The following is a 244,082-nucleotide window of genomic DNA, read 5'->3' as shown; positions in this document are numbered from 1 at the left end:
CATAAAGATTTTATTGTTGCTTAATGAGTTAGAAATACAAAAAGAGGGAAATCCCACAGGTCTAAGCACAGCCAAAATCTCTGCCAAGGTGCAATTTGGAAAGATGCCATTTAACCTCCAGGAAAAAATCCTGCCAGAAGCTTGGACTAATGACAAAGTGTTCAGACTCACTGCCTAAATAAATAGACTTTACAGTCTATTGGATGATGACGATACATAAAAATATATTAACAAATCCCAATAATGGGATAATATCAACATCTTAGTCCTACACATGATTGAAAATAAACAGAGCACTTAACATAAGGGAACAGAAAGAAACTATCCAGCCCCTGTATTACTGTTCTTGATAGCCTGATTTCCTAGGGAAAACAGATCTATGCAGTCTTGTCTTGGTGACTGCCCTTATTTAATACATTCAGAATCCGCTGTCCACATTCAGCCAAACTTAAACAGAGATATAACTTGTCTCTAAGATTATTAAGTTTTTTCTAGGTTTGTGAAAAAGCTGGATGGATAAGGAGAAGAGAAATATAACAGTCCCAGTTTGTGCCTCCTGCATGAAAACTTTTGTTTTATTATATAAGAGAGGACTCAACCTTGGAGGGTGAGGGGTGTGGGGGTTGGAGGGGGAACTATTAAATGCCGTGAGAGCAGAAAAAGCTTCAATTGCAGCTTGCAGTCAGCTGAGACACAAATCAGTTGGAAGCCAGGCCTCACTAACTCTTGTGTATGCAAAACTCCTGATTTAGTTATATCACCATGACCCATAAAATTTCTGCTCACAGGACACAAATTTGGAAACTGTTTACTTTTCCCAGTAAATTTTTTTCTCTCTTAGTTTCTCTTTGTATAATGTAGGTTTTTTGTACTTACACCTATTAGTGCTTTTCCAGTGTCGTAGTATCCATGTACATCTAGACTAAATTCTGCTGTCATTGTCAATGCAAGCCACTGTCATAGTTCGCTTTTGTCCTGTATTGCAATTAGCGGTATAATTTTCTTTCATGACAAGCTTACATTCAAGTCTTCTTTTCATCAATAAAAAGGTGTAGCTTAAAATCTCCAGATTTCAGTTCTGAAACAGAATTTGTGACTATCAAAAGACATCATGCTGGTGTCTTCTGGGGAAGGAAGGCTGGATTCTGATGTACAGTGATTTTCTTTGTAAAGTTTTTCTGTGTCTGTCATTGTAATGCTAGTTGTCGTCAATCTGTCCCAGACTTTCTAACATGGAGGATGTATTGCTTTGCTTTGCTTCAGGTTACTGGCACAGTCTTGAAAAAAAAAATTCTAAAAAACTACTAGCTAAAGAGGAAGTGTGAGAGGGAGAGATGAAAGGGGAAAGGCTTTACATTTTCTCTGTTAAGTCAGATCTGCCAAAATCCTTGGATTGCAAAGTTGACAATGATTTTCTTTTGGTGTCTTCTTAATTTCTCTTGGGATGCAATATATAATCTTACTGAAATACCTTTGATTGGTAGCAGAGCCTAACAGGGGTTTATGAGTGAGATATGTAGTATCATCCATGGACTTGCAAAGTTTATAATTTAAACTAAAAAAAATTGGGAAAAAAATGAAATAGTCCCATAAAATACCCTCACCACACCTGCCCTTGCAAAGAACAGCTGAATGTTGCCTTAGGTTCTGTATATTTCAATGAAATTGAAAGTTGCTGCTGCCACCCAGGCACCTTCATGGTGGTTCCCAGCTGCAGCAGCACTGGCTACTTCCTTTTCACATTTAATGCTTTGTCTGGACCCAGGAAAACAGCTGTGAATTTCTGGAACAGAGTTTCTTTAAGGAAGGGATTCCTGTTCCTCACTATGTATGAGGTTGCACTTCTAAGTTACAATTTTAAAAATGCTGACAGGGAGGGTAGGGCTTCAGTCTCTGGATGAGTATTTGAGGCCAGAATTTTCTTTTTTGAAACTAAAGTTATCTTCAAATCACACTTTAATTAAAAAAAAAACCACCACAAACAGCTAATAATTTGCAGCAGTGGTAACAGATTAAAGCCAATCAGAAGTACCCAGTTTTAAAGGAGTTTTCTTTGAACATTTCTTTACAAAACTTCCTCTCAGGCATCAGAGCTATACTGATAGTGGAAGTCAAGCATAAAACATTGTCGTGTTGCTTTTCTGTAAAGAAAACTAAAGCAAATTAGTAAACATAAATAAGGTGTTACTACTAGTGTATTCATTTGCATAACTTGCAGGGCTCCTAAATCAGTTTGTAGCTGGCTTCACGTTTTAACCCAAGAGAACATGAAATTCAGCTTTCATGGCAAGAATGATTGTAGGTGACATTCACAACTTCTCTTCTGAAGGAACCCACCAAGAGCTTGGGGCCAGCCCAGTTTTTTTCCTCCTTGTCCTTCATACAGCAAAAAGCAGCAGCCATGGCCAAAAGTAACTGCTGAAAAGGATATACTGTGGAAATCTCCAAGCTCTTGAGGATTCATAGAAAAATTGTTTGGTGAATATGACTAGAAGATGAGTTAGCTGTCTGTCTTGTTAGTTCTTTTTTTAAAAAAACCAGCTATCCCTGTTCTGATCTTTTTTCATCCTACTGATGTTTATCGATACACCAGTACTAAAAGTGAGATAGATTTCTTGCTCACGTACGTGTTTGAATACAATTCAAGATGGAAGAGTAGTCTGAGACACAGAAAAAGGATCAGTTCCCAGAAATAATGATCTCCTAGAACTTCTACAGTCTTCATAATTTCCCTAGGCATGAGTGAATTCACAGCTTCTGTAATGTGTGACTTTTTGAAGAAGACGAAGTAAAATATAATTGAAATTTAAATAAAGCCAATGCTAAAGCTTACTGCTTTGTGTGCTAATGCAGCAGCAGTCTGCATTCTTTTTGCAGCACACGCTTCAGTGCTACTGTAGTCAGATATCTGCCCTGGAAAAATTTTAGAGATTTCTCAGGTGGAATACCTACCTTTAAATTTTCTTATAGCTTTTGTAAGCGAACCTCATATCTACTATTCAAATGACTAGTTGAAAAGTGAAAGAGATGTCTTGTTGATAAATATTGCTGTGTGGTGTGAGGCATTGGTTTTATGTATAATTCTGGCAGCTGGTAGATTTCAAATGTGAGAAACTTGGCAAGTTCAGCACAGGATAATCTTCAAACTGCGAGTAGCTTGGATGAAGCCACAGGATGAAATAAAAACAAGAATGACTTTTTTAAAAAGTGTTTCATCTGCATTCACCAAATGTAAGAAAACAGTGACAATTTTTTCTCTGATGTTGACAGTGCAGTTCAGTGCCACCAGCTAGAGCTTTGCTTACAAATAGAGTGCTCACATAATAGAGCACTTGCAATTTTGCCTATTTGTAGATACAGCTTTCTGAATAGAGAACATTTCAATAATGGTTTCCAAACTAACATAAATGAAGGATGAGGTCCTTTCTTTTTGGATTTCCAAAGTTGCGTTGTTATTTATTCATATTAGGGTAGTGCCTCCCATAGACCCTGCTGTGCCAGTCACTACGCAAACTCAGCATAAGAGGTTTGTCAGTTGCCAGAGAAATAGTAGTCTGAATTCAGTACTGCAATGGAACTGCTTCGCTTACTCATTGCCTGGGAAGTAATTTTCTTATTTTTAATGAACCATATTAAAATAGGGCCTAGAAATCTTAATCACAGCAGGAGAACTGGGTAACAGTCCTTGCTACAGGGCTGGCAGGGCACAGTGAAGGCCAGTGAGCTGAGGGGGGCACACAGCTGGCAGGGCAGGGTCCCCACCAGCCAGGGCCCACTGCCCACAGTGCCTGGGCAAGGCGGGCCCGTAGGCTGTGGTCAGGTTCAGCCAAGCCTAGATCATCAGGCAAACGCCCAGTGATGAGGCAGGTCTAAGGTCAAGACAGCCCAGGGTTGGGATCAAGAGGGTCCATGGTTGTGACAGAGCTGGATAGCCCAGCTCAGGCAGAGACTAGTGGCCCTGGGCTGGGCTTAAATAGAGCTCCTGGGCCCATGGGCAGAGGTGTGTGTGGAGTCCCCAGGTGAGGCTGGTCAGGCCTGTTAAGGCTTATTAGTGCACTAGAGGCCCTGACGAACTCTTTCAACGTTTAAGATGGGAAGATAGAGTTGTTACAAGATGTACTTGGAGATGCCATGGAGAGGTAATGTAGTAAAAGGCAGAGAAAATAATGTTTTCATAACCCAGCTGTGTGAACAGCTGCATCTTGTCTGATTTTATCTTTTTAATGAAAAGATCTGAATGGTATGTAAATAACGGAAATTGCTGCGAACCCTCCATGTATGCACACTCAGTACGTTGCAGGAGCTGTCATGGTAGATGAGGAAAATGAGTATCGAGAAGTGGCATTGCAGACAAGACTGGAAGGGTTTTGTTTTAGTTTGTCCATAATGCAGTGTGAAAGATAGCATGAATGTGTTTGTGGAGGAAAAGGTAAATAAGCAATGGAAATGAATGTTGCTAGCTGAGTGAGGGATCAGCTGTACCAATTTACATACATGTATATTAAGAGCTCTATTATCTTGTTCAGGAGGTGATGAATAAGGGGAAGGGGGTGGACATTTAAGAGGTCTGATACATTATTGTTACTGACAAAGAAAATAATTATTAATGGTAGCATTTTATGCTGAGAGTCATGTCCTGGAAGAACTGGTAAGTTGTGGCAGCATTGCTGGTTCAGTGGTTGACCAATACTATTTTGAAGTCTGCTTTGTTTCTTTGGAGTGCAATAGAATTTTCCAAGCAAATGAAACCTCGTCCATGTTCTTTCCTCCCCCACACAATTTACATCCTTTTCTCCAAAAGACCTCTTGGTTGTCTTGGAATAAAGAGCATTTCGGCCTCATAGCTCAAATACAGGGCAGATGGTGCCCTTGCAGAATTTAAATAAGATACCAGCATGTTGTTACCTGTAAGTACAGTGGTTAGACCAGTTCTGCAGTGCAGTCACTGGGATGTCAAAAACAGAGGAAAGAGAAATTTTACTTCAGCAAATGCTGTGTACAACAGCTTTGCAAATTGGTTAATGCTGTTCTTTGGCTTGCTGCAATGCACCTGGCAGAAAATTATTAGAGTGAGACACATATGCACACAGAAGTACTGCCAGTTTAAAAAAAATACATAATTGGTTTCTGCATGTAGTAGGTTGAGGGAATTAGAGGGAATTTAATATATCCATAGCTGGCAGGTTTAATTTGTCAGCTTTTAGCATGGCTTTAGATGATAATGGGCCCCAGAATGAATTTAAAAAACATACTACCTTTATCAACATCAAGCAGTACAAAAGTGCGAATACTCAGTTTTCTTAAAGTAAATACAAGGTTGTCAGCTGTAGTCGGTTCCTAAATTGAATGCAATATGGAGAACGTACAATATGAAGTGTGTGTACATTTCCCTTTTCATTTGCGTTACTATTGTCATTATGATTTAAACTTTACATTAACATATTGCTCAAGTGAATCATTGTTTCAATTACTGAATTCCATTTTATATTTTCTTCTTAAAAGGGGCAGAAGGGTGAAGAGCTTGAAAAATAATTTAGATGGAACACAATTATTTAGGGTGCCATTTAGGAAAAAAAGGTGAAGTTTTCACTGTTAACCGAGAAAATACTATAGGAGTTGAGAATTGGGCATCCAAGTATGAGGTAAGTACTAAACACTACTTAAATAGTCTGGAGCAAAGGGCCTCACATTACCAGAAAAGACCATTTTTTAAAGAAAGAAGTCAAGCTTTGCATGAGCAAGGAGAATATAGAAGGGAAAGAACAATGCAGGCATTGGAAAAGTTGATAATAGTTTTTGCAGTGAGAATGAGATAAGTGAATGGAAAAATCTATGAATTGATAAAGGGAGACGCACAGGGAGACAGCACTCGAGACCACAGTGTTTGAGTTTAAAATGTGTTAGTAAGAGGAATTCATACTTGCTTGAGTCAGTGGTTTTTTAGATCTGATTCTGTGTTGTGTCTCTTGAGAGTCAGCAGTCAAGATTCCGTTTTGGGGAGTTACACCACCCAGATCCTGACTGATTGCTACCAAGGGTTGTTCTCATTTAAGGTTGTTCTCATCTCCAAGATGCCATTGAACCAATATGCAGCTATAGATAATCCAAAGCACTTGATATTGCACATTAATCGATTTCCTTTATCTTCTCCTGTATCAGTATTGACAAACTAATAAAGCTTATCAAAGCTCATCAGAAGGAAAGAGACCATGTCATCCCTGTCAGAACAAAGCAGAATTATTTTATTTGATTTTGCTTTTCTGTTATGATTAGTTGGTTCACCACAGGTACAACTACAGAAATGCAATCCCTCTTTTTATGAAGGGTAAGAATAGAAGGAGGGGAAGAAAAAGATTTATTGTCCCTGAGGTGGTTGGTTTTTATTTTGAAGTGTCATGTGAGAGATGGAAGGGTTCCCAGAGAGTATGCAGACTTATGGAAAAAGAAAGATTTCTGTTTGGTTTCTGCATGTATTCAGGAGGATGCTTTACGGGTGATGGATGCATTGTTTTTTTTTTTTCCTGTACTACGTACTAAGGTTTTCCTGGTGCAAGGGCATGTTAATGATATGTCTTACCCCAAATATATATTTCAGAGCACATATAGAGGAATTTAAAATTGGTGAGCTAATCAAGATGAATAAAAATGAACAAACATCACTGGTGAAGGGATTAGGTTGAATTCACCAAGAAACTGGCCTGTTGCAATGAATCAAATTATTTTAAGGATCTATTAAAATCTATAAATAGATTTTTTTATTTTATTTTATTTTTTTACAGAGAAGGAAACTGACAGTTACAGGGCAAGTTTAAAAACTAGCAAGACAGAAGAGCTGAGGCTGCACTTGCATGAGCAGCTGAGCTGGCCAAACAGCTCACTGCCTCTGAAAATGGGAAGTCTCACCACCCTGCCCTCCTGCCTTGCTTCCATCCACACTGCCCTGCCCCTTCCTTGGAGGTTGCTCTGATACCCAGGAGACCCTCCCCTTGGCAGGACCCAGTTCCTGACAGGTTCCTCTTTGTACTGGCAGCTTTTTGTCAGGTTGGGGATCACACTGTGACAGTGATGGCAATGGTCAGATAAGCTCCGGAGCTCATCTGGCAGCTCAGCTGTAGGAGTGCAGCTCTGAAGTGAGGAAAAGGGGACCATCCCCATTCCTGCAGCAGTGATCTGTTAGATCAAGTCATGCCATCTCACATGGCTGTGTACTGTGCTTCAGGATGAAATGGATGATTAAAACATCTGTGTTAAATATCAAACCTGCTTAACCGTTCTACAGATTAAAACTGCCCTGACAAAATTGCTTCTCCTTTAGAGTAAGGTGTTGAAGTATAATTTGAGCATGAAAAGAAATAAATAATGAACCAATCCATATTTTTAAGTCTCAGTTCTCTTTTGCCGAGACTAGGTGTTCTGCAAGATGGTATTTGTTTCTTTGGGGTGTCTAATTTGTAAGTGAAGATGTAGAAGTCTTATGTGCAAAAAGCTGGCTTTAAAGGAACTGATGAGGAAGCTGATAGAGCTACAACCCTGCAACCATGGTGCTCATTAGAGGCTGTGAAACCCATTTTAAGAGCTGGATAAATTCTGAGGGAATATCCAACTTTCCGCTTCATCTGTATATGAAATAGCTGTTTTAAAAGGGACTTGCTTCTTTCATTGCAGCTGGTCTGCGTGGGCTGTAGCGCACCTCTGATTAGATCAACTGCGTGGAAAGAGGATTGCTATGCCTTACCCAGCAGGGCTGTGGTTACCCAGTATACCCACTGCTGCAGTACGGAGTAGGGCTTAAAGCTATGTGAAACATAGTTTCTGATCTGTTTTCCCCAAAGGAAAAAAAGAGCAAATAGAAAAAAAAAAGTTTGAATCAAACCAAAGTCAGTAATTTCTTCCAAAGCTTGACTTGGAGAGATCTTATACAAAGAAACAGGGAGTAACAGCTTTGACTTCTAAGTTTTGTCAGAGTCCTTCCATTTTCCATGATGCTATATATGTATTTGTTCTACTATGCTGCTGTAGGATTTCAGTAAATAGTTGCATTTCGGTTAAGGTATAGACTGCAATTTAATCATCTTTTACAAATTTCAGAAAATCTCAGTATTAGCTAGAGCTGGATTTTTATTCTAGAAAGGGCTTGGGTTCTTACTGCTCCAGTATTATGTGTATATTTTCTCAGTCTGTAAAAGTGTGTCTGTGTCAATATAGTATTTATGTCTATTTTATGAAAATTAAAACCAAATTTTTCTTACCAGCATTCTGACATCAATCATGCCCTGCCCCCCCAGTAACCTTTAATGCTAAACAATGTTCCAAAAGGAAAATTTATTAGATCAGCTATTTAGATTCTCTGACATCATTCTGTCATGGCAATGAAGTGATTTACATGGAAAAATATATTACCTTTGCTTTTAGACAAAATGAGTTTATGATGATTAATGGTTTTACTGCAAGTAGGAGAGAAATTGGAAATGGCTGGCCTTTCTAAAGTGAAACATAACCTATGCTCAGTTTTCCTCCTTATTTTCTTCACCTATTGTAAAATAGGTTTTGGTTTTGAGTAAATTAAAATGTAAATTATGTCTTGTAACTGAAGTAAGCTATAAACGCAGGGTATCCATGGTAACATCACTACGTAACTGGAACTAGAGACAAAAGGGAGAAAGCAATTAGCCTGAAGCACAGAGTCTAAACTGAAGTGATGGTAGGGGACCTAGATCACGTATTCTATGAGTTGTTGTCGTCGTTGAGGGAGCTAGATGTTTAGTTTGGGGAAGAGCAGGCTGAAGGGTGATTACCTCCAGCTGTCCCTCCTGGTCAGCATTTCTGTGATTCTATGATATAATTGACTTTGGGCAGAGGACTTAGTATACAGAATGGTCACACAAATGGCAAAATAGTATTTTAACAAGAAGGCAAAGAGCAAATAATCTTTTCTGTTACATGCCTTAAGATGACACTTGAAACATTTCCTTTAGCGTCATACAGAGCTGTCTTTTTCCTTAGATGTTGTATAAATCACAAGCAATATACAAAGGCCTAAACTAAGATGAGAAGATGATGCTGAATAAGAACTCTGAAATATTTTCTTTACATATGCTAACTGAACTAAAACCCAAGGCCATTAAGGCAAAAGCTGTTCAACTATAGAAATACTTAAATTTAGGAAAATTGTAAATAGTGGCATTTTTTTCAGAGGGCTTATGGAACAAATTCAGTCTGATAAAAAGAAGGCAAAGGTTGAGGTGAACACTGCTGGCAATTTAATCTGCGTGGAAACTTTGCATCAGTCACAGGATGTAGTATTTGGGAATTAGTAGAGAATAATTTCTGTATGACAGATCAAGCACGCTTTGCTGTGGGACCCCAGATTCTGACCAGTAGGACGCTTAATCGCAGCCTGTGATGAACGCTGGGGCACAGAGTACTGTTCTGTTGCCTCCGTGGAGCTGTGGTGCATAGGAGGTCAGTGTGTTGAAATGTGGAAAATGAACCATCAGGGGAAAACGAAAACTGGATGAATTTACAGTCTTGGTTTGTCCTTAGTGACACTGACTGGACAACTGTCTTTCAGGGCACACTTGGCAATGGAAAATCACTTCTGTTGGATTCTGTGCCTGAAAACGCATTTGCAATTAAAAGCAAATGTGTATTTGAAGTAGTAATTAAAATACACTTACACAAGTCATACTAACATTTTCAGGAAGACACAGTATCACAACAAGCATTTTAACTGTGTTACTTTTATTCAGATGATTAATCCATGTCTTGCATTAGGCATACATTGAATTTAGCATTCTACTGCAGTTCTCTATATGCAATCTTGAAATTTCAGCACTATCCTTCATTGATTTCTGCTAGCAGTACAGACTCTTGAGAGCTCTTCAAGATAGAACCATCTTTCCCAAATTACACAGTTGTTTATCAGGAGCCATGTACTGTTTTTCTCCTATTCTTTGTTTAAATGGCTTGACTTCTCCTCTGATACAGGTTATTGATGTTCAGTTCCCTGCTGGGTGTCATTTGTTCACCTGGCTATTTGTTTTCTATACATGAATGATTTCCTTGGAGGAACAGCTAAAAAAGAGCGGAAAGAGGTTTAACACATCAGTAGGCAGTGCAGATACAAACAGGTATTTTGTTCTCTGGAGTACCTCTGCTTCAGTCTCCATTTGCTGTCATCAACAGCAATTGTTTGTGACTGAGTATATTTGTAGTGTTGTGGGTTTTGTTGTTGTTGTGTGTTTTTTTTTTTTTTTTTTTAAACTAGAGTGAAATCTGTATTGAGCTAAATCGTCACTTGGATGTAATTTCCACCCTCGTCTTCCCTGTTCTGTCATATGGATCAGGTGGTCTCTATTAGAGCCTTCAGGTTGCTGATGTTTAAAGCCTCCCAGGGAGCTGTATGACAGCAGGTGTTTCAGTGCCTGTGCGACCTGCCTGCACACTCTGCTGCCTTTAGTGACCATGAGGCAGATGGGAGATGTATTGAATTGAATCTGGCAGAAATTCTTTTTCCCTACTTTAGGGCTTTTGTAATGCTCTGGGACTTACCCAAAATCCCACATTCTATGGCAAAATTCAGCCAGCCAGATGGTTGCCTGATTTCTCTTGTGACTGCTGCTGAGCTGGAGGCCAGCCCCTGTGAATTTCATGTATCACACCAAGTTTCACTGGTTGAACCTGCCTCAAAATCCAGTTGATATTTGCACAGTGACAACTTGCTAGTTGAGAGGATGGGTCCTGTTGGCAGACGTATCATTTCCTTTCCAGCAATCCTGCTGTTGGCTAGTAGTTTTTGGTCTGCCATGTCACCTCCGTTTCCTCTGGAACTGTTGCCACGGTATGGTGCTGTCGCGAATGAGTGGTTTAGAGGCCGCTTAAAGAATCACCGTCAAAGAAATTAGCAGAAAGTGATTTTAATAGAGATTTATAAAGGTGTGACCTAATAGGATTCGATGGCAAAGTTCACTCTATTACAATACACTCAATACACCAAGGCCGAGGTTTCATGGAAATTTCTGAGATCAACAAGCGGCCCAGATCAATAAGTGGCCCGGGGAAGAAGGAGGGTATGAATGCACCACCACAGGTGCCAACAAACATTTGCAAGGTTTTCAGGACAGCCTGCACTGTAGCTGTAGCCAGGATGGAGGCTGGGACTCATATCCCGCAGGACCGTTCCCAGCCAGTGTGCACAGGCATCTGGCACCCTGGCTTCCCTAATGTGAGAATGCCAGTGCTTAGCTAGGCTGGTTGTGCATATGTAATGATGATGGCCTTGTTACATCCTAAATTAACTACACTGGTACCCCTTGTGCAGTGTTAAAGAGTTGCTATCATACTCTAGGCTTAGAACTGTGCTGCGCTGGGCTTCAGCTAAGACTGCTGGTACAGCTGTGTGGCATCCAACTCATTGCCACCTTCTTACAAGCTGCTTAAAATAATTGTAGAAATAATATTATTATTATTACCAGAGGTTTTAAACAAAGGAATTTTGGCTGACAAAGTCCTGGAAGTTTGCACTGATGTGGTTATTGCTAATTTAGGTATGGGCAAAGGTTTTCTGTGGCTGAAAACGTAGTTTCAAGGTGAGAGAACAGGACTTCTGCAGACATCCAAACCATTGTTTAGGAGTAGGTTGCAAGACATTTTCTGTTGGCATTCTTTTTCTGAATCACATGCTTGTTTAAATATCTGAAAGAAAATAGAAAAGATGGAAAAAACCCCTACATCTTGCTTTTCCCATTTGCTCTCCTGGTGAATGAGAAAATGCTTAATGCAGCAACACAGTCTTTAATGATGGCAAACTGAATTTATTTTATTATGATATTTTAGTTTGCTTTAATTTTCTGGTTGTGTGGTGTGGGTGTTTTTTTTTGTTTGTTTGGTTTTTTTTTTTTAAAGATGTGTTCATATGTTTGCTATCGGGGGACTGGGCTGTGGTTGCTTTCTACCCATAGAGCTTTATACAAAGAGTTTATGAACTACTGAAGGCTTCGTGCATGTCTGTGGATGTGGGTTGGTAGGTGAGGAAGAGAACAATGAATAGAGGTGCGGGATAAATAAATGAAAAAAAAATGCAGTAAGTGGTTAAGCTGAAAGTATGGAGCACAACAGTGGCAACAGGAAAGTGTCTGCAGGTTTTTAAATGCAGTGAGACGTGATATGTGTGAGAAGCATGTTCCTCATGTAAAACCGTATCTGACTCGTTGCTCTAGCAACCTTAGTAGATCAGCCTGCTTGTTATTTTTGCAAATACACATTTATATTTGGATTAAGTATAATTTTGGGCATTACTCTCGAGGTTTAACAGCTTCTGTCGTATGCAAGTCTCACCACAGTTACCTGATTTCTAAATGTCTTTGAGACGGACAATAACATGCCTTTTCTTACTCCCAGGAGATTTTCTGAGACTCTGCTTGCACTAGTTCCCAAGATTAACTCAGCTATCTTCCCATCAGAAGCAGGGCTGCTAGATGCTCCACATGGTCTCAGATTGATAAAGAACCTGCTTCTTTCCTTTCTGGACTTTTAACTAAACAACCTTAAATACAAAATTTTGCTATCTGAATTACAGAAATGTTACCAACTCTAGCATTAATATTATCTAGACATTTGAGGATGATATTGTATTATTAAATGAAACAGATAGTATAGGCACTCTTAGTGGAAAGAATAAGTAGCATTAATACAGCTGGAGAACCAAGTGGACCAGGTTATCACTTTTCAAGAGCCAAAAAGTTGCTTCTGAGGCAAGAAGCACAGAAAAGAAAAGATTGCAGCCTGCAGAGATGACAGGTGACAATATGCAGAACTCTCTCAATCAAGATAGAGCATTGTGGTTTGGGATTTGTTTTCTCTGAGCCTTTATTAAAAACAGAGGCAGTGGTGAGATTATTTTAGACCTCTACTATAGTAATTCACTGAGTAGATATTGTATTTTCTGCACTCATGTTCTAGGAGAATAAAACAACGGCAACAACAAAATCTCTGGAGAATGAAATGTTTCTACCTGTGATTCGTTTTAGTAATTGTGGAACTTACTTTGACCCCCATTCAGCTTACTGTATTTCAGAAAGCTCACGTTCCAATATAAACGCCTGCACATCCCACCTAATTGTTCACTGTCTATGGAAAAGGAGAGGGAAAATAACACTCAGAAAACTGTTTTTCAATGACAAATAACTGCCAGACCTGATGCATTTATACATATATAAATATGTATATGTGTATGTATGTGTATATATATGGTAAAAAAAAAATTGAGAACATATATCTGAAATAGCTTCTGTACCTTATACTTGTTCCTTATGGTAAGATAAATGTAAATCTGTGTCTCCTTTCCATTGGAAAATGCTTCTAATTTCTGTTTTCTAACTACAGAGAGTTGACTGTCCAGGGAGGTGAGTCCCCGTGATGGCGACTGACTTCTGGGGAAACAAATAAGGGAACAAGAACAGAACACTTCTAAAACACTCTAATACAAAGGCAGCATGGAGGTAAAAAAATGAAGACGACAAGTCTGAGAAAATCCAAATAAAAACCTAAGCCTAAATAATTCTCCTTCACAGGGATCAGAGTAACATAGCATAGTCCCGGCTTAAATGTAGGTCAGCTGGATTTGTGTTCAGATATTTATGGGTAAACAAGGTAAATTAATAATACGTTTGTTTGCTTATTAAGTAAGTTGTTTGCCTCAGGATGTAAAATAGAACATTTGTTTATGTAACACCAGAAACATTTTGGGGAAGAAAAGGTCCCCTAATAAACATCCTATGTATGGGATTACACAGTTGTGTGGAAAAAAAGATTGTTTTGTGGTAGTATTTTCTTAAAAATGTGATTCCTGCCAGAGGCTGAATGCCCTATTTGATATAGCAAGTAGAGGTTAAATTGGCTTAAAGCCATCATAAGTGGTGTAGTACATTTATTTCCTGGATTGTATGAGTGTTGTTTTTTTGTTTGTTTTGTTTTGTTTTCCCGCCCCAAGTAAAGAATTCAAGCTCTACTGCTGCTTAATAGGCCATCATCCAACCACAGTACTGACGACAGTCCCATAGTGAAGCTCCCTAGAGGCTATCAGTAGTCCAGTGCCTTACCTGTGTTGGCATGATTTCACCTGCTGCAAGGGAGTCTCCTCGACAGGCTAGCAGACGCGCACAATCCCTTCCTTGAACTTTTGTCAAAGATTTAGAGAAGAAAAACGGTAACAAAACCCATCCAACAACGCCAAACAGACTGCTGTAGACCCAGTCAATCTATAATCAGGCATGCTTTATTCTGCTAGTACCTAAACATCTAACATGTAATTACTGGAATGAAACTTGAGGTTGTTTACAGGTTTCTTATGTTTCAAATTTTCTTGGGTTTTTTTAGATTGTCATCTTTGTTTTTTCCTGTATTGCACTGGTAGGATTTCAGAGGGGCATTAATCCGTGCTTTTATGCACATCTTTTACCCAAAGGAAATTCCAGAGGAAACCACTAAATCTTGCAGAGGGGACATTCATGTCTGTATAGTAAGAGTACTGTGACTACAACTGCAAAGCAGAAGTTCTTCATGCACAGCAATCAGTACAACGAGTGGTTTGCTCTCATCGAGCACAAGGTCTCACAGATTGCTGAGCTGTTCCCTCTTTGGTAGATAGTGTAGACTGAATCAGTCAGAAGAGCTTGGCAGTATTGTCTGTGAAGCGTCAGGAAAGACTATTGACTTACTCTGTGGTGCACTCTTCTTTCGGCAGAGTGGCTACAGCGATTCCAACGGCTGGTAACATCCCACACTACACTGCGTGGCAACGTGGCAGCGGTGAATCTTGGGCCAAAGGCAGTACCAAAAACCATGGGGTAAAATTCCATAACGAATTAGCAGTTTGCTGCCCTTTGCGCTTTTGAAAATAATTTCTGTTGACTTTTAAAACATTTTCTACAACAATAGCATAACAGTTAAAACACAGTACTTCAATGCGATGGCTAGAAACTGTGATCTATCTATACAGGTTTCTATTCAATTTTATGAAATGGTAAAAGATGAGGGGAACTAGTTAAAAAAAATACTCAGTTGTCTACATACCTCACAGGATTTACTGTGATTTTACTGCAAAGCAACATAGCTACCTTGTGTGTTATACCTAAAAAACTGAAAATATGTATTTTGTATCTGTCGCCAAGTTCACAATTTACTTACTAGACTGTAACATAGTTGCAAGTTATTAAGGATTGAATCTCTGCATTAATGTGGTACAATACCATTCTAGCTCAGGTTAGAGCAAAAAAAAAAAAGATAATTGGTATGTGGATACAAATTAGAGTTTAATATCCCATGCAGCTGTTTACATCTGCTTAATTAAGCAGCAGTGACTTCACATTAGCATTGCTATGATACCATAAATACACACTAGAGAAAAAGGTACAATCATGTTAGCCACCCTCTTAATGTCAAATCAATGCAAGTTAGGTACTTTTTATTTCAGTGTTGTTTTTTAATGGGAAAAAAAAAAGTCTTCACGTTTAAGGAGGATCTTCAGGTCCGATACATTTGGTTTTGGTACAAGTGCCAGGATTTTATAAAAAAAGACTATGCTTCTGTAGGCAGACAGTTTAAGCAATAAACGAAGAGCTCTAATGGAAACCACTGACTTAAATATAGTTGGAAGTCAGCGGGTAATTTTGCTTTTGGAGCCTTTACAAGAGCATCACAGCCATTTTGTACAGTAATAGAAGGTAAGTAAAAACCCATCTAGAAAAAAACAGTGCTGTTTTAACACTGATGAAATTCTAACACTTTGACAACGTGGCATAAACTCTTTCTTTCATGTATTTACCAGCAGCTCTGGCACAGAACTGCTTGTTTTGCTTTTTGATTAAGGATCCCCTGAAGTAACGCAGACGTGCCTAAGTTGGTGTTTTGAGAGGTATGTACAATCAGGACAGGCCTTGCATTAACGCAACATATCAATATAACAGAAAAATTGTACTTTGGTCAGAACTATCAAAGTCTGTTAACCATCAGCATAAGAACACAACCTCAGTTGTTGCCATTTTTAATGATTAGAAATAATACATTGTAAAACAAAAAGTGAAAAAATTCCAGCGTGATACTTATAAACAAAGAACAAATAGAAAACAAAAAAGCCTCGGTTTTGCCTGATTTATAGTATTTATAACACAACAGATCATTAGTCTGAGGTAATACCAGTAATAACTTTTTAGTCCTTCAAGGACTGCTCAAAAATTAAGAACAGTGATAGTAATGCATGTTATGTTAAAAGTGAGACTTGATTATTACATCAAGCAACTCCCTTACCCTTTCTGGTTAGGGATCTGTGGTTGCAAGTATAAAATTGGAACTAAGTCTATACAGTAGGAACTGCAGAACATTAGAGTCCTGCGTGGCACGTCATTAGCCCCTGTCAGTACTTAGAGTACAACTGATGATCTGAATCAGACACTTCAACAGAGAAAAGACTTTGTTCCAGAATAGCCCTTAAGAAATTTAGAATACTGTTAGTTTGCATAAAACAGCCAAACAAAAGATGAATTCAGAAGTCGAAATTTTGGCATGAGGTAAAACCATGTGCATTTATTTCATCTGCATTTTAGAATTAGTAAGCATAAAATTAAATATGTTGACTGTAATGAATTCAGTCATACAAGTGCAAGTCTTCGGCTAGAACGTATTTTATGGCAGTTTATTTAAAAAATGTACCAGTAAATCATAAAAGAGGAATCATGTCCATTTAACGTTTATTGAAGTATACAGGAGGTTTTCTTTAGAATCAAATATGAGCATGAATATATGGCCAAACGTAAAATCTATCAAATTCAGTGAAAATTTTCTGACTTTAAATAGTAGCTGTAAGAATGACCAATATATATTCTTTGTTACAACCGCCCTCACTCTACAAGTAAAAAAAAATAATAAACATTCAGTAAACATTCTTTCCTAAGGTAGTTTCCCTTATATATCAGTGATTTATCCATTTCTTGTATACATAACTTTTTAAACATACCAATCAGTGGTTCTCACAATTGAAAAATAAAAGCACAAAAAAGTTTACACTCTTGTACAGGTAAATAAAAGATCATCTTGAATTAAACTGTATATCCTTAAGGGCATAGTATAGTTTCAATTTCATTACCTATTACATAATTAGCTTCTTACATACAAATATTGACATATTTGGCTTGTGCTTCAAAGCCTTTGTGTCTAGAAAGTCCATGTCAATGCAACTCATAACTTGAAATCAGTGGGGATATCTTTACTGCTGCTGGGCTTAACCTGTTCGTGCAACATAGTCTCTTCTGAACTCGTTGTGGCACTGCATTTTTCTGTGGAGTCGTCAGTGTCTGGATCCAATCCTTCAGGACAGGGAAGTTTTAGGAGTTCTTCCCGCAACTGAGCTGTATGACGCTGAATATACAAAAAGAAATCATGTGGACTTCAAGAGCATAGTTAAAACATTACTTTTCAAAATGTTAGAGAACATAAGGCAAAAAAAAGGAGTAAGTAGAAAAGGTGTAAATGTACCGTTTCAATGACTGGATAAACTTTTCCCCTGCATTTAAGGATTGGTACTTTCCATGTAGTGACAGAATAATTAGCAAATGCTGCTAGGGGCAAATTACAGGCAGTAAACAGAACTGCAGCAAACACGTGCATCAATATAAATGCTTCGCTATTTGTCTTGCAGTTGAGTCATATCTGTGTTCTGTGATCACAGCAGAAACTGGCTTGGACTAGGTAGGTCATACAGGCAAATTTATAAAGAGTTCAGGGTCTTGATGAGATCTGTTACAGAGACAGATGTACAGAGATTTGTATACTGATCGTAGTACCTAACAGTAACTTTATTTTGACAACCAGTCACATTGAAAGAATGCAAGTCTAGCGATAGAAAAAAGAAGCCTTTAAATTTTTTTTTTTTCCTCCACAGGGGGAAAAAAAAACCCATAAAAGTAATATAGGTCTGTTGTCTGTGTGGACACAAAATACACAAATGATAGTACTTGGCTAGGAAGGAAGAAAACTGGTTATAACTGTTGATAAAAGTTTAACACAGGTTAAAACTAATTGTAATGGACCACAGTTTAATAACTGTGCGTGTTTATTCAGAAAGCTTGTTTTCTGGCAAGGAATTGGTTGTAGTACAACTATCATAAACCCCCCCACACCCTTAGAGAAAACAAAATAAACTCTCTATATCTTACATAAGTATTTATAGAAAAATAGGCAGGACAGGCGCTAAAGGAAAATCTAACTTGTAGGAAGAGATACTGAGAAAGTGGAGCGTGCATACACTTTATTCCTTGACAGTTGGGAATCTTAGGTTTGTTTGCATGTTTTAAAGCTGCTGGGGTTTTCTAATATTGTTATTATAAAATTCAGCTGCTGAGCAATTTCATTGCCATTTGTCATCTTTGGATTAAAGAACATAAAATTATAAAAGCAAGTCTCACCTTTAGAGCTGCTGCGTGGTGGGACATAGTCCTGCCTACCCGTTTGTCACTGCTGTACTGCTGTATGTCTGCTATCCACTCCTCACACTGAGCCATGATCTCCACTCTTTTCAAGTAAAAATGTTTGTGGATGACCTGCAAGAAAATATTCCGAATGAAAGAACAGTGTGTTCATTGTTTTCTAAGAACTGGATATAAGGAAAAAAAAAAATCAGTATGAGGATAATTCAGCATTGAACCAGGTTGCAGATAAATTGTGGAATTTCTGTCCTTGGAGGTTTCCAAGACCTAACTGGAAAAAGCCCTGAGGAACCTGGACTGAATTCAGCTGATCCTGTTTTGAGGAGGAGGTTGACCTGGATGTCTCTTCCAGTCTGCATGAATCTACGATTTATGTGCAGTCTGCCATTTCAGCATTCACTTGTGTTATCTGGGTGAAGGGTAAATGAGTGCCAGAAATACAGTATCACATCAGGGAAAAGAAAAAGCGATAGCAGATTGTTAGACACATTCTCCAGTTCAAAGATGATCTTACTATGCAGGCATTACGTATGGATGTTTATGTTTGCATAGGGGCAAGGTTACACAGATACAATATTAACGCTTTTATTGCTGGTTTCACAGTCCCTTTTATTAAAGCAGCATAGGCAGGAATATAAGCACCATGTCACTAACTACTTGCTGCCTGAACAGAAAAGAGATAAGCAGAAACAGTGTCAACAGTATGAGCATGCGAACAGAACATGCTTCTGCATAGAGAAGGAGGATCATACCAGCTGCTGTGGAAGGGGTACAACCACAGTTATGTGCCCCGGGCAGGGGCAGCACCTCTGGGGACAACTAGAATTCCCAGGCAATAGTAGCTGAGCTGCCCACAGTTTGGGTGGAAACTAGTATTTGATGGCATAGTAATTTTGGTATTTCTGTACACATTTGAGTTAAAAAAAACCAAACCAACCAATCAATCCTCAGACAAAGTTGTGAAACTCCGCTTAGCGTTGGCTTTGTCTTAAACAGTTTTCTAAAACTCTGCCTGGTGAAAGAAACAATAAAATCAAAGACATTTTATTGAGCACAAAGAGTTCTTGGCAATATTGCAACGTAATTGACAAAATCATCTTTCCCTCTAGAGGTTAGAGAATGTAGCTATCTGTCTAAAGAAAAACTGCATATTGAAAACATAATTGACTTCAATTCTGGATGCATTCCTTACATCCATAATGGAGCTTGGAAGAACTCCCAAAGACCGTCAGTTTAGATCCCCTGAGCCTACCTGTCATTTAAGATGCTGAAGGGAAGACAGCTCAGATTTGTGAAGACAAAAGGTCTTAGGAGCTGAAGGATGTACATTCTTTCCTAGACCTAAGTTTTCAGGACCCCTTTGCATTTACGTTACTGAATGATCATCACTGTTAATTGTGTCATCATTGTGTTCCTAAAACAATGTGCAAAAACCCTAGAGATCTTAACAACAAGCTAGTCTCTCAGAGAAGTGCTCAGATAATCTATGCTAGAGACACATTTTCATTTGGATGGAGCTGCAGACACAATCTAGCGTTTTTCCAAAATTCAGCTATTGCATCAGAGAAAAATGTAATGCTTTCCAGTGCATTATTTCCATTTTTTGATATGTAAAGGAAGATACATGCTACTTTACCTAAAGATACGGAATATGTATTCAGAGAAGCAGAAAGGGAGTTCTCATGTTGCACTGGGTAGGACCCCAAGGTTAGTATGATTATGTTTTTAACACAAAAGCAAGCTATTTTAGCTCAAACTTCCCTTTACAGAAGCAGGCTACTGTAGCTTCAAACTTCTCAGAATCTTGAGGATTTCATCATACTGTCGTAAAGACTTCAACATATGGAAAAAACAGAAGATTGTATCTTGGGAAGTGAGGAAAACTGCAGTTACCTAAATCAAACCAAACCAATTTGGATGCAAAGCTTTTAAGTGTTGGCCAGTTCTCTTCCACACAGCTAAACTCTCGTCTGTTCACAGGTAAGAGAAGGGAATTTCAAATGTTCAAGATACTCTGCAAACTGCCATCTACCTCTTAATGCTACTTTTCATTTACCCGTGTGTGTGTGGCTTAGCTTAACTCAGTCCTAGCTACACACCACATTTAGAAAGCTAATAGTTGTATTGTTTTCAACATCTGCCTTTTGGTAACGACGTGCTATGCATCAGCCATCTGTTTTGAGGGAATGATTAGTCTTCCACTGAAACACCACCATTTGGATACACCGTATTACTTCGCCTTCCTGAAGAGGGGCAGGATGTCAGCTTACAAGCTGCCTTTTTCATACAAGTAAAAAAGCTAAGCTGCAGAGTAAGCACAATATTGCCGAGATTTTTTTGAAAAGTGCAGTAACAGCAAACTGGGATTCATTTACCGAATACTGTAATATTGCATATCCTTCATTTCTGTATATGTGAAAAGAAAGATGGAGCATTATTGTCAGGGAGCCCACTGCCTTCTGGTATCTTCAATTAACTTAAACTTACTGTAATCTGAGAACTTTTTTTGCAAAAGTGAAATTATTACGTTTGGCTAGAAAAAAAGGACCTATTAGCAGAGGTTATTTGATTATGTGTCACGATATTATCTTTATCATAGTCGTCAACTTACTGAGTAAAACATTTAATAGGTAGTTTTGAATAACCACCATGTTTTTCTTCATTAAGTCAAGACACCAGAGTACACAGCACATCTGCATGTTGATAAAATATTTAACTCTTGTCATGCAGGTGAAGTCCCTATGGTTTCTTATTCTGTAAGACACAGTAATTTGAATGGAAAAAGGTTTTTGCATTCCAAAGGATGTTTTTACGGACAGCAAGGAAGGGATGGGAGACTACCCGTTCACTCAGATGCCACGTTTAGCAATGTGCATAGTCCTAAAATAATTATGCTTTTTCAATGTTTCAGTATGCAGACAATTGAAAGCACACGTGATGCTATGAGATGGTTCCACACCTCAGTTTAGAAGTGGCAACAGTTTTAGTAGTTCAGAGTAAAATGTGTTTTTCTCTAAGTATTTGCTAGTAGTACCATGAGATGACTCATGTTTGACCAACCATTTTGCATTAATATTCATACAGATTCTCTTGCTTAGTGTATCTTCAGCTCTTTTTTCCTTGACTCCTTTGCCATGTATGTTCAAGTCCTTGAGATCTAATTGACCTGCTTTGAGAAAAGAGTTGGACTAGAGACACTGAGAGAAGTCCCTAACAACTAAACTATTCTATGATGCTATGGGTGAGTTAGTCTTTTTTCAGGACTGTAAACAAATTAAGCAATTTGATTTCTTTCAATAAGTTTTTTAAGACAGTGTGAATGCATGAAGGTTAGTATTGCTTTTATCAGCATCCAGACAGTTGCTTTCAAAAGCACAGATTTCTAGATTAGCGCAGGTGCTTTGTGGATCCTTCCATAAATATTATGCGGTCTGGAATTTGTTGTAAAGTATTTTTCCAATCTGCATTGTTTTGGTGTATCCAAAGTGCTTCCTAGTACTCGCTTCAAATTCCTGTTTCTTGGAAAAACACTTACTGTTAGCTATGCGGCCTAACAAACAGCGGGTGCCCATTTGTCGGGCTGATCAATAGTTTTCACAGGTAATACAAAACGTACCGCCTGGCATTAAGAATGAGCCAAGCTGTATGAACCACATTTTATCAAACTGTGCACCAAGCCTCCTTACAGTCAGTCCCAGTTTGTGTGCATTCCCCTTTCCCAGAAAAGAATCTGTGAAGTCAGGTGCATTCTTATTCACTTCAGCCTCTGGAGTCAGTTGCCCCAGGGAATAAAGAGGCGGCTAGAACGGACATGTCCTGCATGATGTTTCCAAATATTTGCATTATTCTTAACACTCAAACAAGATAAATAAACAAGGTATTTACTGTGTTTCACAAAACCTACCTCCTTAAAACATGGTGATGGATTTCTGATTTGTTCAAGCATTGCCCACTTGACTGTTGCCTGTCGTATATTTCCATCATATTCTCTGGAGCTCTGGGTGCCACTCGGAGTGCCTCTTGATCGTTCATAACCTGGTTCATTAAAATATGGTTCTGCTACCAGTATTAGGGATTGGACAGACACTAACACCTGTTAAGAGAAGAAACTAAACATTAAAGTTGTGCCACTATTTGTTTTTACAAATACACATAGTTTTGCTTACCTTATATGCAAACCCACTTCTACGGCAAAGTACTGTCATTTGTAATACAGGCTACTAGCAAGTCGGGAATGTCCATGCTTTCAAACTGAAACCATTACTACACATGGAAAACGTTAAGTCCTACGACTATGTATTTAGCTTAAACACTGAGAAAATCACAAATGTAAGTTAAAAAAAGTTAACAAAGTTAACAAAAATACAAATATAAATAAAAGAAAATGTTTAAAGGAAGAGATGTCTGATTGCACCCTTTTGGGAAAGAAAGCGTATTTGTCAAGTTCTCAGTCAACAATTCTTGAACTTTTCCTGCGGCTGAGCTTACTAATTCTTCTGATTCTGAACTAAATGGAAAAGAAGCAGGGGAAGTGAAATGTGAATGACTGAAATCAACCTTGGTATACACGCTCTCCCATTTTTACTTTCAAATGCATTCCATTGATACCGTTTTTAGCCCTTTAGTTTCAGATTTTACATATAACATTATGGGCCATTAAAACAAAACCTCAGTATTTCTCTTGAGATAGGAAAAAAAACGTTTTCAGTACTACATCAATAAAGCACTAACTACTCAGTGATAAGAAAATGACAATTTTCCCCCTTTCAATTTTATTATCAAGTACATGGGGGAATAGATGCTTACATACATACAAGGCATTTAACTATATGCCCAAGTATTCCTAACATAAAACAAAGAATTAAATAGATACATAGGGCACTTAGGAATCCAAATGGGTATGTATTGCATAGACTTGATGGCTTGCCAATTTGTCCAGTATGAGAATGTTTGGCCCTGTCAACTTGTTGTTGTACTTAATGAAAACTGCATTACATGCAAAAATGTTGTTATATAGGTAGAAAAACATCACTGACTTTTTTTTAATTTATTTTCAATGAAGGATGGTTTTTTCTTATGTACTTAGGACCAAGTCCAGCAACAATTTTAGGGATTATGATTCTGTGACACAAACCTAGTTCCAGAACTGTAAAGAATTCAAAAAAGGTGATTTGAACACTTACATTTCCTCAAATATTGAAAAACTGATGATACGTTACATGCCTAAGAATGGCATTTCCAGCACCTGGCATACTTAGGTACAAGACATGCACTGCAGTAGATTAAAAATGTCAGGGCAGCTGTTTCAGGGACTGACTCTCCTCCCAGTCTAGGTACAATTTAAAGCTTGGAGCCATCCCCTAATTTAGCAGCCCAGTTCGTGAATTTGGATATGGATCACAACAGTCCTCCTTTTTCTTGGAACACGCAGAACATAGAGCTTAAATCAGATAGATAACGTGTCAGCAACAATTCAAGACTTTGGTTCTTTCACAGGGCAGTGCCCCAACAGCTAGGTAGTTGTGCTCTGTGCTTAAGTGTGGCATTCTCTCGGAGTTTCTCTTGTAGCAGTGCCAGCACAAAAGCGTTCCAGCTTTCCATACTCTCCGCGATGTGTACTCAGGCCATAGACACAATGCCAAACCAGTACCTCGTATCAAAGCAACAGCCCAAGAATCAGTTGAATGACCCAGGATAATCTCAGTCCCACCATCACCTCACAGAAACGCACCCTTACTCCTTTTGGTGCCACGACACTTTCTGTTTGTAGTCGTGTCGTTGCTGTGCTTTAACTATAGCACAGAAGGGCAATGTTGGGCAGCTAAGTCTTTATCCTGATGGATAGGGCAGGTGGCTGTGCAGAGGGAAGTGTGAACTAGCATCATCCTTTGGGCTGAGAAGGAAAATTAAACAGGTTTTTCTGTTTCCCAGGCCGGTGCTCTAGCTAGCTGCTGTTACACGGTATGGTGTGCACCATCCCATTGTCTCCCATGCCCACCATGCATTCAACTAGAAGCAGTCATGCTGCCATTTTGTGTTACACTTAAAAATTAAAATACGGATAAATGCATTGAAATACACAGAATGTGCTTTGAAAATCAGGTTCCAGCAAGAAAATGGCCACTGTGACACTAAAAAAGGCAGAATATTAATGCAAATGTGCTACGCCAAGGTAGAGTATTTCAGGTCCAACGCTTCAGGTATCTAAGGTGTTTTGGTGATCTGTGGCCTTTACATGGGTCTGGAAGTAGTTGGGATTTGCTTTTCTAATTTTATATTTCAGAGAGATATATATATTTTTAAACAGCTGTGGTAGAGAAATTTGACACTACGCAGCATTGTGCTTTCTTGGCCTTAATAACCAGTTGTTACTTTGAATTATAATTGCAATGATTGAGAAACTCTAAACTGATCTTCCAGTTTCATTTCGGTTATAAAAGTTAATTTCTGAAGTATTTTGGGTGGTCTGACAATAGTTTCATCTTTGAGCCAGAAAAAACATGTACTGCTTAATTCTTTCCAAGCAATTTATTTAGTCCTACAGCTGTTTTCCATTTAAAAGCTAAAAGTGTTTTTCTCCCAGTACGGGGGGGGGGGGGGGGGGGGGACTTTTTCCAACAGTTTTCTTACTATTTTCAAAATGATACCCTAAAAAGCTTTAAAATTTGAAACTTAAATGCTGCATGAGATGTCTAACAATCAAATCTAACATTTCAATCTAAGAAAAAGGACTTTAGTGAAAATAAGACTCCATAATACTTGCATCTTTCTACACTGAATTTCTAGTTATAGTCCAAAATTTCAGTTCATCTCTTGATTAAGAAGTTGTATCTTGGGAAAGTGACACTATGTAAGGAACCACAACTTAGATCTCCAAATCGTAATTGGATCGTCCCTTGAGGGGAGAGGGAACATTAGTATCTCCAAGGATGGAAATTTCACAGTCTCTCTTGGACACCTGTCCTAGTGTTTGATCACCCTCATGAAAAAGTTTTTTCTAATATTTAATCAAAATTTCCCATGTCCCATCTTGTGTCAATTGGTACTTGTCCTGGTGCTCTGCATCTTCAAGAGGTGTCTGGCTCCATCTTCTCTATACCTTCCCCATTTAGGTATTGATGGCAGCAGTAAGATCTCTTTGCCATTGGTCCAGCCACTTTTTCACCCACTTATAATGCACTCTCACCGATTTGGCTACAAGGTACTAAGGGAGACTGCATCAGAGGTCTTGCTGAAGTCAAAGTAAGCTACATCCACCGCTCTCCCTTTGTGCAGAGCCGGTCACCTTACTGTAGAAGGCAAGAAGGTTAGGCGCTATTCCCCCCCAGTAAATCCACATTGGCCGTTCTCAATCACTTTCTTGTCTTCCATGTACTTGAAAATAGCTTCCAGGAGGATTTGCTCCATAATCTTCCTAAGGAGTCAGGAGTTGCTGACCAGCTTCTGTAGCTCCCCAGATTCTCCTTCTTGCCCGACTTGAAGCTGGGTGTGAGATTTGCCAGGAAGCTCCCTTAATTGTTCTGACCTTTCAAAGATGAGAGCTAGTGGCTTTGCAGTGACATTGGCTGGCTCCCTCAGCACCCCCTGATGCATGAGATTTGGTTTCATGGACCTGCGGGTCCAGTCAGCTTGAATACTGTTTCCTCCACTGTGGGTAATTCCTCATTCTCACAGACCTTCCTAGTGAGGGCTCAGGGACATGGGAAAGCAAGCCTTACCCGTAAACGGGGTGAGCAAACCTCACTCCCTAAAGAGTGAGGCAGAGATGACCTCTGCCTTTTCTATGTCCTTGTCAGTAGGTTCCCTGCCCCACTGAGCAGCAGGACAGCCTACGGAAAACGTGTTCTTTTGCTGCCAACATACTTATAAGAAGCCCTTCCTGTTGCTCTTTATATCCCTTGCCATTTTCAACACGAGCTGAGCTTCAGTTTTCCTAATTTCTCTCCTGAATGCTTGGCCAATTGTCCTTATTTCTAATGAGTAGCCCATCCCTTCCTTCTACCTTCTGTGTACTTTCTTTTTGCAGTTGAGCTCAGGCAGGAGTTCCTTGTTTACTCATGCTGGCTTTCTGCCACTCTTGCTTGACTTCCACATACTGGAATAGACCATTCTTGAACTTTTAGGAGGCTGGTCAACCAGCTCTCCACGGCCAATTCCTAACAAGTGAAATCTGTTCTGCTGAAGGCCAGGGTTGTTAATTCTACTATGCTGAAACAGAAACTGTCTCTTAGGATTTGGAACAGAAAATGTACCTTGTGCTACGTAATAATTACTCCAAGGAAGGAATAAATTCAGAAAGCGCCATAGGAAATAAGCCATTGCAAGCTTTACTTTTATTCAATGTATTATTATTATTTTATTTAATGTATGTGCATAGTCAGTGCATTTCTATGACATAAAGCTGAAAATTATAAGGACTGTATGTCCTAGTAAATTTTGGTCTAATTTAACACTAATTGGTATTGAACACAGTATACCTACCCTTCAACTCCCTTCAGCTTTATTCCTCTATTCAGCTTACTTGTAGACTTTGGAGGAGTACCTTTACAGTTCTCACTAGTATACTTCACTTTCTTATCCCTCACAATGTGGAGCCTGCTTTGTCTTCCCCATAAATAGCTTGTGATAGACAGTCCCATCTTCCAATCTTTTTTTTTTTTTTTTTTAATAAAATATTTGAAATCATCCAAGCAAACTCCAGGCAGTGCAGGAACAAGCTGCACACATGAACAGCCACTCTTCAAGACAAGACCAATAGAAATATCGGTTGGAAAGAGCACTTTGAAGAACCTGTCTACAGTGTTTCTCTTCTGGTGTTCCAAGGACGTTTTCTGGACTTCCGTCTTATGCTTATTTAAGAAAATTCTGGTTTGAAAGCACTAGAAACAGAATCCTTAGGACTGACAGACCACTTACTACTCCTAAATGACATCTACTGAAGAGAAAGAAGAAATGCTCACCTGCAAAAAACTTGATGTTTGGGGATTCCATTTCTCTTCTGGCCTCCCATGCCATGTGTTAAGTATGCTTAAACACACCTGAAAAGGTGACGTTATTAATGCCATAGACAAATATTATGATAAAATTGTTCTGCTTGGGCAGAACAAAATGTTCACATTACAGTTAAATTTTTCTTGACAAACTTTTGTATAACTGCATTCTAAAAGACAAATTTGTTTCCTATGAAACGAATTTGAAATGAAAGCAGATAAAAATAATGCGGATAAGCAAGGACAGCATGTTAATAAATGAATAAAGCAAGGTAGATTACTTTTCTTCAGGGAAAACCTATGGATTCTAGTGGCTCCAAAAAAGAATGAATCATGAATACCATACGATTCTTTACTTTCCTCTTTAAATACTGTCCTAACATTTATTGTTGTGGGTTTTAAAGACAATCATTCTGCTTCAGCATGTGAAAAGTGGTTTCTCTCACACAGACTATCAAGGAATTGAAAATATTCGTTAACTTTTATGACTGATCTGGACTTTAGGGAAGTCTATGGAGTTCTTGAACCTTATCACAAAACTGAGCAATCAAAGATAGGGAACACAATGAGACAAAATAAACAGAAGACATTTAGAGGCGAGTATTTGCCAGGACTTAATGTATGTTAGGCAAAGAATAAAGGAGATAAAGTCTCCAGTATGAATTACATTCTGTGTCCGTGTTAAGAGAAAACCCCGTGTCTAGTACTGGAAAGGAGTATTATAGCTTGTGAAAACAGGGAGCACAGGGAACCCATGAACAACAGTGGAATAAGGGAAAAATGTTAGCCTATGGATTAAACGTTTACACAAAAAAATAGAAGCTGAAGGAGTGCCACAGTGCGACAGCCGAAGCTATTCTGTGGGTCTGTGCTTCGGTGGAGACATACACAACCATCATTATAGCTCTGCAGAGAATTTAATGTGTGCTTATTTTTAGTATAAATAGAAGTTGCATCTCCCTGATATGCACTTGACTTTCTGTTAGCTTTTTGGAGCCTTTAGAATGAGCCACAACATACCATGGAGATGTGGGGAGAGAAGGGGGAAAGCTTGTTTGTTTTAACTTCTAATATTATTTCCAAAAGCTTTACTATTTTTTGAGAAAACTGTCATTAAGTCCATATTTTAGAGTTACTTTTTTTTTTTTAATAAAGGAGACTGAGGTTAAGGAAAGTCTTTATCTTCCCTCAAGAAAAAGCACTTTTGCATGGAAAAAGAGAGACAGGGCACTTGGCAAACACATTCAGTTGCAGCTGATATGAAGCATACTTTGTCCATGGAAAAGATCCTGGGTATTTCAGCTAGCCAAAATAGATTTCTGCCTGGTTAATTTAGCAAAGAAGATGGAAAAGAACATTTTTCTAGGTCAAAATTACTTGCTTTTTAGTCCAATCCAGCTCGTAAGGCTTTAAAAAAATCTGCAGGACTATTCAGAAAGGAGATCATTCTCATTTGAAACTGTTAAATCACTCTCCATTTCCGTCTGAAGACCAGTTTTAACCAAACAGCTTCCTCCAGTATGTTAGGAGTGGCTGATCATTTGATTGCAAAAAAAGTTTCAGCCGTTTCACTTCCTTGTTACATGTATACACAAGAACAAAGTTGACCTACCTTGCCATCATTGTAGAGGTTTGGGTTAAATCTCACACTGTGGCCTCCAGTTGTTTCCAGATTCACAAGTGGAGGGGAATTAGGATAGTCTTGTGGAAAATATACATCAAATTCAAAGCAACCATTTGCGTAAGGGGTGTCTGCAGGACCAGTAATGAGAACCTACCATTGTAAAAAAAAAAAGATGACAGTTTTCAAAAAAACCCTTGTATTTGTCACACAGTTGAGATTTTTGTAAGTTATACGAAGCATTTTATTTCCATATGCTACTTATCAGAAAATACTGTTAGACATCATAATCGTATGCAGGCTGTCAGTCTGTTGATATTGATACTCTGGGTAAGTGAAGCCTTCTGCTAACGTTCATTTCTCCAGACTACAAATGGAAAGCAAAACAGAAGGAGCTAGAACTCTCCCCATTGGATGCTATTAATAGAATTTTGCTTCGAACTTCAGGTCCAGAGACATTCAGTGTACTTCTCCATACCTACTGCTTTTAATCAACTTAAATGGTCATATGCAAAGATACACTTTGACCATAACGGAGTAATAAAATTAAACTTTTCCCTTTGGATCAGCTGAAGAAGAATGAACCTTGTTCTGTGAAGTATCCTTGGCTGACAGAGCACTCCTGGGGTAGATGGACTCTCCCTACCCCCCCGGCAAATTGTTGAGAAATCAGGATCAGACTCTAAAATACTACTACTTACGTTAAAGTTTGGACAGCAGTTGAAGTACACATGAAATACTTCTGCTTTTTCTTAAGATTTAATGCACCTTCTTAAACATTTATATGCCAAGCTGAAAGAGGGAAATAAAAATAACTTTGCTTCTTTACCTTCATAATGTCAAGCCGCTCCTCATCACAACGTACAAAAACGCTGGATGAAGATGACAGAGGCAGTGATGTTGAAAGAGTCACAGCTTCTTGAGCAAGACGTCGGGCTCTGGCAGCACTGTTGGCGTCACTTGCATTTTTTACCTGAGACATGTAGTGGTAATTCACTTTAAAAACCAATTTTCCATCATCATCTTCAGAAACCATTTCAAATGTATCTAGAAGAGAAGAAAATTTTAATGCATCACGAAAACAGTGAAGTTAATATGGATTAGTCTTAAATAAAGATTCTGAGTATTAAAATCAGGAAGGTTTAATTTGCATTATACTAACATAAAAAAATACATATTTTGTGAGTTAACCATGATCACAGAAAACAAAGCACTAATAGTCCTGGGTCGAATTAATTTCTGCAGCAAATTTACAAGCTTTCATGTGCAACTTGTCAAACGTACACCATTTCTGATTTGGAAAGCTACCAGCCACTCCAGACCAGGAATATAATGATACTTATGAATACATAATAATGCTAATAAGGGAATCAGTGTGAAGCAGAGCGCCAACAGTATTTACTTGTGTGGTGGTTGCAATGTTATTAGAGAATCATAAAAAATTACAGTGAAGCTAGTTTTCTTTAATCACTTACTACACAAAAACTGCAGCACGGCTGCCAGGGTGAAAAGCTGCCATTACAAACTTTCCTATCTCCTATTCTTGGCATACACTCCACAAACATCTGTGAGGAAAATCCCTTACAAATACAACAGCAGAGAAATGTGATTGCAAATGCTGTCACCGCAACTCAAAAAATACTCAGAGAACATGTTTTTGCAATAATTTTATAGCTCTTTTTGGATGAGATACTATTTGTTCTTTATGAATTTTTTTTGAACACATTCCCTTTATGGCCAAAATAAGCACCGATTCCCATCACATTTTCCAAATGCAACATATTGCACTCCCTGAAAGGATACAATGAAGCTTACTACAGTTTCATTTTAAAAAAGACATTTTGATCTGAATTCTATTCCATTTAAAAAATAAAAGCTACATTAACAAACATATATATATACAGTCATATATGAGCTTTAAAAAAACCTACTGACATTTCAATATAATTTGAGGACTGAAAGACTCACAAATCATTACTGGAATGAAAACATGAACACCATCGTTGAATTCCTCTGGTCCCTTGAACTAATCTAGTGTATGCTTAAAACATTTCTTATTAGTTCAAAGAGTGCATTAGTTGGTAACCTGAAAATACGGACTTACATAATTTTCCATATGTGAGAAGTATCAGTAGTCACATATGTAAAAAAGTTGGTGATTTTCTAAAATAATTAGGGATTCTGTCAACAGATTGCATATTTCTTAGGTATCTGCTTTCTAAGACACAAATATTCACAGTTCTCAACCTACCAAACTGGAGTTTTTTCATGACAGCCACATACTTTTCTTCAAGAGACCGTAAAACAGACAAAGGCTTGGGCTTCACAGCAGCCTTTTTGGAGTATTCAGCCATCTTCTTTTCTGTTATACAAAACGTGATGACTATTTGTAGTTAACCATGTAATTTTGAGACAAATACAGCAAGCACATGGGGATTATTTAACTTGAAATGACATTTCATGGTGACATTGTTTGCAGAGAAGTCTGAAAACTGGGGATCACTCACAACATACAAATCTGTTTTTCTCACTACTATATATGTCATTATGTGAACAGCTCAAAGTAAATAAAGATCGTTAGCTCAGCTCAGAAATAATTCATGACTACTGCTGCTATGAATATTCTTTTATTGTTTCTTCTAATTTTTTCTTTTTTTTTTAAAATTTAAAATAGGAAGTATGATATATGCATGTGTGGATGGACATTCACACATGTATTCTTGATGTATTCTCCAAGATCAGGAGCTGATTATACACACCTTTTTAAAATCCACTCCCCCAATTAAGCTACTTAATCTTTAGTTTTCTTTACTAGACAACCAGATGGTCCTATGAATGTCTGCAGGTTCAACCCATAACTTAGATTTCTGTTCTGCATTCATTAAGTTAAGAGTTAATCTAATTCATAAGATTTCGTTTTAACAGCAAAGGCTTTACTATTAAAGCTCATGTATGTTGTCTTCTGCCAAGAAAGAAAAAAAAAAAAAGGTGCTACATAATTGTGCTGAAAGTCATGAGATGTACTCTCACTTACCTGAATTATTCTGTTTCGTGATCGAAACGTTTAAGACTACCACAAGGTTCCAATCGACTTTGAAAATGTAGTCAGTGGTGGGGGCAGGAAAGAAGTATTTTTTCTTGCTTTTAAGCTAACTTATAAGTTATCTAATGATGAAAGTATTACAAATAAACACTATACAGTATTTATAAAAGTATTTCTATTTTACCTTGGTTTGCTTGGCGCAAACTGGTGGTAGCAGCGTAAACTATCTCCGCAGTCTTTTGGATGTCTGGTACCAAAAGCGTCAGTCCCTCTGGTTCTTGATCAGAAGTATCTGGTTTTACTCCTGTTTTAGCTTTGTCTTTTTTAGACCTGTTTTTGGCAAAGGCATAGGATACAGCATGAGGGAATATTTTTCAACCAGTCATACAGTACTCAGCATATTTGTCAACAGGGAAAAATACCAAAGATTAAAGATCAAGATTAAAACAAGTCTTATGAAACAGAATGTCTCTATGTACCTCCAGGTTAATCACTGAATGCAGCAATCAGCTGTGACAATACTGAACATACAGTCTTGATTTGACAAACAGAAATACATCTGATATGAAGAGTAAAAATATGAACACAAAGCCAGTGATACCAGTATACTAGTTTCTGCTTCAACCAGTTACTATTTTTGATTGTTACGCCTGCATGCTGACCTTATGTTTGAACATTTTCAAACTATTAGAAAAGCTTACAAAATCAGCATAAGAAAGATCATGTCATGAATGTGTACTTCATCCATCCACCTGGTGCAAAACCAAGTCCTCAATAGGTAATACAGAACTCCTCCCTACTGCACAGTACACTAGTGATTCTTTAAAATACACAACAGTAAAACACTAGGAAACCTCTAGTAAAAATTCACAGTATGTCTATGAAGTACAACCTAGGCATCACAAGAGAGTGGGTCAAAAATGAAGCTTGTCTCTCTCTGCAGTTCTCTTCTGGGCTATAAATTCAAGACCTTTTATTTCAATAAACAGTTTAATGTAACATAATTTTAAAAGTCTTACAAATATAGAATATTATACCGGATACTTAAAATCAATGTCTTGCAAATTAAAACGTCAATTTAAACACCTCCAATTTTTATAATGAAATAATCTGAAAACACAGTATATACTAACACCATTGTTTGATAGAAGCTAATTGCCTAGTAATTTAAGATCTATTTAAATATTTTGATTATGATAACCCAGTCTTTACTAGCATATTTATTCAATTGTTGAAATTAAGACATGGTATTTGATAACACTGTAACCTAAATGTATCTATTTAAAAGCTGCTGTGTTTTAAGAGCTAGCATAAATTTACATTGTTATCCTGCAAAATTTAAGAGATTTTAATGCTAACAGCCCCCAAATTATTTTACTGTAATTTCTGTATTTTTTTCGTTTTAATAGCACTTGTTCATCTTAAGATCCAAATAAATTCAATAGCCAAGAAGCACTGGTTTTCTCTTTCCCGCTACCATACCCAGAAGCAAAACAGAAAGCTACCCACACAAGAAAAATTAGCATTTTAATGCTTTGATGTCCCAAACGTGTTTTAGCAATTCCAAATACTATATCCTTTCTGTATTTTAGTCTAGACTGAAATCATGCATAAAGAAGGAGTCTTTAAACTATTCAACAGAGGTGATTGCAGCAATACTGACTCTTTGTACCTAACCAAATGAGACTATCCCTAGAGTGCATTAATAACAAAATTTGTTACTGCAGCATGGTGTATCTTCCCTGTTCCAGATTTAATCCAAAAGGACGTTAGCCCGTTGTTGGCTTCAAGCAACACGGAGCTTTCAGGTGCTCAAAGTTAGGAGGAAAGCATCAGAGCCAAATAGTGTCGTTCCGTGTTTGAGGAACAGTTTAAGACAAAGAAGCAGCAGCTGCCTCTCCCATTCATACTTTCCAAAATCCTCATCACTGCCTTTTTCCTTGGGGAAATCTAAGCCAGTATTTTTACAATAACCTAAAATGTATATATTTAAGCCCACTAAACCTCAGTGATACCTGTTTTAATATCACAGACATGCTAGCAGCCACCAGTCCCAAGAAAGGTGTACAGATTTAGAACTGCTTGCTGTTGATGTAGAATCCTTAAGCTATTTGCCACAAAACCCTTGGAGAAATTTTGACTAAAATGAAATGTCAGTGGGCTTATCCAAGAAAGAGATGCGTGAAAAGCAACGAAAATGTGACTGGTGAAGATACTGAAAGTGAAATTAATTCTTACAAATTTATTTTCAAGACAGTTATCTTGTCTTGAGGGCTTTTACCTTCCTCATGGTTTTACTTCCTCCTACTTGGTCTTAGAGTAAAACAAAAATTAAAGCGTTGGCCTCATTAGACAAAAGGCTTAACCAGATGCTTAAAACCTCCTACAGATATACTGAGTTACTGACAGTCAACTACCTAAGCAGACAAGGAGTATGTACCTAGTTGAAGCAGTAGGAGAAGGAGACACATACTCAAATGCAAATTCTCAGTACCAATAACAGAATTTCCGCTCATTCCCCCTGCTGTCCGGAAAGTTAACACTTCAGCACTTTTGAACTATCACAAAAGAACGTATTTTCTTCATGTCCCTTTTACCACCAACACAACTATTCTGTCCACTGTTATCCCGAGCAAAATAGACAAAACCCTCCACTCCTAAGAATATACCTTTTAAATCAAGGGTAGGCAGAACAGCTCTACCCTGTCACCTCTAGGTATCTGGAGCTTGTGTGATGGTCTACATGAGCAGGCTGCCTAACTCCCCAGTCAGGCCAGAACTCCGACTGCATAAAAGCCATTTAGGAAGCAAAGTGCAGGAGTGATGGCACCCTGGATGCCAAGAAGAAACAAAGTCTCATATTTGACCTTGATTCTGCCTAAGCAGGGATGTCAGTCAGGTTCTTAGTGAGTATAAGCTAGCTAGCATCACAAAACCCCCAAATCGGGCATACTGCCTTATCAACATTTAGTTTCCTCACACAAATCGTGCTTGTACATTCTAATGGTTAGGGTAAAGACTTTTTTTTTCTCTCTTTTGGGGAAAAACCCAACTGATACTGCCATAATTTGTAAGACTCCTATTAATGATGACCTCCATTTTTTCTTCCCTCATTTTGCCTTCCTAACCTTGTTTGATTCAAATCTTTTGGTGTCTAAATAAGAATACCGACTTAGCATGACTAATCCTGCACAGTTCGTAAGATGTCCCTACATGACCTTCTTTACATATTTAGTGTTACACACAATTATTTGGAGTTATTTAACAATACTTTACAGCTTGTCAGTTTATTTACAATCTACATATGGTAAACCAAGTAATTTCCTAGACTCTAGATGGGGAAATCTGTCAAAGGTTCCCCAGTGGTATACATTTTCACACTAATTATAATTTGTAAAGTTCACACAGTTTTGCCAACTCTAGCCATCTGAGACAGAACTGAATTTCATTGCAGACATGAGCTATTACGCTTGATTTTATGTTTCTTTTACATTAGAAGACCACAGCAGCCCTTTCTAAAATCATATCCTTACAATATGGTTTACCATGACTACTAAACAAATGCAATTTAAAGAAAATTAGGTAAGATTAAAATCTCATGTGAAACAACTCTGGAACGGCAGATGGTGTGCAGCTTGTCCGTATACCCATCTCCCTGATGTAACAACACACCCTGGTCTAGAAAATCTAAAAGTCTATATAGTTTCCTAAACTATATGGTTATAAAAGGGGAGAGACAAATGTAATTCAAAGCCCTGTGAAAAAGTTGAATGGGTTTTACATGTAACTGATGCATAGATGAATCTGACAACACTTGGAGAAGTGAAGATCAAAGGCTCCTGTGGCCTCTGTAAGCCTGCTGTGGCCTATTGGCCTGCTGTACGGAACCTAAGTAATAAATACTTTAACAGGCTTTGTTAGGTTTGGTCTTGGAGGTGGGGAGCAGGGCTTTCAGGGCAGTGCAGATGTTACTTTAAGGACGAAATTACAGCAATACCAAAGATAATTTTTTAGTCCCCAAACCCGTTTCTCAGTGTAATCTCAAACACGTGGTATTACTTTGTGTGCACCTGAAAAAGCAACCTGGTGACCATTCTACCACTTGTGAGCACGTGTAACATGGGCAAACCAAATTATCAGTTGAGAAAACGTCATCCTCCCTTCTTGGTATCACCTCCACTTTTATACTGCTGCTGTACTCCTGCCTGGATTCAGAGCCGCAGCGAGCTCTCTCCAAGCTGTGCGTGATACACAAGCGTTTCAGAAGGAGAAATAGGGTCCCAGCTCGAGAGAGGGAGCTGCTGGGAATTACAAGGCTCTCCCTCCACAAAAATGAATGAGAAGATGGAATACCAAAATTAGTGATAAAGCCACTGGGATCCTTCCCTCCACTGTAGCAGCCTGCATATAAATTTATGTATACAGACAAACTAACAGTGTTATCAAACTCCTGAGCTCTAATTATATGTTTTTCAATGGTATTCCAAAGAAACATGAGACATTAATAATAAACTAAGGTCAAATATATAACCATATAAATATTTTGCTGTACATTTTCTCTATTTTTAGAAAACATTTAAATGTCTGTGTTATACTGCACATTTCTTTCCACCAAGATTCTGCGTGTGAAGCAAAATTTAATGCAGTTATTTAATACAGGCCAAACCTTTATCTGAACGTTACAATTTTCAGAGCGGAGGAGGAGCCAAATATTTAATTTAGACTTAGAAAATTCCCCATATAGTTTTTCAACCATTGAAGAAAAAGCAGAGAAAATCATGTCAACTCATATTTAAAGGGATGACAGTCACTAATATATTTGCTAGAAGAGACAGTAGTGTAGATGCTAATAATTTAAGCCATTAGTTTAGCTTGTGCTAGAAGATGACAGCCTTCTCTTCACGCTGTGCTAAATGAATAATGAATGATACACTCCCAAGGCACCTTTAATTTTTAAAGCCAATACTGATACTTACTCACCTATGCCTGATACTTAGAGGTGAACGTCATGATAGGGAATGATACCTTTATCAAAGTATTCACAAAATACAGCCAATGAACCATTCACCCTCTCTGTATGACAGAGATGGTGCTTATAGCAGAATTCTGCTCAGTTTTATACTGATGCTCACTATGTTGGGATAAAACTGCCATAGGTTTGCAACCGTGGTATCACTCAGCCCTCATGGTCCCCTACCTTCTGTAGGTTTCCACAGGTACCAAGTAGAAGTTTGTTCCTTCCAGTAATTCACAGATTCTTAAACTAATCTCCTGAAATCAAGCAAAACACAAGCAAGGGACCGTGCCTTTGCAAATAAACACTGGTGAAGGGTAGTAATCTCCTCTGAGATGGCTCCGCGTACTCCTCCTTGGGGCTTCGAGCACTGCATTTACAGACACCAAGCTAAAGCATCCCAAACCAGCAAAGGCTGCAGGACTTCTCCCTGCAGCAACCATCAGCTCCGAACATGAGCTTGAGAGTGCAGCAGAAGAAACCAACAACTGCTTTGTCTTTTAAAGAAAAATAAATTAAAACAAATTAGCCCTTAATTCTTGGGACCCAATTACAAAGAAAAAATTTTGTTTGCAAAATGCACCGTTTCACATAGAATTTCTGCAAAGTAACAGTGAAGACAATGAAAAGCCATAGCAGGGAAAATGCCTCAGGCCTACCTGGTTGTATTCTAGCACCCCCATGCAACAGAAAAACATCCAGGTCATAACAACAATGTGACAGGCAGGGCTGACACATTCAGACAACCTTGGAACTGGCAGGATTAGCCCTTAGTAGCAGTGTGACAAGTGACAGAAGTGTGAAGATGACAGAATTCCTACCTCCCTCAAGCAGTTATCATGGGGGTGGTCGGGGTGATGGGAAAGGGAAAGCATAGTTAGGAATTTTAGACATAGGCTTACTATACTCCACATTACACAAATAAGCCATCAGCTTATTTTGGCAAATTTAACAATTTGCCATGAAGCTCACCTAGCAGATGGTGGTTCAGATGAGCCTGCGTTGCTACACAGCAGCAGTTCTCTGCAGCAGAGGGCTCAGCCATCATAGCAAACAGCTCAAACTCAGCCCTGGTGGCAACCCATTACACAAGCCTGACCACTCTCAAATTAGTGACGGCTTTTGACTCCCTAGCAGTCCAACAAACAGTCATGAGAAATCATCTCATACCTAAATGTCTTCTCCATCATCCAGAATTTTCCCAATTTTCCAACAGACTATTATGGCCTTTCAAAGTAAATGAAATCAAATGCTAACTGGAATCCAAAACCAGAAATGTTCCCCTTCAAATTCTGGATCCAAGTGGATACTCTTGGTCCAACACAGAGATGACATTTGGTAAACATGCAAGTAGAACTGCTCTTCAGAGAAAGGAAATTTTTGTCTTTGAAAGCAGATGCCGTAATTATGCTGTTGTTCTGGCATTTGACCTAAACGGGACAGCAGATCGTCCCATTTAAGAAATTCATGCCAACACTTGCTTATATTGCTGGCAAACCTTCAACTAAAATGCTGAGAATTAAAACCTTCCACCCCAATGATTCCAGGCTGTTCAGGCTCTTGGTGTTTTCATCCTTGTCTATATACTGCTTTAAAGACAAACAGTATTATGCTTAAACCAACCAGTGAAAGACAAGATTTCTTTTTGTGCTGATATATCAAAGTAATACAAGAAAATTGTACAGATAATGTAACTGAACCAACCATGGAATTTTTATCAAACTCATCAATTATTGAAATAATACCGACGGTGCTTCTAAAACTGTTCTTAGTTTTCAGATCCCAAGCTGACACTGAAGAACTAGTCATACCGTATTTTATTTTACCAAATTAAAAAGAGCTTATGAGTAGTAGTCATGAGCCATTCTCACAAAGAAACTTTTTAGACTTCAACCTGGGTAAGTGACATGAGAAGATACAGGTTTCCATGCCCATTAAACCTGAGGCTAACAGATGACGAGACTAGCCAAAAAAAGTAATTCTGGTGAAGAATTTTATACATACATCTATACTGGAAATGGATTACACAGAAGCCAAATGTATTTTCTTTTCTATTTTAAGAAGATTACATATACTATGATCTACATAATATTGCCAGAAAGCACAAGCTGACGTTTTTAGATGGGTATCCAACATAAAGTACTTTATTTGTCCTTCCTAATTCTGTTTCTTTTGCATTAAGTCAGCAAAAAAATTCCACCACAGGTACATTACATGCTTGACAAGCAAGACTAGCAGTCTCAGTCAAGAAGGATTAGACGGGTAAAGTCCAGTCCATCAGGAGTTACTAGAAAGAGTTCCCAATAATGGGATTCCTCCTAAGAAAATCTCTCAGGTATTGGTTGGTAAATATTGTTAGTTTATAGTGGAAGGAAAAACATTCTACACACACCTTTTCCTGACATTATATTTAGCTTCTTTTCATGATGTTTCAGCATATGCTTAGGAACAGCACTAAATTTTGCAGGGAAGGATGGGTATTATTTCCTAATAAGCATTCTTTAAATTGGAAGCAAGTAAATAGAATCAAGAAATGAATTAATTGCTGGAAGAGAAAATTATTAAAATAAAGAAATGAAAATTTATATTGCAGCATTTGCTTTTCCAACTCCCTCAGTCAGGGCAGAAAAAGATGATTCAGCCATTAAATTCCCCCAAATCCTCAGTTTTGGAAACTAGAATGGTTGAAGACATACAGAAACAGAGATGGAAAAGATGTGAAATCTGTACCAACTACTGCTCCTCCCAGAGGCAGGAGGTATTGGGAGGCATGCCGGGGTTCCTTCCTTCTGTGTGTGCTAGTCTGGTGACTGTGCCTTCAAACGGCAACCTCATGCAGCACTGACTTAATCAGTCAAGTGACTAAAAACCAGGCCCTCTCAGGCTTGTATCCTGGCCTCTGAGCCGTAACAGAAGTGCAACTTTTCACAGAAGCTGACAGTCAGATCTCAGTGATCGCAGCATTTCTGAAGACGAGAAGCCATAGTTTTGCAGTGTGAGAATTGATGATGAAAGCAACCATAAAGTAACACAGAGTGAATCACTCAAAAGTGCTCTGAGAAGATGATTTGACCTTTGAAACAGTCAGAAAAGGCAAAAGAAACATCAAGAAGGTAAAAGTAAGTAGTTTTGGCTGTTAAAAATAATACAAAGCTGCATTGTATTTATCCAGAATATTCAGTTTTTCTTTGTCAAAGGAGAATATTTAGAGGGAAAACTGATTTAGCAGTATGGGTCCTGGTTGTTACTGAGTAGAACAGGAAAAAGACTGCCAGCCTAGCTTTTATTCTTCTCCAACATCTACGGCCCAACCAGCCAGGGGATAATAGGACAATAACAGCAGGTTTGAGAAAGCAAAACTGTCTTGTAACTGTGGACTACACCAAAATCATCATGGAGGAAAACCAGCTAACAGACTGGGCTCACACATTCCCTGGAAGAGAATCTGTGCTTATTATCGCCTTTATAACCATTTTACAAAGGGAGTTACCACCTAGAGGCTGGTCTATGGTTACTGAAAGAAACTGTCATTCATGGTTTGTCTGTATGTGCTTCCTTAAAAAGTCGGCTGAACTCTGGAAGGTGTGCAGAACAAGCTCATACAGCATTATACTGCAACGCTTACACAGCTCGATGGCATCACAGCTGAGATGGGATATTCAGATACTTTTCCATTTGTTTGCTAATTGTTCTGCCGCACTGCAAGCGTTTGAGAAGAACTGTCAAACACAGAGTTTCTCAGAGGAGGCTGGAAGATCCTGAAGCCTGGCATGGATGGCTCCGAGGCATTAGTTTGTAATTTCACATCATCTTCAGCATACCGGCTCAGCTCTGATGCCTGTGCTAATGGACAAACTATCGTATCACCAATGCATGGAAACATGCTTTTCATATGTAGCACCAACAGATACCACTAGTCAAAAATTTTCAACCATCTCTACGCAGTTAGGGTTCTCACCATAAATAACGACTCCCAAATCTTTTGCCTCCTGAACCTTATTCTTCCTGACAGAAGCCAAAGGCTTCTCTCATAACTGGTTAGCCACTGATGGAGAATCCTTTGAGGAACCTGGTCCTTACTCAATGGGTAAAGCAGTACAGGAGCATACAGAAGATAGCTGGGACATTTCTTCTAAAAACTACCATTTGGTTTGGCCCTCCCCGATCCCATTCTTTACAGAATGGGCTTGTTCAACAGCTCCCGAGGAATGCTCCTGCCTTCAGACTGACAACAGGAAATGCACAGTCCTGCGAACAAAAGATTCACCTCACTGAAGAGGGAAAGAAATTTAAGAAACATTTGAAGCTCCCAGATTCTTGAGCAGCAATTCTCTTTCTGATCAGTGGGCAGTTACCAATGAAGAGAGAAAAGTATGCAAACCTACCAGCTTCTTTGTGTCGTACAAAAAAAATTCCTTGTATATAGTGCAGTAAACCAGAATATATACATATAAACATAAATCTAGATCAAACAGATGATATGTTCTCACTCTGGATGGCAGCACCTATTCAGACAAATATGCAGAACTGAAATTTCTTTCATTTCTATATTCATAATATGCAAGTGCAAAATACAGTTTAAAGGAAGGTTAGGGATGATAAAAGTGATTACCTCAGTCGGTTGGTATAGGTATCTACACAGGTCTTCATTTTAGCCAACAAAGTCCCAACAGAAGCTTGTGACTCCAACTGTTCTTCCTCCTCTTCACTATTTTCTCCTGACAGAGGAAGCAGTAATGGTACCATCGATGTGCAGGATGCAATAGCACGGAGTAATTCTAGCAGGGCTCGGTAAAGGGGAACATGCCGGGCCATATCCAAAACTAAGAGAGAAAAACAGTTTAAAAAAATTAATAAAATTGAAGATAACCCTTCCACTCTTAGTACAGATGTTTTAAATAGAAAAGCTAGACTTTAATAAGTATTAAAATATTAATGACATTTAATGATAAAATACAGCAATACCATTTATAAGTTATGTTTTAATGGACTTGTCCAGAAAAAAATAGATGATACCTGGAAAACAAAGGCTAGCAAAGGACACAAAAGGACAAAAGTGCTAACAAAGAATGGAACAGGATTACCACATGCTATATTCCTTTCTAGTAGCTTAGCATACAATCCTGGCTCAAGTTGTATGCCAACAGTAATCGCAAACAAGTATCTGTGGAGGAAAAATTTTAACCTGTGGTGTACCAGGGTAGCATTTGCTGATTCTAATAGCATAAGCATTAATAAAGACAGACTTTTATATCACCCACTATCTACAGTTATCTTCTCCTTTGGGAAAATTTGTCTGCATTATTGCAGGAATATTTATGATCATGAAATAAATGAAGTTATCTACTAAGAAGTCTAGCTTGCTTCTTTTGATGGAGAAAGTATCATTTTAAAAACCATTATGCATTCTTCAAAGCATGCAAAGGCTCTGAAGACGTAAATTTTATCTGCATACATATGAACCACAAAACAGTAAAGATGAGTAAGAATATATATTAGGTAGGCAAACCTCACTGTCTCTAGTGTTGCTCAGTGTGATGTATATGTATTATAGAAGTAACTGTGGGTAGAATATAGATATCAGCTCCTCTGACTAGGAAAGACAGGCAGAGACACACAATTCTAAAGGATTCTCTAGCATCGCATTGTTTATTTTTCTCTTCCATTTGCTTGGACAAATATGTAATGGATGTCATTTCAACTGACTTCATATCATTAATAGAAAACCTGAAAATGTAGCAATACGCAGATACTTTAACACAGCTGCTTCCTCTGTCCCTAGGACATGCTATTTTTAACCTAACTGCAGAAAAAAAATTGCTCTAGTTCAAAGCATTTACAAATGACTGAGTTTATGATAAAATAAATTTACGCTTTTTCCAGCAAAAAAACCCCAACAAACAAAAAGTCCCTGACAACTCGCATTAGGACAGAACAAAGCATAGAACTCCTCTTTAATGTTTCATTTAGCACATCTCACCCTCCAAGCTAAAAGCGTATCACAAACTTTCATCTCCCGTCACCAAACCCTTAACTCTAAATACTGCACGATGGGACAGTATAAATAGCCAAGCAAAATTCAACAAGCAGGTTTATCCAGGTTTAGAGCTGGATTTATCTCTACCAAGAGTTCTTTGATCAAGAGCTTGCTATTCATATTTTGAAACTATTACAATGGCACAAACTCTTAACTGGGTGAAGTTCTGTGGTGTTGAACAGGAAGAAAATTTACTGAAACAAAGCACTGGTCTGTCAGGTATGGTATCATGGCTCTAAAAATATCCTGTGTCAAGATATTCCATATATTTAAAGCAAACTCCATTGAATTTAAACATTGGCATTAAGAAAACCAGTTTCAATTATCTGTCGATTCTTACATTTTAGATTTTTTTTTTATATATATATTTATATATCTCTCTCTCCATGCCTTATGCTCAGTCTCTCGTCAACAACTGCCCACAGAAAAATCCCTACAATGTGTAAAATGGCCTTAAAATAAACACAAATAGATCTGATGATGTGTGAATTTAAAAAAAAAAAAAAGAAAAAAAGGAGTGTGGAGGGGAGAGCAAGGCAAAAGAAAGGGAGAAAGGGAGACCATAAAACCCCATAGTGTAGCCCTTGCCAGAAACCACCTCCCACCTGTAGTGCTAAAGATCAAGCAGCTCCTCTATTTGATCAATAGCTGTTTATTATGAAGATAGACAGTGAAAGAGAGATATGACCTCTTAGATAACCACACCACTTAACTTCTGGAAATCTTTTATTTATTTATTTTAACCATGAAATATTCATGAGGCCAGAATATATCACTTCAAATCCTTCAGTTCTTGCTTGCCCTCTCCTTTGCTAAATGGATAGTTAAATTCAAAATTACTGTCAGGAGGGAAACTGAACTGACATAACTTTAAAATGGGAATGTTTTCCAGAAAGATAGGAGAGAATTTCTGGTTTTAGCGGATTCAACTCACTTGCACTGCTTTGCAACTGTTCCCATGTGAAACAAATGAAAAGCATTCACTTGGTTTCAATTTAAACAATCTTTTAGGGAACAACTACCAATTTCTTCTACCTTAATGCTAGACTCTTCTAAACTTAATTTCTTGATAGCATGATGTGTCTCACACTATTTTTGTCCAAGGCCTTTATTATACTTAACTAAGGATTATGACCCATGCAAGTGTGTTTGTCTGTCCAAAATGCCAGAATTCTCCCCCATCCCCAATCGAAATCCTAAAAATGTTTATCAAGACTGGATATCTGGATAACTATCAGAAAAACTGGCTGTAAAGAACTCAAAAGTGACAAATTACTGTTTATTACCTTTATTTGGCAGTTCATCTACTCCTTGTGCCTACTTTGCTTTCAATTGAAAGAGAATGCCAAACTGACTACAGTATATGTTTTCTGCAGACACGGCTCTGCTTTCCGAAATAGGTTAAAACGACTTAAGCATTTTTTTAATCTCTATATTTACATGTAATTAGATGTTCCAAACTGGATAATGCTCAATTTTTAAGACATATGTTTAAGCCACTAGGACTACAAGACACTCCTTTGTAAAATAACTCCCTCGCCCAGATCTACTGTTTGCTAACCTGTCCATCTCCTCCCGGCGTGGCCAGCTGCATCTACAGATGTCCTAACAGCACTTTTTTGGACTGACAGAGGCTTAGCAAGTCCAGCAGCATTCAAACTACAGCCTCAATGTTCAGGCTGTACCACTCAAGACTCCATCATCATCTTTACTGCTTTTAATGTTTGCAGCATATTTAGTTAGTTGGGATTTAGTTTACTAGTTGGGATAGACATCTTCCCTTTAGATATCATTATGTATATATTTGGGGAGAGTATTTCAGAAATATAAATGATACAGCTTTGTTAAAAAAATATCTAGATCCTGTAAAAAATCCTTTAAAGGAATTGAATTAAAATACTAAAAATAAAACACAAATCTGCAAATTAACAGATCCTACTTCCATCAAATAGAAGCAACGGAACCTTTGGACTATCATCCTCACATACAGGTATCTTACCAACTAAGACGCCAGCAATTTGTATTTTAAGCAAATATAAACTTCAATGAAAAACAAGTGTTAAAAGTAATCCACTGTTTTCTTCAAAGTATGCTATTCCTTGGGAACATATCCAACTTTCTTCTGCCTGACTGAATTGGGCGATGCAGGTGTAGCGTAACATTTTACTCGAATTAAATAAGGTAGCTTCTTGTGTAGGAAAGAAAATCCAACACATCACAAAATAGAAACAAATACTTTTGCTTATAGCAGAGCTATAATTTGAATAGCATTAGCACATCTTAAAGATGTCAGAATTGTTTTATATGGGTACTTCAGTCGTATAAGAAGGCACTAACAACATTTGATTTATATGGGCATGCACGTAAGCGTGCCAAACTGCACATACACAGCATTCCTAAGAAAATGAAACCGGGAGATTAAAATTCTTAGCTTTGTAAACATGACAGATGGATGTATTATCCAGGATTCTCTGTTATCCCAAAGTCAAAGACTTTATTAAATAATGACAAATATCTTTTCCAAACAGCTCAATTTAGTGCTCTCAGACTCCCACACTGAGTACGCCTGGGCTGTCCCGGCTGTTAGGCACACTCAAACTGTCTTTCACATCTGTCCATCTTTGCGCTGTCGGTGCTCCCCGATTCTGTGGGGCAGTGAATTGCTGAGGAAGGTCCAACCCCCAGTACCAGGGACCAGTTCAGAAGCTCCCCCTTGTTGACTCTCAAGCAGACTCTCAAGGTGCCTGAGAGAGCCTATCTGAACTTTTGCTAGGTTTCTTGAGCATTTCTTCAAATGACTACCATATGCCACATACTTACGTCACAAGAGAGGTAAAGGTTAAATTATTTTATTACTAGACTCAGAGCAGGGATTTGCACTCAGTTTTTATCCTGCTTCCTTGTCTGCCTTAAACATGGCCGGCAGGACAGGGCCGCCTGGCGACAACAGTGTTGTCTCAGAAAAGGCTCCAAAGCCAGTGCCTGGAACGTGGCTTTTGCACCGCCTGCCCCAGTCTGCTTCCCCTGCGAGCTTCCTATGTGCTTCTCAGCTTGCATTCAGATAGTGCACATCAAGGTCTCACCTTTTGGCTACACCAGTAGTTAACCAGTTCAAACAGTGGAGCATGAGCAGCCAGCTGCAGGAGACCTGTAAAACAGCCCCTCGCCGATGGCCGGGAGGTGGCTGTGACAGCCCAGGGCGAGGGAGCAGGGCCGGCAGGTGACAGAGAGCAGCAGGGCAACACCACCTCGGGGTGGGCAGCAAGACAGTGACAGCAGCACTCTTGAAGGTTGGAATCCCAGTGCTACCACAGACAGCCGATTTAAAGGATAGTAACAGCAGCATCTTTATTACACCTTCGTTTTATTAATTGCAGGAATTACGAGTTCTAGAAGGATGAGTGGACATGTCCAAAAAACAGGCCAATGACTTACCGGCCTTGATAATTAGCAAGGAAGTTCACTGTAGCCTTTCTGGACAACAGGCAGCATGCATATATACTCACAATTCACATCAAAAAAGTTTCTCGGGTCTAAATTTATTCTGTTGCATTTATGAAAAGCAGAAATCTCAGCATGGTCACTGCCATTTACTGAGATAGGTAGGGATGGCAAACATCTGGAAAACATCTCATGGGATAAGGTCTCATCCCTCCCTCCAATTCCTTTGGGTAATAAAGGGCAAGTTTTTCTAGAATCACTACAATTCACTTAGCCTCTTGCCACACTATTTGCAATTTAGAAAGACACTGAAGGCTAAATAGGTAAAACAAACATTTCATAGAACCAGATCTCCCTTATATGCTAATAACAAGCAATTCTGATTTGAGGAAGTGGTGGAGGGAATAGGAGTCTGACTGAAGTTATTTTAAGAAGTCTTAACTTTCAGAAACTGCTGAGCATCCCGTCTTTTGAAAACTGCAGTCTTTCACAAATGCCTAAAGGTCATGAGATATTAAGGCACTGATCACATTTTTGAAAACTTCTAGACACAGCCTACTTATTCCTGGGAAACAACTGATTACCATTCAAAGATTGTGTGTGTGATTTCAAAACATTTCAATTGCTTTCCACACATCTATTTATTCATCACCAATATGGATCTATTTCTTACAAAGACCTAAACCTACCCCTATGCAATTACAACCTTAATATAATGAAAAAGCACATGAGGGCAGGTAGTTTCATAAGATCAAGGTATCACCTTAAATTGCGTATGTATCTGTAACACGATAATGGCCCAACTGAGTCTAATACTCCTTTGCTTTCTTTTAATATTATACAATATTCAAGCAAAGAATAGCCAGGCCTAATGGCCCATTAAATAGATAGCACCGAACAGCAATAAATTTTTTTTGCAATTCATTTAACATCCTCGGTACAACTTAACTGGCTATGAATAAGATTATGAAACTTATTTCCATTGCAAAGGATATTTAAAACATATCATAAAGAATATGCACATTTATTTGAAAATAAAGGAAATTATTAATATAGCATATCCATTATATCAAAAAACCTTCACATTTTACAGCAGAATAAAGAAACAAATAGAGAAGAATAATTTGTAAGAAAATGATGAAAAGTTGCATCTAATGCGAAGGCCTTCTTGCTGTGATTCTCACTGTGACCAAACTAGGAATTCCTACCCCAAAGAGCTTACAAACTTGATGTAAAATAAAACAAAACAGACACCTGAGGGGAAAAAAACCCCAAACACCTTAATTTTACATATATCACATTGCCCAATGCACTCCCTCCCTGTTTCTGTACTACGAGAAAAGCTGTATATAGGTGGTCTCAATCTATCTCTCATTTACTAACTTGCTTCATTTCAGGACTTCTTGAATTTCAGTTATTTTAGAGGCCCACAAAAGTATGACTTTTTCAAACTACTTTTTCTTACATGCAATTGCTTTTCACTTCTGACCAATACACGACTGGCTTTCTGCCAGTTGAAAGAAAGAAGGGTGTGCTGGCAGCCACAGCAGAAGGCACCACTGGAAACTCTTTCCAAATTACAGTCATTTTATTTGTTTTCTCAAAGAGATCTGCCACTGCAAACACGAGAGGGATGGTCGTGAATAGACAATTAAAAGGAAATAATTGAAAAGAAAAAGGCATTCTGGAAAGAATGCATATCTGAAACCAGGAAATGTCATTTTAAACCAAAAAATTCTTGCAAATGGCTACAAGTGTGGCTTACATTATACAGATCAGAAGAGGGGAAAAAAACAGGTTAAAACTTGAAATTAACAAATTGACCTCTATAATCAAAGATTAAGTTGAATTCTGATTTTATAATTACGCTCTCATCTTCCATTCCAAGAGGCCTCCTTCTTGCACGGGGTAGAGTTTCCAGTGACCTAAGAGACTCCTTCAAGTCTCATTTCTTATTTTGTTTTGGTCTTGGATCTATTTTTCTCTTATTTCAATGAGACTTTATATCTTCCTGGAAAGATGATGGTTGTGTTTTGTTAAATATTCATCCAGAAGTAGCCATCTAATCCTGCCTCTGTTTTAAGTAATGTGAAAGAAAATCACTGACAGTTATGTAGAGCAGCTATATTATAAAACTGTTCAATTCACATCATGCACAAATGCTCAAAATTTACTACAGTGTGTCCAAAGCTCCCCTGCATAAAACCCAAGAAAATACCTTTGTATTCCAAGACACGTATTTTTAGTTTTTTAGTGATAAAGTTTAAAGGACATTGGTCTCATCAATTTAAGAAGCTAAAAGTAAAATAAGACATTCTCATTACCATGCTACTTACTAAAAAGTTTAAGTCCAATGTTAAGATCATGACTGGAGTACCACACACACCTGCCAATACATTTTTCTTTTTTATTTTATTTTACCTTTTTTGACCTCCGAATAATTTAAAAATAGATCTTAAAGTTCTGTCAATTTTACACTATTTCTAAAACATGCTTAGTAATTACTGAGGACATATTTTTGATGCCTCAGTATGTTATTCACAAATCTAAAACCCATAGCCATTATGAAATTAAAGACTTCAGGATCTCATTATCATATTAAAGACTCTCGGTAGCTACAAATGCTGCTGTTTAAAAAAGTCACACAAAGGAAACACTCATTTTGTATTTTTAATTAAAACCTTCAGACACAGTCTTGTGGCCACAAATACTGCCAAGCATGAGTGAGACACACTGTCTCCCCGATAGGGCCATGCATCCTTTTTCTAAATATTTTAAAACCGGAGCCGTTCCTCAGTCCCCCTTTACTGCATCTTTGCAAAAATATGATCTATGAATGCAGTCCATGCTGCAGGCAATAGTGTCAGTTCTAAATACATCATGCTGTGGTGCCTCTTGATTTTCTGTTTCAGAATCAACCCAGGGCAAGCCTCTTTTATAATAGGCCTAATTAACACCCTATGTTCTGCTCCGTTTTGATAGGAAAAAAAAGATTGCCCACAGAGTATTTCAAAATCAGATCTCTTTAAGAAAACATTAGCCTTCGGGTAAAAATAAAACAAAAGCTTTCTAAATATTGTCATCTTGCAATAATTTAATTAGCTTGACTTTTTCTTCACTTTTCTTTATAGGAATAACACAAGCATTTTCACAGTACCATTTTGAGTATCAGAAAAAATGGCATCAGAAAAGACTAGTCCCCTTGCACAAGGAAGCAGGAGAAGGGGGGGGTTAAGCCCCCTTACAGGTCATGAGTTACCAATCCTGTGGCAGAGCAGTAAAACAATACAAGAAGGGTGGGCCTCTGAATTCAACGTGTACAGTGTCAGGCTCCAAGTTGATTATTATTGTTGTTCAGATACAGCCTTAAAATTTTGCTCTTCTGATGTCAGCACTGAGCCCATTAGCAGTCAAAAAAAAAAAAAAAAAAAGATCAGATCAAATGTATCGTGGTTTAACCTTAGCCAGCAACTAAGCACCACACAGCCACTCACTCACTCCCCCCACTGGAAGTTGAATAGAAGTTAGAAATTATTTAATGAGACTGCATTCAATCATTAGTACCGCTTCAACACCATGTGCATTTTTCCCCTTTCTCAAAGAGACAGGACAGAACTGGAACAGGGATGAGTGAAAGGCGACTAAACCCAAGGTAAGGGAATGAGCTGCTGTACTATCCAAAATGAAATAAACTAAGACTTTGCAGCCTCAGTGACTAATGAAGTGTATCATAAAGGTTTTTTTTAAATTATGAGTGGTAAAAAAAGTGAATAGAATTGGACTGATCAATACATTCAAAGGAACAGACGCACCATTAGAAGAAATAGTGCCACTTGTAAAAGAACATACACTACATAATACATCACTGTTAAGCTTTGGAAAAGCTTAGCGCTAAATGCTGGAGCAGTAAATATTGTTACAGGTTCAAAAGTAATTGGGTAAATTCATGTCAGAACAGGCCATCAAGGGCTAATAAATGAGGAGACACCACCCTTGGCCACATACTAGCAATACCAGGGCAGCATCAGTATGTCAGCCCCATCCCTATATTCTCCCATAGGCATCTGTTATTGTCCACTATTGGTGATAAAGTAATGGGCTAACAACCTTGGTCTGTCTTGGCATTGCTATTCTTATAAGTGTCTTCTAGGAAACTTGGAAAAAAAAAAAAACAGTTTAACTGCAATATAAAAGGAAAACTGTGTTCAATTATAGAAGCAAAAATGCATTGCTCAAGTTCGTTGGTCAGTCATCTGGAGTCAGTGTAGTAACGTGGCTCAAGGGAGTAGACCATTGCTCTTAACTATTTCTGGTTTGCTTATTTTTAAAGAATATTTGATTTTTGTGAAGTTAAGTATTTTCAGGAAAATTTTGTTTACAAGTAAAGTCAAACAACACTTAAAAACTTGTCACAAATGTATCCATGAATCCAGAAAAAACGTTTGCCAGAAAAAGCATGAGGCGTTATTCCATTAGGCCGGTGTGTACAGTTGAGTAAACAGACACTATCTCCTGTATTTCGAAAGGACAGGGAAAAAAACCCCAAATGATATAAAAGACATAAAAAACAAACTGAGCTTTTAAAGCATAAGTGACTACTAAAACCATGCGTGGTCCCCAGTTTTGGAGATACACTATTTCCATGCCACACTCTGGTCCCTGACAATGGAATTGATTAGAGAGCTCACTCTCTGCCATTAAATAGTGCTCCAAATAATCTTGAAAAGGTGGTCAGGTAATGAAGGAATGCTTCTTGGAGGCTACAGAGCCATCTAACATGGGGGGGGTGGGGAATTCATAATCAAGTAAGAATAAGTAATGAAAACTAAAAATGCAAAATTCTATATTCATTTGTTTTGTTTGTTTGTTTGAAAAAATGGCCCGGTAGGCATCAGCGTAGAAAGGATGTGAGCAGAGTATTGCAGAGGAAGTTCATGCTGCCACAGGATCCAACCCCACTGCAACTTTTAAGAATCTGTCCTCTGAAAGATTGCTGGTTTTACCCAACATCAGTTCTTTAAAACCAATAAAATACGAAGAAACACAATTAAAGCATAAAGCTATAACCAAATCATGTTTGTATCCAAATCTAGAAAACAAGTGTAAGGAAGCATCAATGTAAAGCTACAGGATTGCTCTGTATTATCAAATAAATACATAATGATATAAAGAAAGGCATAGATAAAAGAAAAATATAAAAAAAGTTATGAAGAAAGATATATATAAAGAGAGGCATTCAGAGACTGCATGAGAATAAAGTTTTGTGCCTGGTCAGGGGATGAAAAACAACTTCATTATTAATACAACTCTTTACTATGGCATTTAGTAAGATAAAACGGACCAATAATTTCTATTTGAGGTAGAGGTAATGAAATAAATCTAATATTAAAAGTAAGCTAGAAGTATCAAATTAATATTCCACTTAGCCAAGAAAATAAGAAAAATATTTTCTGTAGAGAAAAAAAAAAAAAGATTTAAATATTCTGCAGACAAAACCTTTCCTGAAAAAGTAAAAATAAAACAAAAACAAATCAGGTGCAAGCTTGCCTACCACCTCATGTTAAGTGTCTCAAGTGCAGGCACTCCACAGAGATGGAAGGAAAGGTATCGCTACTCTAAGAACACAAGGATTTTTAAGGAAGTTAATCTGACTTTCATCATCCCTGCACTGGAGGAGGGAATAGTGATTGCACTATTTTTGGCAGAGGAGTGGGCAAGCAGCCACTTGAAATGGTCCTTAGTCTGAGCGTTACCCCTTCCAGCCCATAAAACAGTCACTAGTATTTTAGAATAAGATGGGAATTGAAAATAAGATGGAAACCTGCCATTTCATTGCACATGCTGCAGAAATTGACGTGAAAATTCAAAATTAGATAATGAAGTTGCGGGGCGTTTTTAAACCATTACTTCAGCAGATGGAAAAAGGCCAAGACTTGGGTCTTCTGTTCTAACTGTCAGCAGAGGATACCAACATTATTACTGGAGTGAAAGGACGAGCGGTTCCTGTGCTTTATGGCAAGCTTTCCATACGTGTGAGTACACCTACAAGATCATGTCCTCAGGGGACAGAAAGGAGACTACTTAGCAATCTCATTCTGCCTTAAATATCTAATTATTTTGCTTGGCCAAGATGGCAGAGGCCCTGTGCATATGCAAAACAGAACCTTTATCACCTCAGTGTATTTTCTAGAGAATAGTTGGTTGTTTAAATACCAAGATGGGTTTTTGGTAAACACGCAAAGTACAGGCTGAGGAGAAAAATTCAAGCCTAACAGCCTCCCTGAGTCTAAGTTAAATGAAAGGTAACCCCTTGCACTGACTGCATATTGAAAGTGCCTTAGCGTGCAAATAGCTATGTGGCAAATTTATCAACCAGTTTAACTAAGCACCACATATGATGGGGGGAATCATCTCTGTGCACCAGACTTGTGGAATAGGAGAATTTGCACCTTCCATGCAACCTCATGCAAGTTTCTGCATTACTTATTAAAATGAATCATCCTCCATTATGTTATAGTATAATAATAAAGACTAACTCAAAAGAAAAGAAAATATTCTTTTGTTAATGAGTGGTACTATATTGAAGTTGTCCTCTGGAAAGGACAAGAAGATATAAATACCATTAAAAAAAGCTAGAATTTCTGTGTTGGAATAATCTACCGTAGATGAACTCTTTTTCTAGACTAACTCCTTCAGCCACAGAGATCTGTTTCCTTTGACGTGTACTCAATACTATGAATACCCTCAGAGAATAGTAAGAAAGGAAATACTATGAATGGGAAGTGTCTGCATAAGAGTATCAGAAATGCCAGATACATTATTTTCAAAAACAGGAGAGAAAACACGAACACAAAAGAAATAAAAGAGAAGTGAGACTGTTACTGCCCGGAATAATGAAGACCTATCATTTGACCAAACAAATGAGACTTTCAACTGCTGAAAACAAAAGCCAGCCCTCACCTCAATGTTCCAGCAAGTTCCTCTTCAAATGCATGCCGAGCTACATGCCTCAGCTGACAAAACTCTTCCCTGAAAGTAGAGTGAGCTTGCTCTTAGGAAAGGCAAAGTAAGAATGTCTAGAACTAACCCTGGCAATCTGCTCTGTACATGAACAGAAAGAAAGGGATTGCTAGTTTGTTTGGTCAAGAAATTTTTAGCAGGACTGTGCTGCCACTAATCCAATTGTGCTGCCACTAATTGACAAAGCCACTAATATGGAAAAAGACAAAAAAATTGAAAATGCATTACTTACAGTCCCTTCAGGAGTGTCTTGTGTGTACCAATAACACATTTATGCCCCGTAAGTGGTTACCGTATCTTTAGCAACAAGGACCAGGAAGGCAGAGAGTTTAAAAAAAAAAAAAAAAAGGAAAGAAGCAGATCATACATTTCTGTGATATAATATGGAACCATAGGACATCTAGTATGGTATCACATTCTCCTCTGATGTCATATTCTCTTCTCAAAAAGGACTGAGTCTGTTGGTAATGAGAGGCATAATTTTTAAAATTAATTATTAATGCCTCCAGTAAAATCTGTGAATGTTTGTAGCATGTAGTGCTGCACAGCAATCTATCCCAGACACCCAGCATTCATATTCCCAACCAGGACTACAAAGTCTAAACGAAACCCCTTGAGATGTACTGACTAAAGTAAAATAAGAAAAAATGGGAGGCCCAGTAATATTTACTCCGGGAATTCTGAAAGATGCAATGTGGTATCTCAAATTTTAAAGGGCCTGCTGAATGTCTTTACCAATTACCCTCAAAGGGAAAACCAGCCTAGTACTTATAGACTTCCAATCTTGTCCTCCAAGCAGGGATATAGCTACCAGTCTTGGTTTCCAATTAATGAAGGGAAAGAAGGAACTCCTGGATGAAACGCTTATGGGCCTTAGTAATAAGATAAATAGACCAGGAAAGCTTAAGGATAGGCTCCCTCCACTTTAAACAAGGCAGAAGCTTTACTGCCTTGTGCTGTGAACAGTCACGTCAGTGACCTATACTGTTTTCTGTAAAAGAGCTGTCACAAGCTGGTGACAGTCTATTGGCAGAGAGAATTTCATGGAACATTTATGGCCAAAACCAAACACTTTTGAAGACAACATCTCCTACCTTTTATTTCTCAAATGAATAATTCAAAATAAACATACAGAAACTAACTTCAGGAATGAAATAAGTACCAGCTGCATTTCATGTATGATTTGTTAGCTTCTACACATCCCTGTATCAAGGCTCAGCATCTAACTGCATTTCTCCTGAAAGCTTGTTAAAAAAGATAACTCATCTGCAGGAAGCAGGAAAGCAAATACCGCAGTTTAGTTTCCTTTTACATAAAACATATTACACAGTGGAGTGCAAGGCATCAAGGTCTGTCAAAAAAGTCTGTCTCATGTGAGTACCGGAAGAGTGATGTCTAAGTGGATCCAAAGGGGAAAAGTAAAAAAATTACACATCCGTGGCAGGCAGATACCGATACATAAGCAGTCTGTTGCTCATACGTTCAAGACATACTATCCTGTGTCGTGGTTTAACCCCAGCCGGCCACTGAGCACCACCCAGCCGTTCGCTCACCCCCCCGCCGGGTGGGATGGGGGAGAGAATCAGAAGGGTAAAAGTGAGAAAACTCATGGGTTGAGATAAAGACAGTTTAATAGGGAAAGCAAAAGCCGCGCACGGAAGCAAAGCAAAACAAGGAATTCATTCACTACTTCCATCGGCAGGCAGGTGTTCAGCCATCTCCAGGAAAGCAGGGCTCCATCACGCGTAACGGTTATTTGGGAAGACAAACGCCATCACTCCGAACGCCCCCCCTCCTTCTTCTTCACCCAGCCTTATATGCTGAGCATGATGTCATATGGTATGGAATAGCCCACTGGCCAGCTGGGCCAGCCGTCCTGGCCACACTCCCTCCCAGCCCCCTGCACATCTGGCAGGGCATGGGAAGATGAAAAGTCCTTGACTAGCGTAAACAATACCTAGCAACAACCAAAATATCAGTGTGTCATCAACATTATTCTCACACTACATCCAAAACACAGCACTATACCAGTTAATAGGAAGAAAATCAACTCCATCCCAGCCAAAACCAGGACACCTGTAACACCACAGAGGTCCAGAACTTCATAATGGTCTCCAGATGAGAAAGAAACCTTGTTTACTTATGTTTTCAGCATTGTCCTGAAAAGCGCCTTCAGTGGCTTAGTCATCATTTGGAAAAATTTCTGTGATTTAAGGCTCATAAAACAAACAAAGAGACAAAACCCCCCACCCCACTCTTGATTCCAGAGAACTGTTCTTCTGAAAAGTACTCTGTATTATTTAGGCAGCAGGACAAAGAATATGTGGGTGAGAAGCAGGAGAAGGAAGAACAAGGTGAGATGCGAGAAGCCCCATTGAAATCTAGCCTTTACTCCTCCTATTTCTCACCTGATAATTTCTTGACTATCTTTCCCACAAAACTCCCTTCCTTCTGGAAAATCTAACATGCACTTTAATTCACTGTAATCAAGTGAGCAGGGCTAGAGGTTGCAAACTAGTCTGAAGTATGCTCTGTACACACAGCTGCAAAATCCACCACCAGCTGTGTTAATCTCCAGTTAATGGATTTATGTTTAAAAGCCATATAAAACAATGTGCAATACAGAAACAGATAAAGTTTGAAGCAGAAGTTACAGTCTTTCAGTGATCTTTGCTAAATAATAATTTGTTGAAAAAAAAATTTCCATTAGCTCTTTGAAGTAAGTAAACTTCAGTCTTTAAAGGACTAAGTGCTTTATCTGCCATGCAAACCAGTACCTGATTACAAACCAAATCTAAGCTGCTTTGTTCCTCATAACAACAAGGTTTTTAATTCTCAAAAATCTCAATGCCATGATGTTTCAATACATACTTCATAATTACTCCCTATAAATTACAACAAATTTCTGCAACACAGTAGAGCTAGAAGTAAAAATTTACAATTTGTTCTTTCATAAATCTCTTATATTATTAACGACTCAAATGGATAATCAGTTTTGACATGTAAAAAGAATTCTGTTATTTAAGTTCTACTCCAAAACCACTATCTACTAGGAAACAGTATTTTCAAATGCTTTGAGAATATAACAAGCATATATTAATATTCTTTTGCAATAGAAAATAAGCGATTTCATGAGATAATAATTTCATTCTCCTATTCCAAAACTATTTCCAACTGAAGATGATAAATCAGAGGAAAGACATGTGGCAAAAGATGCTAGTATGGTGGTATCTTCTAGGTTTGTTTGTTCTGTTTTTTAAGATCAGTCATCTGGAAACTCATATGGACAAGATTTGTTCTTTCTCACAAGGTAAGATGCTTTAAGGGCTTTGGAGAAAGAGGAACTTGTTTTAGTACTCTTGTTCTCTGAGAGCCACCCTCCTGGACTAGGATCAGTTTTCACTACTCTGCTTCCCTTTGCTTGCCCAGTAAGGACCCAATATTCACTTAATGGAGTCCTCTAACACAACGCAATTTATGAACATGACAGCTCAAAAACCTGATACTTGAAAGCCCTAATACTCCTCCAGAACCATGCTGCCTACACTCAAACCAATGTGAAGAAATAGTCCTGGATACCTGCTGTCTTTGACAAAAAACCTCACGAGCTGCAGAGAACAGCACTGAATCATGACTGAAGCATTTTAAAAGTTACTAACTGCTTTTTAAAGGTACAATACCCATACAAGAGATTCTTTTTGACACCAGTGAAGATGAGAAAAATGAAGACTGCCTGATGTCCATATGAGACTAGAGACTGAAGAAGAGAAAAAAACCTCTCGCCTTTTTTCCATCATTCCCTTCCACCACCATATCCAGGTCACCACACACTGTTGGGGCTGAAACCTCACCTCTAACTCAGGAACATTCATTAGTGACCAACTTCTGAGTTGCTTCAGTTCATCAAGAGAATGATTAAAATAGTTCCCTCAAAACCAATACGTGACATGTCACTCGACCCTCCAAAGGCAGGTTGGCTCAGTTTTGCCTAAACTATTACTCAACTGTCAAACTTACCACTTTTCTTGACAAAATACTGGTATGCATTCTGACCACATTCACAGACAATAAAGCACCAGTTGATCTTGACTGGTGCTAAAAGAAGCTGGTGTCGAAAGCGGCATGGCAGAAGAACCAGTACTACTCCGTTTAATTGATTTCTTAACACAGAACTATTTTAAAGCAAGTGTGAAAGACTGGAACAAGTAAATTTCTGGTAAGTGAAGACTGACAGGTGGGAACAAACTAGAGGAACTTCTGTAGTTAGTTATGAGATAATTCTGGATTTTTCTAAGGATATTCTGGGCCAGTAACTAAGTTACAAAACAGGAAAACACCTCAGACAACCACCCTCAATCAGAAGGAAAACAAGATGTAGACACATAGTTGAAGTGTCAAAATCATCAAGTCAATGCTGAGATGAAACACATGCAGGAGGTGTGAATGAGAATGGTAAGAAATCGAAACATAACTTGTGCTGCTACAGACGAAGGATCTCAGTTCTTCCTCTTTTTTCAACAGAAGATTAAAAAAATACTTTGAAACCTGGCTCAAACTGGCCACGCCCATCACTGCTGACTCTAGGGCATCGCACATCAATCTATATCATAAAAAATAGGCTACCAGCTCCTACAAAGAAAACAGTAGCTGTGTTTAGTTCTCAGGAAAGAGAAAAAAAAAAAGAAAAAGAAAAAAAGAAAAAAAACTAAGGAAGAAGTAAAGAGCATGGATATACATTTCTCGCTTATGCTAAGCAAACCAGTTCATCTTAATTTGTGCATACTATTCCATCTCCCAACAGACACAGCTTTGCTCTGTGGTTCTGCAATTTAACTGAAAAAGTGTCAGATCTCAAAGGGAAGTTTGTGGAGGTTGTCAGAGAAGAAAAACAGAATGCATCACCTACAGGATGCATGTGCTACTACATTTCAAGTAATTTCCTGCATCTTAGGGAAAATGCAGGAAAAACAGTCTTCATGGACAACTGATGTATGAATGACCTTTTGGATTTCATTACAGCATTTTAACCTAAATAGGTTTTTAAGTCTAGACAACTCTTCACATTTTTCTTTCCATTTTCTCCTTCAAATCTTCCTTTACTTTCTGCTTTAACTTGCAATCTTCTTCAGAGCATTTGCTCTAAGAGCAAACAATATCTGACTCAAAACATGCTATTTTAATGAAAAAATACAGCATATAGAATAATCTTAGAGTACATGAAAATCAAAATTATATAAAACCATAAGAATACATGAGGAAATATAAAACTTACACTTTGGTTAAGAGTACTTGTTCCTTTTGTAAATGAGATGTTATGGGTGTACCACATTACTCATAGCAGTAGCATATAGCAGGATAATGATCATCTAAGGATCAAGACTGTAAATCGTTTAATTTATACCACTGAGTTTTTACAAGATAGCCTGGCAACTCCCTCTTGAAGTATGAATATCTTTAAAATATGACATACATTTGTATTGCCTAAGGTCTATTCCCATGCAATACAAATGCTCAAACATCAGCAGTAATGAACAGAATGACCTCTAATCAACAGAATTTGTTCTGCTCTTGGGATGCTACATAAATCAGTTACCAAGGAGTTGCCAAAGTCTTACTAAGTGCTTGAAAGCTCTACCTAGGCAGAAGTAACAGAATTAAATTAGAACATTTTTGGATACCAGTGTCCAAACCCAAAAAACTATGTAACCATGCAATATTCACCCCAAAATAGGTGGTTTTATTACTGACTTGTACAAAATGTACTCCCAGACTCCAACGTTATGTTAAACAAAATGTAAAATATCTCCCCATTTTTCCAAATATCATCAAATATTATGGATAAATCAAGGCCTTTTCAAATCAACCTATATTTCTCACTTCACTCGTGAGAAATGTGAGAAATCTTGCATGAAATTTCCTCTTCATACTGAAGATGCATTGTAGCTATAATGAAGTTATTTGTGAATACCAGCTTCCATTCAACATGGATGAATTCCTCAAGTTTCCTATGATTGAGAAATGTTAAGCCTGACAACCTTTGGCTTTCTTTTCCTCCCCCACTCCCATCCCGCCCCCAACCAGCAACTCTTTGCCAATACTGACAGCTTAAGCAGCTACTGCCCCATCCCTCTTATTGTGCTGTGCTAGAGATCTATTTTTGGCTGGCTCTGTTTTCCAAACCAGTTCATGGCATGTCTGCGCAGACATGCATATCAATACAATGGAAGGACAGGAGGGGAGAAATGCCATCAAACCAAGGTCCACGGCAAATGCTGGATCTGAATCCCCATGTGCAGGTGTCGCTCCCCTTCGACTGTGTGCAGGGGGAGCCCAGAGAGGTTTGTTTCCCTGGGTTCACCTTAGCCACTGAAGGGCCAATTGCATCACACCTATGTAGACGGCAGACCACTACGAGACCTCAACCATGGCAATAATCAGGCTAAGAAATATTTTGTGAATCTTTTGCTGCTCTCTGTGGATACATCTTAATTAGCTGGTTATTTGCTGGTTATTTGGAGCTGCTGAATTTACTTTATTGTCACTATTTATACTTGACAATATTGCAAGAAATTCTTCTGCTGATCTTGGATCTTTATACCTGGTTGTATAACGATTCCTACCCTCCAAATACATCATTGATCTTTAAATAAAAGAGGCACATCGCACAATTTCCCCCCTTTCACAAAGGAAAGGGTTTTATTTTTAACATGTGAGGGTTAATACAGTACAATGGCTTGAAAATTTGGTTATTGCTGGGTTGCTCTCAGCAATGTGAACGGTCAGAATACACAGGTGAAAATTTCCCCATCTTTATATCTCTGAACCGATCTAGATGAATACAGAAATACGTTCAAGATACATAGACAGAAAACAATTCCAGGAACAACTGAAGTTGCAGCAGCCTTTTCAGAATAAGGAAAGAGCTTAAAAGGAAAGACCATATACATATTAGAGTATATTTTAAGGAAGCTATGCTGGAGAGATTTAACCTAATTACTTAATTCTTCTAGAGTCAAACAATTTCACCGAGGCAACATTACTTTCAGGATAAAGGGCAAATCATGTACAAGTACCATACAACTCACGGTACTTCAAACATGGTATTGCCATTAAAATAATACACGTGTAAAATATGCAGTTTTTTCCATTACTGAGAAACTAACAAATGAACTTAGACACTTCAGAAAAATAATGAGAAAAAAATGTAATGTGTAAGTAAATTAATTTGAAAATGGAAGTTATTTAAAGCAATGATTTTACCCTGTTTTGCTTTCTCACAAAAAGATTATTGAAAACTGAATTTCAAACAATGCCTTGTAATTTCTCAAATATGCTGTTCTGGAAAGTGATCAAGGTTTCCAGTTACATTCCTACTGTTTAAATTCAATGTAATTAATTATCTTTTCATTTTTCATATGCATAAGCTTTTTGTACTTTTGAATTGTAAATTGCTTGGTATTGCAAGTATTTTTTTAAAACAAGTTTTCCAATATATGTAAAATATAGTTGCCTTCATATCAAGAAGCTCTGCTATACCAACGAAAACACGTTGCATTGCTAGCCTTCATAGAACAAAGTGACGGAATAAAATTATCTGAAACACAGCTACTTGCAGAGGTTATTAAAATTGTGGCTTTTTATCTGAACAGATTGGGAAGAAGAGAATACTTCACAGAGCTCCCCGCCCTTTCCAAGAGGGCAGGCAAAAAATACCTCTCTGATTTACCTAGGAAAAAATCGAGTTACTGCTTGCTACGAAATCAGAACGGGAATATTTTTCTTTAAGTCTGTGTTTTCATTAATTACACACTAACCTGCATTCTTTGGGTGGCGAATGAAAAGAGGAAAAGCGTTAGAAGTAGTATTTCCCATAGAAACAACTGCCTGTCAAACAAAGCATAAAAAGACAAAAGGCAGAAACACTGTTTCAGCTTGAATGCCTTAATGTCACCATTTGTCATGCAGCACTTCCTCAGAAAACCCCGAAGCACAGTTAACTCTACTGCTCTTTACGCCGCACACTTTCTCCGTTGGTACAGGACTAAAATGTGCGGGGCCTGACAATGAAACAGCAGAGCCACCGCACATTGTTATGCAACTCACTGTCTGCAAGGGTGGCTTGTAGCTCCTTCTTTATTCAGCAAGTGCCAAGTGCATGTTTAATCAATGTCACAGCTCACCACAGTGTGCAACTAAAGCCACTGTCATTCCTCTCTTCAGATTTGCCTGGCTAAGTTATGCAATGCTCCGAAGAATACCTTGGAATTCTTTCCAGAGGCTCTGAATGCAGGTGTGTGACAGCGTTCACACTATTGCCAGTAAAGCAGACTTCTTTTCATCCTTTTTCAGGCTGGACTAAGATTACATAGTGTGACTGCACGTAGTTTGCTGCATTTGGAATTACAGCATGTCAACGTGAGAAAGCCTCTTCAGACGGCTGCCACAAAGAGTAAATCAAAGGCTGGGTTTTTCTGAAGTCTTAATAAATAAGTGTAACTGAATAAAACCAGGAGCTGTTCATATTTTTTTTTAAAGGCAAAACCGAACAGCATGCATTTTGTTGCTCTGCATCATCTAAGGAAAAAAATCCTCAATTTTAATGAGAATTAGTCAACAGCGAGGATCATTACCAGGAAGAGGTTTACTGTTTTTCGACTACACTTGCTTTAGTGGATTACTGAAAGAAAAGGCCAGTCATTTGGAAGATTCTGTAACATTATTATCCTCACTGATAAACTTCTTCATCAAAGAACTGTTCATGCTCCTATCTGGTCTGTCTGAGTGAGGAGAGCAGCCCCTTCATGAAGATAAAAGCCTGGTTTGCCACTGAATCGACGAGTGAGAAGCATGTCTGATGACATTTTATTCCTGATGCAATGTAGGGTAAGAAACACCGTATTCTTTTTACCTTTCTGTGAGATACGCTCTGAGCTGATAGCCTTAATTAGACTCACAGCAGAAATCTGTTATCTCCAATGATTAAAGATGTTTGCCAGGAGAGAAAAATGCTATTGCACTATAAAATGTGACTGCAAATTTTCAGTAAACTGGGGTTATGTGAACTAGTAGAAATCCCAATCAAATTTTGGTTTAAGGTTAGAAATTTCTGATCAATAAGGCTAAAACAGCATAGCAGATTACATACAGTATCAACACCTCAGCCACCAACGAACATAATTTTACAGGGAATATGTTTCTAGACGATATTTGATTGTAAATTAAGAATACAAGAGCAGCTAAGTAATAGAGACGACCTGTCAACCTCACTTTTGCAACAAAAAAGGTAATAAATCATACACGCATCTGTAAATATCTATCTCATGTCCTTATATTGCATAGAATTTTATTACTATAAAAGTACTACTGTCCTTTGGCATACTGCAATAATAAGCATATATAATAATAACAACCTTTATATTTGAAGAGACAGACATTTTCTGTTAAATGTTTACTGTTTTATGGATGTCCAAACGCTGATCTATTAAACAAGTAAAAGGATAGGATCTCACCTGCAATTGCCTACTTAGGGCTCACTGGTCAAAAGAGACTGTGATACTGTATTAAGGAGGCATATTTTCCACGTTCGAAAACAGCAGACATGAATATTTTCAACTGTTTTTGTACCGTGACAGTTAAATATTTAACAACAGCTGAAAATTCACATAATCTCCCAAGGCATTTCAGAGTATTTGACAATGCTCACATACCTGCTTTCATCGATTTAATGTTTCATAAGGAAATTAGCTGGCTAAAGACAAATTTTAGATTTCTTTTATAATAAAGCATGTTAATTGGCTTGAAGCATCAAGCTATTTTTCATTCCTTCTACCAAATCTGTATCTACAGAACAATTACTTTTAACATGGACATGTTCATATAAAAAGAAAACAGAAGGTGAATACAACTCAATAAACATAGCATTAAGAAATATTGTGTAAAGAAGTACAGAATTGTTTTTAAAAATGTCAAAGCTTGCATGTTTGTCAGATCAGATTTACCATTTGCTTTCTTTCTTCTAGCTAGCTGCCAGAATACTGGTGAAGGTATTTGCAGTAAAAATGGGGACCTCTGCCATCACAACACTGGAAGATGTAAAAAGGCAAGAGGAGAAAGAGGAAAAAGAAGAATCTATTTTAGCACTGCTTGGGATTATTGGAACTGTACTCAATTTATTCGTTATTGTTTTTGTGTACATCTACACTACACTTTGATGACATTTTTGAACATCAATTGCACGCACACGGTGCAAAGATCAGCGATGGTAAGAATTATTTCTAAATTCAAAGCGAAAAAAACCACTGTCTGAACAGATTACAAAAACATTCCAGAGCAAAGTGTCTCTAAGCTAAGGGCGCTGCATCAATGACTGCTAAATGTATCTGTGAGCCCAGCTAGGGTGCTAAATTACGTAAATGAAGGCAGACGATATTCAACTTCTCATTGATAACAGATGAAATCCTAATTCCAGAAACAGAGATGGCACTGTTTTATCGCCAGCAAACATGCAAGACACAAGAAATGTAAGCAAACACTGAAAACAATCAGAACATAGAAAGAGATTAGTTAAATATATAAATACATATAAGCAAGCCCCATGATGCTTTCTATGGTTTTGTGCAATATGTCTCTTCATAGCTGAGACCAGAAAACAGACAAAAGGGTTTTATTTTTAGATCACCATAATTTAGGCTTATAACTTACACTAATGCATAAGTGTGGAAACAGGAACACAGTTATACCAAAAATTGTAATATTATAAATAAAATTTTAACTATTGACTATATTCTGCAGCATTTTTGTTAGTCTTGTGGAAAGCTGAAAAAGGTTAGATTTTCTTGCCTTTACCGAATCTGTATTTGAAATCATCATGCTATACTGACGATGTGCTTTTCTGATTAAAAATCCTTTAAAGTGGTGTGAAAAAATAAAGAATAGTTTCAGTACTTCTTTTAAGAAATATTAATAATTACAATGACACACTAATACATATTCTCCAAATGAAAAAAACTTAAGTTACATTTTCTATATTGCCATTTTTAGAATGTGTTTAACATAAGTCAAATACAACTTTCATGTTTTCATGCTGATGCTTATTTTCAAGTAAAATAAAACGTACCACACAAGGATTCATGGTGTTGCATGGAAAACAGGTTTAGTATCTTTACCCAGAAGAGTGTACTCTCTCTTTCTGGACCAGGTCTGGAAGACATTTTCCCTTTTTATAACATTATAATTGAGGCCCAGAATTGCAACTCTTACGCATACTTCATGGAACATCCAATTAGACTACTGGAATTGATTAAACTATTTCCACGTTTTAAATTCAACCTGTGTATGTCTTTGAATTAGATCCAAAGCTGCAGACAATCTGAGATCATAGAAGCTTTTATATACATGAATATCTCTCACATATATCTTCTAATAGAAAAGCTACTTTTGAGAGCTTAGGATTAAAAACACAGTAGAAAATCAACACTAAAAAAAAAAAGGAAACACTAATTTTAATAAATACTGTTCTTAGTATTACATGTGCCACAGAGGAACAATGAAGGAGCTGCATTTCTGAAAATCAGCTCAGTTCTTTCTCCTAGGCAGCAAAACTACACCCAGCCCTTCCATAAAATGACAAGCAAAGGAATACATCTCTTGTATAGGTGATAGCTTATTACTGTATAGAACTTCATAACTGCTAAACCAGCTGAGCCTTTGGAAGTCACTTCGAAACAACCGCATGCATGAAATAAGGTCAGGGATCTAGAATAGAATGAATTTGGCAATGATATTTCAGTCAGTTTCAGAAACTATGCTGTAACACACTGATTTATCGACAAATGAGGTGGAAGATGGTATATTCTGGTTTTGCCACTCTGAGTCAATACTGGCTCATCCAGAAGAACTGATAAACAGAGCTGAGGCTGCACTGGAAGGAAACGTGCAGACAAGAAAATTCATTCATTATCCATAGTTTACAGCAAATCTCTAGTATTGTATACTCATTTTTGGTATATGAAGCACCAAAGCATTCTGGAAAACTAAGCTACATTCTAGAGAAATTATGCAAGTTATTCATGTTTATTTAAGACTATAGAATAGAGTCAATAAATTATTAAATTTTTCAATGTACTTCTTATATCTACATACATATGGATATTATTGCATTAATCTCATAATACAAGCATATTTGAGATGGGTCTTAAAATGAGAGGTTACAAGAACCTGAAAACTGAACAGAATTATGAAATTCAGGTAGAAATTACTGCTGTTTATTTTGATCCTGAAGTTATTTAAAACTTGTTAATTCTGTGAAATAAACAAACAGTTTTATTTCCTGTCATTTCAGTGCATAGCTCTGTTCTCGAAATTGTGAATCACCTAGTACTCCACCACTGGAGTGAGATACTGCACCTTTTTTTTTGTAAACAATTCAATAGCAAAACAGATAAAAAGCAATCCCAAAGTTATAACCAAATGTGGCAAAGGTTCAGCATCATTCTTTTACCAACGGATGAGTTAATTAACATTAATGAAAACTAGTGGAATTTTTAATTTTGGTAATTATATACTGTCTATCTAAACTGCCATTGTACTTCTAATTTCGCTTATAGCAAAAGGCTTTGACCCTTTGAAGGAATCATAGGGTAACATTATCATTAGAGATTGCCCTGGCATACGACTTATATTTTGTCTTAAAACAGAAGTCTGATATCCTCTCTTCACAGGTAATACTTGTGCTCTATACTCATGTGAACCTAAGTCTAACTTTAGTTAAATGAGCTCCAATATACAGCTCTGGTGCTTATACGTTTAATCCAACATATGCATAAGAATCTCAACCTCAAAAAATATCTTAACAGCAACTACCTCTTAATAGACACAGTAAAAAGTCAATAGTCTAGGGAAAAGCAGAATTTCATGATGATTCAACATTTACACTGCAGTAGTACCTTCAGCAATGAATGAATAAAGATGTGGTACTCTTAGCTGAATGAGCTCAGTGTACCAACTTCAGAGACCCATACGGGAACGCAAGCTTCCTAAAGTACTCAGCTATTCAGTCCAGTGGAACTGGACTACTTTGCAAAAACCAAAGCAACACCATATAATGCCTTGAGAATAAGTATGATTAATAGAAAAGAAACACTCTTAACTTCAGGAGGCAATCTAGTGTAGTTCAAGCTCTGAGGTAAGGAGGCAAGGCCTGAAAAGTATGACTTTAATGGATTCAGCTAACAAAGGTATATCAGAAGAGGCAGAAGAAAGAATTCAGTACGTTCACCTTCAACAAATTTGTCCATAGTACTTACTAAATAAAGCTCACAATGAGGCATGTGGCAGCGGGATGAAGCAGCACAACTGTTAATGAATCTACAAGTCCAGGGTGCGACAGTACTTGGTAAACTACGAAAGGTGCATTAAAAGCCAATATTGGACTCTTATAAAGCGGAACATGCTGGTCAGTAAACACAATCCTTTTAGTAAAGCCCTCACACAGAAATGCATCATCTCTTCCCAGCGGTCAAACCCAAGGAAGACTGAGCTAATGTACCACGACAAGCTATGCTGACCACATCACATGGAGTCTTTGTCCACCAAAGAAGAAAGGGTGGCTAAGAGGGGAGCATGTGAAGAAAGGGCTGCAAGAAAACCCCAGCTAAAATCACAACATCACCTGCTTCCTGTAAGCCTGGGAATTGAAGCAGAGAGAGTTAAGGCAAAATTCTGCAACTGCTATGAGATCTGTCTTCCAAGGAAGAGGTAGTACCAAACCTCTGTCACTCTTCAACTTTAAACAAGATTAAGTCATCTCAGGGTTTGCTAGATACTAGTTTAGGGACAAACTAGTACAACTACATTTTTAAGCAAGAAGAGTCTAGCTAATATTGTGGTATCACTGATAAATCCCAGCTTCGCTGGGCTTTTTACTGTCCACAAAAATATACTGTAATGAAATATACAGTCCCGGTCCTAAAAGTCACTTGACATTCCTTCTATTTCATTATTCTCTTCCACTGCCTTCTCTCTATAAACCTTGTTAGCTACAAAGACTACTATTACTACTGCTTTCTTCTCTCCCACTTGTAAATACTAGCTTGTATTAGTCTTCATAACCTAGGTCCATCAGACAAGTAACTCTTACTTTTAACAGCAAAATCGAGACCTTCAAGATAGCCATGTACTCTAGTTAGAACCTGATGGTCACACATTTGCAACCTCTTGTTGCACGGCACAAATTTTATTGCACATTTTGTTCAGGGAAAGAAATGTTCACGTATTTGAAAGAGTTCCTACAGTGTCAATTCTTTCAAATGAAATGCGCTGTATACAAGACAACAGTGAAAAGGTTTTACATGACAGATTTTGGTGTGAAATGAGCATAAATGCTCAGCAATTAATACACACTAGATGTTCCATGATACAGAAGTTAAGAATGACATAAATTTTACCAATGTAAACATGAATTAAGTATTCAAGAATAACACAAATGTTAAAAAAAAATCTCACCGTGTTACAAAGATAAACTTTTTTCATTTATAAAATGAAAGATAACAAAAGCCACAGTAATGCCATACCAACATAAGTAACAAACAGGAAAAAACCATCAAGAAACAGTGTGATTACAGCAGCTATTGCTCCTTGTGACTAGAGCTATGATCTATCTTGCATAATAAGGAAAGTCCTTCATAGACAGATAAACCTCCTTTCTCTAAAAGAAAAAAGCAATTATGGAAATTAATGAAAGTGGTCAGTTCACAATTTTCAAGGACTTCACAATCACCTGATGCAGATGAAGCTGCAGAATGTGTTAGAGCAATCTGGTTTGTAAATATCTGCTTCAAGGTGAGGTTTCTAAAAGATTAAATGATATGTGAATACTCCTTATCTGATCAATTTTCCTTTTATCTAGAACAATCTAGATAACAATCTAGTCCATGTATGTTTTGGGCAAATTGAGCAGGGATGGCAAAACATATTTAAGCAACAAAAAACCTACATAAATATCTAACTGTGACAAAGGCCAATTTTATATTCTGACACTGGAACTGTTCAAGAATTTTGCCAAAATAACTTTTCAAGCAGGATGTATCATACTTGTAGCTAAATGAACATCTTTAAACCAAATACAAAATTCTCATCAATACCAAAATACTTACTATCTGGTATCACCATAGTGGTATCAGCCTACTGGGCAATAAAGGGAAACAGCACACCCAGCAGCTTCACTGTGTATTATATTTCTTTACAGAAAATTTTTACCACATAATTTTATGCATATGGCAGATATGTAATATGTGAAGATCACTGTTATTGCAACCGTTTACAGCAAAACCAAAAATCTAGTAGAGGAATGCCTCCAGCATAAGGGTAACCTTTAACTGGTACCACTAGCATCCATTCACGTCTTAGAAAGTTAAGAATTGCTGAAAATTGCTATTTTCTGTCAGCATTGTGCTGGGCACAGCTTGTACCTGCTGGGGTGCCAGAACCTGAGGACACTCTATTAGCATTCTGTATGCAGTGTCCTAATTGCTTAATCCAGCATGTTACAGGAAGAATACAGTTACCTGCTTCTTCCACATGAAAGTACGTTTTGATAGCAGAAGGTACACTGGTCTGAAAACTAGAAAACCATGTACATGAGTGTTACTAATAATCCTGTTCCCTTTCCTGCTCCCCCTGAGTAGGCATTCAGCCCTACTGGAGAAGGGAATTTTTCAGTCTTATGAGCATTGTACCAGAGCTTAACATAACAGAGCTTCTCAACCTCTGTCTCTCTTGCGACAGCCAGGCTCTGTCAGCTATGTCTCCTGACACTCTGTTAGTGAGAGCCCCAGCATCACCTGCAACTCGAATCCCGGGTTACAACAATTTAAAGGTATTTCCATTACAATCTCCACCTCTGGCCCCTTTGGACCAGACCATCGGGTTTAACATTGCAATGAACTCTTCCCCTTGCCCTGTGCCAGCTTGGACCTATCCACAGACTGCAGTCCCTTAGGGGAGCACCTGCTCCAAGGGGAGCCTTCTCTATAAGCCACAGTCTCTTCAGGGGTATACCTCCTGCGGCATAGACTTATCCACAGCCACAGTCGCTTTGAGGTGCACCAGTTCCAGTGTGGCCTTCTCCATGGGCCACAACGCCTTCAGAGATAGGCAGACTGTGGCCTCACCCACAGCCACAGTCCCTTCAGAAGTAAACCTGCTCCAACATGGCCTTACCTATGGCTGCAATCCCTCCAGGGGTGTACCTGCTCTGTCGTGGGCTTATCCATGGCCACATGCTTTGAGGTGCTCCAGCATGACCTCATGCAAAGGCACTGATGCTTCAAGGTGTACCTGCTGCGGCACAGACTCATCCATAGTCGCAGATGCTTCGAGGTGTACTTTCTCCAGTGTGGACTTATCCTTGGGCCACAATCCCTTCAGAGGTATACCTGCTGCGGCACGGACATAATCACCGTGACTTTGGGGTGTCCTGCTCCCGTGTGGACTCATCCACAGGTCACAGTCCTTTCAACTCCAGTTCATACTGGAATTCCCGTTGGTCCACGGAAACAGCAGCGATGCCCTGGCCATTTGCCAGCCCAGGTGCATTGCCATTGCTGTTATCAGAATGTTCCGAGGCACAGCAGAGTAAGATGATAAGCAGTACAGCAAGCAGCAAAAGCAAAAAGCAGCCACTAACGAGCACTAGACTCTAATATACAGTAAGACAAGCAAGCCCCATGGCAAGCACAGGAGCCTGCCAATTAATAGCTAAATTAATATCGCAATAACAGCTATAAATTCGATCTAGCACATTCCAATCAAATCTGTCGTTATCTCAAACCCTTCGAGCCCCACGTTGGGCACCAAAACCGCTCACTCCAACCCGGCTGAGATGGAGGAGAGAATCGGAAGGGTAAAAGTGAGAAAACTCATGGGTTGAGATAAAGACAGTTTAATAGGTAAAGCAAAAGCCGTGCACGCAAGCAAAGCAAAACAAGGAATTCATTCACTGCCTCCCATCAGCAGGCAGGCGTTCAACCATCCCCAGGAAAGCAGGGCTCCATCACACATAATGGTAACTTGGGAAGACAAACACCATCACTCCGAACATCCCCCCCTTCCTTCTTCTTCCCCCAGCTTTATATGCTGAGCATGACGTCATATGGTATGGAATATCCCTTTGGTCAGCTGGGGTCAGCTGTCCCAGCTGCGTCCCCTCCCAACTTCTTGTGCACCCCCAGCCTACTCACTGGTGGGGTGGGGTGGGGTAAGAAGCAGAAAAGGCTTTGACCCTGTGTAAGCACTGCTCAGCAGTAATGAAAACATCCCTGTGTTATCAACACTGTTTGCAGCACAAATCCAAAACATAGCCCACACTAGCTACTATTACGAAAATTAACTCTATCCCAGACAAAATCAGCACAATGTGAGAATTACCTGTCTGCTTTTGAACTAAAGAGTAATTACCGCATTGGAATTATGCCTGGCTATCACTAAGACAAACTATTTTCAGGGACTCCTTTCAAACTAAATGCATCTGACTCAAATATTCATTTGAGTGAAAAGACATTCTTTCCAGAAGTCATGCCTTTTTGCACATTTCCCTCTCATACTGATACCCTATTATGCTTTCAAAGACAAGCTTGACTGATATAAGCCTGCAAAGCCATTTTTTTTTAATCCAGAAAAACATTGTTACTTATAGTTTTATGTATAGAATTTTGAACAAATACAGCAGGAAGCATTCAAGACCATCGCTTGGATCAATGTATTAAGCATAACAACGCTGCTACATTAAGAGCTACAGATCCATTTATGAAAAAGCAAGAAGTATCTGCTTTGTTCGCTCTTTACCAACTTTTATTTCACAAGCACAACGTATGAACATCTCCTGCCAACCACAAATAACAGTACTCCAGCAGTGGAAAACATGCCTAAAATGAACTTTTCCCACTGAAATTTTGCCTTTTCTTTGTACTTTGGGAAAACAAATGGTCCCTGAAAGCCAAACTAGTCTGAACTTCTCTCCACTAGCCACATACCTCATCTCTTCTATCAGTATCTGACTGTTCTTCCCCAGTTAAAGGTGACTTACACAGACAGATACATTTTTCTATTGAAAACAGCAAAAAGCAATTTCAACAGCTGCGATTATAACTCAGAACCAACAGCTTAATCCTTTAGATAACATAGCATTTTTGCCAGGTCTTTCAATGACTTTTCCTTTCTAAGTCAACAAAGAAGAATTTATGAGTATCTGTTAGAAAGATTACTTTATTGTTTTACTTTATCACTTACTTTATTGTTTTAGATTAGATTTTCATTTGCAATAATGAGCTTGGTGTATAAGCTACAGAGTTCATTTTCCTCACTGTAATATGTGCAAAATAGAACCAACAAATTCATTGCAAAATTAGGGAGAGGTGTCAAACTGTGGACTGGCAAGTGAAACATCTTCATATTTTTATTCTTACTATAAGGCCCCAGCAGACTTTTTGAACTACTTCCATTCCATCATACAAAATTATATAATGCCCTAGTTACCACAGACTAAAAGAGCCACGTTCTTGTTTTAGTCCTATGTAGCGTAGTACATACTTAAGACACAGATGATTTCTCTTTCACCCCACAGATAAAATATATTGTGCAATTCAGCAGGAAGCTATGACATTGTTTCAAGAAATTCACATCAGCACACCCTACAACTGGCATTCAAAAGAACTGCAGTAATGTGATGAGACATTTAACAGTTACTCTAAAAATAGGGCAAGCAAAATAAGGGTCCAAAACCAAATTACTCAGATTTGGAACAACTCCTGCTACTTAGGGATTAAATCCATCCTTACAAAGCAACTAAACAAAAATTCAACTGCAGGCTAAGGCAGTGTTTAAAAACTTCAGGCTGACAGTTATCTGAAGAAAAAATGCTTATCAATGTCTTCATACTAAAGCCTGTCATGTAGTGAGACTGAACATAAATCACAAAGCCAGTCTGCTGGTTTTACCATTAGTTCCATACAGGCATTTGCTTAACTCATACTGCTTGACACTACCTTGTACAACTGAAATGGTTTTCACAGCAAGGTACAACATACTGGATGAAACTATCAAAATATCTTTGTTTCAAAATTATGAGTAGAAATGTGATGACAACATATGACTAATTTGTTTTTCCTTTAAAAAAAAACCCCAACAATTTCATTGTTCCCATATATTTGAAATATTTTGCAGTTTTGATAAGAGGCTTATTTTTATATTTCCTAAATAAAGCAGAAAAAGCTCTGATCAAAGTAAAAGAGAATTGCCCTAGTTCGTGCAACATTTACCAACTTCATGCATATACCTGCTCAATTTTCACACAAAATTAACATTTTTTTTCACAGTAAGATTCATGGTCTTCTATAAAGTACTCACTCTCTCCATGTATATTCTACAGAACAACTAAAATATAAACTTTGCGGATGGAAATACTATTTTCCTGTTAATTTAACAGTTTAAGAATTAAATTTCAAATTTAAAAAAGACATTAAAACAACAAAGTTTAAACTCTGAGTTTAAACTAAATGAGTATTTCAACGAACACTATCATTTTGTTTTCTAAGGCCCAGGTGAATGTTCCATTAGTACAATTCTAAACTGGCAAACATAGCCAGAACTACCTATTGTTTATATAAAAACTTATTTGACAGAAGTAAGCCAACTTTGATTTAGAAGGAGACAACGGCACATTACCTGAATCATTGCGGAGGTATGATGACATTGCTGGGATGAGGCAAGATTGACTGAGTAGCTCTAGGAGAACAGATGGAAGAGCACTGCTGTTTTGTCCTCTCCCCTCCTGGCTAGTCTGGGTCTCTCCATTTGATGTACTCCCTGCAGGATTTATGTAACTGGCAAGAACCTGAAATACACAAAAATATTTAATCAAACCTGATTTATTTTAGACAAAAGAACTTTGACTTTCCTTCCTTAAGGAAGACACCATAATACTTCACTAGCTATTTTGCTAATTCAGTACTGGTACTTACTTCAGCAGTCCCAAAAACCTTTCAGAAGAAATTCTAGACAGTTATTAGATTCTGATTTCAACTTTGGCTAATGCTAAAATTCAATAGCTGTTATAATTCTGAATGACTTTAAGTGATCAATTAATATGAATTTTGACAAAACTGCTGGAGTTAGGCAAAGCAGGAGTTTGCCAGCTCACACCACTGAGACATGCAGCTGATCAGTCCCATTCACTTCAGAACACCCACTAGCAACAAAAGATTTCTTTTTTTCAAAGTGGAAATGTTTTAAAACCACTTGTAACTTCCTTTTGGATGGGACCTCAGGGTTTACAGATGAAACAACAACTTACAGTGAGCATGGCAGTTACCTGGAACACTCAACCTGTAAAGCACGGCTCTTGCTTCAGTAGACAAAGAGCAGCCTCCCCCTCAGTGACGGCAGGGGAGTCACCTCACGACTGCACACCTGCTTGTCCCAAGGGTAGTTCTTGCTGACTTCACAGGCCCTTAGCGTGTGTTGTAGACATACAACCTAATGCACTTCCATGGGTCTGATTTGTGCAGTTGTACTCTCAAATTAAGTAACTTCAAGTCTTGAAAGGCTGTATTACAGTCTCAGGGACTCTATTCACCTTTTTAGCCTCCTCTCCTTTCTTGCATTCTCCCTCTTCGCTCTAACCTCTTACCCATGGTATTTTGCTGCAGCATCTTATCAGCACTCCGTACGACAGAATTTTTTTAAACAACCTTTCTAGAGAAGGGACCAGGCAAAGTCTGCTGTACAACTGACTGACATCTTCAGTAAAATGCTGAAGAGTTTTCTACTTCTTCCTACAATTGCTGACTGCCCAAAGCAAATGCCTCCTTACCTCAATGCTTATGAGAGTTATAGCTAAACCTCTGCATGACATAATACAGAATACTGCCTAGAAGCTTCGCCAAGAATAATTCAGGTGATTTTCCTCTTTCTTGCTTAGGAAAATTGTTTCGGATTTTATTTGTTTTGCTTTTGCAAGGGACATGATACTTGTGCCTCGTAATCTACCGTGACTGGAATAACTGATTACATCAAAATGATATCTTCATCAGTCAGGGCATGGGCATTTTCAGAATTTCATCCCCTTTGTGCTCTATCCCAGCAGTGAGGTTATCTAATGTATTTGAGCTGACAGTTCTGTGAATGAAATTTTTGATGACTAGATAGAATCTCATTTTCCCTACACTGACCTAAGATAACAGGGGTCGGTCGCATTTCACAATGGACTGAAAAGCTTAATTATGCAGGATTTTCTTCTCTTAGCATGAGGCATTTGGAAGGCATCAGAGTTTTACTAAGATCTGGATGTTTACTGGTGATTTACTATTGTCATTTAATTGACATACGATTTTATAGTATGTCTGAGTAAGATTTTGTTATATTGGCATAACACATTCATAAACACCAGTGATAACTATGGGCATTTTCTTAAAGCAGAGCAAAAATATGCAAGAACTGAATAGGTAAAATTATTTGGCACATAAAACAAAATGCCTATTCCCGCATCCTCCTCCTCTAATGGACAGTCTTTACTTTTGACTGAATGCAGTTATGCCCACAGAGATATACGACAGCTTTAGGGAAATACACTGGAATGCTTTTTGGTTCATTGTCTGTATCACCCAGGCCTACCCACTCAGGTCTGTCTTACGCAGCAGTCTACTGATGTTTGAAAACAGCCTCACTCAAAATATGATCTATACCATTTTTCATTTAGACAGGTGGTTGTAAACTACTATTTTCCCAAAATACCATAATTACTGTGCTATATGACTGAAAAAACACAAGCTCGATTTTTATTATCCAGGTTCTAACGTTTCAAGTGCTTATCATTAATCAACATTTCATTATTACACACCTGTAGAAGGCAGGTCACGTGCTCTTCTTCTAGCCTTTGCTTAGTCAAAGCTTGTTCAACATCCCATCCTGAAGCTGTGGAGCCTGTTCCAAAGCCTGTACCCTTAGCCCAGTACAACTGCTGTTCTTCTGTTGATGCACTGTTGTGTGTACTTGACACCTGTGGCTAAGTTAAAAAAACAAAAACAAAAACCACAATAATTTCACTTTTTTCGTCTTATGAACCAATTCTTTAGAAAGCCTTTGTTCTGCAAAAGAAGGTAATCCCAATTAACTTAATAAAGATACCACTGGGATTCAGGGGAATTCAAAGCTTTAGATAGGAAGGACTCTGCCACATAAACGGAGTTCCAGTACAGGCCAGCGCTAAATTGTTGCAAGTGATTCTTCTGTAAGCCCATTTTTGTTCTCTTTTAAGATACTGTCACCGCTTAAATGATTAAAGGTATTAAAATGCTACTTAATCCACATCATGCTAAACATCACAGCTCTGTAATTACTACTGTTTAACATCTATTCAAGTTTAATAGCATAATTAGATGAAGTGAATGGAAGTAGAAATGTCATCAAAAGTACACAACCGAAATGTTAAGATGCTCAAGCATGTGCTGATTTTGAGTAAATGCTCCAAACTGGCAAGAGGTGTAAGTTACATGTATAGTTCTGACACATGATCTCTGGGTCACTGAAACACACACTATTTCCGCTCCAGACAATAGGGGGGAAATACCTTGGCCTTAAAATGTTCTGGGAGAGAGCATTTTTCCAAACGTGCTTGTACAGCATTTCCAAAGATGGTTGTACAGCTTGTACATTTTTCCAATGGTCTGCATCACTGCATTTTACTAACATAACTTCAATACTACATTGCTTAGCCCTTATGAAACTATTTAAGTACTTATGCTAATTTTGAAAGTTTACCAGATCTTTGGCGAAAAGGATGCAGAAAAAACTTCGATAAGCATTTTTTAACTAATGCCTCCCTAATAATATATTTAGCACCTTAAACAAGTGACCTCATTTTCCGACGATGAACACTTGCTACTTTCATTAGAGTTACTCAGTGACAAGTAGCCTTACTGAAAACCAGGTCACGTGAATAGGTACCCAACTTTAATTTGTAATATTTGATTTACGGCTCTGAAAAGTTTCATTTTCTGTTCAGATCTTCTTCAGTGACTTTGTTCAGGATTATACTTGAAGGAAAAGAAATTATGTATGAACAGACCGCTATGGTAAAAAAAAGTTATCACCTATGAAGTACCATACTGACAGTAGTCTGGAATCACCATTTAACTTCTACATTAGGAATGTAATGCATCCCTGTGATAAAATAGCTGTGTGATTATTCTCATGTAGACAATACTCATTACATCACTCATGAACATGCTGTGCCCTTAACACTCAAGAGGACTGTCACAAGCACTGACTTAGAGCACTTAAGGGAAAGCCTGGCCCCAGAAATACAAGCCTGATGGATCTCTAGTTTCAAGTTACCATCTATCACCTGATAGATACGAATTATGAGAAAGCAAACTGTTTAAGGGGTCATGGTACAACTGAAGCAGAGATAAGAATTAATGGTTGCCCTTTCCCTCCAAAAGCGCAATAATGCTAAGGCGTTAATGTATCAGCAGTCTGATACCCCATTAGGACAGGAATATCTCAGCTTCCCCTTAAATTTGACTAGCCATTAAAGTGAATTATTCTCATGCACAGCTTCATCTCTTCCTTGCTCAATCCCTTATCAGTATCAGAGCTGCTAAAATATAGACAGCCCTATATTTTGCATCTACTTAGCCATATTTAGCCACCAGGAACGTTTTCTGCAAGCCTCTGCCACAAAGATGCTGAAGAGGGCACAACATGAATTTTTTTTAAACACTTTTAGAGACAATTGGTATGTTATGCAGAAATGGCAACTCATAATCCTAAAAAAAATCAGGGGATACATGTTCTGAATAGAGGGTAGTATAATACAGTAAGTACTTTGGAAAAGTTTGATTTTGGAGATTCACTCAGGATCTTGAACGCTAGGGAAAATTTTTGTCTTTGGATCTCATTTCCCCATCAGTAAAAAGGGGATAAAAAAATCACTGCATTAATTCACTGATTTTCACAACTTATTTACATTTGTGAAGCATTTAAGAGGAAATGATTTGCAGCCAATAGAGTTCAGATGATGAATGCTAATTAAGGTAATGAGGTCATACTATCTAATGAGGATTAAAGAACCACCATCCATTGAGCATTATTGCCTCTCATGCACTGAAAAAGAAGGTCCTGTGAAAGAAACTGACTACATGACAAGCCTTTTTTGTTGGTTAAATTTCATTATTACTACATTTATTTGCAACATGCAAGGACAATTACTTAATCAAGTACTTTCTAATTATTGTTGCTCTTCATTCAAATGTAAACCCTGCAGAAATTGGACTATAATGAAAGCATGGAGATTATTTTCTTTTTTATAGTTAAAACTCTTACTGCTTCTCAGTGGCAATTATTCTGCTGCTAAACTTACCTCTGCCTGATTGGGACTAGAGTTGGGCACTCTTGGTGCATGGTGGCTTAGAGCAGACAGACAAGCAAGGATAAGATGTATAGCCCCAATCTCCAGTGCCATCCGCCTAAGCAGTACTCCATCATCAGTAGTCAATGGTGTAGTGCTGAACAAACTACGTAACACGTGGAAGGGCAGAGTTGGAAGCACGTTTGCTGAAGGAGACTGCAGGATATGGCCTAGATTGAAGAAGAAAAATATCAAAACCACATTTTCTTTCAATAGGTCAATACAGCTTGTTAATCTCTGCAATAGTTTATAAACAACACATACAGAAATATACTAAGGACTGAAGCATTCACATATGATAGGAAAGCTATTTAATATTAGGTTTCTCTTCACAAAAAATTTTCAGCAGAAGAGTGTAGAAGAAGGAATGTTTCTTTATTTCTGTTATGGATTTGGTTAAGAACCAAAGTTATAAAATCTGATTCGCCATTTCCAGGGAGAAAACTTAGTTTGTGAATAGTATTGAGCATACTTCCGTATTTGACTACACTTCAGGTCGCATTTCTGAATGAAGAAAACGAAGGTGGTTCAGACTAATTTTTTTTTTTTAAAAAACATTCCAACTACAAGAAGTTAAAGAATGCACATGGTCAGCTAACAGCAACTTAGCTGACAAGGAGCTGTAGTTTATCATGACATAGGATTTTTTTTCATATTCATGTGCCCGAAGTGGGAATTAAGTCACTGATGCAATACAAGCTGTGATGCTATTCCAGTTGAATACATGGTGAAATACTAACATAATTTTAATTAGATGAGCTGCGTGTTTGAATTTTGTAGTAGAATTATTTTAAATTTTTAACACTTTTGCATTATGAGCAAAAATTACTTCTTTTAAAAGCCACATTTCAAATAACAGAGTGACCTATTAATGCCAACTTACTCAGATTTGGGAAACTATCTCAATTTTTTCTGTATTTAACAATGCATTTCACATTCCTTTCCCCGTGCATATGTAGAGATATTTGACAACTGAAAATTCTTCAAAATAGCCAACTCTGTGCAGAAGTTTGCCTCTTATTTTAAACATATTCATATTTCTCCCTCATTCTTAGAGTTTATCAACTGTATCATCACCCAAAGGTCTAAACTGAAATACACTACAAATACGTATGTCTATATTTGTATGTATATGTATCTACACACACACATGCATACACACACGAGCTAATTCATATCTATCTGATGCTCTTTGTAAAGACAATAACAAAAAGGAAGCAAGAAGTCCTAACTGGGATCTTCATAAATAAAACTGAACACCTCTGGAAAAAAGCCTATCTGATAGACTTCCAGAACTGCAGGTGTAGCCAAATGACAAGCAGACAAAAAAAAAGAAAATCTAAACATTTGCCCATGATTTATTTTTGCAGACAACTGAATCCATGTTTAATCTATAAGCCATGGATTTATAAGTGCAGCTCTTCATATTGCAAGAAAGTAAAGAGATTCTAGGTCTATGAAAAGATGCATTTCCAACAGAAAAGGAAAATATTAGTGCTTTATACAGAGAACTAACGTGGGCTACCATGTACAATTGATCCGACATTTCGTAAAGAGTTGAATTCAGACGTTTGGCTTAGGGAATGAAGAAATTGACTGTTTAGTCCAGCAAAAACAAAGGCTAAGAGCGAATACAATTCCTGTCAACAAATGCATAAGAGAAAGAAGAGCTATTTATGACGAGAAACATTGCTGGCACAATGATAAATGGGCACAAACTGGATATGAATAAATTTTGGCTTAAAATTAAAGCAGTCCCTACCTATCAGGAAAATGATGTTCTGGAACTGTATTCCAATGGCAATAGTGGATGCACACACACAAAAAAGAGCGCAACCCAAATTTTAAGGGTTTGAGTTGGTCTCTTTATTAAAAAGAAAAAAAAAAAAGGATATAAAATTGTTTGCAATAGCAAGGGACTGGAACCACTCAAGGACATAAAAATCTGAGGGACTGCACATAGTCCTTCAGTTAATTACTACTCAAATTAGGTGGGAATAAGCAGCCAGACTGAATTTTTGTTATCCAGTTTATTCTTGTCTACTGTCCTGTACCTAAATACAAGAGAAATAAAAACATAAACAAAAGGGAATGTAAACAAGACTCTTAGTTTCTCAGTTGGTCTTATGAGCTACACGTTGTCCACCACTCTATAGCCTGCTGAATAGACTAACTTCAGTTGATTGCTGCATAAAAAAAACAGCTTTCTTTTCAAAGTCATAATAAAGGAAATGTCTTAAAAGTACTAAAACATCTTTCGCACACACTCTTCCATTTTTTCAAAACACTAAAACCCACAAATATTAGAACTATATGCAGAGTTCCAGGTTTGGTTGCAAAGACACTGACTACAATTGTCTCTCAGCTCATCTGTTCATTCATCGAAGAATAACCCATTTCTCCCTCTGAACTCACACCATTAAGGTAGAGCTCCGGCTCAGCTAATTTGATCGCTATGGTCTTTAGATCTTTTTCTCCTTTTCTAAAACAGTATTATTCAACAGTTTATTCTAAATCTGCTGTAGCTATGCTCCTATCCATACCATTCTGCATTTGGTTGCAGAATTATAGGACATTTCCTCAATTAATTGAACATACCCAGCTACTCGGATTGTTCTGTCTGAGCGCACTGTCATCTTGGCAGTGTGAGTCTAAGTTTTATCAGCAGTTATTTTACAATTACTCTGACATCTAGATGAAAACACTTGAATACTGATGATTGTGACAAAACTTTGCCAGACAGAATTTAATATTTAGAGACAACAGACTATCAAAGATGCTAGCAACACAGCTCTGCACAAATCAATTCTAACTTCCTGCTAAAAGCATTACAGTGTAAATAAATTTAAGTAAAATGATCTAGCCATGGTCTACAAAGAAACATAATAATTGCAGCACATACTTCCTTCACCATCATCTGTAACTCCCAACACCAATCTCAACAGACACTGAGCATGTTTCCGTTCTTTTAGCAGCACCTCAGCATAGCCCGGGAGACGAAGAAATAAACCAAAGGCAGCCAAAGAATGCGCGGGTATGGGAGACATAGTCTGAACTGTTGACTTGATCGGTGGAGGTTCTGCAGCAATTGTTTCTGGTGCTTCATACACCAATTCCCCTGACTGTTCAATGGTAACCCATTCAAACTGATCACTGTCCTTCTGCTTTTCCTGCGTGGTCGATGTAACCACTGGAGTGCTCACCTTAACCAACAAAAACAACAAAAAAATTTAGTTGTCATTCAGTTAATCACCTAGGCAAAAATTTTATTAAAGTTAGGATCTAAAGGACATACAATCTTAATATAGGACACCATTAAAAAGTCAAATGAAATACGCTACCATTTACAGATATGACGACTAGGCTAAATGGCCAAAAAGGGCTTATTTGTTGCATTTTCAATACAGTTCTAGAAAGTCCCGCCTACACAAGCAAGCAACTGTATTTTGCCAACCTAAAATCCTCAGTTTAAAATGTGTTGCTTAAAATCTAGAGGCATAGGAGACATGAATTACTCAGAAATAAACAATACAAAGATTAGTTTATGTATCAGACCATTAAATAAGAAATGGCCCTTTTATTTTTAACATTAAGCAGTAAGAACTCAAGTGGTTAATTTTTAATTACATATTGCAAAAAGGAGAACAATTAATCATATCTTTAAAAACTAAGAAGAAATTTAGGTATCTTAGCAGTCTTGTAGCAACTCGTGCTCCTTTCAGGCTTCTGATTGATTTGGCAGGCTTTATTACTATTATGGTCTAACACTATACTGTAGTGTAGTTCTATTTTATAAACTAACACTGCATAGAGGACTATGCAGCCAGGCATTATGATGGGAATCAGAATTTAAGGGGGATAACAGTTGTACAATTCCCCAGGAAACAGTCATACACTCAGTTAAAATGAAGGTATGACACCCAGGTCCCTCTCATAATTAAACATCACAGAAGCTTCAGGCTTTTATGCTATTATGATGAATTGATGCGATCATATTTAAAATTTTAGTATTTATCACCAGACTGATCTAAATTGCAAAACATTAATCTGAAAAGCCCTTGCAGAATTTATTCAGAATACCAAATTCCTAATTAAAAGTCAAAGCCATGTTTAGCTGCACTTATTCCAATCATCTACACATTAAGAGAATAATTAGGGAAATCTTAAAATACAGAGTTTACAGAGTGAGAAGTATCTGTGTCTTAGAGAAATATAAAAGCAAAATTAAGGAACAAAGAGTCTGGAGAATTCATCAGTCTTCACTCTGAATCTTCTATTTGGTATTATTGTACTTAATTTGTTCTTATGGATCACAGAATTCTTATTCAGTATTTGAATCCAAATGTATATCTCAAGCTAAAAAACTGTGAAAAGAAAATTACTTCCCAGGACTATAGAAAAAGAAGGGAAAAAAGGGATAAAATTTCTCATGGTCATACGTTGCCTTTCATCTGTTGCAAAATTCCATGAATCAGTCTTCTTCAAAACAGAGTACATGTTATCTCTCTTGGATTTCAAAATACAGTAATTGCTTATGTGAACGCATTTCCTTAACTTTTGATTTTTGAACAGGCTTCACACTAGACCTCTAAAACAGCTTCTATGCGGAACTATTTACAAAGGATTCATACTAATTACCCAGTCTCACTATAGGGTTTGTATTCCTGCCATAGTTCTGCAGTTAGGAACTGAACAGCACTCTTAACTCATGATTAATTTAATTTCAAAGGGAATAAATATTCACAGTCTTTCCTATTAGGAGTATCAGCCAAAAATTTCACAAGTATAGCCAAATAGAATTTGAGTAATTCACAGGTTATTTTTTCCCTTTTTAATAAAGATTGTGTACCTAGAACAGCAGCGAAAGGAGTAATTCGACACTAATGCCACTACTGACACTTTTGAAAAGCCTATCAGCACCTCCAGAGAAATTCTATACATAATTACAGTAACAAGTATAGAAATAAATAACATATATATTATTATATAATTTTATTTTAGATATATTATTTATGATTATAAAGGTAATTAAGATTATACAGTTATTTACTATTTATAATAATAAATCTAAAATAAAGTTATAGAATCTGCTTTGAGAACTGAATTTCACTTAACCATAAAAAAGCTTCTGAGGGTACATTTACACGAGCAATTAAATGATAAGCAAGTATGGCTTTATAGTACCTCAGCAACTTTATGTTACTGCACCCTCCAAGATATTTTATAAATCAATGGAAGCGAGGCAAGCAGCAACACAGAATTCGTGCATTTGTTCCACAAGGACATGGATACTCAAGCAGCCTATAACATGTATAGGGAAGCAGCAAGTATTGCTGGACTGGGCTGTGGAGTTATGCATTCACCTATTTTAAAGCAGCTTTCCCACATAACTGAGATGTCAAACTCAAATATGAGGAAATATGAGGAAAATACTGTCCTTAAACAAACAAACAAAACACTCAGCATATTTTTCCACACTGATTATTTTCCACTTACTTGCTGAATTACATCAGGATAAAGCATAGGGAGTCTCTCTGCAATGAGGGCCAATCCACCCATTCCTGCAAAAACTTGCAGTGGAGACTGAATGGGACAGGTTTCAAGAAGCGATTCATCTAGCACTGCATCCATACACTCATCCCCAGGACTGATGGCTTCATCTTCAGGGCAAGGTCCCAGTAAATCTGCATGTTCTACAAAAACACAGGAGTAAAAGAAATTAATACATCATCATCAATATTGTGTTTATTTCTTCATCCTCACTTGAAAGTGTACTTCAAAAGTAGCAGTTCCTTCTTAAGCAAAACCTGAGTCAAGAACCTGAAATGAATGAGTACGAGAGTATCAAAAGAAAATAAAAATATTCGTGGTACCTTTTGCCAATGATGGCAGATCTATGTCATAACTTGGGATTATGTATACAGGTTTACATGGTAATTATTAGAATTTTATGTTTTATTAGAATTTGATCTATGCCTTCAAAATTTTGTTAACTTTGGAAGTATGACATTTTTTAACGCTGTCTTTCATCTAGGAGGTAAGAGTAGGTTTGCTACTCTCTGATAGAGAGTTCATAGTTGAAGAAGGGAAAGGTAACCTTACTTAAATTAGTCTTGCTTTTTCCTCAAAAATGCTGAATGAGAATTTTTTTTTTTTAGTTTCCCCTTTCCCATCATTTAACTCACCATCTATAGAGTCCTATCACCTATCACTCACCACATCCACCATTCTCACATCTCCTCTCTGTGAGGTATCAAAATACCTCTCTGCCAAAGCTGTGAAATTTAATTCTATTCTTCCCCATAAAAGAGACCAAGATCTCTATTTTTAACTTTCTACTAGCCTCCATCCTCCCAGTTTATGACTAAGCACTGTAATATCTTGTACAACGGACAAAAAACCCGATCACTTTATACAATTACACACACAAGTTGTATATACAGAACCCTACCACAATTCATTTTGCCAAAAATCAACCCTCTGCTCATTATGACAGGCAAACTTCATAGTGAATATTCTATTTATTTCATCTAAAGAATCTGTATTGCAGATTATGTTGTTAAATATTATAATGCAGTGGTCCTCAAAGCCTTCACAGTATACCCCACATCAAAAAGCAGCATAGGTCAAGTGGTCTCAGTATCTCTTTGCTGTGAGCAGTCTGAAAATCCACAATTATACTTAAAATGTTTGTATGCACACATGCTATCATTTATTATATACTTGTAAAAAACACAAAAGCACATTAAAGCATAATTCATGCAGCTACCAAAACTAACTTTTCTTTTTTTTAAAGTTTTAACCACAGATACTTTATCTTTTAAAACCTTTTCTTCCCTAATTTGAAAGGCAATAGGAAACAGCAGGTCTTTCCCCATCCTAATTCTCAAGTTTTAAATGTGCAAGAAGCACCAGGTTACAAGGATATCATGGATATGTTATGGGAGGAGCACATCGCTATGGAGCAATGCGATCAAAGTATCAGATTTAATAAGCTCAAAGCAGGGATATGTAGGAGTATGTACATCAATTCTCCTTAATTCAGAGAATTAAGAGAAATAGAAAAGGTCACATACGGGATAATCTGTGTAAGAAAGAACCTGAACATCACACTTTGAGTATATACAGATTTGATGTCTACTGTTCGTAAGGATAGAGAGAGAAACCACCTTTGTGGAATTTTTCTCTATCACCACAGATAGTGGGTGAGGATGTCTGCAAACATGCTGGTCTCAGCAAGGGATCACCTTCCGTCAAATGTGTGGAGGATTCCACTGCGCTAGGCTGAACATGACTTACAGTTCGATTGCTTGCGATGACATGAATTGATCAGACCACAAGAAAGGTTGGATTTCCTTGATAAGGAAAATTTCAAAATAAAGATTTTGAAGGGAGACTCACGCCTTTGTTTTACACTGTTTTACAGTGTAAAAAGCTGTAAGCCTTCCCAAAGAAGGAAAACAAGAAAATAGACACACACAAATACTCAGAATGCACAGAAAAATCACTAAGACCAAATGCTTCTCTGCAAAAGACACTTGAAAAATACGTTATCAGTGATTAAGGGGACAGGCAGATCTTTATTATGAGTGCAAATATAATGCTACTCCTTTCACATCTTAAATATTGTTGCAAGGAGTTACACTTAAGTATGCTTCTCCAGTATTTGCTTTAGTTAATCTTCTTACAACCCAATTCAAGCCATTTCCCCTCCATGAATGTTCTGCAAGTTTTCAGTGAAGTCATGCACTTCAGCTATGGAAAACAGCTGATCTCAAAGACATTGAAGCACACAGAAAAAAATATAAACAAATGACACTTTTCCTCAAGTATAGTAGTAGTAAATGCAGCTCTAGAGACACCATGTGAAGCTATAAAATCTATCCACCACAGATAAAAAAGTTTACTTTAAGTAGCAAGTAAGGAAATACTGGTATGTAAGAATGATTTCTATAGAGATTAAAAACTATTCATGAAAAAGCAGTAGCAGTAGCACCACAGATCAATGGATTTGTAATGACATTCAAATTTTCAAAAGTATTAATCTCAAGTTTAAAAAAAAAAACGCCTAGTAACTTAATAGAAGTTCAAAGAGGACCTTCATGTTTTCACATGCAACTCTACTTCCAAGCTGCACCTCCTCTCATAATTTTTGAGTTTCATTCAAACAGAAAAATATTTTTTATACATTTAGAATTTAAATAAACAGCAAAACAAAACGAAAATATTATTTGAAAGAGAAAGGCCTCTCAATAGTGTGAGAGATCTGTATATGCAGCCACTACATGGAGTCATGGAATACTTAGCTCAGAGCAGACAGCAAGAAAATAGACGACGACTTTTTTTTTTTTTTTTTGCAACTCTTCTTTCTGTTTCTTATCTTTTCTAGAAGGATATTGATCTATAAAGTGAACAGTTTTTACAAGAAGCCCCTGTCTTAAAATAGCCGAATGATTAACTTTGTAATGCCATGCTGTGTCAGCAGGCTGGCGATCAGCAGACCACCTTAGCTTAATTTCAAAGTCCCATGCCTCTAAGTCCTTCCCTAAAGGAATGATATAAAAATATTTCAAAACAGATTCCTGGGATACAGTTCCTCCCTCCCCTTTCCCCAGCACTATGAGAAAGTAGATAGCAAGCAGTTAGGAAGAACCTTAGCAAGAAACAGACCATATTAGAAAATGTTAAAAATAATGTTTTTAAAAGCTAGAGTTACAAGACCTACTTAGATGGGCTTGAGAATAACTCCTACTTTCAAAGAAGCATTTAAGTACCCAAGTTGCTGCAATAAAAAATTTCACAGGCTTCTGTAACTCATATAGTTTCAAACAGCTCCTGCATTACTTAATCTGCCCTTCATCAGCACAAACCTCACAAAGAAGTGGTATACATGTCAAGAAATAAAATACATGGTATCTATACAATCATATAATCGTATCATACACAACACTACAATGAAGAAAGAAAAGTGAAATCAGAACAACCATATTGGTGCATCTTATAGACAATCTAAAGGCAGGCAATGAATTTGTTCTTTATCACAAAGTTTAGCACTTGTCTTGTAGACACAGCTCAGGAACATCATCCAAGAAAATACAGAAAACTGCTGTTTCTTACCATGAAAATCAAAACCATTTTTGTCCAAAATGAAAGGATTTTAAAAAGGAAGATACCAAAAAAGTAGGAACACTCACCTTTTTCTGTGTGAAGACGTTTAAATGAGTCTGTTTTTGATAAGCTTGGATCTGAGATGACTTTGGAACCAAGCTTAACTGTCAAATCTATTGATCGGTATCCTTGAGGGAGTTTACGGTCATACAGCAGAGTCAGAAGCTGGGCAAGCGCCATTTCAGCTGGTAACGGTTGGCCTAAACAACAATGGCATTGAGTCAGAGAGGAAAATTATGATTGGGTTATTTTAACATACATGTCCAGGTGCTGTTCATTACTTGTACCACAGATGCCAAGTAGACTAAATACTATCTGGCTCCAAACCAAGGTCTTAATTTTAACATTTGTTCTCTTGGGAAAAGGGGCCCCATCAGTTTGGAACCAACTATCAAAGAACTATGCCAACATTCCCTAAGGCAGTTCTGTGCTGAGAGCCCAAGCACTTGGCATGTTTAACAAATGGCTAAGGCTGTAATTTGATGTGCATTTTAAGCCTGTCCCCTACTATTAAACCCCACCCCTGCATCACACTTGAATTGTGGTGGCATAAAAGTGTGTGACCATAAGGTAAAATGGCTGAAGTGGAAAAAAATGGAAAACGAAGAAACCTGCAATTCTTTTTCAGTCCTATTAGTCCCAAGCGTAGCTCACCACTCTTGCATCGGGACACAACTCAGCAAGAAAAAAGGAATGGCACTGCCAGGAATACTTCTCTCAGCAGCAACACAGACTTGAAATGCACATGCAACATGCCCAAACTGATTACGCAAATAAAGATTTTGGCCACTCTGTTGTTTATAGAATCATAGAATCATGAAGGTTGGAAAAGACCTCTAAGATCATCGTGTCCAACCATCAACTCAACACCACCATACCCACTACACCATGTCCCTAAGCGCCTCATCTACACGTCTTTTAAATACCTCCAGGGATGGTGACTCCACCACTTCCCTGGGCAGCCTGTTCCAAGGCCTGACCACTTTTTCAGTAAAGAAATTTCTCCTAATGTCCAATCTAAACCTCCCTTGGTGCAACTTGAGGCCATTTCCTCTCGTCCTATCGCTAGTTACTTGGCAGAAGAGACCAACACCCACCTCGCTACAACCTCCTTCCAGGTAGTTGTAGAGAGCAATGAGGTCTCCCCTCAGCCTCCTCTTCTCCAGGCTAAACAGTCCCAGTTCCCTCAGCCGCTCCTCATAAGACTTGTGCTCCAGGCCCTTCACCAGCTTCATTGCCCTTCTCTGGACACGCTCCAGCACCTCCATGTCCTTCTTGTAGTGAGGGGCCCAAAACTGAACACAGGATTCGAGGTGCAGCCTCACCAGTGCCGAGTACAGGGGCACGATCACCTCCCTACTCCTGCTGGCCACACTATTTCTGATACAGGCCAGGATGCCGTTGGCCTTCTTGGCCACCTGGGCACACTGCCGGCTCATGTTCAGCCGGCTGTCAACCAGTACCCCCAGAATTATGAAGAATATGTTCTTCCCTGAAATTGCAAGTTACTCTCAAGGCAGAACAATTTTTCCCTGATAACAAGTAGACTTACATATAAAGTGAAATGTTTTAGAGTTGGATCATATAATATACCTAGCATATCCATTTCACCTTGACTGCTTAATCAAGTAACACGAGTTCCAGGAAGGTCTTTAGTAGCAACCTGTTTCTTCAATGGAAGATGGTGTCTTAAGAAATGAAAATTAAAAATGTATTGCCATTGTGCAAGTGAAGAAATTTTCTGGCCTTTTTTCATCACTCTCTCTGTTTTTCATGGCTTCTTTTTCTGTAACAAGTGGCTGTTGCGCAAGACATGTGATTGACTAGATCACAAATACAGAATGGTCTACATTACCATTAGTAGACAGTCAACCTTTACCAGCTAGATACTGGTAAAGACAGGCATTGAGTTTTGATCTCCTTTCCAAAATAGTAGAATTAACTGTATTAAATTTTAGATATTTTAATCCAAGTATATGATCCCTCTAATAATTGCCAGAGGATAGCCTCAAAGCCAATAATTCTGTAGTAGGTTCCAAATTTAGTTTTTTGTTGGGTGAAAATTACTTTGATCAGAAGTTCACCACTTACTTCCATCAGCTAGTTCCTTGTTTTTATACTATAAAACAGATAAGAAGCTCTTCCACATAATATTAAACTGTTTCACCCATGTTCCTGTTCTTTATCCCTCTAAGGTTAAGAATTCCAGTTACACCAATCTCTCTCTACAGGAGCGATCTCTCTCTCTCTATGCCCCAACTACAACATTGCCACCAGCTTTGTCCAGATAACTGATAAAATGTGAGTACATATCTGCTATACACCAAACATGACTAATTGCTTAAGACATGCTGGTTTTGAAAACACAAGTATTATAGAATTCAAGAATATTCCTGAACTGGCAAATAAACCTTCCAGAGAGCAATGCAAGCTGGATGCCCACTCAGAACATAAAATAACAGGGCACAAATACCAGTTTAGTTCTGCCTTGCAGGTGAAAGAAAATGTAAGTCACCTTACAAACCCACTCCCTTTTTATTTCTGAGTGAAAGTGGAAATGTTTTTGAGATTTTGTTTAGGAACAAGGAAGATCAGCATAATTCTTATTTTTGTCAAGCCACTATGATGTTAGAATGTTCCACTTCCAGTTGAAAGCTGTTACCCAACCCAGAAGGACTTTACACTTCAAGACGCTCAAGAGAAAGATAAAGATGTCCGTTAGCATTACATCTACTTTCTGACGACGTATCAGCCACTGCAAAAGACCATAATTTTAAAGTTTAAAAACAGTTAGTAAAGTCACCTGGTAGAAGTTTATGGTACAGATGAAAGACTGGAACACTAATGGTCTTGCTGGAAGATTCTCCTCCTGAGGAAGAGGTACCTACTTTATCCGCCATCACTCTTCCTCGTCTTGATGGCGGACGTGGAGGGGTGGATGAAACAGCTCTTTTTGACTGAGATTTCAAACCTAGTACAGAAGTAAAAAATTCAAAGTCATTCTGGTATTTAGTAACTTCAGCTAGCCAAGATGCAATGTACTCAATACCTTCAATGATAGCAAAGAAGTCAAACTTTTCAGCACTGACAAATTAAATACCAGAATAGCGTTCATGTATAAAATATATTTGGATATAATCCCGCTATTTTTACAGTTACAAGGCTGCACATCCTCCTGAGCCCCAAACATAAACCAAACCGTAACTGCACTAGATCATATTATCCATAAAAAAAAGCAAAAAATATTCCGATTCTGCTCTTAAACTTAAAGACCCTGTCTAGCAGTGGGCCCTACAATAAAACTTTTTTAGGTTGTTTTTTCAATTGAAAGCAAGAAAGGCAAAAATTTCTAAACTGCCAGACATTTCAGCAGGCACACAATAGATAACAGCCACTTGTCTGGCCTACGAACATGACTTCAGCTGCAGTACTGACAATAGCATATGTGATGAAAGGTGTCTTTAAACATGCTTTTAAAGTTGCCTAGATCAAAACCTTTAAAGTAAGCACTACATGAAAATTAAAAGGCAGAATAGGAACATAAAAGCTTACTGAGCTTATATAGCAAGACTGCCATATTTTAGGACAGCTTAAGTTGACTTAAGGTACAATGAAATTATACTGCTATCAGGTACCCTTCTACACAGGTGGCAGACTAAGTAAAAAAGTCAGCAGGTCCATATACAAAGCCTCATACAACTACTGCCTCATAATCAGCCAAGAGCAGCTGGAAAACATCCATACCCGAAATGCTATAATACACTCTGGTTTCAGCTGATCAGTAGGAGCAGCTATAATACGCAACACATTCTCCAATAATCTCAGTATACTAAACTAGCTTGTCTCAGGAAGATCAGGCTCCAAATACCATCTCTACTCTCTATTGATTTTATCAATAGGGAACAACTTAAACATTGGCTGCATGAGGCTCTGAGGACACTAAAAAAACCCAGAATATATAAAAAGAAAAAGACAAAAGAAGAAAAGATTTCACAAACAGGTTGTAAAAACAAATGCAAATGAACTAAGTTTAAACATAAACTTAGTCAACACCCCAGTTCAGTGTTTACTCAACTGGAAAAAACACATGCAAAAAGAAGGAAAAACTTAAGTCTGCTTCTTTCTAAATAGGGAATGGGCTATATCAGTATGATCAGAGATGCAACTGGGATGAGACACGGCTGGCTATTCTATGCCCTATCTTCAAGTTTGGTATATTACTTTTTTTCTTCCAGATTCTTTATTCATGTTTTAACCCTTCACTTGGACTTATTAATTTTTAGATCTTACTAAAACATGCTTACCCTGTTTAAGTGGCACCTACTGCAAATATCTTTCCAGATAAAGATGCTGTAATTAACAATCAGCTGTGTTGCTTCAAATATATACCAAGATCCATGAAACTGCTGCCCTATTCAACACTTGAGTTTAGAGTTATATCTACATCTAAAAACCTGAAATAAAAAGCTTAAGAAATATTGGTGCCAGAAGTCAAAGGAAATCAGCATCTCTTCTTCATGCTTCATGAAGTGTAAATGAAATTAAGGTAGCTCAATGAAGGCAGAAAGCTAGATAGGAAAAGGGTAGTTTGAAGTTCACTAATCTCTCTCTAATACACACCAGAACTTCAAACTGAAAGACTAATGATCTCCACAGTCATCATCTGAATTGTAATCTTCTTGTACCACTGCAAAATTACTATGTTCAATCTATAACCTCCACAGCAGTTTTGGAGGAGAAGGGTTGACATGAATGATTTCAGAAGGATCTTCACATTAGTTTTTAGAACGCAAATGCTTTGGAAGAAAATCCTGTATGTATGGTTTCCAAGTGGAATAACATGGTTTTACGCTTACATCTCATCTGATAATTTTTAGCAGAGTACCACCAGCTGTTATGCAAACTATATGGATTCTTTTATTTCCAAAATATATTGTGGGAGTAGGTGATCAAACTCTGATGCACCAGCCACTGCAAAAAGGTAGAGGTAGTAATACCCATACCACAGTAATAGTACACAAATACTAATATATTGCCATATAATCCCAGCTGCAGGTATGTCTCCACAAAATCCTGTAAAATGCACTAGCAACAGCATCCACAACATACCACTGACACACACATTTAAGTACAAATTTGTCAAAGTATGTAATCCGCTAGAGGCAGCAGTTCTACCAGGAACCAATCTTTGCTGCCTAACAGCCAGTTAGATTAATTGGGCACTACAAGTTTTCTAACCATCATTAGGAATAAGAAGAATTGTTGGTAGATATGATTTCCTAAACCCCCCCACCAATGTCTGAAAGATCCATTTTTCAGAAGGTGGAAGAAAAAAACCATACCAGAAGCAACAACAACACTATAATTGTCCTGAAATCCATTTTCTGCTTTAACTTTTTCTTTCTCTTCATAGTTCTTTTTTTCTTTATCTTCCTTCTGTTCATTAATTAGCTTAGCTGTGATACTGGGTGTATCTGTACAGGGGAAAAAAAGATGAGAGCAAGGCATTTCAAGATACCAAGTTGATTTTGTTACAGTTTCTAGGCTGTTAACACGGCTATTCTCAACTATTTTAGCGGCTTACAGTTCCATCCCAGGCAGTAATAGTCTTGTAAATATCTATGAATTAAGGTATCATGATAATTCTGGTCCCCTGTTCCCCCAGAAATCTGTCCTCTGACAATTTAAAACTGTAACAACTTAAAACCTATACCTGATGAGTCAAGTGTATTTATGTTAAAACACCACTGCAACTAACCAAAAATGAGATTAAGCAAAATAAACAAAAAACCACCAATCAAAACAAAACACCAAAAACCCCCAACAAAACAACAAAAAAAATCCAAAACTTTTTTTAAGGACACCCGCAGACTTATTTAAATTAAATGTTGTACTTAGGTCTGGGTATCTAGTGTTACATACTGACTCAATTTCAGAACTCACAAGTATGATTGTTCCTTTGAAATTGGAAGATGTCTGAAGTGCATTACACATCCAAACTTTGTCTGTTTGCTTAAGTGAACATTAGATTACAGCAGTTCAACCATTTTGGTTCAATCCTTAGTGTAATCACAAATATCAGCAAGCAACTATTAAATCATTGATTACTGGTAACAATGGATCATTTCACACCTTGTAAGGTACAACACTGGCACCAAAATGGCCAAATAATTCTCTAATTGCTTCCGAGTAGTAACTTGTTTCCACATAGCTACAGCAGCCTTAAGCTATAACCACAGACTCAAGACTTAGAATTACCATCCAGCTACCTTTAACTATATATCACCAATGGGTGTGGTGCTGAAAGAGATATGGTTTGACCTGCTCGGAAATATATTATGATTTGTGTCTGAAGACATTGGTTATGTCTGTGTTAGACAGTAGTGCAGACCAAAAGAAGATAGAGAGCATGAAGCTGCTGCTACTCAGGACCCAACATTCACACACACACTAAAAACCCCCATATATTTATTTTAGACTGGGTGTTGGCTTTTTTAAAAATTCTCATTATTATTATTAAACTTCAGACTTTCTCTAGTTTGCTCCCATGGACTGAATGCCCATTTATTGCTGAAGAATTTAAAGGTCATTAATAAAATTATTAAGGAAGCTTAAGCAATGGTATTTTTAGTACTCAGGTAATACCCAGATTTGTTGCTCAATTTTCCTGACCAGCCAAGACCAGTAACTTAAGACTAAGGTGAATGAAATACAAACCAACTGGTACTCATCCTAGACAATCTTATCTGCAGTGATACAGCACATTTTCTTCCTATGGTGAAGGGATGTGAGTAGCAGATTTAGCAATGATTTTAGACTCCCCCCAAGTTTTTTTTAAAGGCTGGGAGAAAAAGTGTGAAATGAACATGCTTATTGTGATTTATTTTTGCAGAAAATATGACACGATCAATTTGAGACATTAACAGCATAGCTAAGAAAAAAGAAGTTAAGCCAAGGGACAGCCTCTGACACAGGATCTTCACGACTTCCTATTGTTGCAGTGGTGGCAGTCTTTTCTTCCTTTCCACACCCAGTCCATCCCTTCTCTCTCCCTGTCACCCCAAACACACAGTTTACTCCTCATATTTCAAGTCTTCTTTACTATGTCCTATGCATGGACTTCATGGAATGATATACAAGTATCACAAAGCTTTTAATACAATCAGAAAAATCATATTAGATGAGGGATGGAAACATAAAAGAACTTGAACTTTTCCAGAATTAATTCTTCCAATTTAAAATGAGAGTTAAGCTGAGGAGTAACAATTCTGTGGCAAAAAACAAAGTTATGGTGCCCTACAAAGTCAGCATTTGATCAATTTCAATTAGAGGCATTACAGTACATCACATCACCACGTTCCCCTCCCCAGTCCCTATCAGCACTGGCTATCAAGTTGATCGCAATAGACCACTAAGGCAGCTATTGAGTACAGTTTATGTCACGCTCAACAACTGATCCCTACCTCATATGCAGCAACTACCTCACCCATGACAGTAATTCTGACCATAAACTGCACAAGGATCTAAAAGACCTTGGTCACATTCCACACATGACCGTGACTGGACAGTAAATGAATACAGAAACAAAAACCCCACCTTCCCCACCTGAGTTTTATAGAAGGAAAAAATAGTATTCGACCAGTAAAAGTGCATTTTACATGGAACATATAAGGCATATGCAAAAGCTTACAACTTAAACCACTCTTCCATATTCGGCAGTTACTGATGAACACTGCAAACATGTATCAGACATACTCGGTTTATGCGGGTTTTTTTTGGTTTTTGGTTTTTTTTTTTTAAATTGTATCTTAAAAAAAATGAACTATGCAAACTTGCCTGACACACGATCAAGAACCTCTGCTAAAGTTGTTGAGACAGGCAAATGAAGAGTACGAAATTTGTGTCCAGCTCCATACATTGGATGTTGAATTACATGACTAGTAGCATTAATTCTACCTTTGTACAGCTGAAAGGAAAAACAGTCAACATTTAACAATGCCTTTAACGTTCAGAAATAAGGTAGAACACTAAGTTCTTACAAACTCACCTCAACAAAATAAAGTTACATCTTTTGTGTGCTAAAAAGAAAACTGACATATCCTTCACCTTGGATCAATGCATCAAATTAGGACAAGTTATTTTTTTTAATGCAAAACAATTTGCTTCAAAAGCCTAGAATATTTTTAGGATCAGAAACAATACGATATTATATTTGTTTTAAAAAACCCTATCATTTTATACAGCTGTATCTGAGAGAAAAATTGAGTGTCTGAGACTTGCAATTATTTATGAAATTAAAACTTAGTTCTGACAATAAATTAGGAAAAAATCACAATATACTTGGAGTATAGAGAGATGAGAAAGATGTCATTTCTCTATTGCTCTGACTTGAGGATTAAGTTTATTCTAGATTTAATAACCACTTTTTGCTATTATGACAGATAACTAGGTCATTACTAGTTAAAACATTTCAAATATTTTAACATATTTTAGCCTGAGCTCTGTTTGCATTTTGTATCACTCTTTGCTTGCAGTAACTTTTTACAGACTTTTCTGCAATGAGTGCCACTGGTCCCCTTCCTCCTATCATCAGGAGAACTGTTTACTAATATTCACATACAGAACCAATCCATTGTTGTGCAATATTATAAAAAAAATTGATACTTGCTGACAATCAGAATTTAGCTTATAAAATACAGGTTTGGTAAGAACTTAAGACATAAAAATGGGGATCCAATCTTTGAAAGGTTATGTTGTTGGATGTACTAGAAATATATGCTGCACATCCACACTATTTTTAGGTTTCTCCCTGGATGTTAGAATCATGTTCTCAGTAATAACAGCCAGGTTGTTTCCTGTTTTTTTTAATAGAAGAAACTGAATTATCTGACAACTTCTTTTCAAGATATTTTTCCGCTTTTACATATCTAGTATCATTCTGTAAAAACGTATTCTATGTAAAACAAATTATTAGAAAACTGATGTTACCTTCACATTACCAACAGTCATGTTAATAATTCATCTCAGCCAGGTTAAAACAAAACATTTAAATGTTTGTGCTAAAAATGTATTTGTTTCTCCTTTTCCATTTTATACTATTTGAGCCAGTTTCCCTGTCATATATCTCATGTAGTACTTTACTTCTGAGATGTAGTAAGAACAGCAGAAACCAAAGCAGAAAATCATTTTTCCCTGTATGGGAGTATCAGATCTTTTAATAACTTCTGTTTTTCCGGTATTTCTTTATTCACAGCCTTCAGTTGAGAGCATAACACTTCAGTCATTAATTATTATTCTGTGTTATGGTGAAGCATGTACAAGTATAAAAGCATACATCTGCTTTATTAATTAATTCAAGTATTTGTCACTCAAGAATTTATTCATGATGTTTTGGCTAACGCTGAAGGATCTCTGCCAATTTTGAAGCATCAAAACTACGACTTTTCCTCAATGAAACTGATAATGAAGAACTGCTGAAAAGACTAGAACTTGTATCTGTATTTGCTGCTAATGCATAAGGATACTATTAAAAATTCTTACATAAGATAAATTTCAGTTGTCAATTATTTCAGAAGCAGTATATTTTCACAAGATGGCTTTGTCTTACAACAGTGCCTTAAATTTTCTTTTAAAATGCTGAGTTACAATTCACCAACACATTCCTTTCCAAAATTCTGCAACGTGTACAGTAAGAAAAGCTGCCATCTGACATTTTAAAGTTGAATATACCCGGATTTTTTTTTTTTTTTTTTTTTTTTAAGGCTAAATTTATTCCATGTTCATCATACAGTTATCAAAAATTCTTACTGGACATGGGGATTGAAGAAACAAAGTCACTTTCTCATCTTCTAGCATCAGCTGCAAAAAAAGCCTCCTAATAAATCCTGAAATATTTCCAGAGGTTGGGAGGTTCCCGCGCTGAGGAGAGGACTGGAACAATTCACAGAGAACCTGGGAATGCAAAATGACATCAGATTTAAAATATTTCTGTATTTAGGTCTCTAAAATATAGCCCCACACAGCCATAATAGGCAGTGCTTAAGATATACCTTCCAGTTATCATTCCAACCAGATCAGAAATGAGCACCACTAGAAAGAAAATAGCAGCAGTAAATAAGGATTTTTAATAAAAAAGTTCAAAATAGTGACTACAGCATCACAGTAATTGTAAACATGTAGACTACTCAAAAAGATAAAAAACTGAAGATAAAGTATTTAGAAAAATAGCTTTCAAATTCCTAAAGCAAAAATTAGCCACTGCATAATGCAGTATTACTACCAGCCATTAACAGAGAACTGTACTGATTTTTTTACTGAAGTCTACCTGTTCACAGGGCGTTGTCATTCTTAATGTTGAAAAATCTTTTTTTAGTTATACTTTTATTCAACTAGGTCTGCAAGGTTAACAAATGTGAGGAAAATAGCTGAATTTGCATTAGAATGCCAAATGCGAAGCCATATTCTGTAACAGCCCGTATTCCCCTGGTCACAGACTGCGCAGGATATACGGTTGCGCAAGGAAATTTACCAGGAGATCTCCTTAAGTTACAAATATAAAAGATGTGTATGAAGCTTAATTTCCAAGTTAGATTTCAGAAGAGTTTTCACCTATCCAACTAAATATAGTATATTGGATTTTGGTCTAAAGTTTATTCCTCTAAACCAAGAGAAATACAAATCTATACATAGGACTGGATGGCCATGCCAAAACATTTTTATACTTTTCAAAGTCAGACCAACAAGCTAACAATTTTAATACAAAACTTTTCCAGTCAATGACAGCTTAAAAAGAATGTTATTTTAAAGAAAGCTAAAAACATAAAGTAAAAAGTTTTAAAAGTTGGCTGTAGTTATTAATAAAGAAATGAAAACTTCATTTTTTTTTTTCTCTCTCACCTGTGCCATAAGTCTCTGGTTATTAGGATGGCAAGAAATGCACTGTAAGAAGAAAGCAACTGTTGCATTTTCAATTGCTGTCCGCTGCTGAGTGGTCAACCCTGTTGTTACAGTTGAAGAAAGCAAGCTAGATCTTGCACTGGTCTGTTGTGCTGTCACATTGTGTCCTCCAGAAGTAGCACCAGAATGGCACAACAGAAATAAAAGTGCTGTCCACAATGGATTGACTTCAGAGCCACCCAACCAATCCTTCATCATGTGGCTGTTTCCAACGTCTGTCAAAAACCTGAGAACAGGAGCAACCAGGTCTGCCGTGATAGGCATTTTATTAAAGTGCTGTGGAACATGATGCCGCCTGAGCCTGTCCTGGGTGATATCCATTGATTGTGCAGTGCAGTCAGAGCTAGAAGTATGGTTAAAGCAAAAACTAGCAAGACTTCTTACAAGCAGTGAAGGCAAACCTGAGTCCAATAATTGTTTGATAGCTTCAGGAGACTGAGATGAGGCAGCAAGAGTAGCCAGGTGAGACTCTGTTAGTGCAAGAGGGGCTTGTGCGTTTTTAGAGTCATCTGTTAAAGATGAACTAAGGTCCTGCTTTTTGCTGTCATCAGTCATGGACAGTCTGTGTTGACACTGCATTGGAGGAGGAGTGATACCCATCCATCCCATGAGTAAGGAAAAATAATTTGGGTGGATGTGGCACATTGAGCAAAGCAAACTATCAACAGCTTTCTTCAAAACCATGTTGCAGGGAAGAGACATGGACCAGTTAAAAAGTGACCTGTAGAAAACAGAAAATCATGTCAACACATAGTTTGCCACTCATAGTCCCTTTTCTTCATTAGTTCATAAAACACCTTTCTACATTTATGATCAACTATTGTAGAAGGTGTTGTAAAACACACTGAGCTGAGCTTGAAAGCCTCATTTGGATCACAGCATCAGCAGGACATTCATTACCCAAAAGGCATTCCTCAACTCTAAGCTTAAATTTCTTTCATCATGCTGTATTTAAAATAGAAATAAGGCCACTTTTCTGACATGCTGCACACGAAAGGCAGGATTTCAGTCTTTTGACAGTTGTCACATGATTTATGCATTTTTGAGCCAACTGCAACCTCTTTGTGCTTTTAAGTCTCCAAGCTGCAGCTACCAGGATCACACACGCAGACTCACACACTCATTTACATAAAGCTTTCTTAATCCTTTGTAAGAATTGAAAGTATTTTAACATGTTTCCAAAATTTTTTAAAATTTGTTTTATTAGAGTTCTACCTAAAGATGTTGCAAAAAAATGAAAGCAGTAACAATCTTGTTGGTTGAATGATGTCACTCTCGCTATCCTTACTCAACCTGAACTTAGGACACGAGTTAGCAACAGAATTATTCCTTAGAGATACTAAAATCCCACCTACTTTTAAACTCACTTCCATCCAAATACTATGTGCTTGAATGCTAATCCAAGGCACATGAATGCAAAAGCTAATTTAGCTCCTATTATTCAGCTAAAATTTCAGAAGTGGTATTTGTAAAATAGTGAAATCATCATTTCTTCATAGAGAATTTTTCAGAGTAGGTGCAGTATTTAAAAAAAACCCCCACAGTTTTCTGAACTACATTCACAGTACCATGACACCACACCTAAGTGACATTATCTTAACCTTTACACACACAGGTAAACGCACACTTCGTGCCACTTCAATGTTAGGTTTTAAAATAAGTTTGGATGTATCATCATATACCAGATTCCCATTTGAAGACAAGGATTGTTCTTCCCTCTTCTGGATGGAAGTGTTATTCTATGTTTAGTCTAAGGGACTCTAAGAGTCTAGAACAGAACACGGGTCTAACCAAAAGTTAGCTTTATCACCAGTCTAGTGAATAGCTTATTAAAAGCCCTCTCCAAGATAAAACATAAAAAAGTCATCTTAGTGACCAAATGACGCATAATTTTGGAAAGACAGTCATAATTTCCCGAAGTCCACATATAATAAAGGTACATTTAAACCCTTCTCCAACTATATATTCATACAAACCTTCCGCCAAAATTTTTTTGGTAAGTTCATGCTCTATGAAAAATAAGATTCTTTTCCAACTAGATATTAAAAAATAACTTAGAAATAAATTAGTATCCATTGGCCAAAGCAGAAATATTGAAATGGAAAATGGGGATGATGGGAAAATATATCAAAGAGAAAAGTGAAATATCACATGAAGGAGAAATTAGGAGTTACAGCTAGAATCAGCGAGAATATTTCAAAAGTTAAAATACCAAAGAGGATGAAGAATACACATGAGAAGTTATTTTTATTAGAAGAATTATTTACCCTTATAAGTCTGACAACAACCCTTCTATATTTATTAAAAACGTATTTTATAATTTGCTCCAGATGCTGGCTGATATGAATTATAGTTTTATTTGGCAGGACGTAGAGGAACAGGGCTATATTGCAACATGCATACTCAAACTAGGTACAATACTTTTATTAGTATTCCTTCACTTCATCCTGTGATGAAAACAACATACTCTCCTCCAAAAAACAGGGATTCAGTTGTGAAACCACTTTTATATTAGTATAAATGTAAATGGGCTATCCATTTTAGGAAATCTATTTTTATTAGAGTTCTTCCTTTTCAAATGTTAAAATTGTTAAAATCCATCCTGAAAATGTATTTCTGTTAAAATGTATTCTTGAAAGGACTAATTGATCTGCAATTTAAAATCCTTAAATTGATTCCCCAAATGAACAAGCTCATTTTAATTAACAATTATTTATATGACAGTATCACTGAAGTATCTTTGGAGAAGGTCTAGCTTGTAGTCATATATCTAAAGACCATCATGTTGCACATATAGAAGAGCTCTCCATGCTTGTACCAATAACTGTAACTTGTACATTTCCCAGTGTTTGAATGTTTGACTGTGCATAAAGAAGAGAGTATGGTAGCAGAAAAATATGAACTTTTCCTAAGGGCAACAAAAAAATGATGTGCTATTGAAGTTCCTTTCATTAATTAGAATTTTATTCAGTGGTACAAATGAAAGATGCTTTACTAGACACAGGAATTTAATAGCTATATTTCTATAATACACATGAAACAAAGCTATGTGGCTTCTCTTTTTTGTTTTGTTTAAACAGAAGAGATGGTTAAACAACACAAATTAGGCATGTTAGCTCATATATTTTTAATCTGGAGTCACTAAAAGTATACATTTGGTGTTTAGGGTGAACTTTTCTTTAGAATCAAGCAACATCCAGAGAATTCATAGTTCAAGATACACTTAAGATTTTATGCTTTGTTTCTTTCAAATCAGACTATGGCCGGAACAAAAGTGGCGTCTCCAAAACACAATTCCCCCGACCTCTACCTCTTAGCTGTCAGTTATAGATATTGGATACCATGAGTAATAAAATTATGCTTATATAACAGGATACTAATGAAGATCATGATTTATAGGTACTGTGAAAATTACTGTAAACCCTCAATTTCAACAAGAACAGCCCAGAGTTATCCATTAAAAAACCCATCAACAAAAACATGCAACAGTTTACCTTTCACATATGTGCAAGTATATACATAGATTTGCTGTTTTGTTTTGGATTTTTGTTTTTAAATACAATTATACTTGGAATATGTGAAGTACACTTTTGTGTTTAGAACTACAAATCTACCTGTTTAGATATCTTTAAGTATTCACTCTATCAATTGGCTTCAGGGATGGCAATTTTCACTACTATTTCACAATGAGTGCACTTCAAGTCATATCATTTCAGTGAACAAAATAATTCAGTTACAAAAAGTATGTGGTGCAAAACTTTGCTTTACTTACTCAAAGAGCTCTCTGTCCAGCAACGCTGGTAAATCATAGTCAACAAGCAATTCATAACTATGCCACAAAATTGCTGCTACGCAATGCAAATGGGAAGGAGATGGCATCAAAAGACCATACTCTCTTGTCGAGCTATTTGGACAAATGTAGCTGACCCGGCCACTTTTTTTCATAGCTGCAACTCTTGCAGAATCGCTGACCCATTTCAGCAATGCTTGAATTCTGGAAGGCAAGATGATGTAGTACATTATAAAGGGTCAAAGAAACACTCAAACACAAATTAGCCTGCTGTCTTTTAGTAATCTGAATTACACATTTATCTCTTCCTTTGAAGCAAAGTTCAAGAGTGAGCTCAAACTCTTGTTTTCTCAAGACTGAAATCACTAACAGAGGAAAAATTAATTAAAAACACTTATCATCTCGGAAAGCCAAATGTAAGCTTTCTTTCTACACAGAAAGAAAATGTAGCAGGTATCTGAGTTCTGAGTATTTGAGAGAAAAGTCAGTTGAACACTAGAAGTTTTATCACATTCATAAAAGCAATAAAAAGAGGGATAGCATTCTCTGCAAAGGATGCAAGGAGCAAGGAGGGGAAGCTGGAAAGCTTCTTTAGATTTCTGCACTTTCAGGCTATCTCATAACAATCGGATTTTTAAAAGGCTGGTTTTGTGCACTAACATCAAGCCACTATTTAGCAGATTATTTTTGTATACACATCCACATGAGAATCCAAATAACGTTACCTATCTTTTGTTCCAGGGTCTTGAGTTGTTCCAAGTTGATAAAGAATGTCTATTGTGGAGTCAGAAGAGAGACCATTTAATCTTCCAAACAGTAAAGGGCTATTCAGATCTTGCCGCATTAAAAAAAAAAGGGGGAGGGGAAATAATAGAAGTACTTACATATGTATTTTTTAGAAGTACTAATGAAATTATTACAGAATTGCAATATTAACATTGAATTGAGTTTTGCCATTAACATAAGGATGCAATTCTTCTACACACAACTATCTCAAAACTATGCATTTTGTATGTTCAATGCAATGTTCAGTCTTACTATAAAAGGAAAATTCATTGCAACATTCATCAGATACAGAACTTAAAGGTTTAACTAGCAGGATTTTCTTCAACATATTCCGAAAAGACATGACTAATTCCAATAGAGCTGTCAAACCTCATGCTTCACAGAAGCAAACATTTATTTCAAAATGGAAGCTTATTTAATTCCTATTTCTATCAATGGGACTAAGGCCAAGAATTTCCTCAGATTATTTCCTGTTCATCTTCTCCTGTGTTCATCTCCTGCCCTGTAGAAAACTACTGTCTTATCTAACAGCATTCCAGCAAAAGACAGTAGGCTACACTGAAACATTAACTCATGGGAAAATAAGTCATGGAAGCCATTTTGAAAAGAGTGTTTTCTGTTAGCATCAGCAACTTCAAAACAGTAAATATATGAATTCAGTTTTCTTTCATTTAAAAGCCACAAAAGAAGCAAAGCAAAGTAGTATGGAATCATAAATACAAAAACCCCAGTGTATTGACAGAAGAGCTACTGCAAAATTCCACTGTGGGACATAGATTAGTTGTTCAAGTGTCTTATGTACGTCCACCTGCAAATATTTTCAATGCTTGGTGCTATTCAGAATTTATACTGTCCTACAGACTATTATAGCCCAAATATTGCTGCATTTGTTTTCCTTAACACTATTCTTTATTTTGAAACATCTAGACATAGTATCTATAGTAAGGTATGCTTACAATATATTGCATGTCCCACTCTCGTGTCTTCAAAACATTCACCTAGCTATCTATTCCACACAAAAATCAAAACAACCCTGGTTGCACTGCTTTACTGTTGTAGAACTACTCACATGGGAAGATTGTGATACTTAGAAGGATAACAAAGCACAATGGCAAGTTCTGGCAACCCAAATTCAGAATCAGAAAGTAACATGCAAATATACTACATTTGTACATTTATACAAGCAATGTTTTTAAGCAACAACTGAAAAGAAAAACATTGCACTCACCTGCAGGATCGCTCCCTGATGCTGAGCAGTTTCTTAGAAGAATGTCAATCAATTTTAGGCCTATTCTGGTGGACTGAAGCCCAATTTTTACAAGCACAGCCTCAATGTTTGGAGAATGCATGCCACAGTAAGGTGACATTAGTAAAGCAGCACATGTCTGCAACAGATTAGCAGTGGGTGCTGCAGCACTAGCCATCATTCCTTCTAAATCACTTATGTGAGTGAGGCAGTGGTGCAATAATCTTAACCATCCAATACTGAAAAGGAAAACATGAAAATGAGCTAATGTATAATTTTCTTATGATTTTATTTTTCATCTATAACATAACTACCTATATTAGACTCTAGGACAAGTACTGCAGAAAACTGCTGTGACATGATCAGACATCATCTGAGAAAAGCAAATTAAAATGACTGAACTTAAGACCACAAGGGAATGCTGTTGTAATCACTGGTTTAACGTTGTAAGAAAGGCGGGGTTTGTGGGTAGGAGGAGTTAAGAGCCTGTAAGTTTTATTACTAAAGTTTCTCAAGATATCTCGATTCACATACATATTTCTTCCAATAGGGCCAACCTATTGGGGGGAAGGTAGAGGGGAAGGTGTTTACGTAGGGGGAAGGCAGGCGGGAGGGTGTGTTGTTGTTTGGGTTTTTTTTACATTAAAAGAAGCTGGCCAAAACATAAATGTGAAACATGAAACAGCATACTGTCTTACTGAGGCACCATTGGATTTATTCATATTTATGGTCAAGATTCTGCAATAGTGGTTGGCATTAAAATTATACACCTGCACAGCTTCCCTGACTTTACAAACTTTTAAGGTCATACAAATCTACCATAAATTACAATGAACCTTAGTGAACCTGACTTAAAAAGCAAACAGAAAAAGTGCAGAAATTAAAAATGTGTTAGCCACTGCATTTCCCCCATGTGTCTCTTATTCTTTAACAATATCATTCAGTATTCCTTTGAATAATAAATCTTGAAAAGTAAACCTATAGTAATTGAATCAATTTGGAAATACATTAACTAGACTTCATTTATAAAAAATATACTACAATGATGTTTAAACAAGCATTATGAACAAGAAGGCAATCTTAGTTGCATGTGAAATAAATGGCATCATGTCACTGACAAGTTCTAAACTAACAGGTTAACTTATTTTCACAGCTAACCTTATCTCTCACAGTTCAAAAAAAAGGCAAACTTGCATACAGACCTTAAATGAAGTTTACACTTTTATTTTAGGAATGATTTACTCCTAAATATTTATCATTTTAGAAAAGAGCAAGTTTCCTGTTATGTCTAAAACAAAATTATATCCAAATGTATTGAATAGATCTATCATATTACTATGATTACTTTATTGAGATAATTACAAAACTAAGCTGAAAGCCACAATAAAACATTTCAAGACATGAAGAATGTACACTCACCTTCTTTCTTTAGATTCTGACTATTTTTGTGTGACTTTAAGATAACCTTTTCTGAAGTACAAATAAAGCAATAGTATAATTTGGCTAGGAAAATTTGCTTCACTGCTATTGAAGATCAAAGACCAATTTCAGTTATACAGCTTTTATCTAATATACACTGGACAGTATTTGTGTTCTGTAAATTTCTCAAATCTCTCAAAATTTTTCCCAGCAAAAGAAGAAAGGTTTTTAAAACTTTCCCATGCTTTTTTTTCAAATTTATAAAGATTAAGGTTCAAAGATGAAATATTTCAAAGTAACGAATTTTTACAATTTAGTAAGCTAAATTTCAGAACCAGGAAACCTCAAAAATTCACCCATTAAATTAAATTCAAAGTTGGAAATCTTTAACACTTACTTTTTTTAAGATCCTTAAGGGTTTATTTATTTTTATTTTTAAAATGAGCACGAAACTCAAGATGCCACCTAACCAAATGAAAGCTTTTGAAAAGAAATCTTGCTGATGTGCCAGAATCACAACAACATTCGGTTCCTATTTCGCAAATGTTTGCAAACAGCAATATTAGATACGACTTCCACAAAACATCCTATTGTTCTATTTCTATTCCTGCTCCAATACTTATGTAACTCCCTTGACTTCAGCAGGGATAAGAAATATGTCCCTACTTCAGTTTTTTTGACAGCCTACCCATTAAAAACACAGAATGCAACTCTGAATGCTTTCCTATCCTTTGTATTCGTTCACCATTGCAGAAATGAAACACATCCTTTTACATATGCAGATTAAGCATGCTACCAAAAAAAGTGAGAAGTACTGCTTATATTTGCCTTCTGTTAAAAAAAAAAAAAAGGCAAGTTTTCTAAGATATTTGAAACAGATTTTGCAAATGTTAAAATTCAACTACAAAAAAAGGTACTCATGAATACACTTTGCTACAGAAAGATCTGACTCAGAGCAGAAAGCATCATTAAAAAAGACAAAAGCATGAACTGGCACAAACATGCCTTTGGCCATTGATACTAGAAGCTTACCTTGTTTTAGAGACCTGATCCTCAGAGGGAAGGAACGGATTATTGACAGTTGCAGACGAGGTGTTTCCGAAGGCCGTGAGGCCTAACAGTTTGATCTGAGAGAGGCCTAGTGTACTGGCATCCCGAGGACGATGGAGACGGAGGCAGACAGCTGAGGCAACTTCAGCTTTTACCAGCTGGATTTTTATATACGTGAGACCACTTGTGATAACAGGAGTTGACAAAGGTAACATATTGACACCATCTGCGCTTATTTCAACAGATACTGATGAAGGGCAAGCTACAGAGTAAGATAAGAAGGTTTAATACTATTTAAAAATCTGTACTGGTTTGAATTTTAAGTGTTAAACATGTATCCCTGTTAAAGATAAAGAACAAGATGATTGAAATGATCTTAGGCAAACACTACTACAGAACTGCAGCTGGAGTATTTGACCTGTGCGATGGTATATGTTAAAATGCATAAGCATTTTGATACATGGTGTATACAGTTTATTTCAAAGACTTAAGATGAAGAAAAGTCCTCTCAGTGTAAATGCCACATGTTCCCTAGCAGGGCTATGACAATAAGAGCTGAAAATCTCATGCTTTATTCCAACCACTACACAAAACTATTTTGCCTGAAGACCCCTGACCAATATCACATTCTCACTAGGGAAAGTTTTGAGAAGTTTGATAAGTTTTTTGGCACATTTAAAGCTAACGCCACAAAACATGTATGAGCTAGAAGAAATCAAGCAGAGGCAGGGACTTCCATTCTCAAGGAAAGCAGAATTAGCAAGCTTTTCAACTTATTTTACAGGTATTCTTCAAACAACCTGCAGCTTTAGTTCCTCTGATTATACTCTTTGTATAATTTCTAAATCCTACCCTTCAAATTTTCAAACCGGCATCCACGTCAGTGAATCTACTTACTCGCCAGAGAGGCCAGGTGAGGCTGGATGTGGATCTCCTTGAGCAGCACGGCCGCGGGAAGGTGAATCGTGAGGTCGCACCAAGCTTCCTCGGGTAAAAATATGTATGACCACGCGGCAGACCGAGCTCGTCTGTGGGGAGGAGTAGCCTGTAACAGCACTTCAGCAGGCTGGGCAGTGGGACTGCTTGAGGTGATGGAACCTTCAAAACCAGCACCATTAACATCAATTATTAATGTTTGTTAATAAAACCCAGATTAATTTATAACTTGAAGTGGAAAACACCCCCCCCCCCATCTCACCTGTTTTGGTTTATTGATAACATCCCAGTGTAATAATAACAATTGCTGAGATATTTTTCTTTTACTCTTAGACTGTTTTACAATGGACAGTTTACATATCCACATGCATATGCACATGCTTGAAAATTTGCTAGGGGATACTTGCTACCAAAAGCCTTAACTTTCTATCAAGAGTTCATTACAAAAAACAAACCAACCAACAAACAAACAAACCAAAACCAAACAAACCAAACTGCAGGTTGAACAGTATCCTTACAACTTGAACTCAGTTAATTCATAGTTAACATAATGAAGGCTTTGAAGGTTTAAATATTACAATGATAACATAAACAACTTTATAACAAAAATCTGCAAACCTTTTTCTTTTGTTTCACATGAAAACCTTTTTTAAAAAAAGACACCAGAAGCAAAAAAACCTGGCCACAGCAGATGCTTATTTTTCTAATCTTAGCGTGAGTTAAGAATGACGTAGAAAGATCTAGTCTACGTCGTCTTTAGCAAGTAGTATATTCAAACTACAGGTACTTGGGGTGTTTTACTTTAAAGTAGCTCTAGCCTCACCCTATGACTGAATGCCTAGTAGCAGCTGGAGTTGAATTCCTGGACTTATTTTGATAGACTTTAATCCCAAATGAATCGAGTTCGTCTCTCAGAGAACACTACATGATGAGAATCAGAGTGTAGTAAGCGAGGACAACCAAAAGGTTAACTTCAAAAGCACACTCCTGACTGACAGTAAAATGTTAAGATAAATGCACTCATAGCAGAACATCAAGAACTGCAGCACTTTGCAAGTTGGGAGATAGGGCATGTAAGAACCCACCACCATATATGCTTAGGATTTTACTACTTAAAAGTAATCAAGTTCCAACATTTGCAGGATTCTTAAATTTAGCTTTTAGGAATTAGTGAAGAGCAAGGTAGAAGATTTCTAACAGACCCCTATTCTGCCAAACAAACCTCCCTTTATTTTTTTAAATTTCATTATTCTTGACACTCTTAAATTTGAATGACAGGACTGAATAGATTTCTCTCTTGTCCGACAATTTTTCGAGAAATTTTAAAAGTAATCCTTTCTTTCTCCCCTCTTGACAGTGAGACACACTGTATGAATACATTCATGGGCTACTCTAGGCTAGTGGACAGCAACAGAAAACATTAAGGCACTAGTAGTGAAAAGGAGCTTTATTAGATGTAGATGTACTCTAATATCTTACAACACATGCATTTTAGTTAAGTGGCAGCCATTGTATTGACACAAAAACAGCACTGCAATTCTAACAAACATTCATGCAGGCAACATCGGAGCAATTAGGTGCAGGTGTGAGAGCAGCATCAGCAATATAAGCCCTATGCTCCAGCTTCTGCTGCTCTGTTTGATGTAGCTCGGGCTCATTCTGTGTCATCCAACTTTGCTATGCTTCTGTAACAGCTCCATCAAATCTGATGTGCCTTAAGTGAAGTCAGTGAAGTCTTGGTGCGTCTACGGCAGATGGTGGGATGGAACTGACTATCCCCTGACCTAGGGGAGGAGGAAGGGGCCCACCTTGATACGTGACTACATCAGATACAGATCACTCCCTTTCCTTCTTTCCCCTATCCACACAAGGTCTTATTACCTGTGGAGGAGGGGCTAACCTCTTCCCCCAACATCTTCTTGAAACACCAGCAACCCCTCTCTTTAGAAGATTTAATAGTACTGCAACATTTGACACTATCACAATATTTTTTGTTAAGAACTTGATAAAGATTCAAATGACCAGTGGATATTAATGTAAGAGAACGAAGTATTACTTACCCAAAGGCGCAAAATTGTGAATTCCTTCTGCATTATCAGGCTCAGAAGCTAGCACTCTAGCTTTCAAACTGCTGTCTGTTGCTTTGGTGGGACCAGAATCAAGAAATTTCATAATAGTCGAAACCATACTTCTTGCTGTGTTAACAATAGCTCTTGTGCTCGTTACCATGTTGTTACAAATAAGCTGAACACCACCTGTGTATAATGTGGGCGGGGGGGAAACCAACACTGTTCAGAAGCATGCAACAGATTCTAAGCAAGCAAAGGCCTACTTAGTAAATTTGCTCCTCCAGACACATATCTGTATTCCTTCTTTAACTGCCAAAAAAAATCTACAATAAACCTTTTACTTGATGCAGCTAAAGAAAAGACATTCTTACCCATATCATGGAAAGCCTTCAGAGCCTCACTTGTATCCAACACTCGTAAAATGAACCACAGCAGTGGCTCAGATAACTGACAAGTGGCGAGAGAACCCTAGAAGAAAAAGTTAAGAAATACACAGTTTCATGCAAAATTAATATGACAGAAATACACACTAGTCACCCCTTTTAGTAGGCAAAAAACCCAGAGAGGAAATGCCACCACAGTTGACCTCTCTATCACAAAATGGCAACATCATGCTCCATATGGTTCACTCCTATGTAGAAGTCTTTGTTGTAAGGAAAAGATCAAACTACCAAGGGTAAGCAGCTGAAGGGAAATAAGAATATTGAGCATTTTAAATACCCACTAATATGAACACAATAAATGTGTTTCCCACCAGAACATAATAAAACATTCAATCCATCTTCAAGCCTTTAGCCAGGAATATTTACAGGAATGTCAAAATGTCCTTACAGAAACTCACTCACTCCCCCTACCATGGGCAACGGAGGGAGGCTTCCTAACTTCAGCAGCAAAGTGAAGTGAGGTTGGAAAAATGTTAATATTTCCTTTACACAGCACTAATTCAGTTTTCTGAGCTTATTATAGATTACAGTATCAACTAACCTATAATTCCCTTGAAGCACAGCAGACCTAAGGGAACTTACCTGTCTTCCCATGTACCCACAGGCCATGTAGGTAAGAATTGGCTGAAGCATCACTTGCACTGTTGTTGCTTTTTTACTAAGCGTTGTCAGGATAGTGAACAACCCATCTCCAACTGATATTGCATCTAAGCCACCATGAAAGTTTTCATGTTTAGTGAGATGTAAGCCACTTGCACCTTAGTGAAAACAGAAACAGTTCAAAGGTCAGAAGCTGAGACCTAACAAACCACTATAGAACATAAGAGAACTCAAGGATATTTCAATTTCTTTTCAGTTAAATGTTCACGTGGATTTTACAAACTACAAATGGGCCAGTTTTCAGGATCATATAAATTACTATTTTTCAGGATCATATAAATTACTATTAGTCTTCCCAGATACATGCTACCCTTCTTTACAGTATAAATAGGAAGACTTGACCCAGGAAGTCAGGGAATTTAAATCCAGTTTTAGATAAGACCATACAAATTACTGTAATTAGTAAAGGAAACAGAATAAGAACTACAAGGATTGGAATCACTCCTAGCCAGAAGCAACTAACAAGTATTTAAGATTTTTTTCAGATAGTAATAGAAGTGCACTTGTGCAGCCAAAAAAAACCAAAACCATTTAACATATATATTTGTATTCGAAATACCTCTCCTGGAACTCTCCTTCTCAGTGTTACAGCTCAGGATTTATTCATGAGGATTTACTGAATATCAATATTCAGCAATACTGATTACACATTACTGAAATTGAGGATGGAAAGCGAAAGAATACTCTTCCCAAGGAAGAAATTTCCTCTGTAAATACAACTGTCTTTCAAAGCATATAACATCAGTCTGGAAGAGCTTTTAAAAGTGGTTTTAGATTTGAGTGGGGGGAATGGATGGAATAATCCCGTTCCATTTAGAGAAACTGGAGTTATACTAACAAATAATAATAAAAAGTAACATGTTCAAGTGATCTTTGGAACATGCCTTAGAGAAACATTCCGGCAAGAGAATTGACAGCTGTAGTACTTTAATCACATTCAAACTATCAAGAAAGAAAATATTGATAAGCACCAGATGCATGGAGGCAGACAGAGAAAGAAAAGTCCTAAGACTCAGTCTCTGCACAGTTTAGAGAAGTTAAATGGAATGAATGATGGAGCTGAAGTCAACTAAGGTGGGTTTGCTGTGAAGACTTTGAGGCAAGGAGAAGGTAGGAGGGGAATACTGTTACTTGTATGATTTTCATAGTCTGTCAATGACAAAGCATAAAAACCTAATGAAATAAATAGACAAAATGGTCATAAAAGAAAATCCAACAAATGTTTTAACTTCATGTGACAAGTGAATTACTCAAGGCCATCCTGATTCCTGACCAGCTGGCTCACCAGGTGCAGTAAATTAACATTATTAGCATAAATTTTGACACCAGAGCCACTACTTATCAGTACACATCTGCAGATATCTTCTTATTTATCTTTCCTGGGTAGCTAGCATGCTGCACTAGCTATTACATGTTTACTACTATATGCTGATAACTGATGTTTGGATCACATATAACTTTGGCTGCCGTCTTAGAGAAATGTTCTGTTCATAGAAATTGTCTGGAGAGAGCTTAATACAGTTCTTCATGAAGGAACTAAAACCACAAATAGCTGTGTTATGTATTCCCAAAATACACATACAAATTAGTTTCAATAATCTATATTAAAAGACCTTGGGAGGAACAACCCACTGAAGGGATCAGCTGGCCCAGTATCCTGAAGTCAATGGAAAACATTTTGAAACAACACCATCTTTCCAAACTGCCTTTTTAAAAATGCAAAACAACTGTTGGACAAAATCGGTGGTTTAGAAAGACATCAAAGTTGAGGAGAAGAATTTTTGAATTTCACCCCAAAGAAACACATATTGAGCACAAACCATCATTCCCAGAACAAACTACTTTCAGTGTTCATAGTGTATTTGCAATATGACACCAACTACCCGGAGTAAAGTAGGAGACATTCTGGAATTAATTTCGGGAAGGTTCCAACAGCGCAATCCAGGCTTGTCAAATCCTGCCTGCTGTTTAATTTGACTACTGGAGGTTACTACCTTTTCCTCAATTGCTTTTATGCCAAAATGAACCACTGGTCTAACATTCACGTGCTCTCATCCAAAAAGTATACTGTTTTCTGATAATAGCATTGGTTAAGAGTTTCACATCTGCTTAAAAGAAACTAGCACAGAAAAGGCCAGAGGTACTATCTTTGAAACAAGAGAATCACTATAAAGAGTACAAAATTTTACAACTGAAATGGAGTGCAAGCTCTTTGCCTATCCTCCTGCAAAATGTTTTTCCAGTTTTGCGCATGCAGTAACATTCATGGTATTTCAGTCAGTGGTTCAATTTGTGCAAATAAACTCTATGCTATCATCACAACTCACAAGGAAGTCACAAAGATAATCTCTCTGAGAAAATGCACCTTAGGTACATGTCTGACAAACAGCAACTTTGCTGTTCAAAGCGTCATCAGCTTCCTCACTTGTTTGTAGCAGGAAGATCCCACCCACAAATATATGACTGAAACTCCCAGAACATGATGTTAATGAGATTTCTGGTAAAACAGAGGAATAGAAAAGTTTATGTATTCTGTGCAAGAGCCACAATTGTAATTTGTCGTTTTCAGAAATGATTAAAAAAAAAGGAAAATAATGCAATACATAGAGAACAATTGAGGTAACATGTCTATAGTGCAAACTGAAGACTAATCCCAATCCACGCGTAGAGGCACGCGATGGGCACAGACTGAAATACAGGAAATTCCATTTAAGCATAAGAAAAAGGCTTTTCTACTTTAAGAATGATTGAACATTGTAACAGGTTGCCGAGAACGGTTGTGGAGTTTCCACCCTTGGGGAATGAAAAACCCAACTGGAAAAGGTTCTGAGCAACCTGCTGTCTGAGGCAGACTCTTGAGTTGACCCTGCTTTGTGCAGGGAGGTTGGAGGCCCCTTTCAACATTGACCATTCTGAGATTCAAATGCCAAAACATTCCTGTTTGGTTTTAATTACTGTCTCTCACTTCATGGTAGTTTTTTTTCCCCCACGTACCTGTCCTCCCTTTCACTTCTTATCAGTCTCTTTTTTCTTGTCATTTCTGTGACACATTCTTTCATGTATACACCCGATTTATGAGTTTGCAGAAGTTTTAAGAGTTTTACCACCCCAAAAGATCTTCCGTTTTATTTACAAAATACTTACCAATAATCATTGCCATAGCGCTGCTGTTACACTGGCCAAGTGCAGACAGAATCTGGCTCATAATTTGTTGGTTGGCTAACACCAAGTCTGCCACATATGCACTTGATCCTTGAGTATTAGGGTTGCTTCCATTGCCATCTTTGCCTCCTGAAACCTTTTCTTCATCAGACACACTGTCTGTAGTACTGCTTGCTACTGGAACACGGGCACTATATTCTCGGTTACTGGAAAGCGGCAGTTGAACTAAAATGTTGACCAGCTTTAACAGGTCAAACATAAGTTGATCTCTTGTCATTTCTCCACAAACTGCTTTGGCATCACCTGGACGGATAATATTGGCAAAAAGCCCTCCAAAACACGCTCGAGCACCCACAGAGCTATCTGAGCCGCTGCGAGACATCACTTTGTCCGAACATGTAATGTAATGATGCACAAGGAAGGTTATAGACTCAATTACTGCAGAAATAGTGCTAACTGATACAACTTCAAAATTCTGTTCCAAGGTAAATTCCAAGAGTTTCACTTGTGCATCCAAGGGTCCCTGACCCGTCTGGAAAGCACCCCTGAAAGAAAAAAAAAAAAAAGAAAAAAAAAAAGAAAGATATTTCATTGTTCAATATTAACACTAAACAGGTTTGGTTGTTGGGGATTTTTTGCTTGATTTTTAAGAATCAAAAAGCACACCAGACTTTCAATAAATAAAAATCCAGCCATTTTCAGAAATGCATGTTGAAGCACAATCTGATCTTTCACATAAGTCAAGCATTCATAATTTTTTAATATACTGGTCATTACACGGCCTGTAGAACCTGCTCATGCTGTTACTTTCCTGATAACACTAAGGATTAAAGTTTCCTTTGAAAAAGTCTAGGATCCATCTTTTTTTTTTAATCATTCAGTTAATTTCTTAGGTATAGGCTTGGATTACAGTCCTGTTCAGTTGTGGGTGAAAAGATACATATGTTTGCAGGGAAACTTCATGGGGAGAAGTCATCTAATACTTTAATATCATCAGGATTATTTGTTTTCTAACAGGAAATCATGATGGGTTTTTTCTTCCCATAGGTTTTTTGTTTGTTTGTTGTGTTTTTTCTTTCCCCCCCCCGATGTAGAAAGAAGAATGGTCAGGTTTTAGCTATCTAAAGAATAACTATACATAAGACCATGAGGAGGTACTCAAACTATCACAGGTTGGTGCTTGAAGGATGTCTTTTAGGGATAAGTTTATTTTCCCAATTTCTTTTACACGTATACTGATGGACTACAAAATTAACCTTGTGAATCAGTATATTTAAAATAAAACTGGTGCTAATTCTTGAAGCACGAGTTAGTTACTGATTTTTGATATATTTCTCTGTATCTTTTGACATTGATTAATCTTACTATAACTTTTAAAATTACAGAACAAAACAGTTTACAGAAACAGCCCTGGCATTTAATTAGTTCTCACAGTAAAATACTACTTTTTTTCACAATCCCTCTTATGCTTTGATCAGACATAGTATACTTCAATAGTTACCTGAGGTTTTAGAAATAACCATCCAAACCCTTTTCCGGTGCTTTGCTTCCATTTTATGACATTTCAGTCCCACCTTTGGTTTGTCTCAAAAAAAAAAAATCTAACACATTTCAAAAACTATCCTTTCAGCAGTCTCATTAGTTTATTTCAAATAAATTATGGCATGCAGACACGCATTCCAAGATTCACTGTGAACTAATGATTTTATTGTATTATGATGAATTATTGTATTATTTCTTGTATAAGTGATGGATCATCAATGTAACCTGGTAAACACCACCCATCCAATTTAAATTACTACGGCAAAATCTCTTAGAGAAGGCCAAAACTGTTTTCTGTATGATTAAAGAATAGATAACACCAAAGTGCCACCTACTGGGAAGCCAGAAACTGAGGAAGATTATCCCTAATTATACGAAGCCTTTGTCTGGGGATTAGCAGAACATCAATACCAGAAATAAATGATAATTCCAAATGTACTTCAGACCAAACAATTGCTACATTTCTGGTGTACTGCTGTATACACAACAGTCTTGTGCTCATCGACCTAGCCTTGAAGAAGCAGAGCTGTAAAAGACAAGCCATAAGCTCTAATCTCTCCCCTGGCCAGCGGTACTTCTCTACATTGGTGGGGAGACAAGACATCAACAGGCCCCAGAAAGAGAGTGGGGCAGTCAAACCAACTGTTTACTGCTTTTATTCACCGTCCCTGACACACAGAGAGCTCTGTGGGGATTCCAATCACACTTTTCCACATCCCAGAAGCAGCCCAGATCCTGCTGGTAGCGCTGCAGCAAGAACAAAGATCTCGTCCATTAATAACCTGACAGTATGACAAGGCAGGACATACACACGTCAGTTGTGATTCATACTCACACAGATTTTAAAGACAAAGAGGGTATGAAAGGAAAAAAATAGTTAAGATTTACCTTTCTGTTGAAAGTATATGTATTAATTTCAATAAAAATTCACTGAACATTTGAGGACAAGTTGAAGAAAGGTGCACTTGTAATCGAGTAAGAAATTCTTGCATAGCTTGTGTCGCTGTTGGCCCAACCTAGACGGGAAGGCATTTTAATAAGTATTATATAAAATGGAAATGCCTTCAAGAACATTAAGTTCTATCTAATAAGAACATTTTCTAAGAACAGAAAAGTATCATGTAGCTTAACTTGCTTTCTGAAAAATTTTACAGGGTTTTCACAAGAGAACTATTCCGTATCAATTTATATTATGTGTTTTTCTATTATTAACCATGAGTAAAAAGCAAATAATTCAGTTCTTTGCCTAAGATTTGTTTTGCAGTCTCAGACTTTATCTTTTCAGCAATGCAAACTACGCTTCACACAGAATACATTTCTCTGCTGATCTGAATGCTTTTTCACAAACTACACATTTACATATAAGTGCTTTAAATTAATGGCACTGTGCAATGTTTAAGTTCTGGGAAATACTATGTATTTTCAGGAAAATTTTCTGGAAAATACTGGAAATATACCAGGTGTTTTCTGTCTCCTAAACTAAGTGTTTCTGAGACTCCTGTCAAATATTACATACAATTAAGTTAACTTGGGCTTTTTTTTGTCACTATTCACAGATGTTTCAGAAACAGCAAAAAGCAAAAAAACATTGGTTGAAATTAGGAGAAACAGTAAACACCATAAATTCAGAAAACAGGCAGAAAATAAAAGCATAATTTTTAATTCTGGAATTATTAGATATTTAAACTTAATCTTCATTGGTATTTTTACCCCAACCCAGTAAGATTTCGGGAAACTAACTGAACTCTATTACTTTTTTCATGCATGCAACTAAGAAATCCTAACATAGAACACATTCATTGACATATTGAATGGCATTCTCTCCCTGTGGCAAGTCTCCAGATAGTTGTAAAAACGTACGATCACTAGAGTATATCACCAACATGAACTTCCCTATGGTCGCTCATCAGAACCAACTAAGGCTATAACCAAAAAAAGAAACAAGCCAAAGATATAATACATTATGAATAATACATATTCATGTCAAGTGTATTGAAATCCTGTTATGAAGAGTTTTTCTCTTAATTGCTAGTTACCTGTGGACTGTGTTGATTTGTTCCATGAGGATTAGTGCCGGAAAGAAATTTCACTAACACATGAATGAGATTTGGATCTGACACCAACAATTGGGCAGTACTTTCCTGAGCTCCAATGGCACTGCTTGGGCCAGCTTAAAAATAAAGACATGAAAATTAAATCTGTAATCTTAAGCATTAATTGTAAATCAAACATTTATACTGCATATCCCTTATACTTATTTCATGATGTGTAAATATTCTCAGCAAAATCAGCTACCAAAAGCTGCTTACTCAGGACTACAATTTTGAGTGTAGAGTTTTCCATTAAGTACAGATATAAACCCCCAAAACTGTTCCATCAGTGTTCCAAGCTTGCTAAGGCAACATTCCTGAAAGTAGAGCTGCATTTTGTAGAGGCAATAAATACAGACACTTTGATTTGTTTCTCTTTGCTAGTCCAATACTTTAATAAGGCTTAAGTGCGTTTGTTGGTTTGTCAGACAGAGACCACATATTCTATTATCCTGTAAATAATGAAGATATTTTTGTCCTTGGCACATTTGGTGACTTCTCATCATTGACTAAAACTGTAGGAGCTTAACAGATAAGAACTTTGAGGACCAGAAGTGGAATTAAAATACACTCTTCAATGATCAAATGAATGAGCTTTATTAAACATGAAGTCTTACACATTCAGTAGTTGTATACTGAATCAATTCAAAACACAACTTCAAGAAAGCATAGCTATCTACTGAATAAAAATACGTAGTCTTATAACATTATACCTATCTAAATGAAGTTACAGGTTATTACATACTGAAGATGTGATCTCTTTCAGACTATCTCATCACATATAAAAGATTAAATCAAGAGGAAATGATGCTCTGGTAGAAGAGTTTGGCTGGCATCCCTTCGCATCCCAAGATAAGATTCTTTATTAGGGAGGCTGTTAAAAGAACCAAATCCTGAACAACTTACTGGTCATTCTGTTTATCAGTGTCTTCATCATTCACAATAATTTCCTTAGACTAAGGAAAGTTAAACTAAAGATCCCAACCAGGAGGGAAATGTCTCCGTCAAAAACAGAATTAAACCCTGACTGCCTCCATCTCAGTTGAAAAGCTTTCAGAACAATGAAATAAAAATAGCATTGGAAAGACACTTGCTACTATGAGAACAAATCCTTAGCGGAAGATGGAAGGAGAAGGTAATTCACAGTAAATCTTCCCCTTATCAAATGCCATTTTATTCTCAAACCATAAACATATTTCTTGCTTTAGATGAATGCAGAAAACTAATGCTGAAAGTATTTCTCGTACAACTATAGAAACAATTTTGCTCTGATTTATCAACATTAGTAGTGGAACAAGTCTGTATGGCTATGACTGATGGAATGGTAATAGCTGGAATTGAATAAAAGCAGCAAAGCATCCCACAGCATTCCAATTCCATTGTATTGTAGACAGTAAGCCTGCTCTAGTTTACATTTGACAGCGCAAAAGATGAAAAGACTAGGTCTTGTCTGGGTGGGGGACAAGTCTGTAAAAAGTACACACACAATTTCACATGTTCTCTGAAAGAAAAACTGAGCATTTCAGAACAACAGAGAAGCCTTCCACTGCAGGATGTGCCTTGGAAACGCCAGTCTGGGTGAGCTGATCAAGTTTATTTTCCCGTGCTGAACCTGCACCTCTGAACATTCACTTGAGTAAAACACGCAATACACTGATCTTTCCTCTAAGAAAACTAGGTATGCAGGTTGCTGGTGGGGTTTTTTTTTTGGTTGGTTGTTTTTGGGGGGTGTTTCTTAGTATATCATGATACAAGTTAAAAATGAAAATGACACTCAGATCACTATGGACACTAACTTGCTAAGCTCATAGCTCTTGCATGTATACTTAGACCTGTTACATTACTGCCTTTTTTTTTTTTTTTTGAAAAAAGTTCCACTTATAAACTATTTTGAAATTTAAGACAAATCACTATCACTAAAATTACATTCAACTGTAGCTGACATAACTAATCAAAATGAGAAGTTAATCTGTGGTTATTCTGATTTTCATAGTTTTCTGTAACTTTTCATTGTTTCAATGTAACTGCATCGTTCAAACTTTGTGTATGACTTCAGTTTTGAGCTAGATGTCACCTGAGTTTGTCCAAAAGTACTGAGTATCCAAATTAATTTAAAAATAAGCGTACAAAGCTCCCAAAATGTTTTTATTTTTATTTGAAAAAGGGACATACTTTTGTGCTTTCCTGCATTCCTGAATGGTACCTTCATAAACAGAAGATATTTCATTTTCTTCAGAGACCTTGAATCACCTATGAAGTCTATAATGATCAGTGTGACAAGCAACACCGCTAGTCAATGTTCTTTTTTTTTTAAAAAAGAAAACAAACCAAAACAAACTCTTCATTGAAACTACAGCTTTTAGAATATGTACGCTTGCATTTTTCTGAACAGGGCACATTTGGGGTGTAGCTTCAGTCATTTAGTTTGCTTTGTGTTTCTTTGAAGGTAACATTATTTAAAAAACTCCAGCCTTTTCCTGCTGTGTTCACCTTCACTTGTTAGGTCTGTACTGTAACTACTTAATTAAATCTGGCTACTTGTGAAGACTTTACATCTTAATACAAGCAGATGTTACATTAGAACTTCACTGGAATTGACAGTCCCAGCCCGTCTCCTCTTGACAAGCAGTAGCCAAGTCCACATGCTAACCCTCAGCTCATTTCCTTCCAGGATTAGAAGGCTCCATAGTTTTTCTACTGTTTCATGATAGGGTTGATGCCGTAACTGAATAAATACATCTCCATTACTTCCTATGTTATTTTATTTTTCTACTCTCTATTTAACAGCTGAAAATATCACTGCAATATAAAACCCCACTTTTTTTCTACATTATATTCATAGTCTGACATGTTTTGTTTGACATTCTAACTCAGATTTCAGGATGCATCTACATTATCTGCTCTGTCAGGTAGTGTTTATGCTCAAAACACTGCTCTCAAACAGTATTTCTGGTGACAACAATAACAGATAAGCAAAAGGGCATGTGAGGAGAGCACGAATAGTTCTTGCTAAAGCAACAGAGGAGCAAATGCACTACGAGAACGATTTGACAGATGACAGTTCTTTATTTTAGAGCAACTGTAGCTCTGAGAAATTTTTCTTAGCCAGGTGTCACTGTAGATTTGCTTCTACCCACCTGCCTTTACATGGCATTAAATAGTTCTAGATGTCACCCATCAAATACTGATTTTAAACACCATCCTTGCAAAATTTGTCCCTGGGTCTTGTAATCAATTAAGGTCTTCGTTCTGAAAATAAATGGCTGGGGGTATTGGGTTTATCCCTGAAAAATATCTTGCACTCCTTAAATAAGAGTTTCTGAAGCACAGAAGTTACACAGCCTGAGCTCTCATTCTGAAGACATTTGTCACCACATAATGGCATAATGAAGTAAGATTTTCTGACCTTGAACTGACCTGTCCTAGAAGAGTGGTTGCTCATGAAATCCCAACATAGGACAGTTCCCAAAAAGAATCTGCCCTATACTCAGGTGGGGGAAAAAAATGCAACTAAAAAGCCTTGATTATTACTGGAGAGATCTGGGGTTTTGGAAAAATAACTGAGAAACACCTTTGAAAATAACATCAAGATGAGATCTCTAGAACCACCTCATTTCTCATGACAAGATCTTCTAATTCATTGATCTCTTCAAGAAATGGTGACCAAAACTGTAATCTTCAGAGTACAATACTTCAGAAGTCAGAAGTGGGTTCAAAAAGACTACCTGTAAAATGCAAATAAGGCAAGACCCTCACCTAGAATGGATGGAAGAATATGAAAAAGCACTGCCTTACCCCCCTCCCCCCCTTTTTTTTTTCCTTTCGTTTCCTTTCCTTTCTTCATTTTAAATGAAAGACTGGGGAAAACAGAATGGCTGCATGCGAACACATATATCAAACGGAAATAATGAATTTCAGCTAAATAAAGCAAACTTAAGACGGAGGTTCTCTGAGAAGGCTTTGAGATCCAATGGTTTAGAAAAATAGCGATAGTGGGATTTTCTCAGTGCTAAAATGCCCACCTGCAGAAAGAGTTTAGTGAATCACCTATGAATGGCTAGACCTCTAAGTTGTTTTTCAGTTTCTGAAACAGCAAATATGATTGTCTAATAAGGATTATGTCAAGATGAGATGCCTTCTTGCTTATTTAAAAGGCTTATTGCATCTAAAGAGGTTTATTATACCTGAAATCATCTGAATAAAATATTTTTGGTGGTGGTGGTGATGGTTTTTTCATCAGTGAAGATATTCTGCAAATGAACACATTTGGGGGCTTGTTGTGTTTTGGGTATTAAAAGGAGAAAGAACCTCATTTTACAACCACACATATCTAGCAAGACTAACCTAAATTATTCCCAATGAACTGTAATTGACATCTTAGAGGTTTGGGGGGGGAAAAAAAAACCAAAACAAAACGCTAACCATAAGCTGTCAATACAGTGAAGATACATGAACAATTTGTACTTTGTAGCTTAAAACATCACAGAATTAAAGAGGATACAAGAGAACAAGAGAAACTTGACTCCAGAGAAAGCTGACATATCACTTACGTTTCACCAGTCTCAGGAACAACTTCTCTTTAAATTGTTTGCTCTCTATTGGCTGTATATATTTTAAAAAAACCAAACCCCTATCTCTTCTGGAAAGCATGATCTTGAAAATTCTAAGTTGATGAAAACTCCTGTAAGACACTGTCTGTAATGGCTCAAGAGACTATTATTAGTCCTAGTTCTGGGACTAAAGCACACTGAAACCAAAACTGTTGATTGGAGAAGTGCTCTGATGGATCGCACTTTCAATTGTCAAGAATTGAACAGAGATTATTTCACTTCTTAAATGTGACAATTCAGTGCCATTGAGACACAATATTATCTTGAATTATTAGCTGTGGAGGAATCCTGGCACAGAAGCTATTTGATGGGTGCTTAAACTTATTTAGCTCCTGGTTCACTCCCATAGAGAGTATGGGAAAAGGGGCAGTTAAGGGATATTTATCTGTGTTAATCCACACACATGTATAAAGGGAGACACACCTTCAACCCTTTTCTTTACCCTCCAGCAAGCTTGCATCTCCAACCCTTTCCAACTCAACCCCAACCTTGGGCTCACAATCCTATACACACAAAAATCCACAGCCACATTCATATGTTGAAGTGCGCCTGCGATGAGTCGTAGTAGTTGCTTCTGAGCAGCTTTTCATTCACATTGTCACTTACTGATCTCAGGCAGTTGCCTAAGAAACTCCTGCAAACAGACAGCTGCCTGTCTGTCGGCGTCAGAGCACAAACACTGAGCCTCATACCACTTGAAAAAAGATTCATGTATGGTCTCAGTGGTACACACAGCATAACTTTTGGAAATTGCTAGTCTACCAAATTGGAGTGTTGAAAATACACATGCGTGTTAACTGCAGGCACTGTTATCCCACAAATCAGGCCATGTTCTATTCTCAAATACCAAGAATAAGATGGAGGTCTCAGTTTGTGAATATCGATAAGTCTCTTCCATTAGTTTATTCACAGCTCTACTGCTTCACCTAACAGCAAAAATTTCAGCAGATTTTTGTGAGACTGATCTCTAAATAACATCACAGAAAAGGGAGAGAAAGTGAAAACCTGAAGAAAAAAGTGCATCCCAAAGACAATGATATGAAATGGCATACATGAAAAAAAGATTCATAAGCATCTTTGAGGAAAACTAGAGAATAGCTGTGTCATCACAGGATGGCAAATCGCTTCATAGAAGTGTGATCTTCAAGTGGCTCTGGGTTTCTTTCTTCTGTAATTACTGTCTTTAGTCATATGCTTGGAGTGAAAACAGAATTTAGAAGAGCTCTGACTTGGTCTAACATGTACGTTTTAAAAGATTCCGGTCTCCAAGTTCTTACTATTTGATATCTTCTTTAGCCTTGAGGACAGGGCCACCAAAGCATATCTCACGACAGCTGCCCTATCCTATGAGTCATTAAGAAGCTTAATTTCTTCATTTAAAAATTACATCCTTTAATTTCTACCAGTCTTGTGGCAAAATCTCATTCACAAAGGAAGATTATTTCTAGTGTGTTATGGAGCAACATACAGAATGTGAGATAATCTGTGTGCATAGGGAAATGAAATGAAATGAAAGGGCTGAATTTCTTTTTTAATAGATTCAGCCTCTGGGGGCTTATTTTCAGATAGCTTAACATAAGCAATGACTAGTGCCTGCATATTTACGAAAATATTCCTACTGCATAAGAAAAACATGAATCTCTCTCATAGCACTTTAATCTTTCCACTCTGCTACCTCTTCCCACAGTACAAAGCTAATTCCCAAGGATCATTAGCTAGTTCTAAAATTCATTTTTAGAAGAACATTGCCAACCTACTTACAATGCCTTTTTCTTTTATCACTAGGGTTTCAGTTTCTCATGGTACAAACAATTCAAGGAGCCCACTCTTGAAAAGCCTGAAGTTATGGAGAACCAACAAAAGTATTTATATGACACAAGGAAAGTTCTGGTAGTCTTTCGGATGGGAATCAACACTACGTCACTAAAACAGTCAATGTAACAAAAGAAAAACCCCAAAACTTACCATTAAGCTGCATATTTGTCATGAGAGTTAGGCTATGAAGCACAAGGCACCATGTCCGGAGTAAGGTATTAGGATACCATGCCAGAACTGACAGGAAGCTAGATACGGAAGCTGTTAAGAAAAATATGTTTTTCCAAGCTTTAATCTTCAGAGTATCACTATAAATTTCTTATTTTTACTGTAAGGTGCTATATTTATTATTGTTATTAATATTATCATTAATATTATTGTTTGTTGTCTTTACTTTGTTCTGACAACTATTGTTGCAGGAAATTAGGAAAAGAGGCCTCACCAACACTTCACAGGAACTGGCCCACAGAACTTTCTACAACGCCCAGACCCTGCCATCTCAGAGAACACGATGCAAAGAAACTGGTTTCAAAATGCTCTCATGGAAGTCAGCATAACAGGTTCATTATAGCAGGCATTAATGTTTTGGACTATCACAAGATACCACAGATTTTCTAAACTATACAATATAACATACTATAGAAAAAAAAATCATTCGACATGTCTGTATTAGATGAGTAGTCTAATGCCAAAAAATAATAGGGCTTCCTTCCTCCGCCAACCCCTTTGATAATAAAGAAATCAATAAGATGGTATACAAGGAGAAGAAATTTGTCAGAGAAGTGCATACAGGTGCACAGTTCACCTTAGACTAAGAAGTGTATTTTAAAAAGTCCTCTTGGGAGTAATGATGAGTTAAGAACCACAAATTTTACAATTTAATTGCTGAGGAGATTAGACAAATTCAAGGAATCATCTCTCAGTTACATACTAGCTATACATTTTTCATGTTAAGAAGATAATGAGCCCAAGAGCTCTTTAGTAAGAACACAGAAATTATCCCAACACTGATCTTATCAAGAATACTTATTGTAATACTTTATGTTTATTAGCAATAATTGAGTACTTAAAAAAAAAATCTTATCTTACACTTCCGGAAAAATAATTTCCCATATTTAATGTATTTTACCTTGGTTCAAGGAAATGACAGGTATTCGGTTAGCGTTATAAAGGAAAATATCAGCGCCACTATCTTTACTTCCAGAGGAGCTGGAATTCAGGCTTAATGTGAGCCATAACTGTAAAAGGGATTCAAGCTGAAAAAAAGGGAAAAAACCCACTATCAGACCAAATGCAAGTGCTTTTCCAGAACTCCAGTGCATAAAAGGTTATCTGTTTTGATTTTAAAAGTCTTACTACATTCTCAGGTGCTACTGTTTCACTGATAACACACACACTCTCTCTCTCCTTTACTGGATTTGAAGATTCTGATAACCATAATATTCAAGGCAAATTCAGCATAACTAGCAAATGCTTCTGCTATGGTTTTGTAATTGATTTTTTCTAACAGTTAAGTTTCTCTTAATAAGTTTCTTCAAACTTATGTTAAAAAAACGCAGCTTTACACACTGCTCAGAAATGTCAACCTTACACTTGTAACACTGGTTTGCATTTAAGCTTTTGGAATGTCTCAATATAGTCAAGTGATGTTTACCAGTCAACCAAAATTATTCAAAAGGCCAATTTAATTACTGGGAAACCTCCTTTACTATCAGAGAGACACTGATGCTCACTCTGAAGAACTCCCTTGAGGAAAATAACTATTTAGATATTCTGGGGAAGTATCAAGGTCCTTTACACCACAAACTGTATTTTGTATGAGATATTTGAAGAACGATTGAGGGATGCCGCCAGCCATCCAATTAAAATATAAACAGGCAGGCAGGCAGCTAATCACTCGTGTATAGCACACATGGCATTCCTTTGTACGTATCAAGAAAAGCGTTACTAAACCAATGACTTTTCAAAAAGCACACTTTTAATTTTAACATTTAGGTTCATTGGATAATTCAGGTCAGAAGGGACCTCTGGAGGTTATCCAATCCAATCTTCTGCTCAAAAAAGGGCCAAAGAAGATGTCAGACTGGGTTGCTCGGGGGTTTATCCAGCTGGGTTTTGCAAACCCCTACAGATGGAGACTGCACGCTTAGTGACACTCTTTATTAATAAGCTAACAATTATCTTTCAGTGAATCTATGAACTTGTTTTTAAATATGAAAATGTATACCCACTTTTTCACTGTAACAAGAAATGTCCTATTTGATAAAAGCTTTCAGCAGCTTGTCTATTACGTTATTGGTACTGTTGTCCATGACAGCTTCATAAGCAATAAAGTACATAACATAACAGGTTACTTCCATCCTAAGTAGCAAGAAGTATAAGAAAACAACTTCCAAATTTAGAGAGAAATACTATCAAAACATTTCAAAGTTCATAATTCTATACCTGAACATGGTGGACTTGTAGCATGGAAAAGAGTTTGTTGAAGCATGCACTCAGCATAGGTATAGATGACAACTGTACAATCAACTGGGCGTTTTGGTTAGCAGCATGTAATCCTCTTAGTAATGAATCATCTGTTCCGCTAGGAGACTGGGTTACTAAAAAATAAAACAGGAAGTACCATCTCCCAATGAATTATTTTTTAAAAGTTGCTAAAAGTAATTTCATATTTATTTCCTTGCATTTTATACTTAAGGGAAAGACACTTATTTTATAATTTTCAATGTAGTGTTCAGCTGAGTTGGACTACTGACTACCATACTGTGAAAGGCATACTTGAATATCAGACATCTCCGTTTTCACAAAAACTGTTCAGAAAGTGAGTCCACACAAATACATTTTCATAGTTCTTGCTAAACACGTATTATAGGAGTGTCCTGATAACACAATGGTAAGACAAACAATTGGAACATCTCTTTCATGCATTATGGTAAAACTATTGCAGTCAATAATAAACTTCCAGAGAATAAAGGCTGAGGATGTCACTACACCTACTCCATCATCAGATATTCAACTAATGACTACATGCATATTAAGCTATCTGGAGAGCTACAAAGAAGCACATCTTAACAAGATGGGCAGTGCAACTCACTGAAAATACGTTCAAAAGTAAATTGGCATCATGAGTGTTTTTATAACATAAAGCTTACTGAACAGCTGAGTTCAAAATTGTATTCAAGTATTTTCACTTTCATCACTGAATAGGTGAAACTGTCAAGTGCAAAGCAGCTTTCATACTGCTGAAATTTCACAATGAATGCAAGAATGAAGCTTCACAAAAACAGGAAACTTAATGTTCACTTGCACCTAGATCGGGAAATTAAAACAATTCCTCCATTGCAGTATAATGTATTGTAAAAGAAATCCTGCGTATTTGACTAGTTTCACAAAATGTCTTAAATATACGTATGCACATAATTCAAAAATCTGAATAAAGAAGTATCTCTAAAGCTTGGCCTAACAAGAAAATTCAAGTGAAATGTAACTTTTTCTAAGCTGCTAAGTGACTGCAGAAAAAATTAGTACAAATTTCAAAGCACCATGGTCATTATGTGAAGAGAATGATTTGACAATATGTAGTTACATGTAGGAGACGTGTTTGTTAATGCTTGTAGAATGGAATCAGCCTCCAGGGTGGACATCATTTTCAGCATCAGCTCAGCCTGCTGTTCAAGTCCAACTTCTAGACGTGCATCTAAAGCTAAACAAGGCAACAAACAGGGTAAAACTGAATTATATCAAAGACACATATAATTAGTTACTCTAACTTCCTGTGCAAGCAATATAGATATACAGTAAGCATTAAACTGAAAAAAACCTCAGTATCACTAACAGGAAGATTCATTTTTATATATGATGGAAGCAGAACGTAGAAACTTATACTCTGAACTGAACATAAGATTCTTATAGACGTGAAATACATAATTAATAAAATACTAAATTTCTGTGAAACACACACAGATTTCTTTTCACAGTCACTTCAATATCACACATGACTAAATCTGTATATGTTTAAGCCTGTTTTTCCTAAGGTAATAGCTCTCAAACAACGACCAAAAAGCTGTTTTTCCCCAGTGTGGCACGGGAAAGATCTATCACCCCAGTTCAGTAGTACTCCTCCCAACTAAACAAGTGTGCCACCTTGTTCCTTAGAGTACAGCCAACTATCCAACATATCAGCCAACTAGAAAAGAGCTTCCAAAATTTCCTGAGAAAACAGGAATGATTTAAAACTGCCTATAAGTCTGTGTTCAAAAACATTAGAAAATAAGATTTTCTGCTATGTTAGGCTGTTTTAAATATAAACTTCACATAATAGTCTCTCAGTTACCACAGAAAAATTGTGGCATATAGAAAATTTAATTCTTTCCACCTAATGCAAGTAGAGATTGTTAACATAATTTGATATGCAAAAGCGTCAAATACAGTACCACAGAAAAGAGACCCTGAACAAAACTTTAGTTCATTGCTTACCTTGAGAGACTGATACGCTCACAGTTTGTGATCCATTTTTCTCTGTAGCTACCGGTGGTTTTGCAACAGGAATTCCAACGCCTCCAATGTAAGGATTGTAATTGTAGGTGCCATAATCAGCACCCCAGTAATCGTACCAGGTGCTGCTTATAGGCTTAAAAAACAAACAAAACAAGAAAAAAAAAATCAGCAGCTCTTTAGACTGCCCAAGTACAAGAATAAAATTTGTAATGACTAACAACAAACGTTGAAGTTACAAAAAATTAAAACCAGAAGACTGGATCCAATAGCTTTAGAAAATTTTGTTTCAATTTTTATTGCAGTATAAGCTACTGAATCCTTAGTGATTGTCAGAATCCAGCAATGTAGTTAGTTGCCTCAAAGATTCAAGAAGCCAATTTGAAAATGTTATCCTCAGTTTTTATTCACACAGTTGTACCATATAGTAAATTTTGAAGTGGAGTATCACACGGATATTTTGAGAAGTTATTTATCAAGACAGAATACCATATTATTAACTGTACTATTAAAGTACCTTGAAGCCTCAGTGAGGCCCAGGGATTATTTGTGCTGGGCTCTGCAAAAGAAAGAGTTGAATAATCTCTACTCAAGTGTCATAACTTAAGACACTAAGAAAGCATATGGATGACAAGAAAAAAAAAAGTAATGTAAGACTGTATGAAGGCAATTTGTGTATGCCTGTCTTTTTAATGGCAAGATCCAGTATCAACTGCCATTTTACAGATACAGAAGCAAATTTTAAGAAGGATTAAGAATGAAGAAGTGTTTTTCTGGCTGTTTTTTAGAGGACATCCAATCAGGCAATAAGGTCATGAAGGTACCTGTGGATGAAGTGGACTAAGGAGTACTGCCACATGAAATGATAGGAGAATAAAGGAGGAGGGAAACATCAGTAACACAAAAATTAAGCAGTAAGTGGAATTATTTAAAGAAAAAAACTTTACATGATAGGTAATCAGTGGAAGGACATATGAGGGAATATAGAAAAAAAAGAAAATTTAGTGTTGTCTGAGCAACTGGTGAGAAAGATAATTCAGGTTAATTTAAATGAGGCTGACGGTTTAAGTCAATAGTGAGAGAACTGGGAAAACTTCAAATGAGAGCATCATCCTTACGGACAGAGAAAAGAGACTCAACATTTTATTATGAACAATTGTGTTTCTTTACAACCAAAATATTTTTGTTTTTTACTATACCTTGACAATATACTATTACATCTAAATGTAATTTTACTACCTCTGATATGTTAGGCTTCCATTTTAAGTATGAAAGCATTTAATAATTTTCTTGTTCCACAGTGAAATAAATTTTGAAGTTAGTTGCTTCTCTTCACAGTCTGGAGCTGATCTGAGCACTAGCTACTGCTGACTTTTTTTTTTTCTTAAAAAACACAATACTAGCACTATTAATTCTTAAGATCAATTGCAGAAGCAAATGGCACTCTATTCTCAGTAAAAAAGGACAAGACTAGATCTTATTTTTCTTCTATATTATGGTTTTGTTGTCTTTAACATGTGCTAAAGTATGAGCAAACTCAGAACCTCTTGTTTATACAGATATCTTCATGCAAAAGCAAAATATTTTTTGGTCAACTGAGATATGAATACATATGAGACGGGAACACAATCTTTACATTTTTTCCTGTCACTCTACGTTAAAACTTTATAAAAAGTTAAAAGCACATCTAAGACATCGAATACCACTAATGAAGAAGTGTAAGAGAGAAAGGATTTTACTATTTCACATGTAAAGGTTATCCTGAAAACTCAGGTGTGTCATACCTTGAAGACTTTGGCTGCAAGGGGATCTTTTTCCAAATCAATATCCAAAGGATCAATATCAACTTCCATCAAGTCTTGCAGTAATTCAAGGTCAATGTCCTTATCTTTTTCCAAAGATGACAGAGGTGGAGCACCTTTGAATGATTAAAAGAGTATTAATATTACCAAGTACAAATTATAAAACATCGATATATCATACACTTAATGGATAACTTTAAGGCTTTTAATATTACAGCTCTTAGTGGAAAAAGTTAATGAATGCAATCAAGTTGCCTTTTTTAAATAAACGGAAAAATAATAATTTTTTACTGATCAGATGTAAAACTAAGTTGAAGAATTGCTCATATTCTGCCTATATTTTCAGAAACTAATTATTCTATCACCAAAAATCTTTTACTGATATTTTGATAGATGAGTAACAGCAAAAGTTATTTTACTTTTTTCAGTATACATATATACGTCAAGATTATGTCATAATTTACCTGTGATATCATGTGTCAAAGGTTCATCTATTGTTTCCACTAACTGAACTGTGGACTGCTGGAGAGAATCATCAGAATCCCCAGCCGAAGCTCCAGCATCTTCTCCCAAAGCACTTTCTTCCATAGCTTCAGTTGCTATAGGTGCCAACAACTCTCCTACGTATTACAGATTAAGCAGACAACTCCATTTCAAGCTTTATTCCAGTTACAAGTTAACATCCCAGTGTCTAGGCCAACTGTCTGTTTTTCTTCGTCTAACTCTAAATTCTCTAAGGGCTACTTCTTCAAGGCGAGGAGTTCTGAATAATTTTCAAATAATCAAGGTCATATAAACATTAACTTTTCAATACACACGTCAGTAATTCAGGATTGACTGTAATTGCAATTTTAAATTGCGTTTTTTATACAATAATCTCAATTTTATGATTTTTTTTTAACTATCTTAATAGTGTCAGCAGATTCTAACATAATAATAAAAAACCCTAAAACATTGAAGGAAGAAAGTTTCAAGTGTCGCATGCATCCTGAAAAATATGAACTTAAAACAAACCTGCTAGTATATCCTGCAGCATACAAGTCAGAGAATACTGAGCCCATGCTCCTCCCCAAGAGATATCTCCTCTGTTAAAGTCAGTTCCAACGAGAAGCAGCAATAATCTTTCCAACTGAGTCTCATTTACAATCTCACATAAATGAATTGTTGGTCTTGTAGCATTTGCAATTCTAGCAAGAACCTACAAAAAAAAAAAAAAGAAATACATCAAGCCAGCAAAAAGCAGTAATAGAAAACTAATTTAATGTGGTCTCCATTGCAACTACAGACCGATGTTCCATATTATGTTTACCTTACAAACAAATAGCAGTAAATCTGCATGACAAGTGAAGTCCATGGATAAGAGAAAGAGTGCCAGTTTCTGCACTACAGAAATACAACGTTCATGTGCCAGTGTAAATGGAAGTGGTTCAAATTCTGGAGTTTCCTTTGTTGTTGACACTTCTGTATCTAAAGTAGAACGAGGCCATTCTGCAGTCCGACGTAAGCGTATTAAGTCCTTGAAGTGCTGCAGAAATTAAATTTGAAACAACAGTTACATTTTAAAACTAACCTCTAAATCTTTTCCCAGTGAAAATCTGAGGCAGCAATAACAGTAACTGTAAAACTTGGGGGCGAGGGGGGGAGGGGGCAGGGCACGAAAGAGGGTCTAAGAATATATCAGAATCTGGAATGGAATTAAGGCTTTATTGGCAGAAATTTGTTTTGGCAGCATGTTATCTCAGGTGACAGACTCATAACCAAATTATCCAGTTCCGCACAAGTGCCAGTTAAGCCTTTATGTTTGCCATAAAACATACTGAGAATATGTATTTTAGAAGTTTCTTTCATATTTCCACACTTGCATGTAAAGCTATGGTTATTATGAAGCAAACTGCATATAAAAATAGCTAATATGGAAATTTACCCTTAAAAGAATGCTAACTTCTCAGTTCTTCACATTAGATAAATCATGAATAATTTCTAACTCTCTTAATACTTCCAGGGTCAAAGTGTCCATGAGCCACCATAAATTGAACTAGTCTGACACTTGATCAGGGCTCTAAACTACAACCTTTTTGATAGAGGGTCTACAAATTCAATGGAGGAAAGAAGGTGCTTTTATTAATCCTCCCATCCACCAAGGGCACACATTTAGCAGCTCAGTTCATTGTATCAGCTACACAAGCAGTCTAAAATTAGATAACACAAACGCCTCTTATAATCTCACTTAAGTAGTAGTTACTGAAGTAGACCAGAGAAAGAACTATTTACTAACACAAAGGTTTCAGCTTTCTCCTAAATGCAATATGTTTTAAACTACTCACAGCTTGTCATAACTGAAAGTGATTAGTAGGCGAAGTAGTAAAAACTGCATGAAATGCAACTATCAGGTTTACAGTAATATCATAACTAGATGTTAAGATACTGCAAGGGGAAAACTTTATTTCAACGTGCTTTTTGATGCAACATGGCTGCTACAAAATGAAACTTAAATAGCTGGGCAGCATATTTCAACCAGTGACTCATTTAAAGATGTGTAAAGGGGGCCACCAGTAGAGTAGCCCCCCTGATATAACCTGCTGGAATAAAGCAGAAGATAGTGCAGGAAAGAACAGCTCATGACAAGCAGAGTTAGTGAAAACTTAGGGCTTTATTTTTATGCCGCTGTTTAAATTTTGGGGGTTTTTTTGTTTGGTGTCCCCCCCCCCCCAAATTACTGGAAGTTGTTGTAAGATTTCCCTTTAGATTGCCTTTAAGGTCCAACATTCTATAATCTCTTTCCACAGGCCTACTTTCAGTCATCCTAACAGACATTAGTCTTCTGGAACTAGAAAGTAAATATTTAAAGAGATACCTAAGTTTGGTAGCTAGAAAGATGTACAAATTTTTTTATGTTCCCTGCAAAGTCCATGTTGCCATCTCCAGAAATCCCTAAGTTTCAGCACCTCATCTCACAATCAAAATAAGTCTTTAACTACCACATCCACTCTCTGTATGTGGGGCTTACTGCAAGATGCCACAACTCAGGTGAAAAGTACTTTTAGGAAGCTAAGAAGCTTCTGAGAAAGCTCAGAAAACATTCCCAAAAGTCGTATTTATTAGTTCTGGGAGACAGTCATTGGCATGATTATTTTCCAATTACTCAACCAGGAGAGCATCCAGAAGACTATTATGCATAAAGGTTAGCCGTATAAAATATTATTTTACATTTCTTTTGGTGTATGCTATCCAAAGTTTAAAGATATGACTGGCATTCCCAAAGCTACAAGATTATTAGTGATTTTGGTCATGACTACCTAAAAAACCCCTGTAGAAGGATAAACTATTTTTCACAGTGCAAGAAATTTCCAGATGGCTGCTGTTTTCAGCATCAGAATATACTTGATAGCAGCCATGATGAAACAACTTTTTAAAATAAGGTCAATGTAGGACAAAAATGACTTTGCAGGAACAGGTCTTTTCACACAAAGGACAAGAAGTCAGTTACAGTTTCAGAGCATCATACCTTTGAAGTAGCCTGCTTTAGTTTTGCCTGTTCTACTAAAAGTTTGTATGATGATCCTTTGTTGCTTTGTATTTTCTCTTTTTCCATCTGTTCCACCAAAGCCTTCTGTTTTGCTTTTAATAAGTTAAGTTGCTAAAAGAAAATGTTAATAGGAAAAAATGAAAATTTAAGCAATAAGATGTTAAAAGGATCAGTATGTTCATATGATAGTAATCTTCAGTTCAAATTGTAACTCGCTCTTTTAAAATACAGTTTATATACAATTAACTAAGACACCATAAGGGGCTACTAGCAGACCCAGAACAGATGAAGTTTAAGAAGAAACAGTATTTTTAAAGGAGCTCAAGACATACATGCCCAGGGCCATAAAACCTGCATGGTTGCATTTAGAAATGAAAATTTTGTGTCTTAAGAATTACCAACTTTTAAATCACATCTTAGGTGCTTGCACTCACGTGTACCCAGGTTTATCTAGAAAGTAAATTATATTTATTGTCCAATATGGGCCACAGAGCGCAACAGTACACTCCAACATCTGTTCTTCCAGCAGATCCCATGCCCCACAGTTTGAGACGAATGTCAAAGAAGTTAGGCAGCCTTTAGCTACAGAACCAGACCTATGCAAAAGCAAGGCTGAATGAGTCCCAAGGCCAAAGCTGTTCTTTCAAGAAATGAGATGTACTATAAATGAGATATACTCCTGTGAAAATAGCCACTACCGTGCTGGAAGTCACCTGTTTATGATGCACAAGCTGTTTTCTGATCTTTCGGGAATACAGTCTATCTAGGCTACTGTTGCCTTTAGTAGATCTGCTCAGACTCTGAGTGTGAAGGCTATTATTTATAAAACTCCACTGGTTTCCTAATGGAAATAGAAAAAAAGGAGATATTAGTCCATCTTATTAAACCTCACTTAACTCCAGAGAAAAGCATTTACATTGTAGCAATGGTTAGCATCTCCATACACTAAATACCAAAGAAACAAGCAAAATCTAACTCTCTTAGTGTTATGCAACTATCACCACTGATGGTAATATTTCTGTGTAATTTTAAAATGCAGTGGTACCATCTTGTTTTCATTATTTTTAAAACGTATAAGGAGGTAAGCAAGACTGTCCTAATTAAAAATACCTGAACAGCTTTCGTAACACAAAAGCTTTACAGTTTTAATTTTTAGAAAAGATGTTCAAAGAAAACCATAGCTAATCCACCTAAATAATAATAAAAATAAACAGATAAAAAATGCATTTAAAAATACCGGTTACAAATACCAAAGCAGTTATGAAGTCATACTGTTGCCCTTTCTCACAATACAAACTATCTCAACGTGGAGTACTCTCAATTGCCAGGTCCTGGAGACACAGGATAATATACAAACATTTTACAAACTAAAATCAATCCTGTATTTTTCACTTCAAAAAATGAAAGAGGTCATATTTCTAAGGAGAAGGGGATGTAAAGAAGCAGACAATAGTGAAAATAAAATGATTACAATATCTGTTTTTAAAACCTCATTTTTCAAGTGAATTGAAAATACATTTTAAGTATTTGAACAGCTTCCAAACCAATACCCACAGAAGCAAGTTTTGATAATAAGTGTTACATACCTGTCAAAAATCGTTCCCTCTCTTTTCCATTCAGAGGTTTCTTGGCTGTGGCTGCTTCATCTTCAACAGTAGCTACGTAATCCAGTAGCCTGGACACCAGCATTACAACCCAGCTGATCATGGGAATGTCTAAAACTCCTTCAAAATAAATAGATTTGAGTGCCTTAATAAAGTTTTGAAGCCATAACAAACTAGTTTTAAAGAAATCATAAAAAGCATTAGATGGCTCACATCACTAGGCCACAAAGATTCCACTCCCTTTTTTTTCAAAATGAGGATAAGAGCCTGAGCACTCATAACCAAGGGAAGAAATCAAACATTCAGTATAGAACTCAGGTGCAAGAGAAAATGTCAGTTCTCTTAGTCTGATGAAGTCAGAAGTCAAAAGCTTCACCTCTACTGTTAAAGCTAAAAATGAAGCAGCATTTTTTTAAAAAAAAGTCACAAAGTGTATGTCTAAATTTCCTAAATACCAAATGCAGAATGACAGCTGCTTGCATTAACTAGATGTCTCAAATTCCATAGTGTGAAATTCCTCCATCAACTAGGGCTCCAACAAGACAGTTTTAACCGTGCACCCAAATACCTTCATTTTTACTCCTTTGCTGGTATATTTTCACGTAGCCATTTGAATAAGATGCAGGAAAACCAAGACTGAGTTCAGACTAGATGAACCATGCTGGTGGCACTAATGACTGGCTATTGCCTGTTTCAGTCTCACACATCGAATGCGTGAGAAAAAACATATCTTGCACATCATGCAAGAAAAATCTTTGTGTACATGAGCAAATCTAAATGAACAGTTCTCAAGTGAACTCATGAGTGCTCAATAAAGACCAGAAATCTACAATTAATGACCACTTAATCACAGTCATTATGCAAATGGCATACTTTTACGTAATATCAATACAGCAAAGTCATTAGTACTAGAGGTTACAGCACATTTTCCTATCTGTGCACTGTGCTGGGTCACATTTAACCACACTACGCTTTTCATGCACTGACCTCAAAAAAGCTTTAATTAACTCAAACTGTTATTAATTCCAGATCAAACAAGGAAACTAAGGCACAGAAATTACTTGTCCGAAATCACATGTAGCTGCTGGCAGCCCAAGCAATAGGATGCAGGCTCTGACTTTTAACTCCAGTTTCCTGTCCACACTGGCAGAAAGCAGCCCACCCCAAGTAGGCAGAGGAACAGGAGGCCTCCCCATAACAGGACCTGAACAGGAACTGCAGACTAAATTGCAAGAATAGAAATGAGCAGCACTGGAGACTGCTACACACCTTTTCGGTTGGCAGAATAAAAAGAAAGGAGCCTGCTGCAGAGTGAAGTATATACCTTTTCATACTTCTGTTTAAACAAATGCATTTCTCTCCCTTTTATCTCTTAAAAAAATCAGAAATTTCAGCTTCTCTCCCTCCCTCGAAGTGTCTTTTGCTTATTCCTTTTTTTCCCCCTCTGCCTCAAAGTTTACAACTTCTCTCTACCCACAACACTCACCTCTTGCTCTAATTGTGCTTTGTTTTCTGTCTTTTTCCCCAGTAAGTTTTCACCCCTTTGACCCTTAGTTATGTGTGATAGTTCTCAAATAGGAATTTCTTCTGCCATACCTGATGCTTCCACCACACATAATAATGCCCTAGTACTCACCTGTACTGTCCAGGAGGAAGGAAGCTGGAAGACCAGCAAATAAAGCTCTGAAGTATCAGTTACTTCTGCTTCCTAAAGTCCTCCGTGAGGACAACTAGTAAGGCAAGAGCTATGAAAGGAATTGGCAGCTGTGGGGAGAGTGCAAACAGAGGTAGAGGAGACGTAAGCTTGCGTTTGCCTCAAACTAGTTAGAGACTACAGCAGGATACGGCCACGATAGAGAAAGTACACGGTAGACCAATGGGAAGCAATAGGACAGCTTCTGACACCAGCTGTAGGCTTGTTTACATCAGGAGACAAGGTAAAAAGTAAGGACAGAGTCTCAGCTGGCATTTATCAACTTCACAACACTACGAGTTTTAAACAACATATCTTCTACCAATACTCTGCTACATGTACGTAACAAATGAAGTAGCCTAGAGTTCGATGTTTTCAAAAGCACGCATTTTCTTCAAACTTAGGGTAGTTAAGAAAACACTCCAAAAAAATCAAGTTTGGAGAATATAATTTCAGTAATTCCTTTTTAGGGCCAAAAAAATGTAAATGTGATTACAAAAAAAACCCATGTAGTTTGCAGAAACCATGCAGATACACCTAACAAACTTGTCTTCATAACCGTGTTTTACCTCAAAAGCTTGAAACTTAGAAAGGATCTCATAAGCAAAAAGGGGCACTTCCTTCCAAAATGTTAAATTCCAAAGTCATTCACTAGCATCACTAGAGCTGTCTACACATCGGATGTTCCCCCCACTTTGTTAAAACTTTAAAGCTTCCTAGCTGAATTAAAAGCAACCAAATAGATTTTGCTCAGGTTTAAACGGGGGAGGAGGAATCTCTTTTAGCATAAGAACAAGAACAAGAAGTTTCAGCACATTTTAAAAGACAACTGTGTTTTGGAAATATAGTAAACAAGCAATTTCTTCTTTTAATACACAAAAAATTGTGAGCTAGTCTCTCAATTTTCTAGCTTATAATGAATATGAAAATACAGTTTCCCAAATTAGAGGGCTACCTTCAGTTCTTCTGTGCACAGGTAAATGAGGTTGCAGTGGTGACAGCAGGTTATCCAGGAGATTAAGTAAACTTTCTAAAACACCACTGTTGCTAAGCGATCTTTGGCCAATGCAAGAAAGCAACATGAAGACCCTAAAAATAAAATTTACATATTTAAGATTTTATTTCTTTTTCAGATCCAGTAATATTCTGAAACACCCCTTACAGAACAATACTCCCCTAGGCTTTCATCTGAGACACAAGCAGATTGCTACAGAAAGCAGTACTGTGGCCCAGCAAGTCAACTGGATTTCTCATTCTATTGTTTTAAGGATAATGCAGTATTTTAGGGTGAACATTTTCTCTTTCACCCTCAAGGGGTCAGCAGAGCATTCCACTTCATACATCTGGTACAAGATCTCATCCGTTTTATTTCCTATTACATATGATATAGTGAATAGCAGGGATAGAGAATTAAATCCATGTATTCTTATATCCTTGAATTAATTCATCTTAAAAAATTACGAAAATATAAATGTTGTTGTCCAAAGAAAGCACAAAGCCACAGAACCGCAAATATGTTTGATTAAAATCAAATGCTAATGTTTAGAATATGAAAAACCTCAACTGATAATCTGAAATAATCAACATATCTAATATTCAGTGCTCAACTCTATGCTTGTTTGCTCTTATCTCAGAGAAATCTTTTGTATTAAATGCTAATAGTGTGCTTTCCAGTCTCAATCCTACTTCCAAATGCATTAGAAGAGCAGCTCTATGATGAGGATGCATTTAAGCCTGATAAAGGAGAAGGCACTTTTTGACACGGGGGAGCAATCCTGCTAGGTATGCAAAGATCTCCAAGTAAGGAAAAATAGCAACTTACTGTGGTGCAAGCACCAAATAGGTGCAATGAATAACTGCAATCAGACATTTATCATTTGCAGTGCTTTTTTGGGACTATTTCTTAAATCAATGGAATAGATGGATAAGTATCCTTCAGTCACATTTTGTCAATTCCAATGTTAAATTATGAACAATGCAATTATTCAAGTCATCCACAGGTAATATATCAATATAGACTTATACCTTACCTGTCTTGTGGGAATATGAGAAGTTGCTCCGAATTGTATAATTCCTGCAGTACGTTTGAGAGAAACTGACCCCACCATCTTTCTCCTCCACAGAGCTGAACAAGCAGAAGGCCAGTATGCAACCGTATCTTTGGGGTTCCACTGATACATAGGTGTTTAAATAACTCTTCACAAGCTTGAGCATGAAAAGTACTTTGCAGAACCACAGGAACAGAGTGTCCTTTTAAGAAAAGAGAACAAGCAACTATGTTTAAGGAGACAATGACTTGAAAACAGGAGGAAGAAGTTTGCAGGAAGTCTTTAAAACTACTATGATTAGACTAATTGGCACAGGGGGGAAGGAGAAGGGAACACATGGGGAGATGGTAGTTTGCAGGTAACCCATAAAGACCAGGCCATTTGGTCAAAACCAAATCAATTTCATGTCAGTGCAAATAACCCCATGGAATCTACACAAAGCAAAAACCAAACCATCATTATGCTTAAGAGCAAACTGGCACAGAAAATTTTAAGACAGACACACCTATGTATCAAAAGAACAATGTTCTGCCTTTTTTTTTTTTTTTTGAAAAAACCACCACTCCTACTCATACTTTTCAATTTCCATTCTCCAAGAACACTTTCAATGGCAACTTTAGGAATTAAAAATCCTTACTGGATATTCAAAATCACGAACTGTGTAGAGGTACTGGGTTTATGACTTCCCCCCCCCAAAGCAATTTCTGCTTCCCCTCCCCACTTCTAACTGCCTAATCCATGCCCAGTGTTGCACAGGCTTTGATGCGCAGAGATTCTTCCACAAGCTGACTCTGCCTATGAAAACAACATGAGTACTCTGCCTGGGCAGTCTTTTGTTACTTCAGCAAACTGAATCAGCCCACAGAAAAATCAGATGACTATCTGAACAAAGGAATATGCAGCCAGGACTACGGAAAAGGGAGAAGGACCTCTCCTATCCTTTTTGGGAGCAGGAAATGGTTAGGTCAGCTTGGTGCCACTGGTGAAACTTTACACTGTATGTTACCTGCTACGAAAATCATAGTAGAACATATCTGAACATAGCTTTAAAAGGTTTATAGTGGGAAAGTACAGATCAAGACATAGAAACACTTGCAAAATGTTTCTATTAACATGACAAAAATATCAAAACCTCAAAAAATACTAACCATTGGAAGAATGAAGCAAACTAAGCAAAGTATCCAGTAAGTATCTAATGATGGTGCGCAACTGTTCTGTGGATGACATCTGAATCAACTCTTTTGGATCAGATTGCTCTTTCAGTGCTTTCCTGCTTGCACCTAAAGCTACTTTGAGCCTCTGAACAGCATGGTGAGCCAAGTTGAGCTGAAGCTGTAGCTGAATGCAGTCCTGGTAAGCAGAAAATACTCTGCTATCTTCTTCTACAGCCTTGTCTGGCTTTCGTAAAAAGTACTGGGCATTGTTAGCACTGTTGAGTGGTGGCAGGTCAATACTCTGCAGAAGGATTTCTAACCGATGACAGGCCAAATTGTACCTAAAGGGAAACATTCCAACACACAATTCAATAGACATTAGCAAACGGCAATACATTTCACAATCACCCTGCCAGAAGACAACTTCTGGTCCATTTTGAATGCACTGTTAAAACAGATATTGAAAAAAAAATACAATGTAGTCTTTGTTACTGCTATAAAGATATTCACCGTAACAACTCTACAACAAAGGCAGGTTTTCTTTGGTCTGAAGAATATCATGGGAAGAAAAACAAAAATCTATAACATTATGATATCCCAGTGTTTTAAGTTAAAATAACTAGTAAGTACACATATTATTTTCTTCTAACCTGCATTGTATGTCTTCTTGCAATGCAACCATCATTGCCAAATGTTGGTCAATTTCTGGCTGATTTGCAGCTTCACCTTCTCCTCTGAGGGGATCGTGCATTAGTTTCAGCTCATTTTCAAAGGGTAAGATATAGGTATGGCCATAATAAAACCCCAATGGGATTTTTGCTCTGGCATTTGTGCTACCATATCGACCAATAACAGTGATCTGAAAGAGAATGCAACTATACTGTAACACATTGTATCAAAATAGGCAAAATAAACACCAAGTCAAAAATTCATAAAAAATTTATAGCCAACTAAAGTTTGGTCTTGAAGAGAACTTAAGAGAAAGTTCACATACTAACAAAGATTAAGAGTTTAAAAGATAGAGTATGCAAGTCCAGCTCCTTTTACCTTCATAAACCTGCAAACTGGGGGTGGCAGCAAGTCATGTAAAATAAGTGAATGTGTGCTAATGTCAGTAGCCACTACCAGCCGCCTTCCATCCACTTCTTCTCCTAAAGTCCAGATGTCAATTGACAAAGAAGCCAAATCTCCGCAAGTGGGAATCAATACATCCGTCAGCAATATAGGTCTTCCAAAATCTAAAGTCACGAATCTTCTTGCTCCTAGGGGAAAAACACAGGCTTGCCTAAAATACCAGCGCGAGCTAACCAGCAAAGAGACATTACTTCTGAAACAATAAAGCCATTGTTTGTATATTGTTCAAAAGGTGTATATTTGAGGTTAAAAATAGCTGCACAATCTCAGAATCTCTCACTACAGCTTGCACCCTTTGAAAAGAAAATTTTGGCTTCAACTTAATTAAAGTTGTTATGCTTTTTATGCATTATTTCAGAACAGGTGCTCTGTCCAGAGACCCAACATATTCCCCCAGCCCGCAGGGTTTTTCGACTTGATAAACATCACTGAATGCTGTGTCTTAAACTTCCAGATAAAACAGAAAGGCAAACTGAGAAATATCATTTCTTTGGAAAGCCAAGTGAGACTGCAGCTAAGCAACTTACTTAGGACCCTGGAAAATATTCCACTTCTTATAAGAAAATGTGTCAAAATTATTATTAGGAATTCTAGTTTTACCTGAGTGCATTCGCTCTATAATAATTGACTGATGAGGTGGAGGTTGAAGAAAATGTGAAGCGTGAGATATTGCAAGAGCAAGACCGGATCCAAGTGGATTCTGAGGAATAATAATCAGTAAAATTATGAGGAATAATAATCAGTAAAATTAATTCACTAAAACCTATGCATTTATAATAAGCTGTTCTTTACAAAAGGCTGTAAGAAAACCTCTTGTGATTTAAAGATGTACAATTTTGACAACACCTCACTACATTTATATTTGAGCATGAACCGTCAAAATATATTAACTACTAAGTTCAAAGGATTAATAACTCCTTATACAGTTAAGCTAGCTCCAACTAAAGGAAACCATTTGAGGTACTATAACAACTCTGTCTTGCTTTCATAAGTCTTCCTTTTCATATTGTCTAAATTTAGTGATATAGTTTTCACATCTCATCCAAATAAACAGATATTTACTAGCACTCAAGTACAAATTAGATCCTGATAAGGCAGCATCTTGTTTCTATAAGAAAAACAAATACAAATAATTACCGTTCTAGACTTGCTTGTATTTTTGTTATGTGCTGCAAGGTTAACTGTTGGGGGATCAATGACTGAACCAGGGAAAAGCTGAGCAAGCTCTGCATTAATAACAGCAGAAACTGCCTCGTTAGGTGGAGTCAAAGGTGGAGTCATGAATAGAGGAGTTGTTTTTGGTGTGGGTGGAATGACATCCGAAGGATGGATGAAGAACCCTGGGGCTGCTACTGGATTAGAAGGCACAGAGTTGTGAACAGGACCAACTGCTGATGCTGCTGCTGCTGCCGCTGCTGTTGTCTGATGCAGTTTTGCTTCCAGCTTAGCTTTCTGTAGGGAAAATGAAAGCAGTGTAGGTAGCAGATAATACTGCTTGTGAACACAGTGGTAGTATTGAACTGCAAGTTCAACTTTTATTATAAAACTAGGTTTAATAAATCCAAGCTACCTTCAACATAGGTTGAAGGCATGTTAGATATCCAACTATAAGCTGAAAAATGAAACTCTATTCAATTTGACTTCACTTGCTGAGGAACATGAGTAATTAAGTAATTAATTGGAGTAATCAAAAAATAATAAAAAACCTACAACTGAACACCAAAATAGAGTCAACACAGCCAAGCTTCATACTGACAATGGCTTTATGACTGGTACTTCCCTCTGTCGGCAATTGCGCTTTTCATTTCAGTGGGCTTTTTCAACTTCAGACTGATAAACTTATGTATTGAGACTTAGTTTTGATTACAAACTCCCAACCCACCCTCAAAATACACAAAAAACAAGTCTGAAAGACCAAAGCAGCATGGAAGACACTCTCAGCATTTTGCTCAGTAAGAGTGATCCTCAGTGCAGAGCTGTTGCTTCCTCACATACACTATGGAGAAGAAAAAAAAAAAAAGGGCGACTAGCTCTGCAACTATTTTCTCAGCTTTTGAAGTTTAGAGACAGCATTAAAAAATAGCCAAATAGCCTCCAACCTGTTGCTGAAGCTTCAAAAGCTGCTGCTGTTTCTCTTGCAGCACCTGGAGCTGTTGCTCGGCTGACGCCATTGCATGAGAGAGAGACTGCAAAGCTACCTGGGCTGCTGAACTCAGTGCTGTCGAGGCTTCCCCAACCGTTCCAGAAGAGAGGCCACCAACTGCTGGGGTAACCCCAAAGGTACTCACTGGCATGAAACAAACAAACAAAAAAACAAACAAAACAAAAACATGTATGTGGAAAAGAAATTATAAAACACACCTTTAATTTAATTCCTTACTAATTGGTAAGAGCAATGTAAACCCAAGAGAAATATCTCCTTTTATTCAGTTCTTCCTACAAAGTAACATCATCTTGAATTACAAAGTATATGGTTTATAGACTATGCACACTCATCATACATGCAACATTTTCATTACAGAAGAGCCACCTAATGCTCTGGACTTCTTTTGCTACATAAGGCTGCAAGATAAAGATGCAAGCTTGTATGTTATACCCTCCAATAGAAACAAATTGATTCAAATTAATAAATTTGGAATCTAGTTAGTTTGTTAAGCTCTAAGAAGTTTAACTTCACATATAGTAACTATTAAAAGAAAACAAACACATTTCAACACTTATAAAACTACAGGCAATCTGTTTGTCAAGCGGTGCTCATTATGGCCAACTAAAAATATCATACTGTGGAAGTATGCTAAGTAGAAAAAATGAAAAATTGTATATACCAGTAAACGTACTTGCATCGTCCCTTTCTATTCTAGTTCCATCACTTGTTGAAACACAGGTAAAGTGCAGAGGTTCAACTTCCAGAAGCCCAGTAAGGGAAGTAAAACTACCTTCAGCAGCTGCACAGCTACTTATTTTGCCATTTCCTGAAAGAGAAATAAATATCTGCACAATCAGCCAATGTTTTCTTGATAGCGACATTTCAAGTCATGAAGAGGCGAAAGGGACAACTAAATATAATCCACATATTTTATTACTTCATGCTGTGGAACAAACACCTTAACACTATCACATCCACAATGTAAATAGAAGTATATTTTAAAATGGATAATGCTGCCAAATCCGAACAGAGTATGTTAATAAGTCAAACTGTCAAATGTGACGGCAGAAGCATAGTGTAACCTTCTTAATTGCAGAAATAAATTATATATGGATGCTTTGTTCTTTCTGCACTGTGAGAAAATTAGCTTGCAAAAATACATTGATGTTACTGGAAAGGAAGAGAAAGAAAATAACAGACCAACTAAGATCATACACCAAGTTAGTATAAAAACTAGACTATTATTCAATACACTAACAAATTCACAGTGTTGTATGGAGGGAGGGATGGGAAGGAGATGGACAAGAGCATACAAGAAAAGGAAAGGAGTCACTATGATGAATATACTTGCTCTGAAAAGAATTTCCTGACAGGTAAAAATTGTCTCGTTCTTAGGACATTCCGTGGCCTAAAGATTCACTTATGAACTAACCTGAGAGGACAGATACAAATGTGCTTTTAAGGTATTTTAACGCCTCTGAAACAGAAAAAATATCTCATTAAATCTGTAATATTTAAGTAGAAGACTGCCATATGGCAGCTTCCCAACTTCAGAAAAATCCATTTGGGTTTCTCTGCCTATGAGACGGTTGCTAGTCTAAATGAATAATATCATATCGCAAGGAAGCTGCTCAATAGAAGTCACAGATGCTTCCTAGATGACTCTGACCCAGGGAATGATAGCAGCCTTTCTGTTTAATCTCTAGCCTTTTCTTAGATCTTCTATAGGATAAGAAAAGAACAGATTCCAGAAAGAGGCTTTTTTCTTCCCTAAGGGCTACTGGAAATGTAAGAGATCTCACGAAGCAAGAGAATATCTTGAACTTCATTATGTACAGCTATAAAACAGATGGAAAGTATAAAACCACATCTTCACTAAAGGAAAACAGTATAATAGAAAGAATTACCAATTCTTCCACAATAGCTTACTGTTAAACATACGTACCTGACAGAACATCAGACAAATCAATTTCATCTGACTGTACTCCAATGCTGCTGTTGTATACATTTTTACAAGAAGAGCCACTTATTTCCAAATCAAACAGAACTGGATCAAAAGGCGAACTATACAAACCATATCTGCAAATGGAATAAAACAAACAGCACTATTCAAACAATAAGAATTTATATAAAATTATTCACAGAAAAAGGCCAAGTATTTAATCATCAGGATTTATTTTATTCCAAACTATTCTTTTCATTCAATTAACATAGCTTGGAAACTACCATTTACTTATATTTCATTAAAGTAATTTATTAGGTGACCTTTTCAAACAGCTTACGATGCTAAATACGATGCTTTGTTACTAAATAGTTTTGAAGATACAATACTGTCCTGGAAATATGACACATAATCACACTCAGACACGGAAACTAGAACTACAAGCCTGAGACAATTAGCCACAGCAATACGCACGCCTGCACACGGTAAATCAGACATTCATCTGAAGTCAGTAAAAACACAGTACTGTTTTCCAAAACAGCAAAAGAAATTCCACCTCAGCTTGTTCTTCCAGCTGAAGTAAGAAGAAAAAAAGAAAGAAGGAAATGCTGGTAGGGATACCAATCAACACTTGCAAGTACTTTAAATATTTCAACAGAAGAAAATCTCATTACTCCTACTCTGGCAGTACTGCAGGGGAAAAAAATAACACAATAACTCAGGTAACAGGATGGTCCCAAATCAATTAGGGTTTTATAAGCCAAGTAAAAATAAAATCCAAAGTAATAACAAAATCAGTGTTGTTTTGTTTTGTACCAATACCTATTACAAGCAACTGACAAGAGGAGAAAAAAAATGGAAATCAGGCCAAATTATTAAGCAGGAGTAGAAAGAAAGAATGCATGTGTGTAGGTACAAAAGTGAGAAACATATAACATTTCCTGATTTGGCTGGCAAGAGCCAGAACAAACATGAAATATTTCCACAAACACACCAGCAGCAACAGGAAGTTCCTTCAGCCCCTTTTCCCTCTGCCTCCGAGCAGCTTCTTTGCTCTTTAGCAGGCGAGGAAAACCTCAAACAGGTAATGCTGAGAAGGCTGGAGTGTTTAAACGTCTTTTTTGATCACAAAAGGATAAATGTCTACATGGATACTACAACACTAGCAACAAGGTAGAACAGGTTCTAGACTTCTCTGAATGTTAAAATGCTCACGCGTTGGCTGGGCTTAATGTTTTTTGCCACACAATACTAAGACTGTAACTAGTCAGAAAATGACGTTACACAAAAGGGCAATAATTGCTACTGATATTAAACAAACAAACAAAACAAAACAACCCAAAAAAACCAACCAACCACACAAAAAAAACCACAAAAAAAAAAAAGAGAGAGAGGAAAGAAAATCTGGGAATTACAGGTCAACCGATTTAATATACATTCCCCAACCAAGTTACTTACAAGCACCTATAAGGTAGCAAATTTAAGATGACAACTTTATACTAAGAACAACATATTAGATGAATCTAGGTTGCTCTCTACAAGCATGTACTACACAGAAACAGTGCATACTGCACATCTAGCAAGACTGACGTGTTCGCTACATGACCTTTTTTCATGAACAAAGCAAGACAACATGCTACTGTAAAGTGGTTACTAAAACACACAAAAATGCTCAGGCAAAATTCAGTAGGGTACCTTCACAGCCTGTTTTAGACCTCAGATTTACAAACTCAATAAATTAGGTCAGCTCAACATTAACACTGATTACTTGCATGATTTAAGTGAAGAGTTTGATTTATTAAGTAAGCAGGTGATAAAACCTAAAAAAGGGTTACAAGAGCTTTGTAGAATAGGATCAAAATTTGAATGTATTGCAGAGAGTTAAATATATTCTGTCCAACCCAGATTTATTTCAATAAGCATAGTGCCTTTTACTGATCCTTCAGCAGGAATGATCAGGTTCACAGTTTTAAGCTGCATTAGCAACACTTTCAGAAAAGGATATAAAAGTTGCATCAACAAAAACCAAAGAATGAATCAACAATGTCACATAAAAAAATCCATCACTCTATTCATCTGTGCAGTAATGAATATAAAGTATGTGAAATACCTCTTCTGCTTCACTCATCAAAGATCTCAACTGGAATAATGTTTACAATTTTGTGTACCACAATTCGAGGAAGATGAGGACCAAAGAATACAGCTCAAGGAAATGCTTTAAGAATGACTACAGATCTGGAGAATAAGATCAAGACACAAACACCCTCTAGACATCCAAAATTTGTTAAGAATGAAATAATCTGCTCTTTATCACCAAGGTGGACAGGACACAAAAGGCTTTAGTTGCAGCAGGAGAGATTTCAGATTAGATGTGGGCAAAAGGAGACAGTTTAAGTGTTAATGATAAGAATGATCATTAGAATAATTAAATTCCACCACTACTTTAATCAGGTGCTTTCAAGAACAGATTGGAGAAATTCGTCAGATTTGCTAGAGACAAACCAACCTGCTTTATCGTAGGACAGTCTAAAATACTGTCCGAAATCCCTTTTTTGTTATTCTCTGAACTCCAAGTCATGTAACACATCCACCTGGACTTATCCTTGCAAGTTTTACTTGCTTTATTGAAGCACATGATACTAAAATGAGTACTACTCTGCCTTAAGACAACATGAATGTGCAGATCCTTTAAGTATGCATCTGCTTTTATTTGATTACCAAATATTAGGCTATTGTACTTGGAAACAATGACAAAAAAAGAAAAAAAACAATACTCAAAACTCTGCAAAACGAATGCACATAAATACTATAAAACACAACTCAGGGAGAGGGAAGGGAAAAAGAGTTAAGCAATGGCTGTCTACTAATTTCTCTTTAAAAAAAAAAATTATCTTCTACATAAAAAAAAAAAAGAGAGAGAAATGACAGTATTCTCTTGATCTGTAGACATATAAAGGAAAGGCCAGTAAGTTCTGTCTAAATTAGTAAACTAAGTCAAGAAATAGTCAGTTCTTGCTAAAGGGAGAGTTATAATAATCAAATATGGGATTAGACAGATGTGTCTGCTGCTATTCTTATCCTAACTATGGGGATACTGAGTTAAAAGAGAAAGCAAATTTAGTTCCAAGAAGAAAATCAGTAAAACACCATCTAGAAACACTCAGAAAACCTAAGCTTGAAGGATGCCAAAAACAGGGGCTCACTTCAGAAAGCTTCGCTTGAGATGCAGACAGCTGTGTTCACCACTAAGTGATCTGATATGTCACATGTGCCAAACTCAAAAGTGGGCAACTGGAAAGGAGAAAAACCTTCTATTTCAGATACGTTTTTTAAAGGAGGTATTTGGAAACAATCTATATGAAGGAACGAGTCAATTCCTACAGAAAGGTGCCATTCTCATGTCAAGTGAAATTTTCATGTTTTTCTCATCCATTTGGTTTCTAAAGAAAATTCAACATGAACACACAAAACCTTTTATTTTTCCAGTGCACTTTGTGTATTTCTCAAAATTCTCCATTGTGCAGTCACCATTTCTATTGCTGGGATAAATCTTCTAAAAAACTGCAAGGATTACACATGGTGAAATAAAATAACAACTGAGAAGAGGAATGTAGTAGAGAGCATGATAAGGGTCCAAGTATAACACCTGAGAACAAGTTTTTATCAAGTATTTTTAAAAAACAAACAAAAAAACATTCCCCCCTCCAAACTTAGCTTACTAAATTTTGAATTTGATCTGAAGATTCTGAACTAATCTCTACCAAACCTATTCTACCTTGATCTTGCTCGACTTGGAGAAAAACTTGCTCACAAATCACAACTAAAAGAACTGTCTAACAGCAGCATGTTCCCATCATCGTAATATGGTTTTGGAAACTGCCACAAAACTGAATCACCAGAGATTTCCTTTAGGTATCACATAAATCCAAAGTTAAATGGTGAATCAGTTCAGCATGTAAAAGATGCAACATCACAGTCTGAAATTACATTGATATATAATTTATAATAAGAACCTGCATTCCCAGTAAATTACTCCAGGTCTCTACACTTAGAATCTGGCTTTTAGTAACAATACATTAAATGTATGGTCAGCTTACAGAGAGACTACGATTTTGTGTAGCATTATGCAGAACTGAAACTATTCAGTATATTTGATTCCCTCCCATACTCAAAATAGGACATGCTTTGTTAATCCTTACACTAAAAATCATACATACCAACTTAAGGATTGCACAGACTTCAAACATTACATACACATTTGCTGATTTAAAGTGCACTATAAATTGCAAGATAGCAATTAAATTCACCTTTAATTTTGCACAAGTCAAAACTATTTTCCAGAGCTGTATCAAATTAATCCTTGCTCAAACAAACATGGCAAAATGCATCTTTTTTTAAACAGCCAACCTTTTTCAGAACACTAAGGGATGGCATTAGACAGTTTGTATGTTTGTTTTTATTATGTTTACAACAACCACATTTCTTAGTACCTTGTCTGAAGTAATGCTTCCATAGGCGTTAAGCGATCCTGCAACTGTCGGGACACAGCAGTTAGCAATGATGCACAAGCTGTACTACATCCTGCCAAATCTTCATCCTTTACATAATTCAGCAATACAAAATACCAATACACAGATCCTGCATAAAAAAAAAAAATTAAATTTCAGATGAAACATGATGTGAATTTTCCACTCAGAAAGCATACTTTGAAGCATAACCAATGGAAGTGAGAAATGAAGTATCTAATGGTCACTGAATACGGACTAGGAAGCATTCTCCCCCTCCCCTTTTTTTGAGAGACTTCAATGTAGAATCATTCTGTAATCATTGGTTTCCACAAGTACTTCAAATTCTCTTATCAACTAATTCATAATTGAAGAAAAAAAGGTTCCCAAGACACAGCTTCACGCATACTTCTTTCATTGCTTCTGCCCACTGCTGCTACTAAGCACAACAACCAAAATGCTCTTGATACACTAAGGCTAGTGTATCAAGGTGCTAGGCTAGGGGTTCCAATCCCTTCAGAGCCACGCCTTACTCTAGATTCAACTCTTCCTCTCCTCTTATCCTCTCTTTTTGGCTGCTGTCTCCTTATTCTGTATTTGCTGGAGGCACTGTTTCCTTACAGATCAGTTCTGGGAGCACAGTGCCATGGTTCTGCACGGAAACACAAACATCAGCTTCCTCCTCCTCCCCGCCTTGTGCATTCCATACCCTCAATAGCAGCATGTTAAATGTTTCTACCTGGGTGATAGCACAACAAGCATTTTGGACGGCAAATTAATTTTCCATCAAGATCCCTTGCTGATACCAAGCTAGATGCAATTCAACAATGCCATACTCTGAAAAACACAAAGCAGGTCTTGCCACCCCAAATACGAGCGCTAAACTCATCTTCCTATTCTATCTGGCACTCAAAAGGCTTCAACAAGGTGCTAAGGTACCATTACTCTGCAATGTAGATGAGGAAGGAATTTAATCTAGTTAAAAATTTCCTTTTGGTGCAGAAGTAACAGAAGTGGATTGCTACTTGGACATCATTTCGGTAGCCAGGCTCCCTGGAATAAATCTCCTAATTTTCAGAAATAACAGACAATCCTGACTCTCACTTATGTTAACAGAATCTGTGGTTGCTGAACATCTTTGAAAATTCTTGCAAAACTTACTTAAGCTCTCCCAAAAATGTCAGTGTCTTAGCACTCTGTTTTAAGCAAGCTAATCTGCTTAAAATTCCATCATCTACAAATGCATGCTTCATACTTGGATACCACCTGACCAGACCACTCCAAGAAGCAGTTTGTACTAACTGAACAATTACCTAATTCTTATTTCACAAGAGAGTCCAACAGAACATGCCAAACAACAAATGTACTGTGTATTTTGATGACAACAAACATTGTATACATACCACCTGTTGCAGCAGCAGGCAAAAGAGGCATATTGTCAAGTAAAGCTTTTAGAAGAACTGATCCAAACCCCTGCTGACTCGGGTCACACCTGCCATTGCTACAAAGAAACACATAAACACTTTAACATTTAATGAAGTAAGAATGAAACATGGGATCTCCTCCAGAAGATGAAGCAGAAAGAGACTGTGTTCTTTGCAGTCATATCCTAACACATTTTTCCTCAAGAGAAGATCTTCCAGATCTTGTTGCTTTATAAATTCAATGTTAAACAATAACACACACATATATACAATTCAGACTGTATGCAAAACCCCCAAATATATATAAAATATAAACATATAAAAATAAATATATAAAAATAATTAGCACTGACCTGATGCATAGCGCAAGAAATCGTGCACATTTGTGAGCTATGCTCCGCCCAGCTTCAAAGAAGCAAACACGTATTATATCAGAGACACATTTACGTGTTTTAGAAAGCAAGCTGTCATTTCCTTCCTTTAAGCTGTAAGAACAAGTTGCATACTTCAGAGAATCATATAAAACTATTTTTTTTTTTAACAGAGCTGATACTGAGAAATAGCCATGCTAATTTAAACACAATTTCTCTCTTACCTGCCAGGTCCATTTGAATACACTCCGGCCAGCCAACAAAGCGTGTCTAGTACAAGACTCTGAGCATGTTCTGTAGTCAGACCATCATCTGTCTTCTTGCAAAGAGTGGTGAGCAGCTTCTCATGGAACTCTGAAAACTGTAACATGGCACACCGTTGAACTCTAGGGAGGGGGGTGGAAATAAAAAACAGAATTATCCAATATGGCCATTCTCCCACTAAAGCGTCCCTCCAGCTTTGTATCCTGTCTTAGGAGTGGCAAAAAAAGATGCCTAGATGAGAGTAAAACTAGTACACAAGCATATATGGTACTTTCCGTGCACACATTCCCAATCTTCCTATTTTCTGTGCACAGAACTTCCTAGGTTACTGTGTATTTAGTAACCTTCAGGGAATTTTTTTTTTCCTATTAACTTGTCTAGTAACTTCTAAAGCTAAACAAACTTTCATCATCTACAATACTCTTTGGCAACCATTTGCACATACCTCTTTGCAGCCTCTTTCACCTCTTGAAGACCATTACAGCCAGTGCCACCATTGTGGAGTGGCAGTTGGTAATACAAATTAAATACTGTATTATTCGTATTTAGGTCTGTAGTAGCAATACACAGAGATTTTAACAAGATTTTTGAGTAGCAATTTTAGTTAAATTTTACTCTAAACTTTTTGACAAATAATATACGCTCTGCTGTAAGAAACAAGACAACATGTGGAAATAGAACGATGCTTTCTTTAAAAAAAAAATGTCCAAATAATTTATCTAATTTACCAAGAAAACTTATTTACATTTGCCTTTTCACTTAACATACATGCATGGTGTTATTCTACCACAACTTGCACAGCACAGTGCCCTCAAACTCACAATTTACAAGATTTTCTATATAAAATACGTTTATGAAATGACAACTTGAAACAGTGGTTTGACCTGAACTATTTTGAGAACCAAGTATTTTATGAGAAGTGTAACTAAAGCTAATATTTTTTACAATTAAAAAACACCTACTAACCTTTCCTTTGAAATGGAAGTTTTTTTAAATCTTCGAATTGTTACAGAGACTTCTTGAAGTAAGTCACAGCCTCTCAGATTATCCGATTTTCTTGAAGAATTAGTGGCTTCAATTTTGCTAGATGGCTTTTCCTGATTTTTGGGGGGGGGGGGAGAGGGAAAAAAAATTCATAAATCACGTTGGTTTTGACTGCTTCATTTGTATACCTTGTTCAGTGAAATGCATACAGTTCAGGAAAATCTCTCACTCAGTTTGAGCATTGTACTAAAATAGCCTAGTTTTATTCACTAATTGCTTTAATACAGAACATCAAATTTAACAATGTTCTGTAATTTATTATCTTTTAACCATTCTAATAATGTCCACAAGACGTACATCATATCATCCAATCTTACACCCACAACGATCAGGAGTCAAATACACACACACAAAAATCTTCGTAAGAGGATGAGGTGTATCAGCTACTGAAAACACTAATGGAAACAGAAGTTTCAAAAACAAGTGCTCAGAATGAGAAAGTGGCAGAACAGACCTTTTCAACTAAATTTGCACAGAAGAAACAACTTAAAGATGTTGAACTCAATTCTTGAAGGTGTTAACACAGTGTCAACTCTTTCAAAAGTAATTTTTAATGGATCTTAATTCTCCTAACAGCTGTTTAGTTTTCAGATTACATAAATCATACCAGTTCTACAACTTTAACACAGATGTCTTTCTTGGCTATTCATTACCTTGCCTGCTGCAACTTTTGCCAACAACGAAGCAAGGGAATGGCCCTTGGTAGTCTGAGGTTTTAGAGATGGTATTCTAACAACTGGTCTAATGCCACCATTGCAGATTTCTTCTGTTCCTCTGTCATTCACTGCTTTAACGTGAATTAAAAATGAGCGGTACTTGCCACCAGCCATGCCTAAAAGTGGAAAAAAAAGAAAGCAGGGGGTGAGGGGGGGAGAATTTGCATAGTTTACTAGGGCAAATTATAAATACATTTCAACTTCACAGATATAGTGTACAAGCAGAGCTCAACTACATTAATTACAGTACTTTAGCATCAGTTTGAAAAGGTAACTCACTATTGTGTTATACAGTAAAATTTGTCAATGTGAAAATAAAAACAAACCAAAGTCTGACTACAGAAGTATCAGATGCGCTTTAGTCACATATACTTCATGTGAATAGCATAATAAACTGGTTTACCTTTAACAAGCTTTGGACTTGTTAGTGTCAACATTCCAGCATGTCCTGACAGATCAAGTCCAGTAGCCAGCCATACTGGACCGCAAAGTATATCCTCCTTGTGTTCCTCCAGAAACGGACACAATCTAAGACCTTAAAAAACATGAGTAATATGGAACTGAATTACTCACAATTAAGTCACAAAATCTGATCATTTGCATAGGTTAAAAATACACCATGTCAAACTCTGATCACTAAATACATATAAACTCTACGTCGAAAACCTAACAATTACTTGAGGTTCACTTTAAGCTGTTTTCCAGCGAAATCAATACAGGTAAGTGACAGTTTTCAAAGCATTTTCAGTTATATTATATGGATAATATGTACATTGACTGGCTTAGAGCTACAAAATACACAACTGATAAAATGATGAACCAAGATATTTTGATCCACAACTCTCACTGGGTCTTTTCTGAAGCAGGACAGAACCGTTTAGGGAAAAAAAAAAAAACAAAAAACCAGAGAGACTAATTTGTTTCTCCTGTGGTATATTGAAATTATTGAAATTATCATTCACTTATCTTCTGCTTCTTTCTCAGCATGAAAAACCTCCTTCCAGCTTTTTCTTTTATCACCCCTTTGATCCCTTCCCCCCCCACTGCTTTGCAACACCCTTCTTGGAGTCATAGAATCGTAGAACGGTTTGGGTTGGAAGGGACTTTTGAAGTCACGCTCTAGATAAGCCTGATCACATGAAAGGAAAGAAGGTGTAAAGTAAGACTGTTGAAGTGACCAAGAAAAAGAATCATAGTTCTGGAACTGATTCACTCTAACTATCAATTTTCAGTTTGTAGCTCTTCTCACTCAGATCCAATCTGATTGTCTTTCAGAGTCTCTCTAATCGATTTTGTGGAAAAGTACTGGTTAACAAAAAAGGTTATGAAAACAGGCACAACAAACCTGATATAGCTGAAAATTAACATGACTAGTTATAAATTCTTTACCAACTGTCTATTTTTCTTGGTTTACAGCAGCAGTCTCTACAAAAGCCAGGTATGCAAAGAAAAATTCTATTAAAACTAGCTAAGGAAACCAAGTAAAATACTGCCGGAACAGGGTAAGAGTTTAAGTTAGAAAGGTGCCATATCAGTCTACTTTATTTCTAAATTCAAATGAATACTAATCTGCTTTTAAGCACCAAAATTCTCCAGTACTTTTTTTTTTGGTGTGTTTGTGTTAAACTTTCAACTCATACAGTAAACAGACCAGTGAGAGAGGCAACATTGAACAGGGCTGAGAAATCAGTCTATTTTAGATGGCTGAGAAATTTTTGCAGAGAAATTCTAATATGTCATTAAAAAAGAAAAAAGCAAGCTCATATTTTAAACAAGTTATAACAAGATAAATAACACTTACACTGTGGTTCCTCTACATCCATATACTGCATTTCTTCATTGAATTCAACCAGTCCTGGTTTTCCATTTCTCTCCACTTCAATATTATGAGCTGGAGATAAAGGAAATGTGATCTGTCTATCTACTGCTGCTTCTGGAAATAAAAATATTAGCAAGATTTCATAAACATTGCTTAAGGCTCACAGAAAACAGAAGCGGTAGTTTTCATAGCAAATTAATCAGCTTTTGGCCCAAAACACTATTTCTAATATAGGCATGTTTTTCATATTAAGATTGCAACTGAACTTGCAGCAAATAGTTAAAAAAATATTTCTTTGAATGACCTTTAACACTGCTTTACTTTAACACTGCCCAAATTATTTTCTCCTAATAATCAACTGCAGATTACTCCTAAGTAATTAGATTCCAGTATTGAAAGTTTGATAATTTAAACTGAAAATAACTGGATTGCTCCTGCTGAACATCAGGCATTATTTTGGTAACACTTAAGTATAGCTCTTTTTTTAATTAAATAGTTCTCATGAATCATAGATGAAGAGGACATGCAAGCAAATGAACAAGAAGCATATACAGTGAAATAACTGCCAGATCAAAAACATTCATTCCAAACCGGAAGAATTATGCCTCTGGCCTTCCCGTTATTACAAACTACACATTTAACTGGTTCCAGGGTTCCTGTCATACAAAAAACAACTGAATAAACTCTCCCTTACAGATCTTCCTTAGGTCTCGTTACCTTAAAATTTCAGTTCCTTTCTCACCCTATGGAGGGAGAGAAGGGAAGGGTAGGGGGAGTTTACCGAATTTCAGTCTGAAGATTTTATACCTTTTCAAGAGCCACCAAACAATCCTGAATATTACTTTTCCTTGGGATTAGGACATTTTGGTTAATATCCAGCACAGATATAAATTACCTAGGTTTGCCTTCCCGTTCACTGAAATCATTAACATTCTATTACTTCACTCAGTAGTGCTTAGAAAAAAAGGCAACTGTCATTAAGATCCTTTTCCAAAACCCAAGAAATTGAAAAAGGGTAGGAAGCAACTGCAATGCAGTAACACTTGAGAGGATGTTGGGTTAGTTGAGGCTCCCCAATCCTTCTGAATCAAAAAGAAAAAAACACCTTGCCAAGGTTGCCTTACAGGTGCTCTCAAATCCCCCAGCCCTTTCCAGACTGCCTGTGTATACCCTGGCCCTCCACTCCATGCTTTCTCTACCCTATCCATAACAGAAAAAAGCAAATTCCACTACACTGCATGTAAGGAAGTGAAATGTCACTTTCTGGAAGAGCTCTGTCATGTCTTATGTTCAGTATGCTGTACTGTAAAGTATCCACAAAAAGCTCTGGCGTTTTATTTCACACTCAAATCAAACATCTTCAAAGAATTACCAACTCATGGAACTGTTTGCTCAGCGATATTTAAAACTGAAACATTAAGGAAAAGAGCTTAGCGTTTCTTCTACTGTTTTGTTTCACAGGTGAAGATTTTCAGATTAATTCTGACATCCAGATCTGCAAATGGACTGAATTCTAAAATTCATGCCAAAAACAAAGCAGGTTCAGTTCGGAAGACCAACATGGACTATCTGTCCTATTTTTTTATTTGATAGAACAAAATTCTGCTACATGTTAAAATTAAGGTTTTACTTCAAGAATTAAACAAAGGAAGAACCTGCAAGAACATCTGTTGACTTCTGTCCCGCAGTCACAGCTAGCACTTCTGCTAAAACTGTTAAACCATCTTGTATCTTAAAAAAATATATTCTTCTCCAAGAATATTCCTATGCTAGAGTATTTTCTTCTTGGATAAGCACCAGTTTATAGGATTTCTTTAAGAAGCATCTCCAGCACACTTTTTTCCTTGTTGAACACTGGGGGATGCTACAGAGTGAGAAGTTGTATGAAATTACGTCAATGATCTTTGGTATGCCTGTATTCCTTTTTAAAATTTACAGCTCTGTTACCCTTGTTTAACTGAGATGCTCTTACTTAGCATTTAAAAAAAACAGAAAAGAAAAAAAAAAAGCTTTTAAAATCATGCTTGCTGTTTTCCCCAGCACATTTTATATCCAGCAGCCAATTTAATAATATTCAACAGCAAGACTTCTCTGACATACCAAGTTCCTAGAAGCTTTTCAAAAACAGATGGCCAGATAAAGGTAACCAATTAATGCCTCAATAAAAGGAAGTGCTGCATGTAATACCTTCCATCCCTAGCAGTCAGGGCAGCAGGACATGCAGTGAACACTCTCACCACAGGAAAATCCCAATGGAGGCACAAACTCTTCCACATCAAAGAAGTGACTTTTCAATTTATGCTACCCCCTCACACATTCCCTGAGAGCTACTAAGATGCAAAGTCCAGCTGGGAGTCTTCCCAAGGCAAGAGCATTCATAACTTTGGTCTACCCTGTCAAAGCTGCAAGGAAGAAAAGGTGAAATCATACTGCAGCTTTCAGATAGCTTAATTAATGAGCCAGATGATAAGAGAATTCCCACGGAAGCCAGGTTTTAGCTACTGTCATCAAAAAAAGCCCTGCTATTTTTTCTTATGCATCCAAGAGGCACTAGCAAATAATTTCCTTCTGTGACTTGGAATAATTTATTACAATTTTTTAAAAATATAACAAGAACTTAAGAGAGCATCATTTGTTTCATCAGTCAATCTCTAAGATGATTTACAATTGACAACATTTTTTTTTAATGACTGTAGGATTCAAGCAGTACAGAACAATAATTCAGTTCAACCTTTTTGAGCTATGTGCTTTTATTTGTATAAAATTCAGGATTTTGAAACTGTTTACCCAGTTTGTTCCCCCAATTTACATTCAAACATGGTAAGTGAAAACAGACCATGATGCTGAGAAACAGAATAAAATGCAAATAAGTAAAACCAAAATATTTATACAATTTCAAGCAATTCTTCTAATATATATCACAGAGAATAATGAGTTTGAGAAAAGAAACAATATTCTGAAAGATCTTAAGTTCTTTCTTACCATTGACTTTCCCTAAGCCTGGAGCTTTATTTTTCAGTAAAGTCACTTGAATCTGGGGAATGTTTGTGATATTTGAATTCAAAACAAATTTGAAGTCTACATGTCCAACCATACAGGCTTTTGGTAGAACCAGTTCAAAGACATGCTCATCCCAGCTGTTGCTGTCAGGAAAAATGAAGACAATGACCCAGTGTTAAGAGAAAATTCAGATCAAGCAGGCAGCATTACCCAGTGCATTCTCCATCTATGCACACTTTCTTTAACAAGAAGAAAAAATTATTTTGCATTAGTTGACATTCACATGAATTTCCGAAGTAAAAGTCTTTCAAGCTGCAGTTAACCACATTAATTTTGTGAAGAAAGCCAATTGATAAGAGAGGGCAAATCAATGTTCGGATAAAAGTAGCAGTGAAAAGATACCCTATTACCTTCATTACAGTACTGTTTCCATATTACTATAAATACCTATTACTCATTTCTAGAAAAAAAGGAATGGGGGGGGGGGGGGAATCACTATAAAAGGATCTACCAAGCAGTGAAGTGTATGAAAGCATGATAGTAACTACCTTGCAATCTCTTAAGTTGGCCTTCTCCACTGATAAGTCTTAAACAACGTCATTTTCCAGTGGTACAACAGCCACATCCAGGAGACTCAAAATACTAGTTTCAAATTATTTTTTTAAATGCATTTGATAATTTATACAGGATGAGAAGTGCTTCTTACCAGGTGCACACTCAGAAGCCTGCGCTGTGCAAAATGGGTGCAGCTTTCTTTTAATGAGTCATATTTTCCCTTTGAAGCCAACTTTGGTTTACACTGGAAGTGTAAACTTGAGATAATAAGTACCCCTCAATGAACAGTTCCATACTTTGATACACTAAGGTTTGCAAAAAATAGTTCAAACCAAAGAGCAATTCAAATAAAACTAATCATGCGTCAATTGTCACATTTGTATACATTTTTAAAATAACTGCACTTCCTGATCGTCTCAGTTTATCAATAAATAATTTTTTAAAATGTGGTAACTTTGATGGCCTGTGATTATTTAATTGTGTAACTGAGAACACTAAGAAACTGAGTATGCTGCTATAAATATTGGTTAGATGTTTTTCTAAAATCTAAATTACAAAAAGGCTATTTAAATAAAATAATATGCTACACATCGAGTATTGTGGAGAAAACCATTTTAAAATAGGTTAAGGATTGGTACAAATACATTTAATTCTTTGCTTTTTTTTACAGTAATATCCCTGAAGGCCGTATCTCCCTCAGGCAAGTATAATCCACTTATAATGGACTCCAGGTATGCATAATGAAATGGCACGCCAGCTTTCCAGAACAAGCAACATAGAAAAGCAGTGATTTTGGGAGGAAAGATGGACAGAAGTGAAAGATGGACAGAAGCGAGCTTGTGGTTATGATTTAATAAGCAACAGTGAAGAATTTTCAGCTAACTGAAATAACTCAGTAAATAAATAACTCAGGTAAATAAAATATAATGAAAATTTATCCTACAACTCTAGGGAAAAAAAAATGTTAGCAAATGTAATGCTAAAAATTTAGAATCACTCATGCCTTTCCTCTAGCTTGGAGAACATGTAGCACAGTGCAAAACAGGGAGGTTTGGGGGTGTTTTTTTATGTCTGAGTATTCCTGTAGGTGTCATGCAAAGCATGGACTGAATGAGACATTCAAAGAGGCAAGCCTTCAGAAAGACTAAGTAATATTCTACTCATCCAGTTAAAGTCAAGATCTGGAACAAAACAGAAATGAATAATAAACCAGTTTGTCTGCAGTACTCTTTTGTAGTCTGTATGTTGCATATGACGCATACTGCCGAATTACAACTGTTATTTGTCTACTCCAGAAACCTATTTTTGACAAAATTCAGCAGCAGATGCCCCGAAGGAAGTTTTAAGTATCTCTCAATAGGCACGTATGGAATAATGATCCTCCATGAAAGTCTCGCATTAATCCAACTGTGAAGAGACCTTCTTATACCTGTGGCAATGAACTTCACAATCTAATTCTGTGATGAGTGAACAACTCCCCTTTAAACAGTTTTTCAATTTCTTATAGCTCTGTTTAAGCGCATCCTCTTTATTCATGTGTAACGTTTCAAAGAAGCAAAAAAATTAATTTACTTCCTTCTTATTTTCTCAACATTTTAGCATATCCATCCTAAATATCACTTTTCTCTGATAATCTAATGCAAATTCTTTTAGCAACTTTTCTCATCTTTGAAACCCTTCTAAATCTATAGCATCTTTTAAAAGAATACACAATCAAGAGTGTGTTCTAAATGTAAATACACCATCATTCTCACAACTACAAAATATTTTCCAACACACTTCTTCATTCCTTTTCTAGAACACCTCATCAACGTTTGATCTTCCAGTACAATTGAACTTTGAGCTGCAGACCCATTTCTAGAGTTTAAACATTGGAAAGCATGTCAGTACCTAGCTCTTCCTTCTTTCACATATTTTCAAATATGTCTGCATAAGATGAATACATAAAATATTTCCTATATAAATCTGAGAAAAAGCCAGGAAACTCAGATGTCACTGTTTTATCACAGCACATTAGGAATTAATGTACTTTTTTTTAGAAGGATTAATCCAATTTAACATTTCAGTTAAATTACCACTGAAGGGGAAATACGGATATTTAGATAATTAATAAGGTAAACCAGACTCTGCTTTTTCTGTTTTCTTTGTTACGCAGCCTTTTTAAAATAACAAAGTAGGACTGAAAGAGCCCAAGTGTAATATAATGGCATTCCCTAAACTACCTTTACAGGATTATCTCCTTCTATCTGAGACACAAAAGAATTGCCATATCAAATTGCATTACTTATCCATCTAACCCTGTAATCCCACATCTTGATAGGAACCAGTATGAGACACTCAAAGAGGAGATAAAAAGAACCTCATATTAAGGACCAACAAAATAATTCAGAAATCAAAAAGTTTCTTCCCTGATAACTTTTAATTAAGAGCGAACGTTGCTCTCAATCTTAAGATTGTATATTCTACCCTATGAACAAAGGGACTGTAATTTAATCATTTTTATCATGAGTCATTTAGCAGCTGCCAAAGAGTTCCAGTACTAAACCAAAACTTTTAAGCTTACCTCTTCACATTCATGTTTTACTTTGCAGCAGGCATAATTCTTTTCCTCTAATGAAACAATATTAATAAGCTAATGTTCCACCTACCACCTTCCAATTAACAGTTACTACCTTCACTGTTTGCTTCCTTATATCTTCATATAGGTAGCTTTTTACTTTTCAACTGTTGCTGAACACACTGGATAATCAATAGTTTTGACTGGAAGTTATTTTGCAAAGAACCACCTTCTTTCCACTTCTTTCCACATAGACAAAGCAAAACCACAGGACAAATAAAGGTTTTAAAGCCTATAACGCACTGCAAGTTTTTAACTGTAGCTTATGAACATTTAATTAAAGCAAGTTCAGCTCATGTTAGGTGTCAGCCCTGGAAACGCCTGCAACTATTACCTTCCAGACCTGTTTTCCCACCTGGAATGCTTCATTATCACATTCTAGCTTTCACTTATTATACGACAAGCTTTTTTTCCTCCACATATGATCTCTAGCTCCCCTAACACCCTTTGGCTATTTCATTGTTTCCACTGTATGGGCATTTAGATTCTACATTACTAACCAAATCTTATACATCAGTGGGACAGATGTGACAGCCTGACCCAAAAGATCTTGTAGTGCCTTATACGCACGTCCCTTAATAAAACACACAACACAACTTACATCTGTATTTTGTTTGTCCAAGCATTTTTCAGAAAAACTATGCAAAGCTACTTCAGGTAAGTCTTAAGCAACTCTTCAAGGAGACTGCAACAATGCTGTTCTAGTCTTTAGGATCCCAGAGGAATTCCAAGTTCTCATGTCACGTGTGAAAAACTAAGTTGGTACAGTTGGTACCATGTTGGTACAGTTCATTTCAATGAAAATATTGCCAAATTTTAGCACAACTAGGGCTCTATACTGGCTTAAGTGTGTGTCTTGCTTATAAAGATTTAACTTGACATGAACAGACATAAATCCAGATTCTATCTTCACATTTTAAAATAAATTACAATACGATTTCATTTAGGACAACTAATTAGTCATACTGGCAGCTGCAGCTTGTGTTTTCCAATTAAAAAATGCACTAAGAATGTGTGTATGCATAAGAAAGGTGAATCAGATTTTTATAGAAACAATCAAGTATATCTGTAATTCTGGCAAATGGGCTTGTCTAATTATATAATGAAATGGCAGCATTTGGCAAACAAAAATACACAAATTCAAAGCTTGACTTTTCAATTTGTTTCAAGGTCCACTAAAACAGCTCTGGCAATCTCACAAAGACCTATAATGCAAACTACCAAATAGGGATTATTATCTTTGAAAGTACACGTTCTTAAGCTTGCACACTACTTAAAAACAATTAAATTGCATGAAATTTGTGATTATACCATCTATACGAACTAGCTAAGCAACACACACATGATTCTTTTTGCACTGTTACCCTACCTACCTGTCTGTCTGTAGCTTCCAAGTTCGAGTATGCTGAGCTGCGTCCCCATGGTGCTGCTGGTGCAAATGCTGAGGATGCCGCCTTTGCTGCTGCTCTTGCTGGACTTCTACCCAACAGGGAGGGACAGTGGCTGAAAACCGTGGCGTCAAGGTCTCAAAACGGGTCAGTTCCACAAGGGATGTCAGTGTTTCGAGGGAAAATGGCTGGTCCACCAAAAGATCAACTCCTGAATAATTACAGATCATACGTTAATTACTACATAGATATTTTTTCCAGAACATCCTATAAACAGTTTGAAATATATCCAAACTGCTATAGGTAAAACTAACTAGATGTTATACGACATTTCTAAAGAAACAAAAACAAACCACAAAAAATCCCAATCAAACAAAAAAACCCGACGACAACAACAACAACAAAAAAACCCAAACACAAGCAACCAAACAACTCTAGCCTTGAAGACAGTATCCTTTGAAGACAGCTCTTTTGGAATAAATTTTCTAAGTGCTGAGAGCTCTGAGCATGCTGTCTGGGATTCAAACAGAAGCATCAGGAAAAAGTAATTAGCCAGCTATACTTTGATGATGTAAAGCTGATTAAAACTTTTTTTTTAATACCTCTATTGACTCAGATAAAAAACTCAGGAAAGTTTTGTATTTCATGAAAACAGACATACGGAATTACTATGCAATTGTAACATTTTTATCACTGTTTAAAACATACTTTGGCATCTGCTTATCAATATAGGCTTGTTTTATGGTGGACGGTGATGTTTTGGAAGGCTGCCAATTTAGCTTAAAAGAGGGGTAAGGGAAAAACAAACACGCTTTATGTAATGCACTTAAAAGACACTGGGCCTAGACAAGTATTTTATCTTCTTGTCTTCATATTCAAGTCTTGTCCTGAGGAAACAAGGATATTAATTGAAGAAGTACTGACAATTAAAATATCCCAGGGAGATAAACACCTAAAGAAACATTACAAAGGAACTCTAAAAATAATCAGGTTTCCTCAGACAAAAAAAAAAATTGAAAACTTGAGGGAAAATAAAATATGCACAATGTCAATTTTCTTACATTTTGAGCATTTTCTCTTAAAAATGCATTTTGGAGAAAATCTTTTAGTTGTAAAGAAATTATGGTTTTTAAAAGGAGAAAGTTTGCTACTTCACTACTACTATGACTACCACAGCGGGGGGAGGGAGGGGGGGAATCAAATACACCAACACAAATACCATCCCCCCAGCAAAGTCTGAACCTGGAGACTATCTTGCAAAGCAAGCCAAGTTGAAACCAGAATAATAACCAGATTACATCCTCCAGCTTGAGAGCAGAAAGGCACATGTAATTCTTCCCGAAAAGTGGAGAAGCTCAAGATGAGATACCCAGAGTCAGGCAAAAAAATCCACTCTCATTCCAACAACTATGATTTCTACTTTTCAATCTAGGAGGCGGGAAAATGCTGAAGAGATTAGAAATTAAAAATGCTTTACACATTTAATTTCAATAATGCAGCAAACACCTTCATTTTTTTTACTGCCAAATGTGAATCTCATTAGCTAGATGACACCGCAATGAGAAGTGAGATCATAGCTCAAACTGTGCAACAATTCTATCTTTGAGTAGACTGGATTTTGTCTGCTTCATTCTCCCTCCCCCTCCAACAGAAACAATTACAAATTCAAAGTATTCAGAGCAACCACATGTAATGTGGTATTAACCCCTAAAACTGAAAATCGAAGGACTTAACTTTCCAGTGCTGTCAAGTATACTTGGCTTCTTTTGCAAAATTACATTATTTTTGTTATATTGTAATAGTGAGTTATGACAAGCTGAAGTTCTAATAGCAAACTTGAAAAGAGTTTTTAAACTGCTCAGGGAAACTAATCTTCTTTTTCAATTAGCTTCTTAAAAAAGCATTCTTTTAGATCACTTCACCACAAAAACCCCTCTGCTCCTTAAAAGGAAGTAATAATTTTAGCCTAATCTAAGATTTAAATCAGATTTAATCTAAATCCAAGATTTATGGCTCAGTAAGGTTAACATATCTCCTTCTAAAACAATACAATTTAAAATGTATCCAAGTTGTAAATGCAGGCTAGAAAATAAAATTTAAAAAATGCATTCCAGAAGGCGAACAACAGAGAAAAATAAACACACAAAAAACCCTACAATATATATGAACAATATATGGACAAAAGCTTGTGCTTGTTGCTGTGGTTTGTATCCTGACTACAGCATCTTTTAGCTAATTTCTGAGAACACCAAAGTGATTTCACAAAAACACGCCGCTGGTGTCTGCCATCAGCTGTGAACAAGATATATAGATCAAGACTTTACGCTCAGTCAGATCCGCCTAGGAGTTCACTTTCCCAAAGAGAAAGCTTTCTGTTGAGCTATGTCGCTGTCTGAAAAACGTGCTAAGACAAAAGTGGAAGAAAATGTTTTTTCTGCTGTTTAGTACTTTATTTAAAAGAGAAGCAACACTGATGTTACAAATGTTGGGGGTAATGTCTGATCATGATCCATATACATGCTGACAGTTTCATTACTTAGAAAATGTTTGCACAGTCCTAGTAATCATTCGCACATTATATGTTAAGAATCCAGTATTATTGACTTTAGTATCCTTAACCCAGATAGTTCAGACTAAGAGCTCTGCAACCACCATTTGGTTTCAACTCTTCCCTCCAGCCCCCTCATTTCAGCACTGACTTCTATAACTATTAAGCTTCTCTCACAGCTTTTAGTGGCTCAGTTTGATGCCACAGCAAAACAGTACTCAATTTATCTGATCTTTACTGTGTATCCAACAACTCTCTGGAAACTATTACAGACCAAGATCAAGCAATACTACACTCTCTGAATTATATGACTGCTTAAAGGAGGACCTGCAGCTTGTGGACAACCTGAAGATATAGCTACTTCAAAGCCTATACATAACTAAATCCCTTTCTTGTTCCAGTAAGCCATATTCAAGCCTATACCGAAGGCTGGATGGGGAGGAGAACAAGAAAAAAAAAACAACAAAAAAAAATTGCCCATTACAGTACTGGCAGAATTTAAACATAATGATCATCAACTTGATTCATCAGGTTAGTCAAAGTTACCATTTGATTGGAAATCACTTAAATCTGCTGATAAGCTACTGTACAGGGAATGCATCTATGGAAGCACATTTATGTTCTGGATGTTCATATTCTCTTTATTGCTTTATTTGCCATCAGCAAAAGAATAAACATGCAGAACAAAGCCACAGACTTCTTTCGCTCACATATATACAATGGTTTATTACTTAGTGGTTTTCAAACTTCAGGAATGGCTCTGGAGGAGCACGAGAAATTCAGTCCTCAAAGCAGAGAAGATGACAGCAACTGCTGTACTGCTGCTTACAGATAACCTTATGACAAAAAGCATCTTTTCCTTCCCTCTTTTGATTGCCTCTTGTGGAGTAAAATCAGGGGTCACATCACACACACACACGCAGCACAACACAACTTAAAGTGTTACAAGGCTGGCAGCAAGCAGGGGTTTGGGCAGAAAGACAGCAAGTAGCCTGTTGACAACAAAGATGCCATGATCCAAAATGGTCCCTGTACTGCCACTCAGTCCTCTCCCAGCTTTTTTTGTCCTCTGCAGCTGCAGGCAAAGACACTCCCACTACACACATGCACACACAAAATTAACATCAATTCTCTGAAATAGTCATAGCTACATGAATAGTTTATTTCCATTGTATCATTGCTTTATCTTCATGCTTTATATTATTCTTGTGTTTTATATTCTAGGTCATCTATTCCCAGTATATCCCTATTTCTGTCCCAACAGATGTGACCAAAACCTCCAAACTCCAACCCAACTAAAATAATTATGCTTTGTGTCTCTATCTTCAACAATTGCATCTGAAAACAAAATGAAAAACATAATAGTTTCAGCTCTCTCATAAACAATTCCCTTTAAAACTCTAAGCAAGACTATATATACATATACACACACACGCACTTTAAAAACCTCAGCATTACTCAAATCTTCCTCAGGCTTAACCAGCAGAATTAGATTTGTTGTTAAGTTTTAGTAGCAAGTTATCTACATAAAGCATCTTTGATGAGGGCTGAGAAAAGATCGAGAGGCCCACACAGGAACTCCAATAACCTGCATACTCACTGTTCTCCCTTACAAGCAGGAGGAGCCCCTCATGTTTTTCCCCTTCTACCTGACAACATAAGGAACAACCCTCTCACCCAACTCCTTATTTTACCTAAGTGGGCCAGGCTACTACAAAAGACAACAGATTGGTGGCAGGACTGGTATATGAGAACTGCAGTAAAGACAAGACCTAAATACGATGTTTAGGGTAAAAACAGAATTTGGACAATTAGAAACAATTATATCTTGCTGTCTAAGGGCAGACAACCTTTCCAGGAAGGAAACTAGTAGGTAAATGACAGCAGAATTTGAGCATAGCTCAACCCAGACAAACTGTTAAAACCAAAAATCACATCATAAGCTTAATTTATCAACAGCATCTGTACTGCTTGAAGTATAGACAGCATAAAGTTCACTGTGTGCAACAATACCTGATGAATACATGTTTTGTACAGTTTTATTAAGTAGAGCTGTACAGCTTCTGCAGGAAACTTTAAGGCAATTTTACATAATGAACATATGATTTTAATTCCAAATAAAGAGCTCAAGCCTATTTAAACTATGAGAGAAGCTCAGTGCCTGCACAATTACCTGTTTTTCCCTGTCTGCCACACTTAAAATAACATGTAGAAGTTGGACAATCAGTTATACAAAAGGTTTTGTTTTTTTTTTAAATCAGGAACTGCTAAAGTGTTATGCTTGTACATAACCAGTGATAAACATACAGTAACTACAGAACTCCAGCTCCGGGCAGCAAAAAAGTATAAAGCAGCATCCTATTAAATAACTCAAAATCATCTTAATACGCAACTTCCAAAAATTACAAAAGCATTTTTACTTACAATACATTTAAACATGTGCAATTTACCTGTAATGCCTGGACTAGAAGGGTTAGATAAGGGCTTGGTGCCTTCTGATGACTGCTCTACACTTTTGGAAAGGGATCCATCTACAAGTATATCAGCTTCATCTATGTCATCGCAGGTCCCTCCAATCTGAAGGAAATGAAGTTCTCCACCTGAAATCATCACAGACAACAACAGAAGCAAGTTTAGACAGGCATACAGCTAAACTCACAAGACAGGCATGCAGTTGAAGTGCTACAGAACTATGACAGTAATTATGCAGGACCTGAAACCAGTAAGATTATAATAGGAATACTCATTTTGCTTTACTACTACAAATTTTTTCAAGGTAAATGCAAAACAGAATACAAAACCACTGACTCCAGTTGTGAATGGCATCGAAGGAAAAATATTAGGGGGAAGGGAGGTTAAAAGGTAATTAACTAAGGAAACCTCAATAGAAACCCAAAATCATAACCATTATGACACTTTCCATAATCCAAATCGTGCTTTAAACAGAAAATATTCCTTCATGTCAACTGAAGGCCTACACCACCTCATTTGTACAGGTTGCATAAATTTCCTTTCAAAGTTCAATATTTGAGAATTGAAAAATCACTTCCCCACTGAACTCTCCAAACTAAGAGGCTCTTCACATTATTTATTCAACCCTGGAATTACAACACTGATCAGGTCAACAGTCAAAACAGCAAGTCCAAAATTTTCAATGGACACCATGTTTTGATGGAAGCTTGAAATCATTCAAGGAAGTTGCCCATTATTCACCACTACAGATATACATAGATGAATTCTGTCATTTACAGAGAAGTCACCGAGAAGGAATGCTCAATTTTACATAAGGTTGGGGGGAGAGGAAGGGCTGTTAACAGTTTCAGAAGTTACAAAAATCCTAATCAGTAGGATTTAAATAGAGAGGAAAATCCTAGGGTAGGCCTTCCATAGCTTTTCTGAAAATTGATTACAGACTGTCCTTCAGCATCTGACTAATGTTATGACAAACCCTGTTATGCAAATTACCCAGATAATCTGAAACAAACAAACTTGAGATAATATATGTAATAAAAAGCAAAGATAAAAGCATAATCAGCAGGGACATGTTCTGCACTGTGAGAGGTGAGGGGAGTGAAATAGAGGGCGATAGAGAGGGACAGCGAGGCAGACCATGAGCATGTGAGAGGCACAGTGATCTCTATAAGAAAAGCCAGACAACAAATGGCTTAATAAAACAGCTGTTTTAACAAGACAGAATAAAAAGGGGAAAATAATAGCTCAAATGACCAAAAAGGAAGAACCTCTCCATGGACAGGATCTGCGCAGTGTGATGTGGGAAAATCCACCCAGGGTCTGGCTGATGCTGCATGAAAGCAGGGCTTCCAGCATCTGAAGGGACGTGAGATTTTCTCACTATCTATATTTCTCTTTTTATTCTATCTTATTAAAACAGCTATTTCATTAAGCCATTAAGCCATTTGCTGGTGGGGCCTTTCTCACTGACATCCAGTAAAAGCCTGCACCACCCTCTCAGCCCCAACCCGCCCACCCCTGGTGCAGAACAGTACATCCCAAGTAGATCCCAAGAGTGGAGGGAAAAAAAAAAGTAGTTCTGGCAAATAACGCTTATAATGAGTTTCCTTGAAATTAAACATCTCACAAATGAGCAATTGTCCTCAAAGAAAGAGAATTAGGGACACATTAGAAAACACAGACCTTGACAGCTTCATTTGGTAATAAACCAAACCTCAGTTTGTTTCCCGTTCTGTTTACTGCTCAAAGATCAATGATCAGAATGATCTCAACGATCAAAACCAGATAATCTCCTGTCCTGGAAATGAAGCACCCTCATGCAACGGAAGTTCAACATGACTTGCGCCATCTGAAAGTTTTACAGCTCACAGCAGGAGAAACGCTGAAGAAACATCAGAAAGTTGTGGGTTTTCCTAAGGGAAAGTTATGCCAAGGTCTCGCTTATTCTGTAGATGGTTGGGTTGGGTTTGGTTTTAAAGAACCACAATCTTGTTTCTCAAACCAAGTTTCTGAGTTTCTGTCAGTAATTAACAGCAGCAAAACACATCCTTACCATTTTATCCATACTACAAGAGGAAGAGAGTCACAATCCCTGCATTCCTGAAAGACTCCAGCACTTTTCCAAGAAAAATTCTGTGCTAAACTTGAGATATCTCACTTCCTCATATTTAAAAAGATTCTGTAAAGAAGTTTATAATGAATTTCTGTTACACAGTATTAGCCTATAAAGTTATTAGTGCTTATGCACACTTCCCAAAACCCTGCAGGTAGCATTGCTTCTGTATCACAAAGGAAGCATTTGCGGTCATAGAACATCCAAAGACAACCCTCTGATGATGCATGCTTAATTATTTGTTTCAAAGATACCGTCGTTTCTATAGTCAAGTGCCAGGAAAAAAAAAAATCCGTGCAAAAGTCAATGTTGGGTTTTTTGGGGTTTGTTGTTGTTTATTTTTTTGGTTTTTTTTTTGTTTTATTTTTGGTTTTGTTGTTGTTGTTGGTTTTTTTTTGTTTGGCTGGTTGGTTTTGGTGGTTTTTTTTTTGGTTTTGTCTTTGGGGTTTTTTTTTTGGGGGGGGGGACATTACTACTGTCTCATGGTATGCACTACTAGGCTTAAACCGTAACTCATCTGGTGCTTTCTAATTCTAGCCAGGTAGCAAACTTCGTAAGTAGTAGTTTATCTGAAGACTTCTCTGCTTGCATCACTTCGACAGAGGTGATAAATGCTTCTGTTGCACTACCAAGAAGATATGAAAGCTGACACTGACTTACTCAGTGATCACAAAGGAGAATAATTGGAAACCAGCATCGTTATACTTTCCGAAAATAACAGGCAACACATTCAAAACATTGTTAATTTAATTCTGAATTGTATTTAAAATCTGTAATTTGCTTGGACTCAAGAACCTGGTGGGATATACAAACAGAACATAAGAATCGTAAATCCATCCAAATAAATCCCAAGCTTCCTTCTGGCAAAACAGTTATTGGTTTCAGGAAAGCAGCATTGGCACAAGTTAGAGAACATGTCAGAGACTAGGCCACTGCAGTCAAAGCCAATCTGGTGAAATGTTCAGTATCCTGAACATATCCTGCACTCTGGCAGGAGTCTGGAAGAGTGACACAATTGTCGATAGCAAATCACAACACAAGGACATAGCCGAACAATACCTGAATAGTTAAAGGAATTAAGAAAACAAAGTCATACCACAGCAAACTATCCACTAAACAACTTATAGTCCTCCTTGTGTCATCACTGGGCTGTAGAGAAAGGATTAGCTCTAAACATACTAGTTCAGAACACTTGAAAAATGCCACGACAGTCCTCAAGAAAGCTTCCCCAAAACCTCACTCCAACAGCATTTACACTATTCTTGGTGATTTCAGCTGTAAAATTCCATCCCAGCTTATGAAAAAATAGAATGCAATTGAATAGGGATAAGTGAAAGTTACTATGCCTGCAAGAAATAATTAAATGCACTATTACAGGATGACGAAAAATCAGCTAGCCAGCAGTTCCGTAAAAGAGGCTCTTGTGAGTCAGAAGATAAACCAGATGCAATTTCCTGCTCAAAAGTGCAAATATACCACTATGTATACACACACACGGTATGTACAGACTGCAGAGCCCCTAAGGAATTCTTCTGTTCCATTTAGACATCTGTAGGATTACTGTTCCTGGTTTGGGGTATCTCATTAAGAAACATGTGGACTGACTTGAGCAGGTCTTTTGGGAGGGGAGAGTAAGGGTTTTTTTTCTTTCAAAGCCCCTGAGGAAAGTTTAAAAGGATTGGAGATATTCAGCTTAATAAGATAAATGGTTGGAGGAAGACAGTACCTAAATAAACTCTGTCTTCCCCTCCTTTTTTGAAGCAATCTCTTTTCCATGTTCATAAAGGATAGTACAACAGTAATGACTCAAATCAGCAAAGATGATACAGGCTAAACACCAGGAAAAAAAACCCCATCATCAAGGACAGCATGCAGAAGAAGAAATTTCGTGAGTAGGCTTTTAAATCTCCATGTTGAAGATCTTTGAAAACAGGCTGATCAGTAGAGTACTTCTGAGTGGGTAAGTGTAATTTATCCTGACTTGATGATCTCTTAGCATCACTTCCAACACTAATTCTGATGTGGAAAAAACTCAACCTCTCCCCAGTCTCATTAGACCCCATTGCCTATGAAGGCAGAAAACTGAAAACACTAAATTGATTCCTGAGCTTCAAATACACCACTATGCAAGGCTGACAAAGCCTAATTACATGGAAGAGACAAATGAGACATCCAAACAAAACCAGAAAAAAGCTACAGAGAGTAATTAATACACTATATACAACTCAAGAGCAAGAAATCTGTTATAACTGAAAAGTACAAGATTTGGGGGAATCAATTCTCAAATGTATGAAAGTGCATCCAGTTCTGCCAGGCTTGCAACAAGAAATATTAGCATAGACAACTCACTTTTGACATACCAAGCTCTAGTCTGAAAAAACACTTTCTCCAACAAAGGGGAATGACTAGAAAAAAAGTCTTGTTATAATTTAACACTGCAGGCAAGAATTTAGGAGAATTATGTATATAAAAAAGAACATTAAAAAAAGAATAAATCACAAAACAGACACCTAAAGAAAAAAGTGCTTATAAATGAAAGTGTAAAACAATAAGATACAAATGTACGTGATGGGTTACATCCAGTGTTTGTGGTCGTCTTTTACAGCTTCCAACTCTGACTATTTCAGAAACAGACAATATCCAAAAGAACTGATCCAATGTGATCTAGGATTCACTATGTTTGAGAAGCTGATTATGGAACTTCAGTTGGAGCTGTGTCTTTTTGTCTGTCAGCTCTGAAGCAATACAGGCAATACAGAGAAAGAGAACTGCTAGAACAAAAAAGCGCTAGAGTTGTTCTTTCTTATGATGAAAACAAGTAGAAAAACTTTTTTCCCCCCTGCTTTTCCCCAAACTACTTCCAAATAATAATTAAACTGAAAATACAACTAAATTAATTTAGGGAACTACTGAAGAACCACTTCTTAAAAATCAAATTGACTTTCTGTTGAGAGATTTTTTGCTAGATGTAATGCAAAGACAAATGCTAGCATTTTCAACAGGACTCAACAGGGAAATGATTTACTGTAAAACCTTCACTCAACACAGACATTCAAAAACTAGATTTGTGAAAGAATTAGACTGCAAGTTTCAGGTGCGCACAGTCCAGGAAGGCTTCACTCACTAGAAGGAACTCAAGCACTCAAACAGATCATACAGATTTTAACATCTACTCAATCAGAGAGCCTGGCAGGAAAGTACCTGCTTCACCACAACACTCTGAACATTTCCACTTATTGTAGCATTTGTTTGAAATGCTTTCCTAGTCAATAATATTTCTTCAGAAAGCTTCAGACACTGAAGTTCGTAACTTGACAAGGGAGAACATCAGTAGCAGTGAAAGAAAATTGACAATTCTTAATGATCTTTTTAAAAATACTCACAGAAACACAACTATGCACAATTTTCAAAACTGCCAAAACAAAACAGAAGCAGAGATTTGCACCTTTATGTTAGATAAAAAAAGAACATTTCAGATATTTCCATCTCATTCCATATTCTAAAGCAAAGTTCAACAAAATGGCCTGAATGGCAAACACAGTTAAGCAGCTAAACTAAGGAAACAATCCAAAACAAACCCAACAAAAGAAAAAAGTAGCATGTATACTGTGGACCGTTTTCTTAAGTAATTTTTGGTAGGACTGTAATTTAAAAAAAGAAATATAATTAGATGAAAACTGGGATATAAAGAAGGCGGTGACAACTGTAACTCTGGAAATTTATGCATCCAATACTAACTATGTCTAATCTTCTTAAACACCAGATAATAAGCTTCAAATATCATCAAAAGACCACCCTACAGCTGTAACCCTATTAAAAAACAATACTTGTCCGCCTACTGCATAGTTTTATAATAAAGAATTTGCTTTTTTTGGATGCTACAAAAGCAGAATTTAAGCTGTTTTATATTAATAATATAAGACAAAACGTTTAAAACCCCCATATGATAACACACAAAGCACTACTAAGAGGGATATTAACTATTGTCTACGTTGGCCAAGGGGAAGAGAAGAAAGCAAAATACAAAGAGATTAAAGTTCACTATCTTTGCTTGACAGAACTGGAACTAAGAATATACTTGCACACTTCCCCCAGAGGTCAACTCCAGGTAATCCTTGCAGAAACAGAGAAGCACCTGAAGCTGACACCAAGAGCTAATGTTTTGAAGTGGGATAAGAATAATTATTCCCAACTCACAAAGATGGATGATGTCAAATGCAGGTCTAAAACATCTTTACATAAAACCACTCAAAAACCATTCTCACAGAGGTTTCTTTTCAGTTATATCTTAAAGGCAGCTATGGGAATATTATATGATCTGCCAATGAAAATAACATGTCAACAAGCAGGAGCAGCAGAAAAAAAAAAAAGGCTATTGTGCATCCAAAACTTTCAGACATTAAAATACCTCTTCGCGTACTCCCACCATTCAAGCAAGTAAACAGGAAACAATATACTGCTCAGCTTATATTCTTGAATAGTTTCCCAAAAACGTCCAAGCATTTCCAGTGCATGGAGGTTCCAAATCTTCTACTTAACATTCTCACTAACGTCTCAGCAGTAGAAGCTACTTGCTAGAAGGATTAACGTTGAATACATCAGAGAATATAGCTATTCTACTTTCAACACATATCTTCCTAACGCTGTCAGACTGCAGGCACCATCCCATACGTGATAGTAAATATAGAGGAGCAAAGACCTCGAAGTGATTTTGGAAGAAGCCTAAGAAAACTACATTTAAGAAAAAAGAATAATAATAATTTAAAAAAAATCTTCAGCCGCCTAGCAGATAAGCAAGCAATTTTACTCACTTACAGCAGAAAGATTAAAGGATGATTACAATTCAACACAACAAAAGTTATGCAAAGCCTATCCCTTATATCAAGTTATTCAAATGTACAATAAGATATTCGATAAAAAAGTTATAGTAATAGTTGAGCTTCTTGATTTGCTTTTTCTTTTAGTATTCCTGAATTTTATGCAGTACAGTTATTTATAAACATTTAAGATCAAGTCATTCTTTACAAAGCTTCTTATTTTGGCATGAATGTTAGAACTCTGAGGCTTCAGACATATCTAGTATCAGACCCTGAAATCGAGACTTCTAATGGACATTGGTCCCTAAATATTTATAATGGTTTTGGACTTAATTTCTCAAAAGTGAGAAAAATTATACCAGGAGAAGTGACTGAAATGTTAAAAAAGGAACAGAAATTGAAAGCTTCTAAAGACATTTAAACAATGAAAATAATGAATTCTAAAGTTCTTTCTAATTTGGTTGCAGAGCAGAAAATCAAGTTCCAAATAGAGGTGAAAAGAGTGTAAATGAATGATAAGAATAATCAATAGATAAAAAAAAAAAAAAAAAGAAGAGTTATCAAAGTACTATATTCAAAAGAGGAAACTTGAGGGCAGAAGGATACCTGTGGCATATAGGACTACAGAAGAAAAAACCCAAAGTCTCAGTTATCTTAAAAGCAGCAAGAACAAAAGAAGTCACAGCAAAGCTATTTATAAATTATTGGATGGATATTATAACACTCTCAGAGAGGAAAAAATACAGAGATATTTACTGAAAAAGCAGAATGATGTGCTTGTCTATTATGAGGAAGATGAAGTATTCTCCAGTCAGTAACAGAGGTGGTGGTTATCTAGGCAGAAGAGACAAATACTCCTACGTACACAGAATAAATGCTCCCAACTCAACAGACCTGCATATCTTATACTCAAGGTCCCAAAACAGGTTTAGATAATACCAAATGCTAGAAGAATATAATTAACACACATGTTAACACTGGATGGGAAAGTACCAGACACAGTAACAAAAAAGCCTTTAACTTTTATCATTAATCTTAAAACACAAGAAAGACAGAATAGATTTGATGTAAAAAAGTAATGAATAGTATACAATTCTATAGGAAAAAACCTTACCAAGGTTTGGGTTTTCTTAAATGAGATTGCAGTTTGATCAGCAAAGTACAGGTAAAAACATTATGACATGGATATAATATACTACCAGTTTTCAAAGGCAATTAACCTTTCAGTTAGAGTTCCATTTTAACTAGGAAAAAGTGTACATTACTAAATAAAGCTAAAACGGTTTAATAGACATTTCTTCAAAAGCAGTTACCAAAAGAGAACAATTTAGTAAATATGAATATTTCCTGCAAACATCAATACTAATTGCTAACATGCGATTTTTCATCCATACTAAAAAAGCAAATCTAAGATCTCCACTGCTAAAACTCTTGGTAGGTAAGTGATAAACACAGAGCCCTTAACACACATGGGATTTCTGCAATAAGCTTGACTTTATCTGTTGGAAATAACAGGTAAATCTCATTTGTGTTTAACAACTGCTCATAAGAGGACTGTGTAATCAACATGACACCACCATGAAAGGAGAAAATGTGTCAATTTAAATTCTTCTAGTAGAGATAAAGTTCAACATGATATCGGTGGGAGTTCATTTGAAATGTGTGAACCATCCCATCAGCTTAGCCCCTCTGAGCGGCCAACCGTTTCCACCAGAGCTGCATTCAAGTGCAAGAGAACTAAATGAGACATTGGTGCACAGAAGAACTCAGCTGGATGACAGCCAGAGCTGCTGCCACTGCCCCAATGTGACACAAGGAAGTGGGGAGGTGTGTGGTGGTTTAGGGACTTCTACGAAGTAGCAGTTGCCTGGACTTGAGTTACACTCCCCGCCTACCTGCCCCCTTCCCCCAAAATGTCTTGTGCCCATTTTGAAAAAGATTTAACAATCCTGCATAGATAATCTGGCTCTCATGCTCAAGGAAGTGTAATCCCAATTGCAACAGGCTGAAGCAGAACCAGCAGCCCTATCTGAAAGATACAACTGATCACTAGAATAAGGTATAAAAGCATTACCTTCTCCACCCTTTTGAATATCGCCAATTACAGACAGGAGACATTTTTCTGAAACGCGTATCTCTAGCACAGAAATAATTACATACAAGAATTACTTTTATTTGTTTTGGATTTAAGAAAATCTGAGCCTCTACAAGAACAAGTTTACCAGTACACTGGACATACCCAAGAGTTACTCCCATTTTAGAGATTAAAATCCACATTTAAGATGAGGAATTAACTAGAGTCCATGCTCCCTATATCAGAAGTAAACTGCACATAAATTCAATGGAATTTGCCTATGACTATTTTGAAACTTAGATTCTCACATTCTATAATATAATCCAAATACAGTCAAATCAAGCATGAAAAAACATTTTTACAGTAAAGTCTTACCTTTGGTGCATGCACATAATCTGTCTGTGCCCGAACAGTATATCACAGAGACAAACATATCTGGTTCCTCAGTGCCCTCTTTTTTAGGTGGCTCCACTTTGGCCAGAATTTCAAAGTTCGAAAGATCTAGTATTTTTACATATCCTCCCTGAGTAGTTATTACCAGGTGCCCAAGAGTAGAGATCTCAGATCTTCTCTCTCTCCCACTGCCATTTTTAGAAGTTAATTGTATTTCCTCTACAGGCTCCTCACAGTCATCCTCTCGATTATCCAATATATCTGGTGGGAGCAAAATCATTGAGGTAATTGTGTCTTGGGGGTCTTTGATATGCTGGATTTTTACCGGTTCCTCCTCTAGAGTAACTATTCTAGTGGCATAATTCATCTTATAAAGCACTAGGTATCCACCACTAACACTTCTCTGTTCAGGTTGAATTATTAAAGGAGCTGGTACATCTGCTGGTGACTCATGTTGGATTACATCAATACTCGTGCCATTCACTACAGCAAGACTTGATTCTAGTTCCCCCTTCCTTCTATTACATAGTGCCGAGTTTAATTTATTTAAATTATTCAAGGCCTCTACTTGATTTATTGCACTCAGAGATTCGACAGGACAAGTCCGCAGTCCTACTAACAAATGAACTCCATCTGCACAAGGAGTGATTGAATCTACACACAGGTTCTCCTCCTCTGCGAACTTGGGCAGACGCAGGCACTGAACCAAAGTCCCAGGCTTGGGAACCATGGAGCTCCACTTGTCCGAGTCCGGAGAAGTCAGGTTGGCTGCAGCATCTGCAAACTGCTGAATGTAAGTCACAGGGGGATCCTGTAACAGCAACTGTTCCTGACTGTCCAGTTCCATTTCAATGATCTGTGGAACTGTGAAACCATCATCGTGTATACTTTTACTCATAATATTGTTCATCTGTGAAAAGAGTTTTCCTGCTTTTTCATCAGACTCCTTAATGCTGTATAGCAGCAATACAGGTAAAGTCCTCCTTACCAGAGGGGAATTCAGTTCTGAATTAGTGCAGGATTCATTGTCAGTTGAGCCCTGTTCCGAGACACTCTCACCTCGAGTCCTACTTAAGCCATCCAGTGACCTCTGAGAGTTACTGCTAACAGGAGAGGTAGCAGGTGATTTGTATGTTAATAGACCTCCAGCTAATAAACAAGGAAAGGGAATGTTGTGTTGTTCGAGATGTTTTTCCTTCATCTTTTCACTCTTACAGTTGGCCAAACAGGGATTTGCCCCAAGTTCTTCTAGATCCTTAACCGTGTCTTCCAGAACATTTGCAACAATTTCCCACTGAAGTTTTTCAGGTTGCTGAAGAATGCTGAGAGCTGTTATATCAAGGCTGACTTCCATAGTTTCTTTTTGTGATGTATGCCCTTTAAAACAAAAATGTTTAACATAACATATGTTCAAAAAAAAGGAATCATATTGCATATATTATGGACTTATCCTCATAATTAAGCAAAAAGTCACTGCTCTACAGTTTCAGTATGTTAAAACATTCTATATGTTCAAGATTTGATAGTCAAGAAACAATAAAAGAGGCCCAGAAACATTCCTTCCACATAGACTAATGGTTCTCCTATTTTATCAACAAGAGTGAAAGTAAAGGGAACAGGACATTAGCCTTTGTAACAAGTCTCTCAGTAAACAGCATTACCTTCCTATCAATTATTCTACTTAGGCTAGACCACCATACCGAAATCCAACTAATCTAATCAACTCAATTAATGTTCTACAATATATCATTCCCCTTCCTTCCTAGACAATCCAGTACCATCAAAAATCTGCAATTCTGCAGATTCATTCTCCAATCTTAGTTGAAAAACATGTCATTTTACTCTAAAACTTGATACTTCCCACCATGTCACAGACCACCTAATAGAAAGAACTCCAAGCTATTATAAAACAAAACCTAGTAAAAACTTGAGACATAGCCTGATCAAATTAAACAGTACTGCAATAACAACAATGAATCAGAAGAGTTCAACTAACTAATGCAGAGATTTAGAAGATTACAGAGGACACTGTACAAACCCAGATTAAGACGTGACTTTAGCATAAATGACAGAGCACCATCTTTGCTAATACTTTTGTTGAAAAAAATCCTTTTTACATCTCAAGTCTACTTCCTTGTGTGTATGCACATGTTCTTTCTTTCCCCACCTGCTGATCCTTACTCAAAGATGTAAACTGGATTATGGAAAATACACATGTGATCCTCCCTCCCAGAAAAATTTCTGATTCAACCTCTAAGAAAGTAACACAAGAACACCATGCATAGCACTGTTCTGCTTCCATATGAAATCTCTATTCAGGAAGAGAAATACTCTATCAAAGTGCATACCCACAGGGAAACAATCAAGATACAGGAACTCTCTCTGGCAATCCCCTGAATTTAAAGGGTTTTGTACAGCTGTAATTTGTTCCCATTTTAAGCAAGTTCTTTTAACTTGGTTTGTGTGTTTTATTGACAGCAAGATAAGCAATACTTGTTGTCAAATAAGACATTTATTAACCAACAAAGTAGGGGTTTTCTTTTCTCCTGTTTGTAATCTTTCCACCACACAAACAGTGACTTCAATATTAGCATGGCTTTCAAGGTTACCCTTTCTCCTTTTTTCTAATACAGTGAATATAACATCATTGGTTTTGACAGGGCTTTTTTAAAAGCCTGAGAAGAACTATTTCCCTCCTGACCTCTAAACTATTATATGGATCAGATATAACCTACCTGTCACAGATTCCGATCTGGAATGCTCTTCACTGTCTGAATCCTCCAGTAGGTCATCACTGAAAAAAAAAAAAAAATGCATGAATGACACCAGATACACTGTGGCTGCATTCTTATTTTTAATTAAATTTTTAAAAATTTAGTAAAAAATACAATGTGTATTATAACCTGGCATTTATTTCAGCCAGCATTGTATATCCATTGATGAGTTGGTCACAGACAGTAACAATATAAAGATTTTTCTCCTCTATCATTGAACCAGTAGACCGGGTTTCATTCTACTATTGTATTCCCAACAATTCAGACATAAATGGAATTAAAATGAAAACCAGTTCTCAGGAATCTTTCCAAGAAAAACAAAACCAAACAAACAAAACCTCTAAAAACTGATGACACCTTCTTCAAAGTTCCTCAAAATAGTCTCTGGAAGGTGGAGCTGCCAGACTGGTCTTCCGTTCTACCAAGGTGATTTTGTAGCTAGTACAGAAAGGGTGTACAAACAGTGCGTTGCTTTTAAAAATACTACCAGATGAATAATTTTTTCATAAAAGCAGATTCTGTTCAAGATATCTCTTCAAAAGAAATAGGCCCTTCAGTTCTAAGAATATATGAAGATTTTACACATCTGGCTTTTTCAATATAAGAAACAATTTCTTATTACAGGCTCTTTACACACAGGAAGAACAATAATGCCTTTGCAGCTTCAGGTATAACTACTCACAGTACCAAGTCAGATCCCCAAATTTCAACAAACTGGATGCTTCCTCCTCACACCCAAGAAATAGATCTTTTTTGGCTCAAACCTGATCAACCTTTACTCCACGACAAGACAGCAACAATTCATACTTTGATTCTCATTCAGCTCCCCCTTGAGTGGGAAAGTGATAGTAAATTTCATATAGATTAAGTGACATGAAAGACTCTTAGTTCTGAATAGTATGATTGTACTTATTGTACTATTCTTTAACCAGCTCTTAAAATTGGCTTAATTCTTTAACTCTCAAGGAGTTTACTGCCCTAAAGCTACAGTAAAAGTGTAGGTCCCAGTGGCTGTTAGGCCCCACACTCTGATGTTGCCCATGTTTCTACATACCCTCTTCAGAAGAGTAAGCTTCATATTTGCTCTGCAGTACTGTAGGAATCACAGGCTTAAAACCAAAGATTTACTCTCCTGTGCATATAGCAGTACTGATACTTTCCATGATGCTGAAGTTTAAGAAGAAACATTCAGAAAGCTAGCGAGACTCCCCAAACTCCTTTTGTTCTGAGTTTTCCAGCAATTATTCACTCTCTTGTTTGAGTTTTGGTAATATGAGAAAGGAGTTTCCAGTACAGACTGTAAAAAGCATAAATGAAAGAATACTGCTTTTTCCCACATGACACTTTCTAAGCACTGGTATACACTCTAGCTTCTCTAAAAGCTTGCGACAGGATTGTCTAAGTGTTTAGAGTCTGTATGCATGTGTTAAAGGTACAAAATTAAAGCAATTCCTAGCACGTCCACATTATTTATTTTCAGAATGACATAACCAGAAATTACGGAGAGGCAATCAGAGAAAAGCGTGTTCCAGAAGTCCACGAGTAGCCTTTACTTTCAAAACCAGAAATGCATAATCCATAACTAAAATGAAAAGTTGTTCCAAAACTTATATTCCTTTCTCTTTTTTCTCTGCCTCTGGAACAGCAGCACAGGGCAGCAATGAGATTTGGTATCTCTGTTGGTAGAGTATAAAAACTGAAACAGCAGGAATAAAATGGAACTGGCTTTAAAGATAGAAATTTAGATTATTGTTTTTTAAGTGTCGAATTGTGTACAGATACACAGTGATGAAAAAAAATTAGCGCCATGAAAAAAAAAAATCTTACCAATCTTATGTTTCACAAAGCGTTACTTAACTAAATGGCATTAACCACTTACAAAGCAGCGTTTCACATTTCTAATTTTGTGGATTGGCATACCTGTCTCCTTCTAATTTTGGTATATCTGAGCAGCTAGATGAATCTTCTAGCCATGCTAGTGTTGGTCTCCTTGAGTCAACCCCTGAGCTCTGTTCTCCTGATAACATAAGTTGCTGCACAATAGCCGGATCATATGCATTGATCTCAAATTTTAAGTGTACCTGAGAAATAACAACAAAAACCAGAAGATGTCTTTGATTTAAATCAAGATATGCTTAATCAGTAATTAGTTAATAAAAACTGGTTGTTTATATTGTATACCTTCATAAGTTTGGAAACATCCCATATGCAGATCTTTCCTCGTTTTGTTGCAGCAGCTAGAAAATGAGGGCAACTTCCAGATCCAAAGCAGGCTATTCTGTCAGTGCCATCTGTGCAGGGAAATTGTGCTGGACTTGTTGCCAGTGTGACTGAAAGAGGTACATTCTGAGTGTGCTCACCCTTGACAAATGGGCAGTTGGGGGAATGCCTCTCATGTTCAGACCTTTTCATATTAAAAACAAACATAGCAAACATTGATTTCTTACTGTGAAAAATATACACATCACATACAAACTCAGCCCTCGAAGTGAAGCTGAAACTGAACTGTTTGAACTGCATTGCAGTCAACCATACAAAAGGGTTCTGAAGTTACTAATGCAGCTTTCCCTGCTGTTTCTCAATAGCAGACTGTCTTAAAGCCTTTGATAACAATTATAAATTACCAAATAATCCAGACAAAAATTACGTTAAGAACCCTTTTAAAATCAATATAAGGTCCTGCATTTCTGTCATTATGCACAATTTTAGCTGATTCAGGAAACTAGCAATGGATCTGGCAACTTCACATAAAAGTGCAAATATGCACTGCATGGCCATTGCAATTTAAGAACATAAAAGATGTGTTCTAGTCACAACCATACAGAAGATTGAGTTTAGATCCTTGCAAAGAAATGTTGGCTGTCATCTTTGCCATGGAACAATTTGAAATGAAATAGCAAATCAGAATTAAGAAATAAAACCAACTACAATTTCTTGGGTTTAGTATTATACAGAAATTTGACATAGTACAGAGAATTATTTTGTGATTTGTCCCATGGAATCATTCTGGAAATCCATTCTTGGCAGTGATACTCCCTAAACTCACCAGAAATCCCATAGAGATAATGTTGATCTTTGCCCTCCAAAGATTTCTTATCTCTCCAGCACAAAGTTAAGTCTACTACTACCAAGGTAGTAGAACTTACCAAGGTTCATCTGTAGGCTCCCAGCATACCAAACACACACTACAGGTAAAGCACATGGCTCTGTCATCTCCTGATGAAGCAGGCTATAAAAATAAGAAGAAACACTTGAAATTTATATAGCTATGTACTACAAAACACTTTAACTAGGTCATCAAGTCCTCTCCTTCCTCTAGTGGCATAGTAAACCACTACAACAAACGTATAAAAGGCCACAAATTACATACTGTAAAGTGGCAGTATTTCACGTTAAAAAAAAAGGATACATCACATTACTATAGAAGAGATTCAGAACCAACACCCGTGCAAGTCACTGGATAAAAACCACATAGACATAGAGCAGAATTCAGCATCACTGCTAACTGACTTTTTTTTCTTTGGAAAAAGTTCACAAGGTTCAACCTCAGCAGAATAACTGTACATCCACATGCTTGGAAAAACACAGGTTAAACAAGTATTTCCTATTATGCATTCAATCTGCTGGAATATAAAGCATCCTATATCACTCCTCTGCAAAGAGCAGTTCTTATTAGTTGAAGTGACAGAGGAAAAAGAATGGAAATTTCCATTCTCTTAAAATTTAGCATTTTCATGACCACATTTCAAGTCACCAAGATACGCTTGGGAATACGTAGATGCAATTCTAACACATTAATTCCCTGCATTTCTCCTGCTGAACAAGCTTAAAAAATCCTCCAAAAACTTTATCCACTTGGACCTATCAGGTTTTGTATTTGACATAGTGAGGCAGACAATATTGATGTCAAATGATACGCACTGCCTAGCCACCGTTATCTAAATCCATACCATAAATAATTTTTTAATAGTAGAAATAATTTCAAAGAATGAAAAATGGAAATAAGCAAAAGTAGTGGAATAAAATGTTAAGGTTGTATTTATTCACTAAGCTTAATAATTTAGTAATATGATCTAGGACCGATGTTCGTTAAAATACAGTTTAAGTCCCACTAGGAAAGTATGGTTAGAGAACTCCAAAGTCAAGCTTACTGCTTTTTTTGCTTTACTTATATTATAAAAAATAAGGATATTTACTCAACAATCTAACAAGGAGAAAAAGAGACTCTATATAATAACAACCAACTTAATCTTTATTATTGTTGTTTAACTCGGATCAATTTGATACTTAAAAGTGTTTTATATGCTGAAGTTCAGAAAAGTATTTTCTGTGATCTGTATAAAAAAAGAAGCAACCTCAAGGCATGGAAAAAACCTGAAACTTAAAAAAAGAAAAGAGCTGAATGACAAACTTTTTCATTATGGTTTTTGCATCATTGAAGGAATCCCTTTAAAAAAAAAAAAAAAAAAAAAAAAAGACTTTTTCCCCTGCTCCTCAAACCTTCCCTTTCACCTAGGGAACAAATACTAAGAACAATTAAACCTTTTACCTGGTGATAGAACCCAGCTTGAGCCATAGGATCTGGCTGTGCCCATCTATAACCCACATGAGGCCATGAAGTGAATGTCTCCCGTCTGTTAGCTTCACTATACATCAAAGACCTAGAAAGGTGAAAAATTCTACATTACCCAAAATTGCCACTTAGAATAAAAAAAATTAAACTATTTATGAGATATTTTCAATGCTTTAGTAACCGTTAGAAATACCACAGTTATCTACAACTTATACTTGAAATTATCGTTAACAATTACAGAAAACTTACAAAGTTCTCTCACTTGGGTGCCTAAAGTACATCCTCAGCAAAAGACCAAAAGCAATACAACAACCTACGGGCCTTAAAACCAAGATTAATAAAATAAACTTCCAGGTAGCCTATTTGCTCTAACTGCAGAAAAGCATCAGATATCCAAAGCTACTCTGCATTTAGGGAAGATGCAGAATCTAGCCCAATAGAGCTGCTAGAGAGTTGGGTTTTTTAACATGACTGCAAAAATTTGGGTTTATTAGTTGAACAGATATGAATATGCATATTTAAAAATACTCCAAAGCGATATTTTAGGCTTAACTGAATACATGGTACAAAACCCCCAACATTCACTCACTGCATACTATAATACTTAAAAATTATAAACTACCAAGTCACAAAATATGAACTCCTCTGCAACTCAGCATCTACAGAGAAAAGAAGCTCCTCTCTTTTCCACCCTCACTCAGTGCATGTCCCTCATCTGAAATAGTACAGAAGAACCAACTATCAGCTTTTCTTTTTCCTTGACAGAAGTTTGTTCTTCAGTATCATCCCAAGAACTAACACTGCTAGACGGAAAAGTGCCTCACTTCTTGTTTCTGCCCCTCAGTTTCAGGAGATTTTTGCTGTCTTTTCCTGTGAGAATGGATATATTAAACATTTGCTACCAAGGACATAAACTATTCTTGCAACACCCACGTAAGGGCTGTCTTAATTTGACATTATACCATCTTAAGAGACAGATCTTGAAGAGCTCTAATCAAAAATACAATATGGCAAGGTACAGGTAGACCTGGAGGCTTGGGGAGGGGAAGTAAGAGATTAAATCAATTTTATTGAATTATTTGATCTGTAAAAATACGTTTGTAAAATAATATTTGTGTAGAAACTTTCAAGAAGGAATTAATTTATAGACTTAGAAGATTTACCAGTATTCTAACTAGTCTTGGCTTATGAAGGTTAAAATAATGGATTACTCGCTTGTGTACACACTATCACTTGGATCAGAAAGAGATGAAGCAACAATCTAAGGTAAAATTTTCTCTTACCCCCCCAAACACATAGCAGGTGACTAAACAGTTCAGAAGTAGCATATATATATTCTGCAAAGGTTACAACTTCCTAAACTTCTAAAGCACAAGACATGGGCATAACTCATTCTTGTATGAAGGAAAAGGAATTGATTTAATGATGCAGCATAGTATGTATGCTCTATCTTTGGTAGACGAGTGCTCTTTTTGCATTCAAAAGAGGCATACATATGCTCTTAAAGCTATGCAGTTTCTGAACATCTCAACGTTGCAGTCTCAGCAAGGTTTCAGTACTAGTTTGAGTAAAGCCAGTAACTTAAGTAACTAGCCATATGCACCTGACTGTTCAGATAAAACCCATAATCAAACGTGATGAAGAGTAAAGCCTAGATGAACTTACCACATTAATGTGTTACAATACTACTTAGGGACCTATATTTAGGGCTGCAATCGCTACCTTTCTGAAAGTATATCTTGGGATTAAAAGCAAAGTGAATTCAATTTGCCTGGCATTAAAGTCAGAATCCAAACAAAACAGTCTTCTGGCATCCATAAAGGTTTCTCTAAGTTTAGTAATATGTACAGCGCGTTAAACAGTTAATTAGCAGTACGTGTAAGAGCAAGACAGTACAGAATAGGACTAATTCCTTTGACAAATAAATTAAAGTCATCTAAGAGCTTATTCTGATATAACTAAGGGGTCAAATTCATCACTTATTTTGTCTTAATATACCTGTCCACAGATCGACCAGGTCCCACACCAAGTTCTGGTCGTGCGCTGGGTAAGAGGTAAGATAACCTATCCATCACAGAGGATGCTACAGGTAAGGCAGCAATATTTTGATTTATCTTCTTGAGTTCATTTACAATGGCACTGGCGACAGACTTCAAAACATGATGAGGAAGGTGGAACATAACCGTTGCCCACTAAATTAAGAAAAAAAGTGCCTAGTTTATATTTTAAAATTTTAACATCTAAACAATAAATAGATCACAAAAGTGTCAAAAGCAAAAACAAATGCAAGTCTTGCACCTTCTCTTGATTTCAGAAAATAATACAAAAACAGACACAAAAAGCGACACAGACATAAGGTAAGGAAAGTCAATAACTTCAGATTTTAAGCTCAGTTGCGTTTATTAGTTGGGTTTATCAGCAAGAAACTAACCTTGTTTGTTATCTTAACAAGTGAAACTTCACATAGAGGAACTAAGGAATACAGAATACATTCCATCCTCTTCAAACAAAATCCACCACACTAAGTCAAGCATTTTGTATGCTTCAATAATGGCAGCCAAGCAAGTTAGGCTTGGGAATCCATGTTAGACAGTACAGAGACAAATTCTTACCTTTGCAACTTTATGATTTGCTGCTGTTTCATGTGAGGTATTTTTTAAACCATCCTTCAGTTGTGTGATGAATAAGTCATATCCCTCTGTGCTAGAAACATCTACTTTTTCTATGCAAGCAGATAACAGCTGCTGAGCCTAAGATGCAGATGTGCAAGAAAAGTTAGCATACACGTTGAATAACTACAGACAAGAATTACACCTGTTTCATTACTCTGGGAAATATAATTTGTCATATCCTTCTTTATCATGTGTTATATCAGCATAATTCCCATAAAAGACGTAGAGTTGAGTAAGCCGTTCCAAATTTTACTTTGTAGGCCAATCAATGGATAAACTTCAGCAATAGTGACAGTAATTACCAGAAGTTCCCTCAAGGGCAATATTACCAAATGTTAAACAAGTCAGTCATATAAACAATTAAAACAGAACATATATTAAAGCCAAGCAAAAAGGAGACATTTATTGCCCAATGCTTTCCCTTCAGAAGGATTCATTCAGCTTTAGGGACAAAAAGCAAGAGCAAGAACAAAGTCTTGACATTTTTCTGAGTAGCTTTGTATCTTAAAAAGAAGTAGATGATAATGAGAAAAACAACGTTGCAAGAAAATTAGAGATAAATTACTTACAATGCTAGTATAATGAAGCTGAAAAATGAGGCAGAAAAAAACAGGCCAATTTAGAATCTAGAAATTCTTAAAACTCAGAAATAACGCATCTGGAAAAGAACACTATAAACATCCATTTATAGACTTCTTTTCTTCCGAGCCCCATCTGTTTCTAGCTTGTCCCTCTGTCTGCTAACTTCATGTTGATAGGTAAGATTTAAAGGCACGCTTTATGTGCAAAGCACAGAGTATTCTGTATCTGTTGTTAGGTGGGCTAACATCTGAAAAATGTTATATGGAATCTTTCAAGTTACAAACACAGGGAAATATTTCCCAAGGGCAATGGCCAGCTAGTCCTTTAAACAGCCACAACTGCTCCCCCAATGGCCACTTGGTTACCTCCTTGGGGAGTTCAGGGAAGGAACACAGAAATAAGGCAAATCAGTCCCCTAGCTAAGGCTGTATCTGTTTCTCAGATTTCAGTAAAAAGACAATTACAATTCTTGTGGCATCTCATACTTCGGAAGTCTCTTGCAAATGACAGAAGAACAACAGATAGATTATGGAAGTTCATAAATTTACAGTGTTCTACAGGGAAGTAAAAACAGCATAGAGGCTGCATCGTAACTTGTCAATGCTGCCGATTAGAAATGCATAAAGATGCACTGCATTACTGGCAGATCAATCATATAAAAAGACTACTTAAAAGTGCAAAAATTTGCAGAAAAGTTCTAGAGACTAACAAAAAATAAAGGCTTTTACTTGGATAAAGGTTCTAGACCTTCCTATGATGAAAGAGGTGGATTGATGTGTTTGTATGATATTTGCTTAATATTTACTAAAATTTTCCAAGGTCTGGGTACGTCCTCTTTAAAATTAAAAGTAAGAACTGAAGACTGCTAATGTTTTTTCCTCCCACCTCATCGATTTGGCCATGAACTCCCCAAATCTGTTCCTAATGAACTATAATATTTTCCAATTTTTTTCTACAGGAAGGACCTTTACAGATAAGTGCTCTATTTTAACCTTGAAATAAGGGTCTGTAAACTCTTTAGAACCAAAGAATCTTTAGCTAAAACTGATACAAACTTATAAATTGTATTGAACCATGTGAGACTGCAAACCAGTGACAGCAAAACTTATGGAAGAAAATGCTGACCTCTGTCAGTCTCTGCATTCAGCCGCACATACCAAGATTTTGTAGTTACCCACAAAGGGTGTAAAAATGATGCCAGTGGCAGCAAGCCTGAGGAACCTGGAAAGCTCTCTTGCTTTGAAGCAACATTTTATTGCTGTTACTCCTACTCAAGACAAGTAGTTAAAAACCTCACATATAACAAACATTCTTGGTTCATAATAAGCACCTATTATTCAATACTCCAACAGGACATAAAAATTTTAAATCAATGCTCAGGATAAGTTTTTGTTGGTGGTGCATCATTCAAGATAAACTTATTTCCCACAGAGATGAGTGGGAAGTGCTCTTTTCTCAGAGTGCTTTAAAGATTCAGAATCTAGATCTAGTAGTCCAGTTTTGGTTTTTCAACTGTAAGCACTATTCTAAATATTACCATTGGCAGATGCTCTATGCTTTTCCCAAACAAAGAATTAATTTCGCTTGTAATTAAAACTGTTGTACAGATTTACTTCCCAGGTCTATTACTTCATGACCACTACACAGGTGAAAGCTACTTTCCTCAAAACCAAGTGCCTTAGAATAGAACCAATTGTTAGCTATCTTATATTCGGCATTTGAAAATAAGAATGTACATGCTACCTCACCTAATAAATGCTATGCTAGCTGAAGGTAAACCAATGCAACAAAATCCTAAATGTTACACTCTAAGCAAAAATGTATACACTAGATTTTCTTAAAGTGATACTAAATACTTGGTTATATTGTTTCAACCAGAAGGAATCGCTTTACAGCTACGACAGTGCAAACATAAAAGGGAAGAAGCCAGATTTGTAGGGAAAAAACTCTTTCATTAGGCCAACTGATTCCAGCATTAATTTTTCAAAAGTAGCAACACCGTATTAGCTGATTTTAATTGTCTTTTTTTCCCTGAAAGTCTAAACCAAACAAAATTCAAGGATGCCTAGCAGCCCAGACTGACTTCTAGAAGTGCATATAGATTCCATACATAAGTACTGACAAAGCTCTGGAAACAAGTCGTTATTTCTGGTCACTAAAAAGTTCTTTCGTCTTATTTGTTTGAGATATGGATAACCGCAAAAAGCTATTGCCCTATGACAGCTAATAACTAAGAAACTTTTCCATTACATGGTGTTAAAATCACACTAGAAACTCAGGGTCAAACGTCTGGTTTCAGTATTTCTGACAGAGTTATTTACATACACTTTTTTTTTCCCCCTCTCCACATCTTACCTCTGTAACCGGCAATTCAAGCTGAACCACATCATCTTGTTTTGAAACAGGCGTTTGCAGAGCTGTGTCTAACAGCAAGATGCCATTGAGATCTTTCCTACATCCTACTGCATAATCATCCACAAAGATCACTTTATCCACAGCAGAAATATATTGACATTTCACCCGTCCACCTGGTTTAGCTATAAAGGGAAAGACAAAAAGCAAGATCAGATTAGGAAATGTTCTGGAAAGTAATGTAACACTTCAGCAAAATCTTTACTTCTTGAGATGATCAAAACCTAGCATTTTAGCTACTACAACTTTCACCAAACTTTTATATTTCCTACATCAAAAAAACAAACAATCAAAATCTATACATCCCATCAACAACTACAACTATTTCAATCCTATAATGGAAGCCATCATTCAAGTCCTGCTCCTACCAGGAGGCCTAAACCAATGTTTTCAAGCCTAACGTAGATGCCTGATGTACTTGATGTTAGCTGACAATCAATAATAAGAATGAAATTGTACAAATCAGCATGAAAATTAAGACAAAATTGCTAAACTACCATTAAGGCTGATTAACACCATTTCATCAGCAAAACAATACTCAAACTTCTGAAAACTAAGTACAGCATATAACATGTCCCAATGCTACACGTGTTCCTTGAGACACTAAGGTAGCTTATTTCTGCTCAGCGCTGCACACATGATGTAACGGGTTAGAGAAGTTTAGTGGGGGTGGAGGAAGACTGTCAGCAGATAAATAAGGAAGGTTGTGGCAATGGATATTATCACCAGAAATGTTTAATGTTACTCGACGTTATTATGTGTCTAAGGCTGGATGAATTGTAAAACTAAATCCATGTAATAGGCTGTCTGTGTAGAAGGCAAATTGCTTTAATTCACGGAAAGTGTAGCTGCTGCTAGAGATGCAGACTGTATGTGAGTTATAAATATACGGACACATCATCCAATGGGCAAAGCTGAAATCGCTGGATCGTCGACATAAATCTCTTCTTGTTGCACAGGAATAGGAGTTTCACTAAATTTTGCATTAATCAAGTCCCGTCCCTGTTCTCCTCTTTCCTCAGACACTGGATACTATTTTTAGTATGAATAATTAAAAATCACTATTTAGGTAGCTAGCATACAGATAAAGCATCCAGATAAAGACAGCTAAATAATTCTGTCATCTTCACACTTTGATATAGTTAAATGGAAATTAAGACTTCTCCAAATATAGGGCACGTCAATCCGACTACATTGCATTTGTGGTATCCTCTCTTGAAAACTCAGGTCAAGAATAGTTGTCAGCTGCCCTTCTCACCAAAATTTTGGAAACAATGACTCATACACTCTCAAAATATAGGACATATGCCTTTGCCTGCATGAAGTGTACTGCAATTGTAATCATTGCTATAACAGTCAGAAACACTTCAAGAGCCCTGGAATCACTCAATAGTTGTGAAGCTGTTAGTCCTAGCCCAACAAAAAAGGGTCCTCTGAATGGCAAATCAACTAGTTTCAAACTGTATTTTTGCCAATACATTGGAGTTCCTCACACAAGACTTTCTACAGACAACACAGCTGCAGGCAAGGAAGTAAGTCATTCTACAGAAAAATAACAGTTTTGACAAAAATTCAAATACAAGTTTTAACATCTTTAAAAGTATTAGTTTCAACAATTATGTAAAGAAACTGAAAGGTATCTCATGCCCTAAACTAGAAACCTCAGTAGATTCGCATGGTGTTTGCAGTCTATTCAGTGTGATCCAAGTGATGGATCACTACAGGACACTTTCTTTAACCCATCACTTCTCTCCTCCTCCTTCCCAGAGAAAATGGGAAAAGCCGCTCACCTCTTCTGGCAGTGCCAACACCATGAACACTTTCTTTTGCACTTTCCTTATTTGCTGTCAAGCACAGGAGTATGTTCATGCCCTATGACTAGGAGTTCAGCAGCCTGTAGGAGCCCCAGCCCTTGGGGCTTTCCAGGCTAGATCATTCTTATTTTATCATTTCTGTAATGAAGTTAGTGAAATCTCACGTCGAAACCACCAAATGGCTAACTAATACCCTCTGTGTAAGTAGTCCCAATTTTTAGAAGCCAATGAAGATTACTAATGAGGTAGATAACATGCCTAATCAACATAATATTTCTGCTCCGTTAAGAAACAAAACAAAAAGTTATAACTACAGCACAAGAAATATATTGCCTAACAGCTGTGATTCTCACTGTGCTGGTTAGTATTTTGGTTGGTTACATTGACAGAAAGACTTTGGCCAAACTATGTCTAGGAAGTTATTTACAGTTGCTGGTTGTATTTTACTGAAAGCACATAAAACCAAAACAAGCTCTCTTAGCCTAAGTCAATGGAGCTTCAAGGAAATAATTCAATCAATATTTAGTGTCATTCCAACACCCTGGGAAACACATTCTGCAAGTGACTGGTTTACACTTTGAATAGCCTCTAAACTGTTGACAAGCTATTTTGCAAACTTAGGAGTTTAATTTTGAAGTTCAGAAAACACATTTCAAGATGGTTCTACTACCAGTCACTAACTATATCATAGTTCACAGATGGCTGGCCATATGATTAAACAGTAGGTGGAGAACCAGGAAACTAAAGAATTTAGAAGTCACCACTATAGAAGTAGTCACCACTGTAGAAGAAATGCCTAGAAAAGTTTAATCATCCTCAAAGCATTGGCAGAAGGGTCCTTTCTAACTCTGGATCAACATTTTACAATGTGCCAAAGGACTCTGACCAGTATCCTTTGAAAAACCTACTGATGGCACTACAGCATTATGTCCTGCCTGTCCAGCCTGGCTAAGTTTACTAGCAATAAGTAGTGATCTGCATCTTCATAAATCACAGTTCAAAAGTTTCACATAAACTCACGAAATGACTTAAGCCAGATCATCCAAACCCAACTGTTATTCTCATTTTAGCTGTAATTCCTTTAGCTGTAATTTATTTTGGGTGGTGAAAGGAAAAATAGTCATTCAAAGTTTTAAACAATTTTGCTTTTCAGTCTTGGCACAAGTGCATCATAGCTTCTCCCAATATCTCTGGCTTATCTGTCCAGGATTAAAAACAAAACAACTCACAAAGAAGTCATTAAGCCTTTTGTCAGTTCCTATAAGGAAACCTGGCAGGCTGCTAGCATGCTAGAAGTGCAAGTCCAATTATGGTATGTCATCTATAATATGACATTATGGTATGTCATTTATAACAACCTTAGAACTAGCAACCTGAAAACTTAGAACAAAAGCAAACAAACATCAGATTGCAGAAATGAAGAATTTGAGAAAAGGAACATCCCCCCCTCCGCCTTCTTAGTTTCAAACAATACAGAACAGAGATCAGCAATTTCCTGTGATCAAAATTTGACCTACAAAAAATATTACAGAAAACAAACTTGTTTGGAGGATACGTAACAGTCTAAGCAGCATCTATTGTGCCCCTTGTCTGCAGGCATTAAGATGACTCAAACTAATTAGGGAATTAGCCTTGCATTTCAAGAAGTAGAAGAGTGAAAAAGCTTGTCTCCATTTCTCTGCTATAGCTAGCTTTAGCCTCAAAGCTTTAGAGCGTAAGAGAAAGTGGCTGTCACCTGAATATGCATGGCCACCATCATGAAGAGATGTAGGTCAGCGTTGATAGTAACACCTTTGATCTTTTCTAATATTGAAAAAAAGTTAATTCACCTTGAAAACTGCTAGCCAGGAATGGCACTAAAACATACCACAAAGCTAGTAATTCTCTTGACAAAAAGTTCCCAATGCACAGGATGCAAAAAACCCAAATAGTTTCTAAATTACAGTAAACTAACACTTTTATCTGCAGCTATAAAGTGACAGTGGTAAACACATGCATCATAGCACTAATTCCATAATGCTAAGATCGAAGACCAATCAAATATCTAAAGGAACACCCATAACTTTGACCTATGAATGCGACTAAGTCTTCAGATTAAGAATTAAACCAAAATTTTTTGAGAAATAGAAACCCCATCAGCTCAGCAAAACACACACGTTACATGCACTGATAACAGTTTTTGCGCTTCCAATTTAAACTAGAATATCCAAACAGTATCTCAGGACTCATTTCAAAATACTGCAACCATGGGAAGCTAAATGGATAACGTTTCAGGAGATCAAAAGCCATATCTATCCTATTAACTTTGTATCATTAGATTTGAACACCAATCTATTTAAAAGCAAGAGAATCCAAAAACTCAAGAGAAGGGAATGGGACAACTGCAGAAGGCCTTAAAATTTACTATTAGAATTAAAAACAAATTTTTAATTTTCCCCTTTCTATTGTGAAGTGTGGGTGTAAAGCTTCAAGTTTAGGAGATATTATCATTCACGGTAATATGCTGTGTGAAATTCTCCTTTCCAGAAGCCAGGTTAGCAGACAGCAAAACTATCCTTTCCATTAGAGACAAAAATGCTTCTTGCCAGAACATTGCTCAGCTACTTCTCATACATTTTTCACATGTACTTGGGATTAAAAAAAAGGTACATTATCAGTTGTCCTCATTTGTTGCAAGGCAGGTGCCTTTCCTATTGCTACCATTTCACATAATCATAAAACCAACTGAAAAATACAGTTAGCAAGTATAACATCTCATTGTATGCTACCTAAGTAACACAAGTTTGCCAAGGTAAGCATATCAGAACACTTGCAGTTAGAGGAAGTTCTACAGTACAAATAAAAAAAAAAAAACAACAACAAAACCTGTCTTTAACTTGCTGTCTTAACTTGCCATATTTGCAGGAAACTATTTTGAACTAATCCTACACAAAATCACAGCTATGGATTAGTTGCAAAGGGTAACATTTTCACACAAAAGAGGACAAAAAGCAAACCACTGCAAGTCTGGTTTGAAAAGGAGAAAGTTGTCTCTACATCGTTTTACATCAGTGGCTCCAAAGGAAACAAAGACAGGGTGGTTATGAACATTTGGGAATACAGTAATGAGAAGACAGCTAGGGCATGGCAAAACCAGGCCATGACTGCTCATCATTACTGAGTTTATCAGTTATAGATTCTCTCTTGTTCCTCTGCTTCTCCTCCTCGCCTACATCAGTGGAAACTTCAGCAGTGCAGTTTTATCTTCCAGGTCCAGACCCAGCCTTTATTTGCTCTAAACAGGACCTCAGCAAAGCACTCTGCTGCCACCATGAAGACACTCCATGGGTCCCTCCTCTCCCAAAACAAAAGCATTCTCAGACTTGAGGAAGGGATGGAAAAGAATCTATCGGATGAAAACAAGTTCAGGTTGCTATTTTAGATGCATGTTGTAGATGGGCTTAAACCAGCTATACACAAGCAATGTTTTCTCTTTTGGATTTCACTATATACACACGCCTCTATCTGCCACAACACCTGGAAGAGCAGTCCAAAATGACTGAATAAAGCAAAAACACATTCAGAGCTGAAGCAGGAAAAAAACCTAAAAACGTTCTCCAAACAGCAAGAATGCTAAAGGAGGCAGAAATACCCAGCTTAACATCACAAAGTGCCTTCAAACTCCTTTATTTGCCAAAACTGGATTTAGTTAATCAAGAACAAGACATGATCTACAGTTTATCTTTTCCTTTAGCAACAACCAGGACAGAATTGTTTCAGTATCAGTTTCATTATATGATAGCTGGTTTTAATAATCCTTATTAGAGTAGGAAGATGTGTTATCTGGGCCAAAGCATTGGAGACTGCCACATGAATATTAACTAGGTGTGTCTGATCAAGCAACTACTACCAGAAGCTAACATTAACACTTAAAAGGTTTCAGAACATAAACAAAAACCCACCGAGATCAAGGCAGTTCATGTCGCACTAGCTTTGCAGGCATAGGGTCCTCTCCACTCTACAGACTTAAACCGAGACTGAATAAGCAGGAAGACACTGGTGAGCTCTTTGTGCCCACGCTCTTTATGTTATTTCAAAACTCCATGTATCTAACATTACTGCCGCCTTGTACACGGTACAGAACGCAATTGCTCACAGACCTTTATACCATTATCCCGAGAACAAATTATGAAAGATTTCACAAGGTATTCTACAATCCTTCCTGCAAACTCAGGTAAATTGTGAAAATTTAAGTCCCTGCAATTCTCCTGCGAACACCTCGCAGAGGATAGTGTCTCCTTCAAAATTTTTCTCCAAGTGAAAAACTATGACAAAAAATTTTCAGGAAAGTTGTCTTTCACAAATTGCAGACAGACAGATTACACAGCATCAACCCAGAACCAGAGACAGGCAAGGAATACTTCACAGCTCAGTAACAGGAAGTTCCCGTTCTTCAAGAGCAATTCCCATCGTGGCATTTCACAACAAAGAACCTTTGCCAGACGAAATTTTACCACCAGTTCCTTTTTTTGTCACTAAAGTGACTAGAGCATCTGAGTTCATCCATTATGTATCCTGCAGTCTCTGTAACAGGAGAAAACATCTCCGGTTATGGCACTTTTTAAACTCCCAAGACTGTCCGGCAGGAAATGGTTTAGTTTCCCCCTCCCCAAGCCCCAATATTATAAGGAGCTTCCAAAATATCAAGCTGGAAGAAGCAGCAAATTCTCAAAAGCAGATGGGTGGGCTACAAGGCAAGTAGCAACTGGCTAGACTGTCCTGCGCCAAGTTAGCAGTTAATGATTCAACACCTACCTGGCAGCCAGTTATGAGTGGCATTTGGCAAAGCTTGATATGGTTTACTGTCTCCATCAATGGCTTGGGTGATGGGACAGACTGCACCTTTAGCAGGACTGTGAATGACACCAAATGGGAGGCGACTGAGGGCAACTGATGCGTTCAATGGCAGGGCTGCCTTTTAAAAGGATCTCAAAAAGCCAGAGAAATGTCTTGACACAAACCTCCTGAAGCTCCACAAAGACAAATACAAGGTTTTACACCTGATATGGAATATAACCCCATACATCAACAGAAGCTGGGGACCAACTGTCTGGGTGGCAACCCGACAGAAAGAACTTGGGGATCCTGATGGACAGGCTGAACAAGAGGCAGCAATGCATCCTTGCAGCGACAAACTGTTACCACACAGGGGATCGCACAGGGGAAATGATCAGTCTCCTCTACTCAGCTATTTTGAGCCCACATCTAGAATGCCATGTTCGGCTTCGGTCCTCCATTTAAGTTATCAGCACATATGTGAGAGTCCCATGAAGGGGTACTAAGACAGTTGGAGGGCTGGAGCATACAACACGTGAAGAAAGACTTAGGACGAGAGGAAATGGCCTCAAGTTGCGCCAAGGGAGGTTTAGATTGGACATTAGGAGAAATTTCTTTACTGAAAGAGTGGTCAGGCCTTGGAACAGGCTGCCCAGGGAAGGGGTTGAGTCACCATCCCTGGAAGTATTTAGAAGATGTGTAGATGAGGCGCTTAGGGACATGGTGTAGTGGGCATGGTGGTGTTGGGCTGACGGTTGGACTCGATGATCTTAGAGGTCTTTTCCAACCTTAATGATTCTATGATTCTATGATTCTATATCTGGGCTCGTTTAGTCTGCAGAAAAAAGGCTTTAGGAGGAAATCTAACAGGTTTGGGAGGAAATCTAATCCAAATTTTGCAAACCTCTCTCACTCTCTCACCTCCTCATTCCCAATCGTCCCCATCATCATCTTTTTCAGATTGAATACTCACATACATAAGCCATCCCACACTTTGAGTTTCTAGTCCTATTATACTCTTTTTGAGATGGAAATACCAAAATTGCACACATAGAGGCATTGAAATGGTCTTACATTCTCAGTTGGGTTCTTGGCAACTTCTCTAGTAATTGCTTACATGATAACTACTGAGCATTTAGCTGGTATTTCATATTTCTAGCAAAACTCCAAGATCTCATTCTGGCATTATGAGTTAGTTCAGAGTCCAGTATACTAGGCTCCAACTCCACTAAATTATTATGAGTAATTCAAATTAACTAAATGCATTCCCACATTCTCCTAATAACTGCTTCTACATAGGAAAGCTAAAGTAGAACAGACTAGATCCATTCATGTTTAAGTTATATTTAAAAGTGAAACTATTCTTTAGGATGCCTTTTCAAATTGTTTAGAGAAGCTGGCAAAATTGAAGGACCTTGTACGTTTAAGACACTTATTTGCAGCATAGGAATATTTGAACCTGGCGACTAGATAAGTTTTTAAATTCTGTCACTAAAAGGAGACATTCAGAAAAGCTAAACCTTGTAAGATTGGTCTGGCCAGGCTCCTTCTATAGATAATGGGAAGCAGGTTTCCCCAAAAGTTCAGAGTAAGGACTTTTCCTTTTCTCTGTATTGAATGGAGAGGGAACCCAAGATTATTTGTTGAAAAATGCTAATCTTGTTAATTCTGACCTACAAAAGCTATAGAAAACTGAACAGAAAAAATCCACTAACAAAAAAAAGTCTATCGAGCAGCGCTGTATGTCATTGTTTACACCACAACATGTATCTAGGATTCCGTAGAAGACAGGTCAACTAAGGCTATCACAGTATTTCTCCATAATAACCACAGTGCCTTCTTGCTCTCCAATAAAACACTCCCTATCTTCCCAGTCTTCACTGCCGTCTGCCCAGCTTCCTACTTCCCTAACCCTTTCTAACCCTTTCCCCATTGTCATCCAGCCACTCCATCATAGCTCTCAGTCCCATCCCTCACCCTCCCAGCTCTTCCTTTCCATAAGGAGTGGTTTTTTTTATGATAGAGTCTCTGTAGCCTGTTGCCCAGTAAAGAGAGTTTATCAAACTCTTCTCCCACAACTGCCAAATGCTCAGATGAGGTTCGAATTGCTTCACAGCGTGAACTCAGTGAGGTCAGGGAAGTGCAGTGGATCAAACAGTTTTCCCTCCACGAACTGTACAGGGGACTGAAGAACTGCTGACAGACCATATGCTATGCAAGCCTTCATTAACCAGCACTTGAGACTGGATATGTGTTTTCACTAATGCTACTGATTTTCAAGACTATTTAACTGATTGATAAGCAAATTCCCTCCCCTCCTGAGTTACACATTAAGAAAATTATCAATAAAATACTCACTGAACAGCCCTAGCAAATACCTCAAGAAAATTTTAAACATAACGGTGTTTACATTTATGTGACAGGGAAGTTATTATTTCCATAATTTTACACTTTTAATCCAGGCTGTAAAACAAAAGCTGTTTTTTCCCCCCTGTTTTTTCTTCCCTGCTTCTTGTGCATCATCCTTATCCGTGGAGTGCTCTTTCCCCTAACATACATGCAAATATTCAAAATAAATGTTTTGCATATACCAGACTTCCTGTCTACTTTTTCACTAGCAGTGTGCACTGGGTCCTTACCAAATCTTGTTATTCTTCCCAAAGACAAGGCAGCAAAGGAATTGGGCCAATACACTATACAATATTTGCGTCCAGAAACCAAAAGAAGCTGCAAGTGTTGGTATCCACGTGTACTTCACAAATGGAAGAAATGAGGGCAATAGCTGTTCTTTCTTGATCTGTCTATTCGGTGATAAGCACTCATATGGTGACTGCAAGCAGTCATTGCAATTAAGAGAGCATTACCTATGTAAAGGACAGCTTTCTAACAGCAGAAAGCAATACTGTGGCATCACTTAAGAACCATCAGGAAAGTGAACTGATCCACGTGTAAATTTTTTATTAAAAAAAAAAAATGGTGAGCGGCTACTGATGCCACTGGAATAGACAACATGCAACAAGTTATCTCATAACATGACCTAGGACAGACCAATACGCTCAAAAGTTGTCTAAGAGTCCACATGGTTGTAAGCCTTATCTCCATCTCCAAGACAGCCTAAGAAGCATTTTTGAAAGACATCGTACTGTTCAGGGAGAATTAAAGAATCCTCATAATAGCAAGGATGGACAGCTTTGTCTCCTGATTTGAAAGTAAGTTGGAAAGAAAACTTGGAAAGAAACCTGAATTAACAGATCAACAACATACCAAAAAGTCAGACATAATCATTACTAAAAGCTTGAGAGAAACAATTAAGGTGAATCTGCAGTCTAGAACAGATCTGTCTTATATTCTGCCTTATAAAATCCTAGATGTTATATTTCACTTAAGCTCAAGTTATGGATACCAATGCAATCGCAACCATAAAAATATTGTTATAAACAATATAACTGAAGACTCAGAAAGGGGTTCTACTGAGCCAGCTAACATTATGGTGGGCTGCTAGAAAGGACCAACTGTAGGACAGGAGATATACTAGATCAAAACCACTGATCACCATGATGTTCAGAACAGTAAAAAGATCGGGGCTTCTAAAGATCAGTAGGCTGGGCAATCCAAAGCAAAAACCTTCTCCGTGTTTCCATTACTTCGAGTCCAACAGAGATTTACCTGCTTTCTTTCATAATGTTCTGGACTTGAACTAATCAATTCTCTCTGCCAGATCATATTTCTGCCAAGTTTCTTCTACATTTTATATAATACAGTATATAACATGACTGGGAACTGAGCTGAAGCGTTTATCACACAAGCATATGAAAAGCTGTCCTGACCAAAGCTGGACCACAATCAGCACTGAGGTTGAAAATCAGTATTTTCCCAATCATTCTTCATATAAATGAGAAAATCCTCCCTTCCTGCGAGATGGAATAGGGCAGGAAGTCAAAGTTCAAATCCCTGACGCAGAGCGCAGTATTTCCTCTTTGTCTCAGCAAGAAACATTTCAAGATACATCTTCCTGCAGAAGACCGTTTTCAAAGTCCGTTTGCAGAGGGCTAGGAAATTTCTCATTATCTGACATTAAAGCATGCTGCAACCTTTAATAATACAGCGCTACTGTTGCAATGATAGCCATAAATCCATCAGTCCAGATATGAATGATCTGTCAATAAAATGAAAGATGTTGTGCTACCTTGCCTGGCAACATAACATATGCCTGCATCGCTGTCTGTTGCTACTTCTGGATCCCTGCAATAAACACAGTAATGCAAACACCCCTTTAAAGGCATGTGAAAAGAAGAGATCTCTATTTTTACTCTATTTTAGCTTCTGCAGAAGATAATCCAGATGTGCTTCCACAGAGCCTGGAAGTATCAATTAACGGTATCCTGACAGTCTGGCAAGATGCATGGCAAGTAAGGAGGGATATCTGACATAGTCTGATTAAGCTAGCAGACAAATGGAGCACATAGCACTCTAGAATCTTTATTGGTATAAAATACTGAACTGAAATCTAACAATTCTCCTATTCTGTTTTTTCAAGTGCTTAAGGCTCTTCATGAATGACCTTAAGATCACATAAATCAATGGAATGATCTCTTTGAGAAGCATTTTACCCAGATTAGCATTGTCGTCCAAGTATACCCAAACGCAAGGTGGGCTGTAGCAAATCACTAGATACTTGACAATACTCCTGATGAGTAAATAAACAAAGTAAATATGCAATGAGAAAATAAACAAGAAGAAAATTCTGTATTAATAGCAACAGCCTTCCTTATTAATATTTTTTTGTCTCATAATTGAACAAATGAAAATAAGAGCCAAGAAGATGAAGAAACTCGCCCCAATTTTGAGGAATGAAGGAGACAACTTGAGCAGTATTACCACAGTGAGCTTGAAACAGTTGAAACTGATGATGATGTCTTCAAATAATGCAAGCCTAGAATTGGACGGCAGAATATCCCAACAGTTTCTTCCTAGGGATTGTAAGAAGCGTACACTCCATCTATGACTTCCAAGCTGCAAAAGAGAATCTTTTCTTCTTGTTTTGCCTCCTGCATCACATGGAAAGGAATAAAAAAAGAAACAGGACTGGATATCCCCTGATAGATTTCCAAGGCTCCATAATTCAAAGTGATGCAGCTAAAGACAAACGGGACTTCCCAAAAGGGAACGGTGACAGATAGACAACAGTGTTGAACTTGCTGCCACAGGTGAGCCTCCTGAGCTGGGATCTATTTCCTTCTAAATCCTTCTGTTGGAGGAACAGCAGTTGAACACCTCTGGTGATAATGCAGAGTTTCTGTTTCCCCTACAGGAACTGGTACATACATACAATGAACAGATCCTTCCCTGTATGGATTCAGAAGTCTGTATTTTGATTACTGCTAGGGTCTCTATAGTAATTTAGAACACTTTAGCTATGAAACACTGTGCATTTTAGCGAACAAGGCTCTGAAGCTATTGCTATGTCAAATTAATCTAGAAAAACCTACAGAAACATTCAAGATGGTCACTGTCCACCTGACAGTACATTTTAGTTTCTTGTTGTGTTCCTGGATAGGCTTCTCTGGGAATTACAGCACTCTCCCAGTTCAAGCAGTTTTCTTATTTTATTTGTAAATAGGAGGAACTGATAAATCAAACATCTCTACAAACACTAAGAGAATCACTCAAGATTATTCTGGAAGTTTGTTTTGATTCTTCGGGGGTTTTTTTGTCTGTTTTTTTTTTTGTTTCATTGTTTTGAGGCAAAGGAAAAGGCTCATCCTTAGTGCTGTATTTGGAGATTGATCATTCATGTTCTTTGGCTATCAGCATTCAACTTGAAACTGAAAGCACACAAATACTTAAATGCCTAAGAGGGAAAATGAAGTACTTGATAGACTTGCATGACAGATTCAAAACTAGTCCTGACTAATCACTACTAGCAAACACACAGAAATGCATAATATCCAGTAACCACAAGAATGGTCCTTGCACTCCCAGTCTCGCTCTCTGAAATGCATAGTGTGCATGCAATAGCCTTGTAGAATAAAAAGGACAAGCTCATGACCAGGTAAAACAAAGATTAATGTTAAAGGATCACCCGATTTTCCTCTTACCACTACCATACTCTGGGCTGTTGCAAATTATCACCTGGCCCTCTTGAATAGGCCTACAGAGCCCATACAGGAAACAGATTAAAGATGATCACACACTTTCAAGAGATAGATCTGATGAAGATTCAGTGTGATATAATAATGATTAATAATAATAATAATCCACACTGGAATCCTACAGTTTGGGCTCAGAAGAACAATCCCTGGATCATCACATACATCAGACCAATGACGTTCACATGAAAAACTGAAGCACACAAACCAGAGACCACATCCTGATGTTTGGACCTGATCTTTAACTGAACTGTCTTTTGGCTGTGAATCTTTTGTCTTGTTATTTTACACACCAAAGAGAGCAATCTGCATTTACATTCTAATGAAGGCAGCCTCCACTGCTCTACCCAATTCAGTATTCCACAAGTTCAATCTTTTCAACTGAGAATGAGCTCAAAGCTTAATGTATTGCCGCAGTGAACTGCAACTGCAAATAAAAGCAACACTGAGGCTTGGTGGCCTTTCCTTTTCTCCCTCCCCTCCCTTGATGGGGGATACTTTTTCTTGCTCTGCTTTCTAGAAAGAGAGGCCTGCTATGTTTTGTTTTTCCTTGGGTAATGAGAAACAGCATTTCTGTCCAATATAAATCTTTTGGCAGGGCAAAAGACCTGCAGCCCCAATTACCAAGGAGGACAAGCAGTCTCCCAAGAGAAGCAGCTTTAATTCCCAGGGACTCTATTTTTAGTTTTAGCACCAGAAGTCCCTGAAGCAACAATATCCTTTGACCTGTCATTTATGGCAGAGGAGGGATCAGGGACAGAGTTGGTCTCCAGGTCTGAGTGTCCAACTACTACTATCCTACATTAAAAGAGCTCATGCTGTACAGAGCAGGCAGACATCGGAGAACAGCTGAATTCCCTTTTCCTCCTCTTCCCAAAGAAGGGCTGAAAAAGGAGAGAACAAGAGAGAACACGGTCACTAACAGCCCTAACAGACACCAACTGCTGAGATGAACCAGGTTTCCGACAGGCATGCCGGTCTGAATCTGTAAGGACACTCACTTAAAGTTTCTTCAAACTAAACTAGGGTTATAACTTTTTTCCCACTAACATAATCATCAGCTATACCGCACAGATAAAATTTGGGTACATTGCAAGCAATTCTGTTGCTTCATGTGAGGAAGAGTAGAATCCATCTTTTACAGTCATGCTGTCACAAAGAAGACTGACACTAAAGGAAGTATACATGACTGAATGTACGTAACAGAAGCAAAGCAATAACTTATTTTTAAATAGGGGACTATTTAGGGGAGAATTACCATCAGCATTTTGAATATCCCTTGCAAGGATTCTATCACAGAAAAGTGTAAAACAACAGCTTAGGCTTTGATGTACAGTACACTTCTTTTTCTATTCATGAGAATTAAACATCTCCTACACAGACAATCAATTACAAATTAAGTCCTCGATTTATGCCCTCTTCATCCACAACTTAAAAGCAATTCTCAAATTCTGGCAACAGCTTGAAGAAAAGTAAGAAATGAAGTTATTAATAAAAAAAGCACTTTAGGAGATAGCATGGTAGAAAAAGGGGATTACAGAAGCAGAGTGATTCGAATTCTGAACAAAGCGGGAAACACCACACGGGACTCATTTTCAACACGAGTGATCTACAACAAAAGCAGCTGACAACTTCTTAATAATTCCACAAAGCTTTTTTTTTTATCACCCCAAACACTTAACCTTTACACTTTACAGTGTACCGACTTTAACTTATTAAAGGAAATAACTGATTTTTGTCCTCTTCTCTTCAGTTTGACATTGTAATACAGTTGCTGGTTTTCAAGGTGAAAGTATACATATTACCTAGACTATGGCATTTCCGTAAAATTCTTGACATTACTGTGCCATGTTCAGGTGGCAAACTTCAACCCTTCATTACCACAACTCATCAAAACTAGATCTTATTAGCAACACACAACTGTAAGGAGAACCTGAACATGGAAACACACAACTAGTAAGAAATGTATCTTTCTGTGCCAAGGGTTGGTCTCACAACATACCAAATAACACCCCCCTGCCAATATTCTGACAAGTACCACCGTTTAAGAACCATTAATGAACCAGGAACAAAAGCTGTTAATGGCATATGGATCTTTTTCTACTAGTTTGTTAATAGTGTAAAAACATTAACGGGCAACAAAAAAGTTGCTTCATAGTTATGGAGATGCTACAGTCTTAGCCTCCACAAAGTCAGTACACAGTCGTGCCTCCTTAACATAATAGCAGGGATACAGTTACTAGCACCAGAGACAGTCAAGATACTCAGCAGCCTGAAGAACTATGCAAATATATATAAAAATGTACCACCAATAACTTTATGAAGGATTCTGATCTTAAACAATTCTGAGCTATAAGAGATATGACACTTATAAGAAATAAGCCCTCTCAACAAATCCAGATGAAGGCTCAATAAATAAATTACTACAGTATCACATATCAATAAGAAGTAGAACTATGCCTACCCTGCATAACATACTGCTTCTAATCTTTGGAAGGTTCAACATCATGTCATCCACAAGAACACCCGAAAAAATAAAATGAAAAAAATACAGCCCTATACATCACAGCTTTCCATCCCCGTTTGATCTTTCACGAACCACGCCATACATTCTACAGAAGAAAAACGCCTCGGTGCTACCTACACGAGCATCTCTGCCCCGAAGAGTAAGAACCGTTCAGGCTTGAAAAACAAGAAGGGGTGAAAAAGAGCCAGGGGAACCCCCCGGCACGCAGGGCCTGAACCAAGCCTCTCCCCCCCCGAGCCGCCCCACGCGGAAGCCCCTCGCCCCCCACGACACCTGTTTTCAGGCGAGCCTCCGGCCCGCCTCCCCCGCGGCTCCGCAGCGCCGCGATCGTGCCCTGCAGCCGCCCCGGGAGCTGCCACGGCCCGCTCCCCACACCGCCCGCCGCCCGGGCCGCGGCCGAGGGGCCCGGCAGGCCCTGCGCTCACCGTTGAGTGCCGACGCCTGCAGCGTGGCCCCCGAGGTGCCGTCGATGACTTTGATGGCGCCGCGAGCGGTCACGGCCAGGATGGCGTTGAGCGCCGGGTGGTAGCACAGGCTGCAGAGACCGTCGGCGTCGCAGCGCAGGCAGCCGTCCCGCAGCAGCAGCCACTCGCAGGAGCCCGGCCCGGCCGACACCGGCCCGGGCCCGGGCCCAGCCGGCGCCGCCGCCGCCGAAGAGCAGGAGGCCGCCGCAGCCATCTTCCCGGCCGCTGCCGCCGCCGCCCTCAGGACAAGAGGCCCGGGGGAAGCCGCTCACTGACAGTCCCTGGAGCCGCCGCCGCCGCCAGTCACCATCCGGGTCCGGGGAGAGGGGGAAAGGGAGAGCGCCAGCGTGAGCAGGAAGTGACACAACCGCGCCGGATGCGGAACCGACGGCCGGCCTGACACTGGGGCGGGGGGAAGGGGGAGCTAGCAGCCGCTCGTCACGGAGAGGGGCGGGGGGGCAAAGAGAGGGGCGGGGCTTCGCTGCGTGCGCGCATCCTCCCCCTCCCTCCTTCATGCGCGCACGGCCGCCGGTGAGGGCCGCGCAAAGGGCACCCGCCTCCCGTGTGGCCGCCGTGCGCATGTGCGGGGACGCGCGCGCCTGGGGGCGAGCTGAGCGGGCGAGCTGCGAGGCCTGCCGCGGCCCCGGGGGTGCCTCGCTTCCTGCGGGCGGCCCAGCGCGGGTGGCGGTGACCAGCGAGGCCTGAGCGGGCCGCCTCCAGGAGGGTGGCGGTGCGCTGGAGCTGGTCTGCGCGGCCTCGACCCTGCCGGGAGAGCGCCGGGCCCCGGCCCAAGGCCGGCGGCGGGGTTTCTGCCTCAGGGCGGAGGGCTGCTTTCTTGTGAGGAGTCGGCGTAATTTCTCCGTTCTGGCCCCGTGAGCGCGGTCAGCTGGCCGTCGTCTTTCCTTGGCCCTCGTCGCTACGCTGTCGTTGCCGCTTCGGACAAAAACTGGGTCGTAAGCGGGCGAGAGCGTTTGCCGCCTTCCGCCTCGGGGAAACCGGAGTGGGGCTTTATCTTTCGTACCCTGGCTCTGAGGCTGGTTTTCTTTTTGTACTTGCAGAGTGATGTGAGAGAGCCCCTAATTAAGTTGCCTCCTGCTTGGGTACCAAGTGAAAGAGTCGAAGTGCTGGGCTGCTACGGCTTCCCTCCCGAATAAACCCGGTCCCCGAGACGGGTGTCCCTGGCCGCCGGCGGGGGCGGGACGGGACTCCTGCCTCTTCGTGTGGGCGGGATTGTTGCAGGGGGGCGGGCGTGTGCCGGAATCCCTTGTGGTTTTTTTACCCCAAAAAGTAAGGATGGAGTCCTTCTACCCATGAAAGCATTTTGTTCTGAAGCAGTATTCACCATGCTTCAAAAGTGACGTAAGTGTAATAAAACCTTTTGTATTGTTGAGATTTTCCTTTTTCACCCCCTGGAACAGCTTGTATAGCTAAGACTACCTGTAGGCATTCTTCTAAGTAGCATGTTCTGCTAAAACGTTTGAGAAAACTTTTAGGCTACTGATGGTCTTAAATATAATGAAGTTTCAAATATAATGCGGTTTCCTACAGAAAAGTATTTTTATTAGAAGGACCCAAATTAGCACAGGCTGCGGTAGCAGGAAAATGATTGAAATACAGGGTCTGTGTAAAGGAAAAAAAAAAAAGGACAAAACAAAACCAAAATGACATGGGTATGTATGCCACGCAGGCTAATCAATTGTCCTGAGAGCTAAATAAACAGTTTTTAAGCTTCCTTCACTACTTCAAGCAAAACATTAAAGACCAATAAAAGTAGTGACAAACCTTAAAGCACATCTGTGTGTTGTCTCCACATCAAAGCAATTGATTTCATGTACTTTTCAAGTAGGTGTAGTTTTTCTGATAAACAACAGAGTACATCCGATGGGTAGAAGAGGGAGAAAGACATGTACACGTGTATGTGTCTAGCTGCTCTATACAGAAGATTGCATGTCCCAAAGAGCATGTCTCATTATTAAGGTACGATACCCATGTCTCCGCCTTGAAATGAGGTGTTGCATCTTGGAACTTTTTGCTAGATGGATGTGCTCTAATTTCTAGTTTTGACAGATAGAAGTAGTATATATACACTATCACAAAAACTTATTTATAGCCTCAAAGCTTGAGATTGATGACAGGCATAGGAATATAGATGTGTCTTAATTCAGTAAATATAAATGAGCTTCATACATTCTGTAAACAAGTTTAATTCAAAATTTTTATAAAATACATCTTGTATTTACACACATACCTCATCTAAAAATACGAGTTTGTTGAATGCAAAGTTATTACAAACTATCAGAACCATTTGAGAGCTGTTCATACATTTTTCTTGCACAGCATATGCAAAAGGTGACCCTAGAGATACTAAAAGGTGCAAATCTGCAATTGTGTACAAAATATGTACTATGTTAAGTGCATATCTACATTGCATATTACACATGTGCCAAGTCTGTGGAAAGGAACAGTTAAAATTGCAACTATAAATTTCACAGAACATTAGTATAGAGAAAATTAAGATATTTGGAAATTAAATAAACATTCTTGCATCCTTTGAATAGTCATTTCAGATGCACAGGAGCTATTATGGATGTCTGTGCAATGGACATCTACGGACAACAGCTATGCAAGAAGAACTAAGCTTAAAGCTCTCTGACAGCCTAGTAACCTAAGTGTTTCTGGTGATGTTAGTTAAACATGTATTCACAGGGTCTGGATTGAGTCTTCTAATACTAGTTGGATATTCCTGTTAAAAAAGAAATAGAAGTCATGAAAAAGAGATAAGACCAGATTATCATGCAAGATTCCAAAGCTAACATGCTTTTTTTTTTTTTTACACTGTAATTGCATATTTTTTTTCAGAATGTGGTATGAATGCTCACAAAACACTTGCAGATAAGTACTAAGCTGCTGGTGTAATTGGTTTAGTACGACTGCAGTAATTCCAGCAGAACTTCTGCAGAACTCAATGAAGTGAAAAGTCGATCACTCTACCAGTTTTTCTCCTTTGATGTATTACAAACTAGAGTATTACATTACAATTTATGTCCAGCATCAACTTTAAGTAGTTCTGTTTAAAACCAATACAAACATCAGCCAGAAAAGCAGACTGAAGCTAAAGATTTGTGGTAGAATTAGCCAGAAAAGCAGACTGAAGCTAAAGGTTTGTGGTAGAATTGGAATTTAAAAATATATTTTGCATCAGTAATGAGCGGTAAAAATAAATTACTAAAATGGCAAGTTACACAGTCTAAAAAGCTGAAAAACTACAGTTCTGATAAGGAAATATGTCCATCAGGGATCAAAGACAGCCCTTGCTATTTCCTTGTCATGGTTGATTTTTGTTTGCAGCATTAAAAAAAAAAAAAAAAGACATGGGGAATGCTTTTTTCCTGTTACCAAACAAAAAAAAATTAAGAAACTTAAGATCCATTTGCCAATACTAAATACTGAAGATTGCAAATGCCTACGTTAGTACCATGCAAAGTGAACTTCAGTGGACTTCCCTTGTGAAGAAATATTACCATAAGGAGCATTACATAAGCAATCAACACAGTACACAGGAAATATTTAACATATCATCATGTTATTACATAATCCTTGGATAGTCAAAATTAGCAAGACTGTAATTGTTACTAAGGTTGTAATTCTGCCTTATTTAGTGGAGGGAGAATCTGGCTTTACATATCTTTTTTATTTCTCTTTACAAGGGATTAATAGTACTGGGGAAAAAACCAAATGGATGCGTGTTAAATACCATGCTATTAAAAGCAAGACAGAGCAAGATGTTGTAAAACATAGTTAGGGAAGCATTATTTTTATTTTGTCATCATAAAATAACATTGTTTAAAGATCACACAAATTTGATCATCTTTTTTCTCCAACATTAAGCCAGCACTACAGTTGAGAAAGGTGTTCACCCGTTTCTCTGTAAATTTATACTTTTAAGTAAAATAATTTGATTCTCTAAATATGCATTTTAATTAATTATGTCACGCAGTATCTTGCTCCTTTGGTCAGAGATAGTAAATGAAGACTTCAAATACTTTTATCTTCAGTTTTTAAAAACCCAATATACATCCTTAACCAAAGAGTATTTACGCTACACACAAGCCATAGATACAAAATACACAGTATATACATGTTTCGAAAACAAATTGGAATTTATAAAAACTCAATAGCCAAATCAAAATAATTGAGGCACTAAATTAAAAGTAGTATCTTCATGTCTTGAATATACAGACTATTCTGTGAACAATCAGGACTATTTCATAAATATATATTATCTACAGAATTTGCTGTGCCAAAACAGCCAGCTGTGTTTCAGCTCAAAAGAAAAATTGCACTTTGAGATTGTTACAGTTAACTTCTCATTTTTCTCCTTGAATATAGTAATCTGGTCCTAGTGCTTTTGGCACAGGTATTGAGTTGTGTTTTTGCTACACTTTCTTATAAAACACAAGGGTTTTTTTTGTTCATTAAAATCTGAAGAGTCTTCAACAAACCTAGAACTTTGATACAAATCTATATAGCTACAATTGCTTCATTAAATAATATACACAAATACGCTCTTCGATCTTAAAACATCCTGACAACTGGATACAAAACAGTCACTTGTACATCTCCAGCCTCCTTAATCTTATGCATTATCAGTCTGCAAGTGAATAAAATACAGTTTCTGGCCACATCTTGCACTAGATCACACCCCAGTGTACAAGGACAGAAAGTAAATGTATAATAAAAAGATTGGATAAATTAGAAGGGGTTTCTTGGTCTTGAATTCTTCTCCAACTAGTAATGATGCAGCACTGTATGCAGCCCAAAAGACTCCAAACAACTGAAAAAGAAGATAAACAGTCTTAGCTGACACCACACAAAAAATCCCAAACACCAAGATAAAAATCAGTTCTTCTCTCAAATTAAAAAGAAGCCCCCTCCAAAAAGAATTTTTGAGGGGCAAGAACTACACACACACACACAAAAAGAATATACTACGCATTTTCATTTAAGTTTAGAGAAATATTTAGAAAATAGGCATGTTATTTTCGTTTGAGACATTTTTACTGAAGTGAGCAGCTAAGGATCTATAGTAAGTTTTCTCTAGTGTAAAACATATAAATACCATAAAGCAAGCCCTAAGCTTACATACACCGATAATTTGAAACATCACTGGATTAATAACTTTTCTTTTTACTTTGACTGTCCCCAACTATTAACCCCTCCCTTTCTTTAAGCAAAAGGGTTACTACACTTGACTCTTCCTCCTAAATATATACCAGAGGGTTAAATTACCATTTTTTATTTCAGGATTTGCCTGGCTCATAAGCTTTTCTTTAATTATGGTGCCCCCACCTCAAGGTAACTGAACCTCACATTCCTATTCCTTTCAGGTGCAGTGAGAAGCCTGCCAAAATACAGTCTGTATCAAAAGCAGTATTGCTTACTCAGTTAAGAAAGAACCAGTTTAAAAGACTCATAGAAAGTAACCTTACCCATGAATATCCACAATTTTGTATGAAGTTAGCATGCATACTTTTAAAAAAAATATCTTGAGGTCAGTGAACTTGACTCAAAACTCAAACTAGCAAAAAGTAATCAGACATTATTATCCTCTAGCAGTACCTTGAATATTAATAAAAAAAGAAAAATACTTAAAACTGAGTGGCATGCAAAAACATTGTAATCTTCTGCAAAACACAAGACTAAAGTGGGCAGACATCATAGGACCCCAGCAAAGACCTTTTTCCACAGTTCTGCCAGAGGAGCTGAAGCCCCTTGAGGCATTATGTGGCCTGTTCAATTGTCATTGTAAAAAAAAGAAAAAAAAACACAACAAAAAAATTGCATGTGATTGCATATTTCTGGTTTTGCTGCCTAACACGGGACTGCAGAGATGGACAAGAAGGACAATCAAGATCATGACTGAATTCCCTAAGATATATTAGGAAAATTGCAGCAATTAAAAAAATCGAGGTGCATTACTTGAGTAGTTTACTTTGCTGATTGCAACTGGAAAAGAACTGACTGCAGTTTCACTATTTCACTATAAGTTCCCCAACTTTAGGGCTGTGAAATATTTCCCCAAGCACAGAGCTCTCAAGCCATAAGTAGTAGTACTTGTCACAGCATAAGTAGTTTTGGCCACATGGGGCTTGTCCTGCATCTTCACACTAATGATGCAAAGGTAAGAACCTTGCACAGATCAGCCCTGAAGTTAATATAAGGCTGTTAGTAGTAATCAAGTAACAGAGGTTTCATTAACATACATTTATTTTCAAGTTATATATTAGTTAACTGGCAAGTTAATGATTTGCTTTCTGACTGTATCACTTAATAGTAATTGCAAGTTATCAAATCACAAACACAGCAATTTTGTTATTTATCATACACTTTAGTTGTACTTCCATTATACTGTTTACCAGCAAGCTAAAAGGACAGAAATCTATCAAATCAACAGAACAAGAACTCAAAAAGCGTATAGCTTAGCTAGTAACAGAATTTTCTCAGTCAACCTTTCCAAAAGTTCAGCTATAACTTCAAAGGCTACCTAAAAGGGTTTTAAGTAGTACTGGAAGTGTTCAAGAATGTTAGGTAGTTCTGGGATCTATCAGGGAACGTTGCTAGTTTCATAAAAGGTGTCCAACAGCAGGTGGTATCAGGCAAGTTATTCTTGCTTTGTGCCTTACATTCCACATCTGTAAAATCAGAACAACACTTACCTTCTCTGCAAACAGTGTAGAGAGCTTTCTAGTGCTACCACTATGGGAAGGTCTCAGAACAATGACTAATGTCATATTCATGCTGCAGTAACTAAAAATAAACTGGATGATGGGGGAAGGGATAGAACAGCTTATTTTCAGATTCTTCATTTTGAGGTTTAATTACGCATCCTCTTCTCAAAATGATAATCCTATTATTTACCTTAATGCAACTATTATAGCACAGAACAGAATACTTAAACAGAAGCTAAATATACTTAATATACTTAAATAATATGAACAGAAGCTAAACTGATAACAACAGGTGGTGTTACAGCAACAGCACTATATATCCCCAAGTACCCAAAAGAAACATTTAAAACAGAATTCGCTTAGCAGTCATGTCCACTATGCTAACCAAAAGGATGACAGAGCTCACATTGTAGTTCTGAATATTTTGACACATCGTTATGTTGTCCTAAACAGATTAATACTTGAAATGTTAGGAAAGTGACTTAAAAGTAACTGTAAACAATTCTCAACAGATGATACTGAACTTACTTTTATTAGCGTAGAAACAACTTCAAATGATCCAACCACCAAAAGTACAGGTGCTATGACAATGAGGGGAAGTAGGGAATATCCTATCACACCAAGAACTTGGCCATAAGCAACCTGAAATTTTCAAGCACATAAAAACAAGCTTTTTAGTACTCAATCTTTGTCACCAAATACAATTTGGTCTTGTTATAACTATGAATAGCGATAATAATGTGTTGGGTGTTCATGAAATTTCAGCAAAAGGAAGCTTGCTAGTATGAAAATTGTTTTTGTATGCTACCCTATACAATTTTGTAATTAATCGTTCAGTTCTCTTAGAAATATGTTGTCTTTTCTTTTTTTTTTTTTAAGACACTGTAAGTGACAATTTTATCACTTCCAAGGGAAGTATTTACACAGGTTAAAATATGTAATTCCACCCACCCTGTCATATTTTCATGTTCTGCCTTAAGTGGTTCTCATCTGCCACAGTACAAATGATACTGAGGAGAACAGAACTACAACAGACCTCTCAGTCACCAGCTGTAGTCCTAGCTGTCACAAGCAGCAAAAATATGATTTTCTGCATTAACATACTCATATCCATTACACATAATAAATTCATAAAGTATATTAACACTTTTGTCATCAGTGGAAAACCTAGAACCTGATCCCTCTAAGGCACAGAAAGCTTCTGATTTCCAGTTTAAATTTATTATAACTATCTTAAACAGATTTGTTCAAAGTATTTCCATAACTGTTTTTAGCTTCATGGGGATTAAAATGTCCGATTTTCCCCTACTACGGTTTGAAATGTCCCTGGGCCCAGCTAGGCTTCTTGGATTTAACAGGAAAAACAGTGGCGAGACAAGTGACCTCTTGCAAACAATCTCTTGTGGCCATTGATGCTTCACAGTGACCCGTGCAGACCTATGCTTTCTCCCCAGTTTATACATTCTGATAATTTCACATTTTGAGCCACAAAACAGATTGATTTAAGGGCATCTGAATTATGCTGGTATGCAGAAAACCCATGCAATCACATTTATAAAAGCTTTTTCTTTCAAAACAGTGTTCACACAAGAAGACTCTAGCAATTCTGATTAAATGGAAAATCTAAAAAAAATTAAAGTAAATGTAAGTATTGTAGGAAGTCTGCAACACTAGTTCATCATTAATGCAAGATGCATAGTAAAAATATAAAAATCAAGTATCACTGAATATTTAGTTCTTCATGACACAGTTCAATGCACTTTATGCTGCAGAGCCATTTTAAGAAGTTTCTACCCTCCTGAATGTTCCACTGTAGCTGTCTGTGGGCCTTGCTGTAAGTCATTTTTTGTTGTTTACACCTGAATCACTTAGTGACTCAATTTGTAAACAGCTATTCCAACCCTGCTGGTGCAAGCAGCTGGAGGGAGGGATGCAGGCCAGAATTTCAGTTGGCTTTGCAGTTGAAGAACATGTGCTGACTTTTATCCTTTAATGGGTTTGAACTGCATCAGGATGAAAACAAACATTGATAGGTGCTCTACCCACAAGGACATTATAAAAACGCTGCTGGCCCCATTTAAAAAAAAAAAAAATTTTAAATAAAGAGCAGTGCAAGAGCAGCGCAAAGGAGAAGAAAGGGTCCCATTTAGCTCAGTGACTGAAAAATTGAAAGCACTTGTCCCTCAAGAATGGACTTCAGTTCTGAATCACAGGCACCTGTTAGAATTCATAGTACAAATTTCCAGATTGTTTATCACATCCATCACACAGAAAGATTAGCTGACTATGTCTGTATTTTAGATTTTATTTTGGAGGCCAAGAACTTGAAATGCAGATGTTACCCTTACCAACTGCATCCATTCTTAGTTGGCTACAAGGTCCAAAGCCAAGCACCAAGAAAACCCAACTACTGCTGAAAAATGTAGCCAAGGGACGTTACATTACCTCCCTCTACATACTTTTCGCATACAGGTACTTACTTCTCCTCCAAGAACCCTGGCCAGTAAAAAAATTGTCAAGGATCCAAATATCCAAATAGTTATAATCCAAGAAACAACCTTAAGAGATAAATAACAATTCATTTATATTAATCATTTTCATTTGAGAAAGGAAAACTAATTTCTATTAATCACTTTCACTGCAGTCAAGGATTTTATTATGCAAAACTGAAATCTGAACTGCAGCAAGAATAGTTTTACTTAGCATCACAATGCAATTTGAGAATAAAATTCAGAGGTTACATTTACAGAATCACATCAATGGTAAGTTTGGTGAACATGGAATGCACACGCAATATGTCTTGTAAATATTGTAATATTGTATCAGAGTAGGAAGGGTTTAGTCAAAACTAAAGCTAAGACCACCCTAGCTAAATGTCTTCACATCCCACCCATTACAAAAAGTGGGCTCAGATAGTTTTTAAAAGTCAGCCCAACCAATACAAGGAGTTGCAATTCTGCTTCTTTCATCCATAAAGACACCACTTTATTCTTTACTCAAACTGAAAACGCTCAGAAGACAACATAGGACTTTAACTCTCAGTAGAACTCGATGATGATTATGACTTAAGAAACAGTCCCAGACTCCTGGGACAAAGTCTGTAATTATTTTTTCCTGCTTCTTTCACTGGTCTGTACTTAAACTGAAGAAGAAATCTTAAAATCATTCTCTGGCTTAACAGAACCTTCAAAGTAACTTAGCTATTCTTGGAGTTGAGGCACTGGGAGGATTAGAAGTGAAGCTCTCCCTTTCGAAACACCTTTTTAGAGGGAAACAACAATATCAGTCCAGTCTCTGTATTTCCAAATGTACAACAGCTGCACTTAAAAATGAAGTTAGTACTCAATTCAATTTTTTTGCTTAATTAGAAGTTCCAGATTCACAGAAGAATCAAATAGGGGATGATTTTTCTTTAAATTTAAAAACAGATAAAGATGACAGCACCACTTCAAAAAGTTAAGATAACTATAATGGCTTTATGCTATTTGTGAAAACAGTGCATGGCCTCCTTTTACTTCCTCCTTTCTTCCATTGTCCAAAAGAAGAGGACCAGATTAAAGTCTTAGAGCAGGAATGCTCATCTCTCTCCAGCTTACAGCCCACCATTCAGTTCATCTAGTCTAGCTGCTGTCAGTCATCCTGTTGCTAGCTATGAGCTTTCCCTCCTCACACTCTTACATCTGCATGGTAAATCCACCGTTCCTAAGAAACGTTAGACCTACGTTTCGTGTAGAGTAGGTACACAAACTGCAGAAGGTAGTTTATCTATCATGGGATCAAGGAACTTTGCTTTGCCTAGGAGACAGCTAAGTGGTCCACTTGAATAATACAGTGGTTTAGTCTACTCACTTCAAGTTTCATAGAAAGAAGATACTGAGAGTGAGTTCTTAGTCAGCATTTGGTACACCATATGGAAGCCAGAGGTCGCAAAGGGAATGATTTTATCTCACCATTCACAAAAATCCTTGCATAAGCACATTCTGTTACTTTACATATGGCTTGCTGCTATACTACGTAGTATTTAAAACAACTGTAACTACACATATAGTCATAAAGATTTCCGAAGCAGGATCACCTAGGCTCACATTCAAATTGTGACTATAAATGATACCACTTCTCTATTTCAATCTGAACGTAAAGAAAAAAGCTAACAGTGTTTATGGAGGCCAATTAAATCTGAACAATGCCTCTGAATAGCTACTCACCCTAGAGTTCAAAAGGAATTATGGAAAAAGTCTATTGATCAGAGGAAAGTTATATGATTATAATTGCTCAGGGAGGACAAAATAGCAAATGGCCCTAATGAAGTGGTGATATAGTATGAATTAAACAAGTAGCTTTATTTGTCAGGAAATTAAAATTCATGGCATCCAAACAAATGTTCTTCAGTAACATTTTTTAGTAATAAAAAGTACGTTAACAAAAGATCACAATTAAAATGGAAAGATTCACTAATATGACTATAAACCCATTAGTATCAATCTGTTTCCTCCAGAAACCACATCTTTCCTTTGTTTTACTGTATAAAAACAAACCTGACATTTCATCATGATTAACTTATATCCATACTTTTCTTACTGCCATCTTTCTATATATTAACTTGAGAAACAGCATTTGAAATGCCCCACATTAGTATGCAAGGGAAACACTTTCTACCTACTTAAGAATGCAAATTGTTTAGCAATCACGTCCCCAGATTTAGTTTAGATTTCTTTTTAGGTAAAAGGCTTATACCTACCTTAAATTGTCCATATAATGAAATCATTGAGAAGAAGAGGACAACTGCCAGAGGACCCCAAAAGTCTGGATTGTCTCTCACTACCTGCCTATTAAACCCAAGAGATGGCATCGGCATCAACACACATCGAATTTTGTAGTAAATATCCTTCAGATCAATGTCAAGTTCTTCCCTGAAATGGTAAAGCAAGACAGCATTACTATACACCACAGTAATGAAATAGAGAATAAAAAAGTAAGTTCAGGGGCAAACCGTAGGTTTATAGAGCAAGTCTCCTGTCACTCATAAGGCTTTCTGAAGCCATGACTAGCAAAGGAACAGTTCGTCCACAACAAGGCAACACCATACCTTCATCCCGCATTCAGTAACTGGTGTGACACAATGAGATGTATTTAATTGTTCAAAAATCAATTACATGGCTGAGAATAGAAAACATACACAATATACCTTAACAGCCTACATTAAGACAGTAGATGTATTTTCTGACATGCAGAAACACATGACACATTCATACCACTTTAACTACTTAAAAGTCAAAGACATGCATACACAAAAGTCGGATGTCTATGTATTCCTATGCTGAGCAGTTTGCCATGAGCACACTCATTATGGAAAAATTTTATTTCAAATTCTACAAGAAAGAATACCTTTACATTCACTATTCCTAAACTATTCAAAATACATCAGGTAAAAACAATTTTTTATAATAAAATGGGGTTTAACTTGCTTCAACAACAGTAGTTTTCAGCAGACCAGTTTACGCCAATTGTTTAATTACTGGCTTGTTTCCAATATGGGTAAAAATAAATAAAAGCCAATTAAACTAGCAATAAATTCTATCAACAGGTCTTGCTCTTCTCTAATTGCCTTCTCCACTCCCTGCTACAAACTATCTGCAAGCAGCTACAAATTGGCCAGAAGATTCTTCTGTATAGGAGGCTCTTAACCGGTACATCTTGTCCTGATTGTCCTAGCACAAAGGGAAGGAAGCAGACTTTCCAAGTAATGGGCAATTCCACTTCTTGAAGTTTATGCGTGGAACCTTAAGACAAAACTGTACGCTAGTGTTTTCCTTATGCAGTCATGACTGAGGAGCTCTGAAGCGTTGCAAGAGACTTCCCGGCAGATATCCCTCTGCTCTACATTTAAGAGCACAGTGGAGGAAAACGCAGAAGCATATCCTAAATCTGTTTATGAAAGTTTGTGCAAGGCTTTGATTTATGGCTTTTTCCTCAGAAAAGCTGAAGCAAGAAATAAGCGCAAAGACATGATGCACCACAATTTCTCTTTAAAAAAAAAAATTAAATACTGCTCATTGAATCTCTCAAAGCAATTTCAGGATTGCTATTACTGAAGGTATTTCAGAATTGGTATTACTAGCCTGTGACTAAATAACAAAAATTGTTCTTTAACACATCCCTGAAGCTAAGGAGTAGACTAGAAGCATCTATTTTCCTCTATGTTTCTAAACAGGATGTAGCATTCCTATATTTTACTCTGAAGATTGTGTAACACAAATATTTCCAGACTGGAAATAATTCTTTGTCATCACCTAGGGCTTCTGACAGTTTCTCATGTGAATAAACTGCCTTTCGCATGAAGCTGACAGCTACCTCACCGAAGAAGTGATGGTAGCTGTAACAGGAAACAAGTGTCTGGAGTAAGGCTGCCCAATGAGAAAGAAAAAAAAAAATCTCACTCTTATTGAACAAAACGCTTGCATAGTAGCGCCGCATTGGTGAACTTCCCTTAGCTGGCTGCTATTCTTCAAATCCTTAAGAGGATTCAGATCACAAGGCTTCATTACAGCATATGTTCTGGGAATAATCAGAACTGCACAAAAACTGCTACACCGAAGTCAGATTAAGGTCTTCTCTGTTAGGATGATTATACTCATCCTGCTTGCCACAAACTGATCATTTCCCCGGCATGTTCTTCTCACTTCCAGCAATCAGCAGCTTAGAACACCTGGCTGTCTTTGAATCACAAACTTGAGTTTTGTGGTATAAAAAGTTACACAAAAGAGGGAATTCCTATGTTGTTACCTCAGTACGCCATTCTGTTTCTTAATTAAAAATTAGAGGTTTATAGAACAGACATATTCACACGAGGAGCTACTTCTGCACACTTTAAATTAAAGTACTTTTCATGTAGCAGTTTCATTATTAGGCTCTCCAGAATCTGTCCTTTCCCAACACTCTCATCTGAGTTCTCCAGAGTACGCTACTGCTCACTCCATTTTTTAAAAGCATCATTATCTTTAAATCACACAGGAAAACACTGAGACACTGAGAATGAAGCTGCTTAGGTGCAGGACAAGGACTAAGACCCAGGCTGCCTGACTCACAGTGTAGTAACCTTAAGATACAAACTTTCTTCAGCCAACCACTTTTCTGTGAACAGAACAAGGGATGCAGAGATTTTCAGTTTTAAGGACATTTTTGTCTTTCAACACTAACACCCTTTTAATCTAGCTTTATAATATAAGATAGCATCAAAGATTATAAAGGTTGTGCTACGTTGTTTCTAGCATCCCTACTGTAATAAGCATGATTTACAATGCATTTACTTCAGAGTAACTGACAGAATTTACTTAGATTTACTTAACATGAATCTTTCCACAGGATTGTCTTAGCCTCTGATTCTTTGACAGCATTAAGAAATTCGCAACATCAGCGCAAAAGATAGAAAGAATACAATCTAATTTTTTAAACCATTACAAGATCAACAGATAAGAGCAGAAAAGCCATAAAGGCTTTATACTTATAGAGATTAATAAAATTGGATTTTACTTCCTCCTTCCTTCCTCCCCCATAGTGAATAACAAGCCTCTCTTTTACACTAAAAATAAAACATAATGTTTTCATTCCTGCACCAAAAAACACTCATTGGTCAAGTAATTTGTCAAACAGAATTCTAGTCACAGCAAAAAGCTGTGGGACAATTTGAGAGGCAACAAGTTGTTTGTTCTTCCTACACAGCTAATAAAGGTAGATACCCAAAAATAATTATGACATACAGGAGTGGCTTGTTATCTTCTGGGTCATCATCTTCTACTTCCAGAAGCCAGCCATACCCTCTCTGTCTTAGGAATGTAGTTGCAGTAGATTCTTTGATGAATTCTCCTCCAAGATTTAGCTTAACATCCGGAGTTGTTATGGAGCCACTAAGATCTTAGAGAAAAAGGGAGAGAAAGATATACCTTTTTATGCCTTGCCAAAAGCCATTTGATTTCAAAAGTATTGGAAGATAAACAACAGACATATAAAGCTACTTGTGCTGGTCATCACCACGAAATATTCAAAGTTATAGAATAAAATTATAATTTAAGAGATACATAATTTGAAAGGGTACTTCCGGTTTTAATGCAATAGTAACAACGTTGGTTTACGTCTCAAATTACCAAGTTTTAGCTTCTAGATGGACCTCTTGTTTTGATGACACAGTGTTATGGTGTAACAGAAAGGCTTCAATTTGTGTTTTATCATTAAGCATTTAAAGGCATAAAAGGAGTTAACTAATGAAAGTCTCATTATACTGTAAGTTGTGGGTCATTTACCATTTTTTTTTTGCTGACTATACTATACCTCTTTTGGAGCCCATTCCTGCAAAGTGGCTTTGTTTCAGGCAAAACCATGCTCTGCTTTTATGTCCAATTTTTCATGAAAGGCAAACATTTGTAGATGTTTTCATTTGTAGCCTGCCTTTAATACAGGTGAAAGTATTAGAAAAAGAATACTATCAGAGATCCTTAGGCTCCAGCCAATAAAAAGAGATAGAAGGAGTTCTCTTCAATACACTATGACCTTGCTCTGCCACAGTACTAAACAAAACAAAGAGCAATTTATGTATGTTCTGGCTGTGTCACAGTCACCAATAAATGTTAATTTTTCTCTCATTGTATTCACTTATATACAGATGAAAAATACAAAATAGTAACTGAAAATATATGAAGCAACTTGAAGAAAGAAAAGATATAGAAGAGGGGAATAATTATTCCTTTAGGAAATGATAGATTTCCATTATTTGCTCAAAAGGAAAAATCCAAACAGAAACATGTAAATTTTTTGCACAAATCTTACCACAAATACATTGAGAGACAAAAACTCTCTTGTCATCCAACAGCTTTTTGCTTCACCAAAAAAAAAAAAAATTCTTACTTTGCCTTTCCATTGTTGTGTGTTCTTCACACAAAAAAAGTTTCCTAGGCACAAATTTCCCAAAACGCCTAGCAATAGCAAGTATTTCTGAAACACATACACACAGAGGCAAGTCAGGCCATATTTGTAGATCACATTTGCAACATCTTCTATCAAAATGCAACGTAGTTTTATAGAAACAAAATTTGCACTGTGACAGAATCTCACAGAGTCTTCAGCCAGCATGTCCGAAGTGTTCACTGATCATTCAGTATCGCAATTAATTTAACAGAGTTCTCCTTCCCAAGTCAGCTTGCTAGGCCACTCAAGCTTAAATTTAAGCTTCTCCATAAATGTTTTTCAACCGTTTCATAATCATGAAAGTTAATGATCCGTTGCTTTGATTCTTGGAACACCATCTGCACAGGATCCTTGTAAAGATGACTGTAACTTAAAGAAGGCATTTCTCTTTGCTGCTGTATCGGCACACATACACGGTTCTCACCAGAGAAGCCTTCTTCTGCTCTTTACAGAGGGAGGAAAAAAGAAAAATGTATTCTTAATGCCTGGGCATCAAGGTGGAGAAAGCCTCAGAAGTTTACTATTGTCACTGGGACCGTTTTGTCATTTTAAAACATTTGTTTATCCTACAATATAACACTGCTTTGCACGAGAGGTTCTTGCTACTCTTTGTGCACAGATGTGGCTGTCAAAACAAGCATATATAACAGTCTAACCAGCCATTTATTTTTCCTTTCACAGTGACAGCTGACAATCCACCCTGAGGCAGGGAAACTGCTACACAAGTCTTATTTACCAAGACTCCTTTTAGCAGTCAATGATTCGTGAATACCTACCACCACATTTCTTAATCACGAAACCTATTAACACAATCTTAAGCCTATTTTGCAAGACGTGTCAGGTGGGACATACAGCTGCAGAAACCAAAGAAAAAAAAATCCACCACCCACTCTTCTACCAACTGCTTTGAATGAGATGGTTAACAGCAGGCCAACCGAGTGCTGAAGAATCTGCCAAGAATTGATGGTTCTGATGCTCGCTAGTGAGAGGTAGGGTGCCTTCACTGCTACTGTCTCAGGCAGAACACCATGGAAGCAAAACTGAGGTATCTCACGCACCTTATTTCAACCAGGCATTGTGGAAAACCAGCTTTCAAGACAATCTTTACTCACAATTTTGAAAAAGCAGTATAAGAGGCAAAAAAGCCCCAAAACAGCCTGTTTTTTATACCATATCTGTCCTCTTAAGTGAGAGCACCTCTTCAGGATTCTTTCCCACAAACAGCTCCTACCTCTCATGGAAATAAGATGGGAAAATAAAACAGCTTATACTTTTATTTTAGTATGGATCACAATTTGGGAAGCAACTAGAAACTAGAGTGCAACGTGTAGTATTTTAATTTAGAAATATCAAGCTGTTTAATGTTGTTTATTTTTTGTTTGTTAGGGTAGGTCTATGCAGCACTTTGCAGACAGGACTACACTTCAACAGGCATGAGACCACGCCTTGCTTGTGTTCATAAAGAACACAGAGCTGAGTCCAATTCAACACATCCTACCAGAAAGGTGGCTGTATCGGATTGGGTTCAGCATTGCTCAACAAACACTTTAAGCAGTAATCCAGAGTTTCCATTCAGAAGTACGTGGATCCTTTTTCAGGCTAAGGTGGAGAAGAAAAACAAACCAAACAAACCAACAAAAAAACAAAGCCGAGACTGTACTTGTTGATTAGTGTTCCTTGTCAGAAGGACTGGGAAGTTCACCAAAGAACAGGCATTCTACAGTAGTCTTTCCACTTCAGTAATTCTTTGCCAGGGTGGGGCCCAGGATTTACATGATTCCCTACCCCTATCCACAATTACAACAGTAATTAAACACATACATAAAATAGAGCTTGTTGTTTAAATGGGTAGAGCCCAAAAGGTCATTCTCCATCAAAATAAGTTAGCACAATGTTGACTGTTGTATGTTTGCAGTCTTAAGGCAGATCTTTATGGCATGCTGGTACACCACAGTTATTTGTGCAGCAGTTAGGCAGCAGGCCACACTTCACCCCCTTAAACTACATGCAGGGCTTCTTTTCCCCCCTCATTACTGTGCCGAAATGAGACACGGCACCGACACTTCGGCACAGCACCACAGCGAATGTGAACATACGGTACAATCTTCAATAGACACCAAACTGCGCTTCCAGCAACGTGGGAAAGAGGCGCGGTCTGCGACAGCGCTTGTCACGCCTATGTCAGGACGCCGGGCACAACCTCGATTCCGACCTTCTGAGAGCCTGAGAAACGGAGCACCACGGCCGGCTCTGCCGCTCTGGTGCTTCCGCCACGCGGATAAAGCAGCTGCTCGCATCCGCGTTAAGCGCCGCTCCCGGCACCCTGCTGCAGCGGAGTCCCGGAGCCGCGGCGCCAGGGCAGCGGCCACCTCAGCCTCCCCGCTCCGCCTCCAGCCACGCCACCACCCTCGGGGCGGGGGGAGGAGGGCAAGGAAGGCACCTCTTGCCTCAGCGGCGCAGGAGCCGCCCGCTCCCCGGGGCCTGGCTGAGCCCTTCTCTCGGGAAAGCGAGAGCGGCCCCAACCGCGGCCCCGCGCTCACCTTCGGCGTCTGCCGAGGAGACAAAGGTGAAGTCCCCGTTGCTGGGCGCATAGAGCGGCGGCTGCTGAGGGCCCGGGGGCTGCATCTCCCCGCCCTCCGCGGGGGCTGCGGGGCCGGTGGGGGCAGCGAGGGGCGAGCGGGCACCAGGGCCTGGGGCCTCCCCGGATCCCTCCTGCGGCGGCGGCCGCCACCCGACGCCCACAGCGCAGCCGCCTCACAGGGCAACAACAAGCGCCACCGCCCCTCCGATTGGCTGCTTGCAAGACGCGCCGTGATTGGCCGCCGCAGGGCCAATGCTGACTGGCTCCCCGGCTCTGTCTCGGGGAGTGAGGTCACTTCGACTCCGATATAAAGCTCCTCCTGATTGGGTGCTGTGGTGACGTCGCTCTCCGCCCGTTGAGGGTCGGCGCAACTACCCGGCACTTGCGTCATCCTCCGGCCAATACAAGCTGCGGCCGATTCGGCGGCTTCCTCCCCGCGGCTAGTAACCCCTCTCCCCGAGGCGGTGCCTGCCCTCCTCCCCCCGCGCAGCAGGGCGGCCCGCCGGCGGCGAGTGTGGCCCCGGTGCCCTTAGCATCCGTCCGCCCGCGCGGGGGCCCCTTGGCGGCGATGGTGGGCCGGGGGTTGGAGCTGCAACCCAGGGATCAGTCCCTGCCGGCTCCCGAACGTGCCCCCTCGCTAGGGCCTTCTGCTAGGTACGTTCCGAGACTTGTGGGTGACCAGTGTACCGGGTCGGTACGGTACTTCAACGCCACAGCAAAAGGTAGCGCCTCCCTCCCCCCCTCCCCCGGGAAATGCATTACTTCCAAAGCTTCCCCCCGAAAAAAAGCATTCTTCCAGCAAATTCTTCTCACGGAAGGCCGGCTGGCTGGCAAGACCCTACAAGCGATGAGAAACGGCCCCCTTGCACTAGAGGCTCTGGAGGATGATGGGGCAGCTCTGACCCTGCTGGCTTCTTCCCTGTAAGAGCCGCTGTCATCGTGATGGGCAGTGTTCAAGACATGAGGCCAGATGTTTTAGTCCAGTCTGACCTCCCAGAACTGGTCTGAAGGCTGACGGCAGAAATTCGGCGTCTGCAGCACCCTGGGATGGCAGCTTTACCCCTGCAGTGCCACCTGCAACAGTTTTTCTCGTTTTCTTTTACAAGTTGTTCATCCACATGGCCAATGCCCTTTGCCTGCCTCCACCTACCATCTGCCTGTTACCATGGTTAATTGTAAATCTGCTTCAACACATTTCTTCATGTGTTCCTGTATGCTGCTTGACCCATGTAATCTGCTTCCTGCATACTGCCAAAAGAGTATTTTGAACCTTCAGTATCAAAAGATTTGCTGGCAAATACTCAGCCTTTTAAAAATAACTCTGGATGTTTTATTTTTTTTTCTTTGTTGAAATAAAAGCATAATCCCAAATATTTTCCTTCCATGATGGATATGAAAAAATGCATCCTTCCTTTTGACTGTTCAGAAGGATATGCCTCCGTTTTTACTATCCAGTGATACTGTACATAGCTCCACCTCTCAGTATCATCATGGTCAGCTGCAACCCTTTGCCTAATTGTTTTCCATGTACAATCCTAAATCTGTTCTGTTACCCTACATTTTTTCTCTCCTCATTCTTTCGGCTTTGTACCCTCTCAGTATCTATATGCCGTTTTCATGGTATTTTTCAAGCTATGCCAGGTCCCAGGTCCTTGAATATTAATGGTGTCCTTGGTAGTCCCCTGCAGTTCTGAGGTTTCTGGACTGCTGTCCTGCAACTCCCTTGTCTAGGAGGAAATCTGGCATAGTCACAAATCAGACGTAGAATGCAGCACGTTGCGTACACTCCAGAATGGCTGCCTTTTTAGTTCATAATTAAAATGGAATAGCATATCCAAAAACTTGTCCCACAGTTTAAGCTGCTACATCGAAGATAGCCTCTTTACCAAGCCTTGCTGGCAGCATCTGTGATGATAGACTAGACTAGACTAGACTATTTTCAGTTGGAAGGGACCTACAATGATCATCTAGTCCAACTGCCTGACCACTTCAGGGCTGACCAAAAGTTAAAGCATGTTATTAAGGGCATTGTCCAAATGCCTCTTAAACACTGGCATGGTTGGGGCATCAACCACCTCTCCAGGAAGCCTGTTCCAGTGTTTGACCACCCTCTCTCCAAATAAATACTTCCTCATGTCAAGTCCGATAACCTGCAAAGCATCACCAAATGGTCTGTTCATGATCTGGTCGATGATAGTGCTGTGAAGCATGTTTTTGACTGACCTGCAAAGAGTCCTATGTAGTACTAAAGAAGTAAAATAATAGGATTGAGATGCTCTTGCCAGTCCCTGTTACAATTAGAGGACAAGCTTGATGGCTCTGGTTGTGGTCTATTCTTGAAGAATCAGGAACCAGGATCTCACTTTTTATGTGTTCAACGACTACTAGATTTAACAGAAAAGCTCCCAGATAACCCTGCTTAGGCTTAGCCATTGGCTCCTTTCCTCTGCTCCCTGCTGAATACCAACGCATTTATTCTCAGAGGACGCTTTTTTTTTCCTGACATCTCAGGGAAACCAAAGAGCATATTGGTATTCATGCTACATATATTTAATTCTACTTCATACATAGAACTCATTAAATACCATGGAGTATAAATATGGATGTATTTTAAATTGAAAAAGTTATGGGACGAGAAGTTGCGTTAGAGCAGTGGTTTGATTTGGACAAGGAACCTCCTTTCTCATGTATATCCCATTAAAGGAAATCACTGCGAGTTCCATCTCAAATAACTTTGAACAAGTAAAAGCCAATCTGATTTTTATGGAGAGAGCATGACTGGAAAGTTCCTACTTTGCCATATCCAAAGATAACTGAAGTTTGCATTTATATCAATGGGTTCAGGTTCTCTGTGGACATTTTACAGTGATTATCAGTTTACTTGCAGCAGCAGAAAAAAATCACCTATAATTAATTATTTGTAACCTATTTTTTAATTGAAAACTGGCTTGATAGTACAAAACAGCCCTACAGATATTTGTGTAATTTGATTTCTCCTTTAAAAAGTTGGGCAATCAAGACATCTGGTAAGAGTAACTCATTTTCTTAACTATTATGTGGAACTTGCTTGTTACAAGACCTTTGCAACAGGCTTCCTTCAATTTCTGATGTCTCTTCCTCTTTACTCTGTTACAGCCAGCCTGACAGAGTTCAAGGAGCTTTTCGATGATGCTCTTAGTCATATGGTTTATTTGTAGGTAGTCCTGCGAGGAGGAGGGAGTTGGACTCGATCATCCGTATGGGTCCCTTCCAACTCGAAATATTTTATGATTCTATGATTCTATGATTATATTTACCTACACTGTTATGATTGTGCTGTTTCCTGTTGTTGCTGGGATGTCTTGTATGCTTCTGGAAGCTGTGCCCTCCGTAGGATGCCAGACACATCTGTTATTGGACAAATTTAGAATCATGGAATCATAGAATCACAGAATCACTTAGGTTGGAAAAGACCTCTAAGATCATTGAATCCAACCATTAACACAACACTACTAAGTCCACCACTAAACCACGTCTCTAAGCGCCATATCAGCACGTCTTTTAAATATCTCCAGGGATGGTGACTCAACCACTTCCCTGGGCAGCCTATTTGACAACCCTTTCGGTGAAGAAATTTCTCCTAATGTCCAGTCTAAACCTCCCCTGGCACAACTTGAGGCCATTTCCTCTCGTCCTATCGCTTGTTACTTGGCAGAAGAGACCAACACCCACCTCGCTACAACCTCCTTCCAGGTAGTTGTAGAGCGCGATGAGGTCTCCCCTCAGCCTTCTCTTCTCCAGGCTAAACAGTCCCAGTTCCATCAGCCGCTCCTCATAAGGCTTGTGCTCCAGGCCCTTCACCAGCTTCGTTGCCCTCCTCTGGACACGCTCCAGCACCTCCATGTCCTTCTTGTAGTGAGGGGCCCAAAACTGAACACAGGATTCGAGGTGCGGCCTCACCAGTGCCGAGTACAGGGGCCCGATCACCTCCCTGCTCCTGCTGGCCACACTATTTCTGATACAGGCCAGGATGCCGTTGGCCTTCTTGGCCACCTGGGCACACTGCCGGCTCATGTTCAGCCGGCTGTCAATCAGCACCCCCAGGTCCTTTTCCTCCGGGCAGCTTTCCAGCCACTCTTCCCCAAGCCTGTAGCGTTGCCTGGGGTTGTTGTGGCCGAAGTGCAGGACCCAGCACTTGTCCTTGTTAAACCTCATACAGTTGGCCTCAGCCCATCGACCCAGCCTGTCCTGATCCCTTTGTAGAACCTAGGCTCCTTTAGGCTCCTTTCTTTGTTTTTTTGTTTGTTTGTTTGTTTTCTTGTTTTTAATTCTATTTTTTTTCTTTTTATTTAACTACATATAGGGATATCAACAAAGAATGCCATGCCAAGGAATTGCTTGCACTTAAGGCAAACCTTTCACTTGCTTCATTGTAATTCTTCTTCATTGAAGTAGGGTCTCAAAACCTTTAAGGAGTTCAGTACCTGTCTCCTAACAAGACCAGTAACATACACTGCTAGAACAAGACTTGGGGGTGTGTGGAACAAAAGTAGTGTGCCTCTTGATAAACGTGAGGATAGCTCTCAGGGCTGTGAAAGGGTGGAAGGAGACAAAAGAGAAAGAGATGAAGTCTCACACTGGATCAGCTTTGAGGAGGAAACTTGGGACAATGATAATTAATGACAGAATATTATGCAATAAGACGAGTCACAAATGCACATTTTATTAGTGTGCCAAACAGGCGCAGTGACAAATGAGATTGCATGCTAGGCTGGGTGACTAGCTCTTTCTCTCCTCATTTCATGGCTTTGTGCACTGGACCCAATGCTATGCATGTGCTGTATGATTTCTAAGTGCAACTAAAATACATGTAAGTTGATGTGAAACAGAAGACAATTTTGTGACACTGCTGAGCATGCCTAGCAGAGAAGAGATCTTGTTGGCTATTTGGAAATATTTTCCATATTTTCTCATTCTCTATGATTCTGACTATGATCTCTGCATGAACACGGCAAGTCATTCTATTTCTCTGCTTTCAATAGACTATTTATAAAGACATTAATTATCATTCACTATCTTCCTTTTAAACATGATTTTGATAATAGAAAGAAACTTGTTCTAAGTATTTCTTTTCCTAGGGACTTTTTGACCAGCTGAGATCCAAATGGAGTTTCACATAGAGGAGACACTGAAGGTCTGCCCATGCTTTCCTAAAATAAGAACAGTGAGTAGATTTTCAACAGTTGCTCCTCCCGATGCCCTGTCATACAAGAGCAGTGAGGGATGGAGAAACACACTTGATCCAGGCACTCTGGATTTTTCTCAGCATTTGCTCAAATATTAAGATTTTGGCTGTCCTCCCCCTCCTTTCAGCCCCTTCCCTTCCCCTTCAGACTCTGCAAGTGAGCAACCCGTTGGCCCCTGCCTGGACGGTGCCAGCGGAGGGCACTCTAGCACTGCTTTTGCCAGATCAGACCTGGGCCAGGGTTTCAGTTCAGGGTGGGATTCTGAAAAAAAGTGTTCAAACCCAGTCGAGTAACTTGTTTCTCCCAGATGCTGCTACTAGATTTCTCAGCATTTTATGCATTTTCCCTTTCTGTGCACTTTAAAAATGACCTTCATTGATTAAGGCCCAGACTACGTGTGAAAATGTGAGCAATAATAAATTTCTCCAGTTGGTCTGCTGAAGCTCTTTGCACATAACCACCCTTCCATGTATCTATCTTAACTGTTTGCAAGTGCTGGCTTCACTCCTACTACCAGGACAATTTGCTTGCGCTCTGGCTTACTGCATAGTAGTCAGGGAAAGGAAAAAGGGAAAGGAAGTATTTAAAAAGGCTGTAGAAAGCTGTGCTGCATACAAATGCCTTGTCGGACAGCCACAAATACAATCTATCTGCAAATGGTTGTCTTAGGAAGGTCTCCTGTTTAATTTTAATTTTAGAAGTATAAGAACCATGTGAATTTACTGGAACATTTTGTAATATTTACTGTGTGAAAAGAAAGTCAGAATCATCGATGTTTAGAGTCATCTTCTGATTTCTTGGGGGAAGTCTGGAGCCGACTGCTGTGACAGGGGAAGTAGGCAGAGTTGCTGGGGAGTTTTATTCCTAATGTCTAAGAGTAATATCAGATTAGGCTAATCTTTATGCTGATAGTATAAATCATCCACTTTGAAATGTCTTTTGCATTTGCATCTAGGGTTGTTAGACCCTCTCTTTGGCCCTGCCTTGCTACATCTAGAGTCAGTGCTGCTCTAATTAGTGAGGAAAGCCCCTGAGCCCTGGCTTCTTGGAACAGCAAGACTCCATGGTTTAGTCTAGATATCACAGAGTCCCGCAGTGAACACCTCACTCACGAATTAAAGTTACTATCTTTCAATGAAACCATTAAAGAGTGAATGAAGTAAATGCATCGTAGATACACTCATTTCTACTGGTAGTAGAAATATTTACTAACTTGACCATTAACCCTGGACTGAAGGCTAGGTTTTTAATAACTGCTGTATCATAAAATTTAAAATAGTTATGAACTGGAACTTGCTTTACATCAAGAAACAGTTCTGTATGTTTCTGGCAACAGAAAGGTATTGCACAACATACTCTTTAAGCAAACAAGATATTAAGTAATTGTACAAGGAGGAAGCTTGCAGAGAAGGAACCTACAGATAATATGGAGTCAGTTTTTGACAAGCACTGCGACACTTTACTGCTTCCTGAGTCTTTTTAATTTAAGAGCATGCTGATGTGGATAAACTGCTTTCTTTCTTCCCACTACCTTACTTCTTGAATATTTGTAAAGAAGAAAGTTCAGAGATGTTTTAACTTCATTTTGCTATAATTTTTTTTCTCTTAAGAAATCTTACATGCCTTTGCCAGTGGGGAATTTGCAACTATTTATTTTAACTATTTCTTTAAACAAAAAAGAAAAGCCTGTGTGCATTTGCTTAGAAAAACTATCAGAAAAGTTGTAATATTTAAGGCGACGCTTTTTACGGGAGCAAGTTCAAATTAGTCTTTCAGCACTGTAAAGCCAGAATAGTTTTCCAGAATTTACGACTAAGTAATAATCTAGTATAGTAGCAATTATTATTAATTACTAACTATTAACACACCGTTTAGTGTGCTACAAACGATGAGATTATTACTAAGTAAGGCTGGTAATACTGGAGACTATTGTAGATTCTAGAAGCTTTAGAATATTTACGTTTCGGCTTAGGGAGGGTTAATGTCAATAGACCATGCTTCTACACTTGATATTTGAGTATTTCAAGGATTTTTTAAAAAAAGCTTGTCTAAGCAAGCAGTATTTTTCATTCAGTATATTGTTAAGCTACCCTTAAAAATCGTGGTTTTGCTTACATGAGGATGGTGATTAACATTTACAAATGAGAGCTGGGGGTTAAAATTGATAGCTCTATGAAAATATCTGCTCAATGCTCAGTAAAAGCAAATGGAAGGAATTGTCAGAAAATGGAGAATGAAAGAGAGAACATTATTGTGGCACTGTGTCCATCCATAAAGCCATATGGATACCACGGTCTGCTCTAGCATTCCATCTCAAAAAGAATATAATGGAAATGGAAAAGATCCCAAGGAGTGGAATATCTCACAGAAGGCACTGCTGGAGACGGGATACTGAGCTAGATGGACCTTTAATTTGACCTGCTACATATTATCACAAATGTACTTTATTTTCTCAGTTGTATCTATTAAAAGTAAGTAATTGTATTTAAGGTACCTTTATTTAGTTTTATGTAATGAATACATGAATTTAAAGGTTGGTTTTGTACACTATTGCCTTAATTACCATTTCCATCCAAATGTATCTTGGTATCATTCAAAGCGAAAACAAATAAATAAGTAACGTATGCCTCATTCACTATCCTTAATGATAAAAATGTAAAAAATAAGAATCTGCATATATATATTACACTATGAAACTATGTGAAACATGAACTGAAACAGTGTGAAAAATGAACTGTATCTTTCTGGTTGTCAAAAATAATGACCAAATTTACTTTAAAGGTTATATTTTAATGATTATGCTGGTCTATGAGCATGATCTGTTTCTTAGGAATTAAAGCACAGAGGATTAAAATCATTTGCTTAAATCAATATTTCCTGCTTATTGATTTGAAACATGCTTTAAAGTTATCAAATATATATATAAGATATCAAATCAAAGTAATTGTAGTCAATTCGCCTAGTGAGAATATTGCTATATCTGTCTAGTTTCATATCAGCATTTCACGAAAGGTAGTTTTATTCTGGTCTAGGAGAATGACAGTAATATCTGGAGTATTCAATCTTTTGATTTGCTTTGGTTTTCAGTCTGGATATTAGATTTACTGTTCCACAGTTCAAGCATTGAAACTTTCAGTCTGAACAAGTAAGATTTATAAACTACAGTTTCTTTGTATTTAATGTTAGATGTAAATAGTAATTAAAAAATCAAATAACCTTAAAAAGAAAATGTATTTTCAAAAAACAATCTGTTATAATTGCTATATTTATGTTTTAGTTATATAATATGACTATTTATTAACATTGTAAAAAGTCTTGCTCTGAAATGTTTTTTAAAAGTAGCCTTTACAGAGAATTTTTATAAAAAATCTCTATTTCAACATATTACAGATAGAAAATTATGGATTAATAATTTTTTTTGACAAAATATTTTTCTGAACTAGATATTTCTCATGTTAGCTATCTTACAGTCATTTCTATGGTTCATTGCAAAATATTGCAGATAATTTCAGACTTGTAAAGACCACTTTCTCCCTTTCCGCCACAATTATACGGAAGCTTAAGTTTTATAAAATTATCCCTGAAAAAGTCTTATGTACTGTAATATTCAAGGTCTAAAAAACTTAGAGGAATGATAGTCCAGTTTTATTTTGACATGTGCAGGAAAATCAATGCCCCCAACATTTATTTTAAAATTCCACACAATGAAATTGCAAATTTGCAAAAAATGTAAAATGCTCAAAATGCAGCTCTTTCTGGAGAAATGCTTGTGGCAGATACACATCTTCCCACAAAAGACTACCTAGTTTTTACTAGGTAGTGACTACCCTAGTTATTACTATTATGTCTCAAACCTCTCCTGAATTTTGTGGAAGGAAAGAGAACAGAGCTGTCCAACTGCAATGGGGCTGTCCCTAATTGCTCCAATTTACTAACATCAGGCCAGACCCCTACCTCATTCCTATCACATCTTTCTTTTACCTCCTTACTGCCTACAAATGCTGTTACCTACCTTCAGCTGGCTCTTCAAAAATAATTTTGGCCAGATACAGGCACTTCTTGGCTAGCTTGGGAGCTCAGAATCTGTGCATTTCTCCAAGGTACACAGAGATAAATATCATATATATAGTCCTTCTGGTTAGGAGTGCTTGCGTGCCCCAACACTGATTCTTAACCATCCCAACCACAGAGTACAGAAGCCTGTTTGGGGATGTTTTCATTTTGGGATGTGTTCAGGACTGCCTATGAGCTTGGGCATTAAGTATAACTCGTTTGACTTTTTTAATCTTAAAACGAGTATAATAATGTTTAAGTACTTCATACAGGTTTTTTTTGAAGAATGAAATTATATTTGTCAGGACCTGCATGAACTTGCCAAGATTTTCAAATGCAGATCCAGAAATATGAACCCATATTTAGACATATCAGTAAATAGTATAATTTTCAAAAGCAATTTCCACTGAAACCTTTAATATATTTCTGTGATGCCGGCCAACATCTCAGACATATCATGTGACTTTCATACCTATACTGATACATTCTATACTGCATCTTTTTTTACCAGAAACCTCCTACCCATTCACAGAATCTTTTACAAACTTTTCTACATTCCTATTAAGAATTCACCATTTCCTGAATACTATTTGTACCTGTGTAGGTATTAGCCACGCAGTGTACCACAAAAGTGTGCATCGAATACTAAAGGACAGTTTATGTGTCAGCTACTGTATGAGCTAGACTTATTCTAAGAAATTGAATTCTTTCTTCTCAGTGGAATTTATAGAAAGCAACAGAGTACATCTCATTCAAAGAATAGGAATGATCACTGTCAAGCAAATAGCAGATGACCTTTTGGCCTGCAAGGTCATGTCTTGTGAAGAAGTGAATACCATTGCCTGTGAAAAGGTTGAACAAGAAGTCTCAAAAATGATGATTTACATGATTTTGAATAAAGGTTCAGAAGCCGGCAATATTTTGGTTAAGTCACTTGAGAAACACAACCCTTTTCTCTTTCATGACCTGCAAGGATATTGCAAGTATTACTGGTTATATTTTTGTCTTCTAGTCAGGAGTTAAATTATTATAGAAAAAAACATGAAAAACTTGCAATGCATTCATTTTTACAATAGTCTTACAATTCTGTAGTTAAGTAAACTAATTCGATTTGAATGGTCTGAATTGTTTCATCTGAGAGAATAAGACAGTGAACACAATGAAATTTTACAAATGTTAAGACACAAAGAAGGAAAACCCAAATCCAGTGAAAAATTCTGAAAGGGTGAAAATCATCTGTGATCAGATAGCTGAAGTTCAGACAGTTAAACATATCCCATCACTTGTTTATGGTGAGTGAGTTGTGGGTGAGCTGAACACTGAATTAGATCCGTTCTATGGACAAAATTCATATAAAATCTAATGGGGATATGTAATGAGTTTTTCAAATATAAACCTCTTCCCTGGAAGCTGAAACTACTTGTGCACAGGCTGCAAGTTAGTTATGTTTTTAAAGGACTATCTTACTGTATGAATGTAATGCATACACCTAGGCTTATCTTTCAGCACGCCCAGAGAGGCAAGACATTTGTTACCGAAGCATTTCCCTAAAATAGGTTTCCCTGATTTCCTTCCGTTTGTGAGACTGTGCTTTTTTACTCCACCTGCTTCAAAAGTCTGATCTTGAAATACGTCTGGCTCAGCCCTGTCCCTTAGTCTACATGTATGCAGTGCATACAAACCTTCCAGGACTCCCTTTAGAAGCTGTTTTTTTGTAAGCTTCAAACTTTCTAGATGTTACTACATTTTATTATGTCTATGATGGAAGGTTCAACTAAGCTAACCTCCAAACTGTACGGAAGCAACTCTTAGACTAACCAAAAGTAACAAAAATGCAAAAGACATAGTTTAAAAAAAGAACTAGATTAAAAGTTCATTTGGTCCAACTGTCAAAAACTGTTACTGATTTACAAATCTCTCTCTCAATAGTCTATACCTTTCATATATATATATAAATGCTGTATTTCCATATTAAAACCTTATTACATAAAAAATTCATACTCTCATCATGCATTTGCACATATAAACTTTCGTATGCTAGTATGCAAGCTTACATTTTTGGAATCCGATGCACGAATAGTGTAAGTCCAAAAGGCCCTCAAATAAGGAATTAAGTGGAGCCAGAGTGGTATCTGCAGACTGTATGAATCTTCTGCACAAGGAGTAACTACAGCCCTTATCCGTTACGTCTTGCCTAGGCAGTGGACAACAAATACATCTCATGCCTCTTGCTTACCACTATTTAATTGATTTAGCAAGTACATTCAGACAGTTCTCCCAAAAGTAATGAAATTTTAATTGACAAACTCATTGACTATTTAATTCACTGGTACATGATCTGTTTGCCTTAGGTACTACCGAGCAAATGGAACAAGATAAATTAAATGACTTGATTCAGGATTTAAATGTTTATGTGTATCTATCTTCAGCTTTTCAAAAATATCATCCTCTGGGTAGTGATATTGACATAGTATTTGATTTGGGAACTGCTTATACTGACATCTTGCTGTGGAAGAAAGGTATACATAATAGCAGGAAAGGGCAGCTGACGCTAAATGTCCTTCTGGAGGAATTGAAAAATCCCTGCATTATAGAAGGAGAAGCTGGCAAAGGAAAAACAACTCTTCTAAAAAGAATTGCTGTACTCTGGGCTTCTGATAATTGCTCCGCTTTGAAAAAATTGCAATTTGTTTTCTTTATCAGCCTGACTAGCACAAGAGGTGGAATATAGGAGACTGTCTGTGATCAGCTTCTTTTTGAACAATACCCCATCTGCAAACAAGATTTCATGAAAATGCTACTAGCACAAAGACAAAGGGTCCTCTTCCTTTTAGATGGATATGATGAATTCAAATCCCAAAACTGTCCAGAGATAGAAGCAATGATTAAAGAAAACCACAAATTCAAGAACATGGTCATTATTGCTACCAGCACTGAGTCTATCTATAAAATCAGAAAGTTTGGGTCACTAATGCTGAAGTAGGAGATCTGTTGGAGGACAGTTGCAAGAAGCTCATTAAAAATGGCTTGACAAATAAGCTGGCTGATGGTCTGTTAAACCAGCTTAAAGAAGAACCATGAAGAACCTTACGAAGACTCCACTCTTTGTCATCATTGCTTGTGCCATTGAAATGGGTGAAAGTAATTTTCATCCAAGCACCCAGACTCTACTTTTCTCTACTTTGTATGACTTGATGGTGGAGAAAAACAGGTACAAAGTGAAAGAAATAACAGAAAATCATATTATTCTGAGCATAAATCATTGTGGAGACTTAGCCTTAGATGGCATATTTGATCAAAGTTTTGATTTTCAGTCTGAGGATTTAGCTGACGTAAAATAAGAAGTCCTACTAGCTTCAGGTCTTCTGAATAAATACACAGCTCAAAGACTAAAGCCAACGTATAGATTCTTTCATAAATCATTTCAGGAATACACTGCAGGCAAAAAACTTTGCAAACCACTGACATCCTGCCAAGAAGCAGAGGTGAAGAAAGGGTATAGTTATCTACAGAAAATTAATACTATTTCAGATATTACTAATACTTATTTCAATTTGCTCCTCTACACTTGTGGATCCTCTCTAGATGCCACTAGAATAATTTTGGACTTACTGAAAAGAGTAGTATCTCTGAAAAGAGAGTATCTCAGCATAGAGATATTTCTCAACTTTTCATTAAAGAATCTGGCTTTGGAAAGCAAATACACACAAAAAATCAGAAAATATAAAAGAAAAAGAAGATTTAAATAAAACTGACAAGGATATTTTTGCGGACTGTGTCAATATCTTTTATGAAAGTTCTTCAAAATCAGCATTGAGCAGAGATTTTGAAGAGGTTGTTTGTGATAAAAGTATTTACATTAATAATCAAAGTATCCCAATTTATTTCTCTGATTTTTTTAGATACTTACCAAATTGTGTTAGTGTACTAGGACTTATTAAGTTAGATTTTTTTGGAAATTACTCACCAAGTAAGGAAATAGACGATGAGAATGTGGAAGATCTTCAAATTGGTTCATTTAAAACTTACATTCCTGAAAAGGCTGTCTCCTTATTCTTCAACTGGAACCAGAGTCTCAGATCTTTAGAAATTACACTGCAAGATTTCAACAAGTTAAAGAAACATGGTATTAAATATCTGGGCAAAATATGTTGCTGTGCTGCAGTCCTCAAGCTGCGATCAGCAAGAGTGCTGGTATCACAGGAACATTGAATGAAGCCCTTGAAACCTGTAAAAACTTACAAGATCTTACTGTGGAGTCCACACCTCTTGCTGTGGAAGATGAGTAACAGATCACAACAACGACAAAGCTGAAAACCTTACATATAAGAGATCTGCAAAGTGAAAATCTGGGAGGTACAATATTTACTGTTAGTAAATGAGCTCTTTTAGGTAAATATGGATGAGAAGGTAAAACAAAGTGGCTCATGGCTGCCTTGTATATGGAAGGTGCCTGTTTTTTATCAGTTTGAGAAATGTTATATCGCTAGAATGTAATTCTATATTCATGGTGAAAGTGACTGCAGTCTACTCAGTTATGTAAATTTACTTATGTTATTTAGTTGTGTGAGTCGGGTCTGGCCTTTGAATTTCTGCAAGTTGCCATTTCATTATATTCTTGGTTCTTGCTACACAAAGGCCTTTGAATTCTTCTAAGTTGTCATTCCATCATATTCTTGGTTCATGTATATTAAAAAAATCTCGTTTTTAATAAAATACTGGATAGGAGAAAAATTTTAACAACTCTGGTGCAAATAATCCACAGTAAATGAGATCATGTCTATATGCTAGCTGAACTTTATAAGTGCCATGGGATATAGCATACCATCACTTTAACTTAGTTTTCACAATAGATGCATATATTTTTGGCAACCAAATGAGAGTGTTGTAGCTTAATCTAGACCTGTAACATTGGGCAGAAATTTTCCCTCATTGTTTCCTACAACCTTGTCATAATTTCTGGGTAAGCATTTTTTTAAAGAAGTCTAGTTCTAATGTTAATACCTAATATGATGGAAAATCTGCAGTATCTTTTGATAAGTCATTCCAATAATTAATTAAATGCTTCTAGATTCTATAATTGTTTTCTCTTAAAATTACAATGGCATAATCATAGAATCATAGAATCATAGAATCATAGAAGCATTAAGACTGGAAAAGACCTCAAGATCATCGAGTCCAACCGTCAACCCAACGCCACCATACCCACTAAACCATGTCCCTAAGCGCCTCATCTACACGTCTTTTAAATACTTCCAGGGATGGTGACTCAACCACTTCCCTGGGCAGCCTGTTCCAATGTTTAACCACGCTTTCAGTAAAGAAATTTTTCCTAATGTCCAATCTAAACCTCCCCTGGCGCAACCTGAGGCCATTTCCTCTTGTCCTATCGCTAGTTACTTGGCAGAAGAGACCAACACCCACCTCGCTACAACCTCCTTCCAGGTAGTTGTAGAGCGCGATGAGGTCTCCCCTCAGCCTCCTCTTCTCCAGGCTAAACAGTCCCAGTTCCCTCAGCCACTTTTCATAAGGCTTGTGCTCCAGGCCCTTCGCCATCTTCGTTACCCTTCTCTGGACATGCTCCAGCACCTCCATGTCCTTCTTGTAGTGAGGGGCCCAAAACTGAACACAGGATCCGAGGTGCGGCCTCACCAGTGCCGAGTACAGGGGCACGATCACCTCCCTACTCCTGCTGGCCACACTATTTCTGATACAGGCCAGGATGCCGTTGGCCTTCTTGGCCACCTGGGCACACTGCTGGCTCATGTTCAGCCGGCTGTCAACCAGCACCCCCAGGTCCTTTTCCTCTGGGCAGCTTTCCAGCCATTCTTCCCCAAGCCTGTAGCGTTGCCTGGGGTTGTTGTGGCCAAAGTGCAGGACCCGGCACTTGGCCTTGTTGAACCTCATACAGTTGGCCTCAGCCCATCGATCCAGCCTGTCCAGGTCCCTCTGCATAGCCTTCCTACTCTCGAGCAGATCAACACTCCCGCCCAACTTGGTGTCATCTGCAGACTTACTGAGGGAGCACTCAATCCCCTCATCCAGATCATTGATAAAGATATTAAACGAGACCGGCCCCAAAACTGAGCCCTGGGGAACACCGCTCGTGACCGGTCGCCAACTGGATTTAACTCCATTCACCACAACTCTCTGGGCTCGGCCGTCCAGCCAGTTTTTTACCCAGCAAAGAGTGTACCTGTCTAGGCCGTGAGCCGCCAGCTTCTCTAGGAGAATGCTGTGGGAGACAGTGTCAAAGGCTTTACTGAAGTCCAGGTAGACCACATCCACAGCCTTTCCCCTCATCCACGAGGCGGGTCACCTGGTCATAGAAGGAGATCAGGTTGGTGAAGCAGGACCTGCCTTCCATGAACCCGTGCTGGCTGGGCCTGATCCCCTGGTTGTCCCACACATGCCTTGTGAGCACCCTCAAGATGAACGGCTCCATAATCTTCCCCGGCACCAGGTCAAGCTGCCAGGCCTGTAGTTCCCCAGATCCTCCTTCCGGCCCTTCTTGTAGATGGGCGTCACATTGGCGAGCCTCCAGTCGTCCGGGACCTCCCCCGTTAACCAGGACTGCTGGTAAATGATGGAGAGCGGCTTGGCAAGCTCCTCCGCCAGCTCCCTCAGTACCCTTGGGTGGATCCCATCCGGCCCCATAGACTTGTGAGCGTCCAGGTTGCATAGCAGGTCGTTAAGTGCTTCCTCTTGGATTATGGGGGGTTTATCCTGCTTGCCATCCCTGTCTTTCAGCTCAGGGGGCTGAGTACTCTGAGAATAACTGCCCTGACTATTAAAGACTGAGGCAAAAAAGGCATTGAGTACCTCAGCCTTTTCCTCATCCTTGGTGGCAACGTTCCCCCCTGCATCCATTAAAGAATAGAGATTCTCCTTGGCTCTTTTTTTGTCATTAATATATTTGTAAAAACATTTTTTGTTGTCTCTCACGACAGTGGCCAGGTTGAGTTCTAGCTGGGCTTTTGCCTTTCTAATTTCCTCTCTGCATGACCTAATGAGATCCCTGTACTCTTCCTGAGTTGCCTGCCCCTTCTTCCACAAGTGATAAACTCTCCTTTTTTCCTGAGTCCCAGCCAGAGCTCCCCATTCAGCCAGGCCGGTCATCTTCCCCACCCGTTCTTCTTACGGTACATGGGGACAGCCCGCTCCTGCGCCTTTAAGACTTCCTTCTTGAAGAATGTCCAGCCTTCCTGGATCCCTTTGCCTTTCAGGACCGTCTCCCAAGGGACTCTCTCGACCAGTGTCCTGAGCAGGCCAAAGTCTGCCCTCTGGAAGTCCATGGTAGCCGTTTTGCTGGCTTTCTTCCTTACTTCACCAAGAATCAAGAATTCTATCATTTCATGGTTGCTACGCCCAAGACAGCCTCCGACCACCACATCTCCCACCAGTCCTTCTCTGTTTGTAAACAGCAGGTCAAGCGAGGCATCTCCCCTGGTAGGCTCACTTACCAGCGGCGTCAGGAAGTTATCTTCCACACGCTCCAGGAACCTCCTTGACTGTTTCCTCTCTGCCGTGTTGTATTTCCAGCAGACATCTGGTAAGTTGAAGTACCCCACAAGAACAAGGGCTAGCGACTGTGAGACTTTTTCCAACCGCTTGTAGAATGCTTCATCTGCCTCTTCATCCTGATTACGTGGTCTATAACAGACTCCCAGCAGGATATCTGCCTTGTTGGCCTTGAAAAATGAATAAAGAGTGTAGTAACTATAGTATAGGATGCTCTAGAAATACCTGAGGTGAAGGATTCTACAAGTAGGATGAGGGACATGTATTTCCTTATGCTGTGAATCACACATACAGGATTCTTCCATGGTATTGTTAGAGCAGAGCACTAATGGAGGGTGAGTGCATCTGCTGTTGCATTGTGCTCTGAGCTTTTCATCATTCAAGCTATCCATGAATGTATCTTGTCTTGAGAAACGTACACAACTACTGATGATACCAAATCTCAGAGAGATAGGTTATCATGGGTCAGCAAAGCACTCTTGCAGTGATAAAGACTAAGCACATAGTGAACTGCATTAGCAATAGTGTACCTGGGGAAGCGGTTATTCCCTTCAGTTCTGCACTCTTGTGGCCAATCTGGAGTATTATATGCAGTTTCAGGCTGCCCAGTATAAAACAGATAGTAGCAATCTGGTTAGAGTCCAATGGAGGGCCACTAATGTGGCCAGGAAGCTGGAACACCTAATACACAGGTAGAAGCTAAGAGAAATGGGCATGGTTTGCCTGGAGAAGAAAAGGCTAATGGGGAAACTAATTGCAGTCTTCCATTACCTTAAGGGTGTTATAGACAAGATGGAGCTTTTCAGAGGTGCACAACTAAAGGTTGTAACAAGGGAAGTTCCAATTGGACATAAACTGTTTTTTTACAGGGAGGATTGTCAAACATTGTAGCAGGGATCTGGAGGTCATTTAATCACTGTCCTTGGAGATTTTCAAAACTTGCCTGGACAAGGCCCTGAGCAACCTCATCTAGCTTTAAAATCAGCCCTACTTTGGGCAGGAAATCGAACTAGATGACCTCAGAAGTCCTAACCTGAATTTTTTAATCATTCTATGACACATAATCTGAAGATTATTCTGGAACTATATGTTAAATAAAAAAAATTCTCTTTGCTGTGTCCACACATATGCCAAGATTGTTAGGGAGAACAGCATAAGAATATAGCAATAACTGCCATTACTGATTCAGAGGAAGGGTCCATCTACTTTGGTTCATTGTCTCCAATAGCACCTATAAGTGGATGTCTAAGGAAGAGCAAGAACAACGCAAGAATCTATAATACTTTCTTCTTAATAATCTCACAGCCTCTGTTTTAAGCTCAGACTGGTTTCCTATGCTTATGATTTGTTTATTCAGTGACGTCCCCAAGGGTGACGTCCCCTGCTGGTACTTGTCTGTCTTTGCTTTGAACCCATGTAAACTTATTGCATCTGCAGCATTCTTTGGCAAAGGGTGTGAAGAACTTTGTCCTTAATGTTTGTTTTGGACTAGTTTCAACTGGTGGCCTCTTGTTCTTCTACTGGAAGAAAAAAAACGAACGGTCAGTCTCTACCCAACCTTTTCCATGCTCTCATTATTTTGTAGACCTCTGTCATATTCTCTCTAGGTCATCTCTTTTAGACGTTCATATTTTCACACAAAATTATTATTTACTTTTCACAAGAACCTAATATCACTGAAGTATCTGTTCTACAAATGAATTTGTTCCTGTATTAAATTAACAAGCTGTATACATCTATGTTTTTTTTCTGGCAGGTGGACTTATTGATGGAATAAAGAAACGTGTGAATGCTGAAGGGCTTGTACTTGACAACATAAGTATGGACGAAAGTGATGCAAAAAAAAATAGGTAATTTCCTCTCTCCTATTTCATACCATAATCAAGTATAAAGTGCTGAGAATGTGAATGTTTCAATAAGTTGGTCTGAAGTTTGTACACTATTAGGACTTGAAAATCCTATCATGTAATTTAAAGAAGTAATTTGTTATATATTTGCATTGAAGTCTCGATATGTTCTGTATCCTGATTGTCACAAAGTATTAGAGTGCTTCTTTCAAGTTAGTAATGCATACTGCAGTCAAACAGATCTAACACACCGATCCCAGGATTGGCTAATCTGCATGAACTGCAAGTCAGGAGGTTGCAAAAGTGATATAGTTCCCTTCCCTGACCTATTGCTGACTTTCTGCAAAGTCAGTCACTGGATACCAAGGTTGAAAAGTAATAATGTTTGCTAGGGCCACACAACCCAGTAACTGAAATGGAGACGGCTATCCATATATCTACCCATCCTCTCTTTGATAGCATGGTAAAAGAATGCTTCTCTTGGATTTGTTCCACAAGAAGATCACATTTGATCTTCTATGAGTTACTTTCTCTTGGCTGAGGGGCAGTTTATACTGATTACACAATACAGTAGCTGAACAAGAGGCTGGGTTTATCTTTTTTTTGCAAACAAAACTTATAATATATTTCATGGCATCAAAATATAAATAGTTGTAGTATGCCAGGCAGTAAACATCTAATTCTGTCTAGCCGTTTGCTGTGATCAAGACATTATAAACATATCAAAACGTTCACTTTTAGCAATGTGACCTTTTTTTTTTCCATTCAATTCATAGCTGAAGGTATCAGAAATTTGAGAAAGCTACGCTTATTATACATGAATCATTTGACAGCTATTGGGGATGGCATAACATACATTGTAAGATCAGTCTCT

General features: G+C 37.6%; 3 protein-coding genes and 1 long non-coding RNA gene across 33 annotated transcripts in view; 2 read left to right on the top strand and 2 right to left on the bottom strand.

Moving 5' to 3' along the window:
* Positions 1–16,553: 16,553 nt before the first annotated feature.
* BIRC6 (baculoviral IAP repeat containing 6) lies at positions 16,554–206,699 on the bottom strand. Of its 18 annotated transcripts, none has more exons than XM_075146664.1 (74): positions 206,257–206,699; positions 190,470–190,651; positions 187,473–187,610; positions 186,859–187,052; positions 184,837–184,948; positions 183,434–183,516; positions 182,469–182,691; positions 182,208–182,368; positions 180,249–180,307; positions 177,496–178,890; positions 168,095–168,244; positions 163,082–163,307; positions 158,519–158,679; positions 155,519–155,650; positions 154,121–154,252; positions 153,655–153,833; positions 152,924–153,054; positions 151,918–152,079; positions 151,676–151,807; positions 151,302–151,399; positions 149,884–150,031; positions 145,397–145,530; positions 144,131–144,277; positions 143,405–143,592; positions 142,443–142,757; positions 141,906–142,005; positions 141,219–141,433; positions 140,822–141,030; positions 140,166–140,512; positions 139,000–139,219; positions 137,925–138,058; positions 135,259–135,396; positions 134,386–134,513; positions 133,652–133,783; positions 131,456–131,671; positions 131,161–131,344; positions 130,611–130,766; positions 130,129–130,262; positions 128,327–128,480; positions 127,437–127,553; positions 126,296–126,450; positions 124,980–125,106; positions 124,001–124,111; positions 117,372–117,505; positions 116,224–116,351; positions 113,776–114,338; positions 110,554–110,729; positions 109,900–109,996; positions 109,520–109,714; positions 107,421–107,621; positions 106,506–106,785; positions 104,037–104,293; positions 102,748–102,856; positions 102,005–102,226; positions 98,173–98,953; positions 97,084–97,227; positions 95,113–95,242; positions 92,619–92,750; positions 90,080–90,247; positions 87,303–87,476; positions 83,605–83,801; positions 81,011–81,311; positions 78,061–78,278; positions 75,538–75,702; positions 73,365–73,533; positions 41,760–41,970; positions 32,318–32,463; positions 31,342–31,452; positions 29,920–30,137; positions 29,082–29,243; positions 27,440–27,517; positions 22,384–22,572; positions 18,459–18,593; positions 16,554–17,412 (listed from the first exon to the last, which is right to left on the bottom strand). In XM_075146664.1, exons 1-74 carry the CDS (start codon positions 206,507–206,509, stop codon positions 17,233–17,235), a joined length of 14,583 nt encoding a protein of 4,860 aa, XP_075002765.1. In that variant the 5' UTR covers positions 206,510–206,699; the 3' UTR covers positions 16,554–17,232. The 18 variants fall into 18 exon arrangements, 16 of the variants coding, with proteins under 16 accessions (XP_075002765.1, XP_075002769.1, XP_075002770.1 ...); XM_075146668.1 differs by having other exon boundaries at positions 102,748–102,796; XM_075146669.1 differs by having other exon boundaries at positions 143,504–143,592.
* Positions 206,700–208,483: 1,784 nt separating this feature from the next.
* YIPF4 (Yip1 domain family member 4) lies at positions 208,484–224,767 on the bottom strand. 13 transcript variants are annotated; one of them, XR_012673108.1, is made up of 9 exons: positions 224,522–224,729; positions 221,922–222,008; positions 220,781–220,934; positions 217,762–217,933; positions 215,504–215,581; positions 213,552–213,665; positions 213,012–213,113; positions 211,585–211,696; positions 208,484–211,129 (listed from the first exon to the last, which is right to left on the bottom strand). XR_012673108.1 is itself a non-coding variant. In XM_075146683.1 (8 exons), the coding sequence occupies exons 1-8, from the start codon at positions 224,604–224,606 to the stop codon at positions 210,992–210,994; spliced, it is 930 nt and encodes a 309-aa protein (XP_075002784.1). In that variant the 5' UTR covers positions 224,607–224,729; the 3' UTR covers positions 208,484–210,991. The 13 variants fall into 13 exon arrangements, 10 of the variants coding, with proteins under 10 accessions (XP_075002784.1, XP_075002788.1, XP_075002787.1 ...); XR_012673109.1 differs by lacking the exon at positions 213,012–213,113; XM_075146683.1 differs by lacking the exon at positions 211,585–211,696.
* A 44-nt stretch (positions 224,768–224,811) lies between these two features.
* LOC142080747 (uncharacterized) lies at positions 224,812–225,933 on the top strand. Its single transcript, XR_012673111.1, has 2 exons — positions 224,812–225,284; positions 225,362–225,933. It is a non-coding gene; the product is annotated as an uncharacterized LOC142080747 (long non-coding RNA).
* A 6,135-nt stretch (positions 225,934–232,068) lies between these two features.
* The window catches only part of NLRC4 (NLR family CARD domain containing 4), a 16,179-nt gene continuing 4,165 nt past the window's right edge, over positions 232,069–244,082 (top strand). The window contains 9 exon segments of the mRNA XM_075147919.1: positions 232,069–232,158; positions 234,525–234,819; positions 236,192–236,809; positions 236,812–236,910; positions 236,913–237,547; positions 237,549–238,014; positions 238,017–238,196; positions 243,118–243,206; positions 243,981–244,082. The exon segment at positions 243,981–244,082 is cut by the window's right edge and continues 73 nt beyond it. Coding sequence (XP_075004020.1) covers positions 232,069–232,158; positions 234,525–234,819; positions 236,192–236,809; positions 236,812–236,910; positions 236,913–237,547; positions 237,549–238,014; positions 238,017–238,196; positions 243,118–243,206; positions 243,981–244,082 — 2,574 coding nt within the window.

The sequence above is a fragment of the Calonectris borealis genome, chromosome 3, assembly GCF_964195595.1.
Source record: "Calonectris borealis chromosome 3, bCalBor7.hap1.2, whole genome shotgun sequence".
Classification (NCBI taxonomy): domain Eukaryota; kingdom Metazoa; phylum Chordata; class Aves; order Procellariiformes; family Procellariidae; genus Calonectris; species Calonectris borealis.
Note: the sequence above shows the minus strand (reverse complement) of the source record. Positions and strands in the feature narration are given on the sequence as shown.

Coding starts and splice junctions, on each gene's coding strand:
- BIRC6 (XM_075146664.1), bottom strand. CDS start 206,509: ATGGCTGCGGCGGCCTCCTGCTCTTCGGCGGCGGCGGCGCCGGCTGGG. Junction 142,758..143,404: donor TTTTGAAGCTTCAGCAACAG/GTTGGAGGCTAT, acceptor TTTTCCCTACAG/AAAGCTAAGCTGGAAGCAAA. Junction 125,107..126,295: donor TACAAGTCCACCATGTTCAG/GTATAGAATTAT, acceptor CCTTTTTTTCAG/CTTGAATCCCTTTTACAGTT.
- YIPF4 (XM_075146683.1), bottom strand. CDS start 224,606: ATGCAGCCCCCGGGCCCTCAGCAGCCGCCGCTCTATGCGCCCAGCAAC. Junction 222,009..224,521: donor CTCCTCGGCAGACGCCGAAG/GTGAGCGCGGGG, acceptor TATGTGTTTCAG/AAATACTTGCTATTGCTAGG. Junction 220,935..221,921: donor CACAACAATGGAAAGGCAAA/GTAAGAATTTTT, acceptor TTTTTCTCTAAG/ATCTTAGTGGCTCCATAACA.